Genomic DNA, 244,269 nt, shown 5'->3' on the forward strand with positions numbered 1-244,269 from the left:
AAAAATGCTCCCTTTTCTCTTTAGGCTCTGGGAGTCTGAGAAGGATGGCTTCCTCCCCGCCCCACCACCACCCTTAGGAGACAGTTAAGGCTAGGTGTTGTCAAGTTGGAGTTAAGGGTCCATGAGGAGGGAGGGCAGAGGTCACGGTCTGACAGTGAAGGAAGCCAGGCAGAGTTAAACCAAGAAGGAGCCTTACACAGAGCTGAGCCAGAGCTGTGTCCTGACAGCAGGGTGGTGGGCGACTTGGGCCAGGGCCTGCCGTGTGAGTTGAGGGGCAAGTGGAACACCCCCCCACCACCCCCACCGAGCACCTGTTCTGCAACGGAAGGGATTTCCTTTTTTTGAGGATGGGATTGGACCTGAAACCACAACTGAGCTCAGCAGCCAGCCAGTCTCTTCCCTGAGAAGAAGGCCTCACTGGGCTAATCCCTTAATTCTAGTGACACCAACTCCCCCGTGTTTCCTGGCAGGGAAATGAGGGCCCCTGGGGCTCACAGCCCTTCTAGAAGAGGCTCTGGATTGCCTGATAACCCCTATTCCGGAAGGGGTGAGCATTCCCTCACCGCCAACCCCCCCCCCAAGGAAACAAGACTATTAGTGGTGCCATGGATGAGGGAGACCCCTTCCAAGGAGCCAGAGCCCTACCAGTTCCTGAGGGGAGCAGGGAAGAAGGCAATTAAACCGTCCCCCCAGCACATCCCTGCCATGCCTTACCTCCCTACTCCCACCCCGCCACCCATCTGTGACCACAGTCCTGTGTCTCACCTTCTCTCAGCCCTTCAGCCTCCAGTCAGTCTTGCTGCAGGGAGAGAAGCCACAGGGCCAGATGGAAAGCTCTGCCGAGAGTGGATGGGATGGCATGCAGATGGGTACAGTCTTACCCAGAACATAGAGCCAGCCCTGCTGACTTCAACGCTCACTCCTGGCAGAACCTTTTAGACTGTCCCATCCTCCCCCTTCACACTCACACAGCCTCACTTGTCTCCTTCCTTCTCGCCCTGTAGTATGGGAGAGGGGGCAGGCCTGACTGACCAGGGATGATGAGGCCAGGGCCTGGTTGCCAGAGCACCACAAGCTCTGGTGCTGCCTGTTATGGCTGCGGCTGCTCCTGCTGCCACCCACCCTGGTGCCCAGAGGTCTGAGCACACCACTGTCTACCTCCGAGGGGTCTCTGGACTCCAACGGGGAGCAGAACCCACCTTCATGCCATCCCAGGCCACAGGACCCACAGATACAGAAGCAGCATTCAGACCAGAGAGAATGACTCCACATTTTATTCTGACACTGGGCTCACAGCAGGCGCTCAAGGCTTCCACTCGATGACTTTGATGGCGATCTGAGCCGCACGCTTTATGGCCTCATTCTGCTCCGCCTCGAGGACGCGGAAGACATGCACATGGGACTGCAGGTATGCGCGGCCCTCGGGGGCCTCGGCCAGCATGGTGAGGGCCTTGGTGGCATTCAGGCGCACTTTGCTCTTGGCTGAGGACAGCAGCTGCATGAGTGGGGGAATGGCCTCGGCGTCCAGGGCTGCATACTTTCCTGCCAGGCCACCAGCATTGGGTTTACTACCGAGCCTGCTGGACAGAGGGGAGCCCTCTGCCTGTGCAGTCTCTAGGGTAGGAACCACCCAGCCCCAGGCTCCTTAGTCACCTCCCCCGGCACCTTCCAGCATCTTCTAGAGTCTGGCTCTGGGCCCAGGCCCCTCTTCAGCCGCTGCCCTTGCTATCCCTAACAGCTTAGCCCCCTCCACTTATTTCTCGCCCACACATTCTAATCCTCCCAAGACAGTGTGTTCTTTTTAAAATGTTAACCCAGGGGGTAGGTTAAGCCACCTGCTTGTGATGCTGGCATCTCTTATGAGACTGCAGGTTCTATCCTAGCTGCTCTGCTTCTGATGCAGCTCCTGGCTAACGTGCCTGGAGGGCAGCGGACAATGGTCCAAGGGTCCTGCCACCCAACGTGGGAGACCCAGATGACATTCTGGGCTCCTGGCTACTGCCTAGTCCAGCTGTAGGGAGTGGACCCAGTGGATGGAAGAGCTCTCTTTTCCCCTGTCCTTCTGCCTTTCAAATATCCCGCCCCATATATATATGTGTGTGTGTGTGTGTGTGTGTATTTTAACGTAAATCCAGTCATTCCTTTAGGTGGCAAAACACTTGAGGTTCTCACACCCGCTCCCCGCCAGTGCCCAGTATGGCAGGAGGCCCTGCAAGGGCTGAGCCTCAAACTAAGCCTTCACAGGACTTCACTGGCAAGTCCTGGTCGAGGGGCAATACTCAGGCTAATGCCAAGGTCACCCCCCACCTGCCTGGATCTGCCTGGCCTCAGAGAGACCCCCCGCACAGCCACCTCCGCCTCACCTTCAGTGGTCACCACGGTGTACATCAGAGCCCCTGCGGCATTGGCCTGTACCTCCGTGTCCTTGTCCCTGAGCAGGTGCACCAGGATGGGGATGACATCATACTGACACACCTGGTTCTTGCCCTCCAATGGGATGCTGGGGAGGAGAGGGGATAGTTGTGGGCCTTGTTTGGTCAGGGGTGGTGGTGTTGGTAGAGGGGCAGGAGGAGGGAGGGCAAGACCCAGGATTACCTCAGAGGGACATAAAGGGATTCAGGGTATAAGGAGCACCTGTGCTGGCCTGGGACTGGACATAGCATGGCACCAGGATGCAGAGCAGCAGCAGTGTGAGCTTGGCCTACTGCACTTCACACATGGCAGGCCGGCTGTGGTTCTGAGGCTGGAGTGGGGCTGTCCCTCCTCCCCACCCAGGGTCAGAGCTCAGAGCCAGAATGTGTGTGTGTGTGTGTGTGTGTGTGTGTGTGTGTGTGTGTGTGTGTGTGTGTGTTTGTGTGTGTGTTGCGGTAGGGCTCCCAACCCAGGGACAGAGCTTGGGGCCAAATCATACGCATTTGTGGCTGCAGAGGACCTGGTGGAAAAGGCTCTCTCCCACACCCCGACCCCAGGGACAGTAGGAACCCCTCACCTGATGGCGATGAGCACGCGGGCAGCCTTGCTGCGGATGTCCTTGTTGGCGCTGAGCAGCTTCTGCTTGAGGAAGGGCACTGCGCGGCTGCTCAGGGCCTCGGTGGCGTCCACCTGCAGGCAGGGGGCCAGTGTGTCCAGGATGAGCTCCTGAATGTCCTCCTCCTCCCTCTGCATCTTCCACACGAGAGCCGGAATCAGGCCGCTGCGTACGATGCCTTGGGCCCCTGTCGGATGCCAGGGGCTGTGAGTGGTGGTCAGAGGGGAGAGGGGCGTGCTGGGCTGAAGGGTGGGGGCTGCACAGCCACGAGGAGGAGCCGCGTTGGGGCTGACCGCGGAGGTCCCAGGGTTGCACCCTTTGGATGCCTGAGCCTGAAGTACCCAGGGATCTGAGCAAGCAGCAGCTGCCACCCCTGGGAGACACCCAGCAACTCGCCACCACCCCTGTACTGGGGGAGGAGGCAGGCCTTCACCCTTCTCTAGGAAGAGCCTAGGGTGCAGGACAGGTTCAGGACCAAAGCATGTAGGCCAGAGAGCTGTGCCTGCTACACAAGGGGACAGGAACATACGGGGGTGGGGGGGATGTCAGGGGAGGGCACCATCCCAGCATAGCACAGCTGGGGGGCACAGGTGCCAGGCACAGCACAGGAGGCCAAGCTCCTCCCCTCGACAGGGCACCCAGCCCCTTCCCTCCTGGGTGATGTCCACATGTGGCTGCTTGGGGGGAGAAGAACCCAGAACCCACCCCAGCCCCCAAGAGGAGGACTAAGTCCAGGGAGGAGGCTGTGCTTTTCCCCTCTCGCAGCCTCTGGCCCTGGCTGGCCTTGCTGCTGCCCACTGCAAAATCCTCTCAGGTTAGCCAGTCCACACAGGCTCTCTTCCGCCCTCCCCAGCTATCGGAGATGGACAATTAAACAGGTTAATTAGCCTAAAGGTCTCCAGTGCCAATTAGCACAGGGGATTTCCTCTTTGAAGCCAGCACTCCAGCCTCCTTCCCTCGCACCTTCCCCGGGGACATCAATGGCAGGTGCCCCGGGGGTTGGCAGGGTTCATAGCTTCTCCCAGAGCAACCAGGGTGGAGCATTTAAGGCACTTTTCCTGTGACTTGGGCTTGAAATAAAACATTCATGCACACAGATTTCCAAAGATGCCTAGGCCTGTCGCTTCTGCCCCCGCCCTGTGTGACCCTGAACCGATTACTTAACCTCTGTGGTTCTGGCTTCCTCATCACTGGGTGGGAAGGCACTCCATGTGTTGTGGATTTCCACATCCATGTAACCGGGCTCCCCAGTTTATCTCCATTACACACAAGGGCCTGGCTCGTGAGTGGTATACAAAAAACCAAAGCTGCCATGGTCCCCCTCTTATCCCACCTGCTCGCGCCTCGCCAGGGTCAGCTCATCTCTCTCAGTAGCCTGGGAGTTCTCCACCCTCCGCCATGGCCAGGTTGCTACCAGGACATACTCACCCCTGGCCCCTGCTGTGCCCAAGCCTCAGTCACCTGCCCACAACTCCCCTACCTGTCCCACTGAGCCGCGGCCTGGCCTCCCTCGTGCATACACACCCCATAGTTCACAGCAGGCAATCGATCATTTGCCAGATGGAGGGACAGGCTACCGGGCTGGGAAACACCTGAGCAGAGGCTCCCCTCAGAGGGTGCTGAGGAAACTGGGCACCATCCACCCATCCATTCAGGACCTGCCTGTGGCCTCACAGGCATTCAGTTCCTTTCCTGACCTTTCTAGGTAATCCCAGCGTGCAGCCAGGACTGGGACAGGGCATGAGCTGGGTGGTAGGACGGAGGGGACAGAGTGGAACGTGGAGGTGGTGTCCACCCTCCCTGGTGAGGAAAGGGAAGCACAGAGGAGGCAGCCGGAAGGCAGAAGGTCACGCAGCACAGACGGGGCTTTTAGGGAGAACGTGCAACGCTCTGAAAAATACTCAGCCGCTGGCCCTGGGTTCCTTCTGAGACAGAGGGAGGGGAGTAAAAATAAAAACACATGCCGGCCGCACCTTGTCGCTTTGCTTCTTTAGCTAAAAGGAGATGGCGGGCCTGGCTATTTATAATCAACCCAGATCTGGGAGGATTTTGTGCACATGGAGGTGGGATGGGCAGACCTCCCCCTGCTATGATGCAGGGGTGAGGTGCAGAAGCCCCCCAGGCTGGGCTGCAGCCTGAGGGTCAGTGAACTGCAGAGTTTAGGGGAGACAAGGACAGAGGGGAGCCAGCCAGCCAGCACAGGGTGGCACCACACAGGCCAGGCCTGGGAAGTGGAACAACTGGTGGGGACAGGTCACTCCAGCAACAGGGTGATATGTATACGCCAGGAGTTCAGGGGTTCTGCATGTGCAGGGAGGGAGGGAGGTGGGCTTCACAGAGGAGGAGGCTGCGGGGAGGGGGAGCCCAGACTAGCAGAGGCATGGAGGACTATGCTACAAGCCAACCAGGAACCAGACGGGGTCAGCATAGATCTGGGATACCTGTGGCTTGAAACCACCTGTGGTTGAGATGTGGTCATTTCCTGGTGGGCAGAGGGTGTGTGTGTGTGTGTGTGTGTGTGTGTGTGTGTGTGTGTGCATGCTGTACCAGCTGTTCTCAGTCTCTAGGACCCCCTCCCTCTGGCTACCATGGAGCCCCCACAATTGTCTCCCTATTCTGCTACCACCACCCCGGTCCAGAAGGAGCAGAGGACAAAGTGCAGACCACCATTTGAAATGCAGTGTTCGGGCCCAGTGCGGTGGCCCAGCAGCTAAAGTCCTTGCCTTGAACACGCCAGGATCCCATATGGGCACCGGTTCTAATCTCAGCAGCTCCACTTCCCATCCAGCTCCCTGCTTGTGGCCTGGGAAAGCAGTTGAGGACGGCCCAAGGCATTGGAACCCTGCACCCGTGTGGGAGACCTGGAGGAGGTTCCTGGCTTCTGGCTTCAGATAGGCACAGTTGCGGTCACTTGGGGAGTGAATCATCAGAAGGAAGATCTTCCTCTCTGTCTCTCGTCCTCTATGTATATCTGACTTTCTTTTTTTTTTTTAAAGATTTATTTTTATTATTTTTTCATTGGAAAGGCGGATATACAGAGAGGAGAGACAGAGAGGAAGATCTTCCATCCGATGATTCACTCCCCAAGTGAGCGCAATGGCCGATACTATGCCGATCCGAAGCCAGGAGCCTCTTCCGGGTCTCCCACGTGGGTGCAGGTTCCCAAAGCTTTGGGCCGTCCTCGACTGCTTTCCCGGGCCACAGGCAGGGAGCTGGAAGGGAAGCGGGGCTGCCGGGATTAGAACCGGCGCCCATATGGGATCCCGGGCGTGCAAGGCGAGGACTCAACCACTTGCGCCACCGCTCCGGGCCCCAATATCTGACTTTCCAATAAAAATCTTAAAAAAAAAAAGGCAGTGTTACAGAGAGAGGGGGAGAGAGATGAATCTTCTGTCAGTTCACTCTGCAAATGGCTGTGACGGTTGGGGCTGGGCCCATCTGAGGCTAGGGACTTCCTAGGGGTCTCTCATGTGAATGCAGGGGCCCAAGCACTTGGGTCATCCTCTGCTGTTTCTCCCCCTGCACATGAGCAGAGAGCTGGAGAGTCTCCGCAGGTCCCCCTGCCCTGGTTGGCTCAGGTGATGCACAGCTTCTCTGGGTCCCTTCATGTTCAGAGCCAGCCCTTCCCTGGAACTCCAGGGTCTAAATTCAAGAACTTCAGCTCCATCTGGAGACGGTCCCAGGTCTCCCTTAATCTCAGGCAGCATTGGGGTCAAGTCAGATGAACAGCAGGCAATCCCCCACCCCTTGCCAGAGAGGTACCCCACTCTTACATCTGGTTTTGCTTGTGCAAATGGTGGATGCCCCGGCCCCATATTGGTTTATAAGCTGCACACATCCCTCTTACACGCTCGGAATCATCTTGATGATTAAGATAGCTGAGTTCAGCATGGCAGGGTTGGGGCGGGGGAGAGTTGGGAGAATGTCTGCACATGTTAGAGACAGATGTGAATTCTTCTTACCCCTCCAACTTCCACCCCCATAGTTGGCTGAATCCCTGGCCATGGAACCTGCAGCTGCAGAGGAATGTCTAACCCTCAGACTGCGCTCCCTTCCCCATCCAAGCTACAGGAAACAGGTGGTACACCTGCTGGGCCAGTGAGAGGAGACATGGAGGAAGCCCCGTGCATGTGCCCTGCTGACCACGTTCCTCCTGTCACCTCCAGGGAGCTCTGTGCCAGCTCCAGGGTTGTGCACAATCGGCACTTGTCCGTCTCTTAACCATAGCACCCTGCCCAAGTGGGCCCCGACCCTAGGCTGCACACTGCAGTGGTCTACACGTTATACCGATGGGGAAAGAAACCGGGAGGAGATATTTCACGTGCAGCCTGAACACGGACGCTTGCTGGAGGGTCCTAGAAGCACCTGTGGGGGACAGAGGCCTCTGCAGGAGTGGACCCTGACCTCATATGAGCAGGGTCCCTCCTGGTTGCTATGAACTGGGGAGATCAGCTCCTAGGCCCGTGCCCCCTTCCCGTTCCTCACAATGCAACCTCACCGTAGGCCACGACTGCTGAATGTTGTCTACAACGCACTGGGAGCCACAACCGCAAAGCTGACCAATGTCCCCCTTTCCCTTACGGCACCCACCTCACCGCTCTACGCCTTTAGGGTTTCCCAGAGGCGACAATCCGGGGAAGCAGATGCTACGAACCTCACTCTGCAAACAGCAAGGCTGAGAAAGAGAGAGACAGAGAAAGATGGGGGCAGGGGGGTTGTGGGCGAAACAAGAAGCGGCTGGGCTGGCTTCGAACCCCCGAGCCCAGAGGAAGGCCAGCAGGATCGGCCACGATGGGAGGGTGGGTGGGGGTGGGACCGGAGCCCATGGCGGCGCTCAGGTTCACTCTCCCGCGCCGGGAGAGGCACAGCAGGGCGAGCGGGCGGCGGGGCGGGCGGCTCGGCCTCTCCGGCGCGGCGGCGGCGCAGTCGGGGAGCCGCCGGAGCGGGCGGCAGGCAGCGGCGTGCGGGACTGCGGCACGCGCCAAGCCGCGGCCCCGCCCCTGCCCGCCTCCACTGGACAGCTCCGACGTCCGTCTGCCCGTCCGTGCCCAATGGGCAAGCCAGCCGGAGCCCGTGGCGGAGCGGCGGCGCCCGGCGCGCGTGGTGCCCGGCCGGGCGCGCGGCCCCCGTCCTCCCCTCCTGCCCGCGGTTGGCCTGGCAACGAGCTGCGCTCGCGGCTCCGCCTCCTGCCGGCGGCAGCTCGGCGCGGCGCGGCGGCGGGGCGCGGGGCGGGCGGACCCGCGGGCGGGCGGGCGGCGCGGGAGAGGGCGGGCGGAGGCAGCCAGGCCGGCCGGCCGGAGCGTGTGCGCCGCCCGCGGTCCGGTCACGTCCCCCCGCGCCTGTGTGCTGGCCCGGCGCTCGCTCGCCGCCTCGCGCCATCCCGGCGCTCCGCCCGGAGCAGCTGATGCCCCGGTATACAGCGACCCTGCTGAGGTAAGTGAAAGCGGCGGTTCGGTGTGGAGCTCAATCGGAGAGGGGTCGTGGGGGCGCGGCCCCCCGGGCGGGCATCCGCCGCACCGCACCCTCTCAACCCCCTGGGGCCTTTGTGTTGGGGGAATGTGCCAGGGGGGCGCAGCGTCGAGGATGCCCGACCCCGGATTGGGGGAAGGTGGCGGCTGCCCGGTTGCCTGCTCTGTGGGCACGGGAGGAAGGAGGATGGGTGGCCCCGCGATCCCCACATAGCAGGTGCTGCTGAGGGGAGGAAGGCGCGTCGGGCCGAGCAGGGCGGCTGCCGCGGGCCGGGGGTGGATGGGCAGTGGGTAACAGCCGTTCGTTCCGCGGTGGCCGGGGCGGACCTGCTGGAGCGGCGCCCCGAGCCTACGGTCTCCCTTTAGGAAGGTGGGAGGGTGGGATGACAGGGAAGGCGGCCGACTCCCCGGGTGGTCGAAGCACCGGCCGCTTGACTCCCCTCCCGGCTGAAATGGAGCAGAGGAGGGAGAGGAGAGGCCTGGGCTCCAGGGGACGGACGGCTCGCAGTTGTCGGTCATTGCTCTGTGGGATGAGCAGGTTCCTCGGAGGCATATAGAACGAGAGACAAGAGTATCGACTTGCTGCGATTGTCAGATGTTCCCAGCTCGATATCCGCGCCCCCCACCCCCTCACCAAAGGCGGTAGGGATGTTTGGAGGAGGGGGTAGGGAGGGCTGTTCAGGCCTCAGGGGCTGGGCCTTAGTATCCTGCGGCGATCGGGGTGGGGAAGGAGGGGGGAGGCAGTTGCTGAGCCTTTTCTGGGTGATGGTGGCAGAAATCCGCCTAGGCCGAGAACTGGGACTCCTGCTACATGGATGGGGGGTGGGAGAAGGATGGGAAGGCGGTGCCAGGCTCGAGACCAGGGTTCCCTGGAGTGGGCATTCTCAGGGTGGGGAGACAGACCTGCCTGGTCTGTCTGCCTGGTTTGGGGGAGACAGCCTCACACCACCTGCTTCTCTCTTGCCCAAGTGATTTCCTTGCCCTGGGGATCCAGGGCCGCTTCTCCTGGCCCTGTCTAGAAGAGGCTCCTTGGCCAAATGCAATTAAATAAATAGTTACTGAGTGCTCGCTTGCCCACCATCGCTATCATCACGGATCTGGCGCTGGGGCGGACTGGGTGTGAGTGGTAGACTGGGCTTGCCCTCCAAAGCCTGGGACAGGAGGGGAGTCCGGGAGAGGGCCAGGAGAGGGACTGTGCTCTGATAACCCAGAGACCTCGAGAGAGGTGCCAGGGTCTTGGATGGGGCATTGTGGGCACTGTGACATTTGAACTGGAGCTTTGAAGGACTTGAGGGTGGGCAGAGGAGACAAGGGGCACAGAAGATGCCCGATCAGCTGGGTCTAGTGGGCACCTGGTGTGTGGTTAGGAAGGAGGAGGAGGGGGAGGTGTGGCGGGAAAGGCAGGTGGGGCTGCCCAGCCAGGGAAGGTGGGGGTGGCCTGCAGGTGCCGGGGAAGCCGTGTCTGTCTCAGTGTGTATGGTGGCCTCCTTGTTTGTCAGAGGGGTGCAGTTCTGTAACCCCTGTGAGCTGGGGAAGCCTTGGAGAGTGGGGGAGCTCAAAAAAAAAAAAAACCTTACAACCTTTGATTCCTTCCTGTCCAGGTGCCTCACCCCTTGGGCGGGGCCCAGGGTGCTGGGTGCTGGGCTGAGCGGGGCTGGATGGAGCTACTGGCTTTGGAGGACTGTGCTCAGCTGGTGACCGTGCCTCTGGGTGGTGGATGTTGGGGAGCGGCAGCCATGGCCGCCAGGAAAGAGTACGTCTAGGGGTGGTGTGTATGGGGGGGAGGTGAGGGAGCGTCGGGCCTAGCCACGCCTGGCTGGATGAAGCGTGAGCCTTCCCGTGCGTGCTTCCTCCTGCAGGGATGAGGAGATACTGGCATTTGGTCTGAATTCATCCCCTGTGTTCCTCTAACACACGTCTCCGTTCTAAGACAGAAGCTGAGTGAGCTGTGGGGGTTGGGTGGATGCTGTCCCCTCCTGCCCTGGAGCTGCTTCCTGGCTCCAGAGGACGCTGCCACCTGCCCTGGGAAGGGCTGTATACTCCTTGTCTGTGGGGCATGTCTGGATGTGTGAATGACAGTGGGTGGCCCTGGGACGAGGCTGCCCTGTGCTGGCCTCAAGCCTCAAGACACTGGGTGGCTGTAAAGGTATGCCTGCCTCTGCTGACCGTGGCTATCCCCCAGCAATCCACTGCTGTCCTGAAGCTCCCTGAAAGGACACATAGAGGGGCTGAGCTTCCCAGGGTAGCCCCTGAGCTCCATGCCTGGTTCCAAGCACCAAGGCAGACACTGGGATCAGCCCCTGGCAGGAACCCGGAGCGAAGGCAGGCTTGTAGCTTGCATGGACAGACGGGCCATCTCAAAGCCTGCTCGTCCTCACCTTTTAGATGGAGCCAGCCCTCCATTAGCACCCAGCAAGCAGAACCTCATACAATGCCTGCATCTGTGTGTTCACTCAGTTAAGGTGTGCCAGCACATGCTGCGTGTCAGGCGCTGTGCCAAGGAAGGGGTGGGGGGATAGGGACACCTGCTCACATCCAACAGGAAAGGCTGATGGTCACACCCATGTACTTGAGTGTCAGGTGGGACGAGCCAGGGCATGATAGACCCAAAAGCGAGAGTTGAGGCTGGGGGTGCTGTGGAATGGGTGGTGCTGTGACGTGAAGGATGGGCAGTATGGCTGATGGTGGAGGGGAGAGCCCCCACGAGAGAGTGGCATGTATAAAGGCCCAAAGCAGACAGCCTCACCTGGGCTCCAGATGGCACTCCAAGGTCAGGGAGAAACTGGGATGGAAATGGAGTGGTTAGGATGAGAGACTATTGAAAGACTAGCAGGTCGGCCTGCTGATGGAGAAGAGGCAAGGATGGTGTATAGACCTTTGGCCTGAGCCAGCGGAAGGATGGAGCTGGCTTTGGCGGAAAGGAAGATTTTGGAGGTGGGAGAAGACGGTTGCTTTGTGAGAGGTGGGGAAAGAAGAAAGTGAGATCTATGGCTCTTGTTGATATCTGGTGTCTGGCTGAGGCCATCAGGGTCAGAAGAGGTTTCAGGGCTTTTAGAGAAAGGGATTGGAAAAAAAAAAAAAAAACACTGGCCAGTGGGTGAAGGGGCAGTACCACCAGGGCAGGGGGGAGAGCGTTGGGAACAATTTGCCTGGGGACCAAGCTATATCAATTTATGGCCCCCTTGCTCTAGAGTTGATTTGTCAATACGATGATGGCAGGTACAGGGTCCTGTGGGACCACTCAAGTGCTTACCCCTGGAGCCACCAGGGATGGCTGGGGCTGTGGTGGGCCTTGTAGAGGTGGGGGTGGTGTCCCCTAGGTGGGTTCCAAGGCCTATTGGCCTGCTGCCTATACCTCACTCTGTTCCTCCCTCAAGGCACTAGAGCTAGTCAGAACAGCCTGTAGGCCTCCTGGCCCAGAGAGCCCCAAGTGCCCACTGTAAGCTGTCACCACCCTTCCCCAGCCCCTCCCAGCAGCATCTGGCATGGCCCGTACCAGCCCAAAGCCAGCAGGGCCAGTCACTCCATGAGACAATGGCTTCCTTGAATTCGCCTCCTTTCCAAAGGAACCTGCTGCCTCGCACAGTTTTGAGTTATTTTGCTTCTAAATTAAGGTATAACTCTCTTTTAGAGACGTCCCTGGAGAATCTACCCTAAAGTGCTACAGCGCGACTATTAGCAGCCACGGCACAGGGTGGGGCCTTGGAGACGCCAGCAGGCTCCCTCCAGCAGCCTCACCAAGAGCTCGGTCAAGGCTCTGAGGCCCTCCACGGGTAGCCCCTGTCCCTGCTGCAGGGCCACCCTCTGGCCATGTGGACAGAGAGCTGCCAGGACAGGTTCCCTCAGCTTTAGCCCTGATCCCCTCAGCCAGGCCGGTTGGCGTGAGTTATGGAGGCCCAGTCCCCCAGTGTGCTGGTCCCACCCCTTACTCCCCACATCCCACATCCACAGGTGTTTGCAAGAAAGGCAGTGAGGAACCCGCTCTGGACTGTGTGGCCAGGAGTCTTCCCAGGGCCCTTCCACATCCCATTTTGCTGGAGAGGACCCCTGGCCCCTCTACTTTAGACCTGAGAGACTCCAACCAACCCTGGCTCTGTGCTCCTGGTTGGTCCCCAGAAGGGTGGCAGAGAAGGCATGTCCACACCTTCTGGACTAGAGGCAGACATGGTGACCACAGCCACCCCTGGCCGTTGGCATCTAGCCTTCCTGTTTCCCAGGGAGAGACAGTGTAGCAGAGAGGGGCAAAAGGTTGGCACCACCCTAGTAGGACCCCTGTTTCCTTCTCTTTAAAATGTGGGGCCAGGGCCAGGGGGTGGGACTGACAGGCATGGGCTGCAAGGCCACTTCTGCCCTGATCCTCGCTTGCCCGCTGGGGGCGTGAGGCTCACTGCCAGGCCCAGCTCCTGTTGGAGATGGCACAGGGGCTGTCCTTGCATTTCCCCAGTTTGTATCTGAAGCTGCCTTCCTCTGTGTATCCATGTGCAAGGCCAGCTTCTCTGAGCGCCCGCCAGCCCCAGGAGCTGCTTGCTGTCATCACTCACAGCCCCAGGGTCACCCACAGCAAGGGTTCCCACCTCTGCTGACCACACCCCCTGGCCAGGACAGTGTCCCCTCGGCCCGTGGTAGAATCTAATGCTCATCAGATACACAGGTGGTGATTCTGTGCTGCCCCTCTGCTGGACCTATGCTTTAACTCGTTAGGACCCCCCGTTCATGCATCTGCTCCCAAGAGAAGCCAAGATGTTCTTAGGTTCAAGTCCCCTCACTGCCCAGTAATGGAGACCCTCATGGGTCACACTGTGGGCCCTGGCTCGCTTGTCTCGTAAGCTCTGAGCTGGGTCAAGGGCACATAATAGCTCTGGAGCTACAATATGGCTGAGGGGCAGTGCTGCTGAGTGGTGTCTGCCCTGCTGGCCTGGGAGGCAGGATTTCAGGGGCCAGTCTAACCCCTATGACCTCCCTCTGACCTGTCAGCTTTAACTCACTCCCTCTCTCCTCATATGCCCCCTCCCGTAGGGCTCTCCCAACCAGCATCCTCGCCGCTCAGTCCCTGCTTCTCTCATTGCCTGCAGTCATTGCAGGTGCCAGGCCCTGGCCTGGCCAAAGGTAGCCTTTCTATGTTGAGTGAATGAATCACCAAATGAATGAGTTCGTGAGCCCACTCCTGGGTCTAAGCCTTGGACTGAGTCTGGAACTGGGAGACCAGATGACTGCAGGAACAGGATGCTGAGCTTAGTTTTGGTTGTAGTTGTTGTTGCAGGAGTGGGGACGGAGATGGTTGCAAAGTGAATGAGCTCCAGGCTCTGTATCCATGCTCCCATCCAGACTTGACCATGAACAAGGGGCCAGGAGATGAACTGGGCGGAAATGCCTCCATGCCATAGGAGGGGCCCCCTGATGACCTCCTTGACCAAAGACAGGCCTGGACTCCCATGGAAGGAGTAGCTGGGCCTGCTCAGGTGGCATTGTTCCCATTGCCTCCTGCTCCCGCACCTGTGCTAGAGTGTGGTCAGGCTGGGGTGGAAGTGGCCAGGCCCGGAAGGAGCAATCACCATGTTGGGGGGAGAGGAGCTACTTGATCCTGACCATGGCCAGCATCTGTGCCTGTATCTCCCCCATGTCCTCCAACCTGAGCTGCCCCAGCTGCATGTGGCTTCCGGCTTGTCTGCCCCACATGACTGCCTGCCTTGCTCCCTGTGGGTCCGTGGAGCGGCTGCTATGCCAGTACCCACTGTGGGGAGCACGGGTGTGGGTGGCCTGTCCCCAGGGCGGGCTTCCCTCCAGCACAGTCGCCCCCTTGCCCGCCCCGTTACCTCTGATATGCTGTGCAAACATATTTCTCGATAAAATGCTGGGAAGAAAAATAATTAGAGTGTTGCCTCCATTATCCAATTTCTGATTAATCAAACTCTCTTTGTCCTCGGCCAAAATCTATTCATTTCCCTTAAACACTGGGCCAGTGCCAGCCATCGATTTCCTCTATGATAACACCACATGCATGTCCGTTCCCGGCCCTGCCCTGAGCTAGGGTGGCAGTGGGCACTGGCAGTGTTGCCCTTGCTACCTGGGCAGTACACACCTCCTCACCTTCTGCAGGGGGCCTCCCGGCACCCCTATCCCTGCCCTGGACCCTGGAGGCACATGGTTAGACTTGTTCTTGAGGGTACCACTTTGGCATTGTTGGACCCCAAGAACTGGAGTAGAGACTGCAGCCCCCAAGGCTCCGGAAAGGCCAGGGTTTGTGAAGCGTTCCTGATGTTGGTGAGGGAGGAGTGGAATGGGGTTTACAAGGGGCTGAGGAACGGGGAGGTGTTGGCAGACGGTTGGGGGCACACTTTCAGCAGCAGCAATGCAAGCCCAGTGCTGAAGAGGGTACAGAATGATGGGGACATCTTAGCCCCTGGGCCTGGGGCAACATATGGGTTGACCAAGTCCAAGTGCATTTCCTTGGGTCTGCCTGAGGTAAGTCCAACAACATTTCCAGAAAATGTGTGGCTGCCCCTCCCCCCCAACAGAGTACTTTGGTGGCTCACCTGTTTCTCGATCATTACAAGGGGCTGGGATTGAGTTGGCAGCACCAGCTAAGTGCCAGGTCCCTCCCCAGGACCCTTGGGATCCATGTCAGTGAACAGCTTGGTCCTGTCTGAGCGTCTCTGTGATGCTGTGAGCACAGTGGGGCCAGGGTCACGCGGTATGTTGGGGGCCATACTGGAGAGGACTGTGGTTTAGGAGGTTGCATTCATAAATGGGATGGGCAAGGTAACCTCCAGAGGAGGGGAGAGCTGAGCCACTGCCTGAGGGTGGGGTGCAGTGGGGTAAGGGAAAGGGGAGGACCGTGCAGAGGCCCTGAATAGGGAGCACACTACACAGCCAGGTCTCTGGGCAGGGACCTAGGGGAGGCCGGAGCAGTCCTGGACCCTGGATCCTGGCAGGACCCTGACTTTCTCTGATCCCTAACTGCTAGCAAGGCCGAGCACAGGGCTGGGGATGGCAGAGGAGAGGCCACGTGCTCACGGCTGCAGTCCAGACAAGGCTAGACCCCAGAGTCAGAAGGGCAGCCGAGGGCTCCACTGAGGCCAGCCGGTTCCACGTGCCGTGCAAGGAAGGCAATATGCTGGGGATGCCACAGTGTCTCCCCACACAGGTCCCCTCCATAGCGGTACAATGTCGCCCAGCATCCAGCAACACAGATGCAGCCCTGCCTGACAGCTGCCCTGAGCCTTCAGAGCCCTTCCCTGGAAATGCCAGGGCTAAGACACAGAAACCCCCAGTTCAGGACCTGATAGAGGGGGGCAGGACTGTTGTAGGTCAGAGTCTCCCCCAGGGTGGTCTCCTTACAGCTGGCTTCCTGCCAACCCACAGTACTTGACAACAAGTACATCCCTGGGCTTTTCTTGAGGCCTGGGGCGGAGCCCAGGAGTCTGCTCTTTCTTTGTAGCCTCCAGCTCCCTGGCTCAGCAGCCTCACAGTTGAGTCTGAGTGTGTGGATGTGTGCATGGGAGCCCCAGGAATCCAGCTGTGGGGGTGGGGTGCAGAGAAGGGAAGGGAGCAGGTGCAAGGTGCCACTCACCTTCCAGGTAAGAGGGATGGGCGTGGGCATCAGGAAGGAAGCTGGTCCCTACAAAGCCCTCACCTGGCCTGGATGAGGGTGGAGGGATAGGAGGAGGGGATGGCAGGGAACAGGGAATTGTTGGCATACACACAGTTGGCAGTGAGTAGCCAGGAGCCTGGAGTCACCCCAACGTCCCTGGGTCATGACCCCTCTGACTGGGCTGCTCCTGAAGGCCTCGCCTCCTTCCTTGCCCCCTCCATCTCCGTAAGTGGAAGCTCTCCCTGTTACTGATTTATTTTACTCGTGGCCCAGAGGCATCAGTCCAGCCAGACTTCCTCCTGAGTCAGTGTTTTCCTTGGGCGATGCTGTCACCTCATTAAGGCGGCTTCAGTGGCCACAGGCCAGAAGACTGTTGCGTGCTAGAAGGTGTCCCTTAGCCAGGACAGCAGCACGGAAGGTGCCCCCTGCCCACCTCTGCCCCTCCTTTGAGCTGAGGGACACTGGACATCCAACCAAGGCAGAGCCATTTGTCTGGGCTGAGGCCTGTCTGCAGCTAGGGGTGGCCAGTGTCCGCCATGTCCTTCCTCCTGCTCATGTAACTCTGTTTTCAGAATAGCCAGGGCTCTCACAGGGAAGCGAAAGAAAGTGGGCTGCAGGTGTCAGGTCTGGCAAGCCTGTGGTCGGCAGAGCACAGAGAAGCTAATCCAGTGGTCTGGGCCTAGTGCCTGGGGAGGGACCACAGGCACGCATCCCCCAACCCCAAACACTTAAACAATGTCTTCTTGTGCCTGCCGAAGCCACAGAGGAGCCTGGCAGAAGCCTTGGGGCACAGATCCCCTACCTGCTCAGTCATCTGCACCCACTCCGCCCTCATGGCACAAAGCCTGTGTCCGTGGCAGGCTGACTGCTGCGGGACCCCCCTGCCCTCTGCCCATGCCTTGCCCCTAAGCCAGCTGTGTCTGTCCCAGGCCTGTGAAGGAAGGGAGCTTCCTCTGAGATGCAGGTGGATACTCCAGGGAGCCTTGGTGAGGGCCAGGTGTGGCATGGGCAGCATATGGCACTGGGAGACAGCCTGATGACTGTGCCGCCTGGCTCATGTTGGCGACAATGACCTGAACGTCACCCAGGGCCTCTCTGGACTAAGCAAGAGCTGTGAGAGCAACCCCAGGCCCTGGCCCCCTGTACACTCGGCGCATGGAGGCGTGCTCCTCTGTTCAAGCAAGAACAAGATGCTTGCATGGTGTGTACACTATCTCCCAGGATTCCCTGCTATAGCTCCTTCTTGATGGACTAGCCTGCCAGCTGGTGGTCCCAAGCTTGACTGCAGCTTCGGGCTATTATTGGTGATTAGAAATGGGTTTGTAATGGTGCCCACGGGGTAGACATTGTGTGTGTGTTGTGGTGGGGGGTGGGGTTTTTTTTGGCATAAGCCGATGTCCTGCCAGCAGAGGCCAGCTGAACCCTCTGCTCGCCCCCTCACACTGGGCAGAGTCCATGCCACCCCCCTTACCCCAGAGGTGCTGTCTAATTTTTTCAGCAAGATGTGAAGTGGCCAAGATTGGGTTGGGGAGGCTAGAGGAATGCTGGGGGCTGAGGAGAGCAGAGGGGTGGCCAGCAGAAGCTGGGCAGGGAGAGGACTTGGAAATCACCCTGTCTGGGGGCCGTAAGGAGTAGCCTGCAGCTTGGGGAGGAGCAGGGAGAAGCATGCTTGTGAAGCCAGGCAAGTGACAAGAGAGGCAGGAACAGGGCAGAAGTGGCACATGGGCAGAGGAGGCCCCAGGAAAGCCCAACTGAGCTGGGTCCCCGAGTCCACCAGGGTATGAGCTCCACCCCCAGAAGGTCAGCAGAAACCCCCAGACCTGCTGCAGTAGCCTGCAGTGTGACCCATCCCCTGCAGGCTGCCGGGAGAGGTCACATCGGGTAACGTGCTCACAGGGGAGGGCCGGGAAAGCGTCTGAGCGCGGAACAAGACTTGTTTGGTGTTGATCCATCTACTATCCATCTGTGCCGCGAACCTTCCACAGTACTAGCTTCCAGGGAAGCCAAGCTAGTGGCTGGAGGAGAGAGGACCACGCAGAAGCCCAGACAAGCCCATGGCGGGGCTGGGGAGACCACACACTCAGGAGGCGGCAGCCTGGGCTGGTGTGGTCAGGGAAGGCGCCAGCAGCCATGAGGCTGGGAAGGGCTTGGCTGCCGGCATCCATCTCTACATCTCCTCCTGGGTGAGGCCCAGTCCCAATGCCCGGCCAGCCACACACCACACCTGCTTCAAGGTCACAGGGGCCAGTGGTCAGGCAGCCCTCAGCAGAAAGGTAGCTCTCCCAGAGTCTCCAAGTGGACAGTGTCTGCTGGGCGTGGTGTAGGGAGGATGGAGCAGGCCACTATGGCTATGCGGGTGGGAGACAAAGCTGGAGAGACCGGAACCTGGGTCCTTGTGGGGTTGACAGGAAGGAAGGGTGGGGCTCTGTCCCCAGAGGACAGTTCCTGTAGGGTGCGGTGTCCCCATCCCATATCTAGTCACTGGCAACAAGGCAACCAGGGGCTCTTATCTGCTCCGGAAGATGTGGCCTTCTAGTCCAAGAATACACATCATATCAAAAACCTAAAACCATCAGCCTCTTCCTGCCGACAGCCACCCTGGAGACAGGGGGCACCAGGAGGGAGCTGGACTGGAAAATGTTTAAGGAGCCATGTCTGCGATGTCCACCCCATGCTGGTGGGGCAGGAAATGTGCCCTCCCAGACAAGAGGGGCACCCACCCTGCTCTTTCGACCCGTGGGGGCCATGTCACTGCTGACCCAGTGGGGAGCCTTTTCCAAAGACCCTGAGGTTTCAGCGATGGGAGCAGCTCTCATGGATGGTCACAGTTTCCAGGTTGCATCCCCCCCAGAATGCACACCAGCTCCCCTCTGTGCCATCAGCACTGGGAGTCACTCAGGCCCCTCAGTGTCACCAGAGGGTTCTCACTGTTGCCCTTCTCTCCCACGGTCCCTGTGTCCTTGTCTCCAGGTCAGTAGTGTTGATGGGGCATGACCTGGCTGCCTTATTAGCACAATGCAAGCCGCTGGCATACGTGCGCACACACACTCTCTCTTCTCTCTCTCTCTCTCTCTCTCTCTCTCTCTCTCTTTGTAGTCACCTCCCCTACTCCCACCCTGTCCTGTCCACGCGACTCGATTCTGGGCAAGCACAGTCTCCACAGTGGCATGCCTCGGGCCAGGGCATGTGTGCTGGGTCATTTGGGAATGAATGGGGAAAGCAGTGGAGGGTGCCCTGCAGCAGAAGCCACCAGAACAGAGCCAGCCAGTCAGTGACCCACTTTTCTGACATGAGAAGCAGCCTCTGGGGAAGGGGGGAGGCAACACTGATAGCACAGCCAGGAGCCCTGGTCCCCTCCTCATCCCCTCCACCCCAGGAGTCCCAGCAGAGAGCACCTCTGGGCCCAACCCTGGGTGCACCTGCAATCCCAGGGGACAGTGGACACAGAGCCCTGCTTCTTAGCGCCCAGGGTGGACAGCCACCAGGCCAGAGGGGTGGCCTGAAGCCACACCAAACCTCCCCGTGAGGAAGGCAATCCTTTTTTTTTTTTTTTCTCCCTCAATCCTTTTCCTTCTAGGAGAAAATCCCAGTTTGGTGCCAGTGTGGCTCTAACACCCTCCAGCAGGTGCTAATCCCTGTTGTTTAACAAACAGCAAGTGGGTGCCCTCACCTGGCCACTCTGCCTGCAGTAGGCCCTGGCCGGCAGCAAAAGCAGATCCTTTGTGCTGTTCTCCAGTCCAGGTGCCTTCTATGTACAAGCAACTCTGCCCATTTAGTTACAACATAGGGACCAGCGTTTAATGGTGCCGCGGCATAGGCTATCACTTGCAGTGCTGGCTTCCGGTATTTGAGCGTCAGATGCAAGTCCTGGCTGCCCCGCTTCCTGTCCAGCTCGCTGCTAATGAGCCTGGAAAGAGAGCATAGACGGCTCAAGAGCCTGGGAGACCCAGGCAGCGTTGCAGGTTCCTGGCTTTGGCCTCGCTCAGCCCCAGCCACTGTGGCCATTTGGGGAGTGAAGCAGCAGTTGTGAGCATGCTCGCTCATGCTCCCTCTCTCCTTCTGTCTTTCTCTCTCTCTCTCTTTCTCTCTCTGCCTGCTTGCCTTTCAAATAATAAAGAAGTAAATCTTTAAAGAAAAAAAACAGGATATGAAGTTCTTTCTTCGAGACATCTGTTTAGTAAAAAGGCAAGTCTATTTAAAGAAAAACGCTGAGTAAATAACAGGAGGAGGTGCCCAGACACAGCCAGGTTGGACAACTGTTGGGGGTGCTGGTGGGGCTGGGCTTCGGCAGGGGTGCAGGGTAGGAGGTTTGGCTGAAGCCAAGCCTTGCAGATTCCCAGCCGGTGACCCTGAGAAAGTCATCCCCTGCCTTTCCAACCTTGGCTTCTGCATTGTCTGCAAAGTTGTGGCTGGCAGGCACCTGGGACAGGAACAGGAGGAGGCAGGACAGAGACCCATCTGTGCCCTGGGCCTCTCCAGCCAGCCTCTGGGCTCCCCCCCACCCCCCAGGCTCCTTCCTGTCCCCACAGTGGCCCAGAGGAAAGCAGAGCTAGGACCCAAAGCCCTCCCCATGACCCCATCATGCCCAGCTTCCCCCCACCCACCCACCCACTGGAGTCGGCAGCTGTCTCCTATCATTCCTTTTGAAAAAATTAAATATATTCATTCATTTGAAAGTAGAGTGACAGAAAAAGAGTGAAGGATCTTCCATCCACTGCTTCATTCCCCAAATTACCATAGTGGCCAAGGCTGGGCCAGACTGGAGCTACATCTGAGTCTCCTGTGGGAGTGGGGGTCCACGTACTTGGGCCATCCTCTGCTGTTTTACCAAGGGCACAAGCATGGAGCTGGATCAGAGGTGGAGCAGCCAAGACTTGACGTGGTGCTGTGATATGGGATCCCGGGAGCTTTACCCAAAGCCCCCTACAACGCTGGCCCCTGTCCCTGATCATCCTGTAAGGAGGACACTGGGACCCTGGCCTGTACCCAGACCCTCAGGTGATATGTGAGGGATGACACCACTCAGAGCTATGGCTGGAAAGGCGGAACTCGCGGTCATGATGCGGGGGTGTCTAAGGAAGTCCCCTTCATACCAAGCAGAGAATGGGGACAGGGGAGGGGAGTGAAAGCGAGCAGCACAAAGGACTCCTCCTCAGGGCTCAAGGCCGGGCCACGGGCACTAAGAAGAGACCTGCGTGCGGTATCAGCCCCAGGTGGTGGGCATGATCCAGGGAGCTGGCAGTGTGAAAGGACAAATGGGGAGGCCACAGGCATAGGCTTTGCCTGGCCTTGGTTCCTAAAACAGAGCCACGGTGGGGGCTGACGCAGGGGTGTCAGTGCCCAAAGATGGGGAGATGGGGAGTGAGGGCAATAGCAATGCTGATCCCCTGGAAAGCATGGGGAGCCCCTCCTGAGCCACGACGCAGTCACATGAGAACAGCTCACAAACACCCGCTCCCATGGGTCCAGCGAGTCCCAAACCCAGTTCCTGCCAACTGAAGCATAGACTGTGGAGTGTGGCCCACAGGCAAGGAAGGGCCTCTGCTGGCTGGCCCACACCGTTTAGTCTGTTCAGCTTGCCACAGAGCAGCCCATGGGTGGGGGTCAGGGTAGAGCAGACGGTGGAAGGTGTCTGAATAAATGGTGAAACAACAGTGCCCAGTCACAGCCCTGCTCAGGCATGCCAGGCGGCTTGGCCTCTAGGGACATACCGGGCATAAGCAGCCATTGTGTAGTGGTACCGGCTCATCCGTCACTGATGGGGGCTCTGACTCCAGCTACCACCCCCAGCATGGACCCTAGTGCTGGGACTGCGCATATTCCAGTCCCAAGCCTGGGGTACAGATCCAGGGCATTTCAGGGGTGCCTGGGAGTACTGTGGGGTGCCGAGGGTGCAGTCTCACTCTGGCCTGCCAGCCTATTACCAGGGCTGCCTGTCCCTTCCTGAGGTCCTGCTCCATCTAGGTGGCCTCTGTTTAGGCCTCAGACATGACCACGACCCTCCCTGCATTCACCATCTGGGTATGGAGCCACCTCCATCAGAAGGCTAAATTGTCCCTCCTCGTGGTGGGTCTTAAATCATTGCCCCATTGGTGGCTGCCCTGGCCCAGTGTGAGGCAGGTTCTTCAGTGGGCATGGAGCTAGGGGTCTGGGCAGGGGGGGAGGGAGCTGCTGCATCAGAGGACATGGACCTAGTAATGAGGGAGCTGGCCTATAAGCGGCAGAGTGTTGCACCCTAGGGTCGCCCTGACATCGCCTGGCTTGGGCAGTGACAGCTGTGAGACTGGTAGCCTTCCTCCACCTGGGGGATCTCACTCTGCACTGGCCACTGTGGAGGAGGCCCCAGGAGAGGTTGGAGTGTAGGGGCAGATCAGAGCTGGCACTGCTGTGGCCTGGCTGTGCCCTGGTGGACGTGGGAGGTGTGTCCTGAGACCCATGTGCCCTCTGTGGGCCCAGCCTCCAGGGATCCCAGGCCATGGGGACAGGCTCAGGGCAGGAGTAGGGAAAGCAGTGACTCCTGATGTGCAGAATCCCCAAGAGAGGTGGCCGCACTAGTCCCTCCCAGCTGCCCTGGCTCAGTGCTGTCAGCCAATGTCGGGAACAGGCCAGAGGGCCTCTTCTAGGTGAGACAGGCACAGCATGGCATGCAGCCAAGCTGGACTGCCAGAGGGTGGGGCCCCACAGGCAGGAAAAGAGGCTGTTGAAGGGGGTGGCCCATGCATGTGTTGAGGGGTTCGACTTGAGACCACCAGAAGTAGGGAGCTTTCAGTTGAGGGTTTCGTGAATGGGCTTGGGATTTGAGAAGCACACCTTGGCAGTTTGTGGGTAGGTGAGTCAGGGAGCTGTACTAGGAGCCAGGGTGGAGCCTCTCGGGAACCTATGGCCTGTCCTACCCGCCTGCAGGACCCTCGAGTGTCCTGAACACCACCCTCATCCACACAGCAGCCGCTTCATCACCAGACAAGGTCTGTTGTACAACCTGCCACCTCCTGCACCTGCCAGCCTCAGCCCTTGGCCACCTTGCCTCGTTGTCATCTGGACATACAGAGGCCAACAGCCCAAAGGATGTCAGTCATACATAGGATGGGTCCCACACTCCCTCCTCCCCAAGCCTTGGTTGGCTGCTGATGAGCTCTTCCAGGGACCTTTTACTGCCCCCTCAAGCCCCATCCTGTCCCTCGGCTGGCCCCAGGGCCTTTGCAATGGCAGATCCTGCGTTCCCCAGAAGCCTGCTTGTCGGTGACCATCACCTCTCACCCCTAGGGAGACAGGCCCTGGCCACCCTGACTGACTTACAGCCTTACCCTTCCTGTACCCAGCAGCTCTGCCATCTGGAGCTCCAGCACCTTTTGTCACTTACTGTTTGACTCTAGCCCTGCCTACCAGAGAGGACGGACACGGGGTCCTGGCTGTATCATCACGTCCCTTAGCATTGCTCTGCTCCCCAGGCTCCCAGCTCCAAGCATGGCTCGGCTGCTGACTCACTTCCCCTAAGCCCTACTCCACATCACAGTAACTCTTCTGTCCACAGGCCCCTCTGTGCCCAGGACACGTCACACAGCGATACACAGGCCCACACTGCAGGACACACACAGCTGCATGCGGCACTAAGGTGTGCCCGCAGACATGGGCAGAGGCACACACCCCGTCCTACTTAGATTGGCACCCAGAGCTGGATGGCCCCGTGTGCTGTTCTGGGTAGGGACCCAAATGAAAGGGGTGCTGTGAAGAAGCAATATGCCCTTGAATGTGACCACTGGTCCCCAGCCTGTGAAGACAACACTTGGCCTGGACACGGTTTCTCCTTTACCCCGTGATGCCCTGTGGCACACACCATGTAAGGACCACATGGCCAGCCTGGGGCTTCCAGTGAGCAGCAGTTGAGGCTCTAGGATGCCTGTGCTCCACCCTAGCCTGCTCCTGATACTCAGAGGCCCAGCCTGCTCCTCGGTGCCCATGACAGAGTACCCCCTTCCCCACCACCCCATGGGACCAATGCCTGGGCAGATATGGCTCAGCATCCCTGGCTGTGTGGAGTGGACCTGTGCCTATCCTGGCAAGGCCCCCAAGCCCCTGTCTTGGGGAGCCAGGACCTGGGTAGGAGCAGTCATGCACTGCCCTGCTGAGGAGTAGCCAAAAAAACTGCCCCAAGGATCCTCCTCCAACTGTCCATGCAGTCCTAGAGCTCCCATGCCACCCACCTGGACTAGACCATGTCCTGAGAGGTGTCCGGAGGCAATGGGGAAGGAACTGACCCTGGGTGATCACTGACCCACAGTGTAAATCACTGAACTGGGGAGAAATGTTGCTAACAACAGGGGCTGCAGTGGCCTTGCCAGGTGACAGCGCTGGCCGGCAAGGCCCTGGGGCCCCAATGGCAGCTGCAGTACAGGGCACATCCCAGGCCAGGCTGAGGATTGGGACACCTTCTGTCACCGGCAAGGACGAGGGGACAGTGACAGTGTCCCTCGCTCACACGTAGGCAGCCCACAACACAAGCAGGCCCAGGGCATACAGAGCAACCAGGCCCCACTGGGGCCATAACGTGGCTCCCAGAAACGTAAGAGACAGCCAGATGCCCACACATGAAATCTCCCGTGATTTCACAACTCCGTGCCACCCGGGGAACGGCTTCCGGATCTCTGCCTGCAGGCCAGCCCATGTGCCAGTGTCATGTGCATGTCTGTATGTGCATGTGCACATACAATGCACATGGCTCCCAGTCTTTTGGGATTTGGGCTGCAGCACCCGTGCATCGCCTCAGGTTCCCAGCAGACATCGCCAGGCCATCCCCTGCTGCACCTCTCTTCTCCATGCTTTCCCTCCCTTGGAGGTCCAGAAAAAGGGACAGAGTTCCCTAAGCTTGCCAGGGCTGCAGCTTGCACTCCTGTGCCCCCTCTGTGCATGGACACTGTGGCAGGAGGTGACATCAGCATGAGGTCACATAGGTCACACTGTGGAGAAGCGACTGGGAGAGGCCAGGGAGGAAGAGGTGTGGGGACAATGGTACAGACCCCCATGACTGGTAAGGGACAGGGCTGGGCCAGGGTCTGGAAAGGTCCCAGAACAATAGGAGCATGAGGTTTGGCTGAGGAGTGCTGTCAGGAGCCCCACTGCTGGAGGTAACTGGGCTCGCAGAGACTTGCGGATGCTATGGGTAGAAATCTGTGGTAGTTGTGGAGCAGGGCCTGGAGCAGCACGCATCCAGGAGCAGGTCAGGTTCTAGACAGGGTCGCACCTGCTGTGGAGATGAAGGGAGGCCCTTAGCTGCCTTGGGCCCTTGTACCCTAGCCTGGCAGAGGCTCACCAGGGAGGTGAATGCTGGGCTCCAGAGAGCAGCCAGGCAGGGACAGAGTTGAGTATAGAGCAGGTGGGGCCAGTGTGGTGGTGCTATGGGGTAAGCTTCCCCTTGCAACAGCGGCCTCTGATATTGGAGTGTAAGTTAGAGTCCTGGCTGCTTGGCAAATGTGCCTGGGAAAGCAGTGGAGGATGTGCCAAATACCTGGGTCCCTGCACACACATGGGAGACCAGGATGCAGTTCCTGGCTCCTGGCTTTGGCCTGGCCCACACCTGGCTGTTGAAAGAACATTTAAGGAGTGAACCGAAAGATGAAGGATCCCCTTCTGTTTCTCTCGCTCTCTTCACTCTGTCATTCTAATTACTTAGCTGATTAATCTTTTAAAAAGAAAAAGGTACATGAGGGCAGGAGCCAGGCAGAAGGTTGCGCTCTGAGTGGACTGGCCTCATTCCCTGAGAGGTCATGGGAATATCCAGGGGTGTGCCTTACCCTCTGCTGCCCAACAAGTGGCCAGGTGTAGCCATAGCTAGTCCTCACTGATGGCCAGGCAGCCCCTGAGCCTGCCTGCCTTGCTCTACACTCAGTGACAGCCCCACCTCTGGGAGCCACTCCATCCTCTCCTGCCTTCACCTCACCAAGGTGTCCCACGCCTGGCCCCTGCCTCAGTGCCAACCTTCCCCACTTGATCCTACCAGGAACAAGGTACCTATTCATACCATAACCTGACCCTGAGCTACTGGCTACTCTGCACCCTGTTGTGCCCCAACAGCCTACAGCACCCCTCCCAGTCCTTGTGTTGCACCCTGCCAGCTGCCCCTTCCTGGGGTCCCTGCCCTGCCCCACGGAAAGGCAACATCTTGGCTCCTGCAAGAAGTGGCAAGCATTCTGGAAGCACCCAGTCACGTTGGGTCTGGTCATAGGGGCCCCAGCCTCCTCCCAGCAGGACCACAGCCAGCACCCTCAGAGGACAGGTCTCAGGGGCGGCTCCCTGGCAGCTCACCTGACTGAATCCCAGCCAGGGTCAAGGCCAGAGGCTCAGTGAAGGTGGAGCCAGCCCAGTGAGGTGGATAAGGAAAGAGCAGGGAGGTGAGCCTGGCACCCCGTGGCCACACGCCTCACACCCTTGTTCCTCTCACTTGCTCCTGGCCACAGGTGCGCTAGGCCAGCCAGGAGGGCAGCAGGGTGAGGTGGTGGTGGCAGTAGTGGTGGCGGCTGTGGCAGCCAGGCATGTTTGTTTTGCTGTGATTTGGACACCAACCCTGCCACGCTCCACAGGAGCAGGGAGTTGATGAATTGCTCCCGGCTGGTTTTCTGAGCCGACCTGGGCTGCTGTTTTCCACCTTCCCTAAGTGCCCCCTTTCCCGTTCAGACCCAGGTGGGGCTGCAGGGAGAAAGGGGGTGGGCGACTCACACTGTTTTCTGTGTTTGGCAGGTGAAGGGACCGGATGCGTGGCCAGGCGCCCGAGGCAGGGGGGCCACAGGGAGTGCACGCCCTCCAGCCGCGCTTAGCAGCATCGCCACAGCAACCAGCAGGCAGACGGCAGCAGCCTAGGCAGGCGCTCAGGGGCCAGCATTCCCCCACCCCGGCAGCGACAGTGGCAGTGGCAGTGGCGGCCAAGCACAGGGAATGACTGCTACAAATCAGGCCACGTTGCTGCCCAGGGAGGTGGAGTGGCGCTAGAAAGGAGGGTGCGGCCACTGCCCCACAGCACGGAGCGCCATGCCGGCTGGAGAAGACGTGCTGGGGCAGGGGCTGCAGCGTGGCACCTCCCAGGCCCCCCACCAGCACTGAGCACCCTGAGGGAGGCCGGCTCTCCTTCACTCCACCGGGGCGCACTGTAGTGTCCCCCTGCTGTGGTTGAGGCAGAGCAGGTGAGAGGGAGAGGTGCCTTGCCCCGTGAGCCCCCCTTCCCACCCTCCCCCTGACATCTGGGCCCGCCACTGCCAGACCATGGGATGTCGGCAAAGCTCAGAGGAGAAAGAGGCGGCGCGGCGGTCCCGGAGAATCGACCGCCACCTGCGCTCTGAGAGCCAGCGGCAGCGCCGCGAGATCAAGCTGCTCCTGCTGGGCACCAGCAACTCGGGCAAGAGCACCATCGTCAAGCAGATGAAGATCATCCACAGCGGCGGCTTCAACCTGGAGGCCTGCAAAGAGTACAAGCCCCTCATCATCTACAACGCCATCGACTCGCTGACTCGCATCATTCGGGCCCTGGCCGCCCTCAAGATCGACTTCCACAACCCCGACCGGGCCTATGATGCCGTGCAGCTGTTCGCACTGACAGGGCCGGCAGAGAGCAAGGGTGAGATCACCCCGGAGCTTCTGGGTGTCATGAGGCGGCTGTGGGCCGACCCTGGGGCACAGGCCTGCTTTGGTCGCTCCAGCGAGTACCACCTGGAGGACAACGCCGCCTACTACCTGAACGACCTGGAGCGCATCGCTGCGCCCGACTACATCCCCACCGTCGAGGACATCCTGCGCTCGCGGGACATGACCACGGGCATTGTGGAGAACAAGTTCACCTTCAAAGAGCTCACCTTCAAGATGGTGGACGTGGGTGGGCAGAGGTCGGAGCGCAAAAAGTGGATCCACTGCTTCGAGGGCGTCACGGCCATCATCTTTTGCGTGGAGCTTAGCGGCTACGACCTGAGGCTGTACGAGGACAATCAGACGGTGAGTTGGGCCCGGCTCTTGATCTTGCGTGTTGCTGCTGCCATGGGCCTCTGGGAGCAGGTGGGCGCGTGTAGGGTACAAACATGTAGCTGTATGGTGCCCCCTGTGACGGGTGCTCCAGTGAGGGGAAGGTGTCCTGTGGGGAGCCTCCTACTAGGACATCCACCCCAGAGGGGACTGCTGGCTGGCAGGGTCATGCTGGGCGTTGGCAGGTCTCCTGTAAGTCCAGCTCTGTTCTTCATGGCAGCCTTGGTCTGCTTGAACCCGGGTGACCAGGCAGGTGATTTTGACCCCCTCTGAGTGACAGGCACAGGCCTGTAGGCTCCGGCCCCCATCAGCAGTGGCTGCCCTCTCAGTGGCCGTGGATGACACTCTCTTCCTCACGTCTGTGAGCCTTGTCAGCTTCAGCCAGAGTAGACCTCACCCCATGTGTGAAGTGCGCAGGCCTTAGAATCCACTGGATGAGAGAGGATGAAACCCAGCAGTACGTCCTATGCCAGTCCGTGTGGCAGACTAGCAAATCCATGATGCTCTTGAGTCAGAGTGGTAGGAGAAAGTGTAACCTCAGGGGGCTGGGGCCTGGGTCCTGATGGTGGGACCTTGGTGAGAGGAGAGGGTGGGGCCAGTGTCAGCATCCTATGGAGCTCTCAGCCCGGAAGTTGGAGGGCTAGAGCTCAGGGGCCCATAGTGGGATGGGGGTAGTCCAAGGGAAACCTGGACCCCATGCTACACAGGTCGGGGCGTGTGAGGGGAGTTGCTGTTGAGGCTGGCAGCCAGATAGAGAAAGGGCAGACAGCACCGTGCAAAGTTTCAGCAGAGGCAAAATACCAAACACACAAGGTTCCCACCATTATCTCAAGTACCCAGGAGTGGTAGCATGGAAGCCAAAGAGCCAGGCAGGGCCTGGCCAGGGCCATCCTGAGGCTGTGCTGCTCAGCCAAGGCCTTATGCCAGGCAGGAGCACTGAGCAAGAACCCAGAATCTGCCCCTTGACCTCTATGGAGCTGGAAGTGATCATGAATGCCCTGGGGTCCAGGGAACATAGTGTGTGTCCAGCTCAGGCACTTCCGAAACCAACAGCAGGGGCTTAATTCATGCAGTTGGCAGCTTTGTCCTTTGCATTCACCCAAGGGCTTTTGAGTTTGGACCGGTGGCCCCAAGGGATCCTCTGGCTGCAGTGCTGGGCACCTGAGCATTCTGGACAGAGAAAGGTCTGTGACTGCTCAGGTGGCCATGGGAGCCTGGCTGGATCTATGCCCAGGTGTTAAAGGTGTCCTCAGTCAGAGAGGCCCTGAGCCGTGACACCGTGTCCACAGGAGGCCGGGCTCCTGTGCACAGCCACCTGCACCCTCCGCCATGATTGGGAGCTGCCCCTCAGGTTCCAGCTCCTCAGGCTCCAGCAGCAGGTGAGCAGGTCAGGCCCCCTTGCAGAGGCGCCCTTGCAGGCACACGGTTGGGACTGGCCCACTGAGAGCAAAACGAGGTGCCCTGGTCTGCCAGCTCCCTGCAGCTGCTATTGGTACAGACCCTGGTGATTGACTCTCTGGGCTTCTGCCCATTCCTGCTGTGCCCAGAGGCTGGCAAGAACCCATACCCTGAGGGTTCTTGCCTGGCCGGAAGTGGGGGTGCATGACCAACTCTCTGGGCAGCCTGTGTCCATGGCGCCTATGTGGATGCCTGGGCCATATGTCTGGGCCCTGCGTAGCTCCTGGGTCTCTTGGAAAGCGTTGGCTGTCTCTGCTCCCTGAAGCTGTCATGGAGAAGGCTATAGGTGCCTCCCAGATGCCCGCTGCCTTGTGGCTGTGCTCCCTGCCCTGGCCATCATCGGGTCCTCGGTTCCTGCAGCACCACTCTGTCCAGCCTTGGTTTGTGACCATCCCTTTCTTTGACTGCTACTCCACGGCCCCATCCTTTGGGTCTTGTCCCAAGTGACATCTCCTTGGGAGGCTTCTCCAGCCCCAGCCTGGTGCCTGCACATTGCTCCCGCGCAGCCGTCCACTCCAGGCAGGGTCCACCCCCTTCATGCCTGATCTCTGGGTGGCTCTCCGTGGGACCTTGAGTGACACTCCCCAGCAGGCTCAGGGGTCTGTAAGGCCTGGGTCCAGGGTGTAAGGACATTTTCTGACTGTTGGGGTGGGGGGCCAGTAACAGCCAGCCTGAGCTCCTTTCCACCCCCCACCACTGTGGTCTCCACGGGCCTGGAGAAGCAACTTGTTCACCAGAAAAGGAAATTCCTAATGAGAAACCCAAGCGAGGCTGGAAATTCACTGGATTCCAAATGGATGTGACCTTTCATGCTCTACCAGCAATATCTGGGGATGGAAAACAAACAGGCTGCCGAGGAAAGACAATACCCTCCCGCGATTCCTCCCGGCTGGGGCCTGCCTGGCCGCGCCCTGCCCTCCCTCCAGCCCGGCCAGGGCTGCACAGCACGGGGCGCCAGCACAGACTGCCGGCCCTGCAAAAGGCCAGTCTGTCAACAACAGGCCTTGCTCCTTTTTTTTTTTTTGCCAAAGCTGAATGAACCTTGGGGCGTGGTGCCAAGGTTCTGGACGCAGCTCCTGCGTGTATGTCCTTCCTTGCTCAGCTCCCGAGGCCTTGTCTTCCCTCTGCCAGAGGCTGGCGGTGCCCCCCTACCCCACCCCCATGCCCGGCCCCCACCCCACCCGCCTGCCGGCTCCTGCGTCAGCACGTTGCCAAGGAGAGCGTCAGCATCTCTGAGCTCCCGGGTGTGAGGGCTGCAGCGAGTGCCAGGCAGTGCCTTGGAGGGGCGGAAGGCAGATTCCAGGGCGTCTGTGGACCATGGCAACAAAGGCGCAGGAGCTATGCCCGTCTCAGGCACAATTCTTACCCAGGAGTCAGTGGGCTGCCAGCCTGACCAAGGCCTCCAGTGCCCTGACCCCAAGGGGGCCACCCTACCCCTCAACCCCAACACAGCACAGGGGACTGGAACACAGCCCGAGCATACCGAGGCACCGCCTCCTTCACCCCCGCCCCCCATTTCTGTAGGGCAGCAGCAGCAACACTTATGGTCTGTGTCACAGGTGGAGGTACCAAGGCTCAGGCACAGGGGCAGTGTCAGCTACATGTCCACCCTTACTATACCCACCAGCACCGGGACAGCCCCAAAGACCTCGGGCTCCTCACGCAGCCCAGGGCTCTGCCCCTCTTCCAGAGTGCACTCTCAGTAGACAGACATGGGTCACTGGCTCCAGGAGGACTATGGAAAAGAGGAAGTAGAGGAACCAGCAGCTGTTAGCCCACAGAGAGGGACAAACGCAGGGGTTGACCAGAGGAGGCCCCTTGGGAGATAGGCCAGGACCTGAGCAGCACTGCCATCCCCAGACCTCTGACCCTTGTATTTGCAGATAGACTCAGCCGGCGCCAAATGGAGGGGGTCCTTCCCAGGGGCCAGATTGGAAGTGCCACGTGTCTCACATGGGAAACCTACAGGGAGCTCCCTGCCTATTTCTCAGTGGAGCTGTCAGCATCCCCAGCCCCATGGCAGGCCTGCTGTGCACCTGCTGTGCACCTGCTGTGCACCTGCTGTGCAGGTACAGGATCCAGGCTGGGGGCCAGGGCCTAGGGACAAAGAGGAACTGAGTCTGCTGGCAGCACAGAAGCTCAGGAGACAGGGACAGTCCGACCAGCACAGCCACATTTGGTCTCCACACACTCCCATGCTGCCAGGGCCACCTTGGCAGCAAACAGCTGTTCCCAGGGGTGGCCCCTGTTTTGCTTTCATCTGGAACCTACCGCAGCCAGCTGGACCACAGTATTGCTCACCAGGGGATGCCTGGTAGCCACACTGTTTTATCTGTAACACAGCTGGTCAACATGTGTCATGGATGATCCCCAGGGAGAACAGCAGGATAGGTGAGCAGGAGGCAAGTTCTGCAGGACCAGCCCACGGGCAGCCAGCAGCTGCACACTCCTGGCCCTTGTCCTGGACCCTCACATTCTGAGGGCAGGCCCAAGCCCTCGCTGCATGGCCTGTGCATGGCCAAACAGCCTGGCACGCACCAGGTGCTCAGGAGGCCAGCTGGCCTAGGTGGAGCCTGGGTTGCAGGCTCCTGGCTGCTGGATATGAGGCTGCTGGGACCACCCCCACCACAGCAGTGGGCTTATCTCCTGCCCCGCCTAGCTCTGGGGTTTGCCTGAACAGACGGCTTGCTCAGTGCTTTAAAAATGGAATTCAAACCGTTGTATCCTAGACTGATGTGTTAAGGGTAACAGGGGTTCCACAGTAGTAAGATGGACTTTCACGTTTTGATCACGGAGCCAGTTATATCTTCCCAAAGGAAGAGATTACAGTCTGGAGACAGCCAGGTGTGGGCACCGCCACCACTCTTCCCCCCACTACACACATGTCCTTCACTGTCCCCAATCAGCACTGCCCCCCAACACATGTCCTGTCCTTCACTGTCCCTAACGAACCAGCTTGCAAGTAAGCAGCTGAGGCTCGGAAAGGTCCCGTCAGTGTCCCAAGGCTCTGCCTCCTGGGCATTCCAGCAACCCCCTGCCTATCCAGGCATCCAGACAACCTCTGACCTCTGGGTGCGGGGTGCTCCAGAGATGGCCTCGGGGGTTGTAGAGTGGGCTCCACTCTGAGCTGCCATGTGGGAAGGACAGAAGACACTCACAGCAAGCCTTGGGAAGCAGGAGTGGCCATCAGGGCTGGCAGTGCCCGCTGCCTCCCCAGCCCAGTCTGGCAGGGCCACAGGGAGCCCCAACAGGGCATAAGCCCTGCTCCTAACCTGGCTGAGAACACAGCTTGAGCAATACTGCCTCTGCCAGAGACTGGCATCAGCTTGCTGCGTGCCCACCGCCCTTCCCTTGCCAGGTGCTCGTGTCCCAGCAGCTCCTTCTGATCCTGTGATGCTCCAAGGCCCCATGTGGTTTGTCTGTGACAGCTACAGATCATCATGCCCCCCAGGAAGTGCTGGCCTCCTAGAGCAGGGCCAGCAAAGAGGGCTGGAGGCAGCCCAGCTCGAAGGGGTTTGGCAGAAGCAAGAGACGATGCAGGTCTGCGGCAGGACCCTGATGGTGCCTCCCACACCACGTGCAGAGCTCAGCTGGTCACAGTCCCCCTGTCGCTACCCTCTGCACCTGGCCTGGCTGTCGCTCTGTGACCCGGTATCCTTGTCTGAGCCATAACTGGGGCTGCGACCGTCTGGTTCTCCTTGGGGTAGACCCTGGGCTGAGCTCTGAGCCTGTGGTCCTTGCATAGGGCCTGGGCTTCCTGTGAGTACCTGTGGGCTGTTGGCTATAGCCTGGGATGGGCAGAGGAAGGCCACGCCCCCTAGCACCTGTTGGAGACACTGTGCACTTGGCCACTGGTGCTTCATGACCTCAGGCTGGGACCTCCTTCTCTGTGCTCCCAGGGGGCACCTGCAGTATGCAGATCCTGCAATAGTAGCTGCCTCCACATCTCCCACTGGCCAGCAGGAGGCTTCCGAGGGTGCCTCAGTGGAATAAGGGCTCCTTGCCCTGGATAGGTCCTCAGTGAGGCGATGGTGGCCAATAAGCAGGTTCATCATGTGCCCCACATCTCCCATACTGCCCTCCTTACACTGTCAAGCCCTTTGCATTTACCTCCACATCTTCATCCTCATGTCACAATGTCACTGAGACCACCAGGCTGGGCACAGGCTGCCACTGAACATGGCCAGGAGCAGCCGGGATCCCCAAGGCCATCACTGGTAACACTGCCCCATGTCTCAGCAGATTCCCCGTGAGGTGGCCACTATGGACTTGGGACAGCAGCTCCAGCAGCTTGGGCTCCCTCATGGCAGACAGGCTGGGGTCCACGTCTTGGCCTAGTATAGGAGGGCAGTTTCTGCCTATGGAGAGGGTGCAGGCACCTGTGTTAGCAGCAGCAGAGCCTCCCCCTTCCCGCTGTGTGCCCATTCATTCTGCGCGGGGCTAGCTCCGAAGAGCCACTTTCCTGCTTCTCAGATTCTGAACAAATTGCTGAGCTCTGCTCTCCAGCCAGCCACGTGAGTGTGGTTACGCCACAGCCGTTGATGGACAGACATTCACAGCCAGCACACACACACACGCCCTTTTCCCCGTGCCCACCTCAAGCTGCCTGTTCAAACTTTCTCAGCAGCGACTGGCAGGCCAGGCTCGGTCACTGGCAGATTACAGCATTCACGGTGTATGTCCTCTCCAGGACACAGACAGCACTCTTGGGGTTCGCCCAGGACTCCCCAGTGGTTCTCAAGCCTGGCCCTGTCCACATCCAGGCCACTGCAGAAGGGTGGTTTGCTTGGGCAGCTACTCGCTCCTTCAGGCCCACCCACTCTCCTCCCCAAGCAGGCTGGAGAGAGCCTTCGCGTCCACAGAAACGGCCTCAGAGCTGGGGCTACAGTCTGTTATTCAGCCAACACAAGGCCACCTGTCCAGGCAGCCTTGGGAAGCAGCCATTCACATCTAGAGACTCTAGGAGGGCCTCTGCCCCCAGAGAGTCCACCCTGCAGGAAGAAAGGCACGGGGCCTAGATGGACTGACAGGAGCGTGGGGATGAGACTGTCTCTGGACCTTCCCGAATCCAGCCAGGGTCAGAGGGTGGCCAACAGAGTGGAGGCGGTGGGGAACATGGTACTGCAGCACAGGTACCGCGCAGATCCTACAGGGTGAGCGGAGGCACCAGGCAGCGGGCCAGGCCCTGCCCAGGCACGGCGCGCCACTGTGTGCCAGGGCACGGCTGCCCAGACTGCAGTGGTGCAGCTGTTCTGCAGACCCACTTCTCACTCCTGGTCTGGGTGCCACCCACCCTGCCCAGCAACTACCGAGATGACCACAAAGATGTCCCTCTCCAGGACAGAGTCCTTCCTGCCCGGGCCAGCGGGGAATTACGCCCCTGAGCGCATTAGCTTGCCCGTTATGCACATGTCATGTGTCACAACGGCTCTGGGTGTTAAGGTGCAGTGTATTATTGTTTTACAGGATTTGTATAATCCAAGAACCGGAAAACAGTTTCTCATCGTATCCGAAAGCAAGCTCCAGGGTGGAGACTGATCATACTTGGGGCCCTCCAAACTGGGGCTCTCCTCTCCCTGGCTGCTGAGGTCACTGAGTTAGGGGATAGGAGGCTAACCCCTTGGCAGTCCCAGAGCTGGTCCTGAACAGCACAAAGAGCAGGTGAGCGTGGGGGTAAGCACCGCAGTCTGCCGTGCGGGCCACTGGAAGTTCTGTGCTGACGCTTATCTGAATGGGTTCTCCAAGACCCTGTAGTTGCCTAAGGAAGGGACTGTGGGAGGCAGGAAGGCAGAACCAGGCCAGACGTGGCCACAATCCCTGCTCTGTCTCCACTTGATAAGCTTGTCCAGCTACCACTTCCTGGGCTGTAGTGGGGTCTGGCTGTGGCTCAGGATGGACAAGGTACCTTCTTATGCCCCCACATGGCCTATGACCTAGTAGCCTCTGGTGGGGTGGAGAGCACCAGGCTGCTGGGACATATCCAGGGTGGGGCTTTTGGGCTCTCCGTCAATGCTCAGACCTAGCAGGGTCTGACGTGGGAGTCTCAGGGCACTAGGACTGACACAGCATGCGTCCCTTTCTGGGGAACATCTCACCTGACCGTGCCTGCCCCTTTAGATAGGCCAGAGACACTGTATGTGACCAGTCTAGATGAACCAGTCTGGCCTCTGGGCTCACGTTGGCCCCATTCCATAACCATGTACCCACCCAGTGCTTCTGTCCCCGGGAGCAGCTGCCAAGATAGGCCCTGTTAGCCACCCTGCACCCTTCCATGGGCCTAGCTGGGGCCCCCGCCTGTGCCCTGGCTACCCTGTCCACTCACGGTGCCCACCTTGACCTTGCCTGTGGTGCTCTTTCTGCTTGTCATCCTGACCCCTTCTGTTTCCCACATGGGAAGACAGCTTGGTGGCCAGGGGTAATATAGGGGAGTTCAAGGTTGGAGCAGGACAAGGCATTTGTAGATCCACCCAGGAGGTGGTGATGCTGACTGCTTGGCCTGAGAGCTGGAACAGTCCTCCTGGTAAGGCCCGCGGGCTTGCAACCCTGTCTAAATGGGGTTGAGGGCACTGGCCTGGGTGGGGAATGTCCCCAGTAGTCACAGCACTATAGCAACACACTGCTTTCTCCCCTGCAGTTGTGGTCTTCATTGCTGCCCATAACCCACTGTGTGACTGCTACAGGTACACCAGTAGTTACCGCCCAGGGCATACATGGGGCAGCCTTGAGGAGGTCCTAGGTCCCTCCCTGACCAGACGCAGCACTGAACTAGAAGCCTGTGCCCAATGAGCCCCAGAGAGGAGACCACGCAGCCCAGGGGTCCTCCTGCTGGCCTCCTCCTCAGCTACTGCTGGTGACCAGGCTGGAGTCCAGGGCCCCACCTAGAGCCTGTGCAGTCTCCCCTCCACCGCCCCCTAACCACTCTACCCAGCACAGCTGTGAGAGACTCCACCCCCACCCAGCACACGCATGAGAGGCCTGGCGCTTACACCAGACTCAGATGGAGCCTGGATTCTGGGAAGGCTGCACTTACTTCATGTAGGGTGTGTGAAGGTGGAGAGGCCAGGGTCTGGGTGGGAAGCACTGAAATCCAAGTTTAAAAGATTGACAGTCCTGACATCCATCTTGTTGGCCACAGGCCGAGTGCTGGCTAGAATCTCGGTCCCAGTACCACCACCACCTCACCCCGTTGCTTGTGTCACTAGGGGATGTGGCCCCGGCTGGGACTGCCTGCACTTGATTTCACAGAATTTACACCTGTTTGTGGGGACCCCGGCCCTGGCTGCAGCCCCAGCACCTGGCACCGTGAAGTATGCCTGGCTTGGTAATCCATGCAAGGCACGGTGCTGGGCTGCAGGTTCCAGGAGCCCCCTGGAGCCGAAAATCAGAGGTTCTTGCACTATGCTTCCCTGGCACAGGCCGGCAGTGGCAGCGACAGCCTCTGGTCTATAGCATGTATCCTGCTGTTTCTTAATTTCCCCAGTCAGTGACTGACAGCAGGGGAGAATCCACTAAACCGGCCAGATTTAACACAGAAGCAAAGAGAAGCTAGGGTTCTCAATTCAGAGGCTGTGCAGGAGGCGGCTGCCCCGGGCAGGCAGCACGTGAGGGGCCTTAGTGGCCCGGAACCTTCCTCGCCTGGGAAGCAGTGTGCAGGAGCGCCAGGCCCTTTCAGAGCAGACGCTCCTGGCAAGCATCCAGTGGGGCTGTGCTGTGGCAGAACTGGGAGTGACCCCTCAGTTTATCAGATTATGGGACCGCTCTCTCCCTGTCACACCCACCCTGGGGCAGGGAATGTCTGAGATCCTGTAAGTCACCAGTAACTGAGATCTGGCAAAAGAGAAACCGTCATGTCTGCAGGGAGCCCTCCCCAACTCTGGGCAGGCTCCAGCAGATCTGGGGATCCCTCCCAGGGGACCAAGAAGGTGCTCTGGGAGCAGCTGCAGAGGTCCTGGGCAGGGGAGAGGGGCACTGGCTGTGGGCACCCCCCCCCACCAACCTGTGCCTGTGTGGACTGCCCAGGTCCAGGCTGATCGAAAAGTGTAACACCCAGTCCCCTTGTCCCTCTCCCAGCTCCTGAATAACCCGGTGGGCTGAGAGCTTAGGAGTGACACAGAACACAGGAGGAGCAGAAGAGCCACCATGAGCATGCAACCTAGCCTCAGGCCAGCAGGGGGGTCCCCCAGACACACAGAGAAGCTGGGGCCCTGAGACCAGGAACTCTCTGCTGCCAACTGCTCAGAGGGCCCCGGGCAGGCTGGGAGGCAGCACCTTTTAGATACTTAGGGTTACCCCCCAGTCCCTTCCTCCATGCCATGCACATGGGGAGACCAGGTAAACAGTCCCACCCAGCCCAGGCAGCTAGGTGGCCCCAGTGAACTGGTGCGTGAAGCAGGAAGTGGCCAGCGGCTGTCTCCGGCAGGTTCGGAAAAGGGCTTTACAAGCTGCTAGAGCCCCAGTGACAGCTCTGCAGCCTGCTATCTTGTTTAAACAGCGCTCGCTGTTTGAAATGGCAGGCCGTGCTGCTGTTGTTACTATGAGCGGTGCAGTTGTCCTGTGAGCCCAGTTGAAAGGGGAGGGGGCCGTGGCTTGTCATTATGGAGCAGGGACACAGCCCTAGCCCAACCCCCAGCCCAGGAAGCCCCATCTGTCACCCCTGGCCCGCAGCCACCAGGGCCAAGTGCTCCATAAAACGGGCCACTCCTGAGTCATGTGGGTGTCCCCTCCCCTGCTGCCCCTAGGCAATGGCTGAGGAGCCACAGGGGCTGAGAAGGAGTCATGGCAGAGAGGCTGGAGATGAGGGAAGGTCGGGCGCCCCAGGAACATCTGATGGTCGCAAGGGGCCGTCACCTGAGCTGCTGACCCTGCCCAAAGGGAAGCCACAAACACATGAGACCTCCCAGGAGAGCCCGGCCCCAGGGCTGGGTGTGTCCTAGGACCACAACTGTTAACCACAGGACAGGAGTCAAATCTCAGAAATAAAATCCTAAGGCTCTATCCGCCAAGATACAGCCTGGACGGTTCCTGATCACTTTGAAGCCAAATGCACACCTGCTTACCAAAATAATTCAATAGTTGACTGGTCAACCACGAGGCCCCCTGCAGGCCAGCCATCACCACAGGCTGTTGCTGGGAGGCTAGGACAGGCCTTCCAGGGACAAGGGATGGGGAAGACTGTCAGGGTCGCCTTTGGATGCCTGTCATTTGTGCAGCCAAGCCATGAAGTGTCTTCAGAGGACAGGCTGGGGCAAGACCTGTCCTCTTAGGGGCAGACTGGAAGCAGGGCTGTGGCCTGCAGCCCCCTCTGCCCAACCTAGGCCAGATCATCTGTGGGCTGGGACACACAGGGTATCCATGCACCCACATCTTCGCCCAGGCCGAGTTCCTGTGGCACACGCTATTCGGCCCTGCCTGCCATGTGCCCCACACTGGGCAGAGCTGGGCAGGGTCATCTCCAGATAGGTGGCCCTGTGCCCACAGACAGGCCGTGAGCAATCACAGGAACCAGGGCCAGTGTCAGAAGCTATATAGCAAATTCAAGGCCTGAGGCTGACCAGAGGCTACTTCACAAACCTCAGCAAAGGACAGCATGGCCATGACCTTGAGGTCCAGAGGCCAGGTATAGGAGAGGAGGCCAGGAGTCAGGCGAGGAGCTGGGGAGGGTGCAGAGGTCATCCAGCCCTCCACAGGAGTCCTGGGGAGTTGTCACGGAGCAGTCACAGAGGCACAGGGCTGGGCAAGAGACGGTGGCAGGAGAATAAGGGCAGAACGTGCCACCCAAGTGGCCCAGAGGCCCACTGCATGCCACACTCCCTGAGCTGTGCCACTGCATGGGGGCCCTCTCCTCTGGCAGCAGTAGACTCCATTACCATGCATCCATACCACCTGCCCTGAGGCTTGCTGGGCATGGTGCTGGCCACCCTGTTGGTCTGCTTCTTTGTTGGACAGCTGGTGGCACACATGACCCTCTCCTGAGGGCCTGAGTTCTCTGAAGCCTGGACAGCCCCCCTCGGTCCTCTCCATCTCTCAGGCAAGAAGGGGCGTGCGCTATGCCAGCAGCTGTGTGGCTCGGGGAGTGGCCAGGGGTGGAGAAAAGCGGTGCCAGCGGGGAGAGTCTGGGCTCTTGCAATGAACAACCTCTCCTGGAGACCCAGACACTGCCTGGCAGGTGGGAGACACATCCAGTGGGTAGTCTCTGGTCTCCTCGAGGCTGCCCATGGCAATGGACCACGCTTCTGCCGTGACTCATTTCACCATTGCCCAAAATAACTGATTGTCTCTCAGCTACAGGGACCGAGCCCTGGGGTGACATAGAGGTCAAGGAGAAGCCAAGCTGCCCACAGCGGGCCTGGTGGCTGGGCAGGTGAGGGACGAGACGGTGAAGCCGGCCATGTGGCTGGGGTGGAGGTAGAGAGGGGTAGGAGCAGGTGGCGCTGGCCTCTAACAGCACCTCCTCACCTACCCCCCTCCAGCCCCAGCATCCTGCCTTGCTAAAGGAGCCCCAGGTGGGAGGGGGACATGTGAGATGGACTCCCAGCTGAGTAGGAGGACCTGACCCAGACGGAGAGCAGTGCTATTAGGGCCTGTGCTTGGGAAGCCCAGTGCTGGACACAGAACCATGCTGACTGTGAGGCCGGGAGCCACAGAGAGCCCAGGCCTGATGGCAGTGAGGCAGGCAGGAGGTCAGGGAGGTGTGGCCCATAGCAGAGCCGTCCATGCAGGCAGCACTGTAGGAGGCCAGCCTTGGCACCCAGGCAGGCAGGCTGGGCAGCACATACAGGCCCCTCTCCACTTGCTCACACCACCCCTCACCCAGTGTTCCCAAGGCTGGTCTCCTACAGTGCCCCCTGCTGTGTGGTCCCTGCAGGCAGACCAGGGGCTCTCAGAGCCATAGGCGTCCTGTAATCCAATTCCACAGCCCAGCAAGGCGGCATTCATTCTGCAGGAGGAGGAAGAGGGAAGCGCTAACCAGATTACACTGGAAGTGACCCTGGGCATCCGGCCCTGTCCCTAGTCACTTCCCTGTTCCTTGAGAGGGCGGTGGCATGGGGGGCATGGCCAGGCCCAGGCGACTGTTCTCAGGGCGGGCAGTGGGCTGGGCAGAAAAGGGCCTTGAGTCCATCTCCGTGAAGTGGCGAGTGTGGCAGGAAACCTACCTGCTTCTGTGGAGGGACACTCACCCAGTTCTGGGAGACTCAGGGTAAAGGTTGTCATGGAAACAGCTGTGCAGTGCTAGGAAGACCCATGGGGCTGCCACACTCCTAGGCGTGGCCAGCACCAAGAGTGCAGCTCTGTGGCCTTGCTACCCACTCCGCCCCTGTGGGCACCTGTCCTCCCAGCTGCCTGGGGTCAGCTGTGATTCTGTCCAAGCACTGGGTACTGCCCTCTGGAAGCCACCTCCCCGTGGAGGGCAGGAGGGAGAAAGGGGCAGGACAGTGTCAGGATTCCAGCAGGAGACTGTCCGTCACGAGCTGCCTGGGGCTGCCGAGCACCCGACCCCCTAGGTGTGAGCAGAGCTGACTGATGCACATGCCTGCACCTCTACTATCTGGATGCCCCTCTGTCTCCCCTCCCAGCAGCCCCCATTTTGCATCATGGCTTCCTGAGAACCAGGTGGGCACACAGCTTTCCCCCATTCATTTTCAGGCCAAGGGACACAGCAAAGCCAGAAGAGCTGCTGTGTGTCTACTCACGGACCGGGCCAGGCAGGCCCCTACGGCTGGGCTCAGGCCAATCCCAGCAGCACAGGGAGAGCCAAAAAGATTCAAGGTCCAAGCTCAGCGTCTGTGGGGGGCCGGGGGAGGGAGCAGTGTGCGGAGAGTATGCAAACAAGGCTGCGTCCAGAGACACTTCTCAGAGGGTTCCCCCACCATGCATTCAGACCCATGTCAGCTGCATGGGGACAAAACTTCTCCTAGTACCTCTGCACATAGTCACCATACGAAGACCAAGCAATCATCTCAGCCACAGCAGCTTTTCTACCAAGGCAGGGAGCTGTGGCTGAAAGAGGAAGGGATGCAGTTTGTGGCAGCCAGCACCCCCCGGGAATCCCCCTGTGGGCCCGACCCCTTCTGTGAGGCTTCCAGAGATGGCAGTGGGCTGGGTGAAATCCAGGCTGCCTCTCTGGGCATGCCCAAACCCGAGCCTCCAGTTCACAGCACAGCACCCAGAGTGGGTCCTGAGGGCCCCAGAGGCCCTGCCCTGGGCAGCTTTCTCTCAGTGGACTTGACATCGGCACAGGGCACTCTCCGGGTTGTGCCATGGCTGCCCTGGGCCCCCTTTCTCTCCCAGGGCTGTGAAGGCATCTTCCCAGCTGCATTGCTGGTTTCACAAGGTCCCTCTCGTGCTCCCCCACTTGCTCATGAGACTAGGGTAGGGGCTGGCAGATGGCGTGTGCAAAGGGAAGTTCAGGGAAGACCCCAATGTGCACATGGAGATTGGATGGCAGGAAATGAGGTGGCAGCAGTAGGGGCCGTGGGAAGAACCTGAGAGACAGGGATAGATGGAGTGGGACCTGGCCTGGGCTCTGCAGAGTTATAGCTGGAAGGGGTGACTCAGCACCCCCTCACCCAGCTCCTCCAGGGACCCCTGTGACACCTGGCCCTGGGCCTGCCCACCTGCCTGGTCAGGTGTGTCACGACTCACAGCAGCACCCTCACAGGGAGGATGACGCCTGGGCCCTGGGTGCTGCTCCAGCTGGGAATGGGAGGACTCTGTCGAGCCCTGGCCTCAGGTTCCTCACATAGGATGCATTCTCACTTCAAGGAAGTTTCGGGGAGCCCTGCCCGGCGGCTGTGAGTGCTTGCTCGCTGGGCCAAGAATTGGGCTTTTCACAGAGGAAGGCTGAGCCGAGGGGTGTGAATTAGCCCCATTCACAGGACAGGGCCAGTCCCCCGGAGCGCCCAGCCCAAGCTGAGCCACCAAGTGCCAGGCGCGGAGAGCAGCATCCTGTGTGGCAAGATCAAGATGGAGTGGGGTGGGATGTTATGGGGCTGGACTTAACACTGGACCCCCCTGTAGGAGTTTGGGGGTACCACAGGGTAGGGTGTGGCTGGAGGGGTACAGCCTGGGGTGCATCCTCAGAGGACTGGCCATCACTCCTCCCCGCTATCCCAACAGAGGCAAGTGGGACACAGGCACCCTCAAATACTGTTTCACCGGGGAGGGGGTTCCTGGGTCTCCCAGCCTCAGCCCCATGCCCCTTCACGGTCACAGGAAGTGGCCAGGGGGTGGAGGAGCTCATGCCTCACCTTCTGTGTCCCTGTGTCCAACACCCATATTCAACGCACTCATGACTGAGGTGCCATGGGAGAATGAGAGGAACCCAGAAGGGGCTGCTGCGCTCAGAGTAGCCCCTTGCACAGTGGGGCCCCGGCCACGAGGGCAGCTGCCTGCTGGAGGGATGCTCTCTGAGCAAATCCCTGGGAGCAACAAGGGGAGGTGCTGGGTCACCCTTCCAGCTGCAGCTCTGCAGAGCCCAGGCCAGGCCCCTCTGCCTTCTCAAGGGCCCAGCCCCGTCTCAGGTCCTTTCCACAGTCCCTACTGCTGCCACCTCATTTGGCCTGCCTCCAATCCGCACATGCACATGGGGTCTTCCCTGCGCTAGGAAGAGCTCACAGTCCTGTATCTGTTCCATTACCCAAGACTTACAGCACCCACAGTTGGGCCTGCTGAGCTTGCCTTGCACTGTGGCTGGAACAGCCCAACCCTGGACCCCATAGGTGGGAACATGGTAGTGGAGAGTGAGTGGGCAGAGGAGATAGGAAGGGTCCGTGCAGAGCATCACAGCCACTCCGGTCCAGTCCCTGGCACAATGGAGCATGAGTGCCCCTCCCTGGCAGCGGTGGCACATGGTGAAAGTAGGTTTGCCAGTAGGCCTTGTGTGGCAGGGCAAAGCCACTGTGGGGTCCAGGAAGAGGAAGAGGAATAGGCAAGAACCCACATCCCCAGAGCAGCCCCTGAGACAGGATGGACATGAAGCAGGTGCAGGGCCTGAGGGCAACTAGCCAAACGGGACAACCCTGAGTGATGGCCAAAGTTCAGGGAACAGGGCTCATGTCAAGGCAGTGTGGTCAGCTCGGGCCCTATATCCAGCAGGACACACCTGGGCAGGTGCAAGTCAGGGTCCCCAAGGCCACAATCAGGCAAGAGCTCCCAGGTCCCACCCCAGTGCCCCCCACGTACTCAGCACCGAGCCCTCATTTTGTCTGCTGGATTCAAAGTCACATTCTTCACAAGGCAGGGGGAAGCCAGTATCTTGCCCAGTGACAGGCGAGTGGCTGGGGTGGGGAAAGTTGGCGCTCTGGGAGGTGTCATGAGGCCCTGAGGTTGGGGGAGTCACAGGATTAGGGAGTAAGTTGGCAGGTCTGAGGAGAGAGACAGGAGAACCCCTGATGGCAAAGGGCAAGCATGGGGGCCAGATCTCATCTCCAGGAGATGGGGAGGCTACAGGAAGGCACCCCTGTGGATGTCAAAATTGGGAGAAGGGAATTCCAGCAGATGGATTTGGTGTACTCTCCCGGGGTAGCCAGTGAATCACCATGACAGGGTGTGGTCATGGTAAAGCCTGGTTAGAAACTGTGCCCGTGGGCTCCTGCACGGGGAGTAAGCCCCAGCGTGACCGTGGACCGGACCTTTGCCCCTGTGGAGGTGCCCCAGAGAGAGCTGGGGGCACAGTGGCAAGTGGCCAATGCTTCCAGCAGTCCTCACAGGCTCTGGGCCTTGGTCCCATGGCCCACCTCCCACGGTGGCAGGGTGCAGGGTTGCAGAAGGAGCCCTCCTGAGTCCACCCCTCCCCAACACCAGTCTGTCTGTGCAGAGACCAGCAGCAGGCAGAGTCACGGGACCCCAAAGCTGTCTCCAATCATGGCCTAGGGCCCTAGCTGCCCAATTAGGGCAGTGCTAACCCCAACATAGCCACCTCTACGGGCAGAAAGAGGGGTGTCTGGGTGGGAGGTGGGGTGTGTACTGTAAGGAAATGAGCACGGGCTTCTAGGAAGGGGGTGAGTGAGCAGGATGTGGACTTGGGGGGGCGCAGGACAGGGATGGGACCAGGATGGGGAAAGGCCAGAAGGTCCCATCCTCGCCTGTATGCAAGCTTCCCACCATTTACAGAGTTGCAGCCCCAAACAGCCTGGCTGTCCTGTCAGTGGTTGTGACTTGCGGTGTCTGGCCCCTGGGGGCTGCACAGGGGGGACAGGCACTGTCGTGAGAATGGCGCCCAAGGCACAAGGGCTCCCACATAGTCTGGATGCTGGGTCACAGTAAGAGATGATGAACTGCCAGCCCGGTCGCAGCCTCTTCCACCACTGTGCTTCTATGCTCCCTCCATTTCCCCCAGCCTCAAGCCCTACCTTGAAGAACCGCGGGCCTCTCTCTGGTCAGAGGCTGCCATGTGGAGATCCCAGAGTGGGCGCAGGCAGCACAATGCGCACACACAGTGGGGAGCGAGGGGCTCGGCCAGCATGGAGGTGCCAGAGTGGGTGAGGCTGTTCCTTCTGGTGCTAACAGCCAAGTCAGGGAGCTCCTGAGCCAGGCTCATAGCCACCCAGAGCCTCCTTAATGTCTGTTAGGTAAATGAGGCCAGTGGCTGTGTGTGCACACAGTTAATGTTATTCTTTGACATTTCTCAGGCACCCATGTGGTGCCCCGGAACTTGTCCCAAGGAAGAGGGGAAATCTGTGATCCCAAACACCAGCAGGAGCCCCCAGCAGGTGCACACCACCTGGGCTCAGGGGGGAGTCCCTGGGACAAGTTCACATTCGAGGACCAGTGGAAGCATGCCACCAGGGAGGGGGTCCTGCCTCCTAGAACCCCTCTGTGGCCAACAGCAGATGGTTTCCTGGCCCTCCAGTCCTGTTGACAGGATGCTGGACTGGGTGCTGGGGCCACCCTGGCTGTCACCCCACGGAGCCCAGGCCCTTGCTGCTCCTGCATGCCTGTCTGCCTGCTGTGGAGCCCCTGGCCTAGACCCTGCTGGAAGCCCTCCTGGCGGGGGGGGGGGGTGGTCAGAAGCACAGCCCCCAGCTGTGACGGTCCTCCTGTGAGAAATGACAACTCCATTACCACGGGCAGGCAGTCTTTGCCTGTGTGGTTTCCAGGAACCCATTAGCGCTAATTACTCCTGCTGCGACTGTGACATTCCTAGACCACCGCTGCTGGCTGGTCTCGCCTTCTCCTTCACAAACATCAACTCCTCCGCCAGGTGCGGCTGCAGAGACACAGGCACCTCTGGGCTGCTATGCTCAAAAGGTCGGCCCTGCCCACCTCAGCCCTGGGCAGCGTTCAGGGACCTTCTCAATAAGGAACACGCAGGGTGGCAGGTGGAGCATGGGTTCCTGGGAATGACAGGGACCTCTGGGCCTTCCCTCCTCCCCTCCCCATGCACTTGGCTTCCTCTTGGTACAGACACAGAGTATGCAGGGGCCCTGCAGAGCGGGGGGTCTCTGTGAGGCAGCCCCTCATGAAGCTCCCCCCACCCAACACACCGGCACCACCAGGGAACCTGTGGATACCACCATCAGAGTCACTGCGGTCACCGTGGTGCTGGTGCCTCCGGCTGCGGTTAGCACGGTCATTGCCATGGTCATCAGTGAGACTGTGTGGTCAGGCAAGCCCTCCAAGCTGAAAGTGGAGATGGTAACTGGTGCCAGCTCTTGTCGGACACCTGGCCGCTGTCTGTCCTCACACAGGGAGGGATGCGTGGATGGTGGCTGTGAGCAGTTAACTGCTGTCAGAGGTGAGAGCTGCTGGCTCGCAGGGAGGCAGGAGGCATGGGTGTCCGACAGACACACATGTGCTGTGAACAAACCCAGAGGGGCCACAGCACACTGTGAAGGGGACAGCCAGAGTGGCACAGCTCGACAGCCGCACCCACAGGAATTTGGAGCTCCTGTGTGTACCCACACGGGGCAGGCTGGGGGTTCAGGCTGTACCAAGGAGGGCAGAAGGACCCAGCAGGGGCTCGGCTGGGGGAGGGGGCAGCGAGGCGAGGCTGGGGTTGGGGTCCTAGCCTGAGCCACCTCGAGTTAACACCAGCACCTTCCTCCGCCCAGAGTCGAATGGCAGAGAGCCTGCGGCTGTTCGACTCCATCTGCAACAACAACTGGTTCATCAACACCTCACTCATCCTCTTCCTGAACAAGAAGGACCTGCTGGCCGAGAAGATCCGGCGCATCCCGCTCACCATCTGCTTCCCCGAGTACAAGGGCCAGAACACGTACGAGGAGGCCGCCGTCTACATCCAGCGGCAGTTCGAGGACCTGAACCGCAATAAGGAGACCAAGGAGATCTACTCGCACTTCACCTGCGCCACTGACACCAGTAACATCCAGTTTGTGTTCGACGCCGTGACAGACGTCATCATCCAGAACAATCTCAAGTACATTGGCCTGTGCTGAGGCACCGGTGCCGCAGCCCACCTGCCAGGGATGAGACCAGTCACGGGGTGTCACACCCCAAACCCGTGCTAGAGAGGCCCCCTACCAAGGGCAGAGGCCTGGGGAGTGGCCCCCCCTCCCCATCTCCACAAACATACATATATACAGATAGATCGCTAGGTAAACACACACATGCACACGTCCACACGTCGGAGAAGATGAAGTTCTTGAAAGCGTCCAGGCGTCTCGCAAACTCCGGGGGACTGTCCCAAGTCCACCACTAGCCCATCCTGCCCCTTCACTTTGCCTTCCTGAGCGGGGGCTCCTCCACCTTCTGGGCGGAGGAGGTCCCGGCGGCTGCGGGGGGACTGCCCGGGGGGAGGCAGGGCCGGAGCCCAGGCTCTGGACTGGGCCACCTTGCTGCTGGCCTCACGTACTCACAGCTACTCTGCACCGTGTCCATTGCAGACTGGGGGACCCGGGGCGGGGGCACCACGTGACAGCACCAACCAGACCTCCAGCCACTCACAGCTCTTTTTAAACAGCTTCGAAATATGCAGCAAAAATCTGACACAATAAAATGAGTGGCACCACCGATCAATCTCAAAACTAGGCCGGCTGGGTTTCCAGCTTTTCTTGTACTACTAGTCTCATGATGTTTTATAAATTGAAATCTGGATTTTTTTTTTTTCCTTTTCTGACATCCCTGGTTTTTTTTTTTTTTTTTAATTATTATTATTTTTGGTTTTGGTTTGGTTTGGTTTTTTGGTTTTCTTGGCCAAACCTCGTGGGTGTTTCACAAAAAAGAAAAAACACAAAAATACAGGAAATATTTCCAATGCAGTCCGAGTATTCCTTTTTTAAAAAAAATTGCAGATTTTTTCAAAGCCTATTTTTTTTTTCTTTCAGGTGGTCCTTTCTTGTGTCTGGCTTGCCGAGTGTCCAAAAGTTGTCCACGTGGGCAGCCACGTGGCAGCCCCGTGGGCACACGTTTGTACATACGCCTCCTCTGCAGCGTGTGTCCTCTTGTTCTTGGTGCGGTTTCCCGCTTTGTTTTTATTTCAGAAAATAAACGTGTGATGTATTGAAGAGCAGTTCTTCACCTAGGAGCAGGTGGACTGACGGACGGGGAGCTGAGGGTCTCGGGAGCCCAAGTTCTGTGGCTTGGCCTGGGGAGGGGAAGGGATGGGAGCCGGGCCGGGCTGAGCCGTGACTCCTGTGAAGGCGCAGCAGTGTGGCCTGAGGGAGGCCCTGCTGAGACCCAGCCCCGGCCTTCCTGTCCCCCCACCCCTGCAGCGGAGGGGAGAATCCGTTCTCGCCCTGTATTCAGTAGCCAAGGTCAGCGGACCGAGTCACAGCCAAGGACTCTTGAGGGTCATACTGTGGGAAGGGGAAGAGAGGAGCCGAGAGGGTGAAGGGAAGTCACGGACTGTCTACTTTACGAAAAATAAAATATGCTGAATGGAGCCACACCTTGTCCCCGTGTGCTGTGTGTACAGCAGGCGCGTGCCTTCACCCACTCGGGATGCCCAGCTGTGGCCACCCTCCACACTTGGGGTTCTGTGCCTCTCCCTCGACCCTGCCCCCTCCCCACATTTAGATGATGACAGGGGTCATGTCCCTCCCTATCCTGTAGGCGCTCTGTCCAGGTGAGAGCCGTCCCCATAGAGCTCCCTATGTCAAAGAGGAGGGTACAGGGGAGATAGGGTCCCATGAGTGCTGAGTTGTCCCCCCACACACACTGGCCCTGCCATCCCCCTGCTCTGCCCATGGGTGGGTAGAGACCACAGGGAGCCCAGAGCCGGTCCCCAAGACTCCTGGACCTGGAGGGAAGTCCCATATGTGCATATACACAGGTACCTGCTCTGGGCCAACGTAACATGCACCTGGCTCTCCAGCCCCTCCGGAGTGAGCCCAGGCACCCCACACACATTCTCCTCACCCCTTCCCAGGTCCTCAGACAGCAAAAAATCTAATGGGACTTTAGTTTAAGGAGTCGCCTGTGGCCTGTTGTATTTTTTCACACCCATGGTGACTTGGTAATTTCGCGGTGGAATCACATAGCTAAAGTGGAAGGGAAGGGTTTCCCTGGGCTTCCCAGAGCCCAGCTCCCCACCATACTTCTGCACCCCTCCCCCTGGGACACCTGCCCAGGGGCAGGACACAAAGGGCTGTTGGCAGCTCCAGGTCTGGCACCACCTGACCTGCCTCCTGCCCGTGCCAGGCAGGGAAAGGCAATGAACTGGGAGGGTCCCAGAGAGGCGTAATGTGTATAAACATTGACAGATGGCCAACCTTGGCCTTGGTCAGGGTGGAGTTGGCGGGGGAGGGTGAGGAGGAGGAGGAGGAGAGGGTGCGAGCACCCAGAGACCAGCAGGGATGAATGGTGAGAGCAGGGCTGAGCTGGCCCCTGCCCAGGACATGGGGACACCGGGCTCTCTCACGAGGGCCTTGCGTCCTCACCTATAGTCTGAGTGCTCCCTGAGGCGGTACGGTGGGCCCAGGGCAGAGCTCAGCAGAATCCTGCACCAGTCCTGCAGTGTGTGCCTGCTACACGCCACACTGATCTAGTCAACACAGAGACCCTGAGCGGAGTGTGATGGGTGACCTGGCCAGGCCCTCAGGCAGCTCCTCCATGCGAATGTCACACACCTGCCTCACTTAGCCCAACCAGGGGCCTGCAAAGCTGAGCCAAGGTGCTTAAGGCCAGGGGCCGAGCTGTTTCAGCTCCCCGTGCATGCCCGTTTTGGTGGTTCTGTTTGTCACAAGCTGTTCTATTGTGAACCACTTGGGAATACTGCCCAAGGTTCGCTGGCCCGACGGAGTGATGCGGATAACCACTGAGACCCTGGCAGAGCTACACTGGGCCAAGGTAGGGAGAGCACCTGCAGGATGGACGTGGCCTTGAGGCACAGCCTGCATCAGCAACTCCTGGACCTGGCTGCTCCACCCCCACACTTCTCTCTAGTCCTAGATGCTGGCTCCCGCACCCCCAAAATATTCAGGCTCACAGCTGTACCCAGACATCTGTCCCGGCTGCACACCCCAGCCCAGGAGCCAGACTCCATATGCCAAAGGCAAGACCAGAATTTGGCCTTCCCGGCCCTGGTTGGTGCCATCCTCCAGGCCTGACTCAAGCTAGGGACCACCCAGGACACCCCATCACAGTGCACCCGGAACTGAACCAGCCTCTCAGAGCCTGCACAAGGAGGAGGTGGCAGAAGGAAAAGCCGGGTCAAACTCAGGGGGGGATCCCAGGGATGTTCAGATGTACCCCCAAAATGTACTTAGAGAAGAATTGGAGGTTTCCCCCTAAAAACACCTGGCCACACGAGGTCAGCAGAAGGCTCATGGGCAGCCCCTGCAGGCCGGCCGGCAGGTGGTCTGCCTGTGCTGACATTTGCCTTGATGATGCTGGTTTCTTCTTTCCTGGCCCATCAGAGGAACGGCAGGGAGGCCCAGCCTCTCCCAGGCCAAGGACCCGTCAGGACACTCAGCAGTCCTGGAGCTCCTCCTGGTGTTTACTGAGAGAAATCGCACAGCGATTCAAACCTGATAGGGCTTGGGGATGCCGGCACCTTTCAGCTTTTCTCCTGCAGAGGCACAGTGGCTTGGACAGAACAAGGGTCCAACACACCTTTGTTGAATGGATAGGCGTGCAGGTGGATAAATTTTAGCTAGGCAATGGCAAATGATTCTTAAGAATATGGATGTATGGGCCTGACACAGTAGCTTAGCAGCTAAAGTCCTCACTTTGCACGAGCCAGGATCCAATATTAGCACTGGTGTCCTGGTGGTCCCACTTCCCATCCAGCTCCCTGCTTGTGACCTGGGAAAGCAGTCGAGGACGGCCCAAAGCCTTGGGTCCCTGCACCTGCATGGGAGACCCAGGCCAGACTGCTGGCTCCTGGCTTTGGATCGGCTCAGCTCCAGCCATTACAGCCACTTGGGCAGTGAACCAGCAGACAGAAGATCTTCCCTTCTGTATATCTGACTTTCCAATAAAAATAAATAAATATTTTTAAAGAATATGGACGTAACAGGGGCTGGCGTTTAATGTAACCCACACACCTGCCTCAAGTCCTGGCTGCTCTGCTTCCAATGTATATCCTGGGTGGTGATGCCTCTAGTACTGGGTCCCTTCCTCCCACGTGTACAGAGGCGCTTCTGACTCCTGGCTTTGGCCTGGCCCCGGCTGTCGCAGTCATTTGGGGAATAATCAAGCCTAGAGCTAACTGGAGGAGAGGGTGTGTGCGATTGTAAGACGGGGAGAGGTCTTGTGGAATAGCCATGGAGGACCCCTGGTATGCCAGCAGCTACCAGCACCCACTAGAAGCCAGCTGAATCCTCCCTGTGCCCAGCAAAACCAACATGGGTGCCACTCAGGCTCACTTGGATTCTCTTAAACAGCACCCCCACACACACACCAAATACTCATAGAACAGGTTGGTGAATTCCGTGACATGAATCAAACAGAAAGCTGCTGAGCCAACAGATTGATGCATAAAGAGCAAAGAGCTGTGCGGACAGATGATGTAGGACGTGAGAGTGCTGCGCAGGCAGACAACCGACAAGTGGCTGGAATCCCGGGAAAAGGATGCCATGCTCCCTCGAATTCACAAGAAACGGAAAAACCCAGCTGGTGGATGGCACAGGCCCCAGGACTCTCCAGAGATGCTCGTCAGGAGCCAGGCAGAAGGAAAGATGTTCCTCAGACACGGAGGGGAGAGCAAAGCCATGCAGCAGTGGACACACACAGCACAGCTGGGTTCTCTCGCCCATTGGCAGAGGGTCAGCTCAAGGCAGGCGTGTGTCCTGGGTGGCCTGGAGATGCCTTCCCCTCCCCGCTGCAGAAGAGACCCTCCAGGGACTGTCCCTGACCAGAGGACTAGAGCAGGTGGACTGCTGTTCCCCCACACTCCGCCTTCTGCAGTGCACCTGCCTGTCAGTAGGGGGAGTCTCCACCTGCACCTGCTGACCCACCTGGAGAAGGCCCCAGGCGACAAAGTGACTTTTCTTTTTCTTTTTTTTTAAGGTCTTCTAAGAGCGAAACAAATTCACACAAGCTAGATTCATTTACATTGTGTTTCCACACACGCCAAGCAAAGGGAGGGTCCATGGGAAAGTGAAGTTACAGTTATGGGAAAATGGGACATGCTTTTGAAGACAGTCACCCTAGGATGGGTGGCTGGGCTGTGGAGGCGGGGTGCTGGGACGCGGGAGGGCCGTGGGCTGTATACACCGCAGCTGGGAGGGGTGTTGATCAGAAATCGTGGGCAGGTCTGAAAGATGGGAGGAGGGTGAGATTCAGCAGAGCTGCCCCTGCAGTCCTCACTATCGTCTCGTGCGTCTCAGAAGGCTGGACGGGGTCTCAATCATTGTACCAGCCCCAGAAGCAGCGCCGCCATCCCTCCTCCCCCTAAGGACTGGAGAGCAAGACCTAGGTTCTCATCCTCGGGTTTGTCGTTTAAGCTCAGCCCCAGCCCTGGTCCTCCTGGGAGACACCTGCTATTCCATCAGCTATCAACTCCAAGCACACATACGTGAGAGTCCTCCAAAATGTATTTTAGAAATCTGAGCAGGTTTGGGTGGGGGCGGCATTGTGATGTGGCAGATTAAACCTGTGCTTTCAATGCCAGTATCCACATGGTTCTAGTCCTGGCTGCTCGCTGCTAAGGAAAACAGCAGAAGACGGTGCAAGTCTTAGAACTTCTGCTGCTCATGTGGAAGACCCAGACGGAGAGCTCCAGGGTCCTGGTTTCAGCCTGAGCAGCTCTAGCCGGTGGGGCCGTTTGGGGATTAAGCCAGGAGATGAAAGATCTCTCGCTCTGTATGCATGTATGTGCTGGTAGGTGGGTGTGTTTCTCTGTCATTCTCCCCTTCAAATAAATCAATCTGTAAACTTGTATCTCTTTAACTGCCAGGGAAATGCAAGTTAAAACCAAAGTGAGACACTGCTCCAACACCTTCCCAAATAGCTAGAACGCAAAGAAAGATCAAGTTGTTGGTGAGGACGTAGCTAGAAAAGCATGTGGCCCTTCCTTCTAAAACTGTTCTGTCCCTAGGTACATCTTGGGATAAACGCATACACACAGTCCAGACAGAAGTGTGTTGCTGCCCATCACACCGGTCATCACAATCCAGAAGCGGCCCAAATGTCCAACAGATATGGAATGGGAAAATTGCAGTTCAAGAGAATTCTCACACCAGTCGAGGAAAATGAGAATTAAACCAATTGTTCCCAATCAGCACTGTGACACTGCCAGTAGCATCATCACTTGTGAGGCCGACAGCCTACACCCGAGCGCTGGTTCCGCTTCCGGTGCAACTCCACCGTGTACTTGGGAAAGCAGCCGGAGGATTGGCTTGGCACAGCCCCAGCCACAATGGCCATTTCCTTTTTTAGATAAACAAATTTAGATAAACAAAAAACCTGAATGAGTTTCCAAATGTTTGGCACCCACACAGACCTACCACTTGATTCCATTTTCCCATGAACTTTTTAAAGTCCCCTGCCCAGGAGCCCCCGGCACGGTCTCCGGCTCCACCTGCAGGACGCGCGCCTACCTGCAGGCAGCTCAGCCAGGTGCTTGTAAGCCTGGTGCAGGTTCCGCCGGCAGATGTGGTGGGGCTCGTTGAGCAGAGAGGACAGGGCCAGGATGACGCCGCACTCCAGAAAGCCGTTCCTAGACAAGGAAGGTGGATTCAGGCCCGACCGGAACCCTGCCCACGCAGAATCAAGGGAGGGCAGTGCTGTCAGCTGCCGCTGCTGGGGGGCAGGTGGGGGGGTGTGGGAGTCGCATCTCTGGCTCAGCGTGAGAGCGCACGGAGGCCGGAGATGGGCATTGCCTTGAGCGACTTCCTGCAGGAGATCCTTGGGGCTCAGCGGGGAACCAAGGGCTGGCGCTGTGGCGTGGGGGTAGAGTGGGGTGGAGTCAGTCTTAAGCCAACGCCTGGAGCGCCGCCATGCCCTGCTCGACTTGCCATCCAGCTGCTTGCTAATGCGCCTGGAGAAGCAGCTGTGGAAAGACGGCCTGAGACCCACCACCCACGTGGGAGATCTGGATGGAGTTCCAGACTCCTGGCTTCAGCCTGGTCTGCCCCAGCAGTTTGGGACTGCAACAACAAATGGAAGATCTCTGTCACTCTGCCTTATATAGAAACCATATATATGGGTGGTTTTTTTTTTTTTAAATCAAAACTACAAATCAAATAAATGTGGTTTAAGCAAAAACACATCAACATTGCGGGAAACAGCAGCCAGCTGACCCATATCCTGGAAAAGATCTGGGTCACACAGTGGAATTCACTAATGTTTGTCACCTATATTTGGATTTTTTTTTTAAATGAGCGATGTAAAGGAAGTACAGCATTATTATAATTCCTTGCTTTGTAAACATTTCCTCTGATGCGCCAGCTGGCCCTGGGGCCTGCCTATCCGCAGGGGGCCAGAAGAGGTTTCGGGGGTCACCTCTCTCAAGGCTGGGTCCCATGAAGCCCTCAGCCAAATGCCCGGCACACAGGCAGTACGTGGCAGTGAGACTGCAATAATAGCGGTCAAGACTTAACCATGCAGCATATTGCCATGTTCTCACTCATTCTGGCAGAATCAGAAAAAAATAAAATCACAGGACCCCAGGGGTCCTCCCTGACTGCCCGATCCTCCTCCCTCAGTGCCCACCCAGTCACGCAGTTCCTGTTGTCTCTAACTGTAGCATGTGCCCCCTTCCACACTGGCAGGCAGCCAGGCAGGCAGGGTACAGGGCAGAGACGGGGCCACCCAGGGATGCTCCAGATGCATGGGATGTCATGGAAAGGGCAGAGGGGAATGCTGCTAAAAAGCAATGTCCATATCAGGAGCAGAAACGGAGGGAGCGAGGACAGGGAAGGTAAGAGAAGCTTAGCTCCATGTGTTGGTATCTTACTATTATTACTATTTATTTATTTAAGAGGCAAGGTGTTGGCATTGTGCCCTACAGGCTAAAGCTGCTACCTAGGAGGCTGAAATCCCATAGAGGCACAGGCTCGAGTCCCAGCTGTTCCACTTCCCATCCAGCTCCCTGCTAATGTGCCTGGGAAAGCAGCAGAGGATGGCCCAAGGGCTTGGGACGCTGCACCTGCATGGGAGATCCAGAAGAAGCTCCTGAATTTGGATCAGTTCAACTCTGATAGTTGCAGTCCTTCGGAGAGTGGACCAGAGGATGGAAGATCTTTCTGTCTCTCTTTTCTGTAAAGTCTGCCTTCCAAATAAAAATAAATAAATATTTTTAAAAATATTTATGTATTTGAAAGACAGAGATTCATTGCCCACATGGTCACCACAGCTGGATCTGGCTGTGCTGGAGCCAGGGGCTTTATCCAAGAACCCAAGCCCTTGGGCTGTCCTCTACTGCCTTCCCAAGCATATCAGCAAGGGAGATGGACTGGAAGCAGAACAGCTGGAACTCGAACCAAGGCTCCAGTATGGGATACCCACATCACAGGTGACAGCTTAACTTGCTATACCCCAACTTCTCTTTACACTTCCCACAGACAACATGGACCCTTGTAGAAGCTCCCCTCCCCTACCCCAGAAGACCAATACAACAGACAAAAATTCAAAGCTGTCAGAGCTCTCCACACCAATCACGGTCATTCACATCGGGGGAGGAGCACGACCCTGGGTTTCCAGGAACAGCTGCTCACCTGCCCACGTTGTGGGTGGCCATAATGTAGAGCACCTCAGTGGTTTTGATCCGCACCACGTCATCGCTGTCTTTTATCAAGGCCTTCAGGCTCTCCAGGCAGCCTGCGGGAGACAGAAAAACCTGTGAACACCAGCCAGGAAGCCTGCATGCGGATGGTAAGAAAGGACCAGAGGGGCCCGATGTCATGTTCTAGCAGCTGAGGTTCTCCCCTTGAGCACGCGCCCGCATCCCATATGGGCGCCGGTTCTAGTCTCGGCAGCCCCACTTCCCATCCAGCTCCCTGCTTGTGGCCTGAGAAAGCAGTCAAGGATGGCCCAAAGCCTTGGGAGACCTGGAGGGGGCTCCTGGCTTCGGACAGGCACAGCTCCGGCCGTTGCAGTCACTTGGGGAGTGAATTGTCGGACAGAGGATCTTCCTCTCTGTCTCTCCTCCTCTCTGTATATCTGACTTTGCAATAAAAATAAATAAATTTTTAAAAAAGAAAAAGAAAAGGAAGTACCAGAGGTTCTGCTGTTTGGGGCCTTGGGGTCACACAGTAATTCACAATCATTTTGTATAGTGTAAGAAGCCTCTACCATAGTGCTGGCATTCAATATGAATGCTGGTTCAAGTCCCGGCTACCCCACTTCCTAACCAGCTGCCTACTAGTGCACCTGGAGAAGCAGGAGTAAAACAAACAAACAAGCCTCAAGTCCTTCAGCCCCTACATCCCTGTAGGAGACCAAAAAGAAGCTCCTGGTTTGGGGACCAGCTCAGCACTAGCCATGGTAGTCATTAGGGGAGTGAATCAGCAGATGGAAGATCTTTCTGTCTCTCCTTTCTGTAAATCTGCCTTTCAAATAAATAAATGACTTTAAAAAGAAGAGAAAATGGCCCTTGGAGTAACTCTGACCCTGGGCAAGACAAAGGGTCACAGGTCACATTACAGCCCCTGTCCCAAACTAGTCACATGATCTTGAATGAACTCACTGCTCAGGCAGCTCCGTATTCCTCACCCTCTCCCTGCACCTGTGTGTTTTATAATCTATTGGCGGAGGATGCGCCCTTGGTCTGCAGGTGGATGCTACAAGGACTGACACAATGTGGATCCTGGACTGGTCCAGAGCTAGGCTGATTAGGGCCATGACCCCTCACCTATGTGGATGGCCTCGAAGACATACTCAGGGTCATGCATAAGGTCACACAGGGCCACCAGGGCTTTCTGCCTGGTCAGTAGGTCCTCCGACTGCAGCTCCCGGTTCAGCTTCGGCAGGGCCCGGCAGCCATAGGCGACAGGTGCCTGGGTGGGGTTGATGTCAGGTGGCAGGTACATGGAGATCTGAGCTCGGGCCATCTCTCCACACAGGCAAATGACACTCAGCACAAATCACTGATGAAAAGAACAACAAATGCTGTCATTATTCACGGTGATTTAGAAGCCCCTTTTTAAAATTTATTTTTATTGGAAAGTCAGATGTATAAAGAGAAGGGACAGAGAGGAACATCTGATGATTCACTCCGCAACTGGCCTCAACGGCTGCAGCTGAGCTGTTCTGAAACCAGGAGTCAGGAGCTTCTTCTGGTTCTCCCACATGGGTGCAGGGTCCCAAGGCTTTGGGCTGTCCTCAACTGCTTTCCCAGGCCACAGGCAGGGAACTGGATAGGAAGCAGGGCTGCTGGGATTAGAACCGGCACCCATATGGGATCCTGGCACGTGCAAGGCCAGGACTTTAACTGCTAGGCTACCATACCAGGCCCTAGAAGCTACTTCTCATCAAACCTTCCCAACCATGAGCCAAAGCAGGAAAGAACTTTTCTATCCATTTTACAGAGGAGTGTATTGAGGCTGAGAGCAGTGAAGGGACTGTCGGAGCTCATGGTGAAGGTAAACTCTAGGATCGGTCCATCAGCAGTGTTTAATCACATGTGGAACCACAGATGCTCTATAGTTTGACCTTCAGTAGAAGTTAACCAAGGCCCGGTGCTGTGCATATAACAAGCTAAGCCTCAGTCTTTGGTGCCAGCGTCCTATACGGGCACTGATGTGAGTCCGGGCTGCTCCATCTCTGATCCAGCTCCCTGCTTATGGCCTGGGAAAGCAGCAGAGGATGGGAAACCACATGAATTTCAGGTTTGTTTGGTTGTTTTTTTTTGCGACAACATACATGTTTCAATTTCAATTACTTCAGACTTTGGGAAGATAGCTCATAGTATCTGTTGTTGGCAAATAAGGAAACTGAAGTTGCCGCGCCAGCAAGGCTAGGAGCTGCGGTCAAACAGCTAGCTCACCCTTAGGACATCACACTCAAACACTTCCAACACAACCCTCAAAAGGGGATGAAGGCAGTCTGGCGTGGTAGCCTAGTGGCTGAACTCCTTACCTTGCAGGCACCAAGGTCCCATATGGGCACCATTTGTGTCCTGGCTGCTCCACTTCCCATCCAGCTCCCTGCTTGTGGCCTGGGAAAGCAGCCGAGGACGGCCCAAAGCCTTGGGACCCTGTACCTGCGTGGGAAACCCAGAAGCTCCTGGCTCCTGGCTTCGGATTGGCTCAGCTCTGAGTGTTGTGGCCACTTGAGGAGTGAATCATCAGAAAGAAAATCTTCCCTCTGTCTCTCCTCCTGTCTGTTTATATGACTTTCCAATAAATAAATAAATAAATAAATAAACATTTTTTTTTTTAAAAAAAAGGAAATGAAGGCTAAGAAGGTTTGTTTGCATCCTCCACACACACTCTGGGCAACTCCATTCATTGCGACTTAGTAGTTAAGAAGTGACTGCACGAACAGATGGTTAGCACCCAAATCCTCGGGCCCCTGCACCCACAGTGAGACCTGGATCGAGTTCTAGTCAGCCTGTCGTGAACATTGAGTTGTTGGTGCAGAATGTGACTGAATCAGCCAGTCAAATGGCCCACCCCTTGAGTCACTACCTTTCAAACAAACAAAAATAATTAATTTAGGGAGAACTCGTTCCAGACTCAGGTGACCGGTGGCTCTCAGCAAGTTATTTCCTTGTTCTGTTGCTCTCCACACCGAACACAGGGTCGTGCACGTAGCACCTGCCTCTCTCCTCTCCAGAAAAATCCTGCGGGCTCTTACGCAAGGGCCGGACTCCCTCAGAGCTCCAGATAAGACCGCAGGGGTCATCAGAGAGAGGACTTGGCCATATGGCTGAACCCCAGTCCCACAGGAATCTACTCCAGCAAAAAGTGAGCAAAACGCAGAGACCCCTAACATCAAGTGGGCCCCTCAGCCTGGAAGGGAGCAGGACATGGCCACGTCTGTAACATGGGCCTCCCTAGCAGGGGACGGTAGGTTCTGGGGCACAAGGGCCTGAGGGGTAAAAGAGCTATTTGGGGGATAACATTTTGGGGACACACGCTCTCTGTGAACGAGACTGGGTGGGTCAGAGGACCCGCCTCATCCCTCCCACCCCAGGCCCCATCGGGCCGCCTCACCTGTCTCACAGCCAGGAGCGGCCCTCTTGGCGCCCACGCCCGTTGCTAGGTGACCCGGTTGCTAGGCGATCCCCAGAGCGTCCACCGCGCCGCGAGCAGCTCCTTCCTGCGGGCTCTGCGCACGCGCGCACAGCCCCGTCGGCTTGGACCAGCCGCCGAGATTAGAATATTCTACAGGGTTACTCTGAGGAACAAAGGCGGCTCCCTATTGTCCCCATTCCTGGGTACTTCGCAAGTCTTTGAGCTTCAGATCAAATTGCTTCAAATTTAGGGGCAAGCATCTTAAAGGGTCAGTAAGTAGCTTACCCTCAATCACACAGAGCTGACCCCAGGGCTGCTCATCTCTGGCCCACGCTAATTAAAAAAATAAATAAATGAAGATTGATTTATTGATTTGGAAGGCAAAGTGACACAGACAGGAGAAAAAAGCGATCTTCCGTTTGCTGGCTCACTACCCAGATAGCTGGGACTGGGCCAAGCCAGGAACTGCCACTCCATCCAAGCTACCACACGCCCAGCAAGTGCAAGACACACGAGGGATGTTCAAATGAGACAGGCTCAACGGGATTTGAAAGCGTGTTCACTGTAAGGACCAAGTCCCGAGGGATCTCTGAAAATATAGAGCTGTCCTGTATTTTTAGAACTATATGGGGCTATGCCATATGGGAACTGGTTCGAATCCCAGCTGTTCCACTTCCCAGCCAGCTCCCTGCTAATGTGCCCGGGAAAGCAGCAGAGGATGGCCCAGGCCTTTGGGACCCTGCAACCCACATGGGAGACCCGGAAGAAGCTGCTGGCTCCTGGCTTTGATTTGGCCCCGTCCTGGGTCTTGCAGCCTTTTGGGGAGTGAACCAGCAGTTCATCAACCAGATGGAAGAGCTCACCCTGTCTCTCCTTCTCTCTGTAGATCTACCTTTCCAATAAATAAATAATGCAAAACAGAAATGATGGTGTACAGTCTGAAAGTCAGGCTGTCTCGTTCCAACTGGAGTTCTAACTCAATTTATCGGCTTATCTGCGCAACAAGCCAGCCCAGGGCTGCTGACAAGGTCTTTTTCGTTATGGAAATTAGCTTGCAGGGGGGTTCCGTGACTAGGATCAGCCCTTCGGCCGCCATTAATTAAGGAAATTAATTTTGTAGCAGGAACTCCAGCAGCCGGGCATATGTCCTGCAGGCAACGCTAGATTCACAATTATGCAAATGAAGGTCAGGAGACGGCAGACCTGTCCATTCTCTTGTCGTGGCTGGCTGCTCAACTCCCATCAAATACCAGAAACGACTGCCAGTTCAGCTATCATGATGGCCCCGGGGCGGGGGTAGCAACCCAGACGGGCACCAGCACCTGCCGCACGTCCGTCCATCCCTCCGCCCGGTGGCCTCCGGGGCCTCCGAGGCTCCGCCCTCCGCCTGCCAATCCAGCCCCGCCTGCCAATCCAGTCCCGCCTGCCGACCCGGCTCCGCCCTCGTTGCCATGGTGGTCGCCGGTCCAGTCAGCCTCGCCGGCCTCGCCCCCGACGTCGGAGATTGGACCCTCTGCCTGTCAATCCAGTCCCCGCCAGCGATGCAGCCCCGCCCTCGTTGCCGTGGTGCTCCTCGGCCGCTCGCGGGGAGGCGCCCGTTGCCATGGTGGTCGCCGGTCCAGTCAGCCTCGCCGGCCTCGCCCCCGACGTCGGGGATTGGCCGGAGTCCCTTCCACGGTTCCCGCGTGGCCGCGTTGCCGGAGTGACCCGGGCCGCGGGCGGGCAGAGGAAGCCGCGCGCCGCGCGCCGCTTGCAGCCTCCGCCACCACCGGCACCAGCCGCCCTGGGTAAGTCCTGCCCCTGCTCGGTGCCCGCACGGCCCGGGAGGCCGAGGCCGCGTTCTCCACTCCCGTGTCTCACCCCCTCCCGCTCCCGCTCACCCGAACCCCCTCCAGGGGCGTCCTCATTTCCAGAGGACCCTGAACCCTGGCCTGCCCAGCCCGCCACCCCAGGCCTGCCCAGCCCGCCACCCCAGCCCGGCCTCTGAGGGAGCTGAGGACCACGAAGAAGGTCAAGGCCACCTTAGTGGACAGAGGAAGCTGGACAGGAAAAGGGAGATGGAGGAGGGTTCTGGAGCAGGCTTGAGCAGGGGAAGGGATGGGGGGGGGCGGGGTGCAGCCAGGGCTTTCTAGGAAAAAGCTGAAACTTCCTCTGTCCTTTTGGATCCGCCCAGGTTACAGCAGGCACCCCTCCTTCACCCCATGTGTACCCCACTCTCCCTGTTTGTACCCTGCCTGGTGATGCTAGCATGTGGAGCGAGCTCTGGGAGGCAGGTCCCTCTCCGGGGGAGATGGGCAGAAAGCAGCAGGCTTACCCACTTCATGCACCTCCCTACTGCTGGCACCTTGGACGGGGAGGAGCCCAAGTTCCTCTGTAAGAGGGCGACTTGATTCAGGTCGTTTCACGCTGGTGGAAAGTGAGGCAGACACTTGGGGGCGTGAGGCCCCAGGTTCACCTCACCGCCTTCCACAAGGTAAAACTGCAGGCAGTGTCAGCCGGGTCTTAATTGGCTTGGGTTTGCAAGCGTAGGGTTGAGCAACCCCTCGCTTTTCTAGAACCAGTGAGCCGAGCCGAGGGGGTGGGTTCTATAGGCTCAGCGCTGCAATAGGAGACAGAAGGTTGGTGTGGGTCACTCTGAAAGGACTTTGTTTCCTCAGAGGGTTGAAGCAGGGAGGGCCCTCCTGGCCCCACTGATGCTCATCGGTAGGCTGCTCTGTGTGTGTGTGTGTGTGTGTGTGTGTGTGTGTGTGTGTGTGTGTGTGTGTTGGATTTGCTTTGATGCCACTGCACTTGACCCAGTCTAAGGGACCCCTTTTGTTCTGTTGCTCACTTTCTTCCTCCCATTCCGGGCCCACAGGACACGGGAACAATGAGGTCATCCTTGACACCCTTGGGGTTCCCTGTAAGCCGGGACCGCATCATCGCCAGCTTCCCTAAGGTAAGGTCCCCCCAGGGTGGGAGGCCACAGTGCCCATTGCCCGCACTTGGCTGCCTTCTCCCAGTAAAGCAGGTGAACCAGGGAGGCCTGTGCCCCACCCCACCGACGAGTCGTCTTGAGAAAACGGGGTGCTGACTTGCCCAAAGCAGACTGGCAGTTTATGGTGGACGCCAGGCGTGTGTCACACAGGGCCGTGGGCCCCAGAGGTTCTAAAGGCTCTGATTTTATCATCCTGAATCGCTGTGCTGTGTGAGTGTGGCAGTCACTCAGACGCCCACAAGGGTAACTCATGGCAGAGCAGGTACACGGATCCCCTTGGCATGCCCGCGTCTCCTCTCCGAGTGCCAGCCCCGCTTCCGACTTCAGCGTCTCGCTAGTGTGCACACTGGGACTGGCGAGGGATGACCCTCAGTACTCGATTCCTGGCCACACGTGTAGCAAACCCAGATTGAATTCTGAGTTTCTGGCTTCAGACTGGCCAACCCCACCTGTTGCAGGCATTTGGGGGTCAAACAGAAGATGTTCCCTCTCTGCCTTTAAAATAAACAGATACGTTTTTAGAAATTATAATGTACCATTAATTGCAACAAGAAATGCAAATCAGCATAACCCCCAAGGCAGCAGTGCAATAGTACTTGCCCACATTGCCAAGGCCCTGCCTGCTGGTTCAGCCGTTCAGGCTGCCACAGGGGTACAGTGTGAACAAGGAAAACAGCTACTGTAGTTCATTTTTTTTTAAAAGATTTATTTATTTATTTAGTTAGTTTGTTACAAAGTCAGATATACAGAGAGGAGGAGAGACAGAGAGGAAGATCTTCTGTCTGATGATTCACTCCCCAAGTGGCCCCAGCAGTTAGAGCTGAGCAGATCCAAAGCCAGGAATTCAGGAGCTTCTTCCGGGTCTCCCACATGGGTATAGGATCTCAAAGTTTTGGGTCGTCCTTGACTGCCTTCCCAGGCCACAAGCAGGTAGCTGGATGGGAAGTGGGGCTGCTGGGATTAGAACCTGCATCCGTATAGGATCCCAGAGTGTAGAAGGCTTTAGCCACTAGGCTACTGCACTGGGCTCTTAAGCCACCACTTGTAAAGCTGGCATCCTATAAGGGTGCTGATTTGAGTCCTGGCTGCTCCACTTTCTACTTCCATTCCTGCTCCCTGCTTACATATCTGGGAAAGCAGTGGAGGATGGCCCAAGGACTTGGGTTCCTGCATCCTTGTGGGAGACCTGGATGAAGGTTCTGGCTCCTGGCTCCTGGCTTTGGCCTGGCCCAGCCCTGGCCATCATCACGCTTAGGGAGTGTGGACATACGGAAGATCTCTCTCTTTCTCTGCCCTCTTCTCTGAAATGCTTTCAAATAAATCTTATAAAAGTGCAAGGAACGAAGTAGTGTGTGATCGCATGTGTGTAGCATGCTCTCTGTGTTCCAAAAAGAAAGTAGACAAAACAAACTTCTGTGTTTATTTATACAGCAAATATTTCTGGAAGGATCCGTAACAACGTATTGTACATGGTAACCTGCATGTCGCCCCAGATAGGCATGAAGGAAAAAATTGTCCTGTGGAATAATGTTTGATTTCATTTATTATTTTAGTTGAGAGATGGTGGCACAGTGGTGGGAGCTTCTGTGTGCCAGTTGACTTCCTAGATCCTTGCAACATCCAGGACTGGGCCAGAGCTAAAGCTGTGTGCTGGCAACTCCATTCAGGGCTCTCCCGTGGGTGGCAGGGGTGCAGTGACTTGTGCCATCCCCACGGCCTCCCAGGGTCTGCATTGGAGGGAAGCTGGAGCTGGGACGGGACTGTGATGTGTCAGGGGCACCGAAGGGAGGGCACCGATGATCTAATGCCTTCTGTATCTTAGACACAAAGAGCTGAGCATGGCCAAGTGCTGACTTGCCCAGTTCGTGGTGGACACTGGCCATGTGTCGCTCAGGGCCATGCGGCTCAGAGATCCTCAGGGCTCTGACTTGATAATCCTGAATGATTGCGCTGTGTGACCCGCAGTTACTCAGCCGCCTACAGCTGCTGTCCTCTTTCTGTTCTTAAGTCCTTGTTAACGTGTTTATTGGAAAGGCAGAATGACACAGAGAGACGGAGAGAGGGAGATCTTCCAAGTACTGACTCGTGCCCCAAATCCCCTCATACACACAGGCCTGGGTCCGGTGGGAAGCCAGGCTGGGTCTCCCACCTTCATGTCAAGGGACAAGTACTCGAGCCATCACCTGCTGCCTGCCAGGGTGCACATAAGCAGGAGGCTGGACCGGCAGCAGAGCTGGGACTCGAACCCTGGCACTCCAGTATGGGATGTAGGCATCTCCATTGGCAGCTGAACTGCTGTACCACACACCTGCCCTTTCCTCTTCCTTCAACTCCCCAACACACACACACTCCGAGTTCCTGCCCCACACCCCCTTGGAGTTCCCGTCACAGCAGACTCAGACAATGGCTTTCCCTGTGCCATGGACAGTGAGTGGTAGCAGAGACGACAAGGATCGGTGTTTACAGAGTCCAGAGGAAGAGGAGTGTGTGTGGGTGGCACCAACAGTGTGGGTGGCACCAACAGTTCGGGTCTCGTGGGACAAGGGAACCCGTTTCCAGAGCAGGATGGCGAGCTGGCTCAGGGCTCCCCGCCCCTCTTTCATGAAGTTGCTGATGCTGCATCTTGCGTGAGCGTGGGATGCTCAGCTTGGCTGGTGACCAGCGTGACTCAGTCACACCCCCCCACTTCGCGGCCACATGAAAGGGTGCTGTCCTGAGCATGCCCATTTTACAGGTAAGCAAACTGGAACCCAGAGAGGTATCATCTTGTGTCCCTTACAGAGGGACAGAGACAAGAGTCCAGGGCAGTGTAGCCTGACACCAAGGAGCCCTGCTTCCCATAGCCTTAGCTTGCTCTGTACCTAACCTTGACCAACCTTCTCCCAAAATATCAAGGTCACCATTAATTTAACACATTCTTCTCCTTTTGTTAAGATTTAGTTATTTTTATTGGAACGGCAGACTTACAGAGAGAAGGAGAAGCAAAGATCTTCCATCCATTTGTTCACTCCCCAGCTGGCTGCAACAGCCAGGACTGAGCTGATCCAAAGCCAGGAGCTTCTTCTGGGTCTCCCACATGGATGCAGTGTCCCAAGGCTTTGGGCCATCCTCCACTGCTGTCTCAGGCCATAAGCAGGATGGGAAGCACTGGAGCAGCCAGGACATGAACTGGCATCCATATAGGATGCCAGCACTTAGAGGGTTAACTAGTTGAGTCATTGCTGCAGCCCCAATATGTTTTTCTAATTACCAAGCAGGTGTGCATTCTGTGTGTGTGCTCATGACTTTTAAAAATTATTTTCTTTATCTGATAGATTTATTTATTTGTGAAAGTGATAGAAAGCGAGGGAAAGTCAAGAGAGATCAAGAGAACTTGCCATCGGCTGGTTCACCCCGCTGCTGTCTGCCACAGCCTGGGCAGTTCCAGGCCAAAGCCAGGAGCCCCAAACTCCACCTAGACCTACCCTGTGGGTGACAGGGGCCCTGAACATGAACGGTCCTCGCTGCTTTCCCAGGGACATTATTAGCAAGGAGCTGATCAAAAGCAGAACAGTCGAGATTCGAACCAGCACCCCAAATAAACCAGAACTGGCTAAACCTGGAACTCAGTGTGGGTCTCCATGGCAGGGACCTGGTAACTTGTGCCGTCACGGCTGCCACCCAGAATCCCTGCTGTCAGGAAGCTGGAGCCGGTACCTAAGCTGGATGTAGAGCCCATGCGCACTAATGCTGTGCATCATCCTGTCTTAAGAGCCGTGGCCGCTTGGTGCACATTCAGTATGCACCAGCTGCTGATGCCTTTATTTTGGAAGATGTATCATATTTTTTTCACCTAGGGCTGGTGAAATAGTGGCAAGTGAGGAATATCACTCACCTCTTTGGCCAGTGCTCACTGCAATTTTTCTGATATGTGCTTGGAAAAAAAATTGTGTATTTGAAAGGCAAAGTTACAGAGTTAGAATGAAAGAGAGACAGGGAGAGAGAGGATCTCCCATCCACTAATTCACTCCCTAAATGGCTCTAACATCCAGGGCTGGGCCGGGCAGAAACACAATCCAGGAGCTTCCTTTGGATCTCCCAAGCGCGTGCAGGGACCCAAGGAGTTGGCCTTCTGCTGCTGCTGCTTTCCAAGGAGAGATGGAGATCTGCCAACCACCGGTTCACTCCCCAAGTAGCCACAGTGACAAGTGCTGAGCCAATCCAAAGCCAGGAGCCAGGAACTTCTTCTGGGTCTCCCATGTGAGTGCAGAGCCACCAGCTGCTGCTTTCCCAGGCCACAAGCAGGGAGCTGCATGGGAAGTGGAGCAGCCAGGACTTGCACCGGTGCCCATATAGGAGACCAGCACGATAGGCAGAGGATTAGCCTGCCACACCATGCCGCTGGCCCTTGCTGATGGCTTTACAAGCAATACATATATCATTTTTAGTCCCCAAGTCTCTGATGGGAAAGTTAGGGCTCAGAGAAGTTGGGTAACTGCCCAGGGCCACACAGGCGTAAGGGTAGATGCACTTCTTCCTCCCCCTGAGACTCTCTGAGACTTAAGACAGTTTTAGTTGTTATATGTTTTTATTTATTTTTTATTTTTTATTTTTTTAAAGATTTATTTTATTTTTTATTGGAAAGGCAGATATACAGAGAGGAGGGACAGAGAGGAAGATCTTCCATCCGATGATTCACTCCCCAAGTGAGCGCAACGGTCGGTGCTATGCCGATCCGAAGCCAGGAGTCTCTTCCGGGTCTCCCACGCGGGTGCAGGGTCCCAAAGCTTTGGGCCGTCCTCAACTGCTTTCCCAGGCCACAAGCAGGGAGCTGGAAGGGAAGCAGGGCTGCCGGGATTAGAACCAGCTCCCATATGGGATCCTGGGCGTGCAAGGCGAGGACCTTAACCACTGTGCCACTGCGCCGGGTCCATATGTTTTTATTTTTTTTAATTTATATGAAAGGCAGAAAGATCAGAGACAAAAAAAAATTTTTTTTTCATCTGGTGGTACACTCCCCAAAAAGGATACACAACACCCAGGGCTGTGCCAGACCGAAGCTGGGAGCCCAGAATTTCATCCAGGTCTCCCGAATGGGTTGCAGGGACTCAGTTACTGGAGCCCCCATCTGCTGCATCTCAGGAGCCTTAGCAGGAAGCTGGATGAGAAACAGAGCCAGAACCTGTACGCAGACACCCCCATATGGGACATGAGCACCTTAGTCGCTGCACCAAATACTTACCCCCACCCCTATTACTGCCCATTTTCCCTTCCAAGAAACATGGAAGACAAAGTACCTTCTAAGATATTTTCTGTGCATGTACATGTGTATTTTTAACAAATAAAAGTGGCATCCAGAAGCTGTAGAGGATTTGGATCTTAAAGCCAAAAGGATCCCTCCTTATCCACACCCCCAAGAAACCCAGGGCGCAGAGGGAGACAGACCCCTGACATGTGTCTGCAGCTTTCTCAGCTTTTCTCAGCCAGGCTGAGTCCCCTGCTTGGGTCTCTCCGAGCTAGTCCCGTTATCCCCGTTGGAGGGAAGCCATGTGAGGTCTGCGGAGCGGGGGGACCGTATCACCGCCTCGCTGCCCGGCTTGAGGGTCGGAGCCGCAGCCTTGTGGAAGGATGTTCCCTCCTGTCCCTGTCTGCCTGTTTCTGCAGTGGTACACGCCCGACGCCTGCTTGCAGCTGAAGGAGCATTTTGATGGGCAGGTCAGCACGGCCTGCCAGCGCCGGGACACGGGGACTGTCGGGTGAGCCCACGTCAAGGTGGGGGGTGGTGAGGAACAAATTCCCCTGCACAGGCTGAGGTTGCAACAGAGGTTCACTTCTGTAATTCCCACTCCCCTCTCTTTCCCTTCCCGAGGACCACTGGAAGGCTTCTCTGACCCCTCACCGTCTCTGTTCCCCAGCCCCTGATTCATGCTTCAGAGCCTGAAGCAGCTTAGCTCCCCAACTGTGAGTTTGCCCATTTGGGTCCCCCTCCCAGGGCCTACCCACAAGGGCTGAGGCTGTCTGGGTCATCCCCAGGGTCTGCCAGGAGGGTGGGAGCTGCCTGCCCTGGCAGCACGAGGCAACACTAGCACAGGGGTTTGACAACAGTTCTCTCCTCACTAACCCCTCCCCATTCATGTTTTCCCCTTTTCTATCCTTTTCTCTTTTGCTCACGATTTTTTTTATTTGAAATACAGAGTTAAGAAAAGAGGGAGAGATATTCAATCTACTGGTTCACTCCCTCAATGGCTACACATGCTACAGCTGAGCTGATCCATCACCAGGACCCTCCTCTGAGTCTCCCACACAGGTGCAGGGTCCCAAGGCTTTGGACCATCCTCTGCTATTTTCCCAGGCCACAAGCAGGGAGCTGGATGGGAAGTGGAGTGCCACAGGTAGAGGATTAGCCTGATACGCCACCAAGTCTGCCCTACTATCATTTTATCTTTTTGAAAAATATTTGAAGAGCTGGCGCTATAGTATATCAAGTAAAACCACTGCCTGCAGTGCCAGCATCCCATATGGATGCTGGTTCAAGTCCCAGCTGCTCCAGTTTTGATCCAGCTCTCCGCTAATGTACCCGGAAAAGCAGTGGATGGCCAAAGTCCTTGGGCTTCTGCATGCAGATGGGAGACCCAGAAGAAGTTCCCGGCTTTGGATCCATCCAGCTCTGACCATTGTGGCTTGAACACTGTGGGGATTGAACCAGCTTATGAAAGATTTTCACACTGTCTCTACCTCTGCCTCTTCCTCTATAATTATGACTTTCACATGAACTATTAAAATACATATACTTATTTGAGAACCCAGCGTGATAGCTAGTGTCTAAATCCTCGCCTTGCCTGCACTGGGATCCCGTATGGGCACTGGGTTAACTCCTGGCTGCTCTGCTTCCCATCCAGCTCCCTGCCTTTGGCCTAGGAAAGCAGTCAAGGATGGCCCAAAGCCTTGGGACCCTGCACCCACGTGGGAGAAATGGAAGAAGCTCCTGTCTCCTGGCTTCGAATTGCCCTAGCTCCAGCTGTTATGGCCACTTGGGGTGTGAACCAACAGATGGAAGATCTTTTTCTCTGCAAATCTGACTTTTCAATAAAAATAAGTAAATCTTGGGCCCAGCATGGTAGCCTAGTGGCTAAAATCCTCACCTTGAACACGCTGGGATCCCAGATGGGCGCTAGTTCTAATCCCGGCAGCCTCACTTCCCATCCAGCTCCCTGCCTGTGGCCTGGGAAAGCAGTCGAGGACGGCCCAAAGCCTTGGGACCCTGCACCCACATGGGAGACCTGGAAGAGGCTCCTGACTCCTGGCTTTGGATCAGTTCAGCTGTGGCCATTGCAGTCATTTGGGGAGAGATTCATCAGATAGAAGATGTTTCTCTGTGTCTCCTCCTCTGTATATGTCTGACTTTTCATAAAAATAAAATAAATACATCTTTAAAATAATTAAATTATATATATATAAATTGTATATGTATATGTATATATGTGTGTATGTATATATATATATATATATATCTGAAAGATAGAGTGGGAAGGAGAAAGAGAGAGAGAGATTGTCTTCATTGGTTTACTCCCCAAATGGCCACAATGGCCAGAGGTGGACCACCAGGCCAGTCTGAAGCCAAGAGCTGAATTGGAAGTGGAGCAGCCAGGATTTGGACCAGCACCCATATGAGCTGCCAGTAACACAGCTGGTAGCTTCACTGCCATGCTGCAGCGCCAGCCCCTACCCACTGGTTTGCCCCCAGACAGCTGCAGTGTGCTGGGTCAGGCTGAGACGAAGAGCTTGGATCGCCATCCGGGTGTTCAATATGGACTTCCCAGGCATCCTTCAGCAGGAAGCTGGACTGGAAGCAAAGTAACCAGTCTTCAGACTGGCGATAGGGCAGGGGAGAGGGGCTGATGCTGTGGCATAGCCAAGTAAATGCTAGTTGCAGTGCTGGCATCCCACATGGCTGCTGGTTCAAGTCCCAGTTATTCCATTTCCAAACCAGCTTCCTACTAATGCATTTGGGAGAGCAGCAGAGGCTGTCCAAGCACTTGGGTCCCTGTACCCATGTGAGACGCCCAGAGGAAGCTCTTGCTTGGCTCCTGGCTTCGCTCTGGCCCAGAGGCAGCTGTTGCAGCCATTTGGGGGAATGAACCAATGGAATGAAAGATCTTTATGAACGTGGGCATCCCGAGTGGGAGTTTAATTTGCTGTGTCACAGCATACAGCTCCAGCTACAGAAGCTCTACTTACATATTGTCAACAATCCTGGAAGTAGAGAGAGCAGAGTTGCAGGGAGAGACAGGGCAGCCAGGGAGTCTGACACAGGACCAGAGCCGAGGGGCCTCCAGCCACAGTTCATCCAACCCCTGTGGGTCGCGTCCACCTGCACAGATGCTGCGGATGTCCTGGCCGGAGAGCACCTGTTTCCCAGGAGCAGACGCCTACACAGGAGCTTGAAGGGGCTGCCTGTCCATTCTGTGCCCACGTCCTCCAGCACCCTCAGCATGGCTCTCACAGCCCCCTACCACCACACACACACCATGGACGCCTTTTCTGACATTTTTCTGTATTTATTGGAAAGGCAAAGGGACAGATCCGTTTGGTTTCCACCTCTACAAATGCCTGCAACCAACTTGGGGCTGAAGCCAGGGTTAGCAGAGTCACTAGAATAAACCTAGAATCTTTTCCTCTCTGAGGACCAGGGTGGAGAGCGGACAGCATGTCTCAGCAGCTGCCACCTGGCCCTGGCCCCTGTCCGCCAGCACCAAGCTCAGGAGGGGAGGGAGGGCCCACAGATCCCGGCACTCCAGGGCAGTGTGGGCATGTCTATCTCCTGCAGGCTCCAGCTCTCCAAGGTGGTGGTCGTCGGCGATCTGTACGTGGGGAAGACCAGCCTCATCCACAGGTGTGACCGCCCTACCCCCCAATGCCTGGCACCAGTTCCTGTGGAACTGGGCCCTCACCCTGCTGTCCCCTTGGGACTCTGGGCCAGTTGTTGCCCTGCCCTCAGGGTCTGGCTTCAGCTGTACCCTTCCCCCACACGGTTCTTGCTGGCGGGTGGGGGGGTCCCCCACCCCATGGCTGGTCTCTTGCTAATCGCTTGGCACACCCCCACCCCAGGAGCCAATCCTCTGTGGGGCGTCCCCTCTCTGACTGCATCCCCGCCTCCCTCCCACCCAGGTTTTGCAAGAATGCGTTCGACCGCGACTACAAGGCCACCATCGGGGTGGACTTTGAAATCGAGCGCTTCGAGATTGCCGGAGTCCCCTACAGCCTCCAGATGTAAGCCTCGCCATGTGGCCCCCAGGAGGAAGGGGCTGCTTAGAAGCTCCTGGCAAAGGCCTCAGCCAGCAAGGGCCTCCCTAAGTCCCCCCACCCCACATGCCCACTTGGTCCAGCTCATTGTCCCACGTGGGTGATCCGATCTGCCCACCTGCCTCCACCTCCCCATGATCTAGGGCTCCTGTCCTCCTCCCACACATGCCCTGGTTGTGGCTGCAGCCCTTCCTGACATGCCCACAAATCCACGCTCCAGGCCAGTGTTGGATGAGCTTTGAGCCTCTGCTGTCCCCTGTAGTATGGGCTCTGGTACAGTCCCAGCAGGCCAGGCTCGCCTCCGAGGCCCGCCTTTCCTGAGGCCTGGGGCACTCATCTTTCTTTACACTGTGGTCCTTGCCCGCAGGTCCCCAGTGCCTCTTTCTCTCTTGCTCTCTTTCCCGCTCCCTATCTCTCCTTCCTCTCACATCTGTTGCTGACCAGAGTGACCCCAGCGAAGTGCAAATCACTTCCCCAGATGGGCACTGCCACCTCCACCCTGGAAGCCATGGCTCCTTGTCACACCTGTGCCACGTGGCAGGACCACAGCTGGAAGGTCCCAGAACCTAGCACCATCCACAGGGTCTCCTCTCTCAGTGAGCATCTACTGTTACCAGGGGCCTGAGCCATGACCCCACGCTGGCAGGAGCCCTGTGAAGCCAGGGAGGGGAGCCCAGAGCACTCTCGACAACATTATGAGGGCCCAGGTGAGGGGAGAGGACCAGTGGCTGGCTCCCAGCAGGCACTTCCTGGAGGACATGTACCTGGAACAGGCCCACAAGTCCACTACCCACAATCCTACTCGCGTGTTGGCTTCCAGCATTGTGACTGCTTGAACTAACCCCCTTTCCCTTCCTCATGTGGCACAGCTGGGACACAGCCGGACAGGAGAAGTTCAAGTGCATCGCGTCTGCCTACTATCGCGGGGCCCAGGGTGAGTCAGGGGCAACGTTACCAGGGCAGGGCCCTTAGCCACACCTGTAGCTGCAGGAAGCCCAAGTCCTCTGCACGGGCTGCAGATGCCCCATCCACCGGGAACCCCCAAGAAAACACCGAGGGCTTGGGGCCAGGGAAGCTGCCTTCAAGCTGAGGGCCCTTTAAGGACCCTGTGGTGGTAGTAGTGGGTGCTGACCTTACCACTCAGCTCCAGTCTTGAGAAGGAGGTGGGGACAGGCTTGTCCCATTTCAGAACTCAGGCCCCCGGGGGAGACCAGCAGGGCCAAGGGCAGCCCAGGGCCCTGGCAGGACTCACAGGCGGCAGGAAGTGACAGCACAAGGGTTTGCATGCTGACCCCCATTCTCCCAGAAGGAAGGTGGAGGTGGACTGTACCCCAGGGGGATTTGCAAGGATTGCCCAAAGTCTTCCTGTGCAGAGTCAAGAGTCAAAAGCACGGTTGCGCCTGTGCAGTAACCACGTCTGAGCCATGATGGTGCCTAGGCCTGGGGAGGGGGAGGGTGGAGCTGCAGCTCTGCTCACCTCCGCTGCGGCCAGCCACATCTGTCACCTCTGCAGGACTCAGCAGTAGGAAGGAGGCCACAAGCCAGCCTGGTCACCAGCCAGGCCTGCCAGTCGGACAGCTACCTGTCCCATGGCCATCGGCCTTTCCCCTGCTCGGCTGGCCCCACTCAGGCCCCTCGAGGGCAGTAGGAGGCAGTTGTATGTGCCCCTAGCCCTCCTTGCCTTCCAGGAGGAACAGGGCACAGAGCATGTGGTGAGAGGAGCTGATGGGGGGCGAGTGTCGCGTCTCGCAACGCCCCCGCCATCTCCCCTCCACTGGGCTCCCTCTGAGCAGGCTGCTGACAGCGCAAGCTATAGCTGCCCCTGCTTTGAGGTGTCCACTTCAGCCCGGACCCACGTGTTGGGTGGGAAAGCGACAGCTTATCTGAGGATGGACTGCGGGACAATCATGGTCGTCCTCTCCCCGTCCCCCGCCCCCGCCGCGGTGGTGCCAGGGGCTGCTGGCCAGGGTGGGCTGCTCCTGTGGAGTGCATGCTTGGCCTCACACAGCACTGATTTGGCTGTTGCCTTTTCCTCTCGCCTGCCACACGTCCAGTGATCGTCTCGGCCTTTGACCTCACCGACATACAGACACTGGAGCACACCAGGCAAGTCCCGGGCTCTGTAGCTGCCAGGCACCTGCCCTGGCTGGCCCTCCGCCAGTGAATGCAAGCAGCCTGGCCATCTTGTCCAGACCCAACTGCCCACATGCCACTTCTCTGTCCATTTGCCCCCTAATCCCCCAATACTTGCCTCCACTCCCACCTGCTGTAAGTCCAGGCACCTCACCTTAGTACTATGTGTGCCACCTGCTATGAAGACCCTCATCCTGTCCACCCTGCCCTGGTCCCTGGCAGTCTGGTAGCTAGTCCTGTCTGAAGGAACGTGAATTTGGCCCTTGCTCCCAAGCAGACACGTGGGCAATGCAGCTGATCCCTAGGGGCCATCCTGCTTGTATAGGCCCAGTTGAGGCCCCAGAGCCTTCACTCTTTATGCTTGTACCTAAATCCATGTTATGTGGGTCAGGGTACTCCTTTTTAGTCTGATGGGAGCGTAGGACTTGCCCCAGGTCAGACTGTGCCAGGGCCAGGCTGGGCTCCCTACTGCCCCCTTCTGGCCACAGCAGCACTAGCATGCTCCCTACACCTTGTCTGGGCCGGATCCTCCCACTTTCTGCCCAGCGCTCCCAGCTCTGGGAGGACTGGAGACTACACTCCCATCCGCTGGTCTTCCCCAACTCCCCTCGGGATGGATAGAGGACCTGTGTCAGCCCGTGTCCCTTTATGCTTCCCAGACAGTGGCTGGAGGATGCACTGCGGGAGAATGAGGCGGGCTCCTGCCTGCTCTTCCTCGTGGGAACCAAGAAAGACCTCCTGGTGAGCAGCGGTAGGGCAGGGGCCTGGGTGGGCTATGGGGAGGCGCTTCCGCTTCCAGCTTTCAGAGTTCAAGGAATGTTGAGGTTGGAGTTGAAATACAGGAGTTCTGGGGGCTGATAGGGAGGGGTCCTTAGAAGCCCTCTCTGCTGTCCCCTGAAAGGCGGATCTCCCCCCCCCCCCATACCCACACACAATGCTGAGGCTGCTCATTGTCCTGGAGTGACATAGGCGCCAAGGTGGATGGGTGTACAAGCCAGGGAGATTTGGCACACTGGGCCAGCCAAACGCTTCTCGCAGTCAGGGGCGGCGTGTGAGCAGGCGGAGGCCGAGGCCGTGCACCTGGCCAGCGAGATGCAAGCTGAATACTGGTCGGTGTCAGCCAAGACGGGTGAGTCGGTGCTTGGGGCATCGCTGTGGTTGGGGAGGTGGAGCATGGCTCTCCCATGCATCGTGTTGGGGTCTCTGCCTCCTAGGGCTCCGGCACACGCTGCCAGCAAGGTAGGAGTGTGGGAGTGGAGCTCGAGGTCGTTGAAGGCAGAAGCATGTCCTCCAGCCCCGTGCAAAGAGTTGGCAGAGTAATGGCAGGTTCCCCGAGAACGTGATGACCCTGAGCTACTGGGCAGGCTGTTAACTGTTCAGGGGAGAATATGTGTGGTGGGGAAAGGGTTGGGGACCCTGGCTGCTCCCTGATGCACAGCCACGTCTACCTGTAGGAGGATGCACAAAGGGTGTCTGGTGGGAGGCCCCTCCAGCCTCCCTGGACCAGAGCAAGCATCTGTCACACCAGCTAGCCCAGTAGCAACTTACCAGAAATCATGGCTCAGAGGTGGGGTAGCATGCTGGGAGATCACAGGTTGGGGGGCCCCACCCAAGCCCCCCACCCCCAGGAGCAAAGGCAGAGGCAGCCTACATCACTCATGACCAGCCATGCCACCGGCACGCAGGGGAGAACGTGAAGGCGTTCTTCAGCCGTGTTGCCGCCCTGGCGTTCGAGCGCTCGGTGCTGCAGGACCTGGACAAGAGGAATGACGCCCGCCTCCAAGTCGGCGATGGACACCTCATCCGTGCGTACAGGCGGGGTCAGCGGGGCGGGGAGCAGGCTGGCTCGTGGCCAGAAGTCCCTGTCTGCCACCTGGGACCCTGTGTATTCTCACCTCGTCACCCTGCCATCCTCCTTGGAAACCTTCTCTTCTGGGCTGTCACCTGATCCCACGTCTGCAGCTGCCCTGACTCGCCTGCCAGCTCAGACACCTGCCCTGGTGGTCCTGTCCCATCCCAACGGGGCTCCTGAGCCAGGCTGCGTATCCCCAGGGTGGGTCCTAACTCCGGTTTCCCAGCCTGCACCCTAGCCCACCATTCATTATCCACCCAGCTGTGATGCCCTTAGCCTCTGCCAGGCTCAAACCACAGGGCCCAGGAGCTTGTTGCTTGAGGGCGGCACCTACCCAATGGTAACCATGTATAACTTCTGTCCTCCTCACAGGGATGGAAGGAAGCTCACCCGAGACCCAGGACAGCCAGCAGCCGCCCAGTGTGGGCTGCTGTTAGTAGGAGGCTGTGTCAGAGGCCCCCCCAAGCCCTGGAATGCGTGTGGACAGCGACTTCGGTGACCGTGGAGGGCTGAGGGAGAGTTACTTCTGCAGGTCGGAGCCAGAAAAGATCCTGAAAGACCTCACACTGCCCCGCCCTGGCCAGCAGGGTCACCCTTGACCTTGAGAGGCCTCAGGGGCAAGCTGCAAACAAATGTAGGACGAATTCCTGCGCCTGCTCACATTCCCTCATCCCGCAGCCCACATCAGCGGGGGGCCCAGCACGCCTTCCCAGCCACCCCGGATGGGCCTCAGAACCGTTCCTAGCACTGCGTCCCAGGCAGGTGTCAGCAGTTGAGGGAGCTTTGTGCCGTTCCAGGCCTCGCCATTCACTCTCCCTTCACTTCTGCCCCTTGGGTTCTTGGGGTGGCCACGGCGGCCCCGGTCTGGAAGACAATAAGATGTCTCAGGCACGCCCTGGCCCATCTGAGACTCCCCTAGGGTCCAGTCTGTGTGCCAGAAGCCTCCTCCCAAGCTGATCACACCTTCCTGGCTCACCCAGATGAGGGATCCACCTGGCCATGCTGGGGGCCTCCCGGGATCACTTGTTCCTGCAGCCTTGAATGTGGCCTGCTTGGTCCCCGCAGGCCAGCCCCACCCTGTACCACCCCGTGACTCTCTCCCACTGTCCCGTTGGCTCCTCGGGATGAGCGTCACTCAGAAGGACTTTGGAGGCCCCCAGAGGCTGGTCTGCTGCTCTGTCCACTGCTGCCCTCCTGCACCTCCACAGCCGGCATCCCCAGCCCTCCCTCTGCCCTCCACCCGCCTCATACCCCAGGCCAGAGTCTGTGTGGACCCAGTGTCGCCCTCTCAGGCGGCGGGCAGGTGGGCATATTAAGTGGGAGCATTCTGCCAGAAGCTGTTCTGCTTGGTGCCCGGCCCACTGCAGGTACGCTGAGAGGTCATCGGCTCACAGCGATTACCAGATATCAAAGGGGGAAAGTGTGGGAATCACTTTCTGTTCATTACCCTTGTATCTTTTTCATAGCCATGTTTTCAGCATTTTTTTTTTTAAGAATACTCTTGGACCCAACACAATGGCTCAATTGGCTAATCCTCCCCTTGCAAGCACCAACATCCCATAAGGATTTCCTAGCTGCTCCATTTCCCATCCAGCTCCCTGCTTGTGGCCTGGATAGCCCAAAGCCTTGGGACCATGTACCCATATAGAAGACCTGGAAGAAATCTCCTGACTCCTGGCTTCAAATCGGCTCAGCTCTGGCCATTGCAGCCAATTGGGAAGTGAACCAGTGGATGGAAGATCTTTCTCTCTGTCCTCTCTATAAATTTGCCTTTCCAGTTTAAAAAAAAAAAAATCTCTTTTTTGTAAAATAAAAAAGTTTTAAAATATCTTGGGCCCGGCATGGTAGCCTAGTGGCTGAAGTCCTCGCCTTCAGGATCCCATATGGTCGCCAATCCTAATCCTTGCAGCTCTGCTTCCCATCCAGCTCCCTGCTTGTGGCCTGGGAAAGCAGTCGAGGACGGCCCAAAGCCTTGGGACCCTGCCTCTGTGTGGGAGACCCAGAAGAGCTCCTGGCTCCTGGCTTCGGATTGACTCCGGCCATTGGGGCTGCTTGGAGAGTAAATCAGCGGATGGAAGATCTTCTTCTCTGTCTCTCCTCCTCTCTGTATATCTGCCTTTCCAATAAAATAATAATAATAATGAAATACATTAAAAAGAAAAAAGAAGCCAGATGCCACCACCACTACCTCCCTGCCAGGGCTGCCGATCACAAACTTGAATGGCCAGAAATGTAAAGCTAAATGAAGCTCTTCTCTTTAGAAAGCTAGTTGGCTTGGGGTGTGTTGTTACAGCAGTGAGGAAAAGCTGGCCGCTGCACAGAGGTGGACAGGGGCCTGGGGAGAGGCACATGGTTGCTGATGTCTCTTCCCACATCAGCTTCTCCCTGAAGCCCAGTCCCCTGTGTAATCCCATTTAACGCTTCCCCGCAGGTATTAGCAACAGCCCGTTCCTTGGCTAAACTGAGGCTCTGTGAGGGGCACAGAGGCTAGCAGGGTCAGGCAGGTGCAGGCTGGGACAGGCCTGAGCCCCCTGGTGACACAGTTCAAAGCAGGAGGGGAAAAGAGATACTGGCTGGGTTCTGGGTGCATCCCTACCACACCCCAGAAGCCGGTGGCTTTAGGCCCTGCCTGCCCTGAGATAAAACAGCCAGCCTCCTACGGTCTCCTGCCATCTGCCATGGTAGCCTCATGATTGTCACCTCCCATATGTCAGGCTGCATCAGGCCATCCCCTGAGGGACGTTGACAAGCAGATGGGAAGTGTGGCTGTCACATCACCTCGTTGCAGGCAGCACACATCCTTCCCGGCTGCCTCCCCCACCTTTCAGCCACAGGCCTCCTGGGACACCTGTCTGAGTGTGTCCCAGGAGGCTGCCGTTGGCCGGCCTGTCCCCTGGCACAGTGAGGGGTGGTCAGGGAGGCCAACAATGTCCAGGGCTTGCTCCCTCCTTGCTGTACCCCATGCCTGAACGGGGGCTCTCCAGGCTCCTGTTTGCTGAAAGCCACAGCCCAGACCATCTCCCTGGCCATATCGTCAGAAATGAGCCCAGCTTGCTCCCTGCAGAATGCTGGAAGCAGCAGCCTGGGAGAGCCTGCTGCCATTGCTCAGCTGCAGACGTCTCATCAATAATTGATTCTGCAGAAGGAGGAGGCTGAGGGGTGCGGGAGGGAGCTGCTGCTGAGGAAGGAGCCAGAAGTCCCCCAGGCTCCAGCTTTGGAAGGAAAGAAGACAACCCCCTCGCTTGCTCATCCCAACCTTTGGCCAGCGGCTCCAGGGAAAGGGCTCATATCTCCTCTGATCAGGCTGTCCTGGCAGAGACTCCCGCTTCCAGATTCTGGATCAGGGGTAAGCAGGCCATAGGCTGGGACAGGCTGGGTCCGGGTGGCACAAATGCACAGGGCTTAGCACCAGCTGTGCTAACAGCCCCAGTTTTTCTACTCTTTGCCCCCAGCTCCATGGGTCTGACAGTTGACAGATGGCAGGAGCACGTCACATGAACACGCATGACCTGAAGGGAGTTCTCTTGGCCTCCAGGCACCAAAGTGGGTGGTGATAGGGTGCAGACAGGGCAAGGAGGGAACCAGGAGAGACCCAGACTTTGGGGTCAGCCTCAGGTGGGTGTAAAGGCAGGAAGCGTGGCTGTCTTTCTAAAGTTACCGTTGGATGATGCTGTCTGCTGGCACAAGGCTCAGGGTAATGGATGTGGGGCCAGGGTAGGCTGGGCTCTAGGCCTTGGCTGCCTGGTGACCACTGAGGGTTACAGCTTGGGCAGGATTGGGCTCCCACACTTAGGCAAATGTTTAAAGCGCCCCCCCCCCCCCCCCCCCGCCCATCACCACCACCACCACAAGTCTTACATTGAGGGTTAATACTTGATGGATTAAGGCTGAGAGCTGATCCAACTCTGGTGTCTGGGAGAAGGAGTTGACAGGAAATCTTTAGGTCACTGGGGCCCTTGGGGGTGGTGGGTGGTGTGATGGCTGTAGCTGACACCAGCATCCCATATGGGCACTGCTTCAAGGCCCAACTACTGCATTTTCAATCCAGCTCCCTGTTTATGACCTGGAAAAGCAGTGGCTCAAGTCCTTGGGACCCTGCACCCACAGGGGAGACCCAACAGAACCTCCTGACTCCTGGTTTGAGACAGGCCCAGCTCTGGTTCGTGAGGCCATTTGGGAAGTGAACCAGCAGTTGGACGATTGCTCTCCGCCTTTCGCTTCCTAACACTGACGTGCACGTTAAACAATCAGAACAGCTATGGGGAGCCTGGAGACATCTGTTACCTTGCAGAGGCGTAACAACTGCCAAAGCTCAACATCTGGCATCTTCAAAACACACCCAGTTGATTGCACATCGGGCCCCTCCCTCCCACTTCTACCCTCATCTCCCCCCTAACTTTCTACTCAGAAAAATCAAATAAATGGCCCTTCACTTGACTGTGCTGTCCAGTATGACTACTTTAAGTTTGATTTTGAACTGAATAAGACCTAGTAAGTGATTATTAGTAGAGCAAAAATACATTAGAAACACACACACACACACACACACACACACACACACACTAAGACTTGGGACTGGCTCCATGGGATGGCTCTGCTTGCAATGTGAGCAACTCATACGGCCGCTGGTTCTAATCCCGGTAGCTCCTCTTCCCTTCCAGCTCCCTGCCTGTGGCCTGGGAAAGCAGTGGAGGACAGCCCAAAGCCTTGGGACCCTGCACCCCATGTGGGGGACCTGGAAGAAGCTCCTGGCTCCTGGCTTCAGAGGGTCCAGTTCTGGCTGTTACAACCAACTGGGGGGTGAGCTAGCAGATGGAAGATCTTTCTCTCTGTCTCTCCTTCTCTCAGTAAATCTGATCTGCCTTTCCAATAAAGAATAAACAAATCTTTTTTAAAAATGAGAAATGCCACTGTCCCCCTCTCTTTCTGTCTCACAGCCCCCTCCCTGTGTGCCCCACTAGGCCACGTAACACGTCTGGATCTGAGTTCAGCCAGCACCAGGTGGGCACCTGCTGCGTGCATGGGCACTCGGACCTAAGGTCCAGGTGTCTGCAGAGGTTGGCCACAGCTGCATGAGAACGCACAGAGCGAGCCATTGTGTCTGGACCTCAGTTCTGCTGCCTCCCTCCATCTCCCTAAGGACGGAAGGAAGATAAGAGGGCTCTCCCAGGGAGGCCCAGGGCCCTGTAGTGGGAAGATGGAAGCAGTGACCTTGGGGGCCAGAGAGACCGTTCTTTCGGGGAGGGGAGAAAGACACTATGTGGATATGTCCTTGCGCCTAACAGAAAGGTGGCCGCTGTACCGAGAACATAGCCTGCTAACCTAGCCCGACAGCAGCAGGATTTCTGAGTGAGCTCATGTGAAAAAATGTCTGAAGTGGGGCCAGGGAACAGAGAGTGGCCTGGGCTCTCATCTGGCCTGGCCCACTCGCCAGGTGACCTGAGCAGGTCATTTGCAGAAGACAGCTGGCATTAACTAAATGCCAGAGAAAGAGAGTCTTCTATCTGAAGGTTCAGTCCCTAGATGGCTGCAATGGCAAGGGCTGGGCCAGGTGCTGAAGCCAGCAGCCAGGAGCTTCTTCCCGGTCTCCCACACAGGTGTAGGGTCCCAAGGCTTTGGGCCGTCCTCTACTGCTTTCTCGGGCTACAAACAGGGAGCTGGATGGGAAGTGGAGCAGCCAGGATTAGAACCGGCGCCCGTATGGAATGTTGGTGTTGCGGGTAGTGGCTTTGTGGCCGCGTCCTGAAGTCAGGGCACTAGCGCCATCTCAATCCAGGCAGGGGGTGAGGGGATCAAAGGAGGTGGGTTGGGTGCGAAGAGTCCCAGTGGACAAGCGGCCGCAGCACGCCAGAGTGGCCAGCAGAGGGCGGCAGGGAGCCGCACAGCGCCCGGGCGGCGGAAGCTGCGCCCTAAAAGGAGCAATCAACAGGCAACCTTGGAGTGAACCCCGCAGGCCACGGTGTGCAGTGCAGACAGTGGTCATGACATTCGGCAGAGGAGGGCAAAACGGAGGCCCCAAAAGAGGGGCAAAGGGGACGGCTGGGGTTCCGCAGCAGAGAGCCAGGGTTCTGGCTGGGAACCCTCAGCCTGGGGGGCAAAGAGGGGGTGTGGATGCGGGACATGGGCTGGGATGGGGAAGGGGCGCTGGAAGGTGGGCCGGGAGGGGCCAGCAGAAACCCTGAGAGCTTCCCCCATCCACGCAGTCCTCTCCTTGTCATTTCAGGAAACTGAGGTGGAGAGAGGGAGTGTGTGGGACAGGGCAGCCAAAATTTTGTCTTGCTCCTTCAAGGGCCAAATTCTGTCTGGCGCCTCCCACACGCCCACCCCACTGGGGGGACTCAAAGATTCTTCCTGTGAATAATTTCTACTTGGGGGGTTTGGGGTGGGGACAGGGGGTGGGAGGGGGGGGAACCAGAGGTTTTGTTTGTGGACTTGGGCTGGTTGTGCCTCACTCCTACTTGGAGGGTTCGCAGTCTCTAAGTTGTTGGAGGATCCAGCACAGTTTAGCTTAGTGGCTAAAGTCTTGCATGCTCCAGGATCCCATATGGGCTGCTCCTTTTCCCATCCAGCTCCCTGCCTGTGACCTGGGAAAGCAGTCCAGGATGGCCCAAAGCCTTGAGACCCTGCACCGGCGTGGGAGACCCTGAAGAAGCTCTTGGCTCCTGGTTTCATATTGGCTCAGCTCCAGCCATTGCTGTGACTTGGGGAGTGAACTTTGGGGAGTGAAATTCCTTTGTAGGATGTAGTGGAATCTCCACGCCAGGGTCACATCCCTCGCCCCTGCACCCTGGAGCTGCAGGCCTGGGTGAGCCTCCCTCCCCCGGCTTTGCCCCTGCTGGGTGACCTGGACCAGCATTCTGAGTGTCCCCTCTCCTCGGTCTTGACACTTAGTGAGCACGCGGGGGTGGAGGTGAGGGGTCTGTGGGGATTTCTGAGGGAACTCAGGCCCAGTGTCATTTTCCACGTGAGACCTTGGGGTGGGGGAGTCGCCGGTCCAGCAGAGCGCACAGAGGAGGAGAGAGAGAGAGAGAGAGAGAGAGAGAGAGAGAGAGAGAGAGAGAGAGAGGGCTGTGTGTGTGTGTCTGTGTCTCGGGGAGGATGGAGTGTGTGTGTGTGTGTGTGTGGTGTGTGTGTGTGTGTGTGTGTGTGTGTGGTGTGTGTGTGTGTGTGTGGTGTGTGTGTGGCGTGTGTGTGTGTGTGTGTGGTGTGTGTGTGGTGTGTGTGTGGTGTGTGTGTCCGGGAGGATGGAGCGAGCCAGGCAGCGGCCGGGCAGGAGGAGAGCGCGGCTCCTTTAAGAGGCGCGCCCCGCTCCGTCGGCCGCGCGGCCACCGCCCCCCTCAGCCGGGTCCTCCCCTTCCTGCGGCGCCGCCGAGTGCGGGGCCGGGGCGCCGAGTGCGGAGCGAGCGGCGGGGCCGAGCGGGGCCGAGCGGAGCGGCGGGGCCGGGCCGGGCCGGGCTGCGGGGCGGCGCGCGGGGAGCGAGGGGCCTGGGGAGCGCGCAGGGCCGTCCGTGCGCCCCTGGGCTGAGGCGGCCGGCCATCCGGGGGGTGCCGAGCCCAGGGCGCACGGCCGCCCCGCGCCCAGGAGCCCCGCACACAATAGCGGCGCGCGCAGCCCCGCGCCCTTCCCCCTCAGCTCCTCTTCCTCCCACGCGCGCCCCGCCCCCTCCCCGCGGCGTGTGTGTGGGTGTGTGTGTGTGTGTGTGTGTGTGTGTGTGTGTGTGTGTGTTGGGGTGAAGGCAACCGAGCCGGCCGCCTCACCTGCCGCCCGGGAAGGGGCGGGCATTGTTCGCTGCTGCTGCTGCTGCTGCGCGGGGCCATGGGGGCCGCCGTGCGCCCCGGGCCGGGCCTGCCAAGGTGGCCACGGCGCGGCTGAAGCGAGAACCCACCTGACACCCCCAGGATCCACCCCCCTCCTTGCCCCGGCACCTCCGGCTCCCCTTCGCCCCTCAGCCCTTTGGCTCGCGCCCGTTCGCTGAGGCGCCAGGTGAGGCGTCATGGTGGACCCGGTGGGCTTCGCCGAGGCTTGGAAGGCGCAGTTCCCGGACTCGGAGCCACCGCGCATGGAGCTGCGCTCGGTGGGCGACATCGAGCAGGAGTTGGAGCGCTGCAAGGCCTCTATCCGACGCCTGGAGCAGGAGGTCAACCAGGAACGCTTCCGGATGATCTACCTGCAGACGCTGCTGGCCAAGGAAAAGAAAAGCTACGATCGCCAGCGCTGGGGTTTCCGGCGTGCCACGCAGCCCCCCGACGGCGCGGCCACCGAGCCTCGCGTCCCCGCGCCACGGCCCCCGCCGGCAGCCGACGGTGCTGACCCCGCTCCGGCCGTGGTCACCGCTGCCGCCACCGCCGAGGAGCCCGAGGCTCGGCCCGACGGAGAGGGCTCCCCCGGCGGTGGCGGCAAAGTCAGGCCCGCGGCGCCGCGCAGAGCAGGGGCGGCCGCCGCGACCACCGCCATCTCCACCACCACGACCACCAGCAGCAGCAGCAGCAGCAGCACCGCCACCGACCGGGACGAGCGTGGACCCCCCACCAGCGTGGCGGCGCTCCGGTCCAACTTCGAGAGGATCCGCAAGGGAGAGAGTGAGAAACCCTTCTATGTGAACGTCGAATTTCACCACGAACGCGGCCTGGTGAAAGTCAACGACAAGGAGGTCTCGGACCGGATCAGTTCGCTGGGTAGTCAGGCCATGCAGATGGAGCGTAAGAAGGCCCAGCAGTGTGCCGGTCAGGGTCAGGGTCAGGGTCAGGGTCAGGGTCAGGGTGTGGGGGACTCACTCAAACCTTCCTACCGGGGACGCGCCTCCGAGAGCAGCTGCGGGCTGGACGGGGACTACGAGGATGCCGAGTTAAACCCCCGCTTTCTGAAGGACAACCTGATCCAAGCCAACGGCAGCAGCGGCGGCAGGCCCCCGTGGCCACCCCTGGAGTACCAGCCGTACCAGAGCGTCTACGTCGGGGGCATGATGGTGGAGGGCAGCGAGGGCAAGGGGCAGCCGCCACCGCCGCTGCTGCTGCTGCGGAGCCAGAGCACGTCGGAGCAGGAGAAGCGCCTCACCTGGCCCAGGAGGTCCTACTCCCCGCGGAGCTTCGAGGACAGCGGGGGCGGCTACACGCCCGACTGCAGCTCCAACGAAAACCTCACGTCCAGCGAGGAGGACTTCTCCTCCGGCCAGTCCAGCCGCGTGTCCCCGAGCCCCACCACCTACCGCCCGTTCCGGGACAAGAGCCGCTCGCCCTCGCAAAACTCGCAGCAGTCCTTCGACAGCAGCAGCCCGCCCACGCCGCAGTGCCACAAGCGGCACCGGCAGTGCCAGGTGGTGGTGGCCGAAGCCACCATCGTGGGCGTCCGCAAGACCGGCCAGATTTGGCCCAGCGACGGAGATAGCACTTTCCATGGAGACCCAGGTGAGTGAGTGACCATGCACCACATCAGCTGGACTGGGCACACTTGCCCAGGTGGAGGAGGAGGGGAGGGGTGTGCTTGGTGCCCTAAGCTGTGAACGGGATGGTGGGTGGTGGGGTCAGGGGCACACACAGGGAGGAGTGGTAGAGAGGGGAATGGCAAGGGGCAGATGCCTTTCTGTGGCTTCTTGCTGACCCTGTGTCTGAGCTAACTCTAGAGCCCCATTTTTGCTTTTTTTTTTTGCCAAATGGGAAGTCCTAGGTGTTCCAGAAGGGGTTAGATCGGGTGTGCTATACAAACTAGTGACTTGTTGGGACACCGATGGGACACACACACACACACACACACACACACCAGGGGTTGGGCGAGGCCCGACACCTCCTTGTTCTGTGATCTTGCCACATGGTGGTGGGGAGAGTACAATGCTACAAAGCTGAGGTTGGTTCTGTACTGCCCTAATGGGATGCCTTCAGCCAGGACTGATGCGTTCACGTGCAACTTGGGCACCTCCCCCCTCCGCCCCCCACTGGCCGCCGTTCCTTGTCCTCCAGGGGTTGTGTGACAGCGTTTGGTGAACCCCAGATGTTTGCTGCTGCCAGTCGTTCCCAGGCTGCGCAAGTGCCAGGCTCACTGGCTGGCAAGTTGGAGCAGGTGCAGGTAGGCGCTGGGAAGGAAGTGAAGTGACAGGCAGCCGTGACTCAGTGGGCCGTCAAAGAGAAATCAATGGGATAATTCTGTCCATGCTGGAGCCGAGCCACACCCGTTCCTGAGCTTGCTGGCTGGGCTGGAAGACGCACCCCGTGGTTTGTGTCACCCACGTTAGGCTCCTCCATGTGTCTGAACCGCTCCCCCCTGTCCCAGCTTCCCAGTCCTTGCCTTTCCATAGAGGAGCACCCACAGACTGTGATGGATGGCTCTGAGATCAGACCCGTGCCTGGGATAAACAGCGCATGTCTGGCTCCAGGGTTGGTGTGAGGCCATGCCAGTCTCTTGGAGTCCTCTCCCTGTTGACCAGTCCTGTTTTCCTGCTTCGCTGATTTTTTTTTTTTCCTCCTGCTTTTCCTGATGGAGTTGCATGCAGCTGATTGGTCAGAATCCTGTTGAACTGACGGGCCTGGTGTTGGCTCCTGGCCCTCAGTCCTGACTGGTTTAAGGACTTCCAGGTGCTCATGTCGCTGCTTGGGTTGGCCCTCACCGTGGGGCTGGGATCTGCTTGCCTAGCCTGGCTGCTTGTTCCTAAGCCCCTGGCCCTGGGCTGGGTGGGGCTTGGGGGATGGGGAGCAGCTGGCTGTAGGTTTCCCAGGTCTCTAGTCGGGGGCGGAAGGTTGTAGGATTCAGAAGCCTGTTCTGCAGGCACTTCAGGGTCTGGAGGGTTGCCCTGCGGCTGCACTGGGCACCAGCCTGGTCCGGCCAGAGCTGTCAGCTGGGCAAGCCGGCTTGAACTGGCCTTTGGCGCTGGGGTGCGGGAGATGGTAATTAATGAAGGAGAAAATGAGGGGTTTGCATGTAGACCTGCAGGCTGCAGAGACTGGAGCTTGTTTGCTGGCTGGCTGGCAAATTTTTTTTAAAAAGACATATTTATTTATTTTGTTGCAAAGTCAGCTTTACAGAGAAGAGGAGAGACAGAGAGGAAGATCTTTCCTCTAATGATTTACTCCCCAAGTGAGCGCAACTGCCGGAGCAGAGCTGATCCAAAGCCAGGATCCAGGAAATTCTTCTGGGTCCTCCAAGCAGGTGCAGGATCCCAAGGCTTTGGGCTGTCCTCGATTTTTTTTTTTTTAACTTTAAGAAGCAGAGAGATATTGAGAGAGTTCCTCAGAAGCCAGAGCTGGGTCAGGCCAGTGCTGGAAGCCAAGAGTTTCATCCAGGTCTCCCACGTGGGTCTTAAGTACTTCATCTGTCACATGCTGCCTCCCAGGGGGAGCGATAGCAGGAAAGTTGGAATTGGGAATACAGCTAGAAACTCACAGCTGGACTTTGCTAGGGAAGGCTGGCATTCCAGGTGATGTTTTAGCTACTAGGCCAAGTGCCTTCCCCAAGTTTTTTTTAGAACTTTTTAAAGGATTTATTTTTATTGAAAAAACAGATATATATAGAGAGGAGGAGAGATAGAGAGGAAGATCTTCTGTTCGAGGTTTCACTCCCCAAGTAACTGCAATGGCCAGTGCTGCGCCGATCCAAAACCAGGAGTCAGGAGCTGTTCTGGGTCTCCCACGTGGGTGCAGGATCCCAAGGCTTTGGGCCGTTCTCGACTGCTTTCCCAGGCCACACGCAGGGAGCTGGATGGGAAGCAGGGTCGCTAGGATTAGAACCAGCGACCCTATGGGATCCCCGTGCGTTTAAGGCGAGGACTTTAGCTGTGAGACTCCAGTACTGGGTCCTTTTTAGGACTTTTAAAAATCTGCTTATTTATTTGAAAGGCATGGTTAACAGAGAGACATCTTTTTGCCTGCACAAATGACCGCAAGAGCAAGGACCAAGCGAGGCTGAAGCCAGGAACTCTATATCCAAGTTTCCCATGTGGGTGCAGAGGCCTGGGTGCTTGGAGCCATCTTTCACTGCTTTTCTCAGGTGCCTTAAGCTTGGAGCTGGATTGGAGGTGGAGCGGATGGGACTTAAACCGACCCTCATATGGAATGCTGGCACTGCTCAACCCACTGGAGCGCAGTGCTGGCCCCAGGAGAGTGTTTTAGAACACTTTCAGGTTCACAACAAAACTGGAATTGAAGATGTAGAGATTTCTGCTGCACCCCAAGCCGCGGCTTGTGTGTTGCTGTGGATGAACCCGCAGTGACGCGGCATCATCCCCCAGAGTCTGTGGGTTTCATTAGCGTCCACTCCTGCTGTTACACCATCTGTGGGTTTGGATCCTGTTGGGTTTTCAAATTCCTGTAACAGCTATGTGGCATAGCTGTTAAGGCTGCTGCCTGCAGTGCCAGCATCCCATATGGATGCCAGTTCAAGTCCCTGCTGTTCTACTTCCCATCCAGCTCCCTGCTAATGGTGCCTGAGAAAGCAGTGGAGGACGGCCCCTGCACTCCCATGGGAGACCTGGCTGCTGGCTCAGGCCAGCACTGGCTAGTGTGGCTATTTGGGGAGTAAACCAGTGCAGGGAAGATCTCTGCCTTCCCTTCTTACTGGAATTCTGCCTTACAATTAAATGTATCTTAAAACAAACAAAGCACCAAGCCAACACATTGCTAGTTGATTGAGCCCCAGGAGCCTTTAAGCTCCCTGGCCTGCTCTGACGTGCGGCTGTCAAGGGATCCTGTGCCGCTGGCTTGGCCATCTGTCTCTCTCGGGGCTGTTTACGGTGGATGGCTGCAGAGCTGGCTGGCCTAAAAAAGGAACAATGTGGAAAACCAGGTTGTGGGGAGGCAGTGGAAGTCACCCTGTCGGCCATGAGGGCTGCCCACGTGGGACGTGGGTGAGGAGTGGGCGGGCTCGCACTGAACTGTGCTGTCTAGGAGCTGACAGGGTGATGGGCAAGAGTGGAGTGAGATCAGGAAGCCTGGGGGGGGGGGGTGCAGTCCAGGCTCAGGGTGGGGTGTGGTGGTACAGTCACAGTGCAAGTTTTGGAACGTACCCACCTCTGCCCTCTGTGACCTCCTCCTCCATCTTTTAAAACATTCATTTGGGCCTGGAGTGGTAGCCTAGCAGCCAAAGTCCTTGCCTGAACATGCCGGGATGCCATATGGGTGCTGGTTCTAATCCTGGCAGCCCCGCTTCTCATCCAACTCCCTGCTTGTGGCCTGGGAAAGCAGTCAGGGACGGCCCAAAGCCTTGAGACCCTGCACCCACATGGGAGACCTGGAGGGAGCTCCTGGCGCCTGGCTTTGGATCAGCTCAGCTCCGGCTGCTGTGGCCACTTGGGGAGTGAATTGTCGGATGGAAGATTTCTTTCTCTGTCTCTCCTTCTCTCTGTATATCTGACTTCTCAATAAAAATAAAAATAAATCTTAAAAAGAAGATGCATTTATTTTATTTGAAAGGCAGAGTTAGAGACAGAGAGAACTCTTCCATCTACTGGTTCACTTTGCAGACAACAGCCAGGGCTAAGCCAGGAGCCAGAGGCCTCTTCCTGGTCTCTCAAGTGGATGCAGGGTCCCAAGGCTTTGGGCCATCCTTGACAACTGCTTTCCCAGGCCACAAGCAGGGAGCTGGATGGGAAGCGGGGCTGCCGGGATTAGAACCGGTGGCCATATGGGATCCCAGGTGTATGCAAGGCGTGGACTTTAGCCACTACACTATCGCGCCGGGCCCCTGTGGTGTGTTCTTGAGCCATCATTACCTGCTGCTTCTGGGGGGCACCTAACAGGGGCAGGAAGTTGGAAGAAGGAACAGAGCTGGGACCTGAACCTAGGTACGCTGACATTGGATGGAGGGGGACGGGACGTTGTCCCAGGGCCCCCGAGAACTGTTTCTTCTTCCAGGACAAAAACCCCCTAACTCCCCCACTTCCACTCCCCCTCACCCACGGCAGCCACCATCTTTCCATCTCTGGGGATTGTAACAGTTCTAGATCTTTTGTGTTAAGTGGGACCCTACAGGGTGTCTGGCTTATCTTTCCCTAGGCATAATAGTTTCAAGGTCCCTCTGAGTTCTGGCATGGTCAGGCTGCCTCAGTTTACCACAGCTGCTGGGGCTGAGGCTGAGAGGGCACGCAGGTCAGTTACTGACCATGCCCATCTCCTGCTAATCCCCTCCCTGGGTGTTTGAGGTCCGAGCCTGTGGGTCCGCTCTGCCCTCTGGCAGGTGCCGGGTGCTGAGATGTGGCCCTCAGATGCCGTGTGTGACTGTTCCGACTGTTGACACATCTTTGCTGAGCAGCTAATTGGCCCTCTTGGATCCAGCTGATGGGTTGGCGCCGAACAGTCATGGCTTTGTTGTCCCCCCACCCCCGGGGTGACTGACTGGAGCAGCAAGTGGTTTGAATGAGTAAGCCATGGGGCGGCGGGAGGTCACACACACACACACACACACACACACACACACACACAACCCACACCACACCACACCACACCACACCACACCACACCACACCACACCACACACCATACCACACCACACACCATACCACACCACATACCATACCACACCACATACCATACCACACCACACCACACCACACCACACCACACCATACCACACCACACCACACCACACCACACCACATACCATACCACACCACATACCATACCACACCACACCACACCACACCACACCACACCACACCACACCATACCACACCACACCACACCACACCACACCACATACCATACCACACCACATACCACACCACACCACACCACACCACACCATACCACACCACACCATACCACACCACATCACACCACACCACACCATACCACCCCATACCACACCACACCACACCACACCATACCACACCACATACCATACCACACCACATACCATACCACACCACACCACACCACACCACACCACACCACACCACATACCATACCATACCACACCATACCACACCACACCACACCATACCACACCACACCACACCACATACCATACCATACCACACCATACCACACCACACCACACTACACCACACCACACCACACCACACCACATACCATACCATACCACACCATACCACACCACACCACACCACATACCACAACTTTCAGGTTGGCCCTGCAGGCACGACCATGGGATAGAGAATGGAGCTGGCTGGTTCCGATTTGCACGAGGGTTGTCCAGCTCAGGAAGGCCGGGTTGTTTTGTAGGAACAGAAGGAAGCATTGTGGAATGTTTCACTAGAGGAGCCAGGACTGTGTGGGCCTGAGGGACTCGTGGGGAACCCGCTGCGCCTGGGACTCTCAGACTGACTCATCTGTTGCTTCTGGCTGTGGGAGCCACCTCCCCTGCATACTCAAAAGTGTGTGTGAGAGAGAGATACGGCTGCCCTCGTGTGTGTGTGTGTGTTTGTGTGTGTGTGTGTGTGTGTCTGTATGTGTGTGTGAGAGAGAGTATTGGCTGCCTTCGCTGTGCTGGTGCAGGTGAGCTGTGAGCTGTGGGCTGGAACCTAGCTGGGGAAGACGTCAGAGCAGCGACAGGCCCCGGACTGCCACTTCCCCGCTGTGGTTTGGGGTCACAGACGCTGAATGGGTCTCCTGGCCACCTGCTGAGGTTGCGGGGCAATGGCTCCGTGCTCTGGCTGGGTCAGAGCTGGGGTGGAGAGGATGAGCGTTAGATTAATAATGAACCTGGTCTCTGGCTGAAATGTAACTACTGTTGCTCTCTGTCAGGGTTTTTTTTCTTTTTTATTCTTTCTTTTTTCTTTTTTTTCTCTTTGGAAAAGTGTTGTTGTTTTCATTAAGTGTTGTCCTTGTAGCAGGCAATGAGTTTGTTATTGTCATGTTTAAGACTGGTCAGTTGACATTTCTGAAAGATTTATTTATTGATTTATTTTAAAGATTTATCTATTTTTATTGGAAAGGCAGATATACAGAGAGGAAGATCTTCCATCTGATGATTCACTCCCCCAGTGACCGCAACAGCTGGAGCTGAGCTGATCCAAAGCCAGGAGGCAGGAGCTTCTTCTCGGTCTCCCAAGTGGGTGCAGGTTCCCAAAGCTTTGGGCCGTCTTTGACTGCTTTCCCAGGCCACAAGCAAGGAGCAGGATGGGAAGTGGGGCCACCGGGATTAGAACTGGCGCTCATATGGGATCTCAATACGTTCAAGGCGAGGAGTTTAGCCACTAGGCTACCATGCTGGACCCAAAATATATATTATACTTGAAAGTCAGAGTTAGAGAGGGAGAGACTCCTGAAATGAGTGTAACATCCCGGGCTGGGCCAGTCCAAAGTGGAGGAGATAGGAGCTGCTTCCAGGTCTCCCATGTGCAGTGCAGGGCCCCAAAACCCAAAAGCCAGAGCCATCCCCCATTGCTTTATCAGGAAGCAGGAAGCTGGATCAGAAGTGGAACAGCCGGCCCGGTGCGATGACCTAGTGGCTAGAGTCTTGGTTTACTCTCCAAATGGCTGCAACAACCAAAGCTGGGCCAGGCTGGAGTCGGGAGATGGGAACTCAGTCCTGATCTCTCACAAGGTGGCAGAGACCCTGGTACCTGGGCGGTTGATCGCTGCCTTGGCGGGTGTGTTTACAGGGAGCTGGCTCAGCAGCAGGGAAAACAGGACTCAACACCAGCACTCTGATGCCAGCGTCACAAGTGGCTCTTTAACCGGCTGCACCACAGCCCTGGCTCCCATTTGTACCATTTTAAAGATTTATTTTTATTATTTTTTCATTGGAAAGGCGGATATACAGAGAGGAGAGACAGAGAGGAAGATCTTCCGTCCAATGATTCACTCCCCAAGTGAGCGCAACGGCCAATACTATGCCGGTCCAAAGCCAGGAGCCTCTTCCGGGTCTCCCACACGGGTGCAGGTTCCCAAAGCCTTGGGCCATCCTCGACTGCTTTCCCGGGCCACAGACAGGGAGCTGGAAGGGAAGCGGGGCTGCCGGGATTAGAACCGGCGCCCATATGGGATCCCGGGCGTGTAAGGTGAGGACTTTTAACCACTTGCGCCACCGCGCCAGGCCCCATTTGTACCATTTTAATCATTGGACTGTGTATGTCTTTCTTAAGAGCTGTCTTCTAACCAGTGATTCACTCCCTTAAAATGCCCACAACAGCCAGGGTTGGAGCAGCAGACCAAAGTCAGGAGCCGGGAACTGGAATCCCAGCCTAGGTCTCCCCTTGAGTAGCCACGACCCAACTAGTTGAGCCACCTGCTGCCTCCCAGGATGCCCCTTGGCAGGCAGCTGGAGTCAGAGGCTCAGCTGGCTTGGAAGCCAAGGTCTCTGGTGTGGGGTGGCATTGCCTTCCCTTTAAGACCAAGCCCCTAACTCTAGTTGTTGTTTTTATTTAATTATTATTTTACCTGAAAGGCAGAGTTACACACACACAGTCAGTGCTGGGCCAGAAACCTCAAACTCCCTCTGGGTCACCTTTGTGGGTGCAGGGGCCCAAGTACTTGGGCCGTCTTCCCCAGCTTTCCCAGCACAGTAGCAGGGAGCTGAATTGGAAGTGGAACAGCTGGAACTTGAAGTGGTACTCTGATGTGGGATGCTGGCCTTGGCGGACAGCTGGTTAACCTGCTGTGCCCCAATGCTAACCCCCCGTTAACTATTTTTAGTGTATAGTTCAGGGCAGTAAATATAAGAGTACTTTAGAAACTTTATGGGCAAATGGAAATTAAAAGATAAGTTCATTTTAGGCCCAAGAAAAAGGGGAAATCTGTGCATACGTTTTTTTACTTATAATATGCATTTTTTCATAAATGTTTCAGAAACACTCCGCGTGTATATTATTGTCATGCAAATGTCTGGAACTTTTTATTTTTTAACTGGAAAGGCAGATATGCAGAGGAGATGAGACAGAGAGAAGATCTTTTGTCCGATGATTCACTCCTCAAGCGCAACGGTTGGAGCTGAGCCAATCTGAAGCCAGGAGTCAGGAGCTCTTCTAGGTCTCCCACACGGGTACAGGGTCCCAAGGCTTTGGGCCGTCCTTGACTGCTTTCCCAGGCCACAAGCAGGGAGCTGGATGGGAAGTGGGGCCGCCGGGATTAGAACCGGCGACCATATGGGATCCCGGCGCATGCAAGGTGAGGACTTTAACCACTACGCTATCACGCTGGGCCCACCTCTGGAACTTTTATGTTTCTGAACTGAAGCTTCATACTTTTAAAAGTATTTATTTATTTTAAAGACTTATGTGTTTTTTTTTTTAATTTATCACAAAGTTAGATATAAAGAGTGGAGGAGAGACAGAGAAAGATCTTTCATCTGAATATTCTCTCTCTAAGTGGCCACAACGGCCGGAGCTGAGCCTGTCCGAAACCAGGAGCCAGGAGCCTCTTCCAGGTCTCCTATGGTAGGTGTAGGATCCCAAGGCTTTGGGCTGTCCTCGACTGCTTTCTCAGGCCACAAGCAGGGAGCTGGATGGGAAGTGAAGCAGCTTGGACTTGAACCGACACCTATGTGGAATGCTGGTGTTACAGGTGGTGGCTTTAACCACTGTGTCAGAACGCTGCCCCACCTTCCTTTCTTTAACCACCTCTGCCCCTTCAGTCCCTCTGAGGTGTATCTGGCTATGTCCAGATGTCTCCTTGCAAATGTGCCCCGCCGTTGTCTTTCAAAAAGCAACAGATAAAACAAGCTATCTGATGTCTCCATGACTCCCCCTGACTGCCCCCCTCCCTGTGCATCTGCTTTCTGTCAGTCCTTCGTGTGGCTTCCCACTTCAGGGTGAGGCCGTGTCCAAGACTGGGGAGTCTGCCCCGCCCCCACTGTCCCCTGGAACTTGCTCCACCTCTGGGTCCCTGCCCAGTGTTGGCTGTGATGATGGCCGCGTTTCTGAGCTCAACAGTGGTGGCTTGGGCACCGGGGGCTGTGGAGAGGGTTGGAGGCGCCATGGGATTCTGTCTCTCCGTGTTCCTTTGCCGAGCTCCTTGACTGTGGAGTCCCAGCTCGAGTTCATTGCCCGTCTGGTTCTGGCTGGTCTAACAAAACACCTGCGGCTGAGTAACTTCCAAACCGCAGAAGTTCATGGCTCATAGTCACAGAGGCGGAGATAACCAAGATGAGGATATCAGCAGGCTGTGTGTGGCATCTGATAAGGGGAAAGAGAGCCAGGGCTGGGCAGCTCCCTCAGGCCTTGCGTGGGGTGTTCATCCCCCTCTGGGGGAACTCTGCTCTGCTGACCTCAGTTTGGAAGGGAGGTGACAGTTTGGAAGGGAGGTCTGGGAAGCGATAGTAGATTTCCTGGGGCTTGATGACCCAGGGACACGTTGGTGGCTTTGGCTATTTATTATCGGATTTTTTTTTTTTAAATGCAAAGCTGTATAGAAAGGAGAAGAGGTAGGCAGAGAGAGAGCGAGCTGATGGTTTACTCTCCAAATAATTGCAATGACGGAAGCTGAGCAGGTCCAGAGCCAGGAACCAGTAGCTTCTTCTGGGTCTCCTGCATGGGTGCAGGGGTCCAAGCACCTGGACCATCCTCTGCTGCTTTCTCAGGCCGCAAGCAGGGAGCTGGCTCAGAAGTAGAGCTTCTGGGACTCTAACTGATGCCCATATGGGATGCAGGTAGCATTATAGGCAGAGGCTTGATTTTAATTTGCTGCACCAACCCAGGCCCTATTTAACCTCAGGGAGCTTCTGGACTCCCCAGGCTAGAAGCCTGCAAATGAGCTGCCTTGGCTGGGCTCCATCTCAGCCTCGACCACCTTGCAAAAATGACCGTGGTCCCGGAAGCAGACCAGCTCATGATGCCCAAGGGAGGAACAGGTGGCAAAGGTTGCAGGTATGGTGCCAGCCCAGGGGCAGCCCCATCCTTGTTGTGAACTCATCATTCGTTGGCAGAGGCTGTATGACCTTCCTCAGGCCCTCAAAGCCTTCTTATGAAGTGGCTGGAGCGAGATGATTATCAAAATTATAGGTTGCCCTCCGTCCATGGCTTGAGGGGGTGTGAGACCAATACAGACCTGGAATAACCAGGTCAAGGTCAAGGCCAGAGCTGCCTCCCTCCTCATGCGAGGGGCCCAGAGGAGGGCCCCGGGAAAACTCCCTTGAGGTCTCCTGGCTTGGCCAACTCATCCTGTGCACCTGCTATGTCAGGCAGAGCGGCACTAAGTGGACTGGTTAGAACCTCACCAAAGGAGGTCCCTTTCAGTCTGGTGGGAAGACGGCCATTGAGGCCAGTTCCACGGCAGGTCATCTGATCCCAGACCCCAGGCAGGTGTCTGAAGGTGTCACTGTCTGGGGACCCCATCTCCCCTCTTACTTTATACATTTCCAGCACTGTCCCGGTGGGGCCTCCAGCAAAGTGGTGTGGGGAGGGGCCTTCAGGGAGGAGACGGTCTGCCCATCCATCCACCCACCATTCCCATGTGTCCGTCCAAGGGCTGCTTGTTCCCTAAGAGGTTAATTAGTTAGAGGGTTGGTCCCCAGGTGGCAATTTCGAGCAGTTCTGGAACGTTTAAGAGCTGGGAGCCTCATGGAAGGTTGTCCAGATTATAAGGGCTTCACCGTCTAGAGGGATACTTGCAGAAGTGGGTTGTTAGAAGTGTGCCTGTGGTTCGTGCCCTTGCTGCTCTGCTTCTGATCCAGCTTCTTGCTAAGAGCCTGGGAAAAGCAGTGGAGAATGGGCACAACACCCATATGGGAGACCTGGATGGAGCTACTGGCTTCAGAAGCCTGGCCTAGTGCTGGCCGTGATGGCCATGTGGGGAGTGAATCAGTGGATGGAAGAGCTCTCTCTGGGTCACTTTCTTTTTGAAATTCCAAAACAAATGAATACATTTTAAGGAAAAAAAAAAAAAAACAATGAGAAGAGATGTTGAGACATCTTGCAGTTGTGCCCAATTTTCTTGTGTTGTGATGGCAACACCAGATGGACCGGGACAGGCTGTAACCACTGATTGTGCTCCAGCATGAGTGGGTTCTGGAGGGTGCGGTGGCACAAGACTATGGCTGGATGCCACATACATGGAGGCCAGGCACATGGGCCAGGGGGCACAGGGGAGGAGACCACCCTGGGGGATGCTGATAGAAGAGGGGAAATCTTAGTGAGGCGGCCACAGCAGGTGGAGAGTGGCCAGGGCGTGAGGGGTGGGGTCCTCACACATGCTGCTGATAGCCAGTGGCATGCAGTGTGGTGGGAAACAAATCCTGTGTACATCCCAGGGCATTGGGGAACGTTCCAGAAGGGTTTTTTGTGGACCTGGGCTGGGGAAGGAAGGCAGACCTTGTAGGTGGAAGAGCTGCCTCCACTCAGGAGTTCCGGGTCTTTTGGCCCTATGCAAGGCTAGAGGGAAGGACCCTTACTCCCAGCCTCCTCTTGGGTGTGTGTGTGTGTGTGTGTGTGTGTGTGTGTGTGTGTGTGTGTACCAGAGGTGAGTGTGGCCTCCTGTCTGATCTGATGGAGACTTTCTTCCCCTTGTGTCTGGCACCAGGTGATTGGATGCCACTTGGCAAGAAACGGTAAGGAGAAACGGCTAAATCAGCAGGGACAGACCTTGTGTGATCCTGCCAGGGCCTAGAGGGTCGGCCGTGAACTTCACCTCCCTCTGTTTTCTCCTGGTTCTTATATCCTCCCAGGAGGAGTAGAGTTCTCACATTTTGTTTATTTTTGTTTGAAAGACAGCTTTTACAGAGAGATGGAGAGATAGAAAGGAGATCCTAAGGTTTATTCTCCAAATGACCCCAGGGGCTGGGCTGTCCAAAGGCAGGATCCAGGAGCTTCTTCCGGGTTTCCTGCATTGGTGCTGGCTTTAAACATTTGAACTGTCCTATGCTGCTTTCCCAAGATCATTAGCAGGAAACTGGATCAGAAATAGAGCAGCCAGGACTCGAACCTGTACCCACATGGGGTGCTGGTGTCACAAATGGGTACTTTACTTGCTATGCTACAGCACCAGACCCTTGTTCCCATGTTTTAAAGGATGTTTGATAGGATGAGTGTTGGGGTCTCCCACCCGCCCCTGCCCCCTACCCATCCAATATCCTGTGTTGAAATCCTGCCCCCCAACAAGGGAATGGTATTAGGCAGTGGGCCCTTTAAGGGGAGAAGGGGGAATAATTACGTCGTGAGATGAGTGGGATTACAGTGTCCTTATAAGAGGGCCCAGAGAGTCCCCCCCCCACAGGGACACCCGCGAACCAGGAAGGAGACCTTCACCGGACACCCAGGCTGCCGGTGCTTTGATCCTGAACTTCCCGGCCTCCGGAACTGCAGGCAGACAGTTTCTGCTGTTTATGGGCAGCTGATCTGTTTGTTAGCTTTTTATTTCAAAGGTAGAGTTACAGACAGAAACAGCTTTTTATCCCATGCTTCATTTCCCTCATAGCTGTGACAGCCAGAGCTGTCTGGCCGGAAGCTAGGAGCTTCTTCTCGGTCTCCCATGTGGGTGCAGGGGGTCCCCAAAGACTTGGACCATCCTCTGCTACTGTTCCTGGTGCATTAGCAGAGAGATGGATCAGAAATGGAGCAGCTGGGACTTGAACCGGAGTTCATATGAGATGTTAGCATATAGGTGGAGGTTTAGCATGCCGTGCTGTGGTGCTGGCCCCGGTCTATACATGGTGTTTTCTCGAAGCAACCCGAAAGGACTTGGGTAAGAGACCACCCACGTTTCCCTGTATTGTGGCTCCTGAATGGACAGCACTCATCCTGAATTGACATCGTTTTTTGGCGTCAAGCCTTAGGTGGATCAGCCCAGGGCTGGGTGGCCTTGTCCTCTTCAGCATACCCTCTTGGCCTCCCTCCCTGTGTCCTGTGACCCTTGCAGAAGGGAAGACAGGGAAAAAGAGAGGCTTGTGGGTTTTTCTCCTCAAGTTCGGGGAGGAAAGACTGCTTCAGGCTGACTGTGAGGGTCCCGGAGGACAGGTGCAAGCCACGGCCTTTCTGGAGGGAGGAGGAGGAGGGAAAATGTTGCTAGGACGTTAACCATCCAAGCTTCTCTCACTTAGAGGGAGGCTTCCAGGTCCATCCTCGCCATAGCCCCTGTTGCGCCATTATCCCTTTATTTATTTTTATTGGAAAGGCAGATTTACTGAGAGAAGCAGAGACAGAAAGATCTTCTGCCTGCTGATTCCTTCCCCAAATGGCCACAGTGGCTACAGCAGAGCCAATCTGAAGCTGGGAGGCAGGAGCTTTGTCTACGTCTCCCGTGTGGGTGCAGGGTCTCAAGGCTTTGGGCCGTCCTCGACTGCCTTCCCAGGCCACAAGCAGGGAGCTGGAAGGGAAGTGGAATAGCCGGGATTAGAACCGGTGCCCATAGAGATCTCGGTGTGTTCAGGGCGAGGATTTAGCCATTGAAGTATTGCACTGAGCCCATAATCACCCTTTCTTGTGGCTGAGTAATACCCGGGAGTGTGTTTCTGCAGATGGGTAACTGGGCCTTCCCCTAGGTTTTGAGGCCTTAAGGTGCCTACTCTGCAGGCTCACAGGGAGACCCCCGTCAGCCACATCTGGGACCCATGCACGCAGCCTGAGGGGCTGTGCATGGAAATTCCATGGGAATGGTGGAGCCCCCTGTTGACCTGGGCTTTGGGGAGAGTCCCGTGGTAGGCCAGGTGGGGTGTGGGGAAGCTGGGAGCCAAGTGACAGGGAAGACTTTTGTGGAGTGGCTGAACTGGTTTCCTTCTGCAGCTGCCGGCCAGGTGACTGTTACCTCGGGGCCCAGCCTGCCGGACCTGCCTGCCCGGAGCATGACGTGCCTGGAGGGCTCTGGTCTTCCCCTGGCCCTTTAAGAAGTGTTTTGATTGACACCTGCCTAGTACCTGTCCATTAGTTATAGAGTGTATCAACCTGATGTTGTGATTCATGCACTTACTGGGTAATGATCAGTGCAGGGTAGTTAGCATGTCCATGACCTTACTTTTTGGTTTTTGTTTAATGAGAGATGTGTTTATTTGAAGAAGTTATGGGGAGAGAAGGAGAGAGATCTTCCATCACCTGGTTCACTCCTCAGAGAGCCTCAACAACCAGGATTGGGCCAGGCCAAAGCCGGGAGTCAGGAGCTGTGTCTGGGTCTCCCGCGTGGCTGGCAGGAGATGCAGTCGCTTGGCCATCTTCCGCTGCCTCCCAGTCCATTAGCAGTGGGATCTAGACTGGAAATGGAGTAGCTGGGACTCCACTGGCGCCCATATGGGGTGCTGGTGTCACAGGTGGAAGCCTTACTTGCTAGGTCGCATTGCTGGTGTGTACTTCACACTTCTTAATTCTTTATGGTGAACATATTAAAACCCTAGCCCTTAATTTAAAAAAAAAATTACTTATTAAATGGTAGAGGGACAGAGAGATGTCCTGTCTGCTGGGTATGGCCAAACTTGGGCTCCCGGAAGTCAGTGTAGGGTCTGCTTGAGTGGTCACAGGGATCCAGCTGGGTCTAAGCCGTCACCTGCTGCTCTTACTGCCCAGGGTCTGCATTAGCAGGCAGCTGGCTCAGGCACTCTGCTACCCTGAGTGATGTCCTAACTGCTGTGCCAGGCGTCCACCTGTGCTTTCTCCGTGGAAATGCATTCTCACAGTACTGGTCTGGCTGTGCCTGGCTGATCTCACCAAGCATGGTGGGGACCGAATTTTCCCCTCCTACCACTTTGGGCCTTCTTGGACAGTGGGCACCAGTACAACTGAGCTGTGTGTTGCAAACATAGCTTCTTCACAGGGCTCTTGTTGGAGGGGCTGGTGGGCGCCTCCCTTCCCTTTGCCCCATCCCCTCGGAAGCCCCTGCAAGTGTCAGAGTGTCAGGCACAGGGCTCAAGGTCATCTTTGACCTGTGGCCCGTCCTGGCCTCAGGTGGAGCCACACGTGGAACCAACGGTGCCTGTGGCTGCCTCCCCAGCTACCCTGAGCCCTGTGTGCAGAACACATTACACAGAACTTACCATCTTGGTTTGTGAGTGTCCCATTCAGCAATGTTAAATATTCAGAGTGTGTGTGTGTGTTCTAAAGATTCATTTATTTTTTACTTGAAAAGCGAAGAGAGAAGGAGTGACAGAGAAATCTTCCATCCACTGATTCACTCCAGAATGGCTGCAGTGGCCAGAGTTGAGCTCAAGCCGGGAGCAGGAGCTTCTTCTGGGCCTACCATGTGGGTGCAGGGTCCCAAGGCTTTGGGTTATCCTCCGCTGATTGAAAATGGAGCAGCGGGCCTGGCGCGGTGGCACAGTGGTTGAGCTCCTCGCCTTGCACGCCGGGATCCCATATGGGCTCCGGTTCTAATCCTGGCGGCCCCGCTTCCCATCCAGCTCCCTGCCTGTGGCCCGGGAAAGCAGTTGAGGATGGCCCAAAGCTTTGGGACCCTGCACCTGCGTGGGAGACCCGGAAGAGGCTCCTGGCTTGGGATCTGCATAGCATCGGCCGTTGCTCTCACTTGGGGAGTGAATCATCGGATGGAAGATCTTCCTCTCTATCTCTCTTCTCTGTATATCCGCCTTTCCAATAAAAATAAAATAAATCTTTAAAAAAAAAAGAGAGAGAAAAAAGAAAATGGAGCAGCCAGGGTTTAGAACTATTGCCCATTTAAGTTGCTGTCACTTTCGGGTGGAGGTCATCCTATGCCACCATTGCCAGCCCTAAGATGTACTTCTTTTTTTTTTGGAAAGGCAGAGCTACAGGGAGAGAAGGAAAGACAAAGGTCTTCTATCTGTGGTTCACTTCCTAAATGGCTGGCACTCGAGCAGTCTGAAGCCAGGAGCCAGGAGCTGCTTCTGGGTCTCCCACGTGGGTACAGGGCCCCAAAGACATGAGCCATCTTTCTGCTTTCCCAGACCATAATAAACAGGGAGCTGGATCGGGAGTGGAGCAGCCGGGACACAAACTGGTGTCCATATGGGATGCTGGCTCTTGCAGGTGGAGGATGAGCCTGTTTAGGCACTGCAGCAGTTCCCCTTCTCTCCCTCCCAACTCCCCCCCCCCCAACTTTTTTTTTTCACATGGAGTTCTATTCCGATGCTTTCCTCCTCTCCTCAAAAGGCTGGAACTGCATCAGGTCGAAGTAGAGAGCCAGAAACACAATGGAAATCACCTACATGGGTATCGGGTTCAAGTGCTTGAGCCATCCATCCAAGTCCATGTTGTCAGGAAGCTGAAGCTGGTCTTTGGAGCCAGATTCTCAAACCCTGGTACCCCAGCATGGCGTTCCTGCACCAAAGGCCCTCCCGAGCCTCCCAGAATTGTTTGTTTATCCTGCTATGCCCGTCTGCAGTCTCAGTTTCCAGAGACTCTGGGCAGGAAGTCCCCGAAGGTTAATGGGGCTGAGACTTGGCCTGCTCAGGAGGGGACACTTTGTTCTGGCTGCACTGGAAGCTTGGGGCCTCCTCATACAAGTGTCTCAAAAACCAGCCAGCAAGAGAGCCTTCTCCCAGCGCTGTTGGGGTTGCCCTTGGCAGGGGTGAGGGATTCCCTGATCCCTTTACCTCCTGCCCTTCTCTTCACGGAGGGCTATGGGGAGCAGAAAATGAAAGTTTTATTGCTTCTTTCTGAACATCCTTTGTGGCCACGTCCCATCTGTCTTTGGTGGATTTGCTAGATCCAGCTTGACAGGGCAGGGCTGTCAACTGGCCCGTGGACATCAAAAGCTGAAGTCTAATGTTGTAAATTGTTGTTGATGTTATGCTGTGGCTTTACATCGGAGGGGATGATATTCTGCCAGCTATACTTTGAGACCAGGGATGGTCTCCCCAAAGAAGCTGTTGAATTTATCTGGACAATAAGATGCTGGACTCTATGCATGGTACATGCGTGCAATGAAGCAATCATGACTGGGTTTGAACTGTACTACTGCAACAGTGTGGAGGAATCCAACATGGGAGGAAGGCACAAGGAGGGGTTGGGGGCATTCCAGACCCTATGAAACTGTGTCATAAAACGAACTAAAAAGAAAAAAAAAAAAAAGCTGAAGCCGACATCCATGCTGGCCCCACATTCTCTCAGGGCTCCCGGTGTGTGGCCCAGGCAGATGGGACCCACTTTGTGTCCTTTTCCTTTGTATTTCTGAAATGAGGGTGGCCTTTTCTTTACTTGTTGATTTTCGTTTTATTTGAAAGGCCGAGACGGAGAGATCCTCCATCCTGTCTTGGTTCACTCTCCAAATGTCTTCCTCACTCCCCTCCCCCGGCACCTGCCAAGCCGGGACAGAAGCCTGGAACTGCATGCTTGCCAGGATGTGCAGCGGCAGGAGGCTGGACGTGAAGGGGAACTGCAACCAGGCGCTGTGACGTGGGGTGTGGCTTCCCAAGCGGCGACTCGGGCGCCTGTGAGCAGCTCCACCGAGGGGGGCTCCAGGTGCTTTTTTCATTTACCCCACACTTCTCTGGGCCAGTGGAATAGGGCATAGTGACCGGGAATCCAAGTCTCGCCTGGTGCTCAGGGAGGTATCTCCCAGGGACGGATGCCACTCAGCCCAAAAAGCAAAAATGATTCAGGGGATCACAGGCGCTTAGACAGAGAGTCATAGCTCTGCACCCTAGCTGTCCATGACACATGGGGGAAGTGGTAAGTAGGAGAGATTTCGGGGCCAGAACTTTGGCATAGCCAGCTAAATTCTGCCTATGGCACTTGGTTCGAGTCCTGGCTGCTCCACTTCTGATCCAGCTCCCTGCTAATGGCCTGGGAAAGCAGCAGGGAATAGCCTAAGTCCTTGAGCCCTTGTGCTCATATGGGAGACCCAGAAGGAGCTCCTGGCTCCTGGTCCCATCCAGCCCAAGTTGTTGCAGCCATTTGTGGAGTGAGTCTGTGGATAGATGACCTCACTCCGTGTCTGCTCCGCTCTGTAATTTTGTCTTTCAAATAAAAATGGATAAATCTTCAAAAATTGTTTTATAAATGTTTTATTTACTTATTTATTCGTTCATTTTCAGTTGAATGGCAGAGCTAACGAGAGAGAGAATATCTTTCGCCTGCTGATTTACTCTCAATGACCACAATGGCCAAGGCTGAACTTGGCCAGAGCCAGGAGCCAGGAGCTTCTCCTGGGTCCCCATGTGGGCAGAGGGGCCTAAGCACTTGAGTCATCTGCTGCTTCCCAGGCACGTTAGCAGGGAGCTGGATCAGAAGTGGAGCAACAGGGACTCAAACCAGCAACCCTGTGGAATGCTCATGTTGCTTAACCTGCGCCATGATGCACCCCCATGTGCTTCATTTTCAAAGAACCGCATTGGAGCTGTGGTTTATTGAGTTCCATTGGGCATTTAGGAGGGATACTGTATGTAGCTGGTTATTACAATGTTTCCATTATTATCTTTTTTGTTTTTAAAGAGCCCTCTTGAGTTACAATTCACATAGCCTACAGTTTGCTTGTTTAAAGTGTGTAATTCAGCTTCTGGTTTATCACATTATGATTTTTATGTTTTAAAACAAAAATAGTGCTCGTTTCAGCAGCACATATACTGAAACATAAAAATAGCAGGTGTGCCATTGTAACTTTTTAAAAATTAAGTTACTATTTTTTAAGAAGATTTATTTATTTATTTATTTATTATTATTTTTTTTTACAAAGTCAGATATACAGAGAGAGGAGGAGAGACAGAGAGGAAGATCTTTCGTCTGATGATTCACTCCCCAAGTGACCGCAATGCCCGGTGCTGTGCTGATCCGAAGCCAGGAGCCACGAGCTTCTTCTTGGTCTCCCATGCAGGAACAGGGTCCCAAGGCTTTAGGCCGTCCCTGACTGCTTTCCCAGGCCACAAGCAGGGAGCTAGATGGGAAGTAGAACAGCTGGGACTCAAACTGGTGCCCATATGGGATGGTGGTTCTTGCAGGTAGAAGATTAATCAGTTCAGCCATTGTGCTGGCCCAGACACTTAGGTTCCTTATCAGACCTACAGTCCTTGGATGCCAAAGAACTGGCCATCCCCTTGTTGGTTGCCCTGGACTATTTAAAACTGAACCTGGCTTCAGAAGACATAACCCCCACCAGCAACACTGCCCCACTGGTTTCCTTTATGTGTGTGGTGGTCAGGCGGGCCTGGTGGGATTGGCCAGCGTATTCTGGCTCGTGGAGTTCCAGCTTGGCTTTTGCTGCAGCTCCCAGGGAGAAAATGGCCAGAGTGGGAGAAGGAAGGACTTTTCCAAACTGGGGGAAGAGGGACTGGCACAGTGCTATGTGTGCAGAGCAGTGGGCCAGAGTGCCACAGTGCCAGTCAGGACAAACCCAGCCCCCGTGCATGGTGACTTGAAGCTGGGTGCCCTGGTTGTTAGAGAGTTGATTCCAACCAGGCCTGCGGAAGGACGGACAGACTGTGTTTAGGGAGGGCGGCCTGGGGTCCTGCGTGTGGGAGGAATGGAGGAGAAGAGACACGTGTCCAGCCCTGAGCAGCGCTGTCCAGTCATGGGAGAGATTTACCTTCTGGGTCGTTGGTCCTTGCTCCTGGCTGCAGCTTGAAGAGGCGGGCCCCACACAAGCTGCTTCTGTCCTCCCGTGGGCTTGCGATTCTGACCAGAAGTTTAGAGTCACGTGGCTTTGACGTTCATTTGTAGCAGATTACCTGGGAGCCCTGTGTGGGCAGGTGTCCCAGAGCTGTCTGTCTCCTTCTGCAGGGTTCTTCCTTGTAGAAGGCTTTCTCTCTGAGATCTGGGGAAGCGTCCAAAGTGGGTCAAGAAGTAGAGCGAGGGCTCTGCTGCCCAATTGGCTGTCATTGCTCTTGTCTTTTCTTACCACCTGGAGAGGTGGGACAGGCATTGGCCGAGTATCAGCAGGTGTTGCCTGGCGGTAGGGGAGGTCCGGATGTCAGTGTGTATTGGAGGGATGGGGGTGAGGGCAGCTTGCAGGGTGTCTGCCAGGTTGGAGGTGATGGTGTCCCAAGCAGGTGGCCTGGTTCTGTTCAGCTGGAGTCTTGCCAGCCACAGGGCAGCCCTGCACAGCTGGGATGTGGTGCTGAGACCAGCACTGAGAGATGAGTCGGGCCTGGATGCCCGGCGGCCCTGTCTTTACATGCCCTGAGGACTTGGAGGCCACTGTTGACATTTGCCACAGATGGGTGACCTGCCCCCTCCACCAACCCCCACTCCCCAGTCTGCTGGCCTCAGTGCCAGGGTCCCACCTGGGATCAGAATCCCAGCCCTGCAGAGGAAGCTGTCTGAGTTAGACTTTCCTGAGCATTCTCGGGGCCAGCTGGAGAGGCAACCAGCTTGTGGCTGAGCTGACCCGGCCTTGGGATGGGCTGGTCAGGCTGGAGGATGTGAGGACAGGAAGGATGGCAAGCTGAGCATCTGCACTCCCTTGGGGCGTGGATGCACCCATGCAAGTTCTGTACTCTGCACCTCCCTCCAGAATGTTCCATGGGATGACACCCCTTTTCCCAGGACCCTGCTCCCTAAATTTGCCTGTGTTGCTTCCCTGGTGGTCCTGTGGGGAGAGAGGACCCCTCTCTTTACTGGAATCTTGCACTTGCATTTAGCTTTTACTTGGTGATGGGTTCCCAGGTGCCCTCTGGGACTTCAGCCCCTCCCTGTCCACTCAGGCAGGGAGTGATGTAGCCATGGCCCACTGCCCTGAGGAGCTGATGGCTGGGTCATAAGAAGGGTAATAAGGCCCCACGATAGAGACTGGAGTCCCAGCATTTTCTTTTTGTTTAAAAATTTGTTTGGATGAGTCATAGGGAAAGAGGGAGAGACAGAGAGAGAGATCTTCCTGCTGGTTCACTTACATAATGGCCAGGGCTAGGCCAGGCAAAAGCCAAGAGCTTCATCCAGATCTCCTATATGACAGGAGACCCCCAAACACTGGGGCCATCCTCTACTGCTTTCCCTGGGGAAGCATTAGCAGGAAACTGGATTGGAAGTGGAGCAGCAGAGACTTGAACCCATGTGGGATGCTGGCACTGCAAGCAGAGAATTAATCCACCGCACCACAATGCCAGCCCCAGTATTTCCTTAAAGGGCCAGTCAGCGTCTGATTTTGTCTTGGTGGCTGGGAGGCAGAGTTCAGGGGTGGTAGGGACTGGTTCCTTGGTGGTGACACCCAGAATCTCTTACGTACAGTGGTCCTGCACTTGCAGGTAATGTATGCGTGTCCTCCCACATGCTTTAAAGCATCGGTGGGGCACTTACAGCGTGAGTGCTGTGTAAACACGTGTCACGCTGCGTTGTTGAGGAAATAACAGCAAGGAGGAAGAAAAACTAATATGTGCATGTGCAGCACATTTATTTCTCGGTTTATTTTTGACCCGTGGTTGTTCAGTCTGTGAATGCAGAGCCCAAGGCCACGTGAATACAGATGGCCAGCGGAGCGCCTGAGCTGCCTTGAGAGCTGCCTCCCGCCTGTTTCCCAGTGACTGTGCCCAAGCCGCAGATGGGGGTCCCGGTGTGCGAGCGTGTGAGGCAGGTGGGGTGGGTCTTCCTGTCACCCAGCATTTGGCCCAGTGCTACACATGCTGATCTTTGTGAAGCTCCTGCCCTGTCCTGTCATGTCCCTGGCTGTTCCATTCTAACCACTGTTCCTGCGCTACGACCTGTGCTCCACCGATTTAAAACATGCCGCCGTTCAGCAGCTCCCAGCATGGTCGCGCGGTCACCACCACTCTGGTTCCATGGCATCGTCATCACCCCCATATTCATCAGCAGTCTCTCCCCATTTTCCACTGCCCACCTGTCATGTCCTTGGCATCCCTTGGCCCATGCCTTTTGGTGGCCACCGTTCTTTGTTTAGGGCTTCGTGGAAACTGTTCTTGCTGTTTTGTCGCTGGTTCCCCACCCTTGAGCCAGGGCCTTTGCTGGATTGGGGGATATCAGAGAAACTCATTCATTCATTCATTCATTCATTCAGAGAAACTCCCCTGAAGGATTTGCAAACCCCAGAGCTAGTACATGATGGATGGGAAGTTGGTTCCTCAAGCCTTGTGTATCCCTTCTTCTCATTGCTGTCTTCACTGCTGGAGTGGCTGGGGCCCAGGGTAGGGGGGCTACAGCAACTAGAGAGGAGCCCGTGGGGGTACATGGTCACGGCCACCTACAGCCTGGATTTTGAGCTCAGTACGCAGGGTGGACTTTGCAGTTAGGATCAGCAGATACACAGTGTCTGGGAGGAGGAGAGTCCTGAAGGGTGGGGCTGGGGTCAAAGGTGGATCCCTTCCCCATCCACTGGGGGTTAGGCCTGAAATGACTGACTAGTTGTCCCTGGCACCGCCATGGGCATCTGGGTTCTGCCCATAACTGCACGGGTGCTCAGTAGAAGTTTGCTGAAGAACTGTGGCTGTGTAGATTCCAAAACACCCACAGGTCCTGGAATGAGCCCATGCCAGGCTGGGTGTGGGACATGGGCCAGCTTCTCCAGGGTGGACAACACTGGCAACTTTCAGAGTGGCATGCCCCCTGAGACTTTCAAGCACATGGCTGCTGTGATGAGCATGGCCCGTGTCTCCCAGCACGTGTGACCTCTGTGGGCATCCTGCTGTCTGGCTCTAGTGGAAAGGGTGCTTGTGATGCTGGTGTTTGGTTTGTTTCCTACCATTGGAGAGCGAAATAAATGCACCTGCTCCCTGGCCAGGAGCTGCAGCAGCTGCAGGCTACATGCCCTGTGCCCAGTGTTACCCAGACTGGGTAGTTGGGGGTCGGGTGGGAGATGAATGATTCGGTCATTAAGTCAGTGTTGTGTCTGTGCAGGGTGGGCTGACTGGCTTTTCTCTCAGTGGCTGGTACAGTTCTGGTCTTGGAGTATGTGAGGACTGGTAGGCCCAGGAACACTCTCCAACTTGGGGAATGCTGTCCTGGGGTAGGATGGGAGCTGGTGGCACCAGAACCTTAATGGCCTGTTACCATCCCCTCTGGCTATTGCCAAGGAGATGTGGTTGACTCCCTGTGTCTGCCAAGCAACCTGCATCCTTCCGCGGATGCTCACAGCCCTGGACTTGGCTGTTAGCACTGGGGAGCGTCCAGGGCTCAGGCTGCCAGGGTGGGTGCTGGCCAAGCACTGCTGACTCATGTACGACAGCCCCAGGGGTCCTGAGTGTGGCGCGGGAGCAGCGGCTGGGCCGAGACGCACAGGGAACCTGCCTGCTTGTGAGAGAGCTGGGCCGGGCGTCCTGTCTGAGGGACACAGAGCCAGGTCCCGGTCTGTGCACTGCACGTGTCATTTGCTCCACGATTCATTCCAGGATTTTGTCTGCTGTTAGTGGATGTGCCTTCTTAAGAAGGAAGGCAGGGGCTGGCATTGTGGCTTAGCTGGTAAAACCATCACCAGTGACACTGGCATCTTTTACGGGTGCCAGTTAGGGTCCTGGGAGCTCCGCTTGCTTTCCAGCTCCCTGCTGTTGTGCCTTGGAAAACAGAAGATAGTTCAAGTGGGAAGATCTGAAAGAAGCTCCAACTTCAACCTGGCCCAGCCCTGGGCCTTGCAGTTATTTGGGGTGTTAGAAGGACCTTGTCAATCTTTGCCTGTGCAGAGCCAGGGCAGTTAATGTGGAAATGAACAGACAGGAAATTCCCTAGTCCACAGGTTTAGATAATAGATCAAAGAGAGGTGCTTTCTCTCCCCACGCAGGGGAACAGGATTTAACAGACTGAAAAAAAGAACCTATTAAATGAACAAATTGTGTATTAGGGAACTGCCTTTGCTGTTGAAATCTAAGTTCCTCAACCTCCGCCCGCCCCCCATGTGTGTTAGTAAAACTTGGGCTGTTGACCATCTGTTGGTAGTTCACGTGTGTATAATTATTGGCCCTGTGCACCAGATCTATCATTGCTGGACAGTGAACATTGGGAATGAATCAGTGGATGGCAGATCACTCGCTCGCTCGCTCTCTTTGTAATTCTGCCTTTCAAATAAATACAAGAAAGGAGGGAGGCCAGTAGCATCTCCATGTGTGTTCTCCCGTGAGGCAGAGATGCCTGATCCTGCCCTGAAGGAGGCTGATGGACACCCAAGGGTGGAGGAAGTAGGGACCGTCTCCTCATCTGCCAGACAGAAGCCTGAGCAGTCAAGTCACGGACACACTGTGAAGATTAAACGAGGTGATGTGTGGCAAGAGACGCACTTAGTGCGGCTGCTGGCACGCCCCGAGAGCCTCCTAACACTTGTTATTCTGTCCTGGTGTTACGGTAGGCACTGTGAGGACAGACAATGTGAGAGGATGCTGACCACCTTCTCAGCAGGCTGGCACTCTGTGTGTGTGTGTGTGTGTGTGTGTGTGTGTGTGTGTGTGTGTGTGTGTGTGTGTAGGGGGCTGTTTTTAAAATAGCCGCAGTGGAGGAAGAGAAGCTGCCTTTTTCCACCTGAATATCTAAATTGGAAAAGCCCAGGGTATCCATTTCCAAAAATAGTTTTGTTTTGTGTTAGGGGCAAAACTCAATTTTTTAATATATATTTGTTTTGTGTATCTGAAAGGTAAAATTACATAACACAAAGATAGAGAGGAGAGAGATGTTCCATCCAATAGTTCATTCCCCAAATGCCCTATAGTGGCTGCGATTAGTACATTGGCACAGGCTGAAGCCAGGAGCCAGGACCTCCATCTGGGTCTCTCATGTGGGTACAGTGGCCCACCCACTTGGGCCATCTTCTGCTACTTTTGCAGGCACGTTAACAGGGAGCTGGCTTGGAGGTGTGGCAGCTGGGACTAGAACCTTTGTTTCCAATAGGGGATTCCAGTATTGCAATCAGAGGCTTAAGTTGCTGCTTCGTGATGCCAGTCATGCTTCTTGATTTTTCCGGTAAGCTGTGATCATCACAGATGCTCAGTATGTCAACACTGTTGGGCAAACCATCACCACCACCATATCCACCAGACGTTCCGGATACCGAAGATCTTGAGATGATGAAGGAGAGAAGTTTGCTTAGTCCACAGTATCAGTTCCACGATTGGCCAACCCCATGGGGGTGGCATCTATTGAGGGCAGCAGGTGAAAATGGCGGAGCATAAGATGAAGACTCTTGTGGCCAAGGAATGGAGAGGAGGCTGAATGCCATGAGGCCTTGCAGCCAGCGCTGCCCCAGGGACCCTCTCCCTGGGCCCACCTCCTGCATACCCCATCTGGGTAAAGTTTCCACCCTCTGGACTCCCTTCACTTAGGACCTATGGGGTTAAAAGTCTGCAGGAGTCCAGGAGCCAAACCTTGGTTAAGCCACAGAAACTACCAGCCCTCTCCTTGGTTTTTGTAAACTCTAGGACCTCTACCCAGGCAGAGTCAGGCATTGTCTTTGTGTGTCCTGCTGAACGCCAAAGCTGTGAGACTCATTTCCAGAGTGGGATGAGGGGGGATCAGGTTTGGAATTTCCTTGCATTTTTGAGGCTCTGTCGCATGCATTTAAAGCATTGTGTGTGGCCACCCATCACCCAATGGATACCCTGGACCATTTGTACCTTCAACCTGTCCCGTGAAGGATGCTGGTGGCCGGTACGCCTGAAGGTGCTTCTCCTCCTGACCCCTTGCACACAGGTCCCTCTTGCACAAAGTACCCTCGGGCACCACTTAGCCAGCTGCCTGTCTGCCTAACCAGCCCGATGGAAGAGGAGAACCGTGCATTTAACAAGTGCCGTGAACACAGCCTTCTGGAATGTAGCAGGTCGCTGATACAGAGGGCGGGGGTTCTTGGAAAGGAGGGTTTCTGGCTCCAAGCCCCATCCCTGTTTTTTGCCACCTTCCGTGCCAGGGAAGCTTGAGTCAGCCTTTCCTGGGCAGTGTGGACCTTGGCCGTAGGGTAAGGGGGAGGGGGGGGTGGTTCTCCTGACTGTTGATGAGAGCTGCTGCAAACCTGGGGTTCTGGACAAGTAAGTCATCAATGAATGAACAGATGGAAGATGGAGACCCTGCTCATTCATGATACTTTTTCCCCCCCCAGATTTCCTTATTTATTTGAAAGGAAGAGTTAGAGTGAAAGACAGAGATCCTTCCATCTGCTAGTTCACTTCCCAAATAGCCACAACAGCCAGGGCTGAACCAAGCCGAAGCCAAGGGTTTCATCCAGGCTTCCCACGTGGGTGGCCAGGACCTCACCACTTAGGCCATCCTCTGCTGCTTCCCCAGGTGCTTTAGCCAGGAGCTGGATTGGAAGTGGAGCAGCCTGGACTTGAACCAATGCCCATGTGGGATATTGGTGTTCGAAGTGACAGTTCAGTCCACACTGCACCGCTACATCAGCCCTCTGTTCATGACATGTCGCCTCCACCATGGGGCGAGGTTGGCTAATCTGGGGTCTTCCTCTATGTAACAGTGACAGTATTGGGCCCCATCCCTATGGTGGGATTAGAGCTTTGCACCTCACTTGATGGTTCAAGAATCCCCAGGGAGACAGGGAGACAGTGACTGAGGGGCCCTGGCATCGTGGCAGAACGGGTGAAACCAGTGTTTGTAAGTTCCATTTTGAGTCCCAGCTGCTCAACTTCCCATCCAGCTCCCTGCTAAGGAAGGTGCCTGAGAAAGCAGTGGAGAATGGCCAGACGTCTTGGGACCCTGCACTGGCGTGGGAGTTCTGGAGGAAGCCTCTGGTTCCTGGCTTCAGCCAGCCTCTGTGGTCATCTGTCTCTCCTGCTTGCACTCTCTTTCTCTCTCTGTAACTTTGCCTTTTAACATAGACAAAAAAAAAAAAAAAAGAAGAAGAAGAAGAAGAAAGAAAGAAAAAAGACAGTGACCAAGACTCCAGGAATTTCGCCTTTCCTGTAAACCTGGGTCATCTGCTGGAATAACCACCTTCCCTTTAGTGATAACCACCTTCCGTTTCATGGTGCTGTGTTCGGGCAACCCAGCTGGCCTGCTAATCACACAGTCTGAGAAGTGCTCAAGAAATAGCTTTCTGTTCCAGAACTCTAGCTTTGGGGAAGAAGCTCCAGGTTCTTTCTCCCCTCTCTGGGCCCCTAGTGGCCTGGAATATTCAGTCCCTCGACTGTGTCCAGGATGGGGGTGCTCCAGGTGAAGCTGAGGCCTCCTCTCCCCGACTCTGTCACACTACAAGGCCATCTCTTTGTCCCAGTCTTGCACCTTCCATTGCTGAGGGCCCCTCACCGTGCTACACACTCAGACCCTGTCAGTCCGCCCTTAGTGTTTTCCTAAGGAAATCAGACCTTTTTTCCACCCTTCCTCTTTGCTCATTGTGTCCACAACAGTGGAAAGCTGGAAGCAGCTCACCATCCCGCAGCACAAAGGGAGTGACGTGGGCAGGCTGTTCTGTCATCACGGGTGGAAAAAATCATGTAGGTGCAAGGGAGCATGCTCCTGGGGGGCAGGAAGCAAGTGCCAGGGTCCTGTGTGGAGCTGTTTCGGTTGGTCTCTGGATCTGGCTTGCCAGTTCTCCCTCGGGGACTCTGTATGCTAGACACTTAGTCCTCAGGGTGGTTGCATTGAGATAGATGAAGGGCCGGAAAATCCAAAATGCAGTGGCTTCAAAAGAGTGTTACAGTGCCTCCCTGATGCTGGCATCGTGGGATGTCAGAGCATGACATGAGTTCCAGTCCCAGTAGTCTTGCGTCCCATCCAGCTCCCTGCCAATGCACCTGGGAAAGCCGTGCAGGTTGGCCCAAGGACTGGGACCTCTGGCCCCAGTGTGGGAAATCTGGCTGGAATTTTAGGCTCCTGGCTGTCGGGGACGGGGTGAACAGGCTGGAGGGAAGTTCTCTTTATTTGTGTGTCTTTCTAACATTGCCTCTCAAAGAAGTCTTTGAAACAAAACCACATGATTTGCTCTTTGAGGATTCTGTGGGTTGGTGCATGGTTCTTGTGTGGCTGTTCCCTGAGCTTACTTATGTTTGTCCTCAGCCAAGAATCCATTGAAGCTGAGATGCCACGCAACCTTAGCCAGGTGCCTGGGGTCTCCATGGAGGGCAGGGACCCATCCTGTGATTGGGCCTTGTCCTGCCAAAGCTTCTGCATAAGGGAGCTGGGTTCCCAGAGGAAAAGAGGGGAAGCTGCCAGGCCCCTTTGAGTCTGGGCTGTGGACCTCACTGTGTTGTGTTCATCACAGTGGTTGCAAGCACAGCCTGCATCCAGTGTTGGGGAGCAAGATTCTCCCTGCCCCCCTCCCCGCCTTCTTTTTAGATGATTTATTTCAAAAAGTTACATAGAGAAGGAGTACACACACACAGGAGAGAGAGAGAGAGCTTGTATCCCCTGATCCACTCTCCAAACGTCTGCAATGACTGAGCCTGGGTTAGGCCAAATCCAGGAGCCAGGAGCTTCTTCCAGGTCTCCCACATGAGTGCCTGGGGCCCAAGGACTTGAACCATCATCCCCTGCTTTTCTAGGCACATCAGCAGGGACCTGTATTGACAGTGGAGTAACTGGGACTTGAACCAGTACCTATATAGGATGCTGCCTACATTGTGGATGGAGGCTTAACGTGCTCTGGCCCCCAGGCCTCCTCCTGTTGCCAGCAGCAGCACCAGTGTCACCCTCACATGAGTGGGCCTGATTCCTGAGGGACCCTGTTTATAGGACCCTGCTGTGGGATTTTTGGTTTATAGGCACAGGACCACGACTGGGAGATTTTACTGCAAAATGAACCAACATCATTGACCCACCCTGGAGGCCAGGTTGTGGAATTTCTATATATAAATATAAATATTTATATATAGTGTGTATATATATATATATATATATATATTTTTTTTTTTTTAACAACTGCCACGTTTCAAAGAGAAGGGCTGTGCAGGAGGTCGAATGGTAGGTCCCTCTGGCAGGAACTCTGGGTCCTGGTCTTTGGTGACCTTCGAGCTCCAGCAGCCTCCACATCTCACTCTTGCCTTCCATGTCAGAGTTGACAAGACACAGAGCAAATAGACCCAGGCCATGGAGGCATTGGTCAGCCTGCTCTGTAAGGCTGGGCACAGGGCCCAGCCAGCACCAGTTGACCTTCATGGCGTAGGACGAGGGGGCATTGTGGGAACCCTGTGTGCAAGGACAGTGTGGTCCAGTTGATTGGAGTTGCTGGAGCAGAGTGTGGGGTGGGCAGTTTGCACTGGTCCTCCCACCAGGCCTCTTTGTTAGATCATTGTTGTTCTCTTAAACAAATGCTTCTTTGTATCCTTCTCACAAGTTTTCCCTGAAGTTTGCAAAGTGTTTCAAAAGAAGCAAGCATACTTTGTCTACACTGGGGTATGATAGGAGAGAACTGGAGGAGGGTCCCCTGCCCCCACACCAAACAAGCTGGGACTCCTGGGCAGTGTGGGGCTGGAGCGATGGCCAGCTGGCACCTGTAAAAGCCAGAGCCATGGCCCGGGCACCTGCATCTGTCTCCTGTGGAAAAACCGGGTCCTACAGGAAAGGGAGTGTGTGTCTGACAGCATTTGTGGAATCTCCTTCATATGACCATATGAAAAAATTCAGGTTAAAAGCTCCTTTTATTTTGATGGCCAACAAACTTAAAATCCATACATAGTTTTTTTCATAGTACCTAGTCTTAGTGACTAAAAGAAAAAAAAAAAACTAGTTACTTGAAAGAGTTACGAAGATGGAGAGACAAAAAAGATCTCTGTGTTGACTGGTTCACTCCCTAAGTGGTCACAACAGGGAGCTTCATCTGGGTCTCCCACATGGGTGCAGGAGTCCAAGGCTTTGAGCCGTCCTCTGCTGCTTTTCCCGGATGCAATAGCAGTGAGCTGGAGTGGAAGGAAAGCAGCTAGAACTGGAGCTGGTATCCACAGGGGATGCCAGCTTTGCAGGAAGTGGTTTAACCTGCAATGCTGGCCCCCCTTGGGTGACATTTTTTGAAGACTGTTTATATATTTGTGCGTGGATTTGAGATTTTGTGCCAAAATAAACATTTCTTACAAACTCGTATGAGGTGGATAAGACTGGCTGCAGTGCCCCATAACCCTCCCCCTCAACACACACATACCATGTGGCTCAGGGATACTGTAGCATCAGAGTGTGAAGGCATCTCTTGGTTGCTGGGGCTAATAGCGAGGTGTGTGAGAAAGGGCAAGCTGGGTACCATTCCTCCCTTCTGTGACTCTTCTGTGACTGGCATCACTCTGGGCAGCAGTGGCTGGGGGTGAGTGGAAAGCTGCCCTGGCCAAAGGAACTGGACAACAGTGGTGGTGGTGGTAGTGAGTGTTACCTGATGGCCCAGGACAGCCTGGACCTCTGTATGTACCCCACTGCGGAGGGGTGAGCAGGAAGGCACAGGGGACCTCCCTCCACCCCAGTAAAGGGCTGTGGTTTGTTTTGTTTTGTTTTCTGCCTTGTCTTGGAATGCGTGGTTCTAACACTGGCAGCTGGTGGCTGGCGGTAGCCAGGATGGATGGCCTGTTTGCTTGTTTCATTAAGAGGCCTCTCACCCGCAGCCAGAGAGGTCACCACTGACCCTGCTCTGGGAGAAAGCGATGTTTACTAAGTGGCCAGCTGGTGTGGGAGGGTGGGGAGGCGGCCCATTACTGCCGTGCTGCTGCCTTCAGGTTGTGATGACATTGGCCGATGGATGGATACATGTGTGCACCGAGAACCAAACCAGCCTGGCAGTACAAACAGGCAACCCGATCCTTAAAAGAAAAAAAAAAAATCCAGGGAGTACGGTGGGGAGAAAGTGGAAAAGCCAAGCCCGCAAGCCAACAGATGGCCTTCGTGGCGGGAGGGGTTGGCAGGCATGTGGGAATGGAGGATGTCTCGCCTCCCGCCTGGTGCTCGCAAGAGCCGAAGCTTCTAGTGAGATGCTGACAAGCTCAGCTCCCCGCCTGGAGACGCTAAAGGGGGCTGCGGGTGTTTCCAAGGTCTGTCCCCCCATGTTCCAGGGTGTTCTAGCACTGAGCTGCCCCATCCCTAATACCATGCCCCAGCCCCCTGTAGAGTTTGGTGGGCGGGCCTGAACCTCCCGCTCCCCTGCACACACGCTTTGGCTGAGACTCTTGTCCCTGCTCAGAGCCTCATTGCCACCTCCCTCAGCAGTCCGCAGAGCTGCCTTTGGTCTGGTGTTCTGGGCTGTGGATCTTGGGGCACAGCCCGACCCAGGACACCTCACATTCTGTTTTCCCCGCCTTTCTTGGGAGCAGCCACATACTGAGCAAAGCAGCCCCCTCCCTCCCTTCTCCAGGCTGGTGCTGACCCATCTGCTCCGGGTACTTCCTGCAGCCCGTGCACCTTGGTCTCCACCTGCTCAGGGCCTCCTGCCCCCAGGCTCCTGCTTGCTGACCTGCTCATGGGTGTTTCCCTCCTCTGACCCCTCCTGCCTCCACATCCCAGCTCCCATTGGTCTGTGTGTGTGTGTGTGTGTGTGTGTGTGTGTATGTGCACACACAGTACCCTGTCTCCTGCACATTGGTGGCCCCTGGAGCACCAAGCCTCCTGTCCCCAGCACCTCTTGCTAGGACTGGCTGGCTCAGCCCCTGGGGATGGCTGTGGCTATGTGTGACCGCTCAGAAGGAGAGGACCGTGTCTGTTACCTGCACTTTGGGGCTCTCTGGGCCTGCAGCTCCCCACCCTGCCCAGGAGCGGCAGGTATCATGCTGGGCCTTTGTGTAGAAGCCAGGGGAATCTCCCTGACATCGTGCAGCATACTTCCGAAAAGAGGAGGGTGAAGATCAGTATTGTAGCATAGGAGCGACACCAGCATCCCCCATGGGTGCTGGTTGGAGTCCCGGCTGCTCCAGTTCAGATTCAGCTCCCTGTTAATGCACCTAGGAAAGCAGTAAGAGGATGGCCCGAGTGATAAGACCTCTGTGTGCACATGGGAGACCTGGAAGAAGCTCCTGGCTCTGGATCAGCCCAGCTGTGGCTATTGTAGCCACATTGGGAAGTGAACAATGGATCAAAGCTTTCTCTCTCGCCTCCTCTCTCTTTCTCTCTTCCTCTCTTCCTCTCCCTGCCTTTCAAATGAATAATTATTTTTCTGTCTTTTTAAAAGATATACTTACTGGAAAGGCAGATTTACAGAAAGGAGAAAGAAAGAAATCTTCCATCAGCTGGCTGCAACGGCCAGAACTGGGCTGATCTGAAGCTAGAAGCTTCTACCAGTTCTCCAAAATGGGTCCAGGGCCCAAGGAGTTGAGCCATCCTCAGCTGCTTTCCCAGGCCATAAGCAGAGAACTAGATTGGAACTGGAGCAGCCAGTACTCAAACCAACACCTGTACGGGCTGCTGGTACTGCAGGCTGAGGATTAGCTGGCTTGCTATGCCATGGTGCTGGGCCCAAATAAATCTTTAAAAGAAGAGGGTTATGTTCAGAGTTTACCTGTCACCTTCAGGATTATTTCCTTCTTCCCCTACCTGTGGTGACAGCCCATTGCTGGGTTCTGGAGGGAGTGTGTGTGTGTGTGTTTAAGGCAAGTGATCTCTTGCTGAAGCCAGGTCCAGCTGAATTTCCAGCCCCAGAAGACGTGTCTACCCAGGCCATTTGGCTCAGTGGCTCCAACTGTCTTTGAACATTTGTCAAGCCAAGTTCACGTGTGACATGCAAGAGCTGGGAGGGTGCCACCCCATCCACCTCGGTAGTGCAGTTCCTTGTCTGCCCCAATCAAAAGCTCAGCTCACGTCCTGGAGCCCTGGGCATGGTGTCTGCTGCGTGTTGTTTGCAACGAGCTCCTGGGACGTCCTAACCATCAGCCATGGGGGTTGCTGTCAGGTGTTGGCTCCAAGCCCCCTCCTCCACCTTCCGCCCTGGGCCTCAGTGTGTCTGTCTGTAAGATGGGGTAGCTCCCACTCTCACTGCTCCCTGGCATTGTGGGAACTTCAGGGGAGAGCAGCCAGCTTGCCCTGGGATCTGTCTGCTTTTCTCTGGTCCTGTGCCACTTGAAGAAAGTCTCAGACCCACTGGGGACCCCCAAGGGAAGTCTTTCTCATGTGGTGGCCTGCTGGCATCTTTGAAGACGGCCTGTTAGGACCTGTGCCATGAAAGGCAGGGCAGGATCCCTAAGAGGATGCCTTGCTGGCCTTGAGTTTTCCCCACTACAGCTGGCTCACAGTGCCTTGTAATTAACCTCCTGCCTCTCCAACAGGGCACCAGAATTGCCTCAGGCACACCGACTTCATTCTTCAAGTCATTCCCATGTGTAATTGGCTCCTCTCCTGCTAACCGGCGAATGGCAGAACCAGTGCCTTGTGGGAAGACCAGCCTCCCTAGGGACGGGAAACCTCACTGGGCTGCGTCTGGTGCCCCCACAGGATTCTCTGCCCTGACCAGGCCCCGCCCCCCGGCTCTTCTCCACCGTCCCCTCAGGCCTGTTGAGCACCATTTGTTTCTCCTGTCCCCCTTCCACCCCTCCTACCCTTGCCCAGGACCAGGGCGTTTGGGGGATGCCTTCATGGAAGGAGTCCCCAAACCCAGGACTGGGGGTTCTATAGGATCTCGGGGGCAGGGAGCCGGGAGCCCGCAGCCCTTGCTGAAGGCAGAGGCCAGACAAGGATGCCCACCTTGCTTGGTCCTAAGGGAAGACCCCAGCTCCAACCAGGTCTTTGCAGTGGTGGGGGGTGGAGGGGCCTGTGTATCTCACTTTCAGTGTAAAAAGAATCCCATATTTCTTTTTTTAAAAAAGATTTATTTTTTTAATTTTTTATTACAAAGTCAGATATACAGAGAGGAGGAGAGACAGAGAAGAAGATCTCCTGTCCGATGATTCACTCCCCAAGTGAGCGCAACGGCTGATGCTATGCCGATCCGAAACCAGGAGCCTCTTCCGGGTCTCCTGCGCAGGTGCAGGGTCCCAAAGCTTTGGGCTGTCCTCTACCGCCTTCCCAGGCCACAGGCAGGGAGCTGGAAGGGAAGCCGGGCTGCCAGGATTAGAACCGGCGCCCACATGGGATCCCGGGTGTGCAAGGTGAGGACCTTACCCACTGTGCCATTGCGCAGGGCCCAGAATCCCATATTTCTTAAGAAGCTAGTCCCCCGGGTGGACACTGTGGTGTAGGGGCTCAGCTGCCACCTGGGCCGCCCATATCCCCTGTCTGAGAGTCTGAGATCTAATCCCACCTTCGCTTCTGATCCTGCTTCCTACCAATGCGCCTGGGAGGCAGCAGGTGATGGCCCAAGTCCTGGGGCCCCCACCACCTACATGGGAGACCCAGCTGGAGCTGCAGGCTCCTGACTTTGTCCTGGCCCAGCCCCAGCTGTTGCGGATAGTTGGACAGTGGACCAGTGGGTGGGAAGATATTTTTCTTACCTGCTTACTTGCTCTGTTACTGTCTTTAAGATAAATCCATAAATAAACAAGCTCCACCTCTGTGTGTGCAGAGGCACTAAGAGGTGGGACCACTGGAAGGGGGTAGGCCCCCAGGACCAGGATCTGCATCTCTGCTCCAGGAGGAGACTGCCTGGCCCCCTCCCCTACCCTTACCCCAAAGCCTGCCTGGGGTCACTCTGTGCCTTGTTTACTCATGTACATGCAGTGGAACAATGCCAGGCTTGGAACACATGCTGGGTTGACATTGGCAGAGGAACAAACAGGTGATAGACCTGCCTTTCATGGGCACAGACCTAGGGAAAGCAGAAGTCAGATGGGGGCTAAGCCCCCGCCTGCCTCAGTGGAGAGAATACAGGCCCCGTGAGGGTTGAGACATGACATGCACATTCCCAGTACCTTGATGGGAAGGTGGATGCAGTCGGCAGATGAACTACATCAGTGCAAAGTCCTGGGAGCATGGGCTGACCAGGGTGGGTTGCTGCAGGGTCGGAGGCAGAGGCATAGGGTTCTGTGTGGGAGTCAGTAAACGGCCTGAGACCTCAGGAGGTATCGTGCATGGAAGGTCCAGTGACTTTGGAGGCTGTGGCCAGCAGTGAACAGCAGAAAGGCGAAGCCAAAGTGTTTCCAAATCCTGTGATGCTTGGTTCAAGAGCCCCAGGCATTCAGGGCTGGGAGGAGCAGGTGCAGGAGAGCATACTCTTGTGCTTGCCTTTGGTCTGCGTGGGTGGTCCCTGGGCAGCTTCTGGTGGAGAGTAACAAGGTGTGTTGGTGTTCTCGGGCTACCATGAGACACCAAAGCCTGCCCAGCTTGTTAAAACCACAGGGACCCAGGCCAAGGTCACAGCAGTCGCAAGGTCTGGTGAGGGCTTGCTCTCATCCCTGTGTGTCTTCCCCTGGGCCTCTCTTGTGAGGGAGGACCCTAACCCATCCTTGGGAGGGCTGGCTACCTCCCCGGGGGCGGGGGAGGTGGGTCTCACCTCCTAGTCCTACTATAAGGAGTTTGGGTACTAAGGTATGAATTTGGTGGGTTGGGGTGAAGGTCACATTCAGTCTGTGGCTCCACGGGGCTGGTGCTAGGGGGCGCTAGCGCAGGAGTCGGGATGGATTTGTGTACACACATATGTGGCCTGTAGGGATGTGTGAGCTGGGTTGTGGCCATCCACCCATGTCTCAGGGTACCCTGCATTGGGCTGGGGAGGCTCAGCAAGCAGCTGTTCCTGCCCTCCGCTCCTCCCCCCACCTTGACTTCAGGCAGCAGCCAGGGGGAAGATCCAGAGGGTCCAGGTGGATGCTTGGTCTTTAGACCTGGATGCCCGTACCCTCCCCCTGCCCTTCCTCCACTCCCCTCTTTCTGACCCAGGCCCCTGCCTGCCCTGCTGTGCTTCCCACAGGCAGACGCCCCTGATGCCTGGGACCCCACGTGCTGGGCACAGGAAGAGGCAGGAGTGCCCTTATCTCTGCCACCAGCCCATGGGCCTGTTTATCTCCCCTTTTCACATGGCCTAGAGGAAGCCAGTGCTGTCACAGCAGACGCAGGCCCTGACTCCACAACAGGAAGTCAGGCCAGGCACTGACTGTGGCTGCCAGGCAGGGGCGTCCCCAGGGCTCTTCTGTCCTGGGGTAATGGGAACTGCCCCCAAGGGGTTTTGTTTATTTTTTTGCAACTTGGTGAGAGGCCCTCTGTGGACCATGATGTGGGAGCAGGGGACCTGCCCCCCCACCCCGTGGTGTCAAAGTGGCTGCCCCCACAGTGCTGGGCTGTGTGGTAGGGAGCACAGGGGTGCCCCTCATGCTTAGCTGTCACCCCCTACAGAGGGGTCAGCTGGTCCCCTCACCTGAGCCCCCTGTGTCCTCCCCAAGGGCAGGGCAGGGTTGATGGCCTGGAGTCCAGGTTGTTCCCTGTCCCCCTGCACTGCACCCCCTGGCCCATCCCTTGGTCTGATGCTGCTTGTCTGCTCTTTGGCCTTTAGTGGGGGTCTGAGGGGACCCCAGCAAGCCTCTTAGAACTGGGAAAATTCCTATAGATATCTCTTAAGTCTTGCACAGGCACAGCCATAGCCAAAGTTGGGCCAATTGGCTGGGCTGTGGAATCGGGGGGTGCACAGCCCAGTGCTTAGGGCAGGAGAGCAGATACTTGGGGATTGCTTGACCCCCTCTTCTGTGTCTTTCTAGCCCGTGGCTCCTGTGTTCCATTTAGAGAGAACACTGACCACCCCCCCCCCCCCGCCAACACCCCTCAAGAGGATTCTGGCCCTGAAGCCGTCTTCTGAGGCCAGGGCAATGTGCGCTATTGGTCTCTTCGGGGGATCCCCTCTCTGCCCAACCTCTGGACCTGACACCTGCCCCCCACCTCACCCTGAAGCAAGGCAGCCCAGCTCAGGTGGAAGATGCAGGGACTCTGCCAGAACCGTGATCGCTCGCTGTCTGGCTTTACTGCGCAGGGGTCTGGAGCCTAGGAGCTCCTCCTTCCCCAGTCTGTCCACTGCCACCTGTGCCCCATGCAGGGCTTGGGACTGGAGGTGGCTGGGATCCCAGGCTGTGTCTGCAACCCCCTCCCGGAGACCTGTAATTTCCAGTTTGTTTGCAGTGCCCCCTGCAGGCAGAACGGTGGGACACGCTAACACAAACTTGCAAAGAGTCTGCGGTGAGAAATCTAGGCTTGTCCTAAGTCCCAGTTGGGCACAGATCCAGTTTGCTGACATCAGGCATACCACCCAGGCCCCCCTACCCAACTGGGCCAGGACCTCCAGTCTGGGCCTCTTACCCTCATCATTTGGCTTGTTCAGGCCGCCTCAGAGAGCCTTTTGGAAACAGGCAGCTGAAAAGCCTAAACAAACAGACTCTCTTCCCCCTTGGCACTGGCACTCCCTGCTCCTTGCCCACATCCTGCTTTCCCTCCTGCTCTATGTGGAGGGTCCCTCCTTGAGGCAGGGCAGGTAGGCGGGGCGTCACCATAGCAACCACAGGCGATGGCTCAGCTCTTCTTGGGCACAGCTCATGAGTCATCATTCTTCAAGCACCCCCCACACACACTCCTTCACACACATCTCTGCTTAATATTTCCTACCTAAGCTGAGCTTTCCCCTGCTTAGCTATGCTTGCTACAGGTTCCAAGAGATCCGATTGTGTTTAGAGAGACTTCTCAGCTATCATAGGTCAACGGAGCATTTTTTTTTTTTAAGAATATGTTGAAAGGCAAAGTCAGATATACAGAGAGAGGAGGAGAGACAGAGAGGAAGATCTTCCATCCGGTGATTCACTCCCCAAGTGACCGCAACGGCCAGTGCTGTGCCAATCCGAAGCCAGGAGACAGGAGCCTCTTCTGGGTCTCCCATGCGGGTGCAGGGTCCCAAAGCTTTGGGCCGTCCTCAACTGCTTTCCCAGGCCACAGGCAGGGAGCTGGATGGGAAGCCGGGCCGCCGGAATTAGAGCTGGCAATCATTTGGGATCCTGATGCGTTCAAGGCAAGGACTTCAGCCACTTGGCCACGGTGCTGGGCCCAGCCAGATATATTTTTGTCATACAGTGTATTAACTGTGTTACTGGGCTCCATTACTGTTATTGTAGAACTTATTTTTTTTTTAATTTGAAAGAGAAAAACAGATATTCCACCTACTGCTGGTTCATTCTCTGAGTACCCATTGTGGGTACTACCTAGATCTCCCTCATAGATGGCAGGGACTCAAGGATTTGGGCCACTCATCTGTTGCCTCCTAGGGCTCTCATTGGCAGGAAGCAGAAATGGAGCTGGGGTGGCCCAGAACAGTAGCCTAGTGGCTGAAGTCCTTGCATGTGCTGGAATCCCATATGGGCGCCAGTTCTAATCCCGGTGGCCCCGCTTCCCATCCAGCTCCCTGCTTGTGGCCTGGGAAAGCAGTCAAGGACGACCCAAAACTTTGGGACCCTGCACCCCGTGGGAGACCCAGAAGAAGCTTGTGGCTCCTGGCTTTGGATCAACTTAGCTCCACTGTTGCGGCCACTTGGGGATTGAATTGTTGGATGGAAGATCTTTTTCTCTGTCTTTCCTCTTTGTAAATCTGACTTTCCAATAAAAATTTAAAGATCTTCAAAAAAGGAAGAAAAGAAATGGAGCTGGGACTCAAAACCAGATGTTCTGATTGGGTCTGTGAGCACCTGAAGCAGCGTCTTAGCCTCTGTACTTAGTGACCACTCCAGGGCAGCATGCACATGATCTTGTAGAGGGAGAGAGAGCTTTCTCAGCTGTAGGAGCCAGGTGACCCTGTGGTGACCCTAAGAACCAGCCATACTCAGAAAACAAGAAGGTGGTGCACCTTAGCAGGAAGCTGAACCGAAAGCATGGAGCAGCCAGGACTCCAACTTGGACATTCTGATATGAGCTGCACATGTTCCCCAGGTGATAGCGTCAGTGTTGTGGGCCCACATTTTTAGCTTAAAAAAAAGATTTATTTATTGGGGCCAGCTTTGAGGTATAGTGGGTAAGACCACTGTCTACATCACCAAGGCATGCTGTGCATGGGTACCAGTTTGTATTGTAGGTGCTCCACTTCTGATCCAGCTGCCTGCTAATATGCTGGGAAGGCGGTGGAGGATGGCCCAAGTTCTTGGTACCTTGTATCCATTGGGGATGCTCAGAAGAAGCTCCTGGTTCCTGATTGGGCAAGCTCTGGCCATTTTGGCTGTTTGGGTAGTGAACCAGCAGATGGAAGATCTCTCCTCTCTCTCCCTACCTTCGCTGCTGTTTGTGATTCTGCTTTTCAGATAAATAAATAGATCTCTAAATTTATTTACTTGAAACTGGTTACAACAATCACATGTGGCCCAGACCAAAGTCAAGAGCCAAGAGCTCCATCCAGGTCTCCCACACAGGGGGGCAGGAATCCGGGTACTTGAGCTGCCCTCTGCCTTCTCAGGTTAGCAGGGAGCTAGATCAGAGGTGGAGCAGCTGGGACTCCGTCCTGAGATGCTGGCATCGTAAGTGGTCCGTCACAGCACTGTACTCACACCTCAAACTTTTATCTTTTGGAATATCCCTTCAAGCGCCACACAGCACATAAATACTGACCTTCCTGAATTTGGTGAATGGTGGAAAGTGTAGAATCACGTATTTGAGGAGGTGGATATTCATAGCTCAGGGCAGGTGAGCTGATGAGTGCCACTTGCAAATGGCAGCTGTCACTTCTGCACCTACAATTTGCCAGGTCCTGCATCACATACCCTGTTAGTGTGTTCGGTTAAATGGTTAACCCGTCTCTGGTGCTGTAGTGCCATGGGTGAAGCTGCCCCCTGTAGTGCCAGCATCCTCTCTGGGCGCCTGTTCAATTCCCGGCTGCCCCACTTCTGATCCAACTCCCTGCAGATGTGCCTGAGAAAGCAGCAGAGGATAGCCCAAGTCCTTGGGCTCCTGCACTCACGTGAGAAGCCAAAAGAGGCTCCTGGCTCCTGCTGTGGCCTAGCCCAGCCCTGACCATGGCAATCATTTAGTCAGTGAATTGGCAGATAGAAGATTTCCCTCCCACTCTCTCTCAACTTGTAACTCTACCTTTCAAGTAAATAAATCTTAAAAAGAAAATAATAATAATAATAAACAGTTAATCTCAGGTGCTGGCAGGGCCCCAGTCCTGCAAGGATATGTGTTCTGCTGGAATCCCCCAGGCCAATATGGAGGTGAGAGCCGGTGGGAGGCTGCAGGCGACTCCCTGGCCCAGCTGTCTGCCCTCGGAGGGAGGAGATTAGCAGCAATCGCAGCTGTCCTGTCGGCCTAAGGAGGAGCTTCTTGACTCTAAGCCTGGTTAAACACTGGGATTAGCTGCCGGGGGTGTATGAGAGAGTCCCATCTGCGAGAGCCTTGGAAAGGAAAACCGTGCTCAAGTGTGTTCTCACTTGCTCAGAGATGCAGGCACTGGCCCCAGGGCGGGGCAAGACGACCCGACCACCTTGCTGATTCAGCAGCTCTCACGTGGGGTTGTTCCCCTCTCAAGCTTCCAAGGCCCCCAGCTATTGGATATTTGATTTCTAGGGACTTTGTTGTACTTCAAGAGAACTAGGAACTGGCATTTGGCATAGCGGTTCAAAAGCTGCTTGGAGCATCCACATGCCCTGCGGAGGAGCCTGTGGTAGAGTGCCAGCTCTGTTCCTGACTTCAGCATCCTGCCGGTAGACACCGTGCATGGTCGCAGGTGATGGCTCACATAGTGGGAGACACGGATTGAGTTCCCCAGCTTCCGCCTCTGGCCCAGCCTGTCCTGACCATTGTCGGAGTCTGAGGAGTGAAGCAGCTGATGGGAGCTCACTTGTATCTCTCCCGCTCGCATACATACATAAATAAGTATTTTCTTTAAAAGTCACCTTTCTCCAGCTTCCTGTCTCTCTGTGACCCTCCTCTCTACTCTCTGCTCCTTGCAGGTGTTCTGAGCAGAAAGCTGGGGACCTGGCCTTCCTGCCCCTGCTTGCCCAGTAACCCTGGGCATAGAATGGGCACCTACCCCAGGGTCTGCTGATGCCTCATCGTTAGGGAGGTGTGGTGAGCAGACACCACGTTTTTGCTAGCCCATACGTGAAGCAAGGCGAGTCAAGTCGACAGTGCCATTCCAGGCCAGCATTGTGACTTGGCTCACTAAGCCTCCGCCTGTGGCAGCAGCATCCTGTGTGGGTGCTGGTTCAAATCCCAGCTGCTCCACTTCTGATTCAGCTCCCTGCTCATGCACCTGGGAAAGCAAGTGGAAGATGGCCCAATTACCTGGGTCCCTATACCCAAGTGGGAGACTCGGAGGAAGCTCTTTGCTTCAGCCTGGCAATCGTGACCATTTGGGGAGCGAACCAGCTCTGGAAAAGCTCTGTCTCTCTATAACTGTGAGTTTCAAGTAAGTAAATAAATTTTAGAAAGCAAAAACAAAGCAGTCCACAGAGCCCTCTCCTTGCTGGCCCTTTGACTCCACAGCCTGGACTTTTCCCCTTCATTGTTGCTTGCAGCTGTATTTGAGCTGCAGCAGTTTGAAAATGCTCTTTGGAGCAACCGCGTCTCAGATCACAGTGTCTGCCCCCCGCTGCCATTCCAGCACCCTGCTGGGGCAGCAGGCAATGGCTCAAGTACCTGGGCTTCTGCCATTCACATGGAAGGCTGGGATTGAATTCCCGGCTGCTGTCTTTGACCTTGCTCAGCGCCCGCTCTTGGCAGGCACCTGAGGAACTGATGGGGGATATCTCTCCACCTGTCTTTGTCTATATGTATTATTTTTTTTAATAAAGATTTATTTAAAAGGCACGTTTATAGAGAGGTCTTTTACCTGTTGGTTGGCTCCCCAGATGGACACAACGGCCAGGGTTCAGCCAGGAGCCTGGCACTCTGCATCTCCCACGTGGGGGCCATGGCCCAAGCACGTATGTCATCTTCCACCACTTTCCCAGGTACATTAGCAGGGAGTGGAACAGCCAGGACTTGAACCAGCACCCCTATGGGATGCCGCAGGCTATGACTTAATCTGCTGTGCTATGACACAGGCCCCGCCCCCACCTGAAAGTAAAGTCAAAGTGCAATAGCCGTGTGCTAACCCGAACCTCCTGCTTTTCTCCGCCTCTTCCAGGCCTGTGAGAGCGGACTCGGGTGGTTGGGGGTTATAGAGCATGAGAAAAACTGTTGAGGGCTTTTCCCGTGTTGGCCGAAGCTGGCACCTTGTATTTCCTCGGGTGGACCTTTGCCCTGAGCCACTCCCCCCCCCCCCCCCCCCCCCCGATCCCTAGAGTGACTGCCTTTGACCGTCAAGCTTGGCCTTCTGCAGTGAGACTGGGGAGACACTAGCCTCTTGCTGTGGATGGCTGGTTCAGGCCTCGCTGTGCTCTCTTCCTCCGCTTGCCTCCTTCGGGTCTGCCCGTTGCCTGCTCTGCTCCCCCTGCCACGGACCCATCTCTTGGTGACACTGCCCAGACTTCTTGGGTTTAGGTGAGGAATGCATGGCAGTCAGCTCTCCAGTGGAGGACCTGACATGGGAGGAGGGAGGTTTCAGGCAAGGAATGCTTGGAAACCTTGGAAACCTTGCAATTCCCATGTGCAGGATTCCAGAAGGGCTCCCTGCCTGCCTGGCATGCCAGGCCCGCCTTCCCACCAGCCCCCTCCCCAGCCCCACATCCAGCTGTCACGTCCTCCGACGCCCATGCCTGGAGTTGTTATGGGCACATGGTTCCTTCAGGGAATGTACCCCACACCCCCACCCCTGCTGCCGCTCCCCTGGCAGAGGTGGATGGGGAGAGTGGGCAGCTGCAGGTGGGATGGGGAGTAGCGAGCACAGCATCTGGAACCTTCTGTTGGCAGAGGGGACATGGTCCCACCTGTGCCATGTTCCTTTGCCTGGGAGAGACGTACGATAGGTTCCTTTCTGGGTCCCTGTCTCTCCCAGTGGTACGTGGTGAGTGATTGTGGAAAACTCTAGGTGCTGTATTGGGGTCAGCAGTAGCCGTCTGGCATGGCATTGGTTTCTGAGAGAAATAAGGGACGCCATCCTTACCTTGTAATGGGCAATACGAAGCAGCAGCAACAACACAGTGCACGTGCTGGGTGGAACCCCGGATGTGGAAAGGCCCCTGTGGCTGCTGAGCCAGCTCCACCCTGCCCGCCACCTGGGCTGGCCCTGCCCGTCCCCCCTGCTCCTCTTTCCCCCCATCCCTCTGTGTATATGCGCAGAACAGGCATGGAATCTGGCAGGAATGTGCACTGCGTCTGTCCCTGGATGCTCCGGGCACCATCTGGCAGGGCTCATGGAACAAATGGGCCCCCGGGAGGCATGTTCCCCGCCCCTGCCCGCTGCCTTGGCAGGAGAATTGGATTCCCCCGTGCAGAGTTGCAGGTGGAGAGGGAGGAGGGCCCAGCCGAGTGAGTCTTTGTAGGAGGTGGAAGGAGGAAGGCCCTGCCCTGTCTTGTCCCGCTCCAGTCTCCTGGCCCAAAGTGCTTGCAGCTGATGTGGTCACTGGGCACCTTGGCATTTAGCAGTCCCGTGGGTCACACTGCTTTCTCACCTCCAGAACAGGGGGGAAAGCCTGTAGACCCAGTGCCCGTCCCCAGTACAGGCTTGCTGGCTGGCTCAGCTGGAGTGATGTGTCCAGGCACCCATCCTCTCTGCTTCCTGTCGACCCCTCACCCCACTTCCCAAGTGCCATTGCGTAGATCCCGTCCTAGATGCTGTGCTGGACCAGGTGTAGAGCTGGCACTACCTAAGGACTCCAGGTGCATCCTCTTTTGATTGACAAGCCTAGGAATGTGCCAAGGTCACCCAGTTGGGGATCAGCCCAGGGCTGTTGCTGCCCAGCTCATAACTTCTGCTGCAGTTCAGAAGCAGCTGAGGCATGAGTGGGTGACCATGAGGCCACTTGGGCCTGCCAGAGGAAAGACTGTCCAGCCCTCTGTGGGTGGGGATGGCACACCTGAAGGTGTACCTGCTCAGCCTGCACAGACAGGCCTCATGAGGGATCCAGTCTATTTCACTACCTCTGAATTCTTTGCTGTGGCAGGTCGCACAGGGGTGGCCTCGTGCTCCAGGGAGATGGCAGTGCAGGAGAGGCGCAAAGGCTGCTGCGTTAATAAACCGTCCACAGTGTGGGCTGGAACAGGGCCTCGGAGCCTGCGTCCTGTGTCAGCAAGGATGTACCCAAGAAGCAATGTAGGAGCCCTTTCCTGACTGCACGTGTCTCCCTGCTGTACACGCATGCATGTGTGCACACACACACATAAATGTGTGCACTCTCCAGCACGCATGTCTGCAGGGTCCAAGAGAGACTACTCAGATGGTTTCTGACCCAGACTCGGGGTCCAGAACCTTCTGTGGGAATCCTTCCAAGCCAATGGGATCCCCCTGCTGGCTCCCATGCACCTGCCACTATCTTCCGGGGGCCCCCTCAAGGTCTCCGAGCAGATCAGAGCAGAGCGCAGCATTCCTAGGTGCCACGTGCCCACACTTTCCCTTGCCCGCCTGGCTGCTCCGTTCTCGGAACGTGACTTGCCCGGGCGGCTGCGCTGGCAGCGTCTTCGTGGTGCTGCCTCCGGCCCCCCTTCCTGGCGGAAGCGGCCCCCAGGGATGATGACAGGCTGTTCTTGTTTGGAAACAGAAAAGACAGCCGTCCTTACTGTTTTGGCTTTTGTTACTCTGTGTGTATGTGTGTGTGCGTGTGTGTGTGTGTTTTCCTCCCCTTTGTCCAAAACATAAGGCTTGTGTGTTCAGTGGCGCGTGTGTTAACAGTGCTGGCTCTGTGTGCGCACAGTGAGGGCCTGGCCCTGATGCCCTGCTGCTCATCAGGAGAGTGGGGGGGTGGGTGACGATGTCTCCTGCCTTGGGAGATGAGCCAGCTGCAGGGGTGGGAAAGGGGGTCACCGGGCATCACGCCTGGCATGGGAGGCGCTCCCGGAGGTTACTGCTGACCAAAAACATCTCTTTGGCTTTCCATGACTCAGAAATGAGCTCATCCCAGTACGGATGTGGTGACAGCCGGGCTGTGTCCCTCCAGAGGCAGGTCAGCTAGGCAAGGCCTTTCTCTCTGCCTTCCCGTTGACAGTCTGTGATCTTACAGGGGCCTTCCTGGGGGTCGTTGGGAGGGCAGGAAGATGGACAGGTCTCCCACCTGCTGGCTTACTCCCTCCCCTCCCCTCTAATGCCCACAACATCCATCTGGCCCAGGTCAAGGCCAAGAACTCAATCCAGACCTATCTCCCCAATATTAGGTAGCAGGGACCCACTGCTTGAGCCATCATCTCCTACTACTGCCCAAGGTGTATATTAGCAGGAGCTGGAATTAGGTGCAGGCCCAGCCCTGGCTGATAAAGTCGTTTGGAGAGTGAACCAGCAGGCGGACAATTCTGTGCAGTGTGTGTGTGTGTGTGTGTGTGTGTGTGTGTGTGTGTGTGTGTTCAGAGCTAAGAGCCTGGAGCAGAAGCCACTTGGCTCCTTTCCAAGGATGGAGAGGGACCTGTCACCTGCCAGGTGCCTGCCTCAGTGGGGGCTCTGAGGCTCTCCTGTACAGGGGATAGTGTCCAGCCCATTAGTGAGGAGCTGCAAACATCTGAGCTCAAGTTCTCTGCCTTTAACCAGTACCCAGGGAAGCACCAGCTGTGCCAGCAGGAATATTAGTCGGGGTGTTCTAGGGGACAGAGTCCCTGAACTGGGATTTTTCTGGGAGGAATATTGAACTCAGAGACCCTCGAGCACCTCTCACACCCCAGCTGGGATCACAGAGTCCTGAAGGGAAGGACCTGGGTGTGTCTCTACCTCATAGCTCAGCCTGCCCCTGCTGCCATAGTGTCTTCCCATACAGCCCCTGTGTGTGTTGAGCCTCCCCAGGGCTTGCTTTTTCCAGAGCAGAACCGGCCCCTCAACAGACCCTCATTAGAACCCGCTTAACTGGCTGGCCTGGCAGGTGGCCAAGTCAGAGGCCTGAGTGGGCGACCTGGCAGCTGTGCCTATGGTAGTGGGGGTGGCGTGCATGGCATCCAGGGCCTGCCTGGAGGGGGGAACTGGGCCTGGTTGTCACCCTGGCTGTGATGATGACAGCTGGGATTATCGCCATTCGCACAGGGCGGTCTCAAGTTTCAGGTCAAGAGCCGGGTCCCTTGCCGCCTCCTCTTGTAAATCTGGATGGAGATCCTGGCCGGCTGGTGTTCTGGCAGGTTCCCCAACTGCTTGCCTCGCACACTGAGGTTCTGCTGGCAAGCTGCTGCTCCCATCCCCCAGCGGAGAGAGGAGAAATCTGGGAACATACCCCACCCTATGCCAGCAGCACGAAGGTTGGCAGCCTTGGCACACTGAGTGGCCGGATGAACTGGATCACCATGCCTGACCTGCCTCTACCCAGGCTTGTGGGCAGAGTGTCATTGCCATCCAGGGAGCTGGGAGAGCTGGGAGCTGCTGTGTTCTGGTTTTGTTGTTGTTTTTATTTTCTGGGCAGGAGTAAGAAGTGGGGGGAGTGTGATTGAGGAAAGCCCTGCAGGTGGAGCGGGGAGGGTAGGAACAAAAAGGTGAAAGATTTTCTCTTCCGGGTCCTGTCTCCTTCCAGCATGGCCAGAGCTCTCCCTGCACACAGGTTGTCCTCAGGGGCGGGGAATCTATTCAGGCCCAGACTTTGAGGCCCTGGCCCCTGGTTTCCTTCCTGTTGCTCAACTCTTTCCAAACCTCAAATTCAGACACAAAATACAAATTATCACCCTTCTGTGTCCCAGCCAGGACACCAACTACCTATCCACCTGCCTGCCGGGGGGAAGATCCATCCTTGGCGGTTTCTTACCTGTGAGGCTCCAGGTGTGTCACTGCCTGTCCTCGCAAACCTTCCTTGTTCACTCATAAAAATGAGGTCCTGGGGCTGGTGTTGGGGGCAGAGTAGCAGGTAAAGCTGCCTACCACCTGCCATACCAACAGCCAATATGGGTGCTGGTTCGAGTCCCAGCTGTTCCCCTTCTAATCCAGACTGACTGGGTTTCTGGTTTCTGATTGGTATCATCACAAGATAGGTGTGTCTGTTCTAGTGGGAGAGTCTGGGGGCAACTCTTACTGAGAAGGATGCCCGGAGGAAGCGTGTCCAGGAGGTACAGGTGCAACTGTGACCGGAGGCCCCAGTCTTCATGTCCCCTGAGTCACACACAGGTACAACAGGGACAAGTCCCGGGTGGCCATGGCCACTGACCCAGACTTCTATAAGTCAGTGAAAATTATTACCCAGCAGTTTCTCATCACCCTGGTGTTTAAGCTCCGCCATCACCGTGACCCTGTTGATTTGCTGGGGCTGCCTCACAAAGGATCACAGACCATGGGGGCTTAAATAACGGTGCAGCAGCTTGTCACTGTAGAAGCCGGAAATCTAGACCAAGGAGTCGGTGGGTTGGCTACTTCTGGGTGCCAGGAGGGACGACTTGTCTCTTGCGCCTGTGGCTAGCTTCCTATTCTCATGGTCTTTGCCAGGTTGCCAAAACCTCTCCATCCTGCCTGTCAGCCCTGTGGGTTAAGCTCCCACTTGGAATTCCAACTTTCCATGAGGCGCCACCTGCTTGAGTCTCAGTTGTTCTGCTTCCTGTCCAGCTCTGTGTTAATACACCTGGGAGGCGGCAGTAGATGACACAAGTGCTTGAGCCCCTACCCCCAACATGGGAAGCCAAACGGAGTTCCAGGCTGCTGGCTGAGCATGGCCCAGCTCCAGCTGTTGCAGCCGTTTAGGGAATGAGCCAGCAGATGGGAGATCTCTGCCACTGCCCCCTCGCCCGAATGTGTTGAAGAGGAAGGCCCACAGAGACAGGGCTTCCATACGTTGTTTCATTCCTCAAATGCCTACAATGATTGGAGCTGCACCAGACCAAAACAGGGAGTCAGGGAACTCACCCCAGGTCTCACACGTGAGTGGCAGGGATCCATCTGCCTGGGCTGTCCCCTGCTGCCCCTCCCAGAGTCTGCAAGAGCAGAGCCAGGAATCACAGTCTGATGGGCTGGGCAAATGGCTGCCCCTTCCCCCTCTCTTAAAGGATTCGGTCAGTGACCTGTCCAGACCCCTGTCTTCAAAGAAACCCCCAGGGTTAGGACTGGAGCCAGATGAGTATTGAGGGAGAACAGAATTCAACCCATCCCAGGGCTGTTCTTTTTATTTCTAAACCCTGCCTGCTGATCATCGGTGATATTTTTAGTTGTGATAATACACAGAATCTACCACTTAGCCGTTTTTAAGGGTACATGTGAAACACCTCCGTAACGTGAGACATTTGGCAGTGCCACCCGCATCCAGAGCTTTTCCAGCTCCTCAAGCTGAAGCTCTGTGCCCATGGCACACTCCCTTCCCACGTACCACCCCCCTTCTGTCCCCAGCCAGGGCAGCTGCCATCATCCTTTTTGTCACCCTGAACCTGACTGCTCTGACATCCCAAGGAGTCACACAGCATCTGTCCTTGTGCGCCTGGCTTCCATCATTGACCTGTCAAGTCCTCTGGTTCAACCATGCTGTGGCTTGGATCAGAACTTCTTCCTTCTCAAGGCTGGCCAGTATCCCATTGGATGGGACACACTGCTTTCTCTGGGTCCATCCACGACCCCTCGGTGAACTCTCCCATGGCTCCTGCAGGTGTACCTGAGCCCCTCTTTTCTCGACCTTCACTCACCAGGCAGATGACGGCATAGGTGAGGAACGTGGCTTCCTCCTGACCCGGCACCCAGGCATGCTGGTGGGTGAGAGGCCTGCCAGGGCAAAGGTGTGATGACCACCAGACCAGGGCAATGCTTTCTTGTCCTCCCTATTTCTACTCTGCCATGGGAATGCCTGGGAAGGCAGGGCACAGGTGTGCAGTGACTAAGTACTTCCTGGCATCCAGGCCACAGCTATACAGTAACCAAACACTTCCCTGGTGTCCAGGCCTGCTTGCCTCTGGCACTCCCTCTGTCCTGTCCTCCTGTCCCCACCTCCCTATTTCAGGTGGTGCCCTAAAGTCCATCTCCCGTGTTAGCAACACAGCATGCTCTTTGCCCTTCGGCTTGTCTCCGTCTTCATTCCCTCTCCAGGGCCCTTGCCTTGCTTACTGTACGTTCACTGTCCCCACTGTCCTTTTTTTTTTTCCAAATATTTTTATTTATTTTTATTGGAAAGGCAGATTTGCAGAGAGGAGGAGAGACAGAACAATCTTCCATATGCTGGTTCACTTCCCAAATGGACAGAACAGCTGAGCTGATCTGAAGCTGGGAGCCAGGACCCCCTTCTGTGTCTCCCATATGGTGCAGGAGCCAAGAACTTAGGCCATTCTCCGCTGCTTTCCCAAGCCATAAGCAGGGAGCTGGAAGGGCAGTGGAGCAGCTGGGACGCAAACTAGCCCCCATTGCAGAGGGAGGATTAACAGACTTTCAGCCACTGTACTGCCTCCACCCTACACCCCACACTCGATCATTTTTGCACTGACACCAGGTTTATCTGGAGGGACCTTTCCATGAGCCTTGGGCCCTGCCCTACTGCCAGCATTCACCAAGATGTGCTGCCTGCGTGTCCCCTCTCCCCCTGACTCTCTTTCTTGCACCACTCCTCTCTTAGATGGCCCCCACCATCTCCTAGATCAAGCTGAGCACTCGGCCTGCTGCCTGGGGTCTGTGCACAGCATCCGTGCGTCCTCGTCCCAGCCCCGCCTACCCTGGCCTTTGTGAACCTGCCAGCCCAGGAGACCTCTCCCATGCCTGCCTTCACAGCCCCTGGTGCTAGTAGAAGGCTACTGTCTTCTCACAGACCTGGCTGGTCACTGCCACTCCAAACTCCCCAGCATCCAGACCTTGGCCTGTCCTGGTGTCCTGTGGTTGCTCCAACAAATAAGTAGGAAGTCAGTGTCTTACAACAACAGAGATCTGTTTTCTTGTGGTCCCAGAGAGGGAAGGCTAAATCTAAGAGTCAGCAGGGCCTTCCTGGTGGAGGGTTGGGGGTGGGGGGTTCTGGAGGGAAGCCCTTTCTTGCCTCTTCCTAGCATCCAAGGGCCCCAGGCCTTCCCGGAGTAGGGTGCCTCACCTACCTCTTAAATAACTCCTGGTGGGGATTGTGTTGCAACACGAGGGCCCTCAAGGGTAGCTGACCATAATAGTCTTCCTCCTTCCTTTACTAGGGTAGCACCTGTCTTCATGTTCTTGTGACTGCCATGATGTCATCATCACCTGACTCCCAGGGTTACACCTGTGGCCAAGGACAGACACCAGGCGTGGCAGGTTGCCACCCACCTTTGTGCACCCAGCACAGTACCTAGCGGGTATTGTTAGGGGCCCCACATCTTGCTCCTGGATATTAGGTGTTCAGTAGACATGTTTGTCCCAGGACCAGCTGAGACATCTTTCTGAATTTCATTATCTTGGAAAAGTCTTAAGTGATGGTGTCAGGCGGTAATTATATCATTCCCAACCAAGGGCTGTCACCTCCTCCCTGTAGGGGTTCCAGGCTCTGCCTGCCTGCCCTGGCACCAGCCAGCACCAGCTGGCCGCAGCCTCAGGGCCACATCACGCAGTTATCTTTCTCTCCTTGAACGTCTGGGAGCTTTAGGCACAGGTGGGTCCTTGGAGACTGGTCACTGATTGGAGGGGAGCTCTTGTCTGGGTATGCTTATGCCAGCAATCACCAGCCAAGTTGATCTTCTGGTCACTCATTCACCAGCCAGCTGACATCAAGACACCAAGAGGGCAGGGCTGCTTGTACCAAAGTAGTTCAGAAAGTTTGTCATAATGTGAAATCACAAGAGACATTTGTTTTGATGCCCCCAAAAAACTTTTTAAAATCTATGTATGGTTTTTCTGTTACATTTTAAAAAAGTATTTTTTTATTTGTAAGATAGTTACAGAGAGGAGAGACAGACACAGAGATATTTTCCATCCACTTGTTTACTCCCCAAATGAGCACAACAACCCAGACTAGGCCAGACCAAAGCCAGGAGCCTGGAGTTTTATTCAGGTCTCCCACATGGGTAGCAGGGGCCCAAGCACTTGAGTCATCTTCCACTGCCTTCCCAGGTGATTAGCTGGAAACTCGGTTAGAAGTGGAGCAGCCAGGATTCAAACTGGTGCCCAAATGGGATGCCAGCCTGACATCCCATATGTAACTCCGAAGTCACACCAGAATGAGTTTTCTGCTCCCATAAACTTCTTGGAGGCTGCTCCTCGTGAGGGTGCTGGTGTCAGGGTACCGAGGGCTGACTGGGAAGCAGGGACATCAGGCTGTGAGCTGGGCAGCCCCAGGCCCTTCCCGGCTGGCACTTCTGGGCCTGGGCTGATCACAGTTCTTTCTGCGTGGCACATGCTGACTCATTCCCTGATTCATGTCCATGACCTCTCCCAGCCCAGGCACCTGGGGCTTTCCATTCTCAGGTGCTTGCCTGGGTGATGTCACAACTGTGGTGGCTGCATGGGGGCTGTGGGGGGCGGGGCCCTAAGTCCTCAGGGGCTCGTTCTACCTCTCTAAGCACATCAATGAGGATGAATGAGGCGGAGAGGAACTTAAGTCCTCAGGAGCTCGCTGGACCACTCCAAGCACATTACTGGGGATGGATGAAGCTGCTCCCACCAGTGTCCAGCTGCTAGCTGGAGAGATGACATCTCATTCTCAGAGAATTTTGACCCACGTGGTATAGATACAGGGAGGGAGAGTAACCAGCCTGGCAGAGGAGGTGACAAGAAGAAGAAAAAAAAAATCCAAATCTACCATGGCCACTCATTGTCTGGGGAGGCAGAAGGGGGCGCTGGGGTTGTAGTGCCGGCCAGTGCTGGAGCCACCTGAAACAGCCGAGTTACAGGAAGTATAGTGAGCCGGCATTGTGGTATACTGGGTAAAGCTACCACCGGTACCAGTGTCCCCTCTGGGCACTAGTTCCACTTTCTAACTAGCTCCTTAATGTGCCTGGGAGTGCAGCAGAGCACGACCCAAGTGCTTGGGCTCCTGTACCCGTGTGGGAGGCCCGGATGAAGTTCCTGGCTTCCTGGCTTGGGTCTGGCCCAGCCCTGGCAGTTGCGGTCATTGGGAGAAGGAACCAGTGGATGGACGACGACTATTTTTCTTTCCCTTTTCTGCCTGCCTGCCTACCTGCCTTCCTGTTAACAGGAAAGCCAGATGGGTTCTTTCCTTAGCCAGGAACCAGTTGCAGACAGAAAAGTTTATTTGTGAAGGGACCAGGTGAGTGGGGGGCGGGGGGGACCAAAATCACCTCCGAGAGGAAGCAGAAGGTGGGGTGCCTCTGGAAAGGAGAGGGGGGACACCAGAGGTTTGAGGAAGGATCTTCAGCTTTTAAGTCTTCCCTTACCCCTCCTTGTGGGGTGGGAGCCTACAGGTAAGATGCTCCCCATTGGTGGTCTGGTCTCATAACCAGATAGGAAATAGGTGGGCACTGCTTGTGCTGCCCACCTGAAGGTGTGGCCAAGACCTCAGCAGGCCTGGATGGTCTCCCTTCCTTCTTTCCTTCTTTCTGTTGCAGGATGTTGTTGTAAGGCGACTATTGGGTGACCGGTGCAGACTCACGGCAGCCACCTTGTTTCTTGTCTCACACGAAAGAAGAATTTCCATGCAGACAAACTCTAGTTTGCAAAGCATGATTTATTTAGGGAAGAAAGAGAGCTCCTGTCTGAGTGACAGGAGGGGGCTCCAAGGGAGGAAAAACCCAAGGAAATGTTGGAGATGGCTTCTTTTATGCACCATCTCAGGGAGGGGGTTCACATGAATCACCCCAAGGACAGAAAAAAAAATGTATTCACGATGGGCACCTGATATAAAAGGTGAGACTGTGGCTTCCCTCCCCATTCTGAAACTAAAAACAAAGGCAGCATTCCTTTGATAGCGACCAAAGTGGGTCCTTCTTTTTGCTAAGGGATGGGGATTTATATGTTGATTCTGTCCCTTAAATTTTTTTTTCAAAGATGTATTTTATTTTTAATTGGAAAGTCAGATATGCAGAGAGGAGGAGAGACAGAGAGATTCATTCTCCCAAGCAACTGCAATGGCCAGATCCAAAGCCAGGAACAGGAACTCTTCTGGGTCTCCCACACGGGTGCAGGATCCCAAGGCTTTGGGCCGTCCTCAACTGCTTTCCCAGGCCGCAAGCGGGAGCAGAATGGGAAACGGGGCCATCAGGGCATGAACCAGCACCCATATGGGATCCTAGCATGTGCAAGGCGAGGACTCTAGCTGCTAGGCCATTGCTCCAGGCCCTGCAATTAACACTTTAAAAGTTATCTCACCAGAGACCCTAATTTGAGCAACCTCAGTAACTCCCACCAAGGCTTCCCCAAGCCCCAATTTTTGCACGTGCTGTTCTCTGTTGCAGCCTAGTTCAGTCCAGCCTGTGTTCCATCCGGCTGTCACGCATTCCCACGGATACTTTGGCTTAGCTCAGCCCAGCCCCAACCCTCACATATCCCAAGAGGTGGCACTGCCTTGTCCAGCCTGGCCCTCCTCCAGCTCTGGTTATTGTCCTCACGAGCAGTAGGTACAGCCCAGCAGGAGAGTGCCCAAAGTTCCCCTGCTAGGTATGCTCCCAGCCCTGGATTTTGCACCTGCCAGGGAGTACTGTCGTCCAACCTGACGTGACTGGCACCCAGTCCTGGCACCTGCCAACCAGTGCTGCAACCTAGCCCAGCTAGCCTGCACCAGCTCTTGTGTGCGCCAGCGGCTATAGCCTAGCCTGACCTACTTCTAGTCCCAGCTTTTACACTCAGCGGTGGAAGCAGCACCTCTGCAGGGGTTTCCCCAAAGTACCCCAACCAAGCCTGCTCCCATCTGTGGGTCTTGTGCTTGCCAACAGGTGCTGTGGCCAGTCTAAGAGGATCACCCCCATTCTCAGCGCTCACCAGCAGGTGCTACAGCCTGACCCTCCCACAGCCCCAGCTCTCGCTGGGGTGCAGCAGCCTAGCCCAGCCTAGCCCAGACCGACCTAGCCCTGCCTAGCCCAGCCCGACCTAGTCCCAGCCATCTTGTGAACTGGCGGATATTGCAGTCCAACCTGGCCCAACCTGCACCCTGTCCTGGCTCTCACTTGCGCTGGTGTGTGCTGTGGAAAGATCTTGTCTGGCCCACGCACAGACTCAGTTCTCAGTTGTGCAGGTGGGTGCTGCAGCTCAGCCCAGTCTGGCCTGCCCATAGCACTAGTTCTCACACTTGCCACTTAGGGCTATGGCCTAGCAGGAGAGTTCCCCAAATTCCCCTACCAGGTCCACTCTCAGCAGTGGATCTCATGTGTACTGGCAGGTGCTGCAGCCTAGACTGACATGGCTTATCCGCAGTCCTGGTACTCAGAGCAGGTACTGTGGCCTAGTCCAGCCTGCTCCACTCCTAGACCCAGCTGTACCTACTAGACCCAACCCACCCATGTGTGCCAGTGGGTACTATAACCTTCCCTGGCCTGGTCCACTCACAGCCCTGGCTCTGGTACTCAGCAATGGGAGCTGTGCCCCAGCATGGGAGTCGCCATGATTCCCCTACTAGGCCTGTTCTTAACCCTGGGTCTTGCATGTGCTGTTGGGTGCTTTGACCCACCCTGGCATGACTGACCTCCAGTCTCAGCTCCCTGGTGGGTTTTGCAGCCCCATCTAACCCAGCTGGGTGCAACTCATATCCTGTCCTGGCTCTAGTGTGTGCCAGTGGGTGTTGTGGCCTGGTGTGGTCTGGCCTATTCTGGCCTATTCCCCTGGCTCATACAAATGCTGTAACCTGCTTGGCCTGGCCCACCCCAGCCCCAGCTTGTCTGCTCCCACTCTTGGATCTCATGTGTGCCCACAGGTGCAGCAGCTCTGCTTGGTCTACCCTTAGTCCCAGCCTTTGCATGTGCTGATGGTTGCTGTAGCCTGGCCCCGCCCCCCAGCCTCCTCCCAGTCTAAGCTCCAGTGAGTGTCAGGTGGGTTCCTGTCTGCTGAGTTCTGTAGCCCAGACTGGCTCAGTTAGTCACCACTCCGCAGCACTCTGTGTAAACCTGCAGGTGCTGCAATTCCAAAGAGGCATGCCCACAATTCGTCTACAGAATATGCCCCCAGATCCAGATGCCTTGCCTTCTGTGGGTGCCATGGCCCAGCCTGATATGCCTCACTCCCTGCTCCAACACTTGCAGGCATGTGCTGTGGCCTAGCTCAGCCAGGCATGCCTCTCAACCTCAGCTTTTGCAAGTGCCAGTGGGTGGGTGGTACGTGATGTTATTTAGGCCAGTCCAGGTCTCCTAAGTGGGCAGGTGCCTTGGACTGACCCAGCCATGCCCCCTAGCTCCCCCTCCCTTAAATTTCTCCATCTCAGCAACCTGGCCTGCCTGGAAGGTACAGTGGCCAGGACCGTGGAAGACCTCAGAAGTCATTCCTCGCCTCTCAAACATGCCCTCAGCCTCTTCCACTCCGGTATGTCTCCAGGCTCCTTCCCTGGGCAGTCTTTAGCCACCCTCCAACCTGGGGGGCCAGGACAGCATATCCTGGCCAGAAGTTCCCCGTCCTCCCCACATGTCTTTTAAAAAATGCAACTTTACCGGAACACTGGTACAGTTAATACAGATTTGGCATTAACCAGGTCCACAATGCTTGCTAGCTATAACTGCTGGCTGTTTTTCCTTCCAACAGTGTAACACTTTTTTTTAGGTATAAGACAGGCTAAGCAGTTGCCTACAGGTAGGGTATTTATTTGAAAGGCAACATAACAGAGAAAGAGACAGAGAAATCTCCCACCCACTGATTCACCCCGACAAGTGACCGCGAGAGCCAGGTTGAAGCCAGGAGCTAGGAGCTTATTCTAGAGCTTCCCCTATGGATGTAAGGGCCCAAGAACTTGGGCCACCCTCTGCTGCTTTTCCCAGGCCATAAGCAGGGATCTAGAGTAGAAGTTGAGCAGCCAAGACTTGAACCAATGCTCATATGGGGTGCTGGCACTACAAGTGGTACCTTAACCCCACTGCACCACAGGGTACATTCATAGCCTGAGCTGGGCTTTCTGCTACCGGGATGGGCTCCATCAACCTTGACAGTTTCTGCTTCTTCACCCTTTCCCCCCGCTGAGTCCCTCAATGTGACCAGTGCAGATATCTGCCTTATGCACTGCTCTTGGTAACCACTTCCATAGTGGAGGGCCCTACATCCACTCAGCTGGCCCCGCTGACCCCCGCTCCCTGTGTGGGCTGTACAGATAAGACTCTGAGACCACCCGTTCATGCAGCAGGACTTGTGCCTGCCACCCTAAGACTTCCAGTTAGCATTGTGTGTTGGGTTTGGGGTGTGGTGGTAAGAGTATGATGCAGCCTCAGAGGGACCAGGCGTGGGTATGAGGCCTGGCTCCTCTGTCAATTCAAACTTTTCCTGTTCATAGGGTTCCTAGAGTCAGTTGGTGCTAGCTCAAGTGTCTGAGACCCTGCTAGCCATATGGGAGACCTGTCGAGGGTTCCTGGCCCCCATCTTAGGCCTGAGCCAGCCCAAGCAGTGATGGACATTCGGAGAGTAAACCAACAAAATAGTTTTTTTTTTTTTTAAGACTTACAGATTTGAAAGGTAGATTGACAGAGAGAAGGAAAGACAGGGAGGTCTTCTATCTGCTGGTTCACTCCCCAAATGACTGCAACAGGTAAAGCTGAGCCAATCTAAAGCCAGGAACCAGGAGATTCTTCTGGGTCTCCCACAGGGATGCATGGGCTCAAGCAGTTGGACCATCCTCCACTGCCTTCCCAGGCCACAAGCAGGGAGCTAGATGGGAAGCAGGGCCGCGGGATTAAAACTGGCGCCCATATGGTATCCTGGTGCATGCAGTGCGAGGACTCTAACCACCACACTATTGCTCCGGGCCCAAATAAGCTTTTTTTAAAATAATGTCTTCTAATTTTATTTGTGATGATGTTTACATAGTTTATGAGGATGGGAAGGGTCTAAGGTAAGGTGTTGTAGCCTTGCCAGGCCTGGTCTGCCCCCGTTCACACGCTTACCAGTGGGAGCAGGGGTCAGCAGGAGAGCCTCCCACAACCCCCCTACTGGGCTTGCACCCATTTTCCCGTACCCCCAAGTCCACATGTGCTGGTGGGTGCTGCAGCCCAGTCTGGCATGACTCACCTCACCTCGGGATCTGCTGGCAAGTGCTCTAGCCTGGCCTTACCCAGCCTGGTCCCATTTCCAGCTCTTGCTGGTGGGTGCTGCGGCCTTGCCCACCTCAGCCAGCCCCTAGTCCCAGCACTAACGTGAACCGGCTGGTGTTGTGACCCAACCTGGCCTGTCTTGTGCCCTGTACGGTTCTCGGATCTGTCAGTGAGTGCTATGAACTGTCCCAGCCTGGCCCACCCTCAGACCTGACCCCCATGTATGCCAGCGAGCACTGCAACCTGGCCTGGTCTTGGCTGCTCCCAGCCTTGGTTCTTGGTTCTTGCACTCACCTGCAGGGACTGCGTGCTGGCAGAGGAGTTCCCCAAGCTCCTCTATCAGATCGCACAGTAGCAGATCTCACATGCACCAGTGGGTCCTTGGCCCTGCCTGACTTAGTCCACCTCCTGTCCTGGCCGGAGCAATGGGCTTATGCAAGCGGTCCATACCCATTCTGCTTCTTACTATTGGTTGCTACAGCCCAGCGACATCGGTCCATTCCCAGACTCAACTCTCATGTGGTTCAGCAGGGACAGAGACCTAACTCAGCCCATCCTACACCCACTCTGGCTCTCAAGAGCTCCAGTGGGTGCTGGAGTCTAGCCTGGTCTGGTGCACTTCAGACCCAGCCTATACCCTTGCCAAGGGACACTGCAGTCATGTCAGTCCAGACCACCACCCTCATTCCAGCTCTTGTGCTTACCAGTGGGAACCGCAACCCAACCAGGCCTAGTCCCAGCCACAGATCTTACACATGCCAGTGGTTACTCTGACCCAGCTTGGCATATCCCATCCCCTGTCTTGATCTTTGCCATCAGATACTATAGCCTGGCCTGTCCTGGCCCGCTTCCAGTCCCAATTCTTGCTGGCAGATGCTGCACCTTAGCCAGCCTTGCCCATTCTGCCTCCATCCCTGGCTTATGCAAACTGGTAGGTGTTATAGCCAAGCCTGGCATGACCCACGCTCCAACCTGGCCTCCTGCACATGCCAGTGGGCTCAGTTTTGCCTGGCTCTGCCCAGTCTGCCCCTATCCAGAACCATCTGACACACTTACCAACGGGTAGAGCTGCCTTGCCTGGCCTGACCAATAGCATCCAGGCATGAACCACCTGTTCACCAGTGGGAGCTGTGGCCTACCAAGTGGTTTCCCAAGTTCTCTCACCAGGCCCACTCCCAAACCCAGGTTGCACATGTACCTGCAAGTGCTAGGCCCTCACCTAGTATAGTCTGCCCACTATGTCCTGGCCTTTGTATGAGCTGTTAGATGTTGTGGCCTGGCCCACCCCAAACCCTTTTTGGGGTATACCTGTAGGTGCTGCAGCCTGGAGCTGCTGGGCCTGCTTCCAGTCTCAGCACCCATGAGTGTCAGAGGGTTCCCTGGTCATGCCTAACTCAGCTCATCACCACCCCTAGCTCTTAAGCTAACCAGCGTAAATTACAGTTCCACAGGGGTTAGCCCACATATCCCCCACAGAATCTGCCCCGGATTCTCTTGCATGCTGGTTAGTGTCATGGCCCAGCCTAACGCGTCCCATTCCCCGTTCCGACATTCACTGGCAGGTACTATGATCTAGCCCTGCCAGGCAGGCCCCCAGCCCTAGCTTTAGTGTGCACCATTGAGTGGTAATTGGTTGTGGTCTACACTAACTAATCCAGTTTAGGCCTTCCACGTGGGCTGGTGTATCATTCTGACCCATAAATGTCCTCCAGCCTCTCTCCTCCAAACTGCCTGGTCTCTGCCCCCTCACTTACCTGCAAGTACAGTGGCCTTGTCTTTAGGAGGCCCTCAAAAGTCAATCCTCATCTACCCATAGATCCCAGCGATGGCCTGAGTGATGCTTAGTACTGTCCTTTCTGCACCTGCCTCCAGAAGTGCAGGCTGGAGTTGAGGGGGCAGGTAGCAGGCGTTTCTGCCCTGCTCTTTCAAAAGCTGAGGCCTCCCCACTTCTTAGGGACACTTTGATCCCCAAAGCAGCCACAGATACCTCCCAGTCATCCTCCCAGCCCTGCCTGCAGGAGCCAGGCTTGGATGCCAAGGCCCCACCTGTGAGTGTGGAATTTGCTCTCAGGACCAGATTGTGGATGGATATCTAGTCCAGAGGTGGCTGTGCCCAGGGACCTGCTCTGTCCCAACTGTGGTTTCCCCATGCTTCTCCCAGAAGGGCTCTGGGACCAGGGACAGGGTGCAGGAGCCAGGCTGGAGATGGACCCTGACAGACACATCATGCTCATCTCTATGGAGACCTCCTGGCCACAGCTGGCCTGGTCACAGCTGGCCCAGCCACCAGATGTTTGATCTGCTCTCAGCTTCATAAATAAACATGGCCAGGTTATTTGCTGCCAGTATAAACAGGGAATGGGTGCCCAGCTTGCCTGTGTTCCCTGAATGGCTGAATTCCTGCCCTGGCCTCACTTCCTCCCTGGGAGCCCCCTTCCCTTCCTTTCTCTCCACCCAGTGTGTGTTTATCAGAATTGTTCCCCAGTCCGTGGCACTTCCCCCCACCCCCTAGTTTTCTGGTTCAGGGAGGAACTCAGGGCATGGCCTTGTCCTTCCCCTCACCTCCTGCTAAGGGTTTCCAGGGGCCCAAGTTTGGGCTGGTGGCTGGGTTCCTGGAGAACTTCATTGCCAGTGGCCACTGAAGGGGAGAATGGGCACCCACCAGGTGCAGTGAGCCTGGGAACTACACTGCACGGCCTGCAGGGGGGCGGGTGGTGTTGGTGGCAGGGTTGTACCAGTGTGGCTTGGAGCCATCATTCCACTTTGTGGCCCTGTGAATCCGAGAAGGCACAGATGTGGCCTCCCCAGCATACAGTGGCCCCACTCAGCAGTCTTCACCCTTGTGATGGTGTGAGACCAGTATTACGTGTTCTGCAGAAACTGTACTTTGAATCTTGACTCTTGGCCTCTCCCGTGGGCTGGGGACATGCGTCCCCCTGTGGGCCCTGAGGTCACCAAGCACACTGCACACACCCCTTTCCTCTACTAGAATAAGTGGCTGTTTGTGTGCCTGTCCGGGCTGGGATCCCTGGCAGGTGTGCGGTTCATTGGAACAGCTGTCACCTTCCTGAACGTCTCAAAGCCTTGGCATCCCAGGCCCCGTCTGTCTGAAAGGTAGAACAACAGAGTTGCTCCCAGCGATTGATTGCATTTCTTCTGAGGCTCACAGCTGCCAGGGTTGGGCCAGGCCACCGTCAGGAGCCACAAACTCAAGTCCTTGTCTCCTGTGTAGATGACAAGAACCCAAGGGCTTGAGCCAGGAACTGCTTGCCGACTTGCCGCCTCCCAGCATGTACCTCAGCAGGAAGCTGGAGTCAGGGACAGAGGCAGGTGCCTATGTCTTCAGTACCCTGTGTTCACTTTCTACTTGTGGTTTCTGCTTTAGGTAGCGTTCTCTCTCTTTTTCCTGGAAAGTAGCTATATTAGGAAGACGAAGAGATTGCAGGCATGCTTGTAGCAGCTAAGAAGGAATTCTGGAATCTTCCAAGACTTAGATTCTGTTCCTTCTGTTCCTCAGACCTCTCACTCCAGCCTGGTCTTGAGCAAGAACTTGACCTGCCGTTTTCCTCCCATCATTTGCAGGCTCTGACAGGTGCTGAACCATTGAATTCTCGAGCAGGTTACTGGTATAGCTTCGCTCCTTTGAACTGTGGTAGACAAGAACGCACTGCTCCTGAAACAGAAAAAAAAAAATAAAATCATTGAATTAGTGGTGTGTTTAAAACAGGCAGAGCTGTTTGCTGGCTTTAGCTGTTGATGGGGAAGCGTGACTGAGATCCCCACTGACCCTGACCTGTCCTTTGGTCCTGCCGAAGGGCAAGATTTTCCACTGGATGTCAGTGGAGAAGGCCAACAGCTGGACCTCTGAATTGCCTTTGGTTCTAGAGACAGTGGGGACTTTGAGATTCCTCTAAACGCCAAGATCTGGGCCTTACATGGCAGAGGAAGGGACTTTGGGTAGTTTGGGGACCTTGGGTTTAACACTCGCAAGAGAGATGGCAATACCTTTCTTCCACGCCCCTGAGGGGTCAGTGTTGTAGCACAGCTAGGTTAAGCCACTGTCTGTGGTACCAGCATCTCATGAGCACGTGTTTGAGACCCTTCTGTTTCCTGCTAACATACATGAGAAAGCAGCAGAAAGGAACTGGTCCAGTTCCTTGGGCCCCTGCACCCACTTGGGAGAACTGGATGGAGCTCCAGGGTCCTGGCTTCAGCCTGGTCCAGCCCCTGTGGAAGATTCATTCTCTCTCTCTCTCCCCTCCTCCCCCCAACTCTGTCTTTCCAATAAAGAAAGAAATGTTTTTAAAAAGGAAGGGAGGGGCCTGGCACGGTGGCCTAGCAGCTAAAATCCTCGCCTTGAACGTGTCGAGATCCCATGTGGGCGCCAGTTCTAATCCCGGTGGCCCCACTTCCCATCCAGCTCCCTGCTTGTGGCCTGGGAAAGCAGTCAAGGATGGCCCAAAGCCTTGGAACCCTGCACCCGCTTGGGAGATCCAGAAGAAGCTTGTGGCTCCTGGCTTCTGATCAGTGCAGCTCTGGCCGTTGCGGTCACTTGGGGAGTAAAACATTGGACAGAAGATCTTCATCTCTGTATATCTGCCTTTCCAATAAAAATAAATAAATCTTAAAAAAAAAAAAAAAAGGTGTGTGTTGGGGGAGGCACTCAGGAGCCTGGGGCAGTCATCCAAGAAGGGGCGTCAGGCCCAATTCAGAGTGGGTTGGATGGCAGGCAGGCTGAAGCCCTCCCCAGTGAGGTGGCAGGACGAGCCAGCCTACTGAAATCTGCATTTCAGATATCAGGCGAGTTTAGGGTGAAATGGCTGTAGACTGGAATCTGCATTTCAAAGTCTTAAGCAAGCAGCATAGAAAGTCATTGTGGGGGAGACTGGGCAGAGTAAGGGAGACAACTGCATGTTCACATGCTCCCACATTCTCATGATTACCCGCACAGAGTCTGACCATAAGGCTGGGTCCCTTGGCCTCACCTGGGGGAGGCCTCTCTCTCTCTCTCTCTCTCTCTCACACACACACACACAGAGCACACACACATTCTGAGACAGAAGCCACATGGCCTAGGCAGTCCCCCCAGCTGCGTGTAGACACCTGTGCCATCCCACAGATGACGGTGACACAGCCAGTGCAGTACCAGGCCCCAGGTGGGGTGGCAGTGGGTCTCAGTCCTAGCTGCCTGCTGGAATCCCCACCCACCCATCCTGACCTCACTCCAGAGAAGCCTTTACGACCAGCAGGGTCCTCCCCCCCAGCACATGCATCTGCCACAGGACGTCAGGGTGTGTGTGTCAGTGTTGGACATGGATGTCTTCTGCTTTCAAAGCTCTCCAGGTAGAACCCAGCATTGTAGCGTGTGAAGCTGCCACCTGTGACAATGGCATAACATTTGGGCATGAGTTCAAGTCTTGGCTGCTTCACTTCCCATCCAGCTCCCTGCTGATGCACCTGGGAGAGCAGCAGAAGGTGGCCCAAAGTGCCTGGGCCCCTATCACCCACATGGGAGACGCAGGTGAAGTTCCTGGCTTTGGCTATTGCTGCCATCTAGGGAGTAAACCAGAGGATGGAAGATCTTTCTTGTCTTTCAGTCTCTATGTGTTTCAAATACATTCTAAAAATCTTTTTTAAAAAATCATTTTTTCCTGTGCCTTCTTGTACCAGGCCATTTTCAGGTTTCAGTGGCAGGAAAAAAAAGCAGAGCAGGATGAGTTCAGGAGGTGCCACTGGTGTAGCTCCCTAGGTGCCAGCAAGGGTCTGAGAAGGGGCATACACCTCTCTGTCCTTGCGTGGTCCACTTTGCAGTCTAGGAGTTGGATCCACCTGCTCCTGGGAATGCTTTGGACAAAGCCGTCATCCTTTTCCAGGCGTGCCTCCTCATCTCCTGGGGAGGTAAGCACTGGACAAGGCCTATTTACAGCAACCTCTGGCTGCAAACATCACCCCATTCGAGTTTGACAGACGTAGCTCTGGGAAACTAGGCAGGCTGACTGCTCAGGTCAAAGTAGCCAAGAAAGTGGACACAGCGATGCCCTAGCCTCTGCACCATGTCCCAGGACCAACAGCCGTCCGTCCCCCCCCGCCCCCGCCTGTCTCTAACGCCAGCTGCTTCTTTGCACTCACAGACACCTCGTTTGGAACGTCCCCCGGGTATGGTTGTGCCGCAGACCGGGCGGAGGAGCAGCAGCGCCGGCACCAGGACGGGCTGCCCTACGTTGACGACTCGCCCTCCTCCTCCCCTCACCTCAGCAGCAAGGGCAGGGGCAGTCGGGATGCTCTGGAGTCGACCAAAGCGGTGAGTCTCCAGGTGTGCACCTGCCTCACCCGGCAGGTGTGAATGGATGTAGGCAGGTGGGGTGGAGCTCAGCTCTGACCCAGCCCTTGTCATCCTGGGGGCTTCTGGCGGGCGCCTGGCAGGTAGGCGATGCCCTGAGACAGACGGCGCTGCTGCAGCGTGCCCACATCCAGGTGCAGATTCTGCAGGATGTATTGAACCTCAGGAGACCAGGGATGCTTTGTAACCTGAGTGCGAGCGAGCACTCAGCAGCCTTGGCTTTTTGAGTCTGAGAGGACAGGGGTGGGCGATGGTTGGTCCCAGGCCACCAGCAGATCGTCACAGTAGCTTTAGCCGCGGCCCCTTGCCCCCTGCAGAGCACACCTGCCTTCTTTTCCCCATGGAGGGGGGAATGTGGGGGTGTTTGGGAGATGCTGGGAACAGCTTCACCTGTCAAACCCAGGGTCTGTCCCACGCATGCTCTGGTCTGTTCCCTCAGTAACAATGCCGTGGACGTGCTGTGAACTTTTATACATAAAGGCACAGAGCTAGGTTCTTAGGGTCAGGTGGTTCATGGAGGAGGGAGCCATGTCCAGCAGACTGGCACTGCCACATGGAGGCCTGTGGACTGCCCCCACTCACTGTCATTGGGGTGGTTGCACAGAGTGGGGTCTATCTGGCCTGGTGTATGTGGTGGTGGGGGCACCTCCTCAGTGCTTAGGGGACCACCTTCTGCTACTAGGGCCAAGCCACCTCCTCTGACACCCTTGAGCCCTTCACTGTCCCAGGGCCATCACTCTTGTCTGTCTGTTGGGGCCCTGGTTACAGATGCCTCCTCATTTCTGGGTGATTCCTGGGTCCTGAAAACAGGGAAGGCACCAGTCACATGGAGTGGATAGATCAGCTCTCGCTTTGCTCTGTGGATCCCCCAGCCACAGGATGAATTATTCCCCCATCTTTGTCACTTCTGACCATGTCAGCTATGGCTGGGGCTTCTTGTTCCGAAAGCTGAGTCTGAGAATGAAAACCAGCCTGTCACACACACCTGCTACCGCCTTGCACGCAGCACATGCTGCCACCTTTATGAGGCTTCTTTAAAAAAAAATTTTTTTTTAATTGGAAAGTCAGATATACAGAGAGGAGAGACAGAAAAGATCTTCCATCCGATGATTCATTCCCCAAGTGACCGCAGTGATCAGCCAGAGCTGCGCTGATCCAAAGCCGGGAGCCAGGAGCTTCTTCCGGGTCTCCCACACATGTTCAGGGTCTCTACGCTTTGGGCCGTCCTTGACTGCTTTCCCAGGCCACGAACAGGGAGCTGGCTGGGAAACAGGGCCGCCAAGACATGAACCGACACCCATGTGGGATCCTGGCATGTGCAAGGCGAGGACTTTAGCCTCTAGGCTACCACGCCAGGTCCCTTTATGAGGCTTCTTAAAAGATTTACTTGAAAGGCAGAGTTATTGGAAAAAGGAGAAACAGAAACATCCTCCATCCACTGGTTTGCTCCCCTAAAGGCTGGAGCTAGGCTTATATGAAGCCAGGAGCCTGGAGCTTCCTCTGGATCTCCCACCTGAGTTCAGGGTCCCAAGCACTTGGGCCTCACTCAGCTGCTTTCCCAGGCCATTAGCAGGGAGCTCAATCGAAGCAGAGCAGCCAGGACTTGAACCAGTGCCCGTATGGGATGTTAGTTCCACAGACAGAGGTTTAGCCCACTACTGTATGGCAATGACTCCTCGGAGGCTTTGCATTCCAAGACCAGTGTGTGGTGGTTTATAGCTAACAGCCCAGAGGTGAATTCACTTGCTCAGGTACACACAGTGTGACAATGACGTTTGAAGCCCTCCTGACTCCTCCTCCTCCTCTTGCTGCATGATTGATGACTGAGAGAGACCCTCAGAACTCTGAACCAGTGAGGCTGAGTCGCAGCTTCGAGAGATTGGTCCCTACAGAAGGGCTGAGGTCTTGGTGCACCTTCTGGCCCAGAGGGGAAGCCAGTCTGTCTGCTCCATGCCCACCCCAGGCCCTGCGTGGCTGGGGTTCCCACCCCATCAGGCTTCTGTCTTAGTGGAGTCCAGCCTGTACTTTTCAGCTCCACAGTGCAGGGAATTCTTTCATATCCTAGCTTCCCCTCACTGCATCGGGGCCTCACAGCAGATCTTGAGGTTTTGTTCATGTTACACACGTGGTGGGTGGGGGCTCACGTTTGTGCCTGCTGGTTCTGGAAGTCTCCGTTCCCAGGCACATGCATCTCCTGGTGCAGAGCAGGTGTCGGGAGGCATGTGTGGGGAGTGGGGTGATTTTCCGCTGGAGAAGAGCTGGGTGGCTCCATTCCAGCATCCCCGCCCACCCTGATGCATTTGAAGCTCCCTTCACTGCCAGCTCTTTCATTTTTCCATTTCTGACTTGAAGATGTGGTTGGTTGCTTCCCACGGCCCCCATGAACCTAACCAGCCAGCAGGAGTGGCAGGCCTCCTTTTCCCTCCTAGAGCTGCTCCCCACCCACCCAGGCCCTCATCTGCTCCTTACAGCCCAGCTCAAGTGTCTGGGGCTCCTAGGACTGCTCTGAGAGCCCCTTCTTGGGAACCAGGCAGGGGGTGTTTAGTGGGACTTGCATGGGTCGACACGTCTTTCCCAGAAGCACCTGGGACGGAGGGAAGGACTTGGGCAGGTGGATTTATTGGGAGGGCTCATGGTGATGGAGATTGGGCACAGCCTGGCCTGCATGCATGGGTGTCCCCATTCGCAGGATGGGTGTACCCACAGATTGCGTGTTCCTGGCCTGGGGTATGTGCACTGAGCTTCTCTGGTCACCTGGCATGGGTAGTGGTGGCATGGTTATGAGGAAGGGCCTCCTCACACTGGACACCCCTCAGCTGTGACTCCTGCCTTCCCTCACCTTGGCCTGGCAGCTGATGCTGGGCAGTGTCCCCTGGACCCCCTTCAGCAGAGCCCATCTCATAGTCAGGAGTCTGGTTTGTCTGGGTCAGTCCTTCACACATTGGGTTTGGTAGAGTTTGGCAGGAAGACGTGTCTTCCCGGTGTGCCTCTCCTCCCTCTTACTGCAGGCCCAGCCGATGAACTGACCGACCAACTGACTGACTGTGCTCCCAGGCCCTGTCTGAGAACTGGCAGTGCTGCCCAGGGCTATAAATAGCCTGGTGCCAACCCTGCCCTTTGCTTCTCTTTCCCTTCCCCATCTCCTTTCCAAATGAGAAGAGCTTGGCTGCTTTCCTGCTACCAGCTCTGTACTCCGGGGTGGTGGTGGTGGGTGGGGATACGACTTGGCAGAAGGTTAGGAGCTCTCTTGCTGGTATCTTCCTTCCGCTCGGCGCCTTCCCTGCCCCCAGATGTTCCCTGGAAGAGTGGATATCCCACCCCCATAGAACTGGGAGTAGGTGGATCAGCCCCAGTGCTCCCAGCAGCCTGGTGGACTCCCCGGGCCCGCCGGATTCCTGGTGCTCACACAGTAGCCAGATTTGTTCTCAGCACTGGGAGGGGTGGATGGCAGCGGTGGCGGCAGCTGGAAAGACCTACTGTTTCCTTCATCTCTCCCTCTCCTGTGTAAGGCAGGGAGCTGTGTCTTGGTCACATGGGAAGCGACATGCAGGGCACCATTGACACAGAGATGACGGCGTCCCCACCCCCAGCCCCACTCCATGTATCTGTGCCTGCTGTGGGCAGTGACTTAGCCCAAGTACCTGCCCACCAAGGGTAGGCTCAGCTAGCAGTCCTGGTTTTACCCAGGACCCTTAGATTAAGATACCCTACACACATACCTTTTTTAAAAATAATAATGTTAAAACTCGGCACCCAGCTGGGTCTTCCAGACCCACTAGCTGATTTAGTTACAAGATTATGAAATGCATCTTTGCTGTGTTTCAGGCATAGCTGTGGCCTGGAGGCCACCCCTCCCCACGCAGGATGCAGCTGCAGATACATGCATACACTTAGGCCTACACACTTACACACCTGCACACAGGCGTGCACTCACAGCAGCTTACACACACAGTGCACGCCTGCAGCTACTTAAGGCAGTCCCAGGAGGACGTGGTGCAAGTCCTGGCCACACAGGTGCTCTGAGAGGACTAAGAGGATTGTACCTTGCTTCTACAGTTTATGTCCAGTTAGCCTGAGACCATGGGACTCACTGGGCTGACTAGACGTTCAATGTGAACCGTGATGGGCTTCCTTCCTGCCAGGCCAGGGGCAGCAGGGTTTGGAGGACTACAGAGAAGCCACATTAGGGAGACCTGGATGCCAGGATGCCGAGACCCTCTTGAGCCCTGAGCAGGCTTCGGTCAGGCCCTTGTTCAGAGTTCTCAAGGAGCGGGTGTGTGACATCCTCTGAAGGCAATGGCGAATGTCAACACCTGCTGAGTAGAGACCGGGGATGGTGTCCCAACGGTCCCTCAAGGCACAGGAGAACTCCTCAAGCTCCCCTTCTCCCCCAGAGACTCCTCTAGCCCCGGCTGGTAGCAGTGCCCATGGCGAGAAGCTTTAGTGACTTCCCCAGGGCTGGGCAGGGCTGTACAGAGCCGGGGTGACCCCCCAGCCCCATGCAGTTATAGGGAACTGCTTTCATGTGCCCAGGTGTGGGTTGGAGATTCAAAGTGGAGCAACCAGGACTCAAACCGGCACTCCTTTGGGGTGCCTGTGCTGTAGATGGCAGGTTTACCTGGTAAGCCCCAGTGCTAGCCCCAAGGCTTAGTGCTTCTTAGTTAAAGTTCACTCCTGTGGGAATCAAATGATCCTGCAAGAACTTCCTCATTGGCTCCAAGGATGATCCCTTGGCCTAATCCCTCCCACTAGGCTCCGCCTCTTAAAGGCCCCATCACCTCAGATCCTACATCAGCCTCTGGCAGTGGAAGGCAGACACAGGAATATAAGGGAAGGAACATAATCCAGCTAGGATCTGGAGCGGGGATCCCCAGGGATGTGGAACAGTCCAACCCTGTATCCCAAAAGCACCAGAATGTCGACTGGGCGGCTAAGCAGGAATGTTGATGGGAAGGGGGACTTGCTGAGAGCCCACCTGTAAGAGAGGCTTTGCCAGCAGTCAGATCCTATAAGGCAGGATTCAGGTACTGGAGCCAGGGATTCCCTTGGGCAAACATCTGCAGCTGCAGCTGCCAGCCCCTTGCCCCTATAGCAGGGAGGGGCAGGGGCAAGGCTGCTGCCAGGCCTGGGCTGTGCCAGTCCAAGGGTCAGATGTCAGCAGCAGTCAGAAGACCCGGGTGAGGCAGGCACCAGGTGAGAAGCTTAGAAAGTGTGGGCTTGGGCTCCAGCTGGAGCTGGCAGGAAGCTGTGAGTAGCCGTGGGGTGGATGAGGTCTTTGACACCCCCTGGGCACAGCCTCCAGCCAGAGCTGTGTTTGAGAGGGCTTCCTGCTTGCTGTGCCAACCGTAGACCCTTCTTCCTCTCCTGGGCTCTGTTGGAGCAGCCACTTTTGTGGAGAGAGGCCACCCCACTAAGACTAAGACTGGCCCTTTGGCTTGGCCAGATGACCCATCTGGCACCGCATGGGTGGCTGAGCGCACACTGAGGCTTTGTGTCTCCCTTCCAATGCAATGAGCAACCCTCTGGTCAGGACAGGGAGGAGAGGGTGGTGCCCAACAACTGACAAGCCAACTTCTTTCCCTCCCCAGACAGGGTTGTCTCCAGCAGCCATGCTGCCCACCCCACCATCCCCAGTCTGACTTTCCTGTCCGTTTCTCTTGCAGAATGAGCTGGACTTGGAGAAAGGCCTGGAGATGAGAAAATGGGTTCTCTCTGGAATCTTGGCCAGTGAGGAGACCTACCTGAACCACCTGGAGGCTCTGTTGCTGGTGAGAGAGGCCTTGGCGGTACGGGGGTTGCAGTATGGGATGGGGTCCTATCCTCCCACACATCTCCCCATCCCCAGGGAACAGGCTACCCTCCATGGAGTCACAGGTGCACCTGTGGGAGGGCGCAGATCTTCCACCTCTGCGGAAATCTTTTTTCCCACCAAGAGGCAGTGAATACCAGGGAAGAACAAGCTATCGGCCACATTGCTGGGTTTTCTCTTGTGGAGGGGGGTGGAGAGTGGGTAATGTGGATTTTAAAACAGAAGCAGGAGGGTGTGTCACTGGCATAGCCGGTTAAACATCTGTCTGTGGCACCGGCATCCCTAACGGGAGCCAGTTCGAGTCTGGTCTGCTGCCTTTCAGATCCAGCTCCCTGCTGATGGCCTGGGAAAGGTAGCAGAGGATGGCCCAAGTGCTTGGGCCCCTGCTGCCCATGTGAGAGCTGAATCAAACTCCTGGCTTCCAGTTGGCCCAGCTCTGGCCCACTGTGGTCAGTTGGGGAATGGATCAGGGGATGGAAGATCTCACTCCCTATCTCTCATCATCTCTCCTTCTGCCTTTTCAATAAAAATAAACGAACGGATGGATGAGCGAATCCCACATCACCACCTGCTTCAGTGGTGGTACCTGGGCACCTGCCCAATGGATGCCCTCTCACTGTGCGCCCCTGCTGCCTTGCAGCCCATGAAGCCATTGAAAGCTGCCGCCACCACGTCTCAGCCGGTGCTGACGAGCCAGCAGATTGAGACCATCTTCTTCAAAGTGCCTGAGCTTTACGAGATCCACAAGGACTTCTATGACGGGCTTCTCCCCCGCGTGCAGCAGTGGAGCCACCAGCAGCGAGTGGGCGACCTCTTCCAGAAGCTGGTGAGGGCTGCAGGGGTGTCTGGGTGGGGACCAGGCCGTCCTGTGTTCTGCAGGTGCAGGCCTGCTTGCCTACCTGCCGAGGAGACTCAAGTGGGAAAGTGAATGAGTATCGGGTATGTGTGTGTGTGTGTGTGTGTGTCTGTCTGTCTGTCTGTCTGTCTGTCTGTCTGTCTCAGAGCCTGGGATGCCAGAGGGCAGGGTACAAGGAAGGAGAGGCCAAGGAGGGTGGGAGTGGGGAGCCTACTTTGGTTCGGGACCCTCGAGCAGGCCATCCTCCAATCTCCTTCACACTTGTTACGTCATGGGGTTCCTTCTAGGTGTACCCAGCTTCTAGTCTACAAACCAGTCCCAGCCACCCAGGGGAAATCGCCCTTGAAGACTGAAGTGATATGAGACTGGGGGTGTGTGCGTAGCGGGTGCGGGTGTCCTGGATGGAATAGAGCAGGGATTTGTAGTGGTGTTTTTGTTTTGTTTTGTGTAGTAGTTATCAGACTCAAAAACCCTTGAAGTGGCTTGACTTAAAACAGCTAAGAGAATAGGCTTTTTTTTTTTTTTAAAGATGTCTCTATTTGGAAGGCAGAGTACATGGTCAGGAGAAATAGAGCTTCCATCAGCTGGTTCACTCACCATATGTTCTCAACATGCAGCACTGAGGCCAGGAGTTTGGAACTCCCGTCTGGGCTCTCACTTAGGTAGAGCAGTCCAGGGACTTGGGCCATCTTGTGCTGCTTTTCCGAGCACTTAAACAGAACTAGGTCACAGAACTGGAAACAGAGGAGCCAGGACTTGAATTGGCACCCAGATAGGATGTGAGCGTCCTGAGGGGTAGCAGCCTAGCCCATCATGCCACAACACCGGTCACCCTCCCTGCTCCCCTGGAATCTCCTGCACCAGAATAAAATGACGTTTCGATTAATTAAATTTGAGAAAGTGATTGAGCTCCGGTCTACTGGTTCCCTCTCTAAATGCCTGCAAGAGCCAAGCTGAACCCAGGGGTTTGGAACTCAGTCTGCCATATTTAACCTAAACGAGCCATGCCTTATTGCCTACCACAGTCTTTGTCAGTGGGGAGCTGGAATTAGGAGCCAGAGTTGGGTATCCAACCCAAGAATCCCAGCATCTCAGCCAGCATCCTGACTGCTCAGCCACACACCTGCCTCTAAGCGGTCCCTTAATTCCATTTTGTTTTGTTTTCATGAACTTATTAGTAAAGTCCTTTCAAGCAATGCAGAGAGGATCGAGGTGGGTCCCCTGCCTTGACTTTCACCCTGTATCTGCCCTTACGCCAAAAGGAATACTCTCCCCCAACCCCTGCCCCACCCTCAGCGGCTGTCATGTTGAAGACAGGTGGAGTAAGGGCCAGGACTGGCCAGGAACCCACAGGCGTTCTTGAATTTAGGACAGTTTAAGTCTCACAAAGTTGATCCTCTGTGAAGTCAGGAGCCATCTGTGTCTGGTTTGGGTGACCGTAGGATCCCCGTGTAGGTGTAAGAGGTAGAAACATGTTGTGGAATGACAGAAGCCCAAGGGGAAGGTAGCTCAGTGGGGCTGAGCAAACCAGAGATTTTCCTGTAAAAATTAATTTGGGGGGCGGGGGCGGGTGACAGTGCTGGCATCAAGGCATCGCCACCTGTGACACCTATATTCTATATGGACATCATTTCATGCCCCAGCTGCTCCACTTCTGATCCAGCTCCCTGCTGATGCACCTCAGAAAAGCAGTGGAAGATGACCACAGTGTCTGGGTCCCTGCACTCGTGTGGGAGACCTGGAGGAAACTCTTGGCTCCTTGCTTCTGCCTGGCCCAGCTCTAGCTGTCTGTCGCAGCTGTCTGGAGAGTGAACCAGAAAATTGAAGATCTCTCTGTCCTTTCTAATTCTGACTTCTAAGTAAATAAATAAATCTTTAAATAAAATAGAGTTGCCAGGGACCGGCGCATGAAGTATTCCACTGAAGGGGCTGATGGGGCTCCACATTCCTACACTGACCAGGCCACACCCAGGAGAAGTTTTAGATTCAGATTCACTTGTAATTGAGACAAGAATGACTGTAGAAGTTATCTAAAAGACTGAATCTGAGACAGGGCCAGAGTAGAGCTAGGGAGCTAGGAATGAGCATCCAGTCAGGGCAGCCCACGTATCTGTGTGAGGTGACCCCACCCCTGGAAAGCAGAGCCAGGCAGCTGGCCATCAGAGTCACCCCGCAAGGTGGCTGCCCTACCTGGAAGACTCTGGGAGAGGGGTGCCTTGTGGACGCGTGTGGCTGGGATCTCCTGTCCCAAACCCTGACCCTGTTTTCTGGGAGCCCTTGGGAGCCTCCTGTGCATGGGCTCCCTCTCTGGAATCTTTGTCCCAGATGGGACCGGTCCAGGCCATCAGTACATCCAGAGCCCAAGGCTGCTGTGAGGCAACATCTTTTCCCTCTGTCACTGCTCTGGGCTGCAGGAGCTGGGACCAGGGGGAAGCAGCAGGAGGCGGAGGAGGAGGTATACTCAGTCTGCTCTCAGTCTTGCCTCCTGCTGGGACTCCTTGCTCCGTGATCAGAAAGGGCAGAAGGCTGTGTGCTGATGAAGGTGCCTCCCTACTTTTGGGTCGTACCACCACCACCACCACCACACCATCACTCCCCTATGCTAAGTCAGCGAGCTTAAAGGCCAGTGGCTTCCACTGACCCGGAAGCCTGTGGAGGCAACAGAGAATCGTGTTGGAAAAAAACACACAGACAGAAAGTAGCCTCTCCCCAGAACATCCTGAAATTACTTGGAAATTTTGACCTTTTTTTTTTTTTTAATTCTTCCTGCCACTGCCTTTAATAGAACTTTAATAGTCTCATGAATGCCAGAACTTGCATTTACAAAGTTTCCTTTGGTTTTCCTGGCAACCTTGAATGGCCTCAGCACATCAGATGCTGCAGCAGGAAGGCCAGAGCCCGTGGTGGGGAGTTGGCTACAAGTGGGCTGTGTGCTGCCTCGTTTCCCCAAGGACAGACAGGCTGGGCCCTGCCCTCAGCCGTCTCAGATCAGCCCAGCAGTAGCCAGAGTCTAACGATTAAAGGAATTCAGGCTACCTTGCCCAGCAACCTTGTAAATCCTCACCTTGAATGTGCTAGGATCCCATATGGGTACCAGGTCATGTCCCAGCTGTTCGACTTCTCAGCTCCCCTGCGTGTGGCCTAGGAAAGCAGTAGAGGATGGCCAAAAACTTTGGAATCCTGCATCCACATGGGAGACCTGGAATGAAGCTCCTGGCTCCTGGCTTTTTGGATCAGCTCAGCTCTGGCTGTTGAGGCCACTTAGGGGGTGAACCATTGGAATGGAAGATCTTTCTCTCTGTAAATCTTTCCAATACAAGAGTTAAAGAGAAAGGGAAATCTTCCATCTGCTGATTCACTTCCCACATGGCTACACTGGCTAGGGCAGGGCCAGGCCAAAACCAGGAGCCCAGAGCTTCCTCTGGATCTCCCATGTGAGTGCAGGGTCCCAAGGCCACAGACCATCCTCCGCTGCTTTCCCAGGCCACAAGCCAAAAGCTGGATGGGAAGTGGAGCAGCTGGGACTCCAAACTGGCATCCGTAGGGGATGCTGGCGTCGCAAGTCGGTGGCTTGACCTGTGACACCATGACCTGTGACACCATGACACTGGCCCCACATTTCTGTTTCCCTAAGCATTTCAGACTGAGAGAAGAGTTTGAAGGGCAAGACCCAGGGATGCTCTCGCAGCCTTTGTCCACAGGGACCAGTTGTAGCATTTTACCACGCTTGCATGCTGTGTGTGTGCATGCGTGTGTGTATGCATGCTCACCCCCTCACTCACACACATATGCACAAATGTGCACTGTCGCATGCGTACTTTTTCCTGGAAACCTTGAGAGTGAATTGTAGCTCTGGCCCTTTATCCTTGAAACCCTTTGTTTGCTAAGAATGAGAACATTCTCTCTGATAACCCCCTGTATGGTTTGTCAAATGCTTTTACAGGTGCGATTCTGTTACTTAACCTTAATTTCATATGCAGATTGCTCCCCGCCACCCCCACCCAGCTTCTGGTTGAGGCTCCCTCTGGGGCCCGTGTGACACTCCTGGTTGTCACCTCTCTGTAGACTCCTTCCTTCTGTACCAATTCCTGAGACTTGGCTTGTCTCCCGTGACCTCAGCGTTTGTCTGCTGTTCGCTTAGGAAGCCGTATGTGTTCTGTGTTTTGAAGTATGGCCACAGGGATTAGAAGGAGCAGTGAGTCCTCAGCTGCATTTGAGCTTTTCCTTGCTCTTCCTCTCTGATGAGCTGGAAGGGTGGAAGCCAGCTGCCTGGAGCTTGTCACACCTGTAGGATGTGAGCTCTGTGGGTGGATGGGAAGAAAAGGTGTCACCCGAGCTCTGCTGAGCTGGCTGTCACTCAGTCCAGGCAGCACCCTTTAGACAGCAGCCTCGGGGGCTGGAGCCGTGGGACCGCAGGTAAAGCCCTTATAATGTGCCATTGTGAAGGTCCCGCTGCTCCACTCCCAGCTCCTTGCCAGTAACCCCTGGGAAAGCAGCAGATGACGGCTCATGTCCTTGGGCCCCTGCCACACACATGAGAGACCTGGGTTCCAGGCTCCAGGCTTTGGCCTGGCCCAGCCCTGGCCATTGCAGCCATCTGGGGAGTGAACTGGTGGTTGGAGGAGAGCTCTCTGCGTCTCTGCCTCTCTGCCACAGCCCTCAGCTGTCACACTGTACTTGCATGTGCGCGTCCACTTTTTCCTGGTGTGTTCTCCTATCAGAGCACCAGCGGTGGCAGAGGGCGGCACTGGACCACAAGGAGCCCAGTGGCAGACACTCAGTAACCTAGGGAGGAGGAGTGAGGGTAAGGGGGAGGAACTCTGGGAGCTCAGCATGGCACCCATGAGGAAGGATCTGGAAGTATCAGGGTGGGGAAGGTGGTCAGCATGGCAGGAACCCAGCAGGGCTGCCTGCCCTCAACACCCACTGCTGTTGTCTTCCAAGGGTCCATGTGTAGCCCCTGCCGGGCACCTGGCCAGAAGACCAGACAGTGCCTCGGGCGCCCGGTTCACCCAGCGTCTGGGGTTGTCTTCCAATATAAATGCAAATGTTTGTGGAAATGAAATTTAAGGCTTGACACAGAACAGACACCAGGAGCAGCCCTGGGAGGGCTCTGATGGTCTGCTCTTCCCCTCCCTGCCACCTCAGCCAGGCCTGGATTTCCTGGTCCCAGGTTAGGGCTGGTTGCACCTCCCCACCCATACCTGTCCCACTGTCTCCGAAGAGATATGGGGCCTAGTGATGATGGTCGTCGTGGCTACGCACACCCCAAGCCACCCACCCATCCATGACCCACTCATCACCCGCTTGGATGAGTGAATGCCTGCCTGTCACAGCTGCTGCAGCCAACAGGTTTCCCGTGACACCTGGGTCCTGCCCCCTCCCTGGCCAAGCCTGGGCAGTGGTGGCAAGAAACCCTTTTTCTCCTCCAGCAGCCAGACTCTGCATCCCTTCCATGTCTAGCAGGATCTGGCTTGAGTACCACAAGTCCCCAGAGGTTAGGACCATCCCAGGTGGGTGGTCCCCAGAAGCCAGACTGGACAGGCCCATGTCCACCACACCTGTGCAAAGTCACCAGCTGCCCTTGCACCTGAGCTGCTGCCATGCGTGAGCGCATGGGGTGGGAGGAATAAGCAGCCCTGGCAGGGAGTCAGTCTCTGCTTGGGCGCCGTGAGTCACTTCTCAGCCTGTCACTTGGGAGAGGGAAGTGCGGGGGATGCAGGTGGGAGGTGTAGGGTGGGGTGGGGCACAGAGGAACTGCAGATTCTGCGGCTGGTGCCGCATGGTTGGCCATCTCTGAACCATGCACGGGAGCCCGTTGTGCAGAGAGGTGGGCAGCAGCAGGGTCCCTGGCCTGCACCTGTCCCATACACCGCTGTCTGTTTCCGAATCCCTGCAGGCCAGTCAGCTGGGTGTGTACCGGGCCTTTGTGGACAACTACGGGGTTGCCATGGAAACGGCCGAGAAGTGCTGTCAAGCCAACGCTCAGTTTGCAGAAATCTCTGAGGTAACAGACACCATGATGTACAGTTGCACAAGGTCCGGGGCTGTGGATGCCAAGCTCTGTTTCCAGACTTGGCTGGGTGTACGCTCTCCGCAGCTCTGTGCTGTGAGCACACAGGACGAGTCCTCAGATGCCTGCCTCCTGCCAAGGGTCAGTGCCAGCCAGCTGTGGGCTCAGCCTCTGTCTTAGTCTTCCTTGCATCTGTCGCTTGCAATGGAACACACGGAACTGGGGCATCAGTTAAGAACACTGGTTTGCTGAAGCTTTCAGTGCGAGAGGGTGAGCATAGGCAGCCAGTGAGAGCCTTCTTGCTCTGTCCTGATGGGACAAGGGGCGTCCGCTGGTTCTGCCCCCTTTTAGGATACTGCCAGTGCCCCCCTCATGACCTCATTTAATCCTAATCAGCCTCCCCAAAAAGACCCTCCCCCCCATCTTCAAAACCAGGAGCGTTTGGATCTGGACTCCCACTCTAGTAGCCAAATGCCCCAACCACCAGTCATGTCAGTGACATCTGGCCACAGTGCAGAATGTTCTGTGGTACTGCCCCCACCCCCCTTATCAGTCAGAGCTCAGGACACGAGACCTCCTTGAGGGCTTGTCACAGGTGTCACTGGCCATGTACCTTGTCCCCAGACTAGATGGGTGTGGCCCTTGTCTTTTCCAGGAAAGTGAGGTGGATGCTCTAAGAGGTGGGGTTGTTGAGGGGCAGGTAGAAGGGAGCCAGGGTGGCGTTGGCCTGTGTGCCCCAGTGGCCCCACGTGCAAAGGAGAGCTCTACGTTGGAGATGTGTACAGCCCAGTCATAGGTCAAAGGCATGGCCATGTCCCATGCAGGACCAAAACCTCAGACTGAAGTTCAGTTGCAGGGACTGCAGAGAAAGTCCATGGCCAAATGTGAGTCATGCAACAGGAATTCAAAGTGTTTTTGTACCCGGCTGGGTACATTTGTAAGAATTTGCGCTGGCATGGTAGCCTAGCAGCTAAGGTCCTCGCCTTGCACATGCTGGGATCCTATGTGGGCACCAGTTTGTGTCCTGGCAGCCCCACTACCCATCTACCTCCCTGCTTGTGGCCTGGGAAAGCAGTTGAAGATGGCCCAAAGCCTTGGGACCCTGTACTCGCGTGGGAGACCCAGAAGCGGCTCCGGGCTCCTGCCTTCAGATTAGCACAGCTTGCAGCCATTATGGCCACTTGGGGAGTGAATCATCAGATGGAAGATCCTCCTTTCTGTATATCTGGGGGGAAAAAAAGTTTTTTACTGAAAGCCTAGAAATTGAGACAGACAGGAGATATGCCATCTGCTGGTTCATTGCTCCCCACCCTTAAATTCCTGTGAGGGCATGTAGGGCCCAGGCCCTCCATCTAGGTATCCCAAACAGGTGGCAGGAAGCCCAAATGCTTGCTGTGGTCAGGTGGCTCAGACACCAGCCCTTAAACTTGTCTTTTCATTCTGTTTTTTTCTAAGAATTTTTTTGACATGTCTTTGTATCAGTAGCTGGGATCTGGAAGGAGTCTGGGAGACCAGGGGTCTAGAGGTGAAGTTGGGGCCAAAGCCACCTGGAAATCAGAGCTGGACCCTTTGGAGCAGCAGGTGTTAACACTGCATCAAGGGATGCCAGCATCCTCATATGGGAGTATGGATTCCAATCCTGGTGACTTTCTGATCCAACTCACCTGCTAACACCCAACCCAGGAGAGAGCAGGTTGGTGGAGCTTAAGTCCTCCCACCCCTGCCACCCACATGGGCGAGCCTGGATAGAGTTCCGGGTTTCTGGCTGAATTAGGACTTTGTGGGAATAAGTCAATAGGTAGACCATCTTTCCCTCCATCTCTTCCTAAAAAACGTGAAGAAGATGAAAGAAATAGAGAAGGCCTCGTGAAGTATCCAAGTGGCTAAAGTCCCCGCCTTGAACACGCTGGGATTCCATATGGGCGCCAGTTCTAATCCTGGCAGCTCCATCCAGTTCCCTGCTTGTGGCCTGAGAAAGCAGTCGAGGACAGCCCACATGGGAGACCCAGAAGAGGCTCTTGGCTCCCATCTTCGGATTGGTGCAGCACCTACTGTTACGGCCACTTGGGGAATGAATCATCAGAAGGAAGATCTTCCTCTCTGTCTCTCCTCCTCTCTGTATATCTGACTTTGCAATAAAAGTAAATCAATCTTCTAAAACAAAAACTAAAAAAAAAAAAAAAAAAAAAGAATAAGAGAGAGAGAGCAGGGCCAGAAAAGAATATTTCCTTCATCTTCCCCTGCCCACACAGTCCCAAGAGCTGGGCCCCAGGGTAGCTCCTACACCCAGGCTGGATTCCATGGATGACAGAATGACAGAGGCCGTGGGAGGTGGGCTTCTCCAAGGTCGTGTGAGTTTGGGAAATGTGAAGTTAAACCAGACCTCCAAGCCTCCCTCAGAAGACAGGGGTTTCCGGAGCTTCTGCACATGTGGGGCACACGTGGGGCGTGGGCTCTCTCTCTGCTTCCCGTGTCACTCTTGCACCCCCCACTCTCCCACCCTCTGGTTGCTGCTGAGTCAGACATGGCAGGAACAATGACTGTGAGCGCTGGGGAGCTCCCTGCAGAGAAACAGGGTGCCGTGGTGGGGCTCAGCACCCCAACCCCTGGGAACTAGAACATATATCACCACCTTGGGCCCCCTCCTATAAGAAAATGAGTGACCTCAGCTCTCCACCTGCCCTTAACCCCCAATTTCTATGTTATGGGGGCCTTTGTTTGACCAAGAATTTTCGCAGCCACTTCCCGGAAGGGTTTTCAACCACATAGGGTGAGATTCTCTGTTCTCGCTTCTCTTTTTGCACCATGGACCAGTATCTGTGATGTTCTCCTCATCGGGGTTGTAGTGAAGCATGGCCAGGCCAGCTAGAATGTCCCAGCCCCACCCTGGGTGTCCACTTAGTGCCTCCTTATTTGAGGGATTTCATATATACAGCTCAGGCCAGGGTGGAGAGCAGGGATGAGGGTGGAAAGAGTCCAGTGCCAAGTCCACAGCTGCCAGCCTGCCCAGGCCAGGTCAAGGGTGAGCACTCCGGGGAAGCAGCCGCCCCTCACGCTGTCACATAGCACATTCGGGGCGTACACTGCTGCCTGCTTTGTTCATGAGAGCCTCTGTGTCAGAGGGTCACAACCAAGGGTGATTGCTGAGCCTAACAGTCACTTCGCCGTGGTGCTTGGAGACACTTAGGCTGTCCTAATGGGGAGGTCACATGCGTCAAGACCAGGAGCCACTGGGTGTCCTGCTGTGCACTGGACAGCCCAGAGTGCCCACGGTATCGAAGTGAAGGAAGCCCGTCCTGCAGAAGGGGACAGGGGGCTCCCTGGTTGCTCAACTTGACTGTGGGTCCCTATTCTCTACCTCTTCTCCATTGATCACTCAGAATACTGCCCCTGAGGCCTGCCACATCTCAGGTCATTGACCGTGAGGGAGAACTATGCTTTCCCTGACCCCGTGAACCTCTGTGCCTGACCCAAGTGATCTTGACTGTCCCACATTGTGTGTGTGTGTGTGTGTGTGTGTGTGTGTGTGGTCTTGTCTCCACAGAACCTGAGAGCCAGAAGCAACAAGGATGCCAAGGACACAACCACCAAGAACTCTCTTGAAAGTGAGTCCTCTGTGCCAAGCTCGGCTCCTCTACATGCCCAGGCTGCTGACCACCAGCTGGCCACAGAGAGGGACGGCTCAGGTGCCATGTCCCAGTTGGATGATGTCATACTGCCTACAGCGTCCTCCAGCTCCCATACTGCAAACAGTGGGAGCAGGCACCGGGAAGGGGAGTCCGTGGGTGAGATGGGGTGGAGAAGGATGTGGTTGGGTCCAGCTGGCTAGCAGCCATGCCGCCAGGATGAATGTTAGGAGTTAGTGAGCGCTCATAGCACAAAGTGTCACTGTGTTGACCCCTAGTCCTGCGGCCCCAGTATGGGGGAATGTCATCTTAGCCTGACAACAGAAGGGGTGTAGGAAGTTAAGTAACCCACTGGGGGTGCAGGGGTCTGACCTTAACTGTGGCGCTCTGCTGAGGAAGTGACATGGGGAGTAAAGAGTTGCTTCTAACTCTTGGCTGGTTTCAGCTGGCGTGCAGGTAGCCATGCTCACTCATAACAGGCCCCCAGAGCTTCCCCATGCTGGTGCCAGGCCTCTATTTTTGCCATCTACCCAGACCCCATGATACTTGTCACAGGAGTCCCCCACCATCACACATGCAGTCGAGGCCAGTTGGGGTGCCCATGTCCACCCGGGGGGGTGGATCCTGGGCCATTGGAGTTTGATCCCCTATCCCAGGCTACCTTAGGCCGAGAGCTAAGCCTGCACTTGAGTTAGCACCTGCCCTTCTCAAAGTCAGGCCTCCAAATCAATAGCCCAAGGGCTGACCTCAAGTGCAGTCTTGTAGGTCTACTCTCCTGGGGCACCAGCCAGACTAGAGAGCAAGGTTTGGTGGTGGTGTGTGTTTGCGGTGTGGGGAGTGGAGGGGTCCTTAGTCCTTATGAGTAGTGCTGGCAGGCTGCTCCGCCCCAGGCAGGAGTTGTATCAACATACTCTGCCTTCTTAGCAATGACCATTAAGTTTGCGGGGTCAGCTCCAAGTGCCACTGCAGTCCCAGGCTCCATTAAAACTCTAGTTGTTCCCCACAGGGCCTGTAGCCATTGCATGGCGAGTGGGACTGGGGAGCTGTGGGGCTGGCAAGGCTGTTGCCACCCCCTTACTCTTGTAGCAGGTCAGGGGAGTGGGCAGAGCTGGTGGTGGGCCGTGTCTGAGCGTGGTCGCCTCTCACCCCTGCCTGTCTCCCCGTAGCCCTGCTCTACAAGCCTGTGGACCGGGTGACGAGAAGCACGCTGGTTCTTCATGTGAGTCCCAGGGCCCTCTGTGCTGCAGCACCCATACCCTGCCAAGGCATCTGGGTGCTCTCCCCTGTCCCCACACCTTGCCCTGCCGTGGCTCTGGCTCCGACATTCATCTCCCCAACCCATCCATTCTTCTCTGCCTTGCACCTTTAATGAGGATGTAGAAGTGAGGTGTCTCTACTTTCTGGGGTGCAAAGGGGACACAAGCAGCTCTCCAGGGGGTCCCAGGTGTTTCTCCTTCCCGAGGCAGGTGCAGGTAGAGCTGGGAACTAGGGAGGACGCATCCTGTCCCACACAGGCAGGGGGCTCACACAGGGAAGCTGCACAGTGGTCAGAGCCCACGAGCCAAGTGGTAGGGCACAGCTTAGGTCACTGCCTTGCAGCCTGAGAAGGAGGGTACAGCTGGGGGACACCGCCCACCTCTGTGTGGAATTGCCGAAGGGCATCTTTAATATTTCGTTAATTTATTTGAAAGGCAGAATTGCAGATTGAGAGAGAATCTTTTATCTACTTGGTTCACTCTCCAAAAGGCCACAATGGCTAGGGCTGAAGACAGGAGCCAGGAGCTTCTTCTGGATCTTCCATGTGGGTGCAGGGGCCCAAGGACTTAGGTCATCTTCCCTTGCTTTCCCAGGTGCATTAGCAGGGAGTTTAATGGGAAGTGGAGCAGCTGGGACTTAAACCGGTGCCCATGTGGGCTGTTGGCACTGCAAGCTTAGTGTGCTATTCTATGGTGCTAACCCTGAAGGGGTGCCTTTGGAACTTTAAAGTATGAGTTTATTTGTGCATGGGATTTTTTTGTCATAAGTTTTGGAAAATGAGGGTCAATGCTATGATGTAAGCCACGCTTCTGCCTACAACAGGCATCCCATATAGACACCATGTTGAGTCCCGACTCCTCGTCTGCTAATCCAGCTCCCTGCTTACAGCATGGGCAAGCAGCAGAGAATGGCCCACGTCCTTGGGACCCTACACCCACATGACAAACCTGGAAGAAGCTCTGGGCTTTGGATCAACCCAGCTTTAGGCATTGCAGCCATTAGGAAATGAACCAGCAGATGGAAGATCTCTAACTCTGCACATTTTTTTAAAGTAAATAAATATTTTTAAAATTATGTATATTTGGGAAAAAAAGAAAGAATATGTATATTTGAATATTATTTTGGCACAAAACTTTATTTATTGGAAAAGCAGCGCAATGTAGAGTGAGATCTTCCGTCCACTAGTTCACTTCCCAGATAACCATAGCAGCCAGGAGCCTAGACCTCCATCCAGGTCTCGCACATGGGCGGCAGGGGCCTAAGCCAGTGTATTTCTAGGGAGTTGGGTGGAAAGTGAATCAGCTGGGACTTGAACTGGTGCCCTATGGGGTGCTGGCACTGCAGACTGTGGCTTTACTCGTTCTCCCATGGCATCCAAGGAGGGACCTTTACACCTCTGCTGGCCCTTCTCTCCCACCCAGGTTCCCCATATAGAGGTGGTTCCACCTGGGCCCTCGGGGAACCCCACCTCCTCCTCTTCCTTCATGCCCTGTGGCAGGGTGTGAGTGGATCTGATGGAGTCTCCTTTATGGCTAGAGGGGAGAAGAGAAATGAGATTTATTAGGTCAGCTTGTCAGCCCAAGCCTCCTACATGGCGTGGGGGTCAGAAGCCGGGCGGGATGCTGCCCAGCCCATTCAGCATTATTCCCAATATGCCTTCCTCACTGCTTTGGCCCAGTTTCTGTTTGCAGAGGTGATGTGGGCTCTGCAGGGGATGGGGCAGATAGGAGCTATGGTAGTAGAGGGGGATGATTTCTGAACAGCCTAAGTGGGGTGCTGCTGGATCCAGCGGGTGGAGGCGAGGCAAGCTGGTAAAGGCTCTGGTGATGTCTGGGAAGGCCTTCCCCAGCAGAGTCAGCCAGCCCCAGTTGGGGTGGGTGCAGGGGTGCCTCACAGCATCCTTTGGGGCCTACCTCCTGGATGCTGCTCACATAGGCCGTGACAGCAGAGCCCAGCCCCTTTCCTAGTCCCCCATCCCTGGAACCTGGGACCCCAGAAGCAGCAGCCATGCCTTTGGGGAGAACTGGCGGGCTCCTGGAGATGTCCAGTGTGGGCATGTGGGTCACAAACCCCTGTCCTCCCACCGCGTCCCTCCGCCATGGTGGAGGCCTAATGGGACTCTCCCGGCAGGACTTGCTGAAGCACACGCCGCCCAGCCACCCCGACCACCCCCTGCTGCAGGACGCCCTCCGCATCTCACAGAACTTCCTGTCCAGCATCAACGAGGAGATCACGCCCCGTCGGCAGTCCATGACCGTGAAGAAAGGCGAGGTGAGTTCTCCACCCCCAAGGGGGAGGAGAGCCAGGCTTGGGGGGAGCATGCAAGGACACAGGTCACCTGAACCCTTAGTGGACACCCAGCCCCTGGGCCCAGGAAACTCATGGCCTTGAGGGTCTGTGACTGCCTGGGTTTGTGGTTTTCTATTGCCAACAACACAGCGTTCCCCCCCGCCCCCCCAAGAAGATACAGGAAGGGGAGAGGTTTGTTTCGGCTCTGGCTCAAGGTCAGTGGCACTGCCCGTCTGGTGTACTGGGTGGTAGTCGCCACCTGGGCTGCCCAGGGCATCTCCCGGCGAGAGGAAACAAGCGTTTCTATGCTCTGCGATCTTTGCTCCCCACAAAACCACTCGGACTTAATCTCTAGGGGCTAGGAGGTTCATCTGATCACCATGCAGAAACCCCACCTCCAACACCAAGGTCACCTCCTGGAGCCCCTCGGGCTGTCAGGAGTAAGCTGCAGTGGGTGAGCAGGCGCTTGGGGGGCGTTCAGGCCGCTGCAAGGACCCCTGGCGGGACCAGCCCCTGCTACACACTTGGCCGCGTTGAAGGTGAATACGTAGAGCCCTGTCACTGTTCCTGCTTCATTCATTTCTGGTCCCATCAAAATCCGTAATTTTTTTTTTTCCTCCAACTAAAGAGATCCCAGTTTGTCTCACCTGGAATCCACTTTCTTGTTCTTTAATGAACACCGGCTTTAAGGATTTGCAAAGGGGAAGATGGGGAGGGGTCTGTCATTTGTGTTACACCTCAGCCTGGAAGCTTCCTGTCCCTGCCCCCTCCCCCACTTCCCCACAACCTCTCTCATGCTCATGTCCTTGTTGCACATGAATTGTCGGCATCCTGGACAGCTACCAGCCACCGACTTGCCACTGAGAGGGTCTCGGTTAGCCCTGCCACCCTGTCATTCCAAGCCTCGCATGGTGGCTGGTGCGGGCTAAGCCAGGAAGGCCGATCAGTTCTATCCTCAGGCGCTGCTCCTCCTGCCATGGCTGGTCCAGGGGCAGACATGACTCACCAATTAGGAACCCTCTGCACCACCAGGCTGTGCTCTGCTAGAACTGGCAGAGCTTTGGAAATACCTGTAGTGTGTTCTTCCCCCACACCCCCGCAACTGTTTTTCTGTTTGAGACATGACACCAAATGTCAGGTTCCTGAAGGAACCCGTGCTGGGGTCTCTTGATGACGACATAGGGTCAGCTCAGGGTCGAGTGGGGAAGCCAGGTATCTGTCGCAGTGCCCCACAGGCGTGTTCTGCTCTGATTCCCTTCCCTGACGCTGACTGACAGGGCTTATCCAGCCCTGTTCCTCTGCATCCCCTGGGGGGGGAGTGGTTGGCGAGGATGAGCTGGGGGTCTCTGAGAGCAAGGTAGGGGAGCTCCATTTTGTAGCATCCCCTAAGAAAAATGCCTCTGTCCACCTGGGGTGTGTTGCAGGCATGGGCTGGGTGCCCCAGCTGTTCCTTCAGTAAGTCAGGGCACTATAGAGGCCAGCAGTCACCCTGTGTCACGTGCTGTGGCTCCCGTGGTCTCGGAGTTGCGGGGGTACCACGGGGAGTGCTGCCCTGAGGAAGATGCCCACCTTGGCCCCACCAGAATCCTCCACACACACCCAGACATCCTGCAGGCATGTTGTGTCGCCAGGCCAGGGTCCTGTGGGGCTGGTGTGTGTGTGCCTTTGTTCAGCAGAATTCGCTCCCCAGTGAGCATACCCCAGTGCTGGATTGTTAATTCTCCCCACACACCCCATTGCTGCCTGGCTGCTGCCTGTCTGCTTCTCCAAGTCCCGCGCCGCATGCCGCTCAGACTCGGAAGTGTGTAGGCTGGTTGGGAGTGGTAGTTTTGTTTCCAACTAAGCCCTGGCTCTCAAGCCTGTGTGTGCCTGGAGCTGCCCTCCTCCCTTTCCGGAGCCTGTGGTGTGGTGGAAGAGGGAGGGACGCTGGCAGCCAGGCGGGTCCGGGGAGTTGGCAGCAGAGCAGGCTGAGCCGAGAGGTGGGGAGGCCCTGGCGGAAGAGAATCAAGTGCCTCAGAGAAGGGTGGTGGTCAGCTCCAGGGTGAAAGCCAAGGAGACGTGGGGTCCCAGCCCCTCCAGAACTGGAGTAGCAGCCTCCAGGAGTGGGTCCCAGACACATGATTGATGTCCACTTGTATTTATTGATTTGGGAGAAGACGAGAGAGCGCCCCTTCTGCTGTCCCCTTCTGCTGGTTGGCACCCCGCATGCTCATGATGGCCAGCAGAGACAAGCTGGAGGTTGGGCGCGCACCCCAATTCTCCCGCAAGGGTGACAGGACCTCGATCATTGGGGTTCTTGTCTGCTGCCCCCCAGGGCCTACATCAGCAGGAAGCCGGAGTCAGGTGCCAGGACTCTGGTGGTGCAGGTGTCCTAACCAGCAGTTGAAAGACCAGTTACGGAGAGGGAGGGATCTTCCATTTGCTGATTCACTCCCCAAAATGTTCACAATGGCCAGGCCAAAGCTGGAAGCCACAAGCTTTATCGGGTCTCCTACATGGATGCAGGGGGCTTGGGCCATCTTCTGCCGCTTTCCCCAGGAGCGTTATCAGGGAGCTGAATGGCAAGTGGAGCAGCCAGGCCTCAGTCCAGCCCATATGGGATGCTGACATCATAGGAAGGGGCCTAAGCTTGATTCCCCTAGTCAGCATTTAGAAACACTAACCCACATGCCCACCCCGTACCCACAGGTTTTGTTTTTGTAAGATTTATTTGTTTTTCTACCTATTTATTTAAAAGGCAAGGAGAGGTAGGGGAATCTTCCATCTCCTGGTTTGCTTCCCAAATGCCTGCAATGGCCAGGACTGGGCCGAGCCAGAGCCAGGAAGCAGGAATGTCATCTAAGTCTCCCACATGGGTAACAGGCCCTCCAATATTTGGACCATCAACCTCTGACTCCCAGATGTGTTAGCAGGGACTCCCAGATGTGTTAGCTGTGTAAACCAGCTCAGAAGCAGAGGAACCCAGGCTCAATACAGAATGCAGTCAGGTATGCCAAGCGACGGCTTAACCCACTGTGCCACAGTGCCCATCATGTCTGCAGTTTCAAAAGCAGGAGACTTGGAGTGCTTAGCTCCACCTTGAGAACCCCGTAGGAGCTGAAGGAAGCCCCAGTGGACACTGTGAACCAGAAAGCTGAAGAGCTACAGGCACAAGGTCCACGCTCCCTGTCAGGGCCAGCCTGGGCCTTCTCCTGGCCTTCATTAATATTTACAAATATGCTCAGCACCTTGGCATTGCAAGCTAAGCCTCAGCCTGGGACAGCAGCATCCCATATGGTTTAAGTACTGGCTACGCCACTTCCCATCCGGCTCCCTGCTTGTAGCCTGGGAAAGCAGTAGAGGATCCTGCACCCACATGGGAGACCTGGAATAAGCTCCTGGCTCCTGGCTTTGGACTGGCCCAGCTCCGGCTCTTGCAGCTAGTTGGAGAGTGAACCAGCAGATGGAAGATTTTTCTATCTCTCCTTTTCTGTCTGTAACTCTGCCTTTTATGTATACACATAAATTAAAACAAAGCGATATTTGTAAGTGATCACTTACAAAGAGATATTTGTAAGTTAAATCTTGGCGTCTCTGCTTCCCTGGACCCTGGAATGAGAACCCAGGAAAGGGGTCCCGTATCTCGCCTCTTCCCAGCCTTCCCTTCTCTGTGCAGGAACAGAGCTGGACCCTGCTGACCTAGCTTAGGCTCAGGGAGTGACACAAGGCTGGACCATGCTGTCCTCCCACAGGGCCTGGCACCCTGCAAAGTGCTCAGTAAACCCTAAGGGCTGGACTGGCGGCCATTCTCACTATTGCTGTATATCAGCAGGCCGTTTCCCAGGTCCCACCCACCCTCCGCCCGGCTGGTTTCCTGTCCCTCCTGGGCCTGGAATTAGCCTCAAGAGGCCTTTTTTTCTGGGGACCAGAAAGTGAAGGCTTGCAGGCGCCAGAGAACAGGTCGAGCCTCCTGCTCAGTTGCTGGTGTGCAGAGTGGCCCAGCACTATTGCTCAGACCCCAACCACCTGCCAGATCTCTGCAGCCTACCTACCCAGGCCACCTGCCCACGGCTCCCCTGGGCTGCAGGCTTTGCTCTGGGACCCACAAGGGGAGCTGGGGTTGCTGTGCCAAACTTGGCCCCATGATTAGAGCCAGGAGTTTGGCCCCTCTTCCTTCCTCTTATCCCCTGCCTAGGCCATTGCCTGTGACTTTTCCAGGTCCTAATCAGTAAGACCCTGCTGACCGGTTTAACATGGAAATCTGGGAGCAGGTGTCTGGGCTGGCACTTGGCCTCCGGCCGAGACACCTGCATCCCGCATGGAGAGTCCCTGGATTCTATTCTGCTCTTGGCTCCACTCCTGTTAACACACACCCCGGGAGGCAGCTATGATGACCTCACATGGGAGACCCGGATGCAGTGGTGTGCCAGCTCCCAGCTTCCACGCTGGGCCAGCACTCCCTCCCCGAGCCCCACTGGGCATTTAGAGAATGAACTAAAGACATGGCAATTCTTTGTCTCTCTCTGTCTCTCAGCCTTTCCCCTCCTTCACCCGCCACCCCCCAAAAAAATCCAGCTCCCATGTCCCAGATTTCCCCTTGTGGACCCGTGGTTTGGTTTAGCTTGACTGTGAGGCCAGGGACCCTCCCTAGAGTGGCTTCAGCGAGAGACAGATAGACAAAAATCGCATCTCCTGGTCCTGGAGCCGGGAACCCCCCCAGGCTCAGAGTACCCAGCGGTCAGGCTCTGGTGCAAGCCCTCCCTGCCCTATCACCATGACCTTCAGCAAGGCTTGCTTTTGTCAGACCTGAGGGAGAGCAAAAGCTTGCACCCTCACCGCTTCCGGGGACACCCGTGGCATCACAGACACCTCTGATCAACCATCCCTGAAGACCCCACCTCTGGAAAGCTTTGCTCTGATTGGGGCGGGGCTTCAGTGAATGTGTTTTGCAAGGAGGAGGCAGGTGTGCAAGCCTGCAGCCTGTAGCATGCCCTTCTTCCCAGGCTGGCCTTTCTGGGAGTACCTGTGGATGAGCTGCTGCTGGGATGATACCTGGGCTGGCGACAGGTGCAGGAGGCAGCCAGCCTGGGGAAGGAGGGACCCCCCCCACCACCCCCACTGGACTTCCACAGCCTACTAAGGCCAAGGCTGAGCCCAGTGCAATAGCCTAGTCCTCACCTTGCACGTGCTGGGATCCCATATGGGTACCGGTTTGTGTCCTGGCGGCCCTGCTTCCCATCCAGCTCCCTGCTTGTGGCCTGGGAAAACAATCAAGGATGACCCAAAACCTTGGGACCCTGCACCCACATGGGAGACCCAGAAGAGGCTCTGGGCTCCTGGCTTCAGATCGTCATGGCTCCGGCCATTGTGGTCACTTGGGGAGTGAATCAGCAGATGGAAGATCTTCCTCTCTGTCTCTCCTCTTCTCTTTATATCTGACTTTCCAATTGAAAAATTTTAAAAAAGTATTAAAATCTTAAAAAACAAAAAAAAGGCCAAGGCTGCCCCCTCCTCCTCAGGAGACCTCACTGAGCCTCAGACTTCTTGTCAGTAGAGGGGGGCATGACCATCCCTTGCCGGAAAGATGGGAGACTCAGAATGTGGCCACCCGCATTCAGCCAGGTGACCACTGGCCCCTGCTCTGAAGCCCTTTAACATGCCGTTTCATTTCATCCTCGTACAAATGCTACCAGACGGGCCTTTGTCATTTTTCAAAAATAAAATTTGTTTCTTTTTTTATTTAGAAGGCAGTTACACAGATATCTTCCCATCTACCTGGTCACTCCCCAAGTGACCACAACAGCCAGGACCGGGCCAAGGCCAAAGCCAGGTGCCTGGAACTTCATGTGGGTCTCCCACTTCGGGTGCAGGAGCCCAAGCACTTGGGTCATCTTCCACTGCTTTCCCAGGTGTGTTAGCAGAGAGCTAGATTAGAAGTGGAACTGCTGGGCCCGGCGCGGTGGCACAGTGGTTAAGGTCCTCGCCTTACACACCCGGGATCCCATATGGGCGCCGGTTCTATCCCGGCAGCCCCTCTTCCTATCCAGCTCCCTGCCTGTGGCCTGGGAGAGCAGTCAAGGACAGCCCAAGGCTTTGGGACCCTGCACCCACGTGGGAGACCCGGAAGAGGCTCCTGGCTTCAGATCAGCATAGTATCGGCCGTTGCGGTCACTTGGGGAGTGAATCATCGGACGGAAGATCTTCCTCTCTGTCTCTCCTCTCTGTATATCCGCCTTTCCAATGAAAAAATAATAAAAATAAATCTTAAAAAAAAAAGTGGAACTGCTGGGACTCGAACCAGTGCTCATATGGGATGCTGGTGGCTTAACATGCTATGCCACACCCTTGCCCCTCCAACCAGCCCCAGCTTGTATTTGAGGAAGCTGACATCATCGTTGCCATGCAGTTAGGCTGAAGGTGGGGTCCAGGGCCAAGCAGCACTGGCCCCCCTGAGGGCCTTCCTGCTGGGGGTTGTATCTTCTGGAAGTGATGATAGACGTTCAGCACTGCTGCTTGTTCCCAGGCAGTGCTGTGCCTTGCTGGGGCATCCCCAACCTGAGACATGGGGGAGTTTACACAGGGAGTGTGCAGTGGCTCTCCAGGCACCGTGGTTGGAGCCAGGGCCCTGCCCATGAGAGCCAGGACCCACTTGCCGGTGAGGTCAACAGGGAGATGTGCCTTCCCCTGGGGTCACGGAGACAAGACACACAGTGCCAAGGGGATGCCCACATCCACCTGCAGGGAGAGACGGGATACACACACACACACACACCACCACGCTTGCAGTCCCCACAGTAGGCCTTGGTTCAGCCGCTGTTCTTAGCCTCCGGGCTTGGTGCCGCCTCTCCCCACCCCCATTCCTAGGCTTCCAGAAAGCTCTTCTGCCTCTTGCATATCCGTTTTGGATGTTGGCTTTGGGGGAGTCATGGAATCACAGGACAGCCTTTTGCAACCTCATCATCCTGGGACACCATGGGGGTGGGGCCTACGTAGCCCAGCCCTACCCCAGGTGGGCTGGGAAGTCCCCCCTTTCCATCCTCAAAGGACCCTCAGAATCTGTCAGAGCAAGGTCGAAATGTCACAGGGGCAGTGGGGCTCACAGGGAAGCCTGGAGGCACCCGTTGGTCAGGGGCACCCGTTGGTCAGGGGCACCCGTTGGTCATGGAGTGGATGGGAATGAATGGGACTGCCATCGTGTCTCTCCAGAGAACAGCCCAGAGCCAGGCTTAGCCTGCAGTTGCTGCCACCCAGGGGACTCTGTGTCCTCGACAGGGTGGACTCTGTGTCCCACAACGTGCCAGGAAGACGTGCCTGTGGGGCAGGCACTGGCGGCCAAGGCACATGGCTGAGCCGGTTGCAGCCTGCCCTCTGCTGGTGGCAGCGGGGAATGCAACGCCTCTGCCGGGAGCCATCTATGGCCTCTGGCGCTCACCACTGTGCGGCCAGATGTAGCAGGTGCATGCGCTGCCTTGCTGCTTCCCCTGGGCTGAGCGACAAGCCGGAGCCTCCATCCCGTTTGCGGGCTCACAGTTCCCACACAAATCATCCTCAGCTCCTCTCTCTGGGACCCCCTCTTGATCTAAGCCCTGTGTGAAAGGCAGGTGACGTAGCCTCCATCTGTAGACATGTCAGACACACAGCACAGCCTGTGCTTGCTTCTGTTGCCCTGCCCTCCCCACCCCACAGCCCGGCCCCTGCAGGGAGACTAGGGCTGCCCAGCCATGGTGTGATGACACGAGATGAGTGCGTCCCCTGCTGGAAGACTCTGGTGTTGCACTCCTGTTGTGTGTGCCCTGTCCCTAGCACCCACCACCCTTCCCAGCCTATACTGAGCGGACAGCAGAGGCCACCCTGTGGCAGAGGGGGAGGGGGTCTGGAGGGGGAGAGAGATCCGTGAGGATAGGTGAGCTTCCCTGGGCAGTACCTGGGAACACGCGGGTGTGTGAGTGTGTATATGTGTGTGACGTCTCTGAGGTCCAGTTACTGCATCTGTGAAATGGGGAGCAAACAGACCTGCCCACAGGAGGTCTAAGGTCGCAGGCACCATGCTTGCATGGACCGGAGGAGCTACCGGGCCACTGCTGGGTAGTCGGAGGAATTCCCGGCATGCCCCAGCTCTAGGGGACCCCCAGTTTTCCCCTCGCCCTGCCCTTGCTGTGACCTTGAGGACTGCCCCTTAGACTGCCTCTGTAACTCCCTGATCTGCACTGCCCACACTGCGCTGTCTGACGGTCCCTGCCCTCCGAGGACAGCCCCCTCCCCGACGACCTTGGCTTCTGACCACTTCGGGTCTTTGTTTGCTACCCTGGAGAAGCAGACCTTGCCTGCCCTGTTTCAGAAGAGTTCTTCCATCACACAGTCGTGCACCCCACCCCCCAGACTCCAAGGTCCAACATACCCCCTCCCTGTGCTCGCCCATCAAATCACTCCACCTTTTCCACGGACCAGAAATACCCGAGACACGAGAGGTTGTGCTGAAGCTACCCTCTGTCAGTGCATTGACCAGCTGGACGGAGGGCTCTGCCGTGCGTGTGCAGTGTGGAGGTCGGGGGTAGCCCAGACGGTCTGTCTGCTCTGCTGGACTGGGAAGGCCCTGCCTGAGCCCGTCTCGCCTGTGTCCGCAGAACCGGCAGCTGCTGAAGGACAGTTTCATGGTGGAGCTGGTGGAGGGGGCCCGCAAGCTGCGCCACGTCTTTCTGTTCACCGACCTGCTGCTGTGCACCAAGCTCAAGAAGCAGAGTGGGGGGTGAGTGACAGCCAGCAGGGGAGGGCAGGGGAACTTGCTCTTCCGTGCCGGCTGGAGAGGATGTTGGGCTCAAGGTTGGCTAGTAACAGTCCACAGCAGGATTGATGATCTGGGGCAGCAGCGAGGGGATCGGACCTTGGTGGGAAGGACCTGTCCCCTGGGGAAGAGTGAGTGACAGGCCAGGGGGCTGCAGGGACTGACACAAGGCTGGCCCTTCCCTGCCGTGGTAGACATCCCTGGGTGATCGCTGTGCTGTCTCCCCATTCTATCCTGGCACGCAGGTGACCCCTGCGCTTGTCTCGCCAAGCCTAGGGATGGATTCTCGTATGGCCTCAGGGGAAAGGGGGTGAGGTGTACCCAGGTCCGAGTGGAGCGGGCCAGAGCTGGGTCCTTCCTCCCTAGTTCTGAGATTGCCCAGCTGAACCAGTTTAACCAGTCAGCTCAGAGGGCCTTTGTTCCCCCATGTGTTAAGCCAGGGAATTATGAGAGGGGAGAATTCAGAGGGATTATGGGAAATGAAATTAAAATGCAAGCTTACTTGGGTGCATAACTTTTTTGAAACACGCACATGTTTCTTTCATCAACAAAATTCACAGGAAATACGTATCATGAAAGACCAGTGCACGGATTCCAGTTTGCCCTCTGTCTTGAATTCCAAGTTCCATGAACTTATAGAAGTACCACTGTCCCTGGGCAGATCGTAGCCCCTTCTGACTCTGTAGCTCCGGGGGCAGCATTGGTCCTGTCCCCTCATGGAACAGCCTCATGCTGCCTTGGAAGCTACTAAGAAAGGGTCAGCCCAGAAGGTGGACTAGGGTCCCCTTGAATGTCCAAGGGTCCTGGGGGGAGGGGCAGAGTGTCTATTCCCAGGAATTGTTGGAGCTTGGGGGGGCTGCGGTGTCTGTGTGCGGCCTCCCCTCAGCCCCCGTTGCACGGGATCTACGCTATGTGCATCTGAGGGCAGGTGCACCGCCTCGAACCCAAAGGAAGACAGTCCACGTCATAACCTCCTCTCCTTTCCCCTGGCCAGCAAAACCCAGCAGTACGACTGCAAATGGTACATTCCGCTCACCGACCTCAGCTTCCAGATGGTGGACGAGTCGGAGGCCACCCCCAACATCCCCCTGGTGCCCGATGAGGAGCTGGACGCCCTGAAGGTCAAGATCTCCCAGCTCAAAAGCGACATCCAGAGAGAGAAGGTGAGGGGGGTGCTCCCCCATGAACCTCTACCCCTCTGCACCCACCTTCCCTTGCTCTCCCCCATCCCACAGACCCCTGTGAGTGCTGGTGTCTAGTCACTGCCAGGCACCAGGTGGTTTGGGGTCCCCCAGCTGAATGGTGGTTCCAGTGTCACAGCAGAGTGACAGAGGCCTACGTGCAGGTCTCTGGACAGCTTCCCATACCTGCTGCAGACAGCTTCGGGCCTAGCTCCTCTGCCCAGGACGAGAGCTCTTTCACCCGGGAAGTGCGTAGATCCTGATACCAACCCTGAGGTTCCCGTCTTGCTCCTGGGCATCCGCTGTCTGCTGTTCACCCATCCATGCGTGGCTCCAGTGCTGGGAGCCCCAAGCTCATGTTCTCCGGGGTCCCCAGGAAAACCCTGGCTGGGGAAGTCACCTGGTTCTTACTCTGGACAGAGGGTACAAATTGGATATGCCACCATAGGGAACCAAATTCAAAGAGTGCAGATCCCAGACAAGGCAGGGCAGGCCTCCGTTCCCGGCTCAGCAGCTGGTGGTCCCGTACCCTGCACAGGAAGAAATCTGCATGTACGTTCTTTGGGAAACAGAGAAACACTGATAGGCAGACAGAACCTGGAACCCCATAAGATTTGCGAAAATCTTGACTTAGGAATTTCATTTTTGGGGACCAGCATGATGGCAAACAGAGCTGTTACCTGCAATATCAGTGTCCTGTATGGGTGCCAGTTGGAGTCCCAGCTGTTCCACTTCTGACTCAGCTCCCTGCTAACGCACCTGGGAAAGCAGCAAGTGATGGCCCGAGTCTTTGGACCCCTGCCCACCCACATGGGAGACCTGGAGGGAATTCCAGGCTCCAGACAGGGGCAGGGTCCCAAGGCTTTGAACCATCCTCTGCTGCTTTTCCAGGCCACAAGCAGGGAGCTGGGTGGGAAGTGGAGCAGCCGGGAGACGAACCCATATGGAATACTGGCGCATACTAGACAAGGACTTTAGCCACTAGATTACTGTGCCCAGCCCTATCACAAATCTTAAAAAAAAAAAAAAAGACTGTGCTGGGTGAAGGAATGGGCAGAGAGCTGGTTAAGTTCGTGGGCAGAGGGACCACATTGTGGTGCTACAGGTTAATCTTCCACCTGTAATGCCAGCTTCGGTGCCAGTTCAAGTACCGGCTACTCTGCTTCTGATGCAGCTCCACGTTAATGTGCCAGGAAAGCAGTGGAAGATGCCCCTGCACTCGCACGGAAAACCCAGATAGAATTCCGGTTTCCTGGTTTTGGCGTGGCCCAGCCCAGGCCATCGTGGCCATTTGAGAAGTGAATGAGCGGATGGAAATAGATAAATTGAAGGTTGTTTTTTTAAAAAAAAAAAGTTTGTAGGCACTTCTAACACCCAGGCAGGAGCCTGTGTAGTATCGTGTCCACTCCACAGCCACTGTGCTACACCATGAGCAAGAGGGTACAACCAGCCATGGGGTCCTTGGAACAGTCCGGGACATGCACCTGGGGTGGAGGGGGTGCCCAGCTAGCCCCACCCCCTGCCACCTTACAACTGCTTTGATGGGGGTGGAGTGGCATCAGTTCCAGGCGGGGAGTGCAGCTCTGGCAGGTACAGTGCGGGAGAGTGGGGTGGGGGGTCCCTGGGGAGGCTGGACCGTGGTGCAGACACAGATGGTTGCTATGGACACATGCAGGATGGAGCTTCCTTTCCAGCTCTCCCCGTAACGCCCAGCCTGCAGCAGTGCAAACTGGAAACAGATGGGGGAGAGGCAGGGGCTCACTCAGGTAGGCGTGGCCTGGGGCCAGGACAGGGGATCCAGTGCCAAATCCTCAAGGCTGGTGCCACTATGGCAATTATCCTTGCCATGCACTCCATCCAGTCCGTGGTCAGGAACAGGGGGCCCTCTCAAGGGACCACAACAAGGTCCCTCCATTTCTCTCCGGGGGAGTAGTGGCTTCAGGAGGGGAGGTGAGAGCCGTCTCGGTCTCACTGGCTCCTGGATGTAGTCCGAGCCCAGAGAAGTTGCACAGTGGTGGAAGACTTGACTCAGTTCCTTCCACAAAGACCCGTCGACACATCCCACTGTGCAGGGGTCACTTCTGTGCCCGATAGGCCACCGGCAGCGACTGGCCCAGGCCCCCCCGGACCAACAGAGTTCTCCAGGTCTCCAGGTCCTTCTCAGAGGCCGAGATAGGGGTGCCAGGGCTTAGCCAGGCGCGAGCAGGATGCCCAGGAGCCCAGGGCGGAAAGCTGAGCCTCGGCCTCTTCCCCGACCTCCCACAGAGGGCCAACAAGGGCAGCAAGGCCATGGAGCGGCTGAAGAAGAAGCTGTCTGAGCAGGAGTCGCTGCTGCTGCTCATGTCTCCCAGCATGGCCTTCAGGGTGCACAACCGCAACGGCAAGGTGAGCGCCGCCCCGGTCCTCCCGCCAGCTGCTTCCCACCAGCTCCCCCAATGGCTGAGACCTGCCCGGGGGCGGGGGGGGGGTGCTACCTTCCACTGGGGGCCCGCCTTCCACTGGGCACATTGCACCTGTGGTGCAGAGGGGGAGGCTTGTGTGCCCCTCTTGCCCTCTGTATGACATCTTATCTCCTGAGTCCTGCCCGCCCCCGACCCCTGCTCATATACAGTGCATGGTTCATTCTTCAGTATTTGACACCAGGTGGTTGGAGCTGGGCGGAGGTCACAGCGGGCCCTGCAGGAGGGGAGAGAGACAGAGATAGTTGCGGAGTGGCATCTCCCCCCCACCACAGAGCCCACCCTCACAAGCCCCCTGCACTCCCACTGGCAAGCCCTCTGAGTCCCTCACCTGCACGCTGTCTGCCCTGGGCATCAACCATCCCACCCTCCTCTCGAGCCCCAGCATGCTGCAGACAAACAGGGCTTATACCAGAAGCAGGTGTGTACAGAGCGCGGGCACTGTGGCCCCAGGCACAGCCCAGGCAGCCAGGGCGAAAAGGTCTGGAAGTGACAATCCCAGCTCAGGGCAGGTATGCTCTGGGCGGGCCAGGGAGCTCAGCTGACTGGCAGCTCAGTGCTGGAGGGGAAGGGGGAGCCAAGTGCTCCAAGGACTGGCAGGGCCCTGCCCGGGCAAGGCCAGGGGTGGAGATAACTGGGGCGTGTTCTCCGTTCCTCCCGCCCTAGAGCTACACATTCCTGATTTCCTCCGACTACGAGCGTGCTGAGTGGAGGGAGAACATTCGAGAACAGCAGAAGAAGTGTGAGTGGCTGGGCCGGGGTCCCTGGGCATCCCTGGGGTCCACAGGTGTCGGATGTGTGTCCTGCTCCCGTAGCTTTAAACCTGTCTGGGTTTTTTCCCTTTTGTTTTTCCTTCTTTTCTTATCCAAGTGAAATGTTACCTGGTATGCTAATGCAGCAAATAAGATGGTGATGGGTGTTGTAACAACCAAGCTACAAAAGACCCCCGAGGGTCTTGGGTTCAAGCCCCGACTCCAGCTTCCTGCAGGATGGGCTGCCAGGGACATAGACAGTGGCAGTCACTCAAGGAGCTAGGCTTCTTGCCCCACATTCATTCCCCGACAGGAGACCCTGGGTTGAGTTCCCAGCTCCCTGGCCTCAGGCCCAGCCCTACGAGCATCTGTAAAATGGGCCAACAGATAGGAGCTCTGTGTATCTCTCAGTTTCTGCCTCTCATACAAAAATGTTTTTAAAGTTTTATTTGCTTTTCGTTTGAAAGGCAGAGCTATAGAGAAAGAAGAGACAGAGATCTCTCTGCTGGTTCAGTCCCCAAAGTGGCTGCAACAAACCGGAGCTAGGCTGGGCTTGGTCTGGAGCCAGGAACTTCTTCTGAGTCTCCCACATGGGCGGCAGGGGACCAAGCTCTTGGACTGTCCTCTGCTGCTTTTTTCTCAGGCACATTAGCAGGGAGCTGAATCAAAAGTGGAGTAGCCAGGACTTGAACCAGCACGCATATGGGATGCTGCCAACATCACAGGCGGAGGCTTAACTTGCTATGCCACAGTGCTTAACTATCCTGGTTGGCTCCCAGACCTCGGTGTCCCCACCCCACCCCACCCTCCACCCACTGTGTCCCCTTTGCATTCACTTGCCCTCCCAGCTGCTTCCTGCCTGCTGCCCACCCAGGTCTTTCCCACACACCCCTCCCCCACATCCCATGTCCTCCCCAGACACCCCCCTTCCCCTTCCCTCTCCCCCCACACACCAGGTATGGGTGGCTGTGTGCAGGGCCAGCGGCCTCCTCTCTGCATCAACCCCTCCTTGTCTTATACCATCTTCACATCTCCTGAGCTCCCAGCGACACCCCTGCTGCCTCCTGGAAAAAGAGCTGAGGGATGCAGAGCCCACTCAGGCTGAGCCACCCTGTTCCCTCCCACCTCCTGAGCCAGACTGGGTGCTGGGGCCTCCTTCGAGTGGAGTCAGCCACATTCGGGATTTACCTGCTGCACACAGACCCTGCCTGGGCTAGTAGGGGGGGTCCCATGTGCCCCTGTCCTGGCCTGAGCTACGGCTTCCCCAACCCCCTGCCCTCCAGTCCCACCATTGCCTGGAGGTGATGCAAGGAGCTTCTGCCCATTGTAACACCGGGACTCAGCCTGTAGCTGGCGTGGCAGCAACCGTTGCTGGCTCAGTGTTGTTCCCAGAGGCAGAGCCCAGTGGCTTTAGCCAAGCATGGAGCCATTCCAATAGGGTCACATTTGGCCTAGGGAACCAACATATATATGTGTGTGTGTAAGGGTGCTGCTCTCACACTCTGGCTGGGTGTGTGTGTGTGCCCTGCCCTCATGTTCTGGGGTGTGTGTGTGTGTGTGTGTGTGTGTGTGTGTGTGTGTAGGTCCCGCCCTTACACTCTGGGCAGCCCACACTAACTCAGCACCTCCCAGGAGAGAGGCTGCAAGCTCCCCAGCACGCTCGAGGCAGGGGAGGGGCGATGCGGTAAGGAAGGAGCAGGAAGTGGGAAGGGCAGAGGGAGGCCGTGCAGCAGCCCGGGCGTGGGGATGGCAAAGGGCAGCAACGACCAATATCTTTCTCTCTCTGCTGCCCGCTCAGGCTTCAAAAGCTTCTCCCTGACGTCCGTGGAGCTGCAGATGCTCACCAACTCCTGCGTGAAGCTGCAGACGGTGCACAGCATCCCGCTGACCATCAACAAGGAAGGTGGGAGGACAGGGGCTGCCAGGCCCAGGCGCCGCGTCAGAGCCATCTTTGTGACCAGCCCGGGCCCCCTTCAGGAGAGCTAGATGTGCCCGTTAGGTGGTCCACGCCTGGCAGTCGTTTCCTCTCCCCTTGGCAGCTATGGCCTGGAGGTTTAGGAAGCAGATGCCGCTGCCCCTGGTCACAAGGCCCGGGACGAGGCTCTTGGTGATCAGACTCTCCGTGCCCACCGTGCCCCCCACCACACACACCTTTTCCCTGTCCCATCCCTCCCACCCCCCAATCTCTAGGCACCTTGCCTATCACACATGTGTTTGCCCAAGCATGTGCTCATACGTGTACTGCCACATACAGGCACAGCGACACACATTCCACACCTCCCCCAGGTGACAGCACTGCCCTTGGAACCTCCCCAGCTTCCGTCCCCGTTTTGTGTCCGTCCTATCACCCCCCCGCCCCACCTACTCCAGCACTGTGAATCCAGCTAGACCCTGGGACTGCAGCAGCTCCCAGCAGCTGGCAGCCCCCACGGGGCCCATGCCGCAGCTAAGGCTGCAGCCAAGCCCGGCTGTCACCCCCCACCTCCCTCTCCCCAGCCTGGAGCTGACCGCTCATCTCTCACGCAGATGATGAGTCCCCAGGCCTCTACGGGTTCCTGAACGTCATCGTCCACTCGGCCACCGGCTTTAAGCAGAGTTCAAGTAAGTAGCTTCTGGAGAGGGTGGGGGGAGGGATGGTCTGGCACAACCAGGGGCAGCGTTCTGAGGCTGCCAGGCAAGCCTGGCTGACTGCTCACAGGTGTCGGTGCCCCACTGTCCTGCCATCTCACCTCTTACCAGCTCAGTGCTGCCCCCCGCAGGCGTTTCTTGTCATTTCAGGGACTGGCAGCAGACAGGGCACCTGAGAGCCCGGGTTTGTTTCTTTAGATTTATTTATTACTATAAGAAAGTCAGATTTTCAGAGAAAAGGAGAGACAGAAAGATCTTTTGTCTGTTGGTTCACTCCCCAAGGGGCTGTAGTGGCTAGAATTAAACTGATCCGAAGCCAGGAGCCAGAAGCTTTTTCCAGATCTCCCATGCAGGTACAGGATCCCAAGGCCTTTGGCTGTCCTCGACTGTTTTCCCAGGCCGAAAGCAGGGAGCTGGATGGGAAATGGAGCAGCCATGGCAGAAGTTGACACCCATATGCAATGCTGTCACTTGCAGGGATAGGATTAACCAATTGAGCCATCATGCCAGGTCTTGGATGAACCTTTACTTTCCTATCTTTTTTTTTTTTAAGATTTATTTATTCATTGAAAGGTGGATATACAGAGAGGAGAGACAGAGAGGAAGATCTTCCGTCCGACGATTCGCTCCCCAAGTGAGCACAACAGCCGATGCTATGCCGATCCGAAGCCAGGATCCAGGAACTTCTTCCGGGTCTCCCATGCGGGTGCAGGATCCCAAGGCTTTGGGCCGTCCTTGACTGCTTTCCCAGGCCACACGCAGGGAGCTGGATGAGGAAGTGGAGCTGCCGGGGTTAGAACCAGTGCCTATATGGGATCCTGGCGTGTTCAAGGCGAGGACTTAAGCCGCCAGGCCACGCCGCTGGGCCCAACTTTCCTATCTTTTTTTAAAGATTTATTTTATTTTTATTGGAAAGTCAGATATACAGAGAGGAGGAGAGGCAGAGAGGAAGATCTTTCATCCAATGATTTGCTCCCGAAGTGGCCACAATGGCTAAAGCTGAGCCAATCTGAAGCCGGGAGCCTCTTCCCAGTCTCCCACACAGGTGCAGGGTCCCAAGGCTTTGGGCCGTCCTGGACTGCTTTCCCAGGCCTCAAGCAGGGAGCTGGATAGGAAGTGGAACATCCGGGACATGAACCGGCGCCCATATGGGATCCCAGTGCATGCAAGGCGAGGACTTTAGCTAGTAGGCTACCATACCAGGCCCTAGATCTTTAAAAAAAAAAAAAAAAGAAAATAGAATTGTGTGTTTACAGAAAGCCATGAGGCCTGAGCACTGGAACCATCCATCCATCCTCCACTGGTTTCCCAGGCGCATTAGCAGGGAACTGGATTGCACGTAGAGTGGCCAGGACTCGAATCGGCATCCATATAGGATACCGGTGTTACAGACAGTGACGCCACAGTGCCAGCCCACGGTGTAGCTTCTGCCGGGTTGCTGACTACCTTCACCGAGGCTCTCAGCAGGGGCCTCCACCCAGGTCCCCCAGCCAGGTGCCCCCATCACCCCCACTCTCCCACACCTACTACTGGGTAGGGCCAGGGTGCAGATCTCATCCTGTCATTTCATGTTTACAGCCCAGCCAGCCAGACCCTGCACACAGTCTAGCCCCAGTTACCCCCAACCCACTTCCTCCCCGCCTTCCACAACTTCTACCACATGGAGCCCAGATCTTGGCCTGGAGCCCTTTCACCCAAACTTTTTAAAATATAATTTATTTGAAAGGCAGAATTCGAGCCAGAAGGGGAAGGAGATCTTTCCTTCCATTGCTTGACTCCTCCAAATGGCTGAGATAGCTAGGACAGGGCCAGACTGAAGCTAGGTGCCAGGACCCCAAGCACTTGGACCGTCCTCCACTGCTTTCCCAGGAGCATTAGCAGGGAGTTGGATCAAAAGTGAAGCAGCCAGGGGCCCGGCGCAGTGGCGCAGTGGTTAAGGTCCTCGCCTTGAACGCCCGGGATCCCATATGGGCGCCGATTCTATCCCGGCAGCTCCACTTCCCTTCCAGCTCCCTGCCTGTGTACCGGGAAAGCAGTGGAGGACGGCCCAAAGCTTTGGGATCCTGCACCCGCGTGGGAGACCCGGAAGAGACTCCTGGCTTCGGATCGGCATAGCATCGGCTGTTGTGCTCACTTGGGGAGTGAATCATCGGACGGAAGATCTTCCTCTCTGTCTCTTCTCTCTGTATATCCGCCTTTCCAATAAAAAAATAATAAAAGTAAATCTTAAAAAAAAAAAAAAAGTGAAGCAGCCAGGACTCAAACTGGCAGCCATATGAGATGCTGGCATCGCAGATGGCAGATCCCTTGGCCCAAGCACTTTGCCCAGGTCTGTACAGAGTACAAGGTCTTCCCTAGCTCCGCCCAGCTTGTGTCCCTCCTGCATCCAAGGCCTTTGCCATGACCTTGCTCCACACACAGCAGTTGTTGCCCTAGGCGCTTGTGACACACCAGCTCCCCTCCATCCAGCCCACCCAGCTCACCCAGCCCATGGGATCCTTCTCATCATGGGGGGATGAGCTGGGGTTTGCTGAGGAGCTGAGCAGATGTTCTCAGAGCCTGTTTCCCTGCTTCCCAGGACAAGGGAGTCACGTGGGGTACTGCTGTTTATGCCAGTCACTGGTTGCTTTTATTTTCAAAAGGAAATTAAGGGGGCGATGCTGTGGCTCAGCAAGTTAAACCACTGCCTGCAGCACCAGATTCTCATACAGGCAGCAGTTTGAGCCCCGGCTGCTCTACTTCCCACCCGGCTCCCTGCTAATGTGCCTGGAGGAGCAATGGAAGATGGCCCAAATGCTTGGGCCCCTGCACCCACATGGGAAACCTGGGTGGAATTCCAGGCTCCTGGGTTCAGCCTGGCCCATCTCTGGCCTTTGCAGTCATCTGGGGAGTAAACCAGCAGATAGAAGACCTGTTTCTTTGCCTCTTTCTCTCTAACTCTACCATTCACATAAATAGATTTGTTTTAAAAAGAATCTTTTTTTGTTGTTTTTTTTTTAAGATTCATTTATTTCTTTGAAAGGGGAAATTTTTCATCTACTAATTCACTCGCCAAATAGCTGCCAGGGTTGGGTTGGACCAAAACCAGGAAGCAGGCGCTCCAGTCAGGTCTTCAATGCAGGTGCAGAGCTCAAAGCATGTGAACCATCCTCTGCTGCTTTCCAGGGTGCCTTAACAGGGAGTTGGATTGAAAGTGGAGCAGCTGCTACTCAAATCTGCACTCACCAGCCCAGTGTTGTGGCCTAGTGGCTAATTTCCTTGCCTTGCATGCACCAGGATTCCATGTGGGCGCCGGTTCTAATCCCGGCAGCTCCACTTCCCATCCAGCTCCCTGCTTGTGGCCTGGGAAAGCAGTCAAGGACAGCCCAAATCCTTGGGAGCCTGCACCTGCATGGGAGACGTGAAAGAGGCTCCTGGCTCCTGGCTTTGAATAGGGTCAGCTCCAGTCATTGCAGCCACTTGGAGAGTGAACCAGCAGATGGAAGATCTTTCTCTCTGTCTCTTTCTCTCTCTGTAAATCTGACTTTCCAATAAGAATTAAATCTTTTTTTTTTAAGTCTGCACTTACGTGGGATACCAACCTTATTGAATCAGCAGCTTAGTCCACTGTACCACAGTACAATCCCCAAAACATTTGCTTTCTAAATATGAAAATCACTCCAGCTCTCCTATGGAAAAACCCCAGCAACCCTTCTCCCGGTCACCTCCCTACAGATCTGTACTGCACCCTGGAAGTGGATTCCTTCGGGTACTTTGTGAACAAAGCAAAGACGCGAGTCTACAGGGACACCACAGAGCCCAACTGGAACGAGGTGAGGAGTTGGGTCCTGTGAGGGTTGTCCTCCATGACGTCTACACGGCCAGGGGTTCCCAGGGACTTCCCCCTCCTCACCCACACTGATCCCTTGCCATCCATCTGTGCTTCCGGGAATGTCCCAGGGAGCAAGAGCTGGCACGTCCCAGGCAGTTGGGGATGACGCATCCCGGAGATTTTTATCTGTGTTCCTAAGAATCGAACTCTCGCTCCTGCCCTTCAGTGAGGAAACAGTCTCTTTTGATGGAAAGCGTTCGGAAGGAGAGCTTCAAAGGGGTGGTGTCTCCCGTGTCTCTTGTTGTCACTCAGTGTTGACTTGCTGTTGTCATAGTGGTTTTTCCTCTGAAGTTGACAGGAGCCTGGGGGTTTCCAGAAGCCTGAGCTTTGTCTGATGTGGGACATAGAAGGAGGAGACTGGTGTGTGAGACTAAAGGTCCTGCTCTCTGGCCCTGGCCAGCGTGCCACGTTCTGGATCCACAGAGCTGGAGTTGTTTTGTTCTGCTCTCCTGGACCCTAGATTGTGCTTAGCTATTTGACCTTGAACCTTCAGGGAGGTTGGATCCTTGGATACCTTGGATCCTTGGATCCCCACATCCTTGGATACCTACAACAGCCAGGGCTGGACCAGGCTGAGTCCAGGAGCCCAGAACTGCACCTAGGTCTCCCACATGCGTGATGGGGACCTCCCAGATCTGCAGTTGAGCAGGAAGCTGGAATGGGAAGCAGAGCAGGGACTCAAACCCAGGCAGCGGGAGGTGGGCTGCAGGTGGCCCACTCGGCGTCTGTGCCACTGTGCCCTACGACTGCCCCATCACTGTTATGTGATTAGTGGGCATGCCCAAATAGGAAGAGGGTACAGAAAACCCTTAGTGAAGTGGGCCTGCTCTGTATGACCCTTGAGAAAGGGGCTGAGTGGCGGCTGTGATGAGGAGGAGGGAAGGGAAGAACAGAGCCACACAGGACCCGTGGTGAATGAAGGCTTTGCAGAAAGCAGGAGGAAGAAAAAGTGAGGGAGCGTTCTAGGCAGTGTGCACAGGGGCCAGGTGCCGGTCAGCCGGGGCAGGCCCTGGGAAGGGAGGTGCCATGGCATTGGGATCCCCGTGGTGACAGGTCACCAGGGGTCCCCCGCGCTGTGCCTGCCAGTCACCAGAGTGTTCCTGCGTATTCCTGGCACACATGCCTGTCTTCCTCTCTGTGGCTTTTTCCATGCCCCCTTACCCACCTCCATCTTCTCTCCAAGAGCTCCTAACTGCCCCAGCATGGGTGTGAGACGCACACTTACCTCTGCAACAGGCATCTCGCAAGCCTTGCCTCCAGTACCTCCCCTCGGTCCTCTTTTCTTTTTTAAATAGGATTCTTATTTATTTATTTATTTGTAAAATTGTATTTGGAAGGCAGGGTTGCAGAGAGAAGAGGAGAGACAGAGGTCTCTGTCTGCTGGTTTCACTGTCCAGATGGCCACAACGGCTGGAACTGGGCTAGTACTGGCCAAGAGCTCATAGCTTTTTTTTGGGTCTCCTGTGAGGTGCAAGGTCTCAGACACTTGAGCCATCTTCAGCTGCTTTTCCAAGGCACAGTAGCAGGGAGCTGGATAGGAAGTGGAGCATCCAGGACTTGAACCAATGCCAGCATCCCAAGCAGCGGTTTAATAGGATATGCCATGATACCAGTCCCAAATTTGTTTTTAATCAATAGATGCACCATCTCTTCTTTCTTAAAAAAGGATTTCTTATTTGAAAGGCAGAGAGAGAGAGAGAGAGATCTTCATCCGCTGATTCCCTCCATGGTGCTGGCAACAGCCAAGGCCAGGCTGCAGCGAAGCCGGCAGCTAGAAGCTCTCTCCTGATCTCCCATGTGGGTGGCACATAGATTGTCCCCCCGCTGCTTTCCCGGGTACTTCAGCAGGAGCCTGGGGCAGGGGGTGCCAGGACTCCAGCTGGCACTCTGATTGGTAACGCAGCCTTCCCAAGCAGTGTTTTAACGCACTGCTGTACCCCACCGGTTCTAGGATCTTGCTTCTCAGGGCAGTTTTCAGCCCACAGCGAAATTGAATACCTGTGTTTGACTTCATGAGCCCATGTTGACACATGATTGATTGGCGCTCAGAGTCCCCAGTGGACGTTTGGGTCACTCTGGGCATTGTATGTCCTGTGGCTTTGATGTTTGTATACAGATGTGAGCCCCTCACTGTAACATCATGCCTCATGTTCCACGGCTCCCCAGAATAATCTGACCCAGGTGGACGAGTCATTATTGGCCAGTTATAGAAGAGCTGTGAATTGGCGTTGTGTCTTTTTCATGTTGAGAGGTAGACAGAACTCCCACCCACTTGTTCACATCCCCGGTGCCTGAAGTGGTCACACCCAGGTTGCCCAGATACCAGGAACTAGAAGTTCAACAACGCAGGACCCCATTACATGAGCCATTCCTGTCCCCTCCCAGGGTTGGGTACTGGCCGGAAGTGGAACCAGCAGGGATGCTGGGTTGTGATCCAGGCACTCACTCCGACCTGAGGTGTCAGTATCTTTTGCATGGTTTATTTAATTATTTGAGTGGTAGAGTTACAGAGGGAAAGAGATTCCATTCAGTGCTTCACTTCCCAAATGGCTGCAACAGTTGGAGCTGGGCTGATCCAAAGCCAGGAGCCAGGAGCTTCATCCTGGTCTCCCACGTGGCTGCAGGGGCCCAAGCACTTGGGCCATGCTCTGCTGCTTTCCCAGATGCATGAGCAGAGAGCTAAATGAGAAGCAGGGCAACCGGGACTTGAACCAACACCCATATGGGATGTCAGTGCTGTAAGTGGCAGCTTTTTACCTGCTATACCACCGGCTTGACCCCAGATGTGGGCAGCTTTTTTTGTTGTTGTTAAAGATGTACTTATTTTTATTGGAAAGGCAGATTTACAGAGAGAAGGAGAGACAGAGAGAAAGATCTTCCATCCACTGGTCCATTCTCCAAACGGCCACAGTGACTGGTGCTGAGCCCAAGGACTTGAACAGGGTGCTGCATGGGAAGTAGAGTAGCTGGGACGTGAACTGGTGCCCATATGGGTTGCTGGCACTTGCAGATAAAGGAGTAGCCAACTGAGCCACCATGGCAGCCCCAATCGTGGGCGTATTGATTGTCAGACTCAGTACCCAATTTTTGTCTGTGTGTTTTTGAAACGCACCCCTGGGGTTCTGTTGCAGGCGATGTCAGGACCACCAGATAGATACTAGTGTAAAGATCTGGATTCAGCACTTCCAGAAGCCTGCAAGCTTGAGCTACAGTGTGGCGACCATAGGCCCATGTTCCTGAGGGTTCCAGGACTTAGTACGGACATCCAGGTCAGCTGGGGCCCTGTGTTCATAGGCACCTAATCCTTGCTTCCTTTCTGGACACTGCAGGAGTTTGAGATCGAGCTGGAAGGCTCCCAGACCCTGCGGATCCTGTGCTACGAGAAATGTTACAACAAAACCAAGATGGCCAAGGAGGACGGCGAGAGCAGCGACCGGCTCATGGGGAAGGGCCAGGTGCAGGTGAGGCCACCCTGTCTGTGTCCCCCACCAGACCTCTACCCGCTTGGGGCGCTGGACAATTCTGCAGTACCAGTGCGGGGAGCCTCCAGCCAGCGCCCCTCTGGGGTCCTCTCCTGCCTGTCTGCTTCTGTCTGAGTGGACACTGTACTTTTGCTTGCCCTGGCCTCAGAGGGGTGCCCCAAAAGGGGTCTTCTCTGGGCCTCTGGGACCTTGGGAGAACCCCCCAGCACAGCGTCAGGCAGAGCCACATGGGCCAAGATAGGCAATGAGGGGCTACCTTGTGGCAAAACACTAAGGGGCCCTGGAGTCGATCTGCCTGACAACTCCCCGCCTGCTTGGGGTCTGCTGCATCCCAAATAGGTACACACAAGTCCTCCCACACACGAGAGTGGGAGAAGAAGGCAAGAGAAGGTGTCCACATGCGACTTGTGGGTGGGTGACCCCTGGTCCTTTGGAAGTGTGTTTTGCTCCTGGAAGCCACCAGCAGCTCTTTGTGCCTCTCTGCAGATGAGGGTGCCAACACACCTTTCCCTAGCACTCTCTCCTGCTCCCATTTTCCCAGGCCTGCCTGCCACCTACAGCTCCAAAAACCTGGATCTTTCCCACCTGGGCCTGGGGGTCCTGATCCGCCCGCCCCCCTTGGTGCTGTCCATCTTCCCCCAAGGCCTCCAGCCTGTAGAGGCATCGGGCTGGCCCAGAGGCTCTGCCTCCCTTCTCTATAGACAGGAAGTAAAATTCCCTCGTGACATCATGAGTGCCAGGAAGGGAATCAAGAGAGAGCAGCCTCCCCAGGTCATTGGTTGCCCGTTGGGACCTGCAGATCCTGGCTGAGGGGTGCCCCCCACCCCTGTTGTCCTGCCTGGGCTGCCCAGGTTCTTATGATGGAAGCTTTTTGTTGGGAACTCTGTGTCTTGGGGCTCCCTGGGGCCTCCCTGGGCCTGGCACCACAGAATCATCTGCCGTTGCCCCTGTCCTCACCCCAGTAGGGAGCTCTCGGTTACCACCCCCTGCAGCCTTGTGTGGACTTTGGGGGTCGGGTACATCAACTCGTGTTTCAGAGGGATATGGGGGGATGGGTGTACTCATTATGATGCCACTTGGGTTCATGTCCCAGCTAGACAACCTGCTGGTGTCTACCCTGGGAGACCGTAGGTGACAGCTCCAGTGGTTAGGTCCCTGGTACCCACCTGGTTAGAGTTCCTGGCTTGACCCAGCCCTTAGGTAAATGAAGCAGCAGAGTGGGAGATCTGTGTGTGTGTGTGTGTGTGTGTGTGTGTTTCTGTCTCAAACAGCTAAACTAGTTCTTAGCCTGTGCTTTCCTCATGGTGCTTTCCTCATGGGGTGGGGGGCGGTGCCACCCAGAACCCCTGCCCTATCCCCGACAAGAGGAGGGCAGTTCTGTGGCCTAGAAAAGCCACAGCTGGAGGCTGGTTAGAGCAACAGACCCAAGCCTTCCACCAGGCTGCTGCGGCACAGGGCAGGCCTTAGCGCCAGAGCTGGGCACAGCGTGGACCAGTGGCATTGTATCAGTAGGGACAGGCTGGGGGTCTCTGGAAGCAGAGGGACAGACACTACAGGGTCCAGGGCATCCTGGCTAAAGCCAGGCTTCCTGCCGAGCACAGGTAATGACCAAAGCAAAGAATAAGGATGAAGTCGGATGCTCAGAGTGAGCTCTGATGCCAGGAAAGAGTGGAAAGTTGTGCTCAGCCTGCCTGGCAAAGCTCTTGGCTAAGTCTGCATTTAAAATTTTATTTATTTACTCACATATATATGTAAATAAACATAAATACGTAGAGATTATTGGAAAGGCAGGTTTACAGAGAAAAGGAGAGGCAAAGGACCTGACGCAGTAGCGTAGTGGCTAAAGTCCTCACCTTGAATGTTCAGGCATCCCATATGGGTGCTGGTTCGTATCCTGCTGCTCCACTTCCCATCCAGCTCCCTGCTTGTGGCCTGAGAAAGCAGTTGGGGATGGCCCAAATGCTTGGGACCCTGCACCTGTGTGTGAAAGACCTGGAAAAAGCTTCCTGCTCCTGGCTTTAGATCGACTCTGCTCCAACCATTGCGGCCGCTTGAGTGAGTGAGCCAGCGGGCAGATCTTTCTCTCTCTGACTCCCCTTCTCTGTGTGCATGTGCCTTCCCAATAAAAATAAATAGTCTAAGTTTTTTTTTTTTTAAAAAAAGGAGGGCCCGGCGCGGTGGCGCAAGTGGTTAAGGTCCTCACCTTGCACGCCCAGGATCCCATATGGGTGCCGGTTCTATCCCGGCAGCCCCGCTTCCCATCCAGCTCCCTGCCTGTGGCCCCGGAAAGCAGTCCAGGACGGCCCAAAGCTTTGGGACCCTGCACCCACGTGGGAGACCCGGAAGAGGCTCCTGGCTTCGGATCGGCATAGCATCGTCCGTTGTGGCTCACTTGGGGAGTGAATCATCGGACGGAAGATCTTCCTCTCTGTCTCTCCTCTGTATATACGCCTTTCCAATAAAAAAATTAATAAAAATAAATAAATAAATAAAAAGGAGACACAGAGAATGAAAGATCTTCCACCCGTTGATTCACACCCTAAATAAAACCAACAGCTAGAACAGATCCCATCTAAAGCCAGGAGCCAGGAGCTTCTTCCAGGTCTCCCACGCAGGTGCAGGGTCCCAAGGCTTTGGGCCGTCCTCTCCTGCTTTCCCAGGCCACAAACAGGGAGCTGGTGGGAAGTGGGGTAGCCGGGACACGAACCAGTGCACATGTGGGATGCTGGCACTTGCAGGGAGGGGATTGCCTGACTGAGCCAGTGCAGCAAGGCTTGAGCCTGGATTCTTTTGCTGGTTTACAAGGAGGCAGACACACAGTTCTGGGAGAAAATCCAGGAGAAGCCTGGATCCAACTTGGCCAAGCAAAGGCCTTGCCCTAGGATGCTGGAGGTCCCAGGTTGGCAGCTCATGGCTGTTGTAACCATAGTATAGCATGCCACCAGCTGCTCACCTGTCAGTCGCTAGGCCCCGGGCGTGACACGATAGGGTCGGGGGAGGGTCAGGAGTGGGTGACGCGACTGAAGCTCCCCCTCCCCCCAGGGAAGGAAGACTGTTTAGGGGTCAGGATCCCTACAGCAGCAGGTGCAGCCACCACAGCTGTGGGGTTTGGAGGTCGACACAGGGTTTGGGCTTCTCTCTGGTACGACCAGGCAGAGTGGGAATTTCCACCCAAGTGTAAGTGGGGCTTGCCAAATGGAAAATTCCTGAGAAGAACCAAAGTCAAAGGGATTTGAACAAGGATTCTGGCTCAGAACTGAGCTCTCGGAAGACATGGCCTGGTTTGGAATGGGGAAAAAAAAAAGAGCTCCAGACCGGGGGTGGGGGGTGTTCCTATATGCCGTCACACACTGCTGGCTGGATGTGTCCCCCAGAGGGAATCCCCCACGGGACACACCGGGCTCTCGGGGCCGAGGGAGTGTTGGCTGCCGTTTGTCATCTGTGGAGAAGGACGGGTCTGCCTCCAGGCCTCTGGCCCGTCAGTGCCTGGCGTAGGGGAAGGCGAATGGGGAACACGCCTTCTCCCCTCCCCTGCATCCCTATTTAATGGCCTCCTTAAATGGAAAGGAACCAAGCACACCGGGCCAGGGTGTGCATGAGTCATGCGCGGAGGTGGCGTCGGACTGGCCCCTGGAGACCGGGACTCCTGGCCACGACGACTTGTTTGTGGTATCCCAGGAGGAAGGAAGTCAGCGGAGGCGCCGGGGTCACTGCCAAACCCTGTGTTCTGAGTAAGGATACGTGGCAGAGGATGCTGGCATCGTCACAACGGGCCAGCCTCTCAGAAGCCAGCCTTTTCCCAGGAACTTTAGGCAGTGCACGCTGTGGTCAGATTGTAGGGGAGCTTGGGGGCAGTATATGGCCCCACATTCTGGAAGTGGCCCCTAGTCTCAGTGCACACCCCCTCCCGTCCATGGTCCCCACATGCACCTGACTCAGAAATGGAATGGGAAGACCCCTCCAATGGGAACGGATGGTCTGTGTCCAGACGGTCTGAGCGAGTGAGGACAGGAAGAAGTCTAGACCGGCGAGACGGGCACAGTATGCTGGCAAGTCCCTGAGGGAGGAGCCAGGGTTGCAATTGGAGTGCTGCAGGAGGTTCCAGGACCCTTGGGGGGTCTAGGTCCCCCCAACTCCACCTGTGTGCTGCAGTCCTCAAAGATGCTCATGAGCTCCGGGTTCAGGAACTGTGGGCCTTGCTCCTCTGTAAGTGTCGTGAATGGGTTGTCACATCCCCCTTACCTTTTTTGTTTGTTAGTCTTGTTTTATTAAAGATTGATTTATTTGTATTGGAAAGGCAGAGTTACAGAAAGAAGAGAGACACAGATCGTCCATCTGCTAGACTTTAGCCACTAGGCTACCACGCCAAGTCCAGAAGAGTTATTCTTCACACATGGCCATGCCCTCATGACCGAGCAGGTGCAAGGGGCCGGGTGAGGGTCCTTTCTAAGTCAGCCCTGCACCACAGTGAGCCATTAGAGCAAGCGAAATGCCCAGGCTCCCACCCTCCTACAGGAGGGCTTCCTGCAGCCAGGCCCCTGGGGACCCTGAGGACAGGGAGCCGTCCGACCCCAGGCCCTGTCATGCCCACTGTGGGGCGGGCACTCAACCCAACAAGTTAGGATGCCAGTTAAAATGTCCATGTCCTATGGGGGAAATATCAATCTCTGGCTTAGACTCCTGGCTCCAGCTTCCTGCTCGTGCAAACCCTCGGAAGCAGTCAGGATGGCTCAAGTATTTGGGAGACCTGGCTGGAGCCTCCCCACCACCTCGCCATTACAGCCACTTAGGGAACCAGCCAGCAGGGAGAAGCTCATTTGCTCTGTTTGCCTGCCAGTGTCCATCTATCTCTGAACAAATAAACAATCAATCAATAAAAGTTTGATGACTAGGGTTGTTGGCATAGACCCAGGATGGAAGATCTTTCTGTCTCCTTCTCTGTAAACCAGCCTTTTCAAAGAAAATGAATAACTCTTAAAAAAAAAGTTTGATAACAATTTTCAGGGAGGTCAAGATACAGAAAAATGGGCCCGGCAGAGTAGCCTGGTGGCTAAAGTCTTTACCTTGCATGAACTAGGATCTCATATGGGCACCAGTTCATGTCCCGACAGCCCTGCTTCCCATCCAGCTCCCTGCTTGTGGCCAGGGAAAGCAGTCGAGGATGGCCCAAAGCCTTGGGACCCTGCACCCATGTGGGAGATCTAGAAGAAGCTCTTGGCTCCTGGCTTTGGATTGGGTCAGCTCCAGCCATTGCGGCCACTGGAAGAGTGAATCAGTGGATGGAAGATCTTTCTGTCTCTCCTCTCTGTATATCTGATTTTCCAATAAAAATAAATAAACCTTAAAAAAATAATAATAGTTCTTTAAAAGAGAGAGAGAAAAAAAATCCTGCGACTTCAATGAGTTTCTTTTAGTTGTATTTACTTTTATTGAAAAGACAGGTTTACAGGGAGAGAGGAATAGAGAAAAGAGAGGGTCTTCCATCCACTGGCTCACTCCTCGAATGGCTGCAATGGCTGGAGCTGGGCCAGTCTGAAGCCAGGAACCAGAGGCTGCTTCCAGGTCTCTCACATGAATGCAGGGACCCAGTGACTTAGGCCATCTTTCTGCTGTCCAAGGACCAAGCAGAGAGCTGGATAGTAAGTAGAGCAGCCAGGACTCCAACCGACAGCTGTAGGCAATGCTGGCACTGCAGGAGGAGGCTTAACCTACTATGCTACATGGGAGGGATTTTTCTCAGGTGAGACATCAGCCTAGTCTCCAGGACCCGCCAGGAGCACACGGTCTATGGGACTGTGGGAGGCAACAGCACAGCCGGAGTCTGGTCCATCTCATGGTCAGGTGCAGCTGGGGCAAGCATGGGACCCACACACCCCAGGGCAGCTGGGGCTGGAATTGACTTTTTTCCTTTGTGCTATTTTTCCTGCTCTTCTGGGTGGCCTCACAATCCATTTGCCACAGGGAGAGCAGGGCGCCATTGTTCACCTGTTGTTCAGATGTGAAGGGGCTAAACCATGTGTCTCAAACCTCTGGGGCAATCGATCCTGGCTGGGACGCAGTGCTGATGGGGTTTGCTCCCCCAGACTTCCCTGCCTTGATCAGGTGCAGGGCTGCAGGTCCTTGGGCACAGCTTTGGGCAGTCTCCCTATTTGAGAGACCTTGGGCATAGCTGCAGGTCCTTGGGCACAGCTTTGGGCAGTCTGCCTATTCGAGGGACCATCCATTCTTGTGGTTATGGTTGTGCCCCAAAGAGACTGGAGCTGTGCACTTCAAATAGTTATTATACTGCATTTTATAATTTGCTTTACTCTTGACTGTTGAAAAATATTTATTTGAGAGACAGAGAACTCTGCCATCCCACGGTTCACTCCCCGAATGGCCACAGTGGCCCTTGGGACTTGCGTCAGAAGCCTACTTGGCATCGTGTGTGTTACATCACCTGTCGGTGTGTCTTCTGTATGTGTCTGGGTCCTGGAGAAACCATGAGCTGACATCTCAGGGTAGGGTGGCATGGCAGGTGCAGACACCAGTTAAAATGAAGATGGAGGACTGACCTGGATACACGCACGCCGAAGTGGGGAGGTGGGGTGCTAGTCCTGGGGAGCTGGCAAGGCGGCACAGTTACAGTCAGTCTCCCACTCCATGTCCCCTGGATCCTAGAGGATTGTTTCAGGGTCACGTGTGTGTCCCCCCACACACACATAGCCCCTTGCCTCTGCTAGGAGCGATTCAGAGATGATGCAAGACCAGTGTCCCAGAGAACTGACCAGGAGACAAACTGTGGTGCAGCAAGTTAACCTTCTGCCTTCCACACAATGCCAACATCCCACATGAGCATCAGTTCGAGTCCTGGGTGGTCTGCTTTCAGTCCAGCTCTGTGCTGATGCCTATGGAAAAGCAGCAGAGGATGGGCCAAGTGCTTGGGCTGCTGCACCCAGGACGCAGCTCCTGGCTTTGCCTGGTCCAGCCTTGGCTGTGGCTGACATCTGGGGAGTGCGTGGAAGATAGTTCTCTGTATCTGTCTCTCTCTGTGTCTCTCTCTAACTCACATAACATTTAAACATCTGGAAGTAGCCTTTTAGAAGGGAAGCTTGGAGTCTTGTGCCTGCCAGAAGCTTGGAACTCAAGCCAGGTCTCCGTCGCCTGGGTGTAGGGGCTCAAGCCCTTGGGCCATCTGCCGCTGCTTCTCCCAAGCCATTGATAGGGAACTGGATTGGGAAGTGGAATAGCCAGGAACCGAACCGGTACCGATATAGGATTCCATCGACCTTAGGCCAGCCTTTCCCTGGGATGGATGACGTTTCCTAGGCAACCCAGCGCTTGGCCCACTAGCCTCTCTAGCCCTCAGCCACTCCCCCCCTCCCCCGCCCCCCTTCCTGAGCTGGTGAGCTGACCTGGACATTCCTCACCATGAGTTTCCTGTCCCTCCTCCCCTCAGTAGTCATCTGTTTTTCTCTTGTTTATTTTCCTCTTGGTGCTTTAAATAACCACACAAGAGTGAGCCAGCGCCAGGCAGAAGCGTGGGGGGGGGGGTGCGGGGGGGAGTTGGGGTGGGCCAAATCCCGTACATAGCTGGCTTCGGCAGGAGGATTTTTCCACACTGCAGCCACCTATCCAAGGCCACTCTGAGTCCCAGCTGCCCAGAGACCACCCCACAGAGCTGCAGGCAGGGTCCCAGTGCACACTGGCTGGCGGTGGGAGCCCTGGCAATGGGAGTCCTGGCAATGGTTGTGTGTGTGTGTGTGTATGTGTGTGTGTCACTCCGCTGGTTTGCTCAGGGCAAGCAGGGATATCAGAGGTCATGTGTATGGTTACTGGGGACCCCGGGTCAGGGGAGAGGGATGAGGAGGGGACAGGAGCAAGACAGATCTGACAGTCACGCACAGTTTGTTATTGAGTGTCTCCAAGCTCTCCTCCGGGGGCCACAGGAAACCAACCCTTTGGCAGAAGGAAGCTCGGCTCTAGACGAGTCAGCGCGACACTTGGAATTCCCGTAACCAATGAGCTGCGGAGCTGGGGGGTGGGGGCCGGTTTCCCATACACACTGCCGGAGCTGATGGGAAGCCCCCCAGCCTTGAGCTGTCAGACGGTGGGGCGGGGTTTCCCCGGGCAGTGGGATCAAAAGCAGCAGGCAGCCACAAGCAGGCCACTGTGCTCCTCCTAGCCGTTGGCCTCAGCATGCGAGACTCTGCGTCCATGCCTACACCTGCCACCGCCATGCAGGGCCTCCTTCGGTACTTCCATCCCAGGCGGCCCAGCCGCAGCCTGGCAGCCTTGGCCGAGAAGCACCTGTGTGCTCGAGGTACCACCCTGTGGAGCCACATCTGTGAGCTGGTGCGCAGGGGCAAGGTGGGCCATCGCGTGGGCCACGGGTTCCCTTGGCAGGCTGGGAGGTGTGAGGCTGCTCTGGGCTAGGTGATAGCTCCTGGGGGCGGGGAGGTAGTGCAATTCTCCCTTTGCTTGGGAAGAGGAGGAGGAAGGGCAGCCAGGCCCCAGGATTTGGGGGTTGAGGATCACAGGCCAGCAAATGCCTGCCTCTTATTATCTTGCCATTCCTTGCCTGGGCTGACCAGGGCCAGGAAGGGCCCTGTGTCGGCCTCCTCCTCTACTCATGGTGGGAACCTAGGGCTTGGTCTTTGGTTTATTTATTTGAAAGTTGGAGTTAGAGGGAGAGACAGAGAGCCCTTCCATCTCCTGGTTCACCCCTCACATGGCCGCCGAGGCTGGGCCAGGACGAAAGCAAGAGCTTCTTCCGGGTCTCCCATGTGGGTGCAGGGAACCACACACTTAGGCCATCCTCCACTGCTTTTCCCAGGCACATTAGCAGGGAGCTGGATGGGACTCAAACCAGTACCACCCATATGGGATGACAGATGATGGCTCAACTCACTGGGCCGCAATGCTGGCCCCAGGGGTCACTCTTTGAAAGAAGGACCACTTGGGGGATTTGTATCTGACTGGTCCCTGCTGCTGGATCCTGCTACACGGGGCAAGGAATGGGGTCTCTGTGACCCCCACCACATACACAAGAATCTTATCCACCCAGACACAGGAGGCAGACCTTCTGCCACCCTTTGGTCACTTGTCATTCCTGACTGCACCTGTCAGACCCCATGGGAATGCTAACCAGTGGGACCCTGAGTGGGGAGATGAGAGCTCACCACCCTCTCCACTCCCCAGCCCAGGAGAGTCCAGCAGGTGCATACACCTGTGAGGTGTAGAGAAGCTGCTGTTTCCTAGCTGTGTCACCAGCAGAAAGCCCAGGGGCCTGTGGCCTCTGGCATATTTAGCATTGGTATGCACACGCTCAAGTATGTATGTGTTTGAGTGCATGTATTGTGGCTGTAGTGGCTGGCAGCGGCAGTGGCTTCCCAACCTACCAGCTGGCTTCACGCCAGAATCACATCTGGGAGGTGGGGTCATGGGATCAGTTTTCGGGGTGTTCCTCCTGGCCACCATTCAGGATGTGGGGTCCAGCTCTCCCAGGTAATGTCATTCCTGCAGCCTAGCCGGGGGCCTGCAGGAGGGGAAGCAGGTGTGTGAGCGGGGAAGGATGTGCGCTTTGATTCGTGAGGACCGCAGGGTTTCAGAGATGCATGGACTCTGTGTTCAGAGGACACGAGCTGACAGGTTGGTGTCGTCCAGCCATGCACCTGCTCGAAGTTATAGGAGCTTCCTTCCTGGCCCCTCATTGCCAGCTATGTGCTTTGGTCCTTCTTGGACTGCCCCTAGCCCGTAAGACAGGCCTGGTGGCTCTCCCTGCCACGAAGCCAATCATGGTACAAGGAGAACTGGGACATCCCAGACAGCGGCTCTGGGATGCCGGCTGCTACCCACCATTCCCCTCCCTGCAAACTGGAAGTTGCTATAGAAATTGCTCCCCACCCCTCAGCACCCCCCTGCAAAAAAAAAAAAAAGTCCTTTAAATCAATCACTGACCATCGTGTGGCACCCATGGAGGGGGCAAAGGAGCAAGCCAGGGGGAGAAAGGCTACCCAGCCTGGGCCTCAGCTCCTGTCTGGAAGGGGCGGGAGGCGGAGCGGGTGTAAAGCCCAGTGCAGTCACAGTTACACTGCCTGGGTGAGCTCTGGTCCTAGACAGCCACCGAGCCCTGAGCGTCCAGGGTCCCTTCCTCTCTCTCTCCCTCTCTCTTTTTCTCTCTCCCATTTGTTAAGAACTGGGACCACATTCTTCTGTTACTGTGCATGCTCAGTAGAGCCTCTGCTAACCAGGCACCTCTGCTTGCAGCTGGACCCCCAGGCCCTACAGGACAGGGAGTGGCAGCGGACAGTCATCTCCATGAATGGGGTGAGTCTCTGCGGGGCACTCCTCACAGGGAGTTAGGGAAGGGCCCAGGTCTTGCAATGGAGCGCCAAGGGGGAGGCTAAGCCTGAGCTGGCGGGAGATGGGGAGCCCCCTACCATCAGCCCAGTCACCCCAGGCACAGGTAGGGAGCGCTGTGCAGGGCAGTCAATGGCCAGACCCTGATGGGGCCCCTGGGGTGTCCTCCTGGCTAGGCTTTGTGTACCCCAGAAAGCTTCAGCCACACACACACACACCTCGGCATGGTGAGAGACCACTAACACACACATGCGCACTAAAACCTTGACAGGATGAAAATATGCTAACACCCCCCACCCCAGTCGTCCCTGGCTCTTGCTTATGTTTATCTGTGCATGTCGCCTTTAAAGACGAGAGGTGTAATGTGGGTGACAGGAGGGGGCTCCTGGAGAAGCAGACCCCCAAACCGTCCTGAACTTGTCTTACTTTGGCCCAGCCTCACACACTGGGCCCCCAGCCTGCTTACTTCTGGCCGGGTAGTGTGTGTGAGGGGCATGGAATTTGCCAAGGCTCTCCCCACCTCCCCAAGGTTCCCCTCCCCCCCCACCCACACGCCAGGACCTCAGGCCTTGAGGAGCAGAGGGTGAAAAGGCTCTACCACCTCCTCTTCCCCACTGCAGGTTGAGGTGAAGCTCTCAGTCAAGTTCACCAGCAGGGAATTCAGCTTGAAGCGGATGCCATCCCGGAAACAGACGGGGGTCTTTGGGGTCAAGATCGCCGTGGTCACCAAGTGAGTGTGACAAGGAGGGGAGACTGGGGTGCATGCCAGTAGTGTCCCTGCAGACAGGAGCCAGGGAGGCTGTAGCTCTCCCTGCTGGGTGTGGCCCCTGGGCCCCCCTCACTGCGTGTTGGCCAGCTCAGGAATGTCCTCCCTCAGGAGCTTGACGCCAGCCCCGATCCATGTCCCTTTTTGTCAGCTGCCAGAACGCCTTGTGGGCACAGGCCACTTCCTCCCACAGTTCCTTCCCTTCCGCTCTGCCGGGATGAGGTCCGGCCAGGCCCTTGACCTCACTGGTCATCTAGATCAGGACCCAGGGTCAGCCATTTCCTGCATACCAGCTTGGGTCCAGACACCCTCCTCGCTGTCCTCCACACTGCGCCCTGCAGAAGGCACCCCAAGCTGAGCCACCTCCACTGCTCCCCTATAGCTGACCGTACCTCCTACCCCCACACCTGGCCCTGCAGAGGGCACCCCAAGCTGAGCCACCTCCACTGCTCCCCTATAGCTGACCGTACCCCCTACCCCCACACCCGGCCCCGCAGAGGGCACCCCAAGCTGAGCCACCTCCACTGCTCCCCTACAGCCACCTGTACTCCCAGTCCCTCACCCCGGGAGCTAAGGATGTTCCCTGCTTCCGCCTCCTTGCAGGAGGGAGAGGTCCAAGGTGCCCTACATTGTGCGCCAGTGCGTGGAGGAGATTGAGCGGCGGGGCATGGAGGAGGTGGGCATCTACCGCGTGTCCGGAGTGGCCACCGACATCCAGGCGCTGAAGGCGGCCTTTGACGTCAGTGAGTGCCAGCCCCGGGAGGTGGGGATGAGGTGGGGTGGGATGGGTGGAGGGGGGCAGCCGCATGGCTGTGCCCACCGCCCCACCCTGCCCCAGGATGCTGTCTGGGTCCCCTAGCACCACACACCCGCATCCACCCCTACCCCATTGTGGTTCTGCCCTCTCTCCCAAGATGGGGTGAGTGTTGGCCCACATCCCATGGGACCCGGGGGCTGTGTCTGAGTCCCACTAATGCCCCCACCCCCCACCCCTGCCAGCTTGCTGGTGATGCTGCCCCAGGGAGGGGGGCCTAAGTGTTGGGTTCGTGCCACCCACGTGAGAAAGTCATAGGCCTTCCTGGCTCCTCCAGCTATCTGACTCAGTCTGTAGAGGGTACTTGGGAAGTAACCCCCCCACCAAATAAGAAATAACAAGATGGATATATTTGAGAGGCAGAGTGACAGAGAGGCTTGTCTGATTTGCTGGTTCACGTTACAAAATCCCGCCTGTGGCCAGGGCTGGCCCAAACAGATGCCAGGAGCCTGCAGCTCCTTCTGGTTCTCCCACATGGGCGGCAGGGGCCCAGGTTCTTGGGCTGTCTTCCTCTGCCCTCCTAGGTGCCTTAGCAGGGAGCTGGGTGAGAAGCGGAGCAGCCATGACTCAAATCATAACAGCAGTACCATACATTAATTTAAAAAAAAGAGAGAGAGAGAGAGAGAGCCCAGCATGGAGCATGGTAGCCTAGTGGCTAAAGTCCTCACCTTGCATGCGCTGGGATCCCATATGGATGCTGGCTCTAATCCTGGTAGCCCCACTCCTCATCCAGCTCCCTGCCTGTGGCCTGGGAAAGCAGTCGAGGACAACCCAAAGCTTTAGGACCCTGCACCTGCATGGGAGACCTGGAAGAGGCTCCAGGCTCCTGGCTCTGGATCAGCGCAGCACTGGTTGTTGTAGTCACTTGGGGAGTGAATCATCGGACGGAAGATCTTCCTCTCTGTGTCTCCTCCTCTCTGTATATCTGACTTTCAATAAAGATAAAATAAACCTTAAAAAAAAAAAAGAAACATGGGGCTTGGGGCTCCCGTGGGTCTGCAGTCCGCCTGACCAGGGAGTGAGTGGACAAGGGGAGCCGCAGCCGTCCAAGGCTCGACCTCTGCCCTCACTGCTCACGCCGTCTCTCCCCAGATAACAAGGACGTGTCGGTGATGATGAGCCAGATGGACGTGAACGCCATCGCCGGCACGCTCAAGCTCTACTTCCGGGAGCTGCCAGAGCCACTCTTCACAGACGAGTTCTACCCCAACTTCGCCGAGGGCATCGGTGAGTCCCCTGAGGCCTGGGCCCAGTGGGAGGGGGTGTTTCAAGCCTGACCTCAGATCCCTGTGTGCCAGGAGACAGAACCAAGCCCACTTCGGGCATGAAGTTTCTGTCCTTTCAGTAAAGCCCAGGGAAGTAGCCAGTTACTGCCGTGGAAGCTGGGAGATGAGGTGCCCTGCTGTAGATCAGCAGGTGGGGTGCCCTTGGTAGACCAGTAGTTGGGTTGTTTGGGTAAACCAATGAGCTAGTTCTCAGATTCCTAAGTGGGATATCCTTGGTGTAGTCCAAGAGGCTGGTGCCCTGGCCCCTTCTCACCCCAAAGTCCTGGCAAAAGCCTGATTCGGTTAAGCCCAGCCCGTCTGAATGGGGGTGCATTCGTGTCCCAAGCAGCTGCGGCCTCCACCTCCCCTTGGACGAGACCCCGCGTTGGGTCCCAGCTTGTACGGGCTCCCAGGATGCACAGTGCCATGGGGATGGGTTCCTCGTCTTCTACCTGCCTGCTTCCTTCACACCCGGCTTCTCAGAAGAGGGGTGAAGAGGGAGGTGGTCGCGGGGGGCAGCAGGAGTTTGTGACAGAGCAGGGGCAGCTCTGGCTGTCAGCACCCCTGGAAGTCACCAGCACCCCTCTCTTCCTGCAGCCCTTTCCGACCCCGTGGCGAAGGAGAGCTGCATGCTCAACTTGCTGCTGTCCCTCCCGGAGGCCAACCTGCTAACCTTCCTCTTCCTCCTGGACCACCTCAAGAGGTAACCGCAGCTCCACCCCAGCGCCCCCCTTCTCCCCTTGGCACCCCTGGGCCCGCACTCACCTGCCCTCAGCCTCAAGCAGAAGACACGGGGTTTTTCAACCTTGGCCTCCTCGGCCAGCAGCGTGCTTACGTTCCCTCGTATCCCCCAGGTCATAGCCAGAGCTGCCCCTGTTGCCACTGGCCCGGAGAGGTCTCTATCCTGGACCCTCAGACCTCACCCATCCCACCCTGAGGACCCCCTAGCAGCATCCCCGCCCCACCTCCTGCCCCTGTCCCCGAGGGAGGGCGTTGGTGTAACAACACCCTCTGCTCCGGCCATCCCCAGGGTGGCAGAAAAGGAGACAGTGAATAAGATGTCCCTGCACAACCTGGCCACCGTCTTCGGCCCCACGCTGCTGCGGCCCTCGGAGAAGGAGAGCAAGCTCCCTGCCAACCCTGGCCAGCCCATCGCCATGACCGACAGCTGGTCCCTGGAGGTCATGTCCCAGGTATGTAGTGGAGAGGGAGAGACACAGACCCCGCCGCCCGTGCCATGGGTGGTGCCCACCCACCGGCGTGGGATGAGGTTGGCGAGCGGGGGACTCAGCTGCTGCTGCTGCTGTGCAAGCTGCACCTTGCAGTTGGAGGGTGGGTACAGGGGTGGGCTTCTCCGCCTTCAGCCCCCACCTGCTGGTCCTGCAGGGACTTGAACCCCTTCCTCCTCTGTCGACGGCAGGTCCAGGTGCTGCTGTACTTCCTGCAGCTGGAGGCCATCCCCGCCCCAGACAGCAAGAGGCAGAGCATTCTGTTCTCCACCGAGGTCTAAAGGCGGCCCCCCACCAGAACTGTCTCCAAGGAGAAGCTGATAGAAGGGCCACCCCATGGCGAAACGGGCCGTCCATGGAACAGGAACCGAACCATCTTGAGGTGTACTTTGGCCACCTGCCAAGAGTGACACTCACCCGAAGCTGAAGGCCAAGCCAGCTAGGTGGTCCCCCCCCCATGCCCCAACCCTAGGCAGACTCCACCCCGACGCTCCCTGGTGCCTTGGTGGTTGGTGGCTGGCTGCAAGCCTTGGGCTGGCCTCAGACTGTGCTTTCCCGTTGCTGGCACCAGAGGGCGCCCCAAGCACGCACAGCTGTCCCGGGCCCAGGAACCGGACAAGTGGAAGCCAAGCTATAAGGAAGTGGTTTTTACAATCTGAATTGTTCAGAGTTTGAAGATTTCTACTGGATCACCTGTCAAGATGCACGCTGTCCGGGGAGGAGCTTCCCTCACTGTTGTGTCTTGAATAAACGCTGCTGCTACTGCTGCACCCGTCGGGGATCACGGCAGAAGGGACTGGGCTGGGTCAGGTGGCCCTGCTTTGGGAACGGATGCCCATCCCATCCCCTACTCCCCGAGGAAAAGTCCACAGCGCCCCAACTCCACCCACTGCTTGCTTCTCCTTTTCTTTGTAAAAGGAGCTCTCTGTGCTGAAATGGGTCTGCCTCCTGCTCTCTCTCCCATGGATTTGGTTTGCTGTTGGATTTTTATCTCTTTTTTTTGTTTGTTTTTGGCTTGGTTTTGTGCCCCCCTCCCGCAGCTGGGCTGCCATGGAGACCATGGCACACACTTCACGGTGAGCCCTTTGGGGACAGGACAGGACGGTCCACCCAGTCCTGCCCACCCACCTGGCACCCCACTTGCCCGCTCTTCTTTGTCAGAGCCCTGCCCCGTGCCCTCCGTCCCCCTCATCACCCCAGTACTCGGCCCAGCGGGCACAGTTTAACTGCCACACAGGTCTTCTCTCCACAGCGGCTGCTTTTAAACACTTTGATCCGAAGAATTAGCCTTTTTGATACTTGAACATTTTGAAGTTTTATACATAGTTTCTGAGTTTTTTGTTTTCCCTACCAGATCCCAATACCTTAATAAGATGCTATTTAGAATGTCTGCCACCCGTGTCCTGGTAGCTCTTCTGCCTTTCCTAGAACCTTAGAGTGTGTGGGAAGGGGCTTCCCCACGCCCACCGCCCCCTAGTCCAGAGCAGGGACACAGAACAGCGCGGGGGGTGGGTACAGAACAGGAGCCCTGTGACCACTGGAGAGAAGAGAACCAACCAGAAAGTTCTCTGGTATTTGAGTGTTTTGAAACAAGAGAGGCCTGGCTCCCTGACCAGTCTTCCCGCACTTCGCCCTCCCCCAGTGGGGAGGGACACACAGGAACCCCAGGAGGGCAGCAGGCGGGGGACACTCAGGGTCGTGTGCAGCCACGGTCACAGGGAAACCCCGTGTGCAGGGCAGGGACACCATCCCATCCGCCATGCTTCCACAGGCAGCACCCTGGGGAGCCATGTGCCTCCCTCACCCTCGCACCATCCCTGCTATCAGAAGCCTTATAGGGTGTGTGTTGGGGGAAGGCAGAGGGCCCCCAACAGCAGCACGGGAGGGTCCCGCTTGTGCAGGTGGCATGGATCGCTCAGCTGCGCTTTGAGTTCACCGCAAACCGTGCAGCGCCTTGCTGGCCAGGGCAGAGCAAGGCAGGGCATGGGAGCCTGTGTCCTCGGCACGCCAGCCTGGCTGTCCAGTTACACGGCAGCCAGGCCTGGGGCCTGTCCGTCCCTTCCCACACCCCACCCCACCTTTCGCCATCTGCCTTTTGTCGCCTGGAAACTGGAAAGCAATATGGCCACATGTGTGCCAACGTGGGTAGCCTCACCCGCGCCCCCCTCCTCTGCCACTCCCCCTTGAGACTTTTTAATTTATAGAAGATACATGTGTGCTGTCAAACCTCAAAACAACCCTGCCCTTCTCTCACCAACCACAGGGGTGACCGGCGCTTTGCTTGGCGGGGAAGGGGCAGGCTGCCATGGGTTCCCACCCCCCCCAGGTCGTGCTGCCTGACATGGTCGGTGCCCCTGCAGGCCTGTGGGTTAGCAGAGCTAACACAGCAACTGGGCTGTTACCATAAGGGGGGAGGACCCAGCCTACCCCATGAGAAGTTGGGGATTCCTCACAGCCTTATGAGACAAGGCAGGGGCTCCAGACTCTCCGGTGGGAAGCTACACTCTCAGGTCTGGGCTGCTGGTACCCCATCCTGCTCCCCATACAGAGTGGAGTGATTGGGGAGGGCACTGAGCTGGGCTCCATCTCAGCACCCTGGCCCCCTCCCCTCCCGCAGTGGGTGACTGCCCTTGGAGCCCAGCTGCCTGTGTGTGCCACACAGGGGCAGGGAAGGGGCAGGGAGTACCGCCAACTCTTACATTAAACTTCCCTTTGACAACTCACATCAGTCTTGGTTTCTAGATTCAAAAGGACAACCAGGGCCTGCCGCTGCTGGGGCAGGGGGAGGGTGGGAGGTGGCAGAGCTGGGGAACAGCATAAGGGTCCTGACTCCCCGGAAGGCCTCTCAAGGGCTACCACAAGGGCTGGCTGGGTGGTTGACTGGGTGCTTGCTTGTTAACCCACGGCTGCAGCCAGTGAGGGTCATGACGTCTCTTGGACATGCTGTTCTGACGCTGCAGTTGGGACAGGCGGCTGATGGGCCGATTGGGCTGGCGCCCAGGGCTAGGCAGGGCTCTAGCACTCAGGCAGTTCCAGGCACTGCCCTGGCGTACCTGAGCTGCCCAGGGATGGTGCCTGGACACAGCCGGCATATGGGGTGTCCTGGGCATCCTGGGAGCCTCCAGCCTTGGCCATCAGAGGCCTGCCCAGTTGATTGCTGCAGACCTGGGCAAAGCCTGGGGAAAGCCAGGGCCGGTGTAGTCCCCTGCCAGTCGCTCTACAACTGGACACTAGGTGGCGCTGAGCACACATACCCCATCCCCACAGGAGGGCAAAGAAAACAGGTAATCTGCCACAGGATGGGTGAGCTAAGAGGGTTTGTGGGATTCCCGTGTGGGGTGAGGAGGGGCTTGGTTCGGTGGTCTCCTCCCTGCAGGGGAATAGGCCAGAGCTTTCCCAATGGCTCTCAGAGGGAAGGGTTGCCATCACCCTCACCATCTGAAGATGAGGTGTATCCCAGAAAAAACAGGGCTTACCCCTTTACTGGCTTACTGGGGAACTCTGAGAATGTCCCACCTCATCGGGCGTGAACCTCCAGGCTTTCGCGAAGGTCCCTTGCAGCTGCTAAGGCAGCAGGAGAGGCTCCCAGCCCGCTGGAGGAGCTGTGTGTCCAGGTGCGTTTGGCCCAGCCTCAATGAGTGCAGTCATAGCCCTCCACTGGCGTGACAGCCCAGCTGGTGCTCCCTGCACCTGCCTCCCCAGGCCTGTCTGCAAAATGTATGCACTGACCTTTATGTGTCTTGCTCTTTAAAAAAAAGTGGGGACCAGCATGATGGGGTAGTTAATAAGGCCACCAGTTATAACAAACCATTTTGTGTGAGCATCAGTTTCCAGTCCTGGCTGCTCCATTTCCAACCCAGTTCCCTGCTCATGTGTCTGGGAAAGTGGCCCAAGTGTTGGGAAACTCAGAAAAAACTCCTGGTTCCTGATGCAGGGCGGCTCTTGTGGCCATCTGGGGGTGAACCAGTGGATAGAAGACCTCTCTTGGGCCCGGTGTGGTAGCCTAGTGGCTGAAGTCCTCACTTGTATGCACTGGGATCCCATATGGTGCTGGTTCATGTCCTAGCTGCTCCACTTCCCATGCAGCTCCTTGCTTAAGGCCTGGGAAAGCAGTAGAGCATGGCCCACATGGGAGACCTGGAAGAATCTGCTGGCTCCTGACTTTGAATCAGCCTCCGGCCTTTGCAGCCACTTGGAACCAATGGACAGAAAATCTGTCTGTCCTTCTCTCTGTAAGTCCGATTTTCCAATAAAATAAATAAATCTTAAGGGAAAAAGAGACCTATCTTTGTGTCTCCCTCCGTCTCTTTCTGCCTTTCAAAAAAAGTAAATACTTCTTAAAACTAAAAAAAAAAAAAAAAAAAAAAAAACACCTTTTTTTTCTTAAATGTATTTGAGAAACAGAGATTTTCCATCCATCAGTTCACTCATCAAAAGTCTGCAGGAGCCAAGGCCAAGAGTCTGGAACTCAGTCCGGCTCTCCCACCCGGTGTCAGGGAGCCATGTACTTGAACCCTTGACTCCCAGGGTGTGCATGAGCAAGAAGCTAGAATCGGAAGCAAAGGCTGGACTGGAAACCAGGCTCTTGGCTGCAGAATGAGGGGGCTCCCAAGCAGTGTCACCCCCTTGACCTTGTGCCCCCCTACTTTGTGTCCATTCCAGGGAGCCCAGGACCCTGGCCACTAGCCCTGGCTTGGACATGACAATGGCTTTTGTGTAACTGCTGGTTCAATGCCTCTTCAAACACGGGGCTAAGGGCTGGCATTGTGGTGTGAGCGTAGTCACCACCTGTGACATCAGTATCCCGTAGCAGCATTGGTTCAAGACCAGGCTGCCCCACATCTGAGCCAGCTCCCTGCTGATGCATCTGGGAAAGCAGTAGAGGATGATCCAAAGCCTTGGGCCCCTACACCTGTTTGGGAGACCCAGATGAAGCTCCTGGCTCCTGCCTTCCATGGCCCCTGCAGCTTTTTGGGGAGTGAACCATTGGATGGAAGATCTCTCTCTCTCTGTGTTCCTCTAGAGCCATACCTTTCAAATTCATAAATAAGTCTTTTCTTAAAACAGGGAGAGGGAAGGCAAGATTCTACAGAGACTTTCCTACCCAGCCTTAAGGAAAGCTCAGCTGCCTTAGAAGGAATCGTTCTCACGGGCGAAGGATGCGCTGTCACAGTTGTGGAGAGACACGGAGCACCAGGATGACAGGCACGTTGCTCTTGGAGGAGGTCCGGATGGCTTCCTGTGCAGCAGATGCTGAGGGTCAGAGGGCAGAAGGGAGCTGGAGGGTAGCCCCAAGGGTGGAGAGGGTGGGGCTGGGTGCTAGAAGTTGGACAGGAGTGTGTTTGGGGGGCCAGGAGAGCCACCCAGCAGCCTGTTTCGCCAGGGCCAGGACAAAGACAAGCAGACAGGATGCTGGGAGATCCGATCAGATCTGGTAGGAGGACCAGCTGCCGCGATCACCAGCTGTCGCATGGGCTCAGCCCAGACCCCAGCTCACTTTCCATTCCCTTCCTTTAGGTTTTCAGGTTCTGTCGGTCAAGAGTTGACCCCAGGGGCCTGTGCTGTGGTGTAATAAGTTAAGCTGCTACTTGGGACTCCTACTCCCATTGGGGCACCTATTCCAGTTTTGGCTACTCCACTTCTTATCCAGTTTGCTAATGTGTCTTGGGAGACAGTAAATGACTGCCCAAGTGCTTGGGTCCCTGCCGATCATATGGGAGACCCAGATGGAGTGAATTCCCAGCAGGCTCAGATGCAAGGGGTCAACCCTGGCCCTGGGCAAGCAGAGACTTTATAAGTTCAAAGTCTGGTTCTACCTCCTTGACCACTAAAGCACAAGGGAACTTCAAAAAATTCTCACAGAATTGCAAATGGGATGTATGTATTAGGGATCAGGTTAAGCTGCTGCCTGCAATGCTGGGGCCACCTTCCCATATCAGAGCAAGGGGCCAAGTGTCTGACCCTGCTTCTGATCCAGCTCCCTACCAGTGCACCTGCGAAAGCAGCAGAGGAGGGTTCAAGTCCTTAGGCATGTGTCCCCACGTAGGAGACCTGGAGGAAGCTCCTGGCTCCTGGCTTCTGTCTGGCCCAGTTCTGGCAACTATAGCCACCTGGAGAGTGAACCAGAGGATGGAGGACCTCTCTCTCTGTAACTGACATTTTAACAAATATACATTTTTTAAAGATTTTTTTATTTATTGGAAACTCAGATATACAGAGAAAAGGAGAGACAGAGAGGAAGATCTTCATCCGTTGATTCACTCCCCAAGTGAGCGCAATGGCTGATGCTATGCCGATCTGAAGCCAGGATCCAGGAACTTCTGGTTATCCCACATGGGTGCAGGGTCCCAAGGCTTTGGGCCGTCCTTGACTGCTTTCCCAGTAGAGAGCTGGATGGGAAGTGGAGCTGCTGGGACCAGAACCGGCGCCCATATGGGATCCTAGCACGTTCAAGGCGAGGACTTTAGCTGCTAGACCACACCACCGGGCCTAACAAATAATACATTTTATTTTATTTTTTAAAGATTTATTTTTATTATTTTTTATTGGAAAGGCTGATATACAGAGAGGAGAGACAGAGAGGAAGATCTTCCATCCGATGATTCACTCCCCAAGTGAGCTCAACGGCCGATACTATGCCGGTCCGAAGCCAGGAGCCTCTTCTGAGTCTCCCACGCGAGTGCAGGGTCCCAAAGCTTTGGGCCGTCCTCAACTGCTTTCCCGGGCCACAGGCAGGGAGCTGGAAGGGAAGTAGGGCTGCCGGGATTAGAACCGGCGCCCATATGGGATCCCGGGTGTGCAAGGCGAGGACCTTAACCACTTTTGCCACCACGCTGGGCCCCAAACAATACATTTTAAAGGTTCTAGGTTCTAGAACTTCTAGGACAAGTTCCTGCCTCTCCCACCAGCTCTGGACAGTAACTGACAATCTGTCTACCAGACCAACGGCTCTAAGCACAATGTGGGCCAGGAAAGAGTCCATTACTCCAACTACAGACAAGTCAGCTGCTGTGGGGAAGTTTGGGGATGCGGGGCAAAGTGGGTGAGACGTGCTAGCTTTCAGAAGGTTGGAATGCTGAGTAGAAGGCAAAGGCTGCCTGGGGCCAGAGCCAGGAATGTGAAATAATTTCTTTCATTGCTTTGGCCTGCAGCTGTTGAATACTTCTATTTGTGGTGGTGTTTATATTAGCTTTGAAAGGGAAACACAGAGCGTGAGAGAGAACTCCCATCTGCTGGTTCACCTTCAACCAGGGGCCCAACGTGGTAGAGCCGAAGCCTGGAAAGCAACCCAGGTCTCCCTTTGTAGGTGGCAGGAAGTCCAGGATTGATGGGGGAAGCTGGGATTGCTAGGTGGCACGGGTGGACCTGAGCCTGTGTGAGTGTGTGAAACAGGGCTTGTAGAAAGAAAGAGGGGGGTTCCTGTGGGACGAGGGAGGAAATGTGGAAAGAAGCCTTGGCAGCAGAGCAGCACGCGCTGGCATGAGCCCCAGCCCTCTCCCTGGGGCGGTTCGGTTTGAATCCTGAGGGTGAGGTGCGGTGGGTGAGGCGGGGTGGGGTGGGGTATTGAGTGTGATAACATGAAGTGCTGCTGAAGTCCTGGGAGGAATTGTAGAAATGCTGGGCCCAGAAAAAACCCTCAACAGCACCCCAGGATCAGCAGAAATGAGGGGCGAGGTGAGGGGGACGAAGGAGGGGGTTGTTCTGAAATCTCCAGAAAGTCCAGTCTGAATGCCGACTCGGCTCTCTGGCACGGTGCCTCACTCATCTATTTATTCTTCATTAAATGACTATTCGCCAACATGGCAGCGTAGCAAGTTAATCTTCCACCTGCGGCGCCAGCATCCTGTATGGGTGTCGACTGGACTCGCAACTGCTCCGCTTCCCATCCAGCTCTCTGCTGATGGCCTGGGAAAGCAGTGGAGGATGGCTCAAGTCCTTGCGCGCTCCCCTTCCCGCCCCATCAATTTGGAAAATGCAGAAAAAGCTCCTGGCTCCTGGCTTTGGATCAGCTCAGCTCTGGCTGTTTGCAGATTTTTGGGGGTAGGAATCAGCAGATGGAAGATTCTGCCATTCTGTCTCTCCTTCTCCCTCTAGCTCTGCCTTTCGAATAAAAGTAAAATAAATAAGAAAAATAAAAAGAAAAACATCCCACTACACTCAGGGCAGTCTCTGGCACCAACAATGCCTCAGGCCGGATTTGGACAGATGCCCCTGAGGTGGCTAACACCTGTGTAGTTCTCACACCTCCCTCTGAAACAGGAGGCCAGAGGCTGAGTTTAGCTCTGTGGCCTGGGTTAAAACCAACTGGTTATCTCTCTGCTTCCCAGATACCCATGGAGTCCTCAGAATTTTGTTGCTATTGGTTTTCTTCTTCTTTTTATTCATTTATTAATATTTTTATTGCTAAGTTAGATATGCAGAGAGGAGAAGAGACAGAGGAAGATCTTCCATCCAATGAGTCACTCTCCAAGTGACTGCAACAGCTGGAGCTGAGCCAATCCGAAGCCAGGAGCCAGGAACCTCTTCAGGGTTTCCCACGTGGGTGCAGGCTCTGGGTTGTCCTTGACTGCTTTCCCAAGCTGCAAGCAGGGAGCTGGATGGGAAGTGGAGCTGCCGGGGTTAGAACCGGCACCCATATGGGATCTTGGAGTGTTCAAGGTGAGGACTTTAGCCACTAGGCCACTATGCCGGGCCCTGCTGGTTTTCTTCTGTTGCGATGGGCGTTTGGTATAGTGACTTAAGCAGCCTCCTGGAATCCTCACATCTGTTTTGGAGTCCCTGCTGCTCTGCTTCCCATCCACCTTCCTGCTAAAATGTGTATCCCAGGTAGCAGCAGGGCCTGGCTCCAGTTTGTGGGGGCCCCAGATGAAGTTTCAGGCCTTGACCCAGTCCAGCCCTGGCTGCTGCAGGCACTTGTTGGCTGGGAGAGCTCCGTCTTACAATGATCACCAATAAATGAGTAGTTTCTGGGGTCTCTGGATTGTCATGAAACCACTCTGTTGCTGGAGATGGCTGTCAGCGATCCTTGCTTCAGATGTAGGTGGCCAAGTGCTGCAAAGACACCCGATGGGCCAGGTGGGCATCTCAGCGAAGACAAGAGACAGTTTAGACTGCACTGGGTGCAGGTGTCGTGATGGGCCCCCATCTCTTCCGTCTGCTTCCCTGGGATATCCCTGGTCCGAGGGTTTTCCAAGCCTGGAATTACAGAAATTTCTCCCAGGAGTCAGTTAGTGTTAAGGGATCCAACAATCCCTGCTAGCAGAGGGCAGGGAGATTCCTTTAAACTGCCCCCAGGGGGAAGGGCAGGGCTCCACCTAACAAGGTTAGACTAGCTTCTCTCTCTTTTTTAAAGATGTGTTTTGTCTGTAAGATGCAGTTACATTCTTCTATCTGCTGTGTCATTCCCCAAGTGGTGGTGGTTAAGGGCTGGACCGGGCAGAGCTGGAGCCTGGAATTCCATCCTGGTCTCCCACGGATAGCAGGAAGCAAAGTACTTTCCCTTATTCCATGTGAAGAACCTAAGTGGTTTCTGCCTTGCCTGCTTGGCTGGGGGCCGTGTGCACTCCAGGCCCGACAGTCTCCGTGACACGTGGGTAGAGTGTGCCTGAGGGAGACCGCAGGTGTGCCTGTTAGCTACGCTGCTCATTGCCCTCTAGCCCACCAGTTTGTACCGTCTGAAAGTTGCTTGCCTCAAACGCACCAACAGAAGCCTACCAACTTGTTCTTTTTAAAGTTGCCAGTTACACTGACCAGTCATGACTGTATCATTGTGTGGAATTGGCCTGCAATGTATAAAAACCCTGTCTGTCCAACCTCGGCCCTTTTTCTTCTTCTGCCCCTTCTGCTGCTGAGGCTGCCGCACCTCCCCCGGCCCTGCTGGGCTGGGGGCTGAGAGCCTCCACTGTCCTGAATAAACTGCCCTTATGCGTTTGCATAGACTTCTGACTCCTGATGATTATCTGGGGGAATCTCAAAATCTGGGCACAACACACACATTTCTTCTTAAAAAGATTTACTTATTTTTATTGGAAAAGCAGACCAGATTTAAGGAGAGAAGGAGAGATAAAAGAAAAAAAAAATGTTTTCCATCGGCTGGTTCACTCCTTAAATGGTTGCAATGTCCAGAGTCGAGCTGATCCAAAGCCAGGAGCTTCTTCCGGGTCTCCCATGCAGGTGCAGAATCCCCAGACCTTGGCCGTCCTCTACTGCTTTCCCAGGCCACAGGCAGGGAGCTGGAGGGGAAGTGAAGCAGCGGCGCTCATATAGGAGGCTGGTGCTTGCAAGTTGAGGATTTCGCCATTTTGAGCCATCACTTCGGGCCCTCCCCACACTTTCCATGATTGATATATTTGAGAGTGAAGGAGGAAGAGAGCTAGATCTTCCACTTGCTGGTTCACTCCTTAAAGGGCCACAATAGCCAGAATTGGTCAAGGCGAAACAAAGGAGCTCGAAATTTCATCCAGGTCTCCCAAGTGGGTGCCAGGGGCAGCCCCTGGGTCATTTTCTGTTTCCTTTCTAGGCTCATTAGCAGGTAACTGGATTAGAAGCAGAGCAGCCAGGACTCCAACCAGTGAGCGCTGTGGGCATTGCAGGTGGCAGCTTAGTTTACTGTGCCACAATGCTGGTTCCTGCCACCCCCAAACTTTGCAACCAACATTGATTTGAAAGGCAGAGAGGGAGAAAGAGAGGGGTAGGGAGAGAAAGAAAAGCATCCTGAGAATCTACCTGGTTCATAAAATGCCTGTAACGGCGCAAGCCAATGCCAGTGCCTCAGGCAGAAGATTAACTTGCTATGCCACTGCAAACTTCTCACCACAAACTTATTGCAGCATGCTCATACGACACCAGTGCTGGTATGGACTAAAAAGGGATACTGTGTGTGGGGGGTAGGAATAGAAAAAAAAAAAAAAGAGGACCACTGTCTCTGTAGCAGGGCACCTGGCCATTTAGCAGTGACCAGAGGAGCCCTTCCTAAGCTGCTAGCTTCCTGCTAGGCTTGGGACGCTAATCAGTCAGGAGTCCCAGCTGCTCCCCACACTTAAAAAAATTTTATTTATTTATTTTTTTAATTGCAAAGTCAGATATACAGAGACGAGGAGAGACAGAGAGGAAGATCTTCCATCTGATGATTCACTCCCCAAGTGACCGCAACGGCTGAGGCTGAGCTGATCCAAAGCCAGGAGCCAGGATCCTCTTCCGGGTCTCCCAAGTGGGTGCAGGGTCCCAAGGCTTTGGGCCGTCCTCGACTGCTTTCCCTGGCCACAGGCAGGGAGCTGGATGGGAAGTGGGGCTGCCAGGATTAGAATGGGCACCTATATGGGATCCCAGTGCGTTTAAGGCGAGGATTTAGTTACTAGGCTATTGTGCTGGGCCCCCTGCTCTGTCTCTCTCTCTCTCTTTTTTAATGAACTCATTTATTTATTTGAGGCAGTAGAGGATGGCCCAGGACTTGGGATCCTGCGTGTATGTGTGAGATCTGCAAAAATCTTCTGCCTCTCACCTTTGCATCAGCTCAGTTCTGGCCATGGGGGCATGAACCAGAGGATGGAAGATCTTTCGCTCTCTCTTGTACTCTCTGGAAACCTGCCTTTCGAATTAAAATAAAATAAATCTTTTAAAAAAATCCATACCACCATCTCCTCACAAAATGTCAGCACAAAAGCAATGTGCAAAACTACTAAATGATTAGTACGTTTTCCAGCAGTGCATTCAAAGTGTAGCAGGTTGTGGATTTCCTAGGAACACCACAAAAACATCTCTTTATGTGCTCCAAACTATGAGATTTCCTTGGTGAAGGTTCCTTATTGTCAATCTTTCTGGTGGATGGTTTTTTTGAGTTTTCCACACTTGTGCTGGCCTCAGTCCCGGTCACCATGTAGCCGGTACGCGCAGAAGGTGCGACAAGCTCAGAGCTGAGGAAAAACTTCCAGAACGCGCGGCGGCCAAGATTTGACGCGTGCGCAGTCACACGCCCCGAAACGCCGGGGCTGGTCGCACCGCCGCGCGCGCGCGCCTGCGCAACCTCCGGGCTCGCGGTGGGCGGAGCGCGCCGGGGTGGGCGGGACCGGCGGGCGGTGGAGCGCGCAGGGGGTGGGCAGGACCGACGGGGGGCGGAGCGCGCGGGTGTGGGCAGGACCGGCGGAGGGCGGAGCGCGCCGGGGTGGGCGGGGCCGGCGGCGCGCCTGCGCGGTCGGCGCCCCTGTCGCGCGGGGCGGGCCGAGAGGCGGGCCGAGGGCGAGCGGCGCGCCGCGGGGTTGGCTGCTCCGCCCCCCGCGAGGCCGGACTCCACGGATCCGGGCCGCGCCACCACCGGGCGAGCTCGCCGCCCGGCCCACCTCCGGAGTTGAGCGAGCGAGCGAGCGAGCGAGGCAGCGCCGCGCGGTAAGACACAGCGCCGGGTCTTCTCGAACGTGCGCCGGCGGGTCCGTCTCCGTCCTCAGCGCCGCCCGCGCCGCCAGGCCTGGGCGGCCCCGCGGACCCCGGCGCGCCCCTGCGCCTGCGCCGTCCCCGGCCTGGGCCCCCCGGCCCCCGGCTCGCGTCTGCGCCTGCGCGCTCCGGCTCCCGGGCTCCCGGGCCGGCGGCCAGACCCACCCACCCACCCACCGTGCAAGCCGGCCGCCCCACGCGGGGCGCTCCCCCGTGGCTGCTGTGGGGGCCCGGCTGCTTTGGAGTCGCGCCTGCCTCGTCCTCCTTCTCCCCATACTCCCATTGAGTCTCCTCAGCACACCGGTTGCGACCCTCGCCCTCTGCTTTGTCCCCAGAGCGGGGGACCCCGGGGCCACCGCCCCCCATCACCGTGCTCCTCTGTTGGGGAGCTTGAGGAGCCTGGGAGCCCCCTCATTCCTCCGGGACGTCAGCCCAAGACGCTGGCTGATCTTTGATGCTCGCGACCCGGTTCTTTGCAACCAGGTGGATGCGAAATCAGGCCGGCGTGCCCGCTGGCTGGCCTGAGGGCATTTTACGTTTCTTGCCATCTGGTAATTAATATCGTTTTTTGGAGTGGATGGCGTTTTAGTGGTGGCAGGCTGTGGCCGGACCCAGTGAGAAAATTCCAGTGATTCCGTCCAGTTGCTGGAAACGACGTTCCTGTGCTTGTCCATGCTCTTGGCACTTTGTGCCAAAGCCTAGCAAAGGGGCAGGAAAAATTGGCTGTCCAGTTGGGTGATGGGAAAACATGTTTTGTTGTTGTTATTGTGCATTGAGGGTTTTCAAGTCGTTGTGTTTCCCAACTTGAGGAGAGAGCCGAGAAGCCTTTGGAAAATGGTGCCAGAGTCCAGCCGCTTTGGCTGGGACTTCTGAAGGCTGCGTGCATCTGGGGATAAAAAAGAGCTGTGGGCTTGGCCAGGAGGACAGCTGTCAAGGTTTGCGATGGAGGGAAGGACGGCAGCTTGACCAGGCTAGGTTGTCCCCAAGGGACAACAGCATAGCCGTCTTCAACCAGTTGGAGGATGGAATTTGCCACCCCCCCCCAATTGCATTTGTATTTAAAGTGCAGGCTCCCCCACCTTATTTTCTCAGTGATGCAGTTTATTTATTTACTTATTTTAAAGATTTATTTTTATTGGAAAGTCAAGTATACAGAGAAGAGAAGAGAGAGAGGAAGATCTTCCATTTGCTGTCTCACTCCCCAAGCGGCCACAATAATCAGAGCTGAGCTGATCCAAAGCTAGGAGCCAGGAGCTTGCTCTGGGTTTCCCACGCGGGTGCAGGGTTCCAAGGCTTTGGACCGTCCTCAACTGTTTCCCAGGCCACAAGCAGGGAGCTGGATGGGAAGCAGGGCTGCCGTGATTAGAACACATGTTCACATAGAATGGATGTTTGCAGGTTAACCTATTGCCACAGGCATTGGGCGCTAGGAATGCTGATTATTTATTTTTATATGTTTTGTTGGAAAGTCAGATCAACAGAGAGAAGGAGAGACAGAGACAGAGAATAAGTTCCTTCATCTTCTGCTTTACTCCTCAAGTGCCCCAGTGGCAGGAGCTGAGCCTATCCGGAGACAGGAGCCAGGAGCTTCTTCCGGGTCTCCCATCAGATAGAGGGTCCCAAGGCTTTGGGCCGTCCTCTGCTGCGCTCTCTGGCAACACACAGTGAACTGGAAAGGAACTGGAGCAGCCAGGACATGAATTGGTGGGATCCTAGCACATGCAAGGCAAGGATTTTTTAACATTTTAAAACACAGGAGGAGAGACGGAGAGGAAGATAATCTGATGATTCACTTCCCAAGTGGCCGCAAAGGCTGCAGCTGGGCTGATCTGAAGCCAGGAGTCAGGAGCTTCTTCTGGGTCTCCCACGTGGGTGCAGGGTCCCAAGGCTTTGGGCCGTCCTTGACTGCTTTCCTAGGCCACAAACTGGGAGTTGGATGGGAAGTGGGACCACTGGGATTAGAACCAGTGCCCATGTGGGATTCTGGCGTGTGCAAGGTGAGGAGGACTCTAACTGCTAGGCTACTGCGCTGGCCCAGGGTCCCTTCTTTTTAAAAACGTTTATTTAGAAGCTTGACACTTGGTCACTTGGGGAGTGAACCACTGAACAGAAGATCTTCCTCTCTCCTCCTCTCTGTATATCTAACTTTCCAATTAAAAAAAAAAAATCTTAAAAAAGTTAGATATTTACTTATTGGAAAGATACAGATATTCCTTCCACTTGTTCATTCAGATGACTGCAATGGCCAGGACTAGGTCAGGCTGAAACCAGGAGCTTTTCTGGGTCTCATGTGAGTACAGGTCCCAAGGACCTGGGTAATCTCCGACTGCTTTTCCCAGCGAAAGACGTGGAGCTGAGTCAGCAGTGGAGCAGCCAGGATGTGTACTGGCTGGACGCCAGCCACTCCTTGAACTTCCTCAGGTGCCCTTGTGTGATGGGTTCCTGCCCATAGTCTTCAGCCAGTAGAAATAGACCTCTTCATGCCAGTGTTAGTGGCCCTTCAACGGAGGTTGGCCAGGCCTTAATGTGTGTTGTTGAATGGGCCTTGGCTTTGTGAGTAGAAAGAACAGCTTTGAGAGCTTTTCACAGAGCTACTGTATTCATTTAAAGGGTTATCATCAGTCAGTTGCTCTAGCATTCCATCTATGCCTTGTTTAGTATTAAAACCAAGCATCTTGGGGCTGTGAGTGGAACATGCAGGACAGCCCAAATCCTTGGGTCGATGCACGCCTGTGGGAGACTTGGAAGAAGCTCTTGGCTCCTGGCTTCAGATTGGCCTAGCTGTGGCCGTAGAGGTCACTTGGAGAGTGGATAAATGGACGGATCTTCCTTTCTGTCTCTCCTCCTCTCTGTATATCTGACTTTGCAATAAAAAGAAATAAATCCTAAAAGCAAAAAAAAAGTGCCTGGGACGGTAGCCTAGTGGCTAAAGTCCTTCCCTTGGATGTGCTAGGATCCCATATAGGCCATATAGGCGCTGGTTCTAATCCCGGCAGCCCCACTTCCTCTCTAGCTCCCTGTTTGAGGCCTGGGAAAGCAGTCACGGATGGCCCAAACCCTAGGGACCCTACCCTGCACCTGCGTGGGAGACCTGGAAGAAGCTCCTGGCTCCTGGCTTTGGATTGGTTCAGCTCTGGCCATTGCGGCCACTTGGGGAGTGAATCGGTGGACGAACGATATTCCTATCTCTCCTCCTCTCTGTATATCTGCCTTTCCAATAAAAATAAATGCATCTTAAAATAAATATATATATAAATCTTAAAGAAAAAGAAAAACCGAGATCTTGCATCCACTGGTTCTCGGCAGATGGTCACTGGCCAGGGCTGTAGCTTGTTTTTCCAAAGCTGGAAACCTGGAGCTTCTTCAAGGTTTGCTTCCATGATACCGTATTCTGAAATCCTTTTTTAAGAAAGAATTTCATTGCATTTATTTGAAAGGCAGAGTCAGAGAAATCCTCCATGTGCTGGCTTACTCCTCAAATGGTTGTGATGGCAAGGGCTGGGCTGAGCTTGGCTGAAGCCAGGAGCTTCATCTGAGTCTCCCTTGTGGGTGGCATGGCCACAGCTGCGTGGGCCATCATCCTCTGCCTCTCCCAGGTCAGTCGCAGAGAGCTGGATTGGAAATGGAGCAGCCAGCACTTGAGTTGGTACCTGACAGCTTTACCTGCAATGCTATGATACTGGCCCATGAAGTTTTATCCTTTTTTTTTGAGAGTTATTTATTTATCTTAAAGATTTGTTTATTTTTATTGGAAAGTCAGATTAGATTTACGGAGAGGAGAGACAGAGAGATCTGTCTGCTGGTTCCCTCCCTGAATGGCCGCAAGGCTGGAGCTGAGCTGCTGCTAAGCCAGGGTCCAGGAAGTAGGAGCTTCTTCCTGGTCTCTCACACGCCGGTACAGGGTCACTAAGCTGTGGGCTGTCCTCGGCTGCTTTCCCAGGCCAGAAGCAGGGAGCTGATGAGAAGTGGAACTGCAGGGACATGAGCCGCTGCCCATGTGGGATCCTTGCACTGCAGGTGGGTGCTTAACCTACCTTGCTGTGATGCTGGCCCCTTTGTGACCATTTGGGGTCTCAATCAGTAGATGAACTGTTCTGCCCACCTTTCCAATAAATAAAAATAATCACAGTTAAGTCTCTTTTAGGAAGTTATGGTGATTATAAATGGCAGGTGATTCAATGTTACAATTTAGAACAAAGATCCTCCAGCCATTGTCTGGCTGTTTGTAGAGTGTTTAGCACAGAGTTGGTGGAGCCTTTCGGGTATAAGGAGATTCAAGTACAGATATTCTTCAAGGTTCAGTGTGGTCGTTGGTCAGAATGCACAGGCAGAGAAGGCTGTAAGGTTCCCAAGCATTAAAGACCTTCCTGTTCTCATCGTCTCTAAATATGGTCTTTTCTTCCTGGATATAAAATGTCAGAAGTTTTCCTTTTTTTTTTTTTTTTTTTTTTTGCCTGTCCCTGTGCCAACAGAATAAGTCTGGGCAGGGAAATTCGTGGCGGTTGGAATTGTTGCTGTTGAATAGAACTAGCTGTGAGGTGGGCACCTCCCTGGGGGTTTCTATCTGCCCAGAAATCTTTGTGAAATTGAGGCCACCGTCTTCATCACCCAGGAACTGGATTTAGACAATCTATTTCGGGTTTTCTGAGGGGAAGGGTGGCTGTGATGGGCACCAAAGCCAGTGTAACAGACAGCCCTTTGTGTTTAGAAAGTCTTCAGTGTTTGGGGTGGTCTGTTGGTAAATCCTGGTTCCACAGCCTGCCACAGTTAGCTCTGTAGCAGAATGTATCCAGTGATGCACTTGAAAGTGTTACTCAGTTGCTCATATATTTAACATTTTACCCATTTATTTGAGGGATACAGAAAGGTTTTTTCATTTGCTGGGGCTGGTTCCCTAAAGGCTCACCACTTCTGAGACTGGGCTGGACCAAAAATGGGAAGCTGGAACTTCGTCCAGGTCTCTGCCAATCCAGGGATGACAAAGCCCCAGCTCCCAGCGTGCTTCTGCATGAGCCTGCGGCACCTGCTGCCTCCCAGGGGCGTGTGGGGCAGGAAGCTGCAGTCAGCAGCCTGGCCCTGGTGTGGAATACAGGTAGTTGAAGCTCTTGCCTTGGCATTTTAAATGCTGAGGACAAATGCCTGCCTAATGGGTGTTGTTGTTTTTTTTTTTTAAAGATTCATTTATTTATTGGAAAGTCAGATATATAGAGAGGAGGAGAGACAGAGGAAGATCTTCCGTCTGATGATTCACTCCCCTAGTGAGCTCAATGGCTGATGCTATGCAGATCCCAAGCCAGGATCCAGGAACTGCTTCTGGGTCTCCCATACGGGTGCACGGTCCCAAAGCTTTGGGACATCCTCAACTGCTTTCCCAGGCCACAGCAGGGAGATGGATGGGAAGCGGGGCTGCCAGGATTAGAACTGGCGCCCATATGGGATCCCGGCGTGTTCAAGGCAAGGCCTTTAGCTGCTAGGCCACACCGCCAGGCCCCCTAATGGGTGTTTAAAAAAAGTTTTTAATTAAAACTAATAATGTAAGCTATCATTTAAAAAGAATATTTATTTGAAAGGAAGACTTAGAGAGGGGAGGGAGGGAGATAGGGACCTTGCATCTGCTGGTCCACATGCCAGATGTCCAGAACACCTGGACTCAGCCAGGCCCAAGACAGGAGGCTAGAATTGCGCCTACATCTTGCACGTTGGTGGCTGGGACCGTCTTCCTTGCCTTCCCAGGTTCATTAGAGGCAGAGTACCTAGCACCTGAACCAATATGGGATCCTGGCTTGGCAAGGGACTTACCCCTCTGCGGCATTGCTCTGCTCTGGCCCCTGGCCCCTCCCCACCCCCCCCAGGTGCTCAGCTCTGGGTCCCTGGAAAGCCCTGCGACCTCCTGGTCTCGCTTTATCTGATCACCTCCTTCAAAACCCAGATCAGATACTGGCTGGCCTGAAGGTTTCCCAGCTCCTCTTGCACTGGCTTGCCTGCTCGCCCTGCATTTAGGGCTCTGCAGCACTTTGTGTCTTGTCTGTTCACTCTGTGTGCCCCACAGTACTTGATTCAGGGTTACTGAAGTCTGCCCGGTGGGAGTCAGCGTCCCAGAGGAAGTGACCTGCGCAGTCCCCACCTGTCAGGAGTCTCTCACTTGGCGCTGGCTGTGAGTCAGCTCCTCCCAGTGCATGCCAACTTTCCAAGTCCACTCAGTTGTCCCCTATTCACTCGCTGAAGCTTCACTTCCTCCAGGTGGGCAGTCTGCCTCTCCCCTCCAGAACCCAGCAGACCTTGGACCTCGCTTTCCTGGCGCCCTGGCTGCATTGCCTCCGTGTTTCCTCTTTCTCGCACACCTTCTGCCTTTGTTTTGTTTAAATTTGATGTGTTTAGACAGTAAGTGTTTAGGAGATTAAGGTATTAGATTTCAAGCTTGGCTATTGTGCTTATAGCCTAGGGAAAAACAGCAAAAGTTGTTGAGGAAGAAAATGCTTTGTCTCCAAAAAGAAGACCCATTGTTATACTGCTTTTGTGAAGAATTGAGCTTACACAAAAGAAAAGAAAAAAAAAAAGCTTTAAAAAGGACCCTGCCCAAGTTAAGGGGAGAGGCCTGCAGGGAACCTGGCATTTGTGTTGAGATTTCTCAAGAAAACTTACCTGGTAGTGCTTCAAGTTCTTGGGTCCCTGCTATCCAGGTAGAGACCCAGATTGTGTTCCAGGCTCCTGGCTTCGGCCTGGCCCAGTCCCAGCCATTGCCATTTGGAGCAGTGGATGGGGGAGCTCTCTCATATTGGTGTGCATTCACTCTGAATTTCCAAGAACATGAATTAAAAAAAAAATCTATTTATTTTTATTGCCAAGCCAGACATACAGAGGAGGAGAGACAGAGAGGAAGCTCTTCCGTCTGGTGGGTGATTCACTCCCCAAATGACCACAATGGCCGTTACTGTGACGATCCAAAGCCAGGAGCCAGGAACTTCCTCCAGGTCTCCCACGCAGGTGCAGGGTCCCAAGGCTTTGGGCCGTCCTCGACTGCTTTCCCAGGCCACAGGCAGGGAACTGGATGGGAAATGGAGATGCCAGGATTAGAACCGGCACCCATATGGGATCCTGGCGCATGCAAGGCAAGGACTTTAGCCACTAGGCCATCACGCCTGGACTATGATTTTTTTTAAAAGGTAATTTTTTAAAAAAGATTTATTTATTTTATTACAAAGTCAGATATACAGAGAGGAGGAGAGACAGAGAAGATCTCCCGTCCGATGATTCACTCCCCAGGTTAGCGCAACGGCCGATGCTATGCCAATCCGAAGCCAGGAGCCAGGAACTTCTTCCGGTATCTCACGTGGGTGCAGGGTCCCAAGGCTTTGGGCTGTCCTCAACTGCTTTCCTGGGCCACAGGCAGGGAGCTGGATGGGAAGTGGAGCTGCCGGGACCAGAACCGGCGCCCATATGGGATCCCGGGGAGTTAAAGGTGAGGGCTGTTAGCCGCTAGGCCACGCCGCTGGGCCCAAAAGGTAATTTTTTTTTAAAGATTTATTAATTTTTATTGTTAAGGCAGATATATAGAGAGGAATGCCTTCCATCTGCTGGTTCACTTCCCAAGTGGCCGCATTAGCCAGAGCTGAGCCAATCTGAAGCCAGGAGCTTTTTCTGGGTCTCCCAACATGGGTGCAGGGTCCCCAAGCTTTGGGCCACCCTTGACTGCTTTCCCAGGGCACAATCAGGGACCTGGATAGGAAGTGGGGTCTCTGGGGCATGGACTGGTGCTCATATGGGATCCTGGTACATGCATGAAAAGGACTTAGGCTACCAAGCCAGAACATGAATTTTTAGAATACATGCTTGTTAAAAACAACAATAAATAAAACAAAGCAAAACAAAATTCCCAGCAGCTGGCCCATCCTTCTTTTCTCTCATGTTCTTGGGAAAATCCCTCCTCAGCCCTTTCCCACTAACCCTGGCGCTCCGTGTCTGGGTGATGTGTTTTCCCACTCAGCAGACTGCAGGGCCCTCTGGGCGGGTCGGTCCTGCTGCACCAGACCCGAGAAATCTTGAGTGGGAGCTGCTGAATTCTCTTCTGCATTGCTGCTAACTTTGAGGGGTTGGGGCTAATCTTCAGGCTTCTGTCCCACGTTCTCAGTCTTCTCTCCTTTCTTTGATTTTATAAACTTCCCTTGCAGTTGGCTGAGCTTTGCTTGCTCTCTCTGGGGACTTTGTCAAGCCTTGCTCCCTCGTTTTCATGCTGTGCAGTCATTTACTGGCCCACTGTGTTGTCATCCTTGCCAAGCCTTCCTCTCCTCCCACAGTGCCCCAAGACTCAAAAAAGATTTTTTTAAAAGATTTATTTATTTTTTATTGGAAAGTCAGATATACAGAGATGAGGAGAGACACAGAGGAAGATCTTCTGTCCGATGATTCACTCCCCAAGTGACCGCAACAGTTGAGGCTGGGCTGAGCCAAAGCCAGGAGCCAGGATCCTCTTCCGGGTCTCCCACACAGGTGCAGGGTACCAAGGCTTTGGGCCATCCTTGATTGCTTTCCCAGGCCACAAGCAGGGAGCTGGATGGGAAGTGGAGCTGCTGGGATTAGAACTGGCACCCATATGGGATCCTGGGGCATTTAAGGTAAGGACTTTAGCCACTAGGCCACCGCACCGGGCCGAGCCTGGAGCTTCTTTTGGGTCTCCCATGTGTGTGCAGGGGCCCAAGGCCTTCACGCATCCTCTGCTGCTTTCCTAGTTCATAAACATGGATGGGAAGTAGAGCAGCCGAGACACAAATTGGCACTCATATGGGGTGCCAGTGTCGCAGGCTGATGCTTAGCCTACTGTGCAGTGGTGCTGACCCTGGCACGCACTTACTTAATATTTCTGGAAATTCTATTATATTGAATTAGGTCACACTGTAGCATACTCATTTATTGGCTTCACAGTAATAATACTTACTGTAAGTATACTCATTTATTGAGGTCAGCAGTTATTTGTTAAGTGGCTGTTAGGTATTGGGGTAATAGCATTGAAGAAAATAAACAAGAGACCTCCCAGTTTCATAAGATTTACTTTTTTTTTTTTAAATGTAGAGCTGGGCTTTTCCCTTTACCTTTTCTGAATATTTGTTTTTATTTGAAAGGCAGAGTTACACAGAAAAAGAGACTGAGAGCTACCATACGAAGTGGCGGCAGCGGCCAGAGCGGGGCCTGTTCAGAGCCAGGAGCTTTTTTGGGGTCTCCACATGGGTGCCGGGAACCCAGTCCTTGGGCCATCCTCTATTGCCTTTCCTAGGCACGTTGACAGCTGGGACTCAAACCGAGATGTTGGCACAGCAGGCGGAGGTGTAGCCTGATACACCCTGGCGGCGGCCCCTAGGGTGGTTTTTTTTTTCCTGTCGGCAGGAGCAGGGTGAAGTGAATGGTTAGGAACAGCACGAGCGATGTGGCGGAGTCGTGCCAGTGCACTTTGACTCCTTGGCAGCATTCTGAGTAGTGTGGGTGATACACCTAGGACTGGAGTCCCGACCGTGGGGTTATTAAAGTCACCTTAGGCTGTGTTCGTTATAGGGTTCAGCACTTTGCCAGCAGTGGCAGGAATTGCGCCCCGATAACGAGGGAAGGACAAACAGCCCGCTGGTCCCGGTGGGTCTGGAGCTTTTCTGGGTGATTAGTGGTGACCTGGAAAGGTGTCTGTCAGTTCGGTGGCACAGTCTGGGCGTTTATGAATCGCATCCAAACCTTGCATGGAGGTGGCAGGAATCCCTGCCAAGGGTGAGCGAGGTCCTTCTGTGGGAACCTCCTGGGGACAGGAACAAACCTGCAGGCCCAGGCCACGCTCCTGTTAATTATATTGCCCTGTTAATTACTGAGCTCATACCCTGCAGCCAGGCCGCCCCTGAGCTGTGGGAGTGGTCAGTGAACCGGGTCAGCCCTGCCAGGTGGCCTGGAGGAGAAATGTGGCCTTCCCCAGGGAGGGGGTGGGGACGCAGCTCCCTGGGGCTCAGCCGCCTTGGGCCCCTGCTCCTGGCTGACCTGGAAGTGAGGCACCGGTGACTAGCATTTCTGTCCTGGTTTTATTTTTCATTTATTTAGTTTTTAAAATTTGTTTTTATTGCAAAGTCAGATATACAGAGAGGAGAGACAGAGAGGACAGTCTCCTGTCCAAAGCTGCACTATTCCAAAGCCAGGAGCCAGGAACTTCTTTTTTTTTTTTAAAGATTTATTTTATTTTTATTGGAAAGGCAGATATACAGAGAGGAAGATCTTCCGTCCGATGATTCACTCTGCAAGTGAGCGCAACGGCCAGTTCTGTGCCGATCCGAAGCCAAGATCCTCTTCCGGGTCTCCCACGCGGGTGCAGGGTCCCAAGGCTTTGGGCCGTCCTCGACCGCCTTCCCAGGCCACAAGCAGGGAGCTGGATGGGAAGCGGGGCCACCGGGATTAGAACCGGCGCCCATATGGGATCCCGGGCGTGCAAGGCGAGGACCTTAACTACTGCGCCACCGCGCCACCGCGCCACCGCGCCGGGCCCAGGAACTTCTTCCAGGTCTCCCATCTGGGTGCAGGATCCCAAGACTTTGCATGGGATCCTGGCATGTGCAAGGCGAGGACTTTAGTTGCTAGGCTACCGTGCTGGGCCCATTTATTTATTTTCGTATTTGACTTTGAAATGAGGTGAGAAAGGCCTGTTATAGTTGCATATTTTTCCTTTTTTAAAATGTTTGAAAGGCAGGGGCCAGTGTTGTTGCTCAACTGGCTAACCCTCTACTTAAAGGGCTGGCATTGACTATGGTCACCAGTTCATTTCCCAGCTGTGCAGCTTCCCATCAGGTTTCCTGGTAATGCACCTGGGGAAACAGTGGAGGATGGCCCCAAGCCTTGGGACCCTGTACACATGTGGGAGATCTGAAAAAAATTCCTGGTTTATTTTGTTTTACTTTTTTAAAAGATTTTTATTTATTTATTGGAAAGTCAGATATACAGAGAGGAGAGACAGAGAGGAGGATCTCCCGTCTGATGATTCACTCCCCAAGTGAGCGCAACAGCCAGTGCTGTGCCTATCCGAAGCCAGGAGCCAGGAGCTTCTTCCAGGTCTCCCATGTGCAGGGTCCCAAGGCTTTGGGCTGTTCTCAACTGCTTTCCCAGGCGACTAGCAGGGAGCTGGATGGGAAGTGGAGCTGTCGGGATTAGAACTGGCGCCCATATGGGGTCCCGGGGCGTTCAAGGCGAGGACTTTAGCCGCTAGGCCACGCTGCTGGGCCCAAAAATTCCTGGTTTCTGCGTTTGAATCAGCTCAGTTCCAGCTGTTGCAGCCATTTGGAAAGTGAGCCAGCAGATGGAAGATCTTCCTCACTGTCTCTCCTTCTCTCTGTATATCTGCCTTTCCAATAAAAATAAATAAATCATTTTTTTTTTTTAAAGATGATTTAAAAGGCAGAGTTACTGAGACAGAGGGAGAGACAGAGATCTTCCATTGCTGGTTCACTCCCAAATGGCTTCAACGGCCAGGGCTGGACCAGGCCGAAGCCAGGGGCCAGGGGTTTCAGCTGCGTCTCCCACATGGGTACAGGGGCCCACACACTTGGGCCATCTACTGTTGCTTTTCCAGGTGCATTAACAGGTAGGCGGATTGGAAGTGGAGCCACTGGGACTCGACCTGCACCCATATGAGTTCCGGCATTGTAGGCGATGTCTTAACCCACTGTCGAAGAGCACCAGCTTCCCAGTAGAGTTTCTGAAGTTGCTCTGTGGAATAGAAAAATCAGTCTGAGCTGTCTGGCTGCACTCACTGGGAAGTCTTAGCAGTCACTCTTCCCCATGTCCTTGTGTGGATTTGTTTTAAAAACTTACTTGTGTAACTCATTTGGGACCACTGTTGGTATAGTCAGTTGGGCTGCCAACTGCAACACTGGCATCCTGCACCGCACTGGTTTGTACCCGGGCTGCTTTACTTGCAGTCCACCTTGCTGCTAACGGCCTGGGAAAGCAGTGCAAGGTGGCTCAAGTATCTTGGCCCTGCACCCATGTGTCCGGCAGCCCTGGCCCTTGGGGTCTTTTGAGAGAGTGAAGCAGCAGGTGGAAGAACTCTCCCTCTTCTTCTCTAACTGCCTTTTAAATAAGTAGATGTTAAAAAAAAAAGTGAAGAGCTTACTTCGTGAGGTTTGTGAAATTTCTGTTTAGAGCACCATGGAGTGTAATGAGCATCTATGGCAACACAGTTCCAAAGCTGTGTGTCTCCCACGTGACCCTTGTAACGCGTGGTCCTGTCACAGTGAAGCCCGGGTTGGTCAGCACAGGTGTGACTTTCGTGGTTTTATACGTGGGGGAGGAGGTTAAGAGCACAGAGCTAACCTGGGAGAGCTTGGCTTGCAGCCCAGGTTTCTGGCTGCAGAGCCCGTGTTCTTCCCACGGGAACGGAGTTGGCTGCAGGGCTGAGGAACCCCAATGCTCTTTAGCTTGGGGGAGAGGGGTGCGGAAGACCTGGCTTCTCTTGTTACCTGAAGATATTTGAGGTGCTGTCAGGTGAACAGAGTGATGGGTTTGTGTGTGTCGCTGTGGACAGTGCTGGGAATGTGGTAGCCTCTGGCACCCTGACACTAAAGCTCCTGGCTTTGGACAAATCGCTCAGGGGCTGAAGAGTGGGAGGGCTGCTCTTCCCAGCTCCTACCTGGTAGCACAGGCCAGGGTGGGGCGGGGAGGGGACAGAGCAGCTGCCACAGATGAAACCTGGTCCTGCCCATCTTACCAAAGGCTGGTTGTGGCTCTCCGTGCCCTCCATCCTCTGCAGCGTCCTTGCCTCAGCCTCGCCTCTGCTGTCAACCAGTGCCAGGCCTGCTCTCCCTGCAGCCACGCAGAGGCAGGTTCTTAGCACCTGGAACAACCTTATGGTAATTTTTAGGCATAACTTTCTTCCAGCTCCACTTTTCTTTTTTTAAGATTTATTTCTTTTTATTGGAAAGTCAGATTTACAGAGAGAAGGAGATATAGAGAGGAAGATCTTCCATTCTCTGGTTCACTTCCCAAGTCGCTGCAATGGCCAGAGCTGAGCCAATTCAGGGCCAGGAGTTTCTTTTGGGTCTCCAACATGGGTGCAGGGTGCCAAGGGTTTGACCCATTTTCAACTGCTTTCCCAGGTCACAAGCAGGGAGCTGGATGGGAAGTGGGACCTCCGGGATTAGAAGCGGTGCCCATATGGGATCCTGGCACATGCAAAGCGAGGAATCTAGCCACTAGGTCCCCATACCGGGCTTGGCAATATACTTAGAGGCATGTCTGTGCAGGGTTTTGGTTATTTGGGTAACATTTTGAATCTAGAAAATAGTTTGTAGTAGATTTATTAGTTGTGGTGTGGTGGTATAGCAGGCTGGTCCTTTGCCTGTGGCACTGGCATTCCATGTGGGTGCTGATTTGAGCTCTGGCTTCTCTTCTTTTCAGCTCTCTACTTGTGGGCTGGGGAATCTGGGGAGGATGGCTCAAGGCTTTGGGACCTGCACCTACATGGAAGACCTAGAAGCAGCCCTAGCTCCCAGCTTTGGACAGGCTCAGCTCTGACCGTTGTGGCTATTTGGGGTGTGAACCGGCAGATCGGAGGAGCTCTTCCTCTCTCTGTATAACTGTTGAGTTTCAGGTAAGCGTGACTGAGAGAGGGGAAGAGATAGAGCTCTTCCATCCTCAGTTTCACTCCCCAGATGAGCCCATGCCCAGGCCAGCTTCAGGGAGAATCCAGGAGCCCAAAACTGTGTTTGATTCTCTCCCGGGGGTGGCAGGGGTCCGTTGTACTTGGCCATCGCTGCAGCCGTCCTGGGCTGTTGGCAGTGAAGCTGGGTTAGAAGCAGAGCAGCCAGGGTTCCGAGTGACATGCCGATACAGGCTGCTGGCGCTTCAGGCACTGGTGGCTTAGCCCATTGTGCCGCAATGCTGGCCCCTGGAAAGTAGTTTTAAAGTCTTAGATCTTGAAAACTCCTGTGAGATTTGTGTGGCAGTGTTTTTAGTATTTACTGTTAGTATCTTTTTACAGAAAGTCAAGGTTTTCTTTCATCATACAATATTCTGAAAAAATTTATTTTTATTTTTAAAAAAGATTTATTTTTATTTTTATTGGAAAGGTAGATATACAGAGAGGAGGAGAGATAGAGAGGAAGATCTTCCGTCCGATGATTCACTCTCCAAGTGAGTGCAATGGCCAGTTCTGTGCTGATCCGAAGCCAGGAGCCAGGAACTAATTCCAGGTCTCCCATGTGGGTGCAGGGTCCCAAGGTTTTTGGACTGTTCTCGACTGCTTTCCCAGGCCACAAGCAGGGAGCTGGATGGGAAGTGGAGCTGCTGGGACTAGAACTGGTGCCCATGTAGGAACCCAGCGCATGCAAGGTGAGGACTTTAGCCGCTAGGCCACCGCTTCGGGACCATGAAAAAAAATTTTTTTAAAAGAGTTTTATTCTGTGTATTTGAAAGGCAGATTGAAAGAGAGATACCTTTCATCTGTTGGTTCACTTCCCAAATGGCTGCAAAGGCCAGAGCTGGAACCAGCAGCCAGAAGCTCATCTGAGTCTCCCCTGTAGGTGGCAGAGCCATCGGTACTTAGGTCATCTTTCTCTGCATCTCCCAGGTCATCTGCAGGGAGCTGGAGCGGCAGTGGAGCAGCTGGGACATGAAGTGATACTTGCATGGGTGGCCAGTTCAGCACCTTTACCTGCTACCCTGCCATGCTGGCCCATGACAATTTATTTAAAAAAAAAATTTATAATAGAGCATTGGGAAGACATTTCCTGTTTATTTTACATGTTTAGTTTTCTTTAATTTCTGATTGGTTATACTGTTACACTAAAATTCTGATATGTCACTAAACATCGGTGCTTGAAGTTGCAGTACGTTGCTCACGCAGGAAGACACATAGTCAAGCTTGTCCTAAATTGTTAACAGCACAGCGCAGTCAGTGAGTTCATTACAAGGTGCGTTTGAGCTTTTCTCACGAGGAAGTGTGTTGCGTGACGTTGTGAACTGAGACGGGAGTGCTTTCCACTGTTTCCCACTCTCCTCTCTTACGTCATCATCCCGCCACTGTGAAGCTGAGTGTAGACTCTGGGTGTTCTCACAGGGTATCCTGTAGCGGGCTGGGGGCTGTGTCATGGGTGACTGACTGACTTCTCCAGTAAGGGTTAGCGTTCTGACACACGTGTGCTTTCCAGCTGTGATTCAGGCCAGTTTCCTATAACTTTGTTTTTGCATAGTGAGTTACATTGTCCACATGTGAGAGTACTTTGGAAAGCTAAGTGAAGAAATGTAATTAAAAAATAAGTTTATTCTCGTGCCAGAGGTTGTTTTGTTTAAGATTTGTACAGAGGGAGTAGAGAAAGAGAAGTGTTTCGGTCTGCTAGTTCACTGCCCAAGTGGCTGCAGTGACCAGAGCTTAGCTCTACTGAAACCAGGAACCAGGAGCTTCTTCTGGATCTCCCATGTAATTGCAGGGTCCCAAGGCTCTGGGCTGTCCTCTGCTGCTTTCCCAGGCCATAAACAGAGAGCTGGATCGAAGGTGGAGCAGTTGGGACATGAACCCGTGCCCATAGGAATAGCAGTGCCACAGGGCAGAGGATTAGCTTGGAACACCACCACACCAACCACAGTGTTTGTTTTGTTTTTGAAACATTTATGTTTTTGAATGGCAGAGAGAGAAGAGATAGGGGGCCTTGTGTCCCTGATGCTCTTGCCCTGCCTTGCCTGGTTTGTAGGCAGGCATTCTTTGCATTCTGTGTGAGGCGTTGGGGAGACGTCTACAGCTAGCTGCAGTTGGGCGTCGTGGCAAGAGCTGGGAGAGTTGGAACCCATGAGTTAGGAGGGGCTGCGTGCAGGGAAGACCAGGAGGGCTTGAAATTTGGGAGTTACCAGTTCTATGAATTTGGCTTCATGGTGGTGGGAGTGGGGTTGAGTATGGAGGAGGGGGATGCCTTGCAATTGGCTTTGAAAAATGTAGGCTGTTGGGGTCAGCTGAGGGAGCTGCACACGGGGTGGCTGGTTTCGCTTGAGAGAAGCAGCCCTGCCCTGAGCCTCATAGGCTTGGCAGAGCATCCCGGGCTGGCTGAAGACACAGCACTCCAGGGCCTTTCTGGCCCTCCGTCTGGCAGCACTGAGGTGACGAGCAAGTGAGCCAGCTGTGGAGGGCGTGTGCTCAGGACCTGCCTTGCCCTTGTGCCCCATGTGTTTCCCAGGAGAGGGCCGACGAGCATGAGGGCCGTCTCTGTCCCCGGGAGTGAGCTCCACAAAGGCTGGCCTGGCACAGATGGTTGGGCAGCCCTGAGTGGATGGTTGAGTCTGCTGTTCTCCTGTCCCTCTGAAACTTCCTTAGCAAGGAAACTAAACTGCAAGGACCAAGTACTGCTCTGGAAATTGCACCTGTCACCAGCCCTACTTTGTGCTAATGGTATTGGTATCCAGTCCATGGTGCGCCTGAAGTTTTCCCGGCTGATGGCAGAGGGAACAGGGTCTGGATGGGCCTCTTAAAAGCCACAGCCACCCCTGTGACACTCTGACGCTTCCACGTGCCCACTGCAGCCAGGACTGGACATAGCCCCAGCCAGGAAGGAGCTGGAAACTCAGCTATGTCTTCTTCGTGGAGAGTGGGGACCCAGCTAGTTGAGCCATCATCTGCTGTCTCCCAGGGGGATAGAGGGGGTACTGATACTGGCATGTAGGCATTACTACATGGGATGCGGCTGTCGCAGGTGGCAACTGAACAGTGCCGAAGCCTGCCCCTTAGAAGTCATGCTTTTAGTTAAGACTATGGCCTTCAGGTAGTTTCATGAAGATAACTTTTTAAAGGTTTATTTTATTTTTATTGCAAAAAATATTTTAGAGAGAGAGAAAGATCTTCCATCCATTGATTCACTCCCCAAGTGGCCACAGTGGTTGGAGCTGAGCTGATCCGAAGCCAGGAGCCTGGAGCTTCTTCCAAATCTCCCGCACAGGTACAGGGTCCCAAGGCTTTGGGCCGTCCTCAACTGCTTTCCCAGGCCACAGGCAGGGAGCTGGATGGGAAGTGGGGCAGCCGGGACATGAACTGGTGTCTGTATGGGATCCTGGAGCTAGCAGGGGGAGGATTAGCCAATTGAGCTATGGTGCCATACCCTCTAAAAATTTTTTTTAATATAAAAAGGTTTATTTATTTAAAAGGTGGGGTTACAGAGGGAGAAAAAAAATTTCCATCCAATGGTCACTCCAGAGGCTGCAGCAGCCAAGGCTGAACCAACCTGAAGACAGGAGCCAGAGGCTTCCTCCAGGTCTCCTGTCCGGCTGTAGAAGCTGAGGCATTCAGGCTGACTTCCTTGGCTTTCCCGGGTCTGTCAACAGGGTGCTGGGTCGGAAATGGAGTGATTGGGACTCCAGCCGGTGCCCGTGCAAGGTACCAGGCCTCACAAGCATAAGTGCTGTGCCCCAGCACTAGCCCCTCAGAAAACAGTCTGAATCCTCATAGTTTGAGCTTTTGGAACCAATTTATTTTGGACTGTATCTGGAGAAATCATTTGTGTACTGCAGCCAGAAATTCTTGCAGTCCATCCTTTTGCAGGCATGTCATTTGTCTGGAATGTTAAGCATTGTCAGTTGTCTAACGGCTTCTTCAGCAGCTTGGATTGAAAAGGTCTCCAGAAATGGGTCTCAAGAGGCCTTGCCAACATGAAGTCTTTCTCCTGTTACTCTTTGAAAATCAGCAAGGAGAAGACTTAGATGGTCTGGAATTTGCCAACCTCCTGGAGGTTGTTTTGAAGCGTGTCCTCGTGTTAAAGGATCCCAGCGTTAGAAGTCTGTTTGAGTGGGCTTGTTTGTGGCTCAGAACAGGTGGGTGAGGTGTGTGCTGTTTAGTCGCACGGTAACTTGATGTCACTCCTTTTCCCAGCAGCCTGTCTGTTGGGCCCTGTGGCTTAGAGGAGAAGGTGCACATTTGGGGCAAGCTGCTTTGTCCCCCTTCAGCTGTGGCGTCTTTTGTCTTCTCCCTTCCTAGCCGTGCAGTGAGTGTGAGAATTTAATGTGCTAGTAGTGTTTGTGCAGTGTGGCCCTTCCACATTGGCAGGCAGGGCAGCTGGCTGCAGCATTTAAGCGATGACAGCCACCTCAACAGAGACCGACTCCTTCCCTCTCGGCTCCTTCCCCTTCACCAAGCCAGCTTTCGGGAAAGTTCTCCATCCTTCCGCTCCTGCTCGGTCTCCCTGCACCTCGCCCCACCTGGTCCTGGTCACTGTGGTTTCCCTTACGGCTCCCTTGCAGGTCCCTGCACAGAGGATTGGGCAGGAGTGGAGACCTGTCAGGGGTGGGGTGATGTTCCCAAGGAACTGCTTTTCCCTCTTGGGCACCAGGCTGGCTGACGGAGTGTGCACGTGGGGTTGGGCAGGCACTGGCAGGCGTGCGGTGCCCTACCTTACGGGCTGTGAGGGGATCTGTTCTCACCCTGTCTTCATGTCTTCCATCTAGGGAAACGGGGAAAACTACCTCATGAAATGTATTAGTTGTTAGTTGATAATTAGACTGCAATTTTAGGCATAAAATAAAATCTGCTTTAATAAGAAAGACTATTGCAGTAAAAATAAGCATTGTGCCTTAGAATGTACTGAATAAAAATTTTTTTAAAGATTTATTTTATTTTTATTGGAAAGTCAGATATACAGAGAGGAGGAGAGAGAGAGAGAGAGAGAGAGGAAGGTATTTCATCTAATGATTCACTCCACAATCGGTCGTAATGGCTGGAGCTAGGCTGATCCGAAGCAAGGAGCCAGGAGCTTCTTCTGGGTCGCTTACAGAGGTGCAGGGTCCCAAGGCTTTGGGCCGTCCTCGACTGCTTTCCCAGGCCACAAGCAGGGAGCTGGATGGGAAATGGGGTCACTGTGGTACAAACAGGTGCCCATATGGGATCCTGGCTTGTGTGAGGTGAGGACTTTAGCTGGTAGGCCACCGTGCCAGGCCCTGAAATTCCTTTTTAAGAAGATATGTTTTTAGTTATTTGAAAGGTAGAATTAGAGAGAGACAGGAAGAGATAGAAATCTTCCACCCACTGGTTCATCCCCTGAAGGTCCCCAATAGGCAGCGCTGGACCAGACCAAAGCACGGAGCCAGGAACTTCATGCGGATCTCCCACATGGGTACAGGAGTCTAAGGACTTGGGCCATTCTGCTGCTGCTTTCCCAGGTGTGCTAACAGGAAGTGCAGCAGCTGAGACTCGAACCAACATCCATATGGGATGCCAGCACTGCACGCAGAGGCTTACATGCTGTGTTACAGTGCTGACCCCTAAATTTACCTTTTTGTCTATCTTTCCCTCTCCATAGCAACTTTGTGGGGAATTGACATGGCAGGTGGCACCTTAACGTGCTTTGCTGTGGTGCCAGTGCCAGCACTGACTTTCTTGGAGCTGTCATGGGGGCTCACGCAGCCTGAGCAGCCACGCCCTTGCTGTGTCTCCTTCCTGTCTAGTGTAGCCATCCTGACTGTGTACCCACTGACACTGTGCAGGTTTTGTTCATGTCAAGGCTCAGACTTTCCCTGAGGAGTTCTAGACTCTTTGTGGAAAGTCCACACAGGGATGGGCGTTCATCCTGGTGGTTAGGGTGTCCGTGTTGGGGTATTGGTTCACGTCCCAACTTTGACTCCTGTCTCCAGCGCCTTACTAATGTGGAGCTGGGGAGGCAGAAGTGAGACTCAGATGGGGTCTCCGCCAGCCACGTGGGAGACTTTATTGAGGTCTCAGCTCTCAGCTTTGGTCCTGGCCCATTCCTGGGATTTTGGGCCTTTGGGAAGTGAACCAGCAAATGGCAGGTTGGTTTTTTTCTCTCTTTCTGCCTCTCACACAGAAAATGAAAGGTAAGAAGCTGGCATAAATGGTGTACCAGCTTGGGCCTACACCTCTGGTGCTAGCTGGAGTCCCAGCTGCTCCATTTCCCGTCTAGCTCTCTGCTAATGTGTCTTGGATAAGCAGTGGAGGATGGTCCAACTGCTTGGGCCCTGCACCCACATGGGAGTCCTGGGAGGAGCTCCTTAGCTTCTGGTTTAGCACTGGCCCAGCTTTGACTCATGCAACCATTTTAAGATTGAACAAGCGGGCCCGGCGCTGTGGCGCAAGTGGTTAAGGTCTTCGCCTTGCACGCCTGGGATCCCATATGGGCACCGGTTCTAATCCCGGCAGCCCCGCTTCCCATCCAGCTCCCTGCCTGTGGCCCGGGAAAGCAGTTGAGGACAGCCCAAAGCTTTGGGACCCTGCACCCGCGTGGGAGACCCGGAAGAGGCTCCTGGCTTCGGATCGGCATAGCACCGGCCATTGCACTCACTTGGGGAGTGAATCATTGGACGGAAGATCTTCCTGTCTGTCCTCCTCTCTGTATATCTGCCTTTCCAATAAAAAATATTAAAAATAAATATTAAAAAAAAAAAGATTGAACAAGCAAATGGAAAATTCTCTCTTGACTCTCTAATTCTGCCTTTCAGAAAGTAAATAGAATCTTTAAAAAGAAATTAGTAAAAATAAAAGGAAAAAATAGTTTTGCTTCCTGGTTCTGAAAGTATACATTTTGAAGTCAAGTTTTTGCACTTTGGAACAAAAGATTCAAATCACATGCTCGCCGTGTAGACAAGGTCCCAGTGCCTGGGAGGCATCCTGGGGACGAAAGCCGAGCACGTGCTGCTGGAGTGGGGACCACGGACTAGGTCTCCTGGTCATTGTTCCCAGGGACTCCCTGCCATGGAGTTGGCAGTATTTCCAGATACGTAATTTTCAGTGGGAAGGAGCCATAGCTGGTGGTGTTTGTTGACATCTGTGTTCCACAGTATATAATTTAACGTGAGTGGTGAGTAAAAACAATCTTTAGTCATTCCTTATAAAGGGCTGCTTTTACAAAGCGTCTTTTGAGTTGCTGGTTTTATTTTAATAAGGCATTAGTCATCCTCGGGCACATAGTGCGTTCTGTAAAGGATGAGAGCTCGCATTTCTGTGGCTTTCTGTGGGCTGCCACCCTGCAGAGCACTTTGGGGTCATTATTTCATTCATTTGTATCCCTTATAAGGTATGTAGTATTACTTGTCTCTTTATATGTGAGGAAACTAAAGTGTCAGAGGGGCTAAGTAACTTGCCCAAGAATATAGATTTGGTAGAGGCAATCTCATGGTCTTCATGTTTATTTATGCGTTTTAAAAGATTTATTTAGGGCCCTGGTGCGGTAGACTAGCACCTAAAATCCTCGCTTTGAATGCACTGGGATCCCATATGGGCACCGCTTCTAATCCCAGAGGCCCCATCTTCCCATCCAGCTCCTTGCTTGTGGCCTGGGAAAGCAGTTGAGGATGGCCCAAAGCCTTGGGATTCTGTACTCTCATGGGAGACCTGGAGGGAGTTCCTGGCTCTTGGCTTTGGATCAGCGCAGCACCAGCTATTGCGGTCACTTGGGGAGTGAATCATCAGATAGAAGATCTTCCTCTCTGTGTCTCCTTCTCTTTGTATATCTTACTTTGCAATAAAAATAAATAAATTTTAAAAAAATCTATTTAGGTGCCGGTGTTGTGGCATAGTGTGTTAAGCTGCCACCTATTGCCAACATTCCGTATGAGTGCCAGTTCAAGTCCTGGCTGTTTAACTGCTTGCTTATGATCCCACTCCCTGCTCATGGCCTGGGAAAGCAGCAGAGGGTTAGCCTAGAGGCTTAAGCCCCTGTCACCCATGTAGGATGCCTGGAAGAAGTTCCCGGCTTCAGCCTAGTCCAGCCTTGGCTGTTGTGACCATTTGGGGAATAAATCAGTGGATGGAAGGTCTCTCTCTCTCTTTCTGTTTTCTTCCTTTCTCCCTCCCTTTTTTCCTCTTTCCTTCTCTTTCTGTAACTCTACCTTTCAAATAAATAAAGTGCTTATTTAATTATTTGAAAATGTGACACAGAAAAAGTATCTTGTATCTGTTGGTATACTCTGCAAAGGCCTGTGGTGGCCAGCGCTGGAGCAGGCCGAAGCCGGGAGACGGAACACAATCTGGGGCTCCCGCACGCTGGTTGCCTCCCAAGAACATCATGGATCCTGTTTTAAAGTAGCACACAGTGTTTTTAAAAACATCAGTTAAATAACAGTTAAACTTGCATGTTTAAATAGCAAAGTAGATTTTGTATAACAGGGAGGAAAAGGATTCATTTAAAAAATACTCATGACAGGTAGAGGAAAGCTCCTTTCCACTGACTCACCGCTCAGATACGGAACACCAGCCAGGGGATGGAACGTGGAAGCTGGGAAGTCAGTTCCAGGGTGGAGGCGGGAACCCAGCTCTTGTGCTGTCCTTGCTGCCTGCCTGGGTCTGCATGCGCAGGGACCCGGAGCCGGGACTCGAACCCAGGCCCTCTGATGTGAGATGAAGGTGTGTTCACTGTTTGGCTGGACAGTCACTTGGTGCTTGCCGGGAGGGGGTAGTGCTGATGTAGGAGGAAAGGAAGAGTTGAAAGGAAAGTTCAGTTACTGCCGTTTGGATCCAGAGGTGACCGCAGAAGGGAAGGTGAGGGCGCTGGCCCAGAGTTGCCAAGACGGTTCTTGTGTGAAGCTGCAGGTGCCTGTTGGTGAGGGAGTGGCCTCCGGGCTCCTTGACAGTTTCCAGAATGCTCTGTGTGCTCCTCCAACTCCTCAGAACTCCTGAGAAGCAGCTTCTGGGAGTGTTACTGAGGTCCTTTTAATTATTTTTTAAAAAGATTTATTTATTTTTATTGCAAAGTCAGATATATATGTGTGTGTGTATATATATATGTATTTAGAGAGAGAGAGAGAGAGAGAGAGAGAGAAGGTGGGGAAGAGAGAGAGAGGAAGATCTTTCATCCATTGATTCACTCCCCAATTGGCCACGATAGTCGGAGCTGAGCCGATCTGAAGCCAGGAACCAGGAGCCTCCTCTAGGTCTCCCACTTGGATGTAGGGTCCCCAGGCCTTGGGCCGTTCTCAACTGCTTTTCCAGGCCACAAGCAGGGAGCTGGATGGGAAGTGGAGCTGCTGGGATTAGAACCGGCGCCCATATGGGATCCCAGTGCGTGAAAGGTGAGGACTTCAGCTGCTAGGCCTCTGCCCTGGGCCCTTTGGTGTTATTGGAGAAGGATTGGTTTCTGAATGCTGAAGGAAATCGTCACCCCTGATTTGGGATTGTTGCTCTTTGTTTTTGGGGATGTTGGGGAGCAGATAGGAAGGGGGTGTGGATTCTGGAACTAGGATTGTAAAGATTTGTGTTGTGGTTGGTTTGCCTGTGTTATTTTGTATCAAGGCTCTTTGGAGGTGAGGAAATTTGCAGATACAAAGTGAGTCAGTGCTGTGTCCAGCAGCCTGATGTATTGGCAAAGCTGGGGCTTGAAGGCACGGCCGCCGAGCTACTCTGTGGTGCGCCCTGTGTCTGCACACTCGAGGGACCTCTTGGGTTTCTCCTAGAGCCTTCCCTTAGTGGATTCTAAGGCTTTTAGAGTCAGAAGGTCCCCTCATCGCTCCTCAGGATTCAGGTCCCTGTGATGATAGTGTGCGGACTGAGTAGTGAAGTGATGTGGATCACAGGCAGTGTTTGTTAGGAGAAAGATCAAAGTCAAAATGTAGAAGGGTCTCGAACGTTGAACTTTGAGGTAAAGCTGACTAAATCAAAACACATGCAGGGGTCAATTTTTCCTCAGAGTGCAAATTATACAGCTGTGAGTAAAAAGTGGTATGTCATTTGCAGTTTCTTCAACACATCTCTGTTTGAAAATTCTCCCAATACAGTTTTTTTTTTTTTTTTTGTTAAAGATGAACTTATTTTGGGGGGAAGGCAGGTCAGATTTACAGTGAGCAGACAGAAAGATCTTTCATTTATTTGTTGGTTCACTCCCCAAATGACCACAACAGCTGGAGCTGAGCCGAACTGAAGCGAGGAGCTTTTGGGTCTCCCATATGGGTATAGGATCAAAGGCTTTGGGCCATCTTCGCTGCTTTCCCAGGCCACAGGCTGGGAGTTGGATGGGAAGTGGGGCAGCTGAGACACAAACAGGCACCCACGTGGGATCCCGGCGCTTGCAAGGAGAGGATTTAGGCATTGAGCCATTGTACTGGACCCTCCCAGTCCAGTTAGTATGAGAAACAAGGGACAAACAGGCTAGGAGTAGCTTGTGTGAGAGACTTTAAACCAACTGTGGATGGGAGCTAGTGTAGTGGAACTGGCACTCCAGTGAGGGATGCCAGCACTGTAGACATAATAACTCAACCCTCTGCACCACCGTGCTGCCTGGGAATGCTTCCTGCTGAGTATAGAGCCGAGATGAAGGCAGAGCCGGGGACGCTAGGGAATGAGAGGTCCCTGTGTTTTCCTTATTCTCTGGCCCCCCCCCCCCCCCGCCTCCCAGCTGTGCCCCTTCAGTGTGTCCTGCATAGCAGCTCCAAGTAACCTCTGGGAAGGGCAGCCCTGAGCACCGGACTGCACTGCCTTTCCTCTGTCTGTGTTTGGGGCTTGCTGCCCTGTGCTTGATGAAGTCTGTATGTGTGTGTGTGCCACTTGCCGGAGTCCTCGGGGTTCTTTGGAGTTATGGGGGTGCCTCCAGTTCTTTTCCCCAGAGACAGAACTGAGACTCAGTCCTTCCATTGCATGCTGTACAAATACTTAGCTATTTCCCCCCAGACAGAGCTGTGAAGGACAGGACCTGCTCACTGTTGATTTCCCATGTCCCATTCTTAGACTGTGAGCTCCTTAAAAGTGGGTACAGTTGGCCGCCATGGTCTGGAGTTTTGTGTCTGTGGAGTCAGCCAGCTGTGGATCCACAGATGCTCTCGCCGGTTGCATCTGCTCTAAACATGGGCAGACTTTTTCTTGTCGTTTGCCCAAACGTTATAGTACAGCAGCTCTTTACATAGGATTTGCACTGTGTTCAGTAGAGTAAGTATCCTTGGGATGACTTAAAGTCTACGGGAAGATATGTGTAGCTGTGCAAACACCATGCCACTCTCTGTAAGGGCCTTGGGGTGTCTGGCCTTTGCTCTTGAAGCAGCCCCCCGGGTACCCAGGGCTGGCTGTGATTCTGCCCCAGTTGTCTTCATTTTCCCCTGTGTTTACCAGTGTCTTTCCTGGCTAGGTCTGCTTGGCCATAGCGGAAGCATTCACCAAGAGCTGAATCATGCGTGACTCGCTTCTGGCTGTTCAGTGGTCAGAATCTTCTAACAGTAAATGCTCGTAACTAGAAGGTTGTTATTATTATTACTATTATTATTATTTGGTCAGTGATATTACATGTGGGATTTGCTATAAAAGACCTCCAAGATATTTTTATTTCTAAGAAGTCTGCGGTTTGATATTTAACTGTTTTATCTGCCACTTGCGGAATGTTAAGAGGTGGGCCTTAATTTGTTTTCTGTGGTGGGTTTTAATTCTGTGATCTTGCAGACGCTGAGGGAAACTTGGGAACGTCCTGTGTGGCTGTGGGATGTGTAATTAGCTCTAGGCAGGGCTCCCGGTGCTGTAAATCCTGTCCTGAGGAAGCAGAGCACACTGGGACATCCTGGCACGAGTTACGGCCACCCAGACTGCAGCCTTCAACACGCCCGTGCCCGGCAGATGATCACTTTAAACAGAAAAGTAGCAGCTGTCTGTAAATCATGTGAATATAGCTAAGAATTTTACCTTGATAGCTCTGATGCGTACATGGCCGTACATGTTCTGTTCTTAAAAAGATTTTATATGAAAAAACATGACATTCAGTGCCTAAAATGATAAGCTTTGGTTAAGAATGCCAACACAGGGCCCTGGAACAATGGCTCAGTGGGTAAATTCTCACTTGGCAAGTCCCTGGGCCGCCGTGGCACTAGTTTGTGTCCCAGCTGCTCCACTTCCCATCCAGCTCCCTGCTTGTGGCCTAGGAAAGCAGTCGAGGACGGCCCAAAGCCTTGGGACCCTGCACCCGTGTGGGAGACCCAGAAGAGGCTCCTGGTTCCTGTCTTTGGATCAGCTCAGTTCTGGCCATTGCAGCCACTTGAGAAGTGAGCCAGCGGATGGAGGATCTTTTTTTTTTTTTTTTTAAAGATTTATTTTTATTATTTTTTCATTGGAAAGGCGGATATACAGAGAGGAGAGACAGAGAGGAAGATCTTCCGTCCAATGATTCACTCCCCAAGTGACCGCAACGGCCAATGCTACGCTGATCCAAAGCCAGGAGCCTCTTCCGGGTCTCCCACGCGGGTGCAGGTTCCCAAAGCTTTGGGCTGTCCTCAACTGCTTTCCCAGGCCACAAGCAGGGAGCTGGAAGGGAAGCAGGGCTGCCGGGATTAGAACCGGCGCCCATATGGGATCCCGGGCGTGCAAGGTGAGGACCTTTAACCA

General features: G+C 55.5%; 4 protein-coding genes across 5 annotated transcripts; 3 read left to right on the top strand and 1 right to left on the bottom strand.

Moving 5' to 3' along the window:
- Window positions 1-1,258: 1,258 nt before the first annotated feature.
- Window positions 1,259-56,940, bottom strand: RSPH14 (radial spoke head 14 homolog). Its single transcript, XM_041003727.1, has 6 exons — window positions 56,742-56,940; window positions 55,606-55,708; window positions 53,488-53,606; window positions 2,990-3,215; window positions 2,364-2,500; window positions 1,259-1,542 (listed from the first exon to the last, which is right to left on the bottom strand). Exons 1-6 carry the CDS (start codon window positions 56,938-56,940, stop codon window positions 1,304-1,306), a joined length of 1,023 nt encoding a protein of 340 aa, XP_040859661.1. The 3' UTR covers window positions 1,259-1,303.
- GNAZ (G protein subunit alpha z) lies at window positions 8,343-48,386 on the top strand. The gene is made up of 3 exons (XM_041003726.1): window positions 8,343-8,461; window positions 26,819-28,060; window positions 46,597-48,386. Exons 2-3 carry the CDS (start codon window positions 27,338-27,340, stop codon window positions 46,939-46,941), a joined length of 1,068 nt encoding a protein of 355 aa, XP_040859660.1. The 5' UTR covers window positions 8,343-8,461; window positions 26,819-27,337; the 3' UTR covers window positions 46,942-48,386.
- Window positions 56,941-61,925: 4,985 nt separating the features above from the next.
- RAB36 (RAB36, member RAS oncogene family) lies at window positions 61,926-75,748 on the top strand. The gene is made up of 10 exons (XM_041003870.1): window positions 61,926-62,005; window positions 67,688-67,779; window positions 70,851-70,916; window positions 71,192-71,293; window positions 72,196-72,260; window positions 73,381-73,436; window positions 74,123-74,200; window positions 74,498-74,588; window positions 75,145-75,264; window positions 75,684-75,748. Exons 1-10 carry the CDS (start codon window positions 61,937-61,939, stop codon window positions 75,746-75,748), a joined length of 804 nt encoding a protein of 267 aa, XP_040859804.1. The 5' UTR covers window positions 61,926-61,936.
- A 7,219-nt stretch (window positions 75,749-82,967) lies between these two features.
- BCR (BCR activator of RhoGEF and GTPase) lies at window positions 82,968-208,279 on the top strand. 2 transcript variants are annotated; one of them, XM_041003517.1, is made up of 23 exons: window positions 82,968-84,716; window positions 147,949-148,118; window positions 153,821-153,925; window positions 154,607-154,792; window positions 160,722-160,829; window positions 164,380-164,440; window positions 165,628-165,680; window positions 167,849-167,989; window positions 176,611-176,732; window positions 177,763-177,931; window positions 180,215-180,334; window positions 181,075-181,150; window positions 182,959-183,063; window positions 183,687-183,761; window positions 187,503-187,600; window positions 190,989-191,120; window positions 201,390-201,449; window positions 202,103-202,212; window positions 202,852-202,991; window positions 204,155-204,289; window positions 204,925-205,030; window positions 205,358-205,520; window positions 205,748-208,279. In XM_041003517.1, the coding sequence occupies exons 1-23, from the start codon at window positions 83,306-83,308 to the stop codon at window positions 205,835-205,837; spliced, it is 3,936 nt and encodes a 1,311-aa protein (XP_040859451.1). In that variant the 5' UTR covers window positions 82,968-83,305; the 3' UTR covers window positions 205,838-208,279. The 2 variants fall into 2 exon arrangements, with proteins under 2 accessions (XP_040859451.1, XP_040859452.1); XM_041003518.1 differs by lacking the exon at window positions 190,989-191,120.
- Window positions 208,280-244,269: the final 35,990 nt, after the last annotated feature.

Source organism: Ochotona curzoniae, unplaced genomic scaffold (genome assembly GCF_017591425.1).
Source record: "Ochotona curzoniae isolate NIBS_2020 unplaced genomic scaffold, NIBS_Ocur_1.0 scaffold_274, whole genome shotgun sequence".
Lineage (NCBI taxonomy): Eukaryota > Metazoa > Chordata > Mammalia > Lagomorpha > Ochotonidae > Ochotona > Ochotona curzoniae.

Excerpts from the sequence above, each read along its gene's own strand:
- RAB36 (XM_041003870.1), top strand. The coding sequence starts at position 61,937 with ATGAGGTCATCCTTGACACCCTTGGGGTTCCCTGTAAGCCGGGACCGC. Across the intron at positions 70,917-71,191 it reads AAGACCAGCCTCATCCACAG|GTTTTGCAAGAATGCGTTCG; the intron begins GTGTGACCGCCC and ends CCTCCCACCCAG. Across the intron at positions 73,437-74,122 it reads CACTGGAGCACACCAGGCAA|TGGCTGGAGGATGCACTGCG; the intron begins GTCCCGGGCTCT and ends CTTCCCAGACAG.
- BCR (XM_041003517.1), top strand. The coding sequence starts at position 83,306 with ATGGTGGACCCGGTGGGCTTCGCCGAGGCTTGGAAGGCGCAGTTCCCG. Across the intron at positions 183,064-183,686 it reads GCTGACCATCAACAAGGAAG|ATGATGAGTCCCCAGGCCTC; the intron begins GTGGGAGGACAG and ends TCTCTCACGCAG. Across the intron at positions 204,290-204,924 it reads CAACTTCGCCGAGGGCATCG|CCCTTTCCGACCCCGTGGCG; the intron begins GTGAGTCCCCTG and ends CTCTTCCTGCAG.
- RSPH14 (XM_041003727.1), bottom strand. The coding sequence starts at position 56,940 with ATGGCCCGAGCTCAGATCTCCATGTACCTGCCACCTGACATCAACCCC. Across the intron at positions 55,709-56,741 it reads CTTCGAGGCCATCCACATAG|GCTGCCTGGAGAGCCTGAAG; the intron begins GTGAGGGGTCAT and ends TGTCTCCCGCAG. Across the intron at positions 3,216-53,487 it reads CCTGGCTGAGCTGCCTGCAG|GGGCCCAAGGCATCGTACGC; the intron begins GTAGGCGCGCGT and ends GGCATCCGACAG.
- GNAZ (XM_041003726.1), top strand. The coding sequence starts at position 27,338 with ATGGGATGTCGGCAAAGCTCAGAGGAGAAAGAGGCGGCGCGGCGGTCC. Across the intron at positions 28,061-46,596 it reads TGTACGAGGACAATCAGACG|AGTCGAATGGCAGAGAGCCT; the intron begins GTGAGTTGGGCC and ends TCCTCCGCCCAG.